Source organism: Astatotilapia calliptera, unplaced genomic scaffold (genome assembly GCF_900246225.1).
Source record: "Astatotilapia calliptera unplaced genomic scaffold, fAstCal1.2 U_scaffold_1, whole genome shotgun sequence".
In the NCBI taxonomy this organism is placed as follows: domain Eukaryota; kingdom Metazoa; phylum Chordata; class Actinopteri; order Cichliformes; family Cichlidae; genus Astatotilapia; species Astatotilapia calliptera.
In genome coordinates, this window is record NW_020535618.1 from 1,565,787 (window position 1) to 1,833,395 (window position 267,609).

Genomic DNA, 267,609 nt, shown 5'->3' on the forward strand with positions numbered 1-267,609 from the left:
TGTGTATTACATTTAAAATGTAATCTTTAATCCTCTTGAATTTTCGCAGCTTTTTATATTTATGTGGACAAAGAATGAAATCATTCACCAATGCTAGAGAATTATATTTCAAAGCATTTACAAACTTTTGTGACGGCATTTTAGCTCATTGTCATGGTCGCCGAAGAATGAATGAGAAATGCAAAATCAGAACAAAGTATTTTATGGGTATAAATATTTAACTATTAAATATATAAAAATTTAACTTAAGGTAAATCATATACATGTAATGTTAAAATGCATATATACTTCAAATTATCATTCAAATGAAAATGTATTAAATTGAACACTGATGAAGTTGGTCTGAACAAAGAATTTACCTAATTAGAATATGTTGAACAGGAACAGATTATTAGTGTTTTGAAAACAACACATTCGGATGACAGATGAATATTTAATATTTATGAAGAAACATGAACTGACTTGAGGTGGTGTTTGTAGGCTGTATGCTCGCTATGTGACTTCCACTTAAATACTAAGAAAGTAACTGAGCATTGAGCGTCTCCATTAGTTACAGTTGCTATGCTTGTCAACATTTGAATCGTAGACTATTTATATATACTATTTATATAGTGCTTTTAAACACAGACATTCAACTTTCATGAAAAAGAAACTAGCCCATTTTGAAAGTGATGGCAGAAACACTTTGTAAAAATGTTGGGACAGGAGCAAAAATAAATCCTGGAAAAGTAAGTGGAAAATGAAACCGTAGCAGAAGCGTTTTGCAAATAATAAGATTAACTGGCAGCAAGTCAGTAACATGTTCGGGTATAAAAACATAAGCTTAGAGAGGCAGTGCTTCAGAGTAGTTCACCAATCTACAAAAAAGTAACTCTACAAAGTGCGGACAGTTTTCCTCATCTGAACATTGCCAAGACTTTAAATACCTCATCATGTATAGGGATGGGTATCGAAAACCGGTTCTTGTTGAGAACCGGTTCCCACTGTTTCAATTCCTTGGAATCGTTTGCCATTTTTGCAAACGATTCCCTTATCGATTCCAGTCGCCCCGAATGACGTCACCACGTTGCGGAGCGTCATTTACCTGGCAGGAAACACGGCGCCTAAGCGGCTCAAACGCTCAAAAGTTTGATTATACTTTATGAGAACCGATGACAACAGGGCAACTTGCAAAGTAGATATTTCATTTAAGGGAGGAAACACTACGAATATGCAAAAGCATTTGCTCACAAAACACGCGATGACACGCGTTTTTAATTCCGCTCCGGACTCGTGACTCTCAACCCAGCAGCAGCGCTAACGTTTGCACGTCCTCTCCCGTTAATGCGGCAGGTAAATAATCAACTAACAGTGCATATTATGTTAGCGCAATCTGCCTTATTACAAGACCTGCCATTACTGTACATGTAGGTGACCATGATGAGAGAGACAGACAGAGTCTGGCTGGCGCTCGCTGGTAGTTCTCGCTGCAGTCTACCGGTAGCGTCTCCTTTCAGGCCAGGATAGACTAATGTCACAGAGCAGTGTCTAAGTTTGTGGTCAAAGGCTTGCACCCATTTGCCACAGCAGATGCCCCCGATTTTTGGTAAGTGAATGTGTTTAATTGTGGGCAGGGACATTACTGGATATTCTTGTGTAATTGCCACAGAACAATTTATGTTATACTTTGTTATTGCTACAGAAGAATGTTGCAGCTTTAAGGCAGGGATGACTCCTGGAGTTGCTTTCTCACTGCATATGCTTTATTTCACAATCAGATCGATTCGATAACAAAAACATACAGCAGCTCCTCTCCTACTCCTAGCCCTTCGCTGCGGTGGAAAAAAGAACGACTTCAATCCCCTTCAAGGAACATACGTACAAAATAGTTTTCCTGATACACCAATGGGGCGTTCAATGCCATCTTGTAAATATGAGTACTCTGGCAGAGTAACAGTTCAAATGAAAAATACACCAGAAAAACAAGCAACAAAAAAGAAGTGTGGTACCTTTGACAATGACAAGTATAACATTATACTTTACATAACCACCCCGTCAATATGTGATATGTCTCACAATATTTATTTTATTATTTTACATTACAATTTTTTTCCTGGGACCTTGACACCCATGAGAGCCGTAGCTGGATCTCTCAGATTCACTGTTGGGTTTGTAGGCTTTATCTAAAATCTTGTTCAAAGAGAAGATATAAAACAAAGCCTCTGACTAATCGACCTTAGTGTTCTCCTTTTAAAAAAAAAAAAAAAAGAATCGATAAGAGAATCGATAAAGAATCGAATCGTTAAACAGAATCGAAAATGGAATCGGAATCGTTAAAATCTTATCAATACCCATCCCTAATCATGTATAGTGCAAAATATCAAAAGATTCAGAGAATCTGAAGAAATCTCTCTGCAGAAGGGAGAAGGCTGAAAATCAGTACTGGATGCCTGTGAGCATCGTGCCCTCAGGCGGCACCGCATTAAAGAACAGGCATGAATGTGGCATAGAAATAACATTTTCACAAATCATTTTCTGGTAACACAGGTCAGTGTGCCATCCATAAATGCAAGTCTCCTTCATTCAAATATAAACCATATATGATTTAAAAAAAAAAAGCCACCATCTTCTCATCTAAAAGGGTCTGAAGCAAAGTGGAAAACTGTTCTGTGGGGACAATGAATTGAAACTCTATATATAATTTGAAAAACACTGACCCTGTAACCTCTAAAGAGCAGAGAGACCATTCGCCTTGCTATCAGACAGTTCCAAAGCCTACAGCTCTGATGGATACCAATTGGTATCCAGTGATGTATTAGTGCCTATGGAATTGGCAGCTTGCACATCTGGAAAGGCATCAACAATGGTGAAAGATATATACAGGTCAGATAAATATCCACTCCCATTCAGATGTCTTTTTTAGGGAAGGTCTTGCATATTTCAGCAAAAAGGCACAATACATCTATTACAACAGCATGGCTTCACAGTAGAAGAGTCTGGGTGCTGAATTGGCCTGCCTGCAGTCCAGACCAGTGGCGGCTGGCCCATAGGGGGCGCTCGGGCTCCGCCCCCCCAAATGTGGAGGAGTAAAAATATATATTTTTAAAAAATTCATCAATGATAGTTTTACTATGTGTGTGCCCATATACAGCCAGGCGTATTTTAACATTTTCACCAGCTGACTCATTAAAGTTCAACCAACAAACGGTGTTTTTCTTCTTCTGGGGCGCTCGTCAAAGCGCCCTTGATATGCAGCGAAATAGCCTATCATTAAATGGTTGCCAGGGGAAAATAATAAATATTTGACCTATCAGCGTCGCTGAATTAAATGGTTTGGGGGCGCTTAAAATTGCGCCCCTGCAGAAAACGCGCGAAGATTTGCTGTTCTAGAATTTTACCTCAGTCAGTAGCCTAAGTGAGCTATAAGGTCAGAGAGAGACGATGGCAGCGGTATTGTTAACGGTTGAGGCACAGCCTCCCCCAAATTCGGTTAGATCGCTTCTAACCTACCCTTTTGCCAGAAGGACAATGGCAGAAAAACTGCAAGTTAAAGAGTTGGGACCTGACAAGCCCGAAATTCAACTAACCCAGGCAACGAAGGAGAAGTCAAAAGCATACAACAGGACTTTTTGTCGGAGTTGGTTCCAGCGCAAGTCGTGGCTGACAGGCTGTGGAACAGCTAATGCACTTTTTTGTTTCCCGTGCATACTGTTCAAAAGTGACAAGTGTGATTTGACGTGGACACAATCTGGACAAACCGACTTAAAGCACCTCTCCGAACGAATCAAGAAACATGAAAGCTCACGAGTTCATATGGACAACAGTGTAAAGCTAGCTGTGCTAGGGAAAACTAGCATAGCGGCGCAGCTAGATGATGGACATCGGATTGCTTTAAGAAGGCACAACGAAGAGGTAGATAAAAACCGTCATATTTTATCCTTCTGGGAACTGAAAAGATTTGGAGTATCATAAAATGAAAAATGCGGCAAAGAAGACCCTGGACTGCTGAGCAGCTAAAATCCAACATCAGACAAGACAGTGAGATAACATTACTCTCCCCAAATTCCAATAATTGTTGTCCTCAGTTCGCAGAATTGACAGGGAAGTAAATAAAAGTTTTTTGAAACATGCTGCTGCCATCAAATTCAAAATGAGTTAATATTTTTTTAATTGTGATTTTCTTTCCCCCTTTAAACATTTGATATGTTTCTATGTTATATTTAGAATAAATACAAATTCAAATTTTATTTTATTTGTCACGTACACAGTCATACACAGTACGATATGTAGTGAAATGCTTGGACAACTGCTCGTGACCTAAAGAAAACAAAAAAGGAAAAGGCTATGAATAAGATAGGAAATAAATATGAAAAATTAAAAAGGGTAAATTTAACTAGGAAGGAATAAAATATAAATTAAGGTTAAAAATGAAATAACTGTACAACACAAATTAGAATGAAGGGTAAATTTAACTGGGAAGAATAAGATAAAGATAAATATATAAATTAAAGTTGAAAATAAAATAACTGTACAACAAAATACACAATACACAATATAGAACTATATAAGAATGTATGAAGAAATCTAAATATAAATAAATATATACACAATAACAGCAGCTGTACAAGTATTAACCGGAAATGAAGAATATAGTGACCAGTGTTGTGCAAAAAAAAAATAAATCACCAAGTCACTTCGCCAGTTTAGGAATGAAATGAGGTAGGACCTTCAAACTGATACCACAGGTGTATCTATTAAAAATCTCGGACGAGTTTGAATCTCATTGACCTTGATGTCACAGTATCAGAGGTGAGAGTAAGTTTTCTGAAACTCTTGTGAAAGTGATAAGGTGACAAAAGATGTTGAAATTGTTACCACAGGTGTGTCTACTGGTGCTCTATAAGCCACCTGTAACCACATATTAAAACAGTACCTTATTCTATGCAAGTAAGCAGTATACTTTAGAATGTTTTCTGCCAGCAATGAATGACTTAATATCCGTCATCATAACTGTTTATTTCACTTGCTTACACCACCCTTCAACTTCTTTTTAAGCCAAAGCACACTCTCTGAGAAAGACCTACTTTGTACTTACAGGCCTTCCAAGAAAGGAAGGCCTGTAAGTACACAGTCTGCAAATGCAGAGAAGTAGAATCACAATGGCTCATTAAATGCAAGATCACTGCAGCTTGATGTTATCGTTTCCACTTATGCAACCCTTGTACATATCTGTTGTAGAATCGAGACCTCCTGTTGTCATTATGTGTAGGCTAGCATTACTCCTCTACACAGGTTGTTCAGTCTTGTCCAAAAATTTTAAGGTGTATTGCTGATGAGTTTTTTTGTTTTTTCATCTGACCACAGGACACATCTCAGTTGAGGATGTCATCAATACAAACCTGTTTCCTGTCCATCCCTGCCCTGCTCTTCCTAGTCCTTCCAATAGATCCCACTTTAGCTGAAGTGGTCACATCAGTATCAATCTGTAAACAATTTCTTCTTGAGGAAACTCCCCCTCAGGTCCCTGGTGTCTTGGAAAGTGGAAATATCCTGAACCAGAACCAGTACAAGCCTATATGCCAGACTTATAAGAACAAGAGAAGGTTTTTAACTCTCTATGACATCAAGAACAAGATTCCAGTATTTTCTGCATACAAGTACATTGGAGACGTAGAAATAAAGCGACCCCGCAGTCATTGGCAGATAGAGCCACAGGTAGGTCTCACAGACTGTAAATCAAACTTTTATTTATATCTTACAATGTGCTACTGTACAGGGTGGGCCATTTATATGGATACACCATAATAACATGGGAATGGTTGGTGATATTAAAGTCCTGTTTGTGGCACATTAGTATATGTGAGGGGGCAAACTCCTCAAGATGGGTGGTGACCATGGTGGCCATTTAGAAGTCGGCCATCTTGGATACAACTTCTGTTTTTTCAATAATAATAATAATAATAATAATGGATACTTTATTGATCCCCATGGGGAAATTACTTGTTTTTCTCTGCATTTGACCCATTCACTCAGTGAAGCAGTGGGCAGCCCACTAAGCAGGCGCCCGGGGAGCAGTGTGTAGGGACGGTACCTTGCTCAGGGGTACCTCAGGGTAGCCGTTAAGTGGATTCGAACCGCCGACCTTCCGATCATGGGGCGACCACTTTACCTACTGAGCTATCCCTGCCCCATAGGAATAGGAAATGTCACAAGAAAAACAATGGTGTGCTTGGTTTCAACGTAACTTTATTCTTTCATGAGTTATTTACAAGTTTCTGACCACTTATAAAATGTGTTCAATGTGCTGCCCATTGTGTTGGATTGTCAATGCAACCCTCTTCTCCCACTCTTCACACACTGATAGCCATCCAGTATCCGTAGTTTCAGGTGCTGCACATCTCGTATCTTCACACCATAGACAATTGCCTGTAGATGAACCCAAAGATAAAAGTCTAAGGGGGTCAGATCGGGAGACCTTGGGGGCCATTCAACTGGCCCACAATGACCAATCCACTTTCCAGGAAACTGTTCATCTAGGAATGCTCGGACCTGGCACCCATAATGTGGTGGTGCACCATCTTGCTGGAAAAACTCAGGGAACGTGCCAGCTTCAGTGCATAAAGAGGGAAACACATCATCATGTAGCAATTTCAAATATCCAGTGGCCTTGAGGTTTCCATTGATGAAGAATGGACCCACTATCATTGTATCCCATATACCACACCAAACCATCACTTTTGTTGGTCCAACAGTCTTGGAGGGATCCATCCAATGTGGGTTAGTGTCAGACTAATAGCCGTGGTTTTGTTTGTTAACTTCACCATTCACATAAAAGTTTGCCTCATCACTGAACAAAATCTTCTGCGTGAACTGAGGGTCCTGTTCCAATTTTTGTTTTGCCCATTCTGCAAATTATGTGCGCCAATCTGGGTCATCCTCGTTGAGATGCTGCAGTAGCTGGAGTTTGAAAGGGTGCCATTTGTGAGTAGCTAATATCCGCTGAAGGGATGTTCGACTAATGCCACTCTCCAGTGACATGCGGCGAGTGCTACGCTGTGGGCTCTTGCTGAATGACGCTAGAACAGCCACTGATGTTTCTTCATTAGTGACAGTTTTCTTGCGTCCACATTTTGGCAAATCCAACACTGAACCAGTTTCACGAAACTTAGCAAGCAGTTTGCTAACTGTAGCATGGGAGATGGGTGGTCTTGCAGGGTGTCTTGCCTTGAAATCTGCTGCAATGACCCGGTTACTGCGTTCACCAGATATCAACACAATTTCGATCCGCTCCTCACGGACATGTCAATGGCTGTGAACAAAGAGAAACTTGTAAATAACTCATGAAATAATAAAGTTACGTTGAAACCAAGCACACCATTGTTTTTCTTGTGACGTTACCAATAAGTTTGATGTGTCACATGGCCTTCTTCCTATTGAAAAAACAAAAGTTGTATCCAAGATGGCCGACTTCTAAATGTCCACCATGGTCACCACCCATCTTGAGGAGTTTGCCCCCTCACATATACTAATGTGCCACAAACAGGACTTTAATATCACCAACCATTCCCATTTTATTACGGTGTATCCATATAAATGGCCCACCCTGTATATTCATAACTAACTGTAAGCCTCTTTGCAGCTTGAGAATGAAAATGACAGCAATAACATGAGGAGAAAAGACAAAGAGAAGATCTACAATCACCAGGCTGTAGACACTGATTTCAAATCCAATGGAACATATGACAAAGGTCACATATTTCCAAGCTCTCATGCATTCACTAAAGATGACAAAATGGCTACTTTCACCCTGACCAACATTGTTCCACAAGCAAGAACTTTCAACCAGGGAAGCTGGAACAAAATGGAGAGGTGCATCAAATGTGTTATGGACAAATACTGCAAAAATAGCAGTGGTGTCACTGAAGTTTTTGTGGTAACTGGAGCACAACCCAGCTCTAACAACATCCTCAACAACAAGATTAACATTCCCTCCATGCTCTGGTCGGCATTCTGCTGCTACAGCTCCAACATGGACATGTGGATCGCTAGCGCACACTGGGGCGAAAATGTTCCAGATGAATCTAAACACAAATATCTACAGACCAAGACTCTGTCAGAACTGCACAACAAACTGAGGACAGCAGACTCTGAGTTTAACATGTTTCCTGGAACACAGTGTCCTCTACACAAGACTGTCTCACAGTTTTACCCAGATATCAAAAACTGCTTCTGCCCCTCATCCATATCAACCACTTCTGCCCCTAGCAATTTAACAACTCCCACTCCACCTTCTGGTTCAACCACATTACAACTGACCCCCACGCTTCAAATTCTACTCCTAACACATCTGTTTCTCTACTTTTAACACCTTCTATTAGCTCTATGTCAGATTGGTGACCTGACCTGGGTGTTCCCCACCTCTCGCCCTATGGTAGCTGGGATAGGCTCCAGTGCAACCATTGACCCTATTTAACATAAGAAGAAGAGAATGGATGGATAGATGGATGAATTCCCATGATGCACTTCATCGTGTTTCTTCTTCAGTCACCATTTTCACTTGCTATGGGATTATTCACCTCTCTCCCTTCACCCCCACTGCAGATGCCTCCATGCTGCTACATCGTCAAAAACCGGCTCTCCCATTTGAACACCTGCCTTGCTTACTATGATCTGGCTCTCAAGTTACTACATCTACTCCTCTTACTATGATGGGCTTTTATCTACAACATCATTCAACATCAGAATTTTAACTCAATATCTGACCTTGTGATTGTGACATTTGAAACATCAGGCTCAGTTTTCTCTCTGAACTTTGCCCCTAGAGGGACTAATACTGTGCAGACCAAGGATAGATAGAGCTGATTACAATAAACAATGCAAATATTTTCATTAATCTCTAGAACTGATTTCGGGAAACTTGAGATTCAGTATCTTGCCCAATGAAGAATGACAATAGCAATGCAAACAGAACTAGTAAATATGAACAATTAGTGATAAATTCAGACAGATTTATCAAGGTAACACAAGAACATTCACTGCCTGGACTAGCATATGGATGCTATGCACCACGGGGAATGCAAAGATACAGTTAGAAACAACTCCCCTCAACAAAAATGCACAGGTCTTGCAATAAACTGACAGCAACAAAGGTTGCGACAGCTAATAAACGTATTAATACTCTCAGCTGCTTCATAAACGCACAGAAGGAAATGCCCACTGCATGGTAAGCCTCACAATGACTGGTTAAATTGGCTGCTGTAGCGAGAAGGGTAACCAGTCATGAGATGGTGATTAGGTTTTTCACCACAAGGTGTCACTGCTATTTAAAAATTATTCTGTGAAAAGTGATCATTGTTTTTCCAGCTAACTTCATTATTGGCCCATTTATTCACCTGATTCTTCCTGCTCTTGTTCAAACTTGTACAATGTTTTAAATCTGCACCACTGATTCATCCTCTTTAAAGACAGCTTGCTGTCTTTAACAGTCTCATTATTTACTTGACTTGTTTATATGCGGATTTCTCCAAAACATGTGTTGATCACAGTTATTGACAGAATGGTATGATGAGTATTGTTTTGACTTGTGCAGGACTCGTATGTGTCACTGAACATCATCTTCAAGATCTGGCGATAAACCAAATTGGCCAGCAGGTGTCACACAAAGCACCGTGTGGATCTTTTCTTTGGTGTTAGATCAATAAAACCAACTGTCAAGAAAAATATAATTGATTTTTCCTAATTATGATTACATTCACAGATTTTCATTTTTATATGGTAAATGGTAAATGGCCTGTATTTGTATAGCGCTTTTCTAGTCCCTAAGGACCCCAAAGCGCTTTACACAACCTGTCATCCACCCATTCACACACACATTCACACACTGGTGATGGCAAGCTACAATGTAGCCACAGCCACCCTGGGGCGTACTGACAGAGGCGAGGCTGCCGGACACTGGCGCCACCGGGCCCTCTGACCACCACCAGTATTTGTTTTAGTTTTCTCTTTGATCATTGTCTCTAGGATTCTAAAAATGTGATATTTGAGTTTAACAAATTTATTACATGAAATTCCAGTCATGTCAACGCAAATGCTTCACTGACTATTCACAGAACAACACAACAATTTACGGTATATGTCACATGTCATATAATTTTATGTAAAGGTAAAGGTAACAGTGGTCGCCATGGTAATCAGAGTAAGCTGGGCGAGTGGCTCCAGCAGATGCCAGGACCAAGATCCAAGATCTCTGTCCAGAGGAGCGCAGTCCTAGGAACAGCAAAGGTACTCCACTGTTAGAGGACCCGACCTTAAAGGATAAAGACCATATTTTAAGTATTTCATTAATCATTTTCCTATTTGATTTATTTTCCCTTTAATTAAACTGGACATCACTTTAAATACTTCTAAATTTGAAATGTCCTATTAAAGAATCTCTGATAACAATGAATTAAAATTCCAGTTTTAGTGGCATTCGAAGGATGTCTCGCTGTTCTCACCTCACTGTACCCTCACCTGCTAAAACTTTATACAAGCTGCTATGAAATTAAACAACCTAGAAGATAACATAAAATAGCATGTGTTTTCTGACATAACTGAAATCTAATCTTTACGAAAAATCGGATAGTGTTACACACATAACTATCTGTTATCTGAAAATGCACAGGTGTGCACTTATGCAGAAACATTTCAGAGACACACCCAATGAGATAAAGAACAAAAAGGTTTGCAAAACAAAAAGTATCACCTGATGCAGAGTTAAGACGACCCAGCTCCAATAATAGATCATATTTAAGCAAAGCAGCAGCTTGTTGTGCATTTAAATATTATCAGCTGTGTTATAACCATTGTGACAAAATGGTAAATTGAGAGCTAATTTACCTTTGCCACATCAATAGCAATCATGAAAGTGGGGTTTTGTTATGGGAATTTTGGCATTACAGTTTTTCTGGTTTAAGATTTTTCATTGAGGTTATTTGTTGTTAACAATGAAAACTGTAATTAACAACTGCCAACTGTTAACACTAGATTGCTTTTAGAGTCAGCTGTGTACTGCTTGGTACAGAGACACCAGTTCCAATATTCTATTCTATTCTATTTTGGGGCCATGAAAGGCTTTAAAAGTATAATCCTAAAATCAGTTCTTAAACAAATGGGCAGTTGGTGCAGAGTCATTAAAACCGGTGTAATATCCCCACATTTCTTGGGCAATTACAGCGACTGAGAATAAAAGGATCATTAATCATATGAGTGTCAGCAAAACTCACAGTATTAGGCTAATAATAATAATAATAATAATAATAATAAAAAATAAAAATAATAATTTTAGTTATAGTTTTTGTAACATTTTAAAACACGTAAAACTCTTCTGAATCTGGATTTAAAAAACACAAAATAAATGTACTGTATGGATCCCAACAGGGGATCAAATAATTATTTAATAATAATAATTGTGGTTTGTAGTCTAAAGTGCTTTGGGTGATCGGTGATGCTAGAAAAGCTCAAGTTAAAAATTTGTTTGCTGTTTTTAACCCTGTTTGGTTTGGTGGTTTTGATTTCCGGCAGATTGAAATGGTTGCCTGTATTTCATATGGAAAATGGCAGCTGAAGACTTGCTTGCAGCTTGCACAATTTCATAGTGATTGGTGGTTGCCAGAGGGTTGCTGGTCTCTGGACCTGTCCGACTGGCTCATTTGCACAGTGAATGCTAGTTGTGCTCTTTACTCATCTATGAGTTTGATGGCATCTGCAGCAAAAAGAATTCATGTGATATAATCAGCTACATAATGCCAACTGTTGGAGACTAAAGCAGTCCCTTTCCCTTTTCTGAGCTGGTATCTAAAAAATGTTATCTAATTCTAATCAGTCTCACTTGGTTGGCAGTTTTAAATGATCTGCCTTTCAAAGAAATGTCCCAAAAACCTGTTTCAGCAGGAATTGTATCTCTTTAAGTATGCCAGGCTCTTTAAAAGGCAGGAACCTATAGTGTTTGCTACTCTGTTTTCAGAGCTGAGCTGTTGCTTTCCAAACCTGCGATCGTTGTGATCCCTCCAGTAACTGGCATGATGGCAAACAGTGAGTATAAATTATAAATGGTAAATGGCCTGTATTTATATAGCGCTTTACTAGTCCCTAAGGACTCCAAAGCGCTTTACATATCCAGTCATCCACCCATTCACACACACATTCACACACTGGTGATCGCAAGCTACATTGTAGCCACAGCCACCCTGGGGCGCACTGACAGAGGCGAGGCTGCCCGACACTGGCGCCACCGGGCCCTCTGACCACCACCAGTAGGCAACGGGTGAAGTGTCTTGCCCAAGGACACAACGACCGAGACTGTCCAAGCCGGGGCTCGAACCGGCAACCTTCCGATTACAAGGCGAACGCCCAACTCTTGAGCCACGATCGTCCCATACATTTTATTTTTTTAATTATAAATATATATAAATGACCTGACAACTAGAAAAAGGTTGAACAAGAATCATTTGTCTGAAATTACAAAAAAAAAAAAATTAAAAGAAATTAAAAATTTGAAAATTCTGGTTCAAATTTTTGACAATATATATAAAGGACCTCATGGGAGCCGTACAACAGTGAGTCTCTACAGCCATCTGTAAAACATGGTGAACGCTCTGACCTGATTCAGGGCTGCACTTTAGCCAGTGATGTTGGAGATCTTGCTAAAATTGATGGAATTATGAGTTATGCTCAATCAGATTTTGATCCACCATGCAATATCTGTCTGTAAATTTCTGGAAAAGTTCCTTTTTTAGAATGACGATGATCCCTAACACACTACCAATGTAGTGTGTTGACAAGGAACAGAATAGAAGGCAGCCGACATTCAAAAAAGATGTTTGAATGACTGAAGAGAGCAGGCAGTTTTGAAGAATAAAGTTGGTCACACCAGCTACAACTTAGAGTTGTACAAACTCTGTTTTTGCCTTATATCCTATATTTCCATGTGCTTGTACACAATTTAATAAATTGCTACATTTATTTACCATTTTCCTAGTAAAATATTAAAAAAACAAAAACAAGAGGTGGGTAGAGACTTTCACACTGTACTGTAATAATAGTCCAGCAACAGATAATAAATCCATTGCTGATATGTTTATTAACACCTGTTTATCTTCAGGACATCAATGTGTGGTGTCGAGTAACTTTGCACTTTTTTCAGATATTTTTCAGTTCTATTTCATTACATTCAGTTTGATTTATATATTTTATTTATTTGCACAGGGTAAAAATATTTCCACACAAATGCTTGTAAATAAGGCCCAATTATTCCAATCACATTACCGTACACTTCAATGCACATATTTCCCTTCTTCCTAGCTAAACATAAAGAAATCACAGGTAGCTCAATGCTTTCACACAGTACTACTGTTATTAGTCCACCAAGAGAAAAAAGATACATTGATAAGAAAAATTAAATTGAAGCCTTTTGTGCTTGGCTTTCATCATCATTTTCACTTTTTCAGAGAGTTTTCCCGACAGTTAAAGTTTGCAGTCAGACATGAATCCAGATGAGTTTGATATTCTGTGAATGAATACCAGACGACAAACAACCATATCACCAAACCAGCTGTACACCAACTAGTTCGACTTAAACAAATAAACTTTATTTTCAGTTATTATCAAACTGTCAGTGTGATGAGTTTATACAAATCAATTGAATTGAATTTTATTAAATTTTATTTCCATATTGCCAAATCACATTGATACTCATCTCAAGGCACTTTATTCTTTGCACACTTTATATTGAAAGGTAAAAAGAATAAAAAAACACTGAGAGGAAAAACACCCCAATAAGCAGACAACCCCCTATGAGCAAGCACTAGTTGACAGTAGGAAGAAGAACTCCCTTTTAACAGAAAGTAGTAAGTAGGTCAGATCCTGTAATTACAAAAAAAAGGGATATAAAGGGAAACAAAATGCTATCACTTAGGGAAAGCACAGGGGACGTATCGACCAGTAAATCAACAGCTTTACACTGAGCTCTGTCTTCACCACAACAGACCGGTGCGACATCTGCATCACTGCAGCTGTGACCATGAAGCATTTGTCAACTGAAACATATTCCATGATCTCTTGTCTTATCTTGTCTCTCATTTCACCCCTTTCTTTGCTTCACCTGGAAATAAACGTGTTGCTATACAGAGAAATTGCTGTGGGGCAGTATACAGATTCAACAAGGCTGTTGGTTCCAAACAATTCTGATTTACTGACCTACGAATGGTGCTGAGAGCAAAATAGGTTTGTACACATTTCATAAATCTGACAGTATTTTTATATGGTGGCATATTTTTATTTTTTGCACAGGGTAAGAACGTTCCCACACAAATGTTAGTAAATGAGGCCCAATTTTTCCTAACACACCAGTGCTGTGCACAGACGTTTAAAGGGGCGGGTGTTCAAAGTTAAAAAGTGGCACAGAGAACCAGGCTGAATATGAAAGACCCACATTCATCAAGAATCTAATATGGAATTACATTATGCTATATCGCTGTCATTAGGTGGGGACAATGCAAAGCAAATGTAGCATATGTGTTACCTGATGGGTACAATGTTGCTGCTGCTCCTGCTGCTGATAGTGCTGGAGGGCAGGGCTGTGCTGATCTGAGACTGTAGACATTAAAAAGTCCACAGGAGAAATGGTAGCTGATTAAACAAGTGTCATGAGATAATAATAAAATGCAAAGATTGGTGACAGTGCTTGGAACCATAAGGCAACAGATTATAAAACCTGTGGGAAATAAACTGAAACTGGAATATTAATAGGGCAAAAGAAAGGGGTGGTCATGGTGGGGTAAGCATGTAGCAAAAAAAATCTATACACATAAAACATGCACACATACACACGTGTGCATACAGTGACATTTTGGTGTCACTTTGATGGACAGAGCTACAGAGCCATGACACCCTTATCCAGTTAGCTAGCGGCTAATGACCACCACTACTTGTGCAGTTAATAAAAGTACGGCTAATGTTTTGTTGCACTGTTGCACACACAGTGTGCTCATTTGTTTCAATTCGTCAGTTGCCACAAGAAAACTTAACAACGTGTACACAAAAAATGTGCATACTCTTTGCGAGCTCGTTCCCGGCTTGTAACCAGCGCCCTCTGCCATCAAGGGTGAGCATTGGTTTGTGGTCATCATGTGACTGATGCAAGCCAGATCCTTTTATTTAGTAAAATGTAAATGTTACTGTTGATGGGTACAGGCAGGGGAAGGTGCTCAAATCCCTGCTTCCCTTTTGATGCCTTATATCATCTATTTCATCGATTTGTACGTTTTCACACAATTCAATGCACATATTTCCCTTTTTCCTAGCTAAACATAAAGAAACTACAGGTAGCTCAATGCTTTCACACAGTACTACTGTATTATTAGTCCACCAAGAGAAAAAAATATATACATTGATAAAAAATAAAAAATGATTAAAGCCTTTTGTGCTTGTAAAATGGTCTGTATTTGTATAGCGCTTTACTTGGTCCTAAGGACCCCAAAGCGCTTTACACTATACACAATCATTCACACACTGGTGATGGCAAGCTACAGTGTAGCCACAGCACTATCAGAGGCAAGGCTGCCGGACACTGGTGCCACTGGGCCCTCTGGTGGCACTGGTGGTGCCTACTCTGACCACCACCAGTAGGCAACAAGTGAAGTGTCTTGCCCAAGGACACAACGACCGAGACTGTCGGAGCCGGGGCTCGAACCGACAACCTTCCGATTACAAGACGAACGCCCAACTCTTGAGCCACGATCGCCCCATCAATTGGCTTTCATCAGCAGGTGTTTATCTGGAGGGCATCAGGCTTAAAGCCATAGGCGTGGTGTGTGGTACATTTTCACTTTTTCAGAGATTTTTCCTGATAGTTAAAATATATAGTCAGAAATGAATCCAGATGAGTTTGATACTCTAAGAATGAATACCAGACGACAAACAACCATATCACCAAACCAGCTCAGCTAGTTCTACTTAAACAGACAAACTTTAGTTTTAATTGCTGTCCAACTGTCAATGAAATGAACTGAGAATTAATACAAATTAAGTACAACTGAATTTTATTAAATTTAACAATTTTTAGTTCAGTTTGTATCTATTTCTGTATTGCCAAATCATAACAACTGTCATCTTAAGGTCAAACCACCAGTAGAACCAGGATCGGGGAGGGGCAGCTATGTGCTCCGACCAGTTGGTGGTGACGGGAGAAATCAAAGTTCACCGGGGTTGATTTAAAAGTGGAATTTAGTAATTTATGAATATTGATTGCTAATTGTTGATTCTCTAAAAAAAAAAAAAAAAAAATCATCTTGTTCTCACAGATGTTTGAAAATAGTTGAAAATTATTAACTATTTTATATTTTTTCACAGTTTTCAAAAGCCCACAATATGTGAAAGGGGCACTAACAGGAAGTAAATAACAACTTAAAAAGAGGTCATTGCAGAGGAATTTATGATCAAAACTGAGATATTTTTGAGATAATTTGAATATTTTTGAATCCTAGAAGAGTTAAAAACAGTAAGATAAGAAACCTGTGACTCAAATGTCATCACTACCATTTCTGAATTATAACTTCCTGTAAAACTTCAAGCTTGCCAGTTAACTTAGGCTTTTCATGTCATACTTATAGTTGCTTTTGTGGCTCTCTAAGATAATTACATTTGTACTCATGTTGTGTTTTTTGTTGCAGGAATTAACAAGGTGAATTTTCACTGCGTGACTAACAACACTGCTCATCGCACCATTGAAATTACAAGAAAGCAGCTGATTGTTAGGCGTGGCCAGCCCTTCCTGCTGACCCTGGAAATGGTGCAGCCTTTCAGTGTCAGACAGTGTCCGTCAGCTCATCCAGATGCTGAGATGCAGCTTCGAAAACAGTCCAATCAGTGCAGTCAAAACAGTCCTACAGTTCCTGCTTTGCTGCGTTAGTCCACTTCTTCACAGTTTTTAATACAGGCTTGGCATGTTTGAGTTGTTGCCTTTAAACTGCAATAAGATGGACCAGGCAGTGATCAGAATATCCCAAGGCTGCCTGGGGGACAGAGCGAAATCTGCCGGGCTTACAACTTCATCGGGTGGACCGTGAAGCGGAGCTCTCAGGGAAAACAAAGGGTGGTGGAGTCTGCTTCTACATCAACGAAGGTTGGTGTACTGATGTCGCAGTGTTACAGAAATACTGCTGCTCAAACCTGGAAACTTTTTTCATCAACTGCAAACCATTTTATTCACTGCAGGAGTTTTGTTCCTTCATGCTGGTTGGAGTTTGCATCCCTCCTCAGGCCAATGCAAACAACGCACTGGCTGACCAGATTACCACCCTTGAAAGAAAATTCCTGGATTCCTTCACAATTGTCCTTGGGGATTCTAACAGAGCAAATCTAAACCATGAACTTTCTAAATATAGACAGCATATAGACTGCCCCACCAGGTACAACATTATATTGGAGCACTGTTACACTACTTTAAGACAGTATCTGGGATTCGCTGGGAAGAGAGCGGAGAGTGTACATTCACGAGGTGAATGGAGGGGAGTGTTGTGCGGAATCCCGGCTGATGTTACACCCCTGAAAACAGGGGGAAAGAATCACGAGAGTGATTATGACTTGCGTCTCTCGTGCAGTCGTTTATTGCAGTGAGGAGAACGCGCGAAAGCCCCCTAGTGGAGAATAGAGACACTACAAATCGATCCAAGAAAAGGCTTACTAGCCGATCAGTGATGTATAGATTGCAGTTCTCTTAAGTAACATGAAAGCCATTAATATAACATGAAAAAATAACCTCTTAACCATTTTCTTACCATATTTACATTATTTGTCCTTATATGAACTGATATGAATTAGTATTAACTGAACAGTTTTATATGCAGTAGTCCTTCAACCTGTCACACTGATGTACAGGGTGGGCCATTTATATGGATACACCGTGGGAATGGTTGGTGATATTAAAGTCCTGTTTGTGGCACATTAGTATATGTGAGGGGACAAACTCCTCAAGATGGGTGGTGACCATGGTGGCCAATTAGATGTCGGCCATCTTGGATACAACTTTTGTTTTTTTTCAATAGGAAGAGGGTCATGTGACACATCAAATTTATTGGTAATGTCACAAGAAAAACACTGGTGTGCTTGGTTTCAACATAACTTTCAATGTAACTTCAACACCAGGAGACCAAGGCGATAAATGGCCAGGACATTAAACTGAGGCTCAAGCTGAGCAGTAAGGATCACACCAATAAGGTGTTGTCTGTCCGTGTCAACGCTCAGGCCATGAGTTACAACGGCAATCCAGCGGACAACATCCTGAACAAAGTGCAGCACGTGACACTTCTGTCTGGACAAGGTCTGCAGTTCTTATCTTACAATTTTGGTCAGCATTGTAATTTATTTGAAAAAAAAAAAAAGAAATGATATAGATTTCTATGATTTGAGGCTGCTACTTCAAACTCCACCCCAAGTCTCAGAAATGAAAGAAATTAGAAAGAAACAAGAAATTAAAGTTTCCTGATGATACCATGAATCTCTGGATCAGTTCTCACATTCCTGCCTCTCACTGTATGTCCTACAGATGTGGCCATACCTATCCAGATCCCCTTTGCAGATTACAGTAAATATATGGTGAACTGCGACAGCATAAAGGTTTCAGCAGTGGCCAGTGACAGTGATGAATACTACCAGACTGAGACCAACATCACCCTAGAGCAACCAGTCATCTCCATGAAGGTCATTAAAATCCAAATTTTGTGTGTAATATAAGGAAGTGCGTGATTTTATAACACAGGAAGTGAAAGCAGATTCAAACTAATGTCATTACTTGGTAACAAAGTATGTGTTCATGGTATACGGTAGACTGGCTGTGTGGCATGGCCTTACAACGATAACTGCTGATTGGTTATTTGACAGTCAAAAAAGCGTCACCTGAACTCAGTTGATGAACAGGTTCTATGAGATTCTGAAAATTCTGGACTTTGTTCTATAATTTGCTGCACATTAATGCTGTACTATATCTGTGCTTCTTTTAGGTTTTGTATCCAGTCCATGTGAACCATGAAATGACATTGGAGGTGGAATTTAAAAACCCGCTCAATGAGAGGCTGAGGAACTGCTCCCTGACAGTCATTGGATGTGGCCTTTTTAAATCAGACTATATGCAAAGGTCAGTACTGAGACTTAACATACAATCTAACTCATTACAATCACAGGGTATAAGGAACAATGTGATTGTCTGGAGTTAATGATAATATTTCCCATCTTCAACCAGATGCTTTTTGTGAAACAGTAATTTGCTTTTTATGTGAGAGTTACAAAAACAAATATTGATTCTAGTCAGATTTCATTTCATCATCTCAGCGGTTCAATAATACTGGTTAAAAAAAACTCTTTATTTTCCTTGTACTCTGCCAGTTCACTCATTTTCATTTGGTTTAATATTGATGTTAATGCAGTAACCTCATTATGTAAAATATCTTTAAAACAACACTTTTAAACCATAAACTATTGATGCTTGTGTAAAGATGAAACAAATTCATGGAAATTTTCTCGTAACTTTAACTTATTTAATTCAAGCCATCGTTTGTCTGCCACGTGTCTGATATGTTGCCACAGAAAAAGAATTAAAAATCTTCAAAAAGGAAATAACGAGAGAAATAATCCATTAACTACTCATTTTTGTATACGTAGCCTTTTGTTTTGATTAAAGTTGTGTTTTTTCAAAGAATTGAAGTGGCCACAAAAGACTTTCAGATTTTGATTCATGCTGCATATTTTAGTGCTCCAAACAAATCTAAATTTTCTTTTTTTTCTCCAGTCTTCAAAAGAAAAGAAACATTTCTAACTTACAGTGCTATGTTGTTGGTAGTGCCACCAAGTGTTGTTCACCAATAAATAGTTCCAGCTCACAATTCCATTTTGCATAAAGATAAAAATAAAAAGAAACAGTATGCTAATCCTAATTACTGCTTACAGACTGCTTTTGTAAAGAGTTTAGCTAAAGCTAGGCAACCGTTTTCCTTTATTCCCCCCCCAAGCTAAGTTGGCTTAACTAGCCTAGGTTCTCATCCAAACAGGGCTTGAAGTAAAATAAAAAATAATAATGTTTTTCTATTTACAGTGACCTGGGTGAGGTAGAGCCAAAGGCCACACTGAAGCTCAAGATTACCACGACTCCCTACAGAGCTGGACTGAAGACCGTGGTTGCTGACTTCGACTGCAGCAGCTTCAGAGACATAAAGAGCTCCTGCATCGTTGACGTTAAACCATGAAGCTCTGGTTTCATTTACAGCTCCCTCTGTGTTTCTGTTTCTTTATTTAGTTTAAACTGGGATAGATTAATCTACTACATCTTGTTATAACTATCATCCACAGTAACGTTACTATCCATAGTCAAGGTTTTGTTTGTTTTTTTTCCCACTGGCTGAGATATAATCAAGTAGATTTTTTATTTCAAAGATGCAAACTGCCCTACATTTTCAGAGATATGCTTTACGACGAACAGTTACCATAATTAATAATAATTAATGAGTAATGTAATCATTTTAATAAAAGAAGAGGGAGAAAACCGATTTCCTGATATTGCTTTGTAGCTTTTCTCTGTTTGTGCATTAATTATTATTGGGTTTAAATGATTGTGGGAAAATTATGAAGCTGTATTTTGTAACATGTTATAAACATTTATCTCATCTCTTTAACAAAATTTGAATATAACGGTGATGAACCGAAACAACGTTTTAGGCTGAAAATTTCACTCCAGATTATACAACTAAAAGCTTGAGAGGGAAATGATCCACATTAGCAGAATAAAAAAATATTATGGAAATATTCTGGTGAGCAACAATTTGATCCCAGTGCTGTTTATGGACAGTCCAGTGCTAATAACAAATTATTGTCCTTTGAATGCAAATATCATATCTGTAGTTACCATTTAAAAAAAAAAAAAAAAAAAAGCATATTTAAATTCAAAGACCTCTGTGTGTAATCAAATACTCAAAAACAATGTAATGGGATATATTAAAAGCAACAACAAATAAAAACAGTGTTTCTCTTTATTGTCTTATATACATTCCTAATTCCCAGGATACATTCATGGCCTGTTCTGGGAACATCACTTTTTCCATAGTTTAATTAAAAATTAACAAACTGTGATGACGTTTCACTCAAACGCAAGTTTTTTTTTCTTCAAGGCTAGTGCAACAATTTATCTGTTGGTAACCCATTACAATAAAATATATTTTTGTCTTTGTCATGGTTTGCAGAGTGGCAGGCAGGAGGTAGGACCCAAAAGCAGGATTCATAAACGGGGAGTAAACCAGGGGCGGAGCGTGGGGGTGGCTTACTGGGCTTAAGCCCGGGTTATTTTGTCAGAAGCCCGGGGTCTTTTGGAGTGTAATTTTTTTCATAGTTAGATGCCTGGCTGACAACTGTATAAAATAAAAAGTACACACAATATTCGAAGCACATAGTGCACACTGTGGGAATTTACGACTGTGCGTGAATCCCCCCTGATATTGGTATGATCCGAGCTCAGGCACTAAGCGACTGAGCGAGGGGGCGGGGCAGCTGCTGCCTGTGAGTGCGCTGTTGGGGAAACGGAGCCAACCATACTAAGGAGAGCTTAAGTTTGAGCAGGTACCAAAGAAAATCATTCGTACTGTACAAATAATGTAAATATGACGGTGTATCACAAAAGATTGATATCAAACTGATCACTTGACCCATATTACGTTACTTGCTCTTCAAGTGAATCAACAAATGGCGAAATGAAAAACCGAACAAATGCTATTTTTTTTAGAGTCTTAGCTTACATGTGTTTATTTCATATTTTCAGTTCTTACCCTCCCCGACTAAATCGGTTTCAGTTATGTACTGAAATATAAGAATGGACATTAGAATCAGAATCAGAATCAGAATCAGAATCAGAATGGGGTTTATTGCCAAATGTTGAGCAGGTTTACAACATCAGGAAATTGCTGCGGTGCTTCAGTGCAAACATAGTGTCATAAGTTGGGCTTAAATAGACATGAAAAAATAAAAGTAAGAATAAGAATTAAAAGTGCTACGTAGAAAGATATATACATGAGATATACATGAGAATAAGAATTAAGAGTGCTACGTAGAAAGATATATACATGAGTGCAGGTGGTGATCAGTGCCAAAAATGGAATGATGCAGTGAACACAGCGTAGGGTCATGTGTTAGTGGTGGGAACAGTCATACGGTTATTGTTCATGTGTCCGACAGCAGAGGGGAAGAAACTGTTCTTATGGCGAGAGGTTCTGGTGCGAATGGACCGGAGCCTCCTGCCTAAGGGGAGCAGGTCAAACAGACTGTGTCCAGGGTGAGAAGGGTCAGCTGAGATCCGAGCTGCACGCCGCAATGTCCTGGAGGTGTACAGGTCCTGCAGAGATGGGAGTCTGCAGCCAATCACCTTCTCAGCAGAGCGCACAACACGCTGCAGTCTCAGTTTGTCCTTGATAGTGGCTCCAGCGTACCACACGGTGATGGAGGAGGTGAGGATGGACTCGATGATTGCAGTGTAGAACTGCATCATCGTCCGTGTTGGCAGGTTGAATTTCTTCAGCTGCCTCAGGAAGTACATCCTCTGCTGGGCTTTCTTGATGATGGAGGTGATGGTGGGCTCCCACTTCAGGTCCTGGGTGATGGTGGTACCCAGGAAGCGGAATGAGTCCACAGAGGTGATGGGGGTGTCAGTCAGGATGATGGGGGGGAGTGGGGCTGTGTGCTTCCTGAAGTCCACAATAATCTCCACTGTCTTCTGGGCATTCAGCACCAGGTTGTTGTGGCTGCACCAGGACACCAGACGTTCAACCTCCCTCCTGTAGGCAGACTCATCCCCGTCCGAGATGAGCCCAATAACGGTGGTGTCATCTGCAAACTTGATTAGCTTGACAGACTGGTGGGTGGAGGTGCAGCAGTTGGTGTACAGGGAGAAGAGCAGAGGAGAAAGAACACAGCCCTGAGGGGAGCCGGTGCTGATGGTCCGGGAGTCCGAGACATTCTTTCCCAGCCTCACATGCTGCTTCCTGTCCGTCAGGAAGTCAGTGATCCACCGGCAGATGGGATCAGGCACATTCATCTGGGAAAGCTTGCCTCGGAGATGGTCTGGAAGGATGGTGTTGAAGGCAGAGCTGAAATCCACAAACAGGATCCTGGCGTAGGTTCCTGGGGAGTCCAGATGCTGCAGGATGAAGTGTAGGGCCATGTTGATGGCGTCGTCTACAGACCTGTTGGCTCTATATGCAAACTGCAGGGGGTCCAGGAGGGGGGCCGTGAGGGTCTTGAGATGGGAGAGAACTAGGCGCTCAAATGACTTCATGACCACAGATGTCAGAAGGTTAGAGGGTTCTTTCAAAGAAAAAAACTCAGGTAAATGTTATTTTATATATTATGCTTTGTATGCTGTTCAGTATATAGAGGGGGAGGAGGTGGACAACAAGTACAAGTACCTCGGGCTGTGGGTGGACAATAAACTGGACTGGTCATGCAACACAGAGCACCTGTATAAAAAAGCCCAAAGCCGACTGTACTTCCTCAGGAAGCTGAGGTCTTTTAACATCTGCAGGAAGCTCCTGAGGATGTTTTACCAGTCAGTGGTTGCTGGAGTACTTTTCTATGCTGTGGTGTGCTGGGGGAGCAGCACAGCAAAGAAGGACTCATCCAGGCTGGAGAAACTGATCAGGAAGGCTAGCTCTGTGGTTGGCATGAAGCTGGACACTCTGGTGACAGTGGCAGAGAAAAGGACACTAAAAAGAAAACAAAACAAAACTGCTGGACATTATGAACAATGCTGGGCATCTTCTGCACACGGCCATAAACAAACAGAAGAGTCTGTTCAGTGACAGGTTGGTTCTCCCCAAGACAAGAACCATCCATCCATCCATCCATCCATACATGCGTTTGCACCTTTCGTCCACACGTAAACGGCGTTTTTGGTCACTGAAAACGGAGATTTTTAAAAACTCCGGGCAGGGTGGATATTTTCTAAAACTCCGTTTTTGCATTTACGTGTGGACGAGAAAAACAGAGAAAACGCAGCGTCAAAGATTTGCGCCTTTTTTTGACGTCACGGTGTGCGCCACGTTGTTGTTTCGGTGAAATGAATTTTTACAATACTGTTAATTCTACTCTCTGCAGTGTTTAAATGCTTACACATACACACAGTTACTGTCCCTCCACACATACGACTCGGTTCTGCTTCTATGCCCCAGCTTTGTTTACTTTTTCCCACCGAGGCTTCTAGACTTCTGATTGGCCAACATTTCTACACGGTTAGGAATATAGCGCCACCTGTTGCTTTGGCATGTTCCTAGCAGCGTTTTCCTTCATTTCTGCCTTTACGTGTGGACGGGATTATTTTTTAAAAAGAAAAATCTCCGTTTTCAAAAATACCCGTGTACGGTATTTGCTCGCATAAAAGAAAAATCACCAATATTCAACATGCGGACACCACGGCGCCAGCTGCTCAGGCCCAAGGCTGGAGCCGAACAACAACTCCCTGATAACGACTGTGCGATGACTATTTTTCCCATCCCATGCAAGGCCACCTGGGTTGGCTGGCAGACTGTTTACTTAGCCTGATAGAGCGAAGGACACTGTCTCAGCTGAACTCTGGACACGCACACACATACACTTACACTGATAAGCACGCACTCATCCCCCTCCCTTTCCAAACGCCTTCGATGCTTGTTTCCTGTGGAAGACGGCGGGTCTGTGTGCGGCGCTGGAATGGTTGCGCTGTGCAGGACGACTGCTGTGTTTCCTTCGGATTACTCCTCACCCCCTACCCAACCCCTGTGGCTTGTCACGTGCTCCAATGTTGTGATGTGGACATTAATGTGCTCTCTGTGCAGAGGAGTTTTTGTTTCCTGTTCTCATGCTGTCCTCCCATAGGTGCCCAGCGTGAGGAGAGGTCTCTTTTCTTCCTCTTGTACTTTTCCCATTGTTGTGTACTTTCAGTGTTTTTTCTGTAACGCTGCCGATCTCCGACTGTATTCCCATGTGTGTGTGTGTGTGTACGTCGGGGGGGGGGGCCTCCTATTCCTCTGCGGGGCAACCTGCATATGGCCAATAAAACATTCATTCACATTAAAAATTGAATTGCTAGTATCTCATAAAACTCTCCTTATTGTTTAGCTAACAACCTGTGGCGTTGCCTGAATGAAAGTGTCAGGTAGACAGACACAAAATGTGACAGCAGATGCAAATATTGAGGTCCAACGGTACATGATGGAGCCAAATATTGGAAGGCTGGAGGACCCCCTTAAATATTGGGAGAGACAAAAATATGTCTACCCTCACTTATACAAGTTAGCACTGACATACCTGTGTACCCTGCCTCATCTGTGCCCTGTGAGCGAGTGTTTTCAAAAGCAGGGGAAATATTGTCCAAAAAAGAAATCGCCTACGACCTGCCACAGTGGAGAAACTGTTGTTTTTAAATAAAAACCAATTCTTATACAGTCACATAAAGTAAACACAGAAGTGTATGTGTATGGAGGAAATTATCTGTTGTTATACTTGCTTCTGCTTCTGATACAGCTCACACTACCCTGTATCCCTGAGCTGTGCAATCATCATCTACAAACTTCACTTGGTTCTTTTCAGGAACACAGTCTGCAGGTTTCCCAGCATAAACCTGCATGTTCCAATCATAACTGTTCCAAATTATATGATAGTCGTGATTTACCGGGTGTGAGTGTTTGCTGCTGAGAGTGTGGGAGAAGGGCACAGAGTGGAGGTGGTGCACCTCAACCATATGCTTTTGATAGCCATTAAATCTGAACATTATTTATTGAGATGGAGAAATTTATTTATTTATTTGACCCATCATGGCAGAACAGAATCCGAGTGGTGACAGGATTTAGGACAGGAGATGGGGAGGAGGTGGTCCATCACTGTTACTCAAATTTGTATAAGAGATGAGCTATATATTTAGAACTTGTCATAAAATACAGCTTCATAATTTTCCCACAATCAATTAAACCCAATAATAATTAATGCACAAACAGAGAAAAGCTACAAAGCAATATCAGGAAATCGGTTTTCTCCCTCTTCTTTTATTAAAATGATTACATTACTCATTAATTATTATTAATTATGGTAACTGTTAGTCCCAAAGCATATCCCTGAAAATGTTGGGCAGTTTGCATCTTTGAAATAAAAAATCTACTTGATTATATCTCAGCCAGTGGGAAAAAACAAAAACAAAACCTTGACTATGGATAGTAACGTTACTGTGGATGATAGTTATAACAAGGTGTAGTAGATTAATCTATCCCAGTTTAAACTAAATAAAGAAACAGAAACACAGAGGGAGCTGTAAATGAAACCAGAGCTTCATGGTTTAACGTCAACGATGCAGGAGCTCTTTATGTCTCTGAAGCTGCTGCAGTCGAAGTCAGCAACCACGGTCTTCAGTCCAGCTCTGTAGGGAGTCGTGGTAATCTTGAGCTTCAGTGTGGCCTTTGGCTCTACCTCACCCAGGTCACTGTAAATAGAAAAACATTATTATTTTTTATTTTACTTCAAGCCCTGTTTGGATGAGAACCTAGGCTAGTTAAGCCAACTTAGCTTGGGGGGGGGATAAAGGAAAACGGTTGCCTAGCTTTAGCTAAACTCTTTACAAAAGCAGTCTGTAAGCAGTAATTAGGATTAGCATACTGTTTCTTTTTATTTTTATCTTTATGCAAAATGGAATTGTGAGCTGGAACTATTTATTGGTGAACAACACTTGGTGGCACTACCAACAACATAGCACTGTAAGTTAGAAATGTTTCTTTTCTTTTGAAGACTGGAGAAAAAAAAGAAAATTTAGATTTGTTTGGAGCACTAAAATATGCAGCATGAATCAAAATCTGAAAGTCTTTTGTGGCCACTTCAATTCTTTGAAAAAACACAACTTTAATCAAAACAAAAGGCTACGTATACAAAAATGAGTAGTTAATGGATTATTTCTCTCGTTATTTCCTTTTTGAAGATTTTTAATTCTTTTTCTGTGGCAACATATCAGACACATGGCAGACAAACGATGGCTTGAATTAAATAAGTTAAAGTTACAAGAAAATTTCCATGAATTTGTTTCATCTTTACACAAGCATCAATAGTTTATGGTTTAAAAGTGTTGTTTTAAAGATATTTTACATAATGAGGTTACTGCATTAACATCAATATTAAACCAAATGAAAATGAGTGAACTGGCAGAGTACAAGGAAAATAAAGAGTTTTTTTTAACCAGTATTATTGAACCGCTGAGATGATGAAATAAAATCTGACTAGAATCAATATTTGTTTTTGTAACTCTCACATAAAAAGCAAATTACTGTTTCACAAAAAGCATCTGGTTGAAGATGGGAAATATTATCATTAACTCCAGACAATCACATTGTTCCTTATACCCTGTGATTGTAATGAGTTAGATTGTATGTTAAGTCTCAGTACTGACCTTTGTATATAGTCTGATTTAAAAAGGCCACATCCAATGACTGTCAGGGAGCAGTTCCTCAGCCTCTCATTGAGCGGGTTTTTAAATTCCACCTCCAATGTCATTTCATGGTTCACATGGACTGGATACAAAACCTAAAAGAAGCACAGATATAGTACAGCATTAATGTGCAGCAAATTATAGAACAAAGTCCAGAATTTTCAGAATCTCATAGAACCTGTTCATCAACTGAGTTCAGGTGACGCTTTTTTGACTGTCAAATAACCAATCAGCAGTTATCGTTGTAAGGCCATGCCACACAGCCAGTCTACCGTATACCATGAACACATACTTTGTTACCAAGTAATGACATTAGTTTGAATCTGCTTTCACTTCCTGTGTTATAAAATCACGCACTTCCTTATATTACACACAAAATTTGGATTTTAATGACCTTCATGGAGATGACTGGTTGCTCTAGGGTGATGTTGGTCTCAGTCTGGTAGTATTCATCACTGTCACTGGCCACTGCTGAAACCTTTATGCTGTCGCAGTTCACCATATATTTACTGTAATCTGCAAAGGGGATCTGGATAGGTATGGCCACATCTGTAGGACATACAGTGAGAGGCAGGAATGTGAGAACTGATCCAGAGATTCATGGTATCATCAGGAAACTTTAATTTCTTGTTTCTTTCTAATTTCTTTCATTTCTGAGACTTGGGGCGGAGTTTGAAGTAGCAGCCTCAAATCATAGAAATCTATATCATTTCTTTTTTTTCTTTTCAAATAAATTACAATGCTGACCAAAATTGTAAGATAAGAACTGCAGACCTTGTCCAGACAGAAGTGTCACGTGCTGCACTTTGTTCAGGATGTTGTCCGCTGGATTGCCGTTGTACCTCATGGCCTGAGCGTTGACACGGACAGACAACACCTTATTGGTGTGATCCTTACTGCTCAGCTTGAGCCTCAGTTTAATGTCCTGGCCATTTATCGCCTTGGTCTCCTGGTGTTGAAGTTACATTGAAAGTTATGTTGAAACCAAGCACACCAGTGTTTTTCTTGTGACATTACCAATAAGTTTGATGTGTCACATGACCCTCTTCCTATTGAAAAAAAACAAAAGTTGTATCCAAGATGGCCGACATCTAATTGGCCACCATGGTCACCACCCATCTTGAGGAGTTTGTCCCCTCACATATACTAATGTGCCACAAACAGGACTTTAATATCACCAACCATTCCCACGGTGTATCCATATAAATGGCCCACCCTGTACATCAGTGTGACAGGTTGAAGGACTACTGCATATAAAACTGTTCAGTTAATACTAATTCATATCAGTTCATATAAGGACAAATAATGTAAATATGGTAAGAAAATGGTTAAGAGGTTATTTTTTCATGTTATATTAATGGCTTTCATGTTACTTAAGAGAACTGCAATCTATACATCACTGATCGGCTAGTAAGCCTTTTCTTGGATCGATTTGTAGTGTCTCTATTCTCCACTAGGGGGCTTTCGCGCGTTCTCCTCACTGCAATAAACGACTGCACGAGAGACGCAAGTCATAATCACTCTCGTGATTCTTTCCCCCTGTTTTCAGGGGTGTAACATCAGCCGGGATTCCGCACAACACTCCCCTCCATTCACCTCGTGAATGTACACTCTCCGCTCTCTTCCCAGCGAATCCCAGATACTGTCTTAAAGTAGTGTAACAGTGCTCCAATATAATGTTGTACCTGGTGGGGCAGTCTATATGCTGTCTATATTTAGAAAGTTCATGGTTTAGATTTGCTCTGTTAGAATCCCCAAGGACAATTGTGAAGGAATCCAGGAATTTTCTTTCAAGGGTGGTAATCTGGTCAGCCAGTGCGTTGTTTGCATTGGCCTGAGGAGGGATGCAAACTCCAACCAGCATGAAGGAACAAAACTCCTGCAGTGAATAAAATGGTTTGCAGTTGATGAAAAAAGTTTCCAGGTTTGAGCAGCAGTATTTCTGTAACACTGCGACATCAGTACACCAACCTTCGTTGATGTAGAAGCAGACTCCACCACCCTTTGTTTTCCCTGAGAGCTCCGCTTCACGGTCCACCCGATGAAGTTGTAAGCCCGGCAGATTTCGCTCTGTCCCCCAGGCAGCCTTGGGATATTCTGATCACTGCCTGGTCCATCTTATTGCAGTTTAAAGGCAACAACTCAAACATGCCAAGCCTGTATTAAAAACTGTGAAGAAGTGGACTAACGCAGCAAAGCAGGAACTGTAGGACTGTTTTGACTGCACTGATTGGACTGTTTTCGAAGCTGCATCTCAGCATCTGGATGAGCTGACGGACACTGTGACATCATACATCAGTTTTTGTGAAGATGTGTGTGTGTGTGTGTGTGTGTGTGTGTGTGTGTGTGTGTGTGTGTGTGTGTGTGTGTGTGTGTGTGTGTGTGTGTGTGTGTGTGTGCCAACTAAGACCTTTTGCACATACAACAATAAACCATGGTTCACTCCTAAACTCCAACATCTTCGTAAGGCCAAGAAGGACTCCTACAGAAGTGGTGACAGGGCCCTGTACAAGCAGGCCAGGAACACACTGACCAGGGAGATCAAAGCAGCCAAAAGGATCTACTCCCAGAAGCTGAAAGAATGGCTCTCAGCCAACAACCCTGCGTCAATGTAGAGGGGCCTGCAGGAAATCACCGACTACAGACACTCCCCACCCCCTGTGGAAGCAAACAAAGACCTGGCAGATGGGCTGATGGCCATCCGTCGGCTCTTTGTTACTTCGGAAACATGGCTTGAACAATTTCTCTTCAATGACGTAATCCGATATCAACTGATCTCTTTACCTGTCGGCTTCCCGTGGCTGACATGCGACCGGCTATTGCAGATAATAATACAACAGCTTCTTGCTATTTTTTGCTTCTTTTTATCGCTGTGTAACCGATTTCAATTGAAAACCTGCGTGCGCTAGTACCTCTTCCCACGACTTCCCACAATCCTTTGCGGTTTTACCCCAGAATGACGTCACATTTTCAATCTCTATAGAGATTGGAAATGTGACGTCATTCTGGGGTAAAACCGCAAAGGATTGTGGGTACGAGTGGCACACAGGCCGTTTCAATCCTTTGATTTTTTTTTCTCCTCATACTTTTTGTTGCCTTTTCGTCAAGTCTGTCTTTGTACAGAACTGTTTTTGGGGCAAATAAAATGCAAGTAGGGATTAAAACCGCAGAATTAATGATTACCGGTGCTGGAAATACTAGCGTTTGATGCAGTGTTTTGATTTTATTGCCACTGGTACCTGCAATGCGCGACACTGTTTCAGACATTGACCCCCAAGTCCATGAAAGCCCCTGTACCAGACGGAGTTTCACCCTCCTTGCCTCAAACATCCTGCAACATCTCGACCGCCCAGGAACTTATGCCAGGGTCCTGTTTGTTTACTTTAGTTCGGCTTTTAATACCATTGTGCTTGAATTTCTCTCCTCCAAACTCTCCCAGCTCAGCATGTCACCAGCTACCTGTCAGTGGATCACCAGCTTCCTGACAGACAGGAAGCAGCAAGTGAGGCTGGGGGAGATCACCTCTGAAACTCGGTCCTCTCACAACTATTGCTCCTGCTGTACATCAATGACTGCGCCTCCAAGAACTCGGCTGTTAAACTCCTAAAATTTGCAGATGATATCACCGTCATTGGCCTCATTCAGGATGGTGATGAGTCTGCAGCTTTCCAGGCTTCTAGTTGCTATTCTTAGATAATTCTTAGATAATTTCCTTAAAGGCCCCATCCCATTTCACACTGTTTCAACTGTTTGTTTGTTTTTACTTGTCGTGCATTATGAATTTTGACCAAATCAACACATTCTTGTATTTATATCATGTTGTAATGATACAAAGTTTTCCCAGTCTTGTATTTTGAGTTTTACCTCTTTGATTTTCATCTCAACATACTGGGGTGCCTCTTCTATGTCACCTTGACCTTCTTTTGAGTTCATTCTGACTGCACGTTTGAAGATGGCTCTCTCCTCTGCACTGCCTGTAGGGAAATATGGCATGTGCTGTGTGAAGCGGGCATGATTGGGGGACCCAAAATGCAGACTCTTGGAGGCAAAACTAAACTCAAAAAGCAGCTTTACTGATTAACTATAGAATGTACAAAACTGAACTGGGAGTTACTGGAAACTAGACAAGCAGGCAGAACACACAGCTGAAGAATGAGGGAGATCACCGACGGGGGGATGGAGGGATTTGGGACAGAGAGAAGACACATGGTGAACACGACTGAACACAATCCACCAATGAGACAGGTAAAGCACAGCTGAACATTGAACACACATGATAAGAGAGTGACAAACTGAAACAGGAAGTAGGAGAAACACACACTCTGAGATGCAGACAGATGAAACCCAGGGAACAGAGGGAGGAGAGAGAGGGGCAGAGAGCCAGGGACAAGAGACAGAGTGCCACACAGAGACATGCCACAGAAGAAGAGACTGACCTAACTGGGGAAACAGGGAAGGACAGAGAGACACAAGACAAAATGGCATATATATGCCATAGAAACAAGACAAAAACATGAACAGGATCAAATAAAAACCAAGAAAACCTAAACTAGAAATACTGATAAACTCAAGATCGTAAGCAAACTGAGCTAGGAAACATAAGAAACTTGTTTGTGTTGTCTGGGATCATTTGAACTGAAACTGCCTTTAGCAATTCTACTAGAATGTTACCAAACAGTTATCCAAATAATAAAGCTATTGATGTCCAGTTGACACGAGCAATGCAAATGAGCATTGTATGTTTGTTTTACCTTCCCTGTGCTTGTAGCTGTCAGTGATATCAACCCTTTTCCAGGAGTCAACAGCCTTGGTAGAGATGCTCTGACCCACTGACATGGAGTCAGTGTACATTTTCTTCTTTGAACCGTTAGTACTGATCTGAGAAAAGTAACATCAAAACAGAAAATTGTCAATACTTTGTGCAGGACTGCATAATTTAATAAGCTAAAGCCACTGGTAAATCTGCACTTATGTTTGTCAGTCAGAATAACTTTTGTGTTGAAGTTATCGCCATTAAATTGTAGACGATGTAAGTGTGATCTCTGTTTGCATTTGGGATGTTGAATGAGTTTGAAGGGGTAGCCAAGAGAAATATAGAGTGAACATTGGGCTCCTTAATGGTCTTACATCTTGTCAATTAACAACAACATCCATCCATTTTCGCAGGGGGCAGCAACCTAACCCGCTGCTTAACACTTGGCTGCGAACCACTCCAGTGTGAGCTGGAGGCAACCACCTGATGAAGCCAACAGAACCACATCATCCTCAAAAAACAGAGATTAAATTTTGAGTCTGCCCAAGTGGAAGCCTTCTGCCACTTCGCTAAGCCTAGAAATTCTGTGCATAAAAATTATGAACAGAATTGGTGACAAAGGGCAACACTGGCTGTCCAACACCCAATGGGAACGAGACAGGGTAAAGAGCTGCTCTAGTGTTCCGTGACAGGGATGAACCTTGTGAGATGCTTTGGGTGGCGCTGTCACTTGGTGTTCGCGCTCTCTGCAGTAGAGTATTGTGTTGTGTTCAAACACACAGTGGTGTTTTTGTGTAGTTTATCTGCGTAGCAATTTAATCAAAGAAATCTTATTTCATAGTGCAATCTTCACATGCTTCATTCAAAGCAATTTAGAGTCCAAGTATTCACTCGCTGTGTCTTTAGGGTTTCACTTGCTTAGCTTGTAGCTGAGTCGCTAGCAGCATGGCCTCTTCACCTGTTCCTCCTGCACTTTCCTGCTCATTGTGTCAGATGTTTAGTTACTGCTTGGCAGTAATGATACTTGTAACAAATGTAGCCAATTTGCAGGTCTGGAGGCCAGGATCACTGAACACCACCAAGCTGTTCATGTGTCTACCTGCTTTTCCCGATTCAGCGACACACCCACAGGTGGTCAAACTCTGGTAATTGGTGATTCTGTTCTGAGGCATGAAGCTAGAGACACCGGCAACCATAGTCATTTTTCTTCCAGGTGCCAGAGCAGGAGACATTGGAGGAAATTTAAAACTGCTGGCTAAGAGTAAACGTAAATTCAGTAAAATTATAATTCACGTCGGCAGTAATGACACCCGGTTACGCCAATCAGAGGTCACTAAAACCAATATTGAACCAATATGGTAGTTTTCTCTGGTCCCCTCCCCAATCAGACCAGGAGTGACATATTTAGCCGCATGTTCTCCTTAAATTGCTGGCTGTCTGAGTGGTGTCTCAGAAACGATGTGGGCTTCATAGATAATTGGCAAACCTTCCAGAGGAAACCTGGTCTTGTTAGGAGAGACGGCATCCATCCCACTTTGGATGGAGCAGCTCTCATTTCTAGAAATATGGACAAATTTATTAAACCCTTCAAAATATGACTATCCAGAGTTGGGACCAGGAAGCAGAGTTGCAGTGTTACACGCCTCTCTGCAGCTTCTCTCCTCCATCTCCATAGAGACTGTGTCAGCTCCCAAACAGACAAAAAACAAACTAAAAACCAGCAACAAACGACTTAAACATAAACAATTACAAAGAAAGAACAATACAGTATCCACATCTGAACCAAAGAGTAAAACAGTGAAATGTGGATTATTAAATATTAGGTCTCTCTCCTCCAAGTCTCTGTTACTACATGACTTAATAATTGAACTGAATAAATGAATTGAATAAATGAATCAACACCCCCGAGTCATTCTAACTTCCGGATATCTCAAAGAACAGGCCGAGGGGGCGGTGTGGCAGCAATTTTTCACACCAGCCTATTAATCAACGAAAAACCAAGACAGACTTTTAATTCATTTGAAAGCCTGATGCTTAACATTGTCCACCCCAGCTGTGAAACTCAGAAACCAGTCTTACTTGTTATCATCTATCGTCCACCTGGGCCTTACACAGAGTTTCTCTCTGATTTCTCAGAGTTTTTATCTAATTTAGTTCTCAGCTCAGATAAAATAATTATTGTGGGTGATTTTAGCATCCATGTAGATGCTAAAAATGACAGCCTCAACATGGCATTTAATCTGTTATTAGACTCAATTGGTTTCTCTCAAAATGTAAAAGAACCCACCCACCACTTTAATCACACTCTAGATCTTGTTTTAACATATGGCATAAAAACTGAACATTTAACAGTGTTTCCTGAACACTGTTTAAATTTACAATAATTGATTACACAGCAGTGGGGAGTAGACTTCATCACAGTAGATGTCTTTCTGAAAGTGCTGTAACTAAACTTGCTGTATAAATTGAATTGAATTGAATGAAAAACATATTTTTCCTTCTGTATCCGAGATTCAACTAACGGACAGACACTCCTTTCCAGCACCTTGGCATAGACTTTCTAGCAGAGGCTGAGGAGTGTGATCCTTCTACAGTTGTAGCACACCCTCTGCTCCCCTTCTTGATGATGGGAACCACCACACCAGTCTGTTAATCCAGAAGTACTCTGATCTCTATTGTTGAGGCGTGTTGACCAAAACAGCCCTACAACATCCAGAACCTTCGGGAACTCAGGGTGAACCTCATCCACCCCAGGGACCCTGCCACCAGGTTGTTGTTTAACTGCCTCAGTGACCTTACTCCCGGTGATGAACAGGTCATTTCCATCATCCCCTGATTCTGCTTCCTCTGTGGAAGACGTGTCAATAACAATAACATATAATAGGGAAACTTGATAAAAATGGTAGGTACCAGATCTTTTAAGGTTAGGATTAAGGTTAAAACTGAGTTTAAAAGAGCTGAAAGAGTTAATTCTTCAGATAAAAGGTAGAAATACAGATTGTATAGACAGACTGTATAGTATATAGCTGGTTATTTTATAACACTGGTACAGACCATCCATTTGACAATGTCAGCGTTGACCTCAGCGTAGACAAATGGTACATCATACTTGACGTCTGTGTCACCACGTAGGATAGCGTTGACTGGGGCTGGACCACAGCAGAATACACCTGGAGCAGCAAAAGCAAAGCTGGACTTTTACAAATGTAACAAAAACGTTTTTAAAGAACCAACAAAATAATTGTTTGTACTTCTCTTTGGAATCATTATTTTGTGCATCTGTCTCAGTGAATTCATTTCTAAACAAAAACTAAATAGTTTTTACCTTCACTTTCTTCCTGTGGAGTGGGATCCAAGACCTGCCAGCCATCATAAATACCACCTTTCATGAGGTCTGGTCGTTTCATCCATCCCTCCACCCACACATGGAAGTTCCTGCACAAGAAAGGTGAGCTTTCCAGTTTATATCTCTGAGGTTTTTAAATTGCATAATATAATAGCTCTGTCTGTGTGAAAATATGTCATTAGTATTATCAATATGTAACTTTAACAGACGTTCGTGTTCCTTTTCAAGTCAGGCCTCAAAACTCAAACAGCAAGAAAACAATAATAAAGTTTTCTTTTTGCTTTCACATCTGACTGACTGTCTGAATGTCTTACCAGACACTTTCGGAGGCCTCCTTGCTACGGACTCCATAGTCATTATAATATTCATCAATAGCGAGGGTATTGTTTGAGTCATGAGCAGATTGAAAGTTGGTGACGACACGGCATGGAATACCAAAGAATCGCATCACTGAAATCACAGACAACAAAATGATCAAGTCAAATGACGTCTCGGTCTTGCTTAAAGTTCATGGCAATACTCTGCCACACATAAACAACACAGTATTCGCAGTACCTGTACACATTACAGTAGCGAACACCCAGCACTGTCCGTACGTAACAGGATTGCAGCGGTTTTGAAACCAGCGCTGAAGGATGCTAACGCTGCTAGTCCAGCAGGTGGGGCTGCATCCATCACTATAGTTTCCGTCCCAGCGTCCCACTAGTACACCTTCATAATCATTGGAGTTGAGCTGCAAATCAGACAAATGCTCCATTCTTGCTCATCCATTGGTTGCACAAGAGTAAATTTGGTTTATATTATTATTATTATTGTTACAACAGGTAGCATTAAAAACTTAACTTGTAAGTTTTTAAATGAAGTGTTAAATGTAAATTGTAATGCACGTGAATTTAGGTCCTACCATGGCACTGATCACACGGCTAACATAGACGGGGTTACAACGAGCAGAGGTGTCACCAGCTGGGTCTTTTCTGTGTTTGAGGTTGGCATCCAATATCTTGAGACAAATGTCAACCATTTCCTCCTCGAACTGGGTAAGAAGCACAAGTTAGAGCTACAATACCAATTGCAGGAAAGAATGTATTATTAATCTGGCTGTAAGCTTAGGGATCTTTGTCATGAATTTGTGACCAGTCAAAAGCTCAAAGGCCACTTTTGTCATGACACGGTGTATCAAATATTCTTCAAATTAAACAGCACACTTTAACGTTCTTAATTCTCTTGTAGAAAAATAAAAGTAATGTGGATTTCTAACAGAATATGCTACTGGTGCGTATTGCTGTATAATTACTATTTTGGACCAACATCAATAATTTTAACTTTTACATCGAAAATTATTGACAATTGCCTTCCAGTGACTGCATCATGGAAACATCAATATTGTTAGTCTGATAAAAGAAGTCACCTGTAATCAGCAGAAAAGTCACAACATCATGTTAGAGTCAAATTATTAAATGTTGTCATTGTGTTACTTAAATTTGTAAGTCTTAGTTCAAACTGTATGATCAAAGATATTCCTTTGTTTCTGGCCACCTCACCAGCCTGTTAAATGGTGGGTGAGGCTGTAGTGTTTTATTATAGGGACATCTATGTGAGGGTTTTGTTTTCTTGGTTAGTAAGCTTCCTGCTTTTATTACCCTTTTGATAAGCAGGAGGTCACACAAACGCACCCCCAAACACAAACACACACACTCACATGCATACACACACATACACACACGTGCTTACACGTGCACACACATAGTGCCTTATCTTTTAGAACCATAGGGGGCTTTTACAATGGGTGGTGCTTGTGTGTACTGTAACTGTTTTCAATGAAAGGCAGCAAGGAAGGCTGTTTATTTGATGCTGGCTAGGAGACAGGTGAGGAGCGTTTAGCTCCAAGAGCCTGGTTCCAACAGCCTCCCTTGCTAGCATGTAAAACCCGGTTCCGTCATTGTCTTGCTTTCTTCATGAGGAATAAGTCTCTAAACCAGCGGGGGCCTGTGGAAGCGCAGACCAGGTTTTTTAGTGTATTTATGTCATATTCAAATTCAAATCAAGTCTTAAAAAATCTAGCGTCAAATCATAACAAAAACTGTCTCAAAGCCCTTTAAATAGGAAGATAAAGAGCCTAAAATGATTTTAAATAGTGAAAAAACACAAAACAATCAAATTCAAATATTCTACTGATTGTGGCGATTGTGGCTCAAGAGTTGGGAGTTCGCCTTGTAATCGGAAGGTTGCCGGTTTGAGCCCCGGCTTGGACAGTCTCGGTCGTTGTGTCCTTGGGCAAGACACTTCACCCGTAGCCTACTGGTGGTGGTCAGAGGGCCCGGTGGCGCCAGTGTCCGGCAGCCTCGCCTCTGTCAGTGCGCCCCAGGGTGGCTGTGGCTACAATGTAGCTTGCCATCACCAGTGTGTGAATGTGTGCGTGAATGGGTGGATGACTGGATATGTAAAGCGCTTTGGGGTCCTTAGGGACTAGTAAAGCGCTATATAAATACAGGCCATTTACCATTTACTTTCTTCTGGTTTTAATGATTTTGGTTTCTCTAAATAATTATCTGGTTATATTCTTATAACTTTATGTTGCTGAAAATTCACCCTAAGATCAGACCATCCAATACTCAGGATACCTGGAAAAATCCCAGAGGTATTCTACAGGCCTCAGTTAGCATGTTACATCTTGATGTTCTCTACAGTACAATTAGAAAAAGAGTGAACAAGTCTGAGCTGCCAGGAGAAAGCCTCTTTTCTCTCAAAACAACATCGCAGTGCAGCTCAACAAATCACAAGACTTCTGGAAGAAGAAGACAGATGATACCAAAGTGCAAATGTTTGGCCAGAACGATCTTTGGAGAAAAACCAAACAGAACATATTAGCACAAAAACCTCATATCAACTGTCAGTACAGTGGGTTAAGAAAGTCATAAAGCCATGCAGAAAACAAAACTCTGTGTATTGCTGTTAAAGTAGGTTCTAGAAGCTGTCAAATCATTGGATTTACTTAAGTTTTTCATTATGCTGTATACAGTCCTTTGAAGTTTTCACATGACTATGTGCTTCAGCTAATTTCCAAATATATTTTCAGCTTTCTTGCTTCACTCATATTACTAATTGTTACAGGTTTAGGGAAAGTACAAAACTGACAGATAATTGACTAGCTAATCTTCCTGTTTCTCATATAAATCACTTTGTTGTAACTAACATTCAATTTTGCGTAACCTTCAGAATACTGGCCAAATATGGCAGCATAAGCATGGCAGCACTCTGGTGCTGACCTGTCCAAAGATCCAGGGCTGTGAACCTATGTAGTGTGATGTTCCTATGTAGACGGTTCCCTCTTCATTCATCACATATTCTTGTCTTTCTCTGTCATCGGGAAGATACACCCAGTCACCTGCAGACACATGCAAATATAATGCAAGCATCCTTAGCAAATTTATTAGCAGAATGACTCAGCTTTTATGGTAAGTTCATATATCAAAAACACAACAAAAACCTCTATCTATAGATAATAACTTCTATTAGTTACAGATTGTCTGTCTTTTTTCTTTTTCTTTTGTTTTACTTATCAGGACTAAAACTTTGCTTCTTACCAGAGCACCAGGGGTTGAAGAGCACCACCAAAGTTCCCAGATTTCTTGTTTCACCATGTGTCATTGCAGACAGGGAGTATTTCCCCACAGGAGCGTCAGTTGGTGGGGTCACAGAGAGAGCCACAATGCCCCTCTCCAGGACAGCACTCCTGTCAATCTCATACTTCCATATTGCCTTGGCATCACTGGTATATTTGGCAGACGGGTTACCAAACTGAGAACGTGTTCCATGTCTTTCTGATGGAGCAGAACCTGAAGTAAGGAAGAAGTGGGGAAGAGCACTTGTTACATTTCAGGGATCAATCAGTTTTATTTTGTTGTTTTCTTCAAAAAACTCTACTTAACCTCTTTACTTCCACCAGGTCACTGAGGACTATGATTAGGCAATGGTTGTTAACCAGAGCCTAATCATAATAGACTGCCAATAAGCTGGAGGACATCAACAGGTGATTTTGTAGAGTTACAAATGTGTTATGTTAATTGTTGAGTTCAAATATAATGTTATTTAACTCCTGTATGGACACTTTACCATATTAAGAACTTTTAAACATCATATTGTAAATAGTTATTTATCAGTGGACTATTTTAATGTTTTGAAGCATGTGATGTGATGACAAACAGCGTGGCAGAAAAATTGGCTTTTAAAACCAGTTCAAGTGGCTACCTGTCTCCACAGTGAGCAGGAGTGTGTCTCTGACACTGAAAGGCTGCACCATTTCCAGGGTCAGCAGGAAGGGCTGGCCACGCCTAACAATCAGCTGCTTTCTTGTAATTTCAATGGTGCGATGAGCAGTGTTGTTAGTCACGCAGTGAAAATTCACCTTGTTAATTCCTGCAACAAAAAACACAACATGAGTACAAATGTAATTATCTTAGAGAGCCACAAAAGCAACTATAAGTATGACATGAAAAGCCTTTGTTAACTGGCAAGCTTGAAATTTTACAGGAAGTTATAATTCAGAAATGGTAGTGATGACATTTGAGTCACAGGTTTCCTATCTTACTGTTTTTAACTCTTCTAGGATTCAAAAATATTCAAATTATCTCAAATATCTCAGTTTTGATCATAAATTCCTCTGCAATGACCTCTTTTTAAGTTGTTATTTACTTCCTGTTAGTGCCCCTTTCACATATTAAGGGCTTTTGAAAACTGTGAAAAAATGAAAGTTTATAAAAGAGTTAATAATTTTCAACTATTTTCAAACATCTGTGAGAACAAGATGTTTTTTTTTTTTTTTAGAGAATCAATGATTAGCAATCAATATTCACTAATTACTAAATTCCACTTTTAAATCAACCCCGGTGAACTTTCATTTCTCCCGTCACCACCAACTGGTCGGAGCACATAGCTGTCCCTCCCTGATCCTGGTGCTACTGGTGGTTTGACCTTAAGTAGTTGGTGTACGGCTGGTTTGGTGATATGGTTGTTTGTTGTCTGGTATTCATTCACAGAATATCAAACTCATCTGGATTCTTGTCTGACTGCAAACTTTAACTGTCAGGAAAAATCTCTGAAAAAGTGAAAATGTAGCAGACACCACACCTATGGCTTTAAGCCTGATGCCCTCCAGATAAACACCTGCTGATGAAAACCAAGCACAAAAGGCTTCAATCATTTTTTTTTTTTATCAATGCATCTTTTTCTCTTGTGAAAGCATTGAGCTACCTGTAGTTTCTTTATGTTTAGCTAGGAAAAAGGGAAATATGTGCATTGAATTGTGTGCAAACGTACATGGAAATAGACGATATACTGCAAAAAGAGTTTGCACAACTCTAATGACCTTGAACATCAACACAGCCTGCAATCTTTTTTATAATGTCTCCAAATAGTGTTCAGGAATATCTCTTCGAGCTTCTTGAAAGACAAGCTCATTTTTGTATGCTGGCTGCCTTTTGTCCTGTTCTTTGTCATCACACTGCATTGGTAGTGCATTATGAATAATTGGGCCTCATTTGCTAACATTCTTACCCTGTGCAAAAAATGAAAATAAATATAAAAAATCCCAGCACACAAAAATACTATCAGATTTATGAAACATGCGTACCCATATATTTTGTTCTCAGCACAGTGCATATGTCAGTAAATTTAAATTGCTTGGAACCAATAGCTTTGTTACATATGTACACTGCCCCACCCCAATTTCTAAACTAAAAATAGGCCACGACATAAAAATACTGTCAGATTTATGAAATTTTTGTTTTCACCCTCGTGTGTATGTCAATAAATCAGAATTGTTTGGAACCAACAGCCTTGTTGAGATAAGATAAGAGATCATGGAATATGTTTCAATTGACAAATGTTTCATGGTCACAGCTGCAGTGATGCAGATGTGACCATGTGACCATGTGCTGGTCTGTTGTGGTGAAGAGAGAGCTCAGTGTAAAAGTAAAGCTGTTGATTTACTGGTCGATCTGACCAGTGGTCACCAGCTTTGCGTAGCGGCTGAAATAAGTCCTCCAAAGGGTGGCTGTGCTTTCTCTAAGTGATAATATTTTGTTTTCTTTATATGCTTTTTATTGTAATTCTGAGCATTTTATGGTTTATAGTGTTTTGGCAATAACAACAATAACTGTAGTTAATATTGTTATTTTTATTAAAAATAGTAGTAGTACTTAATTTTAGAGACTCGTGTTTAAATTCCTGAGGCAGCCAGGCTGCCATTTGTTTGTTTTTCATAATTCCAAAAATGCTAACATCAGTGGCTAAAATGCAGCCTCAGACCATGACAGAACCCCCAAGATCTCTCCTCTGTACTGATGAACATTTTAACCAAAAATGTAAAATCTGGACTTTATGTCCACCTTTTATGTAATTTCAGACAAACTGTATCTGTTCTAAATGTACTGTCATTTATATATATTGATAATTCAAACATATAAATATATATTTTATACTCACTGTTTGCCATCGTCTCAGTTATTGGAGGAATCACAGCAGTTGCAGGTTTGGAAAGCAACAGCTCGGCTCTGAAAACAGAGTAGAGAATTCTGTAGCCTCCTGCCTTTTAAAGACCCAAAGATACAGACTCTGACCTACTTAATGAGAAAAAAATTCTTGCTGAAACAGGTTTTTGAAAAGACATCCTTCTTTCAAAAATGTGGTCCAACAATCTGTTTCAGAAGGAATGTTTTCTACAGTTTGTTGGGCAAGTTTTTTTCAAAGAGAGACATTTTCCACTTTCTTTGCTTCACCTGGAGGTGTTGTTTTTTATTTTGCACAGGGTAGGAACATTTCCATGCAAGTGTTAGCAAATGAGGCCCAATTATTCCTAAAGAACAAGACAAAAGGCAGCCAGCATACAAAAAACTGCTTTGAAAACTAGACATTATAAGAAAAATTGCAGGCTGTGTTTGCACACAATTCAATGCACATATTTCCCTTTTTCCTAGCTAAACATAAAGAAACTACAGGTAGCTCAATGCTTTCACATAGTACTACTGTATTATTAGTCCACCAAGAGGAAAAAAAGATACATTGATTTAAAAAAAAACTGAATTGAAGCCTTTTGTGCTTGGCTTTCATCAGCAGGTGTTTATCTGGAGGGCAAAAGCTTTAAAGCCATAGGTGTGGTGTCTGCTTCATTTTCACTTTTTCAGAGATTTTTCCCGATAGTTAAAGTATGCAGTCAGACATGAATCCAGATGAGTTTGATACTCTAAGAATGAATACTAGACGACAAACAACCATATCACCAAACCAGCTCAGCTAGTTCTACTTAAACAGAAAAACTTTAGTTTTAGTTATTAACAAACTGTCAGTGTGATGAGTTGAGAGTTAATACAAATCAATTGAATTCAATTTTTAAAAATTTTATTTCATTTTATTTTCATATTGCCAAAAATAACCTTTTAAGGCACTTTATACTTTACACGCTTTATATTGAAAGGTAAAGAGCCTATAAAACAGAGTGGAGAAAAAACAACAACAAGCAGACAACCCCCTATGAGCAAGCACTTGGTGACAGTAGTAAGTAGGTCAGATCCTGTAATTATATATTTTAAAAAGGCATATAAAGGAAAACAAAATACTATCACTTAGGGAAAGCACAGGGGACGTATCGACCAGTAAATCAACAGCTTTACTTTTACACTGAGCTCTGTCTTCACCACAACAGACCGGTGCGACATCTGCATCACTGCAGCTGTGACCATGAAGCATTTGTCAATTGAAACATATTCCATGATCTCTTGTCTTATCTTGTCTCTCATTTCACCCCTTTCTTTGCTTCACCTGGAAATAAACGTGTCGGTATACAGAGAAATTGCTGTGGGGCAGTATACAGATTCAACAAGGCTGTTGGTTCCAAACAATTCTGATTTATTGACATACGCACGAGGGTGAAAACAAAAATTTCATAAATCTGACAGTATTTTTATGTCGTGGCCTATTTTTAGTTTTACTCCTTGCACAGGATAAGAACGTTCCCACGCAATTGTTACCAAATGTGGCCCAATTATTCCTAACACACTACCAGTGCAGTGTGATGACAAAGAACAGGACAAAAGGCAAAAAAAGAGATTTGAATGTCTTTCAAGAAGCTTGAAGAGATATTCCTGAACACTACTTGGAGACATTTATATTGCAGGCTGTGTTGATGTTCAAGAGCATTAGAGTTGTGCAAACTCTTTTTGCAGTATATCGTCTATTTCCATGTACGTTTGCACACAATTCAATGCACATATTTCCCTTTTTCCTAGCTAAACATAAAGAAACTACAGGTAGCTCAATGCTTTCACATAGTACTACTGTATTATTAGTCCACCAAGAGAAAAAGATGCATTGATAAAAAAAATTTATTGAAGCCTTTTGTGCTTGGCTTTCATCAGCAGGTGTTTATCTGGAGGGCATCAGGCTTAAAGCCATAGGTGTGGTGTCTGCTTCATTTTCACTTTTTCAGAGATTTTTCCCGATAGTTAAAGTTTGCAGTCATACAAGAATCCAGGTGAGTTTGATATTCTGAGAATGAATACCAGACGACAAACAACCATATCACCAAACCAGCCGTACACCAACTACTTAAGGTCAAACCACCAGTAGCACCAGGATCAGGGAGGGACAGCTATGTGCTCCGACCAGTTGGTGGTGACGGGAGAAATGAAAGTTCACCGGGGTTGATTTAAAAGTGGAATTTAGTAATTTAGTAAGTAAAGTTTATTTATTAAGCGCTTTTCACAGACAGGCAGTCACAAAGCGCTGTACACAAATATTAAAATAAACAATACAATCAATAGACATTATACACAATGTAAAAGATCAAATGTAAAGAATGTAAAGAATATAAAATACGTAGATCAACAAAAGGCTTGTTTGAACAGAAAAGTTTTTAACTGCTTTTTAAAAGAATCCACAGAGCAACTAAGGTGTGTTGCTTATGAAATCCATGAAGTGCTACAGAGAAAATTACATTTTATTTATGTAATTAACACATTTTGAACTCTTAAAGAAATATAACAAAAGGAAAGACACCCAGCTGAACTAAAACTATGCTGCTAAAAAAGAAAAATAGATATTTGCAAAATTCTGCCTAAATATGTATTTTACCTGATAAATGTGTGTGGCGGGGCGTGGTCTGCAGCACCGCTGCAGGGGATGCGGACGCACCTGAGCGGCACCTGCAATCACGCCTCACCGGCTTAACGTCTGTGCTATCTGTGCTGTTGTGTTGGTGTGTGTCGAGCTGTGAGCTGCAAAGCTACAGCCGGCTGTATGCGTACAGCAACCATGTGTGAAAAGTGGTCAATAAAGAGATGTATATTTTTATATTTCAATATCACAATAATCTAACAATTTAGAACTACACGTTAAAAAAGAACTAACATAAATAAAATACACTTCAGCTAAATACTTCTAATTTATTTTCCCAAACCACGCCGAGCCGCACTATAAGGACTAAAGAGCCGCAGGTTGCCGACCCCTGCTCTAGTCCAATCATCTTCTCGCCCATCTGCTTTGAGAATCAGCCTTCACTTTGCATGCTTTAAATATCAATGCTCTTTGTCATGCTCCCTTTCAGATTCTTATTCATGCAACCCACCTCTAATTATCAAATAGATTAATTAATTTCTCTACCTCAAGAAATCATGTTGAATACTGATGTCTATCAAAAGCATCTGATGTGCACCATCCAGATGCTTTGTACTTTTGACCTCCTATGGATGGAAAAGCCCCCCCAACAATACTTGCTTTTTAAAGATGTATGCTGCACAATCATTCCTCCCTGGAAAAATAACATTTCAAATAAACCTTTAGTATCCCCAAATTCAGGCCCTTGATAAGTGGATGTAAATGGGCTCACCTGTCTGGCCTCCACTCTGTGCCCTTCCCACACACAACAGTCTTTCACCTACAAATACTCATACCCAGTAAATCAAAAAAGTTGAAACATGGAAATAAACAAACACCTATACAAACACACAGCCACATTTAGCTCTACTTTAAAATCAACAGACAAAAATGAGCATTGCCACACCTCCACTGGATATCATTAGTCTCCTTTATGTTTCCCCCCAATGAACGACAGCTCTTCCTGATTTTTGTGAAGCTCTAATTTAAGCTGGTGTTTTCTTTTTAATACTTGAAATGACTGCTTAATTATTTACTGATTAATAGCTATCCAAAAATACAAGAATATGGACAAGCAAACAACAAAGCCTTTAATATTTTTTGTCATTTCTACATTCCTTTGTTCTATCATAAAGAAATTAAAATTATCCTTTTCATCGATCAAAGACATAACTTCTTAGCCAGGCCTCTTTCTATAAATCTCTACTTAAATAGAAGGTTTGCTAATTTAGGTTATAGATGTTCTGGTCAACAGGGTAAGTGCTGATGTAATAATGTTATCAGGCTCTCAAAGCTTTGCTGTTGCAGAATGGAAAGATTTATAAGCAGAGATAAAAATCGTTCAGTAGTGCTTAATAAAATCACATACAATGTGATTAATGACAACATTTTTATACCATGTAATTACTCAGGAACTATTAATGGTTCATGATATCATTAAGAAAATAAGTAAATAAGCGACTAACAACATATTTAGATGCAAATTTATACATATAATTCATTGAGATATGAGATAATTTAATGTGGGCATGTTGTTTAAGGTTTTATAAATTATATATATATATATATATGTATATATATATATATATGTATGTATATATATATATATATATATATATATTATATACACACACACACACATAAAGGATTTTAAGATAATCTGAATGTTGGAAGCTACATCATGATGTCACCATTACCATCACTTTCAAGTCGTCTTTGTGTCATCTCTTCTCTGTAAAAACACAAAAGAATAGAAGGAATACAGCTTTTAAACGGCATCAGCACACTTTAAATACTTCCCTGGGTGAGGGCCAATAGTGTCCTTGAGAGTTCACTGTAGAGGCAGGGCCAGATGTATAAAGCATCTCTGCCCTCGTCAATATCTTGTTTTGTAGTTAGCGTTCATTAACTTGAAACAATGTTTTTGTTTGTTTGTTTTTATTTTTATGCTAAAATAATCTTATGTAGTTGTTACAACTAGTTTTTGTCATAGTTAAAATGAAGTTACCTAATGTAAATAAGTAGTTCTTTTAGATTTAATTACTTATGTAGTTCTAAATTACATTTCAGAGATTTCACAGAGTTTTTATGAAACTGAAAAACAGATGGAACGCTCTAGTCTATAAGCTATTGCTGCCTCCCTGTGGAGACTCTTTAGGAGATTATTCTCTTTTTCAGAATTAATAAAATTGGTCTGTGGCTGCTGTACAAAAAGAAAAACTTTTATCAGTATAATAGTTCATATTAATATGATATGAACTATTGAAGTGATAGATGAAACCAGGTGTCATTGTAGGAGAAGCAAATGTGGTAACTGAAGAGACAGATGTTGACTTGAGTCAGCCTGTTGCAGAAAGAGAACCTGATGTTAAACTAATGGATAAAGGTGTGGGAAAGCCAGATGGTTATTAAATTTTGGGAAATTCATGTTTATATTAAGTTGCTATGTGTTTTTAGCACAATGACTGAATGTTTGTTAATCCAGCATTAATAAAATAACTAAATACAATACCTTTTGAGCACCAAGCTAGAAAAATACACCATTGCTAAAATTAATGGCTGATTTGATCTGCTTTTTTTTTGCTGAAAGGATATTTGAAGTTATTGTTGCTGACCATGTCCATGTCTTTATGAAGTGTATCCATCTTCTGATGGTTGCTCCCACACACATCATAAAGCTCAAATAATCTCAAACTGATTTCATGAACATGAAAATGAGTTCCCTGTACTCAAATTACCTCCATATTTAATGTCTTCTTCATCCAATAGAGCACCTATGGGATGTGGTGAAACAGGAGATGTTTACACTCAGCCTTGGAGACAGGAGAAGAAGGTCGCCGAGAAGGGGCTTGGAGTAGAGCCACTACTCCTCCACATCAAAATGAGCCAGTTGAGGTGGTTCATCTGACCATGATCCCTCCTGGATGCCTCCAAGAGGAGGTATTTGGGACATGTTCTACTGCAGAGGTTATATTTTTCAGCTGGCTTTGTAGTCCCTCCAGAAGAGTTAGAGGTCGTCACCAGGGACAGGGTCTTGATGTCTGCTGAGACAGCTGTACCCAAGACCTGGACTTGGATAAGTGGAAGGAGACTATGGATGGATGGATGTTGGATGTAGGGGTGATCTACCCCAGCATTTAACATAATGCAAATGACTACAAATTAGAACAGGAGTGTCTTAATCATAACTATAGTCATAAGAAATTCGAATGGTATTTGTTAGGCTCACCAAGTTCTAAGGTAAAATATATTTTTTACACTGTCCCAACTCTCCAGTAGATTTGAAATATGTTATTGTCTTAGCTCTTGGAGCTGCATTAGAATGTGAGTGTGTGCAACTATGCTGGTCGTATCGGATTGTAGAGGTGTGTTTGTGTGTGTGCAGCCGTGCATAAACAGCTTGGCTAATACGGGAGCAGAGGCTAGACGTCATGGATCAGGAGTGAACCCACACACGGAAACACACAGAGAGGTGGATGCAGATCAGCTCAGCTGTAGACACGGAGGGAGCAGGTTTAAAAAAACTTATTTGTATCACAGTTATTGTACCTCTAATAAAAGGTATTGCAGAAGAAGTGGAAGTCACAAAACTGGTAGCAGTGTTATTAATAATAACAGTTTATGTTTTTAGCAGAAAGAGATCCCAGTGATTCCTAAGTAACTGAATTCAAGGTAAGACCATATTCATTCATTCAAATGATATTTTTCAGGGAAGATTGTATGCCTTTCTTAAAAGATCATTCGTGAAAGGCTATCAAGCATTATTTGTTTTACCTTAATCTTATTTTTAGTCTAACCTTAAATGAACATTTTTGAAAACCTTAACTGAAACTGAATCTAATCTTTCCTAACCTCAGGATGAACCTAAACTTTACCTAACCTTATCTGAACAATCCATACGCTTAATCAAACCTAAACATAATCTTTCCTAATGTTAAGCTGAACCTAATTTTGACCTGTCTTCATTTTAGGATTAATTGAACCTCATCCCAGCCTTCATGGCCTTGATTAAACCCAAGCTCTCTCTCTCCTGTGATAAGAATAAACCAATTTTAGATTTATCTTACTCTTACTAGATTTAATTTACTCTTAATTTAAATTAAGCCACATTTTTGCATACCATTTATGCAAAACTTTTATTGGAATTATTAAAAGACATAAAATCTTGACTTTCATCCAGGATCCAGGGTCCCAGTCCCCTGTAGGACTGTTACTTTGGGACTTTTGTTTTGCTTTGTTTTGGGCTTTTCATTTTCAGTAGCTGTTGTATTTAGCCTTGCTCCAACATGAGGTGCCAGTTGAGTGGTTTCCAGCCTGAGAGTTGGGCATACCAAAGAGTCATCATTCTTCAGAAGTGTTGTTCGCTCAAACCAATAAAAACTACACAACCTCATAATTTTACAATTTTATACAAGGCTATAAAAGTTCTAACTAAGAAACCACTGTGATTTCATCATTGTTATATATTCTTTTTTAATATATGTATGAAAATCAGTGATCGTATGACAATCAGATTCCTGTTTCTAGCTGACAGGAGTGACACCTGGTGTGGTCTTCTATCGCTTTAGCCCATCTGCCTCATGGTTCAAAGTGTTGTGCATTCAGAGATGCTCTTCTGCATACCTTGGTTGTAGCAAGAGGTTGCTTTAGTTACTGCTGCCTTCCTATCAGCTCAACTATCAGCTCTAACCTCAACTGACCTTTGACATCAACAAGGTATTTTCACTCAGCGAACAGCCATCCAGTGGATATTTTCTCTTTGTCAGACCATTCTCTGTAAACACTGAAGATGGTTGTGTGGTAAAATCCCAGATCAGCCTACTGTATCTGGCACCAACAAGTATGGCACGTAAAAAAAGTAGAGTTCAAATTAGTACAAGTAGATTTAAAGTATTTAAATCACATTCTGCCACTGATAATGTACAATGTTTATTACAGGTACACTTAGTCGAATTGAAATAAAAAAAACAAAACACTTAAACTGTGCTTTGATTTCATTTATTGTAAATTTTATTTTTTTAAAATTCCCCTTTGATTATCATCTTCTTTTTCCTTTACTATTTCTATCCTTCTCCTCACTCGACAGTAAGGTGATCTGTCTCAGCCACAGTAAAGGTCAAAGGTCAGGTTAGGGGAGTTTGTAACAACAGGAAGTGTGTGTGTGTAGCCAATAAATATTTAATAGAGACAAATAAGCTGTCTTGGAGGATGGATATATCACTCTGTGTGTGTGTGTGTGTGTGTGAGTAAATGATTAGGATCATTTATTGAAGAAACTGATTTATTATTGATAAGATTATGAAAGCCATTAATAACAGCAAATTGCATTATTGATTAGAGCCAATAATGCAGCTGCTGAGGTTCTGAAGCTCTTTCCAAAACAAACACATGCAGTCGTTTCTCCATTGCTTCAGAAGACATTACAACTGTCTGAAAATGAACAATAGGCTGCTCAATGTTTTTTACCTGAAAGGCTTCATATTGTGAGGTTATTATCTTACACTCAGTTAGCTTATCTTCTTATTTATTAGTCCTTTATTTATCCAGGTAAAACATCTCATTGAGATTAAAAATATCATTTCCAAGACAGACCTGGCATCATGGCAACAAAAGTCAAAATACACATACCACATAAGTATATAACATTTAAAACAAATACAATATCCCATACCAACATGTGAAAAATATACAATAACATATCAAATTAACAGTGACATTAAAAACAATCACACTGAGTAAAAGAGTTATTCTCTCGTTCCTTTAAGACAGACTTAAACTCTTCCAAACCAATTCTGATAATTTCAGTTCCTTCTGCAGATTATTCCAGGAAGCAGGGGCAGCGTATTTAAAAGCATTTTTCCCCAATTCTGTTCTGAGTTTTGGGACAATCAATTGTATGATATTGTGAGAACGAAGGCTGTATTGGTTGTGGTTTTTACACATATAAACATATAAATAAGATGGAACCAGCCCAAGGAGAGATTTATAGATAAAGATCAACCAATGGGAGAGTCTGCGAATATGCAAAGAACAATGATGTACACGATTTCCACAGCCAGTAACAAAACGTAAAGCACAATGGTACACAGTATCCAACCTCTTTAGGTAGTGAGCAGGTGCATTCATAAAAAGCAGGTCACCAAAATCCATTAAAGGTAAAGAAGTTGCATGAATCAAGTGTTTTCTCATTTGGAGGGAGAAACAGGATTGATTTCTAAAAAAGAAACTTGGTTTTAGTTTTAACTTCGACACAAGCCTTTGAATTTGAGTCTTAAATGACAAATTCTGATCTATAATGATCCCTAGATACTTGTAAGATGTGACCATTTCAATTTCAGTTCCTTGAATTGTTGTAATCTTAGGAGATGTAGCTAACAACTCTTTGCCATTTGAGGATAACACGAACTTGTATTTCTATCGATTTAACACCAACTTAAGTTGGAATCCACACACACGCTTCCTCTTCAATGTTAGTTGAACGTTCTTCAACAGAATTCAACGTTAGTTCCACAACAAAATACACACAGTGGATTCTTTTGAAAATGGCGAGAGCACAAACTCAGGAGGTTCAACATTCCAGTGGTGAGCTGCTCTGTGCCACTGCCTTAAATAGCAGCTGGAGAAATCAGCCAGATCAGCAGCAGGTGGAGACAATCACACAGGTGCGTGGGCCAATAGCGAGAGCCCGTAACGAGCTCCACCCAGGCAGAGAGGAAGAGGAGAGACAAAGAAAACAAAAACGAACAACAAGAACAACAAAACCTGTAGCCAGCGTGAGCGAACCAGAGAGACACGGGGACCGTGACACTCAGCCTATATCTAAACCAACTAAACCTTCGCTTAGGTTCATCTTAAGTATTCGCTTGACCCAAAATTAGCCTGTATTTATCCTAACCTTAAACATTATCCTAACTTCCCCTAACTTTAATCTAGTCAAGGATTAATCCTTCAATGATTAACATTAATCTAACATACCCCATTAGATTTCCCCCCATTTTCTGATTTCTTGATATAAATCTGCACCAAAACTTAAACTCCTCTAAGCTTGATGCTACTGTACTCTTGTCCACCAGATGTCATGGCGATCATCCTTTCGCTGCTCAAAGTTTCGTCACATTTTTGGAAAGTCTGCCACCAAGGAGCACAGCTACGACGGGGTGCCAATCACGCGTAGTGTCCACGACAACCACTACTGCTCAGCCAATCCCTGCTTCATCGCTGTGGTGACTGAGTGCGCGGGAGGCGGGTCCTTTTTAGTCCTGCCCATCCATCATGTACATAGGCCTTTTTAATTTAATTTCCTCTGAATTAACATAATAAAGGATAAAAAAAATGGGGAAACCTAAATTTTTAAAATTGTTTCATGTTCTCTCTCTCAGACAGGCAGAGTAGATCCTCAGCATCCGAGGGTTTGTGGCCACAGCGGCAGAGTCCTGGACGTCAAGTGGAATCCATTCGATGATTACTGCATCGCCTCATGCTCAGAGGACTGCACTGTATGGCAGTTAGTTAACGACTAACTAGGATTAACTTTGGAATTCGATTTAGGATAAGGATGGGGTTAAATTATTGGGAATTATATAACGTTTAGTGTACAGCACATACACTTTGGTCCTGTGCATGTATTCAGGTGAAGATCTGGGATATCCCAGTCTGTGGAGTCCAACAGAACCTCACCAAGGCCAGGAAAACCCTGATTGGCCACTCCAGAAGAGTGGGGCTAATTGAGTGGCATCCAACTGCTGAGAACCTTCTGCTAAGTGCTGCCTATGACTACAAGGTCAGTGCCAATCATATAACATTCTGGCTTAAATGAGTACCATATTTTTGTTAAAAGAAACCGTCTTTGCTTTTGTGTTTTATTCAACTTCCTTCAATATATCTTATGAACATAATGCACAGAAATCTTAGAGAAAAAGCCAATGGTTGGCATAAGACGTTTTCTATAATAGACACCTTACAAGATTGAACCAGTAAAGAAAGTATCAACACAAGAGAACCAAATGTTAAAGAGCTACACTCTACAATCAGTAATTCCAGTGCATTTAGGCTTCAAAACAGACGTGAATTTGTCTCACTTACTGCTCCAGGTCCTTCTCTGGGATGTATCCCAGGCTGGTGCAGTTATCAGGTATCCAGTTCGGGTGGTGCTGATGCCCATCCACCACCGCTACCCATCTGAGGCACTGCTGCTTTCAGTCAGCTTCAACAGTGATGGCAGCAGGCTGGCAGTCACATCCAAAGACAGACACGTTCGAGTCCTGGACCCTCGGACAGGAAAGATTTTACAGGTATGATTATTGTATCTGAATGCGAGTCCTGACAGAAAATTGCCAGGAAGGTAACTGATACTTCTGCAGGTATCAAGCAGTAACTCACACAAGGCCAACAAAGTTTTATACATCGGGGGGTTGAAGTTGCTTCTGTCCACTGGCAGCTCATCTTGGAACCACCGGCAGATCGTCCTGTGGGACCCTGTAAGATAGTTTTTTTCCTTTCAACTGTAATCTGAAACTTAATCTAAGCTGTGCTTGTTCTTAAACCTGAATCCAATTACCAGCATTTTCTAGGAGTAAGAATACTTGGGTCGTAAGACATGATTAAAAAAGAGATTGCTGAAAATGAGGCACATAGACAAAAACAAATAAATATATAATAAACATATAAAATTAAACAGCTGATAATAAAAACTGCTTTCTTGTGAAATGATTTAAGAGAATCTCACTGGAGAATTAATTATATAACTGTATATCTCAATTGAGCAACTTTTGCATATTTTAACTTGATTTTTTTTTCCCTTTACAATTTGCTCTACATTCATTCCCATATGTGTTTTCATGCAGGATGACTTATCTGAACCCTTATATGAAGAAGATCTGGATGGGTCAGCTGGAGTACTCTTCCCGTTTTATGACCCAGACACACACATGTTGTATCTGGCTGGAAAGGTCAAAAAACCTAAACTGCTTGTGGCAAAATGTGCCGTTAAATTTGAGTAACCATCATCAAGGAGGTTTAGCACCACTGTATATGTTGTATTTATGCTTGTAGGGTGATGGAAACATCCGGTACTATGAGCTAAGTGCTGAAAAACCTTACATCAGCTACCTGACTGAGTACAGGTCCCTGCTGCCACAAAAAGGACTTGGTGAGACCAACACACACACACAAGTGTGTTAGCTAGTAAATGACATAATTTATACAGCTGCCAGTCCAGCTTTGTTCCAGCTCTCACCTACAGTCATGAAATCTGGGTAATGACCAAAAGAGGAAAGTCATAAAATGCCGTCCTACAGAGGAAAGTCATAAAATGTCACAAAATAAAAGAGTAGGTCGACTCTCCCTAAGAGCTAAGGTGAGGAGCTCAAACATAAAAAGTAGAACAGCTGCTCCTCCATGTTGAACTCTGGGCATGCCCAACTGGGTGGAGACCCCGGAGTAAGACCTGCTCATCAGGTAGAACCAGAACAAGATGGGGCCAGCAACCCCACTCAGATAAGTGGAAGAAAATCAGCGAATCGATAGATATTCCTCCTTTTCCAACTTATCATGAAGTCATGCAAATTCTGGCTTCATACTATGACAATTGGGAATCAGGTGAGCCTGGTATCAAAATGTAGGTAAATAAGAGAGTTTTGAGTTTCCATGACTTCTTCTGACCAGACATCTAATCACATGGTGACATGACCCTTTGGATTTTTACCCAAAATGCTGTTTGAGTCAAACTTGGGTAAATCATCAAAGCAGATCAAACATGCTTGTCTCTTTTACTCTCTCACAAACATTAAATTGGTTCCATGTTGTTATTATAACTATCAGATATTCAAGGATATTGGTTCTTTGATTGGATATGAAAAAAATCATAGAGCATTGTGATCCTCTTGAAGTGAATGTAACAGTGATTTGGTTGCAGTTTTTAACAAACCTAAAACTTTGTATCCAACTCATCATCTATACCTATACTCATTTCAAGGTACCGACACAATTTTAAGAAAGCTTGTCTAAGTTCATTCACAGGCACTTTGATGCTGATCTAACAAACTTGACTTAAATGTCGACTTTGATGGATAATTTCCTTCACTGTTTCAATGCTACATCCTGCGGTCATGTTAACAGATGGAAGACACCAAGAACCAAGCTTCTGCCCCAACAACTCAACAAATGTTGGTCAATCGTCGTCTTTTCATGCCTGTTGGTCATCCTACATTTCTGAAACTGTCTTATGTCTGGTTGCAAGACTGTTAAGGCATTCTATACAGGACCAGTCTTCTGCCTGAAAAACCCATGCCTTGCTCCACCACCCTCTCACCAACCTTTAAATATTGATGTTGTCGTTTTTTAAAGTCTAGACTTTCATGTTGTAATAATAGAAAAAGGCAAAGAGTTTAGTGTCACTTTTAGAATATCCACAATACTTTATGACACAGGACTAAAATGTGTTTTGACGTCTGACTCACTCCAGGGGTGATGCCAAAGCGTGGCCTAGATGTGACCGCCTGTGAGATTTTCCGGTTTTATCGCCTGATTGCCATCAAAGACCTGGTGGAACCACTGTCCATGATCATACCACGCAAAGAGGTGGGGATGATGTACTTATCTTGAGTATAATCAGAGTACAAGAAGTATTGGTCCAGTTTTTTTCTTGTTCCTTCCAGTCAGGAATTTTTCAAGAGGATCTGTACCCAATGACAGCTGGAAACCAGGCAGCCATGACCGCTCAGGAGTGGCTGTTGGGGGTCAACAGAGGTCTGTAACCTAGCTGGGCCATCAGGTACACTAAAGATATTTACTCTCTATAGATCATTCAGTTTATCACTGATCTCTTACATTTCCTCACCAGGCCCAGTGCTGATGTCCCTGAAGCCAGACCCTCGAGTACCCAACCCTTACCCAGAAACCCCAGCTGAGAAGGGGCTGGTGAGGCAGCTTAGCTCCCTCAGGTTTCAGAGCAGCCCGGCTGCAGTGACAGAGATAGGCCAAGACTTTATAGAGGAGGTAAAGTGTGATCTGGTTATTTTACCTGACATTGCAGGGTAAAATATACCAATCTGGGGTGCCTTTTCTTGATTTTAAAGTGGTACACAGTTGTGTGAAAAAGTGCTTGGTCCCTATCTTGTTTCCTGTTTTTTAGTATGTTTTTTCACACTTAAATTTGTAACAGTAAAAGGCTGTAAAAATATCTGTAAAGATCACCAGTTATTGTAAATACTTGATTGGTGTTGTTGCTGCTAAGTATGGCCCAACAGGTTATTAGGTTTAGGGGGCAATCACCTTTTCACACAGGGCCATGTAGGTTTGGATTTTTTCCCTTTAATAATAAACACCTTCATATAGAAACGGCATTTTGTGTTTACTTGTGTTATGTTTGCCTAATATTTAAATTTGTTTGATGATCTGAAACATTTAAATGTGACAAACCTACAAAAAACAGGAAACTGGGAAAGAGGGGAAATGCTTTTTCATGCCACCGTACTCTTTTTAGAAACTTCTGTTTCCTTTAGACAAACTAGGAAATATGTTTTGCTACAGTAACCGTCACATCCTTCGAAACTGACCTGAGCCTTTTTTGGAGAGTAGTTCTCTGATACTTTTGTTGCTGTTCTCTGTTGAGGTTTTTCTGGAGGAGCAGCTGTCCTATCAGGATGCCAAATATCCCAAAGATCTGAGCGATCTGTCGGGGTGGCAGCCAGACGAGACCCAGGTCCCACTGTGGACATACTGCTGCACCCCGCACTGCTGCGAGCCTGCTGAGAGACCGCCACCAATGACCGAGTGTGAGGTTGGATAAATAATAAAACACTTCAGAAGAGTGTCTCCTTCTCTTGCACACAAACTCAGTCCTAGTTTTTTCTGTTTCAGCTACTCCAGGCATTTTACAAGCAGCAGGATGAGATCAGAGGCATGAAGGAGGCGCTCCATCAGAAAGACGTGAGTTCACAAACAGTACGTTATCAGAATTTCTTGTCAGATACTTTTTTATATTTTTGTGTTTTTACGTTCTGCAGATGAAAATTGCTCAGCTGGAGCAGGATATCAAAAACACCAGAAAGAACATGAGAGCGACCTTCTGATTCAGACCCTGCTGTGTAGGAGGGGCTTACAGAGACAGCGTGACCCACAGACAGCGGAGTTATCCTCCACAGACTGGACTTTGTAGTTGAAGCCACAACTCTTGTTTTCCTAAAATTCCTGAAAATGGTTTATTTGGGAGCAGAGACTATTTTCCTTCATACTTCACAAACTACCTGAAACACAATGGTCACCATCGAATATAAGAAACCCTGCGTCTGGGATGATGGGATGCAAAAATGCTAATTTCTTAAAACTCTTGAATTAAAGCTGTCCAAATACTTATGGAGCTAAGTGTAATTATGACCACATGCAAGGTGCAGTGATGTCAGGCAGCAGACACACACCACCTGCTCTAGTGACTTTTACTGGTGCAAGCAGGTTGGAAACAATGGAAGGGGCAGAAGGACACAGATCTTCTTGTTAGCAGTTTGCAAACTAATTTCAAGGGTAAGATACATGACCTTGCTGTTTTGGTAGGCCAAAAGAGCTAAAATGCATAAATCGCAAAACTCATGAAAAACACAGTGTGAGTGTGCAAAAAATGTTGAATGAAGTTTGGAACTGGACTGCATGAAAATGTTTGATGTAGTCACCCAGGGTTTCTGGACTCTTTGAAGCCTCAGTCCTGTGGTTTCATTGAATACTCATTAAAATGAATGTAAGACCAATAAAATATGAGTGTTTCCCTCAACAAAACTGAAGCACTATTTGTTTTGGGTGGTCTGCAACACACATAGAGCCATATCATTAGTCAGGTAATTACATTATGTAATATTATGTTCCAGATCAGCACACACACAGCTCCCGTGTGCCGGAAATTTAGCTATGAAGACCAAAAATGTGTTTCGCACCAGGCTGTAAATGTTCTTGTTTCTGCTTTAAAGTTTGTGATGAGTGACTCACTCCAGTGGCCATTAGAGGAACTGCAGTTTTCTGACTTAATCGTGTTTCATATTTAAAGTTGATTGATCTGTGACGTCACATCAGCTTGCGGAAATAAATGTTTTAAAATCCAGCACAGACCTGACACAGAACGTCAAAGACAAGAAAAGGCTGAGGGACAAAAATCAGAACTGGACTGAACAATCAGTGAAAACAGATCTGATGGAGTCATGAATCTGATCTATAGAAGAACATGGGGCGGCTCTGTTATGGTTTTGCTCTGCATTTCAGCCTGTGGGGTTCTTGTCACAGAACCATTTGGTCCACTGTGTATATGTCCGCACAACTGCAATTGTGCTAAAAAATTGGCCAAAAAATTCAGTCAGCTACATCAGTGTCTACTGTTTACTATCATAGCCAAGTGGCTAACAAACATAAACAGAAGTTTTCACTATCCGTACTAATTAATGTTATCTTGTTGTATCAGGTCAGTGCTATCCTCTATACTGTTGCATGCTGGCAGCAGGTTGAGGGTCACAGATGCCAACAGACTAAACTGACCCACAAGGCCAGTAATGTTGTGGGGATGGAGCTGGACTCCGTTAGGGTGGTGTCTGAGAGGCAGATGTTGTCCAAGATAAGGACAATTATGGATAATACCTCCCACCCACTCCATGACATGCTGGCTAGTCACAGGAGCACGTTCAGTGAGACTGAGATTCCCAACAAGCACCTAACCTCTGTTAATCCTTGATATGTATAATTGAGTGATCTGTATATATTAGTGCGGGTTGGTTATTAGATGCTGCTCCAACCAGCCAGTGAATAACCCGCTGCCCCGCCCTCTCCTCCCTGTGCCCCAAGCAGCAGGTGCACCTCGCATACAGAGGGCGCCCTTCCAGTAAGTGGCCGATAGAAAATAGAGCGGTGTCTATGCCATTCCCAATATGCGCTCATGATGTCGGGGCAGCATGAGAACGAGCAACTTTTTTTGCCGATGCCCGTGATGCCGCCCTGGGCAACTGCCCATGTCACCCATGTCAAAACCCGCTACTGACTGTGAGCAGCGCTGGCTTTAAAAGACTAAACGAGACGGGGGGAGACGAGGACACAAGAGAGCCAGGAGCAAAATGTTAAGATTTTATTTACAAAGTCCTTTTTGTATGTATTTTTTGTTTGCTTTCATTTAACTTACAGAAAGTAAAACACAAAAAAACCAAATCAAAAAGAAAACAACCTCGACTAGTCAGTGTAAGCTTGAAGGAACATCTGGAGCTCTCTACTGAGGAGACAGAAACTAAAGGAGGCAGAAAGAGGGAGAGGGGGGAGGAAAGAGGCAGAGCGTTTCCCCAGACAACCATACAAAAATTAAACAAAAACAAATTCCTCTGAAAAAATATTTCTTTTAAAAAGCTCTGTTGGCAAAAAAAAGACAACACGGTTTGCCCTGAGCAGGTTTGGCCTTGGCAACAGGAAGAGGGAGGAGGGTGGGTAGCTTTTTTTGTTTTTTTAAGATTGGCTTTAACACAATGATGTCATCAGAGCGACGAGCTACATCACAGACCGATGACATCCGGGGAAGAATAAGGAAATGGAGTTGGGTTCAGATTTCATTAATTCATTTATTAACTCCTCATGTTTTTATTGTCTTGTAAAAAAATAAAAGAAACCACGCCCACATACAATGGAAAAAAAGGTTAAGGAGAGACATTTATTCTCAGGAGGAAGAGGAAAACTGACGTAAAGTCTGCAACGTTTTGTTTTTTTGAGCTTTTCCAGACTGGTGATGCATTTACTGCCCACAAACAAGAGTTGGAATTTAGAGTTCAGATGGTTTCTTTCCTGTTAGCACAAGTTTAGGTTGTTTCCCCCCCCCATTTTAAATGTAAACTGTGATGAAACAAACAAATAAACAAATAAAAAACTGTCTAGCTGTATATTCTGATGGAAGATTTGCAGGTTTCCAAAGAAGGCGAAACATCCTCTGGTTCCAGCTTCTAAAAATGTGAGAATCTCTCTGCAGCTTCTTATTTTAATAGCTAAACAAACTCTTTTATACAGTTGATGGTGGGACGAGAAAACAGATACTTTTCTGTTAAAGTGTTTTCTTCTTTCCTGAGTTCACAAAAAATAAACGTGCTGCCATTAAACCAAAAGAATAACACTGCGGCAAAAACAGAGGACTAAATGGAGGCTGTAAGTTGTTGATGACAATGGGAAAAAAAATTTGGCTCAACTTGTGGAAATGAAAGTATTTAAAAAAAAAAAAAAAAAAAAAGCAAAAAAAAAAATTAATGAGGCGTTTTAGACAATAACGGATGTCAATTTGGCAGGCGACAAGCGAGGAGACCAGAGTCAGAAATGGGACGTGGCCCAGAGTGAAAGTGGGAGGAGGCAGAGGGGGAAGAATTGGCAGCAGGGATGAGACATTTAGACTGAGTGGATAAGAGGTCAGCAGGGTTTGCGGGGGTCAGGGAGGGGTCTCTGCAGGCCCTCATTCATCATCGTCATCATCATCCTCGTCCTCGGGGTCCCTCTTCCTCTTTTCTCCTTTGGCTGGAGACGAGTCCTCATCTGCAGGAAGAACAATGGGAGTCTTTTATTTGGCTGATTAGTTACTACTTGGCTACACCTGACTGAACCAACTCAACAGACACCATCAGATATAAATGAGTGTTCGAGTGTTCCTCAAAACAAAGAGAAGTAATAGTGAGGAAAAATACAGGTTTACTCACCATCCTCCTCATCTTCATCATCGTCTTCTTCCTCGCTGTCCACATCTCCGTTCACCTCTCCATCCTGCAGGGACAAAGACTGCTGATGCAAACTCACAGTGCCTCTTCCGAATCAGTCGGAAAGTCCGAGTTCCCAGTTGGAAATGTGTTGTGGAACGCTCCCTCAACTCGGGATTACCCCGCTCGGAAAGTCAGAGCAGACTAATGTACCACAAGCTAACAATCAAAGTTTTACTACTGTTTACTGAACGTAAACTGTGAACATTTAAACTGTGCTGCAAAAGCTGTGTATTTTTGACCGACTCAGCCACGCGCAGAACACTGACCAGCCTCTACTCATGAACATGAGAAAAAGCATGATGATGTTTTACTAGTGACGCCTGAATGGTTTTACTTTGCTAAGAACCAAACAAATCCTGCCTTTCGTTGCTTTTACTGGAACCACCTATAGTGTGTGGGGTTGTTATAGCAAACTGTGCTTGGCATACAGCTTTTCGTCAGACTTTGTGTACGTGTTTTCTCGCCGTATTGTTTTTAAGTGTAGCCAGTTTCCTTTCTTGTTATCAAACATGACGATTTTTAATTTTCGTGAACAAGAATTAAGGAGACCCTCTCCTGACTCATCAAGCGCACCACAAGCTTCCCTGTTCCTTTCCAAGCAATCTGTGTTTAACCTACAGACGCCTGTCGGGTTTTGGAGGACTACATGAAAGCACATGTGTGTACCTATAAACAAACAGAGCTGTTGTATTATAAATTATCCATATGGGTGTTTAACTGCACGGGTCTCCTGGTGGGAGCCAACCTGCCTCCAACCAATCCCAGCGTGCCTGCAGTCACTTTGTCGAGGAGTTTAGAATTAATTATTTATATATGCAGACAGATTCCCAACATGCTGCAAACACTGAGCAACTCTTGTGTCCCTGAATGCAACCTGTCTGCAACACGTCTCTGTGCAGTATGGCACTTAACTGGTTGCATTCTGGTTACATTTCTGAGGTTCTGCCTGGACTTTTCAGAGATTCATCACGAACTGTAACATGTAAACGCCAACTTAACCTCATTAAATTGCAGACTGACTCCATCTTATTGTAGTCTTAATGCACCAAATTCACAGGACAGAGGGCATTTGACTGTGATGCTGTGATGAAAGTGGTTTTAGACAGCATGTGGAGGACAGACGAGCAAATACGTCACAGATAAACAGAAGACACTTCGCATCTCATTTCCCCTCCTTTCATCGTTCTTCAGCATTTCTATGTAAATGTTACTGATTTAACTCCAAACTCACCTCATCACCGCTGTCGTCGTCTTCGTCGTCCTCCTCAGCCACTACGTCTTCTTCATCCTCCTCTTCCTCTTCCTCAAAGTCCTCTGACTCGCCCTCTGCAAAATAAAAAAAACTATCTTAATATTACTGTCGCTTTAATTTTCTCTCAGTTTTCTAGAAATCAAACCTTCACCTTCTTCGTCCTCATCGTCGACGCCGTCTCCCTCGCCCTCGGAGTCGGAGGCCTCGCAGTCGTCGATGTCGTAGCCGTCCAGGTAGGTGAGCTGGGGGAGCAGCTTGAAGATGGACTCCCTGTAGTCGGCCAGGTTTGTCACCTCGCAGTTAAACAGGTCGAGACTCTTCAGCTGGGGCAGCTTTTTCTGGAGGGACAAAGACGGACATCCGATCAGTTTTCTGAAAACATTTTCAAAGAACTAATGAAGAAGTACAAAGTGCTGCCCTCGTTTGGCTACAGCACACTGTGTGCAAGTTTGCTTTGGACATAATACTGACGACCCACAGCTCGTGCACTATTATGTCACTACAAGCTGAAACTGCATTATGGACACCTGAGACCAGCACATATATTGTATACCTACATGTCAGTATAAGGATAACAGAGCTGCTGACTGTCGTCCATGTTGGCTGTTACTATAGAAACTGTTTGTTTATATATACATATATAAATGTGTTTGTGTTTCATGCTGTTATATGATTTACTGATGGTTACAACCTATTCACATACAAAAGCACACAGCAGTGATCTGTCACTTCTTTTTTAAATAACGATGTAGACTCCACCCACCAGCGGCTCCAGGGTGCTGATGTCTTTGAACTTGTTCCCACTGAGGTTAAGGTGCGTTAGGTTCACCAGCCGCTCTGCCAGGACCTCCAGACCACCTGATATCCTGTTGTCACTGAGCTCCAACTGCAGAGACACAAAGAAAAGCTGTGAATCAAAAAAATCAAACAGAAATATATATATATATATATATATATATATATATATATATATATATATATATATATATATATTTTTTTTTTTTTTTTTTTTTTAAAAACCTGGTGATATTGCAGCTTTATATTATCACATCATTAGTGTCTTTTACTTTTAGAGTGCTGACAGGACAAAAAGAAAGACACAAAAAGCCATCAAACTGTGTGACAGTTGAAGCCAAACACAAAGCTTCTCAACCCTCTGCTGCACCAAAAAGCAAGCAAAGTATACCAGAGGCAGCTGTCCACAGGCTACGTAACTGAGAAATTCACCAATAACAAACCAAACAATCAAATTTTAATCACCTTTCAGAAACTACAAAGAGAAAACATGCTGGAAAAGGAACTGAAAGCTCTGCAAAGCTGAACATCTGCACCTTCTTCAAACATTTACATGAACATCTGGTTTCCTGACGCTCTGCAGGCCCTCTCACCTTTTTGAGTTTGGCCAGCTTTGGGATGTCTGCGACGCTGGTCAGGCCGACGTTGATGAGGCTGAGCAGTTCCAGATTCGAGAACTCTTCTGTGATTCCCTCGATCTTTCCTTCGCTCGAGCGACAGTTATCCAGGACCAGCTCCTGGACCTGAGGGGAGAGAAGGGACAGCGCGCCGTTAATCCAGCATGGCTCAAAGTCGCCAACCGGGTGAAAGAGTGGATAACTGTAAACACTATTTCTATTTTAAGCAGCATGTGAGAAGAGTGACACATTAAACTGGTTACAGTTTGACTCTGTGACTCTTCGCCACTTTTAACCCTGAATGTTTCATGTTTAGCCTCCAGATTTCAACATATCATTTTCTATTTTTGCGTGATGGTTGATACAGTAACAGCATGTTGTAATAAAAAAATAATAAAACATCAACGTTTTTTTGAATACACTGTGTGCTCTTGTATGTTTAATCTAGTTGAGCTTTTCCTCTCTGCTTACTTTGTTTATGCAAAAATAAAAACTTCCTTATAATAATCTGCAGTTGTGCTTCCACACATACGCAGGTATTCATAGGGTTTATGTTAGGGGTGGGCGGTATAAACGGTATACGGTAGAAACTATATAAATTTGGCCAGTGTTAGAGATTTTGACTATTCCGCTCTACCGTGCATGTTGATGGTGTCATCAAGCTGCGCCTGTTTTGGTCGAAAGCATGGCAGTGGCTGCAAACAACATCATCTGCAAATTATGGCGGGCGACAGTAAAATCAAAGAGACGAAGCACTTTTGGAATATGGGCAAAAACTGTGCTTCCTCCACTTCCCTACCATCTATTCATTAATGCTGCATTCCATCACAGCTGCTCTATTCTCATGTTGTTGCAGTATATTAATGACTAACCTCGTATTGTTGATGAATAATCTCAGTTGTTCTCCTGACTGAAGTTTGGTCTGTTTACAGCATCCTGCCATGCGACTGCATTTGTCCCCAACCACTAGAAACCCTCATGTTAACTTTTATCGAGTGGAAAAGAAGTTGGCGTTCATCCTTCAGCTTTACTGTGCTAATCTTAAACTAACGTGGCTGTTTTGCTAGTGATCACGTAGCACATCATTATATACCAGCTAGCCCAACTTCAGTAACCCTACAAAAGTGACTGCTGTTTAGTTTTCTGTCTTCATTTATGTTGGAAGTGATAGCAGAGCTGTACTTTTTAAATTTGTTTAGAAATCTCTCAGTCAGAACATGCTATATCGTGTTTAGGTGGAAAACTAGCGAGCTAACTTCTGGATGCCTGGATGTTAAACTTAATTGTTACACCTGGTAGAGCAGAACGCTGATCATTTTATTACAGATGAAAGAATTTAGACAGTTTTTCAACTCTCAGTGATGCTGCAGTGATCGTTTGATTTTGGGACCTGAACCAGATGGAGTTTAGGACCCAGATTACTCCGCGAGGCTCCTGACTACAGCAGCCGTAATGCTCCAACAATCCATCAAGCGGTGCGGCTTCGTAGCTTACCAAAGTCGTACTAAAACATTTTTGACAGATTTCTGAGTGCCATGTACCACATAAAATCAGTTCGAGGTCAGTGAGCACAACCAGAATTCATACACAATCCACACTGTTGATTTTTGAGAAAATGAAAGGATTTTAAGCGTGCCTTATAGTGTGTAAAATACGTTATACAGAAGAAAAGAACGTATTGCGATATATATCGTTACCGCACATGCTTTAAATCAGCTGTCTCCAACCGGAGCGGTTTATGCCCAACAATATTTTCACGGACCGGCCTTTAAGGTGTCGCGGATAAATACAACAAAATAAAACTAGCACCGTTACCGAAAAAAAAGAAAATTTATTCATAACACACGTGAAAAGACCCGGGAATACAGAGTTAACGATAAAAACAATAACAAAATAACGCTGAAAACCGATAAAAACCCTGAAAACCATACATTTCACACCGAGCCTCAACTCTTGCGGCCCGGTACCAAACGACTCACGGACCGGTCCGAGGCCCGGGGGTTGGAGACCGCTGCTTTAAATTATATCTTGATATGGATTTTAGGCCATATTGCCCAGCCCTAGTTTATGTTTTGTTTTTTTCCCCTGTGTGTTTTGATCCTTCGTTCACATGTAAACAACTTTTTAGATCACCGAAACTCTCCCAAGTTTAAGTTCTTCAGAAACTCCACTTCTGCGTTTACATGTGGATGAAGAATCTGCAAAATCAGTCGAGCTGCCGCTGTAATCTCGTTGTCAGCTGGTGACATGAAACAAATCTGCAACCTCAAATGACTCACTTGATGGTTTGATTAAATAGCGAGGTCAATGTGACTAATTCATTTTCCTTGTACTGAGCACTGCCTAACGGGTAAGGTGACTTCAAATAGAAAGCGTGGTTACCCACAGAAGCAGCGCGAGAACACGGGAGTTTCCACGGCGTTTTCGTTGAAACATGTCAGTGTTTCATTGTATGATCACAGCGCCTCCCTTGTAATAAAACCCAATCATCCCCTACGTATAAACAGGAGGACTTTTGCAGAATGTTAAGCTGACACAAGTTACCCATTTACTGGCTTGCAGTACTTGGGGTCATGTGGAAAACAAGCAAAGAAAAAAAAAAAAAAAGACGTCCCTTCACCTCAAACTGATGATTCATTCAATCAGTTTTTCAGTCTATATGCACCTAAAACAGAGTTCGAAAAACACTGCATACCCACAGACACCATAAAAGATGGATGAAGTTCCGGTCTATAAGATGCAGTATTTTTAGTCACCACCAGAGGGCAATAACATACGGCAGCTTTTTAGTATTAAATAGTGGTCTGTATTAAAAATATGCAATGGCTTAATTAATTAATGTGCTAGTATTCCGGTCGTAGTAGTGACATTTATTTTCAGCCAGATTTAAAATGTACAAAAAGCATAATCAGTTAATAATTTTCACTCATTTGAATAATGTGGACAAAACTTCAAAAAATGTTTTCCTTTCTCTGAGTGCTGCCTTTAGTGGGCACCACAGCAAAACCTTAAAGTGTCCACCTCATACCTGAATTTTGCTTCAGCTGGAAATCTGGAATAACTTGATAACTGATCACCCTATACTTTGCATCCTCCTCTGTGGTCTTCCTCCTTTCCTCCTGCCTGCCAGCTCCATGTTTATCATCCTTTGTCCAGTATATCCACCATTGCTCCTCCTCACATGACCAAACCATCTCAGCCTCCAACTGGCTTTCCAACTTTGTCTTCCAAACCGAACTGTCCCTCTTGTGTTCTCATTTCTAATTTTGTCCTAACCTGCTCACTCAAAACAGAAACCTTAACATCTTCAGCTCTGCCTACTGTCTTTTTGACCGTGCCACCATCTTTAAACCATACATTGCAGCAGTTCTCACGACAATCTAGTAAACATTCCCTTTCACTCTTGAACCTATCACTCCAACCACATTAGCCCAATTAAACATTACACCAACTCCAAGAGTAGCTTTCCATGATTTTTATTGGTTCAAAAACTTCTGAAATGGCCACAGTAGGGAGATTGGGGACAGCCAAAAGGAGAGAAAAAAGTAAGAAAGAGAGAGAGACACTGCCTAATACCTGAGCATTGAGCTCAGAGATTACCTGTACATACATTGCCCTCAGTATTTAAACCTTTTGTAATGTTTGAAATACAACAGCATTACATACAATATGTTATTTTCAAAAACCACCAAAACACTTTAGGTGTATATCAGTTTATTTGTTGTAAATCTCGTCATTTTCAGTTGTTTTCAAAAGAAAAACAAACTAGGATCCTACAGAGGACGCCTGTGCGGTTTCATGTTGGAACGGGGCCCAACCGAGGCTCTGTTTGTAAACTCGTAGCAACACGTGACGCTGCTAGTTAGCTCTGTTGCTAGCTGCGTGTTATTACCAGCCCCTCCGCTCTGCGGAGCCCTCACTTATCGACCCAAAATGATAAGGTACTGCGGCGGAAAATGTCTCTCATTACGGTGGTTCTATGAGAAATGATATGAGTAAACGAGTGTCGTAAATTCGGGCCACAACGACTCAGCCACTTTATAAAAGTAGCGCTAGCACGCCGCTGGCTACGCGCCCTTAGCGCGTTTATGCTCGCTGGATCCGACTAATCTCTGGAAACGCGTTTTCGTAAACAGTTATTTTTAAAAAGTGACTCGGTGAGTTGCAGAAAAATATTTTTAACAAAATATTAACAAGTAAATAAAATGTTAATACGCAATGGGGGGTTTTAGAATTAAAATGCCATCTATCGACTTCGAAATAAATGAAATTCTAGAATTAGCCAGGCCCGAAAGACGTCGATTATATTTTTATTTCCCGATAAGCAGGCGGTTTTAAGTTAATTTTCATGCGTGGGGATTTTCATTTAAATTTTAATAACTTTCAAGAGCATCAGTAATATGAATAAAACGAGAAATGCGTGGGCATAAAATGAAAACAACGTGGTAAACAACTGCGTGACTGCGCTGTTTGCGAGCGGCGATAACAGCTACTTTGTTGAAGGGAAGCAGCTAATTCAAGAATTTCGCAGACTTTGTGTTAGCTTAGATCTAAACTTGCTTTTTTAAGATATGCTGTTTTTTAATCACTTTTTCCCCCTCAAGCTGCAGACACGCTGCCATGTGCTCGCCACCCCTCCTCCTGCCGGTCTACAGCAGATCAATTCCAATAAAGAAGCACACAACCCGAGAGACTCACCTCCGAGGGCGACCGGTGCCTCAACTCTAAGGAGACCCTCTTCTTCATGTCCATTTTCCTCCGGTTTTTCCTGGCTTTGGTTCTTTACGTTATGGAAAGCTTGTTTTCTCTCTCGTCCTCTGTTCAGCATCAACACGCGGAACCGGAGTGAAGCTAGCCACAATAGATACTCGTCATTTCCGGGAACGGCTTTCAAAATAAAGTTGTGGTTACGTGGTATAGCGGAAGTAGAAACATGGCTTATTCCGCCCAGAGGTTCGCACACTTTACCTTCAGGCCATGCACTCTATAATTCATCCACGTATATGCACTTATTTCGTCTTGAGATTATCCAGCGCGTGTGAGAGTTCTACGTTTCATCTCATTTTAGCGGGAACACACGAAACCTCCTTTAGGTTCTAGTGTACTCGCTTTAGCTTGACGCATGCTCGGAACGCTCCAGTGGCGCATGTGGAAAAGTGGGTCAAGCCGTATGGTGCATTGAATGCCTGAGTTATAAATCAGATATTTAGCCTTCGCACAGAAAATGACTAAAAATTAATACAAATAGGCCAACACATTTAATTGCGGACAGTATTTTTAAACAGTGATAATAAAACTGATTCAAGACTGCTGGATTCCTTAAACCTTACTAGATGCTATATAAATTCACCAATTTTCCTGTGATATAGACAGTTTGAGTTTTTTCAGCTTGAGTATGTAAATTTCGAGTTTCTGAGGTGATCTTGAACATATCAGATATTGATTTGTAAATGGAGGGAAACGGCAGCAGTAGGGAAACAATACTCTACAGCGCCACTATACTGTCATTTGGAATCATTACACAGATATAAAAAGTCGACCACGTGCAGTAACTTAACTCTAAAAGAAAAATCATATCTCATTTATTTCCACATTAATATAAACGATAATGAAGAATTGCTTATCACTAGCAAAAAATGTCTGGCATGTGAGATAATTCACTTTCACTATGACTTTATGACATTTTCACTACACACTATAGCCTTCACTTATTTATATTTATTGTTATTATTATTGTTATTATTATTATTATTATTATTATCGTTGTTGTAGCTTAATGTATCATTGTGGTTATCATTTTTAACTTACAACATAATATATTAACAGTAATTTTGAGAAAATGTGATTAAAATGCAGATTAAAACTGTTTGCTCATGAATTCATTTTTTTCTTTGACCTGCAAATTATGTGCTATAGACTCAAACCGAAACATTTCCAATATGAAATTACAGGAAGGATTTTAAAACTAGCAATCATTGCTGGTTGTTGATGCAGTTCCACTTTTGTGCAGTCAGTGGTGCTGTAGCTCTTTGTCTGATCCCTCCGTTTATCGACTCATTGTGAAGAACAGATTGGAGCCTTGTTTGCGCCGTGTCATCATAGTGTTAATCTTTATTGTCATTACATTGTAGTTCATCTTCACGACAAGCAGTTATACATACAGTGGTCTTAGATTATATCATTGTCCAATACAAGGAGAGCAACAGTTAGAGTTAGTATCACAGCTAGATTTTTTCCATTGACCAACCCCACCCCCAACCCCCCCAAAATACCCCTTCATCCTCCCCCCAATCACTACCCCTCCCATACTCTACACCATACACCAATGTATTGACGACCGTCAAATATGTCACAGGTGCCTAACCATTAAATAGGACACAGGAATAAATAAATTAATAAATAACCAAATCAATACATACAATACATATATAAATAAATAAATACCAACAAGGTGTGTATATATTAACATACACACAAGTAGCTCACCAGAGGACAGCAGGTTCCAAAGTCATAGGGCCATTTCATACAGCCACAAGGCATAAAGTATGATTATGTAACACAGCCACAGTTCAGACCCCGGCCACATTATTACACCCCAAAAATCATGGTGCAGAGATTAGATTTAGTTTTGCAAATGTTTCTTTGAAGCAGGTCAGCTCTCAGAGGCAGACCCGCTCCCTTGGGAGAAATCCTTCTGCTTGAGTTAAACCTCACAGGTGGAGCCTCAAAAAAGCAAAAAACAGCTTGAGTTAAAAATAAAACACCAATTTTTATTTAAATATACTGTCATCCTTGGTGCACAAAGGAAAGTAGCTTACATTATTTTATTTTTTTTGCAAGTGGACACTCTACACCTCAAATCCTAATCTGTTGATCAATCAAGTATAGATCAATCAAGCCCAGTTTATTGGTGTATGCTGCCATCTTTGAGCCAAGCAAGACAATCAATTCTTTATTTCTCCGAGATAACTGGCTGTAGCTTCAGGGGTTTCACATCACTCCAACACTAATTCTGAAGCACAGAGAGTATATTTGCTCACTGGTCACTTTATTAAGTACACTTTGCTACTACCGTACTGGGTTGGACCCACCTTTGCCTTGAGAGCTGCATTAATTCTCCATGGCATAGATTCAACGAGGTTCTGTGAACATTCCTCATTTATTTGGGTGCATATAAAAAGAAAGCATTGCACAGTTGCTGCAGATTTGTCAGTTACGCCCCCATGATGTGACTCTCGTCTTCCACCCAAGATGCTCTATTAAATTGAGATCTGGTAACTGTGGGGAACCATTTGAATACAATGAACTCTGATCACCCATCAGAAGACAGTCAGCATCAATACTCAGGTAAGCAGTCACATTAAATGATGCTCACCTAGTAGAAAGAGCTCAAACTTTGCCAAAAAAATATCCCACACTATATCACTCTATCACCAGCCTAAACTGTTAATACAAGGCAAGATGCTTTGTTTATGTCAAATTCTGATCCTATTGTCTAAATATCACAGCAGATATTGAGACTGATCAGATCAGGAAATGTTTTTCCCCTCTTCTATTGTCCAATTTTGGTGAGCTTATGTGAACTGCTATCTCGGTCTCCCGCTCTTAGCTGAAAGGAATGGCACAGTGTTACTGTTGCGTTCCTATCAGCTCCAACCTTTGACCTTAACGAGACATTTTCACTCAGGGAACTGCCACTGACTGGATATTTTGTCTTTTTTTGGACCATTTTTAAAAACCCTGGAGATCCCTGTGTGGCAACAATGCCACATTCAAAGCCATGTGAATATTGTTTCTTCCCTCAGCATTATCTAAGTATTCATAGTCATAGTGCATAAAGGCACTGATTTGCTGTCATGTGATTGGTTGATTTTATATATGGGTAACAAGAGGTTAAACAGATGTCCATAATGAAGTGGGAGGTGATATTAACTATTGTATCTTACTGTTAAATTATACAACATATTTTTTTAGTTCATTGTTGCTGTACACTGGTGGAAACCATCAGCTATGAGAAGCCCCTAAATCTTCTAAAGCTACTGTTAGCAAGAAAATAATTAAGCCTGTAATTTCTCCAACCAGTTATCACAAGACACCAATAATACTTATACAATTTCGCAAATGCTTTCTTTTAGGTTATTAACCTGCTTATTAATACATAATTAATGTAAAATGACTTTTTTTTAGCAGAAGTCCAAATGTAAAGTATATTAGAATCTGCCAGCTGGTGCTTCTCAAGTTTAGCCCCAGACAATGACGGTGTTTCTCCTTTCAGAACAGCTGTACCTCTGAGGAAAGACTGGAGACCTGCAGCTTTTGTTTGGAGTGTCATGACTGATCTCTCAACTGGAGAGGTGAAACTGACTTTAGGTAGGTAATGTGGCCTAGGTCTGACTCTTACCAAGGTGAACAGGGGAAATGGAGGGTAACACTGTACAAGTCCCTCATTGAGGTTAGAATACATGTCGCCATAGAGGGCAAATCGCAGTGGAAGTGAAACAAAAAAAGCAAAAATAAAAACATCATTCAAAGAAATACAAAAAGTCTTAAAGCACTTTGTAAGTTGAAGAAGAGTGCCATATGAATTTTCAACAGGTCAAAGAGTACAATAACTGAACAACAAAAAACAGAAGAGTAGCAGAGTTAACCTAGGTTCACTGCACTGCAAGACAAAAGCCAGCAGGACGAACATCTCCCCCTTCTCTTTTTCCCTTTTTGAATGTTTTGACTTTTAAAAAATCCATCTCAAAAAGCAGACGTGAAGCGGTCCAGTTGCATGCAGCTCACACACATTCGACAGGCAGACTCAGAAAAATCAGGTTTTCAGACACAGAACTTACCGACAGAATAAAGTAAAAAGAAAACACTGAACATATGTTTGCACCAACCAAACCTCCGTCTTTTACAAAAACCTGTAACATTTATGCAAAAGCAGGTATATGGCAGAAAAAAAATTGAAGACTGGAAAGAGATTATTATAAAGTTTTATTTGATGATTGTATTGTTGTTTTCACGCATGTGCTTTGGCAATGGAAGAGATGTCTTAGCTCTTTCACAGATAGATAGATAGACAGACAGATGGGTAGATACCTCTTCCTTTGATGAAACCTTAAATTTTATTGTTCCATCAGAACTTATTGCCTTTATATTCAGTATTATTGACAGTTTATAGAAGATACTGTTTAGTCTGAACCAGTACTTTTCCTTTTTTATTATTATTATTACTATTCAAAAGGATTGTATAGTAGCTTTAGGTTTTCCCGTCCTTCAATCAAACTTCTATCAAATATTTTATCTTGACAAATATCTCAACTAAAGCATTTTGTTTTTGTTGTTTTCTGTCTTGCCTCTGTCACACTTCTTAAGTATCTGTGCCATTTTAGGTGGCATAGACTTTCTCTGGTATGTGTTATGCACTGATTAATCATTAGACTTTAGCAAGAGAAGGCAATAAGATTGTAAATATAATTATAATGGTCATGATTTTTTATATCTGCTTTTTAAGCCTAACCTCATCAGCCATCTCCAGGTCCAAATGTCCTTTCTGAACACTATTCATTTTTGTTTTTGTTTTTTTAAGGTCCAGATTCCGATAAAATTATCAGTGTGGTGTTTTCCAGGTGTTATAATTTATTATCCAGGCACCCATTAAAACAGTGATCTATGGGGTTTGGCAGAGTTAGCAGTAAGCTGACTTTAGTCACTGAGATAGTTGTCATTTAAAGACTGTATACCATGTTTTTACTGATGTCTTTCTGAAAAACTATAAACATACAGCACTTCTAGATGCAAATGAAGACTGCTATGGAAACTAGCAGTAACATATAGAGGGTCACTGAAGTTGGGTTAGTTGACATAATGATCTACTCCTTTGTAGCTGGCTACAGAGCAATAGGTAGGCTAATATCAACACATCAGCACAGGGATGAGGATGTAGGATGTGGCTTAAATTGTTCTCAATAAAAATGTAAGAGGATGCGCTGCTGGCAGATATAAACTTCATATGGAAGACAGAAAACACTGGACACAGATAAAACATCAGCCTAGAAGTCAGAGATGACACCATCCACTACACATGAATAATAATCAGTGTGTTACTGCATGTTTTGGATTGCTTAGTATGAAAAACTGTGGTCCTAAGTTCAATGTCTTGAGCTTTGATACCTGGAAACAGGGTTTAATACCTGATTACTTAACAAGCAGACAATCAAACCCGTCATTTTGCCTAAAGTTTGGTAGAAACCGTAAAGATTTTATATATTTTAATATGGTCCACGTTATACATGTAAACCATTAACCTGCTAATAGATCTTAGTATGTTGATTTTAGTAGTATAAAATGATCATATATGTTAATGGTCTGTAAGTAATAGGAAAAAAGATTGTAGTATAACCTGTTTAACATGAAAGCCGCTCTTCTGGCGGAGTATTCTAGAAAAATTCGGAATATGTTATATTTCTCTGTTGTTTTCAATAGCCTATATGTTACATTTAAGATGAGGTATTCAGTAATCAGGCACTAAATACTCTAACGTATTCTGCTCAACACTGCATCAACAAAGCAAGAGTACAGGAATGTTAAGCTAAAGGCTAGCTGGTTAGCCACTTCTGGCACATTAGCATCAGCCATGCTAACACAGATTCCTGCTGGTTCATAAATAATGCTCAGATAGAAAACCCTAGAACCCTAAGATTTTTTTTTTTTAAATTATTCTTAAACTCTGTACAATAAGTATCAAACAGTCCGTTTTAAAAAATGTGTGACTGGTAAATTACAACTAGAATTCAAAGCAGAGATGACCAAGGTGTTGTCGTTTTCCTTTATCAGTTGATTTGACATAAACCCAGAACTATACTTAGATGCCTATTTCAACAAGTAACACATGTAATTATAGGTTTGTAGTTCTGTCCTCTATTTCGAAGAGAGCTCTTAATATTACTGGAATGTTTCAGTTATTTAAACTGAGTCATCTCTCTAATTGTGAGTCCAGATCTTTAAAAGTTGCTTTATCAGAGAACCTTTAACAGTAAATAATATCAACCTTTTTCATATGGTCGTTGTCAAAGTAGACTCCTTTACACTGCTTTTAACAATACTGCAGATCTGTCCAGAAACTGAGAATAATGAGAAGCATTTTGGCATTGTAGCCATCCTGCTAGATGCTACACATCGCGTTTGCAGCAGGGAGCTACCACCAACACAGAGTTCTTACTAACATTTAACTATTCCAGCAACTGTTTAAGAGAAAACTAGAATGAGATATCTGAAGCATTTGGCTAAAGAATGGTATAATTATGCCTGAGATTATGACAACAGGTTCAGAAGCAAAAAAGATGTCACGATCGTAGGGTTAAAATAAATAAATGAGTAAATCTTGAATTTAGTGAGATGTTTAAGGGCATTAACAACATTCTGATATAACAAAATGTATCATTCTATGAACAAGAAGGCAGACAAAATTCTAAAACTTGAGTGCAACCTAAAAAAAAGTTTGGTCATCAAACAGCAATTTTGGTCATCACGCATTACTTTGAAGCTGACAGCTGGTTGCTGGTGAGTGTTCCGGCCACTGGTTGCCTAGGTTACCTTCTATTGTTATTCACTATCAGGTCATATGACAATACAGATATTCTTCACTATTCATTGTCTGTTGGCTCTCAGTCATCCAGGTCACTGCAGTCTAAGGAGCTTGTAAAGAAAAGCGTCTGGACTTCTTTAAGTTTGTTGATGATGTTTCACCTCTCATCCAAGAAGCTCCTTCAGTTCTTAGAGTTGAAGAAGCTTCTTAGATGAAAGTCCAGAAGCTTTTCTTTCCAAACTCAATAGACTTCACTCTTCATTGTTATATACTTCAGTTTCTCACCTGGAAGATGAGAAAAGTTTATCTTGGATCCCATCCTTTTCCCTTTGCCAGTGGTTACTTTGGCCATAGTCGCTTGAAGTCACTGAATGTCACGGACTTCTTATGGCCTCTGGTTGCCACATTGCTATGAATCAATTCCATTGTGTGCAACTTTACATTATAGATATTATTCAATGCAGATGGTTTAGCGAATGACTTCCATTGTGAATATGGCACATCTGAGCTGCACTGACCTTTGTCGGCCCAGTTAGTTGCCATTAAACACAGCTATAACAGGCAACTGGTATCATGACCAGGCAAAAATATAGTATATTCTCCCTGGTAAGCTATCGGGATTTTGACATAAACAATGTGAATCTGGAATTTAGTATTAGCATTACAACAGGTTTCATGACAGCAAAATGTTTTGATCTTGCTTTACTGTTTCAACATAAAGCTTAGCAACTAGTGTTAGAGAGTTTTAGTGTTTGAGACCAAAATACTAGAAGTTTTTCATTGCCAAATAACAATAAAGTTGGAAAGATTCTGAAATATTCACCACGGAATTTCAGATACTTTGTTTAGTGGGAACTATGATCATGTAAAATAGTCGGGCCCCTAACAGCACTCTAAAGATTAAAGCGTAGATGTGGCGTTGCCTGCGGTGCCGTGCACGGAAGGCGGATACACCCGCCGACTTAAGCATAGCGCTGGATCATGCGATGGTTGGTTGCTGTGGTAATTTTGAGCTGGCAGCGGGAGAGCTGCAGCTCTGTGTGTTTGTGTGTAAATAAAGGGTGCAAAGCATGTTCATGTTACCTGGTCTGCTGTGGTCATTCACAGTGGTGCCGAAACCCAGGACGGGAGGCTCGGCAGACTCAGGACTGGGCAAGCAGAGAGAGGAGATGGTGCAAATGGTGGCTGAGCTGGCAGCCATGCAGAGGGAGCAGGCGGCGGTGTGTCGCCGGCAGCAGAAAGAGCTGCCCGACACCGCCGCCACCCCCACAGGTGCTCCCCGACACCTCTGGGGTGGCCGGTCCGCAGCCTGTCACCGCACCCTTCCCCACTCCTCGGGTGGGAGTAGCTTGTGCCCGGCAGGGGCCAGCTCCCATTCCTGCTCTCCGGAGGAGGGACAAGGAGCAACTGCTGAGCCCACCACTAGCTCACCCACCTGCCCAGCCCGAGCTGGAGGTCAGCGTGGGAGGAACTTGCTACACCATCGCTGGTGGTGGAGGAGGCATGCGAGGGTCCCCGCCAGCCGGAAGCGGGGGTGGTGACGGAGGGGCCGCGCGAGGAGATGGAGGTCCCTGTGCCAGAGGAGCATGCTCAATTGGACGTGCACGCCAGACCGGCCTCACCCCAACCAGTGGCCGGTGTACACCGAACATCTGCCCAGCCGCCTGTTAGCTGGGGCTCACGACCGTGCCAGCCGCGCCGCGTCCACCTGCCACGCGGCTGACCTCCGGACCAGCTTCGCCGGCGCCGCTGGGTTCGTGGGCGGCCACCTGAACTGACACCCCTTGGCCAGGGGCCAGGGGCACCGACGATCCGGGCTGATCCCCTCTCCCACTCGTGGTGGTGGAGTAGGTTCGGCCGGATGTCTGCCCGGCCTCAGTCGGGCGATGGGGGTATGTGGCGGGGTGGGGCCTGCGGTGCCATGCAAGGAAGGCAGATGCACCTGCACAGCATCTGCAATCATGCCCCGCTGACGGGTCCTGTGATGGTTAGTTGTTGTGATATTGTTGAGCTGGCAGCAGGAGAGCTAAATCTCTATGTGTTTGTGTGTAAATAAAGGATGCAAAGCACGTTCATGTCATCGGGTCTGCCATGGTCATTCACAGTAGACTTTACTGATACTTCTCAGACAGATTGTTGGGTAGATATTAATTGTTGTAACTAGTGCTCCCAGCGTTAATCTTATTAAAATGACATTAATGCCATTTTAACGAGATTAACGCTGGGAGCACTAGTTGTAACTGTTCATCAGCTACTACATGTCCTACTGACGTGCCTTTTGGCAAGGGAGTATCACCTCCCAAACTTAATTATGTTTCTGAGCATGAGTTATTGAAAATCTGAAGAAATCTAAAATTGCTGTTTTTTAAGCCATCTAGCCACACACAGTCATGCATGCAAAAGCCACATATTTAGACAAATCAGCAAGCTCCTACTCCACAGAGTACAAGGAAACCACAGTATATAGAAAGGAAAAAACAAACAAACTTCTTTCTCACTATGCATACTGGAATGTTCAAATGTGTATCAAATAAAAAACAAAAACAAACAAGGCTCTGTTCAATAACATTCATCTGTGGCTGTGATGGCAAATCAGTGCTGCTTGGTAAAAAGAGTAACCCAAACTTCTCCTTTTCATCACTTGAACTTCTGCTTAGTGATGTGTTGAATGAGTTTCTTGATCCTCAAGCCTCAAAACCCCCCTAAAAGTTCCATTTTACAAGATAAATGGGTTTAAAAACAAGTGGATAAATGTTCTCTTTTCCATTCTAGCAAGACCAAGCTTACTTCAACACAGTCAATCTTTTTTTGGCTGGATCATGCATTCAGCCACTGAATTGAAATGCTATGCAGTGTCAGCAAAGGCAGAGGGTGTTACAAAAAGAGCTAGAAAGAGGTTGAAATATACCTAAATCGTAAACTCTATGGATCTGTGGCTCTGGGTTGTTATTTTGATGGTCTACAATCTGGACTATGGAGCCTTTCTAAAAGGTAGTGCTACCCAATGAAAGAAAATAACAAGACAAGAGAAAGTAACAAAGATAGACAGCTGGTAAAACTGTGACAGTTTCTGAAAAATTTAGGTATGAAAAAGAGCACAAGAAGGCAAGTTAAGGTAGAAAGAACAGTTACTTTTAGAGAAATACAGCAAGAAAAGAAGAAAGAAGACAGTCTCACAAAAAAGCTGTCAGGCAGCTAAACCGACAAGCAGGAATTTGTGCTGGCTTGATCATAAATACAGTAAGAACAGGTCAAAACGCACATACAGACACATACATGCACGTACATATACACCGTGCCTTATTCGCAAGTCTCCATAACCTCACAGTATTCTGTGCTGCCCGGCCAAGCACTGCGCTATAAAAGAACATCATCTCTTTGTCTTTTCATCTCTTTCAGTCCCTTGCTTATGCAGCTCTCACGCTATAATCCTCCTCTCCCTTTCTTCTTCTACTCTAATCGCTGTTCTACTGCCGCATCTTATGTATCCCATCTCGGGCTTCTCTCTCGTTTCAGTCCATTTTGTGAAAGCAGAATCGCACAGAAGCACAGAAGAAGAAGAAGAAGAAGTAGAAGGAGGGCGTGGTTTGTTGTTTATGCAAATACAGGCTGTTTTCTGGGTGTCTGGATTGGTCGAGGGGAAGCGGAAGGTTGGTAACAGGACCTAATGAGGGAGCGGCACCAGAATATCCACATAATTGATGGGGAAGAAGCCCGACTGGCCGTTGATCATACCCTCGTACCAGTTGTCATCGATCTGATTGGTCAGGGTGATGACATCCCCCTCTTTGAAGCCCAGCTCACCTTCATTCTCTGGTTCAAAGTCGTAGAGCGCTCGACAACATGGCTGGTCCATAGGGGCTGTGAATGGACAGAAGCAAAACATAGTGAGTCAGTTTCACTCTCTATGCGGCATTTTTGGTTATCTGGTTTGTTTTGGTTTAGCTTAATGACACTGTTACATACGGGGCCTATTTTGTTTTACTTAAGAATTTCTTGCTGTGCATTGAACGGGGCTAATTTGCTGGATATCAACATAATGGTTTGACAAGGCTCACCTGTTAACTGAAAACCATTTTAACTAACTTTGAAATCCTGCACAACTAAAATCCAGAGAAAGTCAGGAATCTTTTAAATAACTTTGTATATTTCATAATTAAACTTAAAATAAAATCATGCAAGTCCATACAAGTAAATTGTCTCGAATATGAAACAAGTTTAACAGACTCTAATACTACTCTGGAAGGTAGAAAGAAACTTTCAGCTGCTAAATAATTTCCCAAGGGGATGCCACAGTGGATGGATGCGCATGCTAATTTGGAACTCATCTTTGCACCAGATGCCGAGCACTGGGAGTACACTAGCTTGCGACCCCCGAGGCTTGGTTTGTGTCTCCTTTCTGACATGCTTTAATTAATTAATTTTTTTTGGGGGGGGGCTGGCAGGCAGATAGAGCAATGAGCCACTGTGATGGCCTTTTTTTGATGGTGAAGACTCATTGTGAAACCTTGAGATAAGCATTTCTGATGTCGTTCCTGTGTTTTTCCAATTGAGGTGTTGAACATGGAGTCTGACTGAAAATTAGACATACAGATAGACAGATAGATAACGACTTATCAATCACAAGTTTGCAATGCCAATCAGTCCGATTTGCCTCACAGTTATGAATTTACAAGGCTTCACAACAGGACTTCACAAACCAGTGGGTATGTGGCCAATAAGTCTGTTTATAGGCCTTTCAGAAATAATTTTTGACAATTTTGACCCAGATCAGGAATATATATTAAAAAATAAACACAAAACTCTCTTAAAGATGACTTTGAAATAGCGACTAAGATTAAAAACATCAAGCAATTGAGAACTGGGGCAATTTTCTTATACGCTTAAATACAACCAGACTTATTTTAACCGGTGGAGTTATTCCCTGCTGATTGCTTAAAATAGGGTTAATGCACTGCTGGACTGATTTCACTCCTCAAGGCTTTTATGTAGAGTCTGTAGTATCTACCGCTTTTACAGGATGCATCGTATGTTAAGGTTCAGTGCCTTGCACTTGGCAACATGGGCAGGAAGGGCTAGGAATTGAACTGCCAACCCTGCAGTTAGTAGGCCAAACCGTTCTTCTAAATCTCATCTGAACTCCCACGGCTTCTTCTATCTGGTAGATGTGCTCGTCTTTTTGCTCAGACTACATGAGGCATCCCAGATCCTGACTTACCAAGACACTACTGCAGATACCTCATCTCTACTGGACATTATTTGACAGATACCACTGAGCTGGATACTGGTAGTCATCTAACTGCACATCGAAGATTGACATCCTCTCTCTACCTGGTGATCTTCCTGGGGATTTGGCAGAGTGTATCCCTCCATTGTGGCTTTCGCTGGGTGGCAGCAGCTCCAGTGTCATTCTGGGTTTTGGAGTGTACTCCTTCCTCGGTTTACTGGACACTTCTTTTATCCTGGAAGGAAGCCACACAGTTAAGTTCTATCTAACCACACAGTCTATTTTTATAGCTTTATTTCTATCCTGAGTAGGAGGCTGGATCGATACCTGTCCTCCATCTTCCTGGAGAGCTGTTGGAGGATTTCAGAGGCACGACTGTGGTATTCAAACTGAGCTTGGACCAATGCTGAGAGCTGGCTCACCTGCTCTATCTGCAACACACACATAAACGTGTTTTTTGTTGTTTTTATTCTTCCAAACCCATCCTCCATACCCACGCTGGGCTGGCACTGGTTTGGCACAGCAAGGCACAAGATTGCTTGTCTTTTCCATGTTTGTATATAGCATAAAATTTTTTACTTGGAACATGTCAGTAACAAGAATAGACCTTAATATTTGATTTCATATGTTCCCCCCTTTTTTAAAAAAACAAACAAACATTGAACATGTTTTTGTGGCTGTAATATAAAATCTTCTTTTAATTTGCTGAGGGCACAATATGATTAGATTTTCTTCTTCTGATTGGTCTTCAAAACTCTGTTTTGGTATTAATGATCTGAGATTATTTAACGCTTTTCTCTGTAGAGCTAAGGAACATATTTACCTTCAACTCTGATAATAATAAGTTATGGTGGAATTGGAATACGTATATTACATTATCCTTACGTCGCTCTCCAGTAGGTTAAACATGCTCTGCTCTGCGATCTCTTTGCTCTCATCAAACTTCTCCAGTGCCTGTTTGATTTCGTCATCCTGGACTTTCCCCTGACGCTTCTTCTTGTAGTCGAAGTCCAGACGTCGGCCTTCCATCTTCTTCAAATGATGCTGGAATAGATGAGAAAGGAACATGTGATATAAACAATTTAAGATTCATGTTGAAGAAGAATTCAACAACATGTCACCATTATAAATTCAATTTCCCACATATCTAATGTTACTTGTTTACCGACCTGTATCTCTTTGAGGTCTTTATCATGAAGATTCTGCAGTGGATCAATAAAGTTCTGTTTGACCTCCATGTCCAGAGCATCTTTCACCTCCCCGAGTTCCTTCATCGCCTCACCAGCATCCATGAGGGCCAAGCCTGGAAGTAAAGTGAGAAATTAGCAAAAAGCCAATTTTTCTGAGCCGCCAAGGTTGCTACCTGCTTATGACCTATTTTCCTCTATTATCTAATCTTGAATTGGAAAAAATAATTAAAAATGGTTACCGGTAACTTTCTGATACATCTTACGTCATTTAACAGGTATACATTTACCAAAGCTGGACTCCTCTCCTAACTCCCGTCCAAACTTCAACATGGCGTCTCCTAGGACGGTCTCAGCCTGCGGATAACCAGGTCCTTTTTCCTGCCCACGGATCTTTGACATGGTGTTGATCATACTCAGCTTGGCTCTTGATGCTTTAAAAAGCAGAAATAACATCAGTAACATCAGGAGTCACAATTTGAATTACAATATAATAGTTTTGCAATTTTTTTTAGTATTCTGCAACCTTTGTATATTTAATACCTGGGTTAGGCTGAAGGTATTCTGTAGTTTTGGTCATGATGTCCAACACTGCTCTGCTGGTGACGTCCACCTTCTGCAGGGGAAACACCAGATTATCAGCATGTCAACTGATACTCACTCGTATAAACAGAGTAGAAAGTCCAGGAACAACTTCAACTACTTCCAAACTGCATAGAGCAGCTCCAGCAACGTTTTCAGTATGCAGTATAACTATTTTTCTTCCTGTGTATTTAGGCTTGTGGCCTTCATTAAGGTAATTATGAAACATATAACATGTTTGGAAGGATATTTCATAAAGCAGAAAAAATAAATCAAAACAACAACATGGGACCAACACTCATACAGAGTGATTATCTCTGGCAATAGAAAACTTGGGTGGTACCTTATATAGCCATAACCTGGAAAGGTGCAACTTCACCCTCAGTGACATAGGCCTATAGATAGGTCTGCCATCCCCTCTACCAAATATTACTAGGGGAAAAATGTGTATTCCCCAACCCTACAAACTAGAAACTTAGAATGTTCACCTTCAAATTGGAAGCTTAATGTCGAAACCAATGCATTTTAAAAAGTGCACTTTTACTTTGAAGGTGAACGCTCTGTTTCTGTTAATGACCACGATGAAGGCCAACAGCTCATCAGTTATTAATCAAGTAATAAAGTTACTCTAAATACTACAATGAATACAGCTTTGCAATATTTTCTAGATATATTTAGATATACATTAAAAAATCTGCTGGTGTAATACAGGTTTACAAGTTAGTCATATGTGGTCAAAGTGAAGCAACACATAGCAGCCAGTTAGGCTGTAGTTAGAGCACCAAACTTTACCTTTACGTATGTCTTGTTTAATTAAAAAAAACAAAAAACAAAACAAACAAAAGTATGCTAGTCTATCTCTGCTGTGCCCACTTACTTTGTGGATTAGATCCAAGAAGTATTCTGGCACCAAACCTTCTCTCAGAAAATTGTCATTGAAGCTTCCAGGTTGTTTTAGTGATTATAACAAGTATAACTTTTAAATTAGCTAACCTCTACCAGCAGAGGTAAGAGAGATCCAGTTTCTCTCTGCTTCTACGCTTAACACTAAGCTAAGATTAAATCTGGTATCAGATCACAGACAAACAGGTAATTACCTTCTCCATTTCTTTAAAGTCATCGTCTAGCTTGGTTCCTTCCGCCCCTCCAACCTTCTCGCTGACTTTCTGTAATAAGAAATCAGAGGAAAGAGACAGAAAGGGGAAGAAATATGGTTAATACTTTCATATTTGAGTAGCTTTGATTACTCAAACCCACCCTCAGAGGAAGAAACACCAAATTGCGTTTAAAGTGGTAATGAAGAAAGTTAGAAAGTCTGGCTGTGTGATAAGAGCAAAGGCAGAAAAAAAAAGTGTTGTACAAAATAATTTATGCAGGAAAAAAGAGACGAGAAGGAAAGTCGGTGCAGTGACAACAGCTTTCACTCAACCTTTGATTCCTCGATTTTTTTGTCTTCTACTTTAATACCATTAGAATACAGTGTTTCAGAGTGAGTCAATAACAGTTTATTTTCATCTGTGTCCTTGGCCTGTGCAGGCAGAAATTGAGCAGTTTAAATTCTCAGACAGTCTCTTCATCCTAAATAAAACCTCTTTCAGATGGCCAAGCATCTCTCGACTGATGAGCCGGCTTTCTGCTTTCACTGCAATGCTTCAATATTTTTCTCAGAAACACGTTCAAGCCAGTGGCACCACTGAGTTCATAGACAGCAGACAATCTGAATCTGCGTTCACCTGGTATTATGTTCACCCTCATTAGATGTCTCAATGAACCGTAACACTGAACCTCCAGCGCTAAAATGTATTTTATTAAGGCTTATTAACTGATGAATGTATCAAGAAAACATAATAATGTGATTTTTCTTTCCCGCGGTCTTCTTTTTAGACAGACATGGATATTTCCTGTAAGTCAGCTGCAGCGCACCACAAGAAAGCAATTCAGATGTTTTTACAATTGTTTTGAAACCTGCAGCTTTCTCGCTATTATTGCAGCTGAATTCATTTCTTTGTAAGAGCCCTGTCAGAAACCAAAGGAACTCCAGCTGGGAATATTCAGCTGACTATATTACATTATTCAATAAAATAATAAAAGGTTAAAACTTGTAATCACTTGTTCTGAGAATAAATCACTTTTTTGCTTGATTTTTTTCTTTTGTTACTGCAGTCTTGGTGTGGATATTATCAAAATGTGGACATTTAAAATGTTAAAATACGGGTTAGGACAACAGAAGATTGCTCAATTATGCCCTGGAGGATGGGGCTATGGCTCGCTACATCCTCTTGCAGACCATTACATGTGGAAACCATTTGAATACAAGCGCGCTGATCCACACAGGTGTGCACACGGGTGTTCACTGTTTGTAGACTTAAATTACACCTTTCTTGGCTGCTACTTCAAAGCACATTGTGCACTGTCTGTCCTGCGTGCTGCACAACAACATTGAATATTTAGTATTTACTGCTGTTTACACTTAGCTAGATTAATGCGATGGTGTTGTGTTTAGTATGTTGCTTTGTTTTTTTTTTGCTTGTTTTCTATTCTTTCTCTCTCAACAGGTGATCCAGGAGATTTTTTTTCTCCCACCCTTTCTCACTGTCCCTCTCCCCTTCTGTTTTTCTTTTCCTTCCTCTTTCTTTCTCCCTTTCCTATCCCTCACTCATGTCTGTCCCGTCTGTAACATCTGAAAATAAAATATAATAAATAATAAAAACTAAGATTGATCAAATGGACCAATACGGCAATGCCACGATGATCCATTTGGCAAAGTAAATCCACTGGGTATCCTTGTTGGTCTTCAGACAACAATTCTGACGGCTAAAGAACCAAATGGGACAGGCAAAAAAAAAAAAAAAAAAAAAAAAGATTGCTCAATTATGAGTGGTACTCTTCACGAATGTGATGGATGATAATGGATTCATTTACAATCCCACCATCACAGTTCTGGGAGTTTGAACACCAAAAAGCCTCCTGGCTTCTCTATGAAGTCACTTCAGTATGTGATCTTCAAAATGAGAACCAGAGCTCAGTTAAACAGTGTAAAATAATAACAAAGAACCCAAATCACCACAAACTCACCAAAGAGACCCCAAATTACCAAATAGCTCCAATCTAACATAACAATAAACACCCACAGAATGACCTTAAAGATACACAAAAGACCCACAAACACCCAAAAATTAACTACAAAGAGACCCAAAAAATGAGCGAGAAAAACACCCTTAGTAATCTAAATGACACCAAAATGATGAGGAAACAATCATAAAGAGACAAAAAAGAACAACAGGCCACAAAAAGACAAAAGCTTACAGAGACCCAAAGCAGCCACAAAGTGACCACAAAGACACAAAATTACAGAAATAAACCAAACGAGAAGGAAAACAGCCACAAAGAGACACAAACTTAAAAAAAATAGGGGGGGGGGGGGGGGGGGACAGCCTCATAGAAACACAAAGTTACCAGAACGGCCCTAAAGACAAGCAAAATAATCAGAGACAAGAGATACAAACAACCAGAAACCAACCATTCAAAGACAACGCAAACCACTCAAAACAATCAAAAAGGATCAAAAGCCACCAGTAAATGGCCACAAAGACGACTGAAATTACCAAAATAATCCCCACCACAAGCAGAACAACCCTGAAGAGACACAGAAGAAAAAAGAAATGAGTAACAAGGAAAGGGAAATATCCATATATCAGACACCCCTGTGAAGTAAGGAAATTAAACACTTAAGAGACAAAAAAAACACAAAGACACACTTAATTACTGAAATGATCCTAAAGACAAGCATAATTAACCACAAAGAGTCCACAGACCACCAACAAACGACACAAAGTAACCTCAAGTAATTCATCTTTTTCAAAACAAGCAGTACCAGTTTTTCTTCACTTAACCAAAATGTGATTATTTCCTCTAAAAATCTCCTCTTGTAGAGTTCAGACTGAACAAAAAAAGCAGGACTTAACGTTACACAACTACAGCCCTGTCTGTAATAACAAAGACATAGTGGAGCGAATGAAGTCTGCACAGCAAAGACAGCAGACTCATCACAAATGCTGTGACCTCCATCTGACTGCAATCACACTGACGCTCAGTGAGTTATAGATATTGCCTTGCTTATATATAGATCTTTGTTCTGCTCTGCTTGTCACTGTAGGAGAGGGACTTGCTGCAGAGTGACACTGCTTGCTTGCTAATCGCCTCAGGTTGCAGGGAAGGAGGAGAGAGGGATTTTCCACAATCGTGACTCATATCAGACACCCACAGCTTAGTGAACCCATGTGCACCTTTCCACTTATCTATGCAGTAGATACCAGTAAACAAATGCATAAAAACAACATATGGCAACAACAGCAGACAGCTGCACTTATGTATGCTCATGCGTGACGGGTGAAAATGAATATCTGAACTGCTGTTGCCACTATTGCAGTACTATAAGAAACCGTGAAATGATCATCCGAAACAGTTGCCAAACATTTCTCTTAAGTTTCATACACGATTCAACCGATTCAAATGTGCTGCATGTTTAAAGTATGATGTTAGAATGACAAAAAATAAAGTTCCATCAAATAAAGTAAAAACTAATTAAATATACATATTGTAAACATTAACAGTCTGCAATTTGGATTTTTTTTTTTTTTTTTACAAAACAGAATAATGTAATTTCATTGTTTATGTAATACAAATAAGACTAATTAAGAAAACTAAGCAACATACCCCATTGCTCTAGCTACCAAATTCAGCTAACATGAATCCTGTGTGAATGTTGTTTAGCATTATGGCACTAGCAACCCCGACTACCATCTCTTCTACCTAAAAAGGCAAAAGACATCCAGAAACAAAACACTCGAGCAAGGCCAGAGAAGAAAAAAAACAAAAACCCAACAACAAATACAAACAGGCAGTATAGTGGTTCACTCAGTGAGGAAACTCCTACACCCATCAACCACCCAAATTAGAGCCCAAACACCAACACATAGATGTGACAGAACCCAGATATCCCTACCCACTGCAACCCACAGTGAAGATCGGGAGGCAAGAATGAATAAACATTTGGTTCTTCTGACTCCTTTTCCAACAGGAAATCATCAACATTTGTTTTTTTGTTCGTGTAAATATGCTTTCAGTGATTTATGTTTATTTATTTTTTGTTTTTGGTTTGGTTTTATGGTTACTAAGACCTGTTGCTTATATGTTCGAAATAAACATTTGATTGACTGATTGAATTTCATAACCTCTAAAAATGATCACTTGGATAGGAGCCAATGAACTGGATATGCAGTAGTCAAAAGTAACTCCACTTTAGCAGCAACAGTAACATATGTAGTCATACCAAAGGTAAAAATTAAAGTGGACTTTTCTGGTAAGACTTGTTTCTCCATTTCTGCACACATGGAGGCAAATTATGAAAACATGCAATTCGTGGAATGAGCAGCTAAATATGTGTCTGGTACAGCAGATGTCACACATCTTCATCAAAGCAACAAGCCATGCAAGCATAAAGATAAATATGTGCTTGTTTATGTAACGGCTTGTGCACCTGAGCACCTGTGTGTGCTTGTTATGACACAAGGCTGAGTGGGTCTCTCAGACAGGCAGAGAGAGCGAGGCGACATAATAATGAAAAAATAGAAATGATGAAAATGTAAAAATAATGAAAAACAATAGCGGGGAAAGAAAGTGAGCAGTACAGACAGATGAGGAGGAAGATGCAGTTACCATGGAGACAGGGAGCTGACTGCATCCTTTCATATTTCTGAGAACCAAACACACACATTGGCAGCCCTCCTGTCGTCTGCAAGGCGGCTGCGGAGCGGCGCGCTGACACGCTGTTATGTAACTGCTTCTCTCTCAGCAGTGTTGCTTTCTTGTAATATTTCCCTCTTACTGTCCTTCCATGCTGTATGTGACGACCCACGTTTACACCTCGCTGATGTTTATTTTTCCATCTTTTAGAGTGGAAACACTGCAAGCTGTACATCATCTAGAAAGGTGCAAAGTCAGGTTTTCTTCACAGAGTTTCACACCATGTTAGCAAAAAATGTAAGTTTGGTTTGAGGGAAAATTCACATTTCTGGAGCTCTCGAGGTCTCACTGTACCTCCATAATGTTTTTAACCTTTTTCCTATTTCAATACAGGGCTTTAGGCATCTGCTGATACTGGTTACTGATCTGACACCAGTGTTAATTTAATAAGCTGTATCCCTCAGCCTGAGGAAGAGGCTAATAAGGTAACATGAGGCTAAACTTCAGCGCTTTAAACCTACAGCTCGATGACTGGCTGTCCCATTGGTTGGCTTTGCAAAATGTGAAAACTCAAAGTCTTCAACACTCTGAGAAACTTCCATCAATTCACCACAGCTTATCCACTCCAGTGTCGCAGGAGCTCTAGGTCAATCTCAGTTGCTACTAGGTGGACAGGTCACCATTCTACCTAACCTTTAGCCAATAAAGAATCACTAGATAACCCAACATTCAGGTGTATGGACTGTGCGAGGAAACTCCAGGAGGGAACCCACACAGGCACAGGGGAAACATGCAAACACCCCAGCTAGCTTACAGCCTCGAACCATCTTGCTGTGAGGCAACAGTGTTGCCAGCTCAGGGCCTAACTTCAGTGAACATCCTTCAAAAGTCCAAGATCACATGATTCTAGGGATTAGGGTTCTTAGATCTCCAACCTGTTGACACTGTTAGCTTTCGCCATCCATGCACGCAATGCTAGCTTTTCCTGTTACCCAGCAGCCCAACCTTTTTTTGTGCCACGGACCGGTTTATGTCCGACAATATTTTCAGGGACCGGCCTTTAAGGTGTCATGGATAAATACAACACAATAAAACCAGTACCAGTACCAAAAAAAAGAAGATTTATTCATAACACACATGTAATGTTTGTGCTATATGTGTAAGGTCGGGGGGATTCCCATTTCACTGCAGGGCAACCTGCATGTGACGAATAAAGCTTTGATTGATTGATTGAAAAGATCCAGGGAAACCAAGTTAACGATAAAAACAATTAAAAAAATAATGCAAAAATTGATAAAAACCCTGAAAACCAAAAGATTTCACACCCAAGCCTCAACTCTCGCAGCCCGGTACCAAACGACTCCGGTCCATGGCACAGGGGTTGGGGACCGCTGCTGTTACCGACCCCTTTGGTATACTGAACACAGATCTGACCGACCCTTTGTTAGACTTGTATGAAGCGAAAACCAAATCACTACATTTTTGTTTAACCCAGAAAGGCCAAGCATATAAAAGGAAAAAAACATAAACAAATATGGCTTTTGTCACAATCTATTATAAAAGAATTATACCTTTGTGTGTGGGTGCCTCTGCAATTCACAAGGCATCTCACTATAATTTCCACAGCAGTAAACACACCAATTAAACTTCATCACCAGACGATTAGGCTGTTTTTAAACACAGAAAACAACCTACACCTACAAGTGCTACTGGCACTAGAAAAATAATTTTTTGGGGGAGTGTTTCGTTGATTTGACAGCACACATTTAAAGCACCTTCCTACACTCCTTCATTACAGCATGGTAAAAACAGTGTGCAGCTGCAGTTGTTGAGGAGTGGCGACTTTCACAAACACACAGTGTTTTACTGTAAAATACCTCAACCAACTGTGGAAAACAGCACCGTGTACATCTCAATAACAGCATGATTTTGTTTAGATACAGTTTATTTTTGTACTTGATAATGCAAAGAGTGAATCACAGCACAGATAGAAGAGAGATTTGCTTAACACCACAATTACATATAACTGATGAGCTGATTTACTCTACCGGGAACACCGGAGCAACAGGCGCTAATCAAATTATCACTCCTTCACCGATTCCAGGCTGTCACATCTAATTTTAAAAACATGACATTAGTCTGTTTTTGAGTCAAAGCTGCCTTCACGGAGATACCAGATACTAAACAAAACCCTGATAAAGTGATGACAACACATTTAACCTCGAGCACAGTGTAAACATGACAGATTACAGCAGAAATACAATCTGATTAACACGAACAATATTTCTGTGCCATTCAGTCTTTGTCAGGTCACAAAAAGCATACGCACTACCGACGATCATGAACACATGAGCAGCTCTATGCTTTAGGCGTCAGATTTTGAAAAACAAAAACACATGCCTTCAAGAGGACCGATACTGCTTTTTCTTATTTCCTGTTGCATAAACATGAGTGTTTATGGTAAACTGACTGCACTGTTACTCATGTATTGCTTTCTGAGTACTTATAATGCTTTTAATTACAGGCTACACCCTCTTTATTTTAACATTTACGCACTTTCTGTATTTCACACATACAGACTTGCACTCTGATGAATGCATACAGGAGAATTCTGGGGGCTTTACCTAAAGAGACTGGGGATTGAACCACTGATCGTCTAATTGGTAGACAAGTCTACTGAGCTAGGTTTCGTTTAACAAGGTTTAATAATGCCGCTCCCTTATTTACAAGGGGTCACCACTAGGGTAGCTTGCTTCCTCCAATGAACTTTACAAGGAGCAGGCATCATAGGAAAGTTGTCTTAAAGAAGCAGGAGCTAAACTGCTGAACTGAAACTGCTTCTCAGTTTTCAGCCCAGGAGGTTACTGCTTAGCCTCCAAGGCTTCAGAGCTGAAAAATGAAGCCATTGCAGAAAGTGTCATAAACTGCCGCTGACACTGACACTTGAGGCCTGGAGTTGGACACTGCTGCCATAGAGGTTCAAGGCCAACTTCAAATAAAAAATAAACATGTTAATGGTACAAGGTTGGGGAGGTTTTCAGTCATCCAGGTCTTGGTAATCTAAGGAGCTTGGAAAGAAAAGCAACTGGACTGAACCTCTCATCCGAGAATCTTCTCCAGTTCTAAGAACAATGGCGGAGAGTCCTTTTCCTTCCAAGCTCCTTCCAAGTAAATAATGGTTTAGTCCTTATGGATACACTTTCCCCACTAGGTGATTTTTCTTTTTTAAAGGACCTCTTGTTTATGTTGTTGGTGCCTTTATGAATATTTTCCATGATATTATTTGTACTTGTACTAAAATACCATCCAACAAATCCTCCAGCTGTAGTTTTGGTGAGTGATATTCTAATTACTGTACGGATACAGCTTGCTAACCATGTTTGCTAGCAGTAGCTGACAACTTAGGACTCTACCTTCTCATGTGAATATGTCCACTTTTGACTTCAAGAAAGTCAAAGTGGCAGCAACCATTTGCTAATGTTAAGGCTTCAAAATTTAGACTCCAAAAAAGTTAGAAAAGTTGCCATCCTGGTAGTTGTGTCTATCCCTTATTTACCCTTGGAGGATTAGTGGATTTGGATTTTTTTTACTCGACAAATCACAGAAAAAGTTACTTTTTTGGCTTTAAACACATAAAAACTCAAAAATGGACCCAGTGGGTGCTTCTAGAGAAAGTCATTTCACACCCACAACCTCCCACACACAAACAGAAACACAGACAGTAAAAGCTAACCACCTTTTAGACCACTGAGGCATTAACAAACCCCATCTGTTCTACATCTCTCCACCTCCACAGTTGCTCGTTATCATTTTCTCTCCTTTCCATCCTCTCTCTGTCCTTGATTTCCCCCTCACCCCTCTCCTTTTTTTTGCTGACTCACTCCAACTGATGCCACAAAAAAATAAACCTAATTACAAGACTGCCATAACAGGAACGACAGCGAAGAGGTCAAAGGTCAAAGGTTGTGGCACCTTGCCAGCAGAGAGAGAAGATAGCTTTTCCTCCAGCTGACATAAATCTTGTTTGGAAGGGAATTGGGCAATCAGGGAGAGTAAAGGTTGGCAGCCGGAGTCAGCTCTTCTATCAGTCTGAACGGCTGCCAAAACACTCAAACGCCATCTTGAACTGTAGATGGATAAAAGGCTGGATTGATGGCAGGCTGTTATGCCAAAATGTAATAAGGTTGATTTATAGAAAAACAAACATTTATATCTCCATCAATATTTTGAAATTTCTGGTGATTCTGGCCTTTGAAATTTTTTATTTGGTAATAAAAGATAATTAAGCATTTTTAATGACCCTCAACCCAGCACGCTGTATCACTAGTTTTCATTTTACTGCATTTAGGAAAGAACAGCTGAACTTGTAGTTAGGGGTGGACGATATTAGATTAGATTAGATTAGATAGAACTTTATTAATCCCTCGGGTGGGTTCCTGTGGGAAATTCGATTTCCAAAAAAGCACAGCACCGACAGAAGTTACAGAATATTATATATATATATATATATATATATATATATATATATATATATATATATATATAAAAACACCCAGCACGCCCCTGCGGGCGGTTTATCCTTCAAGCTCGGGTCCTCTACCAGAGGCCTGGGAGCTTGAGGGTCCTGCGCAGTATCTTAGCTGTTCCCAGGACTGCGCTCTTCTGGACAGAGATCGCCTAGCTTGGGAGTCACCGCACCTAGTGCTCCGATTACCACGGGGACCACCGTTACCTTCACCCTCCACATCCTCTCGAGCTCTTCTCTGAGCCCTTGGTATATATATATTAGGGGTGCAACGATACACAAAATTCACGGTTCGGTTCGGTTCGATACTTTGGTGTCACGGTTCGATATTTTTTCGATACAAAAAAAATGTTCATGCCTTTTTAATTTGTCATTTATTAAAATTATAAATATATATTTTAACACAAAAGTACAGTTTTTAAATTTAACCCTAACCCTTGTGCGTGTTGTTTTTTAGCTCGTCATATTGCAGCCACAGAAATTCTTTTGTCCATGAAACCATAAAGCTGCACTTTCTTTTTGCCTTATAGTCTGATTTGTCATAACTTCTCCGTTTTGTGGTAAGCTTTTCTTTGGCTGTCACTTCTTCACCCTGACCTGTCTTATTTGGCTCAGCAGAACTAAAATATATATCTGTCTGAAGGTTCTCAGTCATCCAGGTCATCGTAGTGAAATATATATCCTGCCGCACTCACATAAGCTCAGCGATTCTCTGCGCGATCAACCTCTCACATGTTTAAGCTGCAGGAGATTTCACTTGTCATGTTTGCATAGTAAGCTAACAATTAATAAGACGATGTCAGAGGAATTGGTGCACAAATTATCATCACTCACAGATCAGTGCTGTCGCTCTCTATACACAGTTCGCGCGATTGCAAAGTGAAAGCAAAAAAACAAGCGCAAATTCAAACACGATTTCAATATGTCACATATTGACAGTGGCTCACCGATGCCAATGACATAATTACCCAGCTACATTTCTGAAAGAATGCAAAAGCATTGACATATATTTTTCCTTCCTACAATAGCCCGACAGGCAGGGCAGAGATAGCCCCGGGACGTCGGGCTAGCGATATTGCGAGCCCTGTATCTGATTGAGGAATCACTCATCTTTGGAAAAGAGAGTTTATTACAGAGAAATGTCTCTTTCCAAAATAAAAGCTATACTATCCGCTTCTTCTGGGCTATATTCTCAGCAGCATATTAAACATATCAGGTCTCCATAAGGAGAATCCTGTGCTAACAGCTGTCTAAATGACTCGGCTAAAGTTTGTAGCATGCATGCTTGTTGTTTTTGTCTTTGCACTAGGATGATGTCGGCGTAAATGTGCAGTCATATTCGTTGTGTTCCCACTAGTGCTTTCAGGTTAATCTCGTTGAAATAACCTTAACGCCACAACACGGCAAATCTCCGTTAACGAGCTACCCTATACAGAGGGGCTAGACGGCCAACACGTTAACGAGCTAACTGCGCTAACACACTAGCTCCCACCCATGTAATTGAGCATTGCATGGCACATCCAACATACTGTTTTACTTTAGTCCATGACTCGCTTACCTTCAGGGTCATACGTCACATGAAAACCAAAATAATTCCAAACGCCAGATCTGAATGAGGGTGGGGAGGTCCACTTCTGTCTCGCTAGCTTGCCCTGCGCTCTTCCTTCTGACCATGCTGTCTGTGTTGAGTGCTCAGTGAATCTGCGTTCGACTACTCCGCCTAGGCTGCACTCTCGAGCCTAGGCGGAGTAGTCAAATGCAGATTCACTGAGCGCTCAACACAGACAGCATCGTCAGAAGGAAAGTTGATAAAATAAATTACAAATTTTGTATTGTTCTTTTTTTTTTCTCCCCTTTGGTTTTCTTTCTTTCTCTCCCCCTCTTTCTTTCATTCTTTCCCCCTGTCCTATCCCACAGTCATGTCTGTCCCGTTTGCAACTGAAAATAAAATAAATTCATAATTATAATAAAGGTCAATCAAATGGACCAATATGATGATCCACTTAAAATAAATCCTCTTGGCATCTTTCTTGGCCTCAAGACAACAATTCTGATGGCTATAGATCCAAACGGGACACAAAAAAAAAAAAAAAAAAAAAAATTGAAAAAAATTGTATTGTTCGATACATATGCGTACCGAACCGAAAGCACTGTATCGAACGGTTCAATATCGATACGAATATCGTTGCACCCCTAATATATATATATATATATATATATATATACACACACACACATATATATATACACACACACATGTATATATGTACACACACACACACACACATATATAATATATATATATAAATACAGAGACAATATAAATAAAATATACGAAGGGGATAAATAGGAATAAAAATAAAAATACAAGTGAATTGCACATTTCAAGTATTGAGTCTATTGCACCGTTGACTATTTACAAAAGTATTGCACAAAAGGTATTGCACAGTGAGGTGAAGAGGCACTACAGCTTAGTTGTTCCCCCCTCCTTTGTCCTCCTGTTTCCCCTCCCTCTCCCCTCCAGAGAGGAGTTAAACAGTCTGATGGCGTGTGGGACAAAGGAGTTTTTAAGTCTGTTAGTTCTTGTCTTTGGGAGAAGCAACCTGTCACTGAACAGACTCTTCTGGTTGTTAATGGCCGTGTGCAGAGGATGCCTGGCATTGTTCATAATGTCCAGCAGTTTCTTTAATGTCCTTTTCTCTGCCACTGTCACCAGAGTGTCCAGCTTCATGCCGACCACAGAGCTAGCCTTCCTGATCAGTTTCTCCAGCCTGGATGAGTCCTTCTTTGCTGTGCTGCTCCCCCAGCACACCACAGCATAGAAAAGTACTCCAGCAACCACCGACTGGTAAAACATCCTCAGGAGCTTCCTGCAGATGTTAAAAGACCTCAGCCTCCTGAGGAAGTACAGTCGGCTTTGGGCTTTTTTATACAGGTGCTCTGTGTTGCATGACCAGTCCAGTTTATTGTCCACCCACAGCCCGAGGTACTTGTACTTGTTGACCACCTCCACCTCCTCCCCCTCTATCTGAACCGGCAGTGGACCTGCTCTAGACCTCCCGAAGTCCACAACCAGTTCCTTAGTCTTTGAGGTGTTGAGTTGCAGGTGGTTTGTGTGACTCCATGCAACAAAGTTCCTCACCAGACTTCTGTACTCCTCTTCCTGATCATCCCAGATACACCCCATGATGGCTGTGTCGTCTGCAAACTTCTGAATGTGGCATAATTCAGAGTTGTAGCAGAAGTCAGAGGTGTACAGGGTGAAGAGAAGAGGGGACAGCACAGTTCCCTGTGGTGCTCCTGTGCTGCTGACCACTGTGTCAGACGTGATGTCCTTCAGCCTGACGTACTGTGGTCTGTCGGTGAGGTAGTCGGAGATCCAAGCCACCAGGCAGGGGTCCACCTCCATCCTGTTCAGTTTTTCTTGAAGCATACAGGGCCGGATGGTATTAAAGGCACTGGAAAAGTCAAGAAACAGGATCCTGACCGTGCCTTTTCCCCCATCCAGGTGTGAGTGGGCTCTGTGTAGGAGGTACAGGATGGCATCCTCCACTCCGACACCCGCCTTGTATGCAAACTGTAGTGGGTCCTGGGCATGTTGTACCTGTGGTCGGAGGAAGTTGAGGAAGAGCCGCTCTAGAGTCTTCATAAGATGTGACGTCAGTGCCACCGGTCGGAAGTCATTCAGCTCATTGGGCCGGTTCTTTTTGGGGACCGGGACGATGCAGGATGTCTTCCATAGTGCGGGCACTCTCCCCAGTCGCAGACTGAGGTTGAAGACTCGTTGTAGCGGCTCCCCAAGTTCAGCAGCACACGCCTTTAGCATCCTAGGACACACCTTGTCTGGGCCTGCTGCCTTTCTGGGGCGAAGCTTCCTCAGTTGTCTCCTGACCTGATCCACTGTGACACTGGGAGATGTTTGGGAAGAGGGGAGGGGGGGAGATGTCTTGCTGCTGAGAGAGGGATTGGAGGAGGGGGGTGTCATGGTGTCAGGAAGGGGGGGAAGCGAGGGAGGTAGGAGAGTGGGGATTGGACTCTGTAGTGAAGGTGAGGGTGGGGGGGTTGTGGGCTGGTCAAACCTGTTGAAGAAGTTGTTGAGTTCGTTTGCCTTCTCCACAGTCCCCCCCACTGTGCTTTTCTTGGTGTTGTGGCCTGTGATGGTTTTCACACCATTCCAGACCTCCCTCATATTGTTCCTCTCCAACTTCTGCTCCACCTTCCTCCTGTAGGTGTCCTTTGCTTCCCTCAGGCAGCGTTTCACCTCCCGCTGTGCTGCCTTCATCTCCTCCTTCACTTTGCTCCTGAAAGCCTTCTTCTTCATGTTGAGGACAGCTTTGACTTCCTGTGTTACCCACGGTTTGTTATTAGGATAACACCGTACCGTCTTAGCAGGGGCGACCGTGTCCACACAAAAGTTGAGGTAGTCTGTAAGACAGTGTGTCGCCCCCTCTATGTCCTCACCATGTGGGCTCAGGAGCACATCCCAGTCTGTGGTGTCATAACAGTCCCTCAGAGCATCCTCCTTTTCTGGGGTCCATCTCCGGATGGAGCGCGTTGTGACCGGCTGCCTTTGGACGAGGGGTGTGTATTGTGGCTGTAGGTAAACCAGGTTGTGGTCTGACTTCCCTAGTGGGGGGAGGGGGGTGGCTCTGTATGCATCTCTCACATTAGCATACAGTAGGTCAATTGTCCTGTTGCTCCTTGTGGGACAATTCACAAACTGGTGAAAAGCAGCCAGAGTAGAGTCCAGTGTGGCATGGTTAAAGTCTTCAGATATAATAATGAAAGCCTCGGGGTTTTGTGTCTGAAGTCTTGCTGTGACTGTGTGTATTTTCTCACAGGCAGCTGTTGCGTCGGCCCTCGGAGGGATGTAAACACACACACAGATCACATGACTGAACTCCCGAGGTAGATAATATGGCCGCAAGCTAACAGCTAGCAGCTCCAGGTCCGGACGGCATACCGAAACTTTAACGGAGACGTGTCCAGGGTTACAGTATCTGTTGTTAACGTAGACAATGAGTCCCCCACCTCTGCTTTTTCCGCTGGCCTGCGTGTCCCTATCGGCTCTCACGGATGTGAAACCGCATAGGTCTACGTTAGCCTGCGGCGTTAGCTCGGTTAGCCACGTCTCCGTGAAGATAAACAAGCTGCACTCACGGTATAGTCTGTGGTTGTTCAGAGCGCACAGTTCATCAATCTTATTCTGTAACGAGTTCACGTTGCCCATGATCACTGTCGGGATTGACAGTGAATCGCCTCCGGTGATCCGCTCTCCTCGCTCCAGCTTTGCAGCCTCTGTAGCTCCTCTTTAGCTCGGCCGGGATGTTGTGTCGCATGCCGGTCTGTCCCTTTGTTTTTAGTGCCAGCAGCTCCGCTCTCGAATAGATGAAGGAACTGGTTCCAGAAGTTTTAAAAAGTGCATTATCCATCTTGTATTGCTATATCTAAGAGGTATAAGTAGAGGAAGGTGAAAAAAAAGTTTGAAAAGCCTAGTCTAAAAAGTTAAAGTTAACAAAAAAGGTGCGGTGTTGCAGAGCTACTTGGAAAGGCTGCCGTCACTCCAGCGCCATCTTGATGTTTTTTTTTAATTTTATATAAACGATATACGACAGAAACTATATAAATTTGGCCAATGATAGAGATTTTGACTATACCGCTCTATCGCGATAGCGCATGTTGATGATGTCATCAAGCTGCGCCTGTATTGGTCGAAAGCATCGCAGCGGCTACAACAATTATCATCTGCAAATTATGGCGGGCAACAGTCATAGCAAAGAGATGCACTTTTGAAATATGGGGAAAGCCAAAAACTGTGCTTCCTCCACTTCCGTAACATTGATTCATTAATGTTGAATTCTCTCGCAGCTGTTCTATTCCCATGTTGTTGCAGTATATTAATAACTAACCTCGTATTGTGGATGAATAATCTCAGTTGTTCTCCTGACTGAAGTTTGGCCCGTGTATAGTATCCTGCTATGCGATTGCATTTGTCCCTGACCACCAGAATCCCTCACGTTAACTTTTATCGAGTGGAAAAAAAGTTGGCGTTCATCCTCCAGCTTCACTGTGCTAATGTTATGCTAACATATCTGTGTCGCTAGCATCATCATCATTATATACCAGGTAGTCCAACTTCAGTAACCCTGCAAACGCCACTGCTGTTTAGTTTTCTGTCTTCATTTATGTTGGAAGTGGTAGCAGAGCTGTATGTTTTAATTAGTTTCAAAAATCTCTCAGTCAGAACATGGTATGTCATGTTTAGGTGGAAACTAGCGAGCTAACTTCCTGTTAACTTCTAACTCCGTTAAATTTAATAACTTCTGTTTTCATGGATGCATGGATGTAAAACTTAATTGTTACACCTGCTAAAGCAGCAACGCTGATGATTTTATTAAAGATGAAAGAATTTAGACCGTTTTTAACTCTCAGTGTTCGTTTGACTTTGGGACCTAGAGTGGACGGAGTTTTGGACCCAGATTACTCCACAAAGCTCCTCACTACGGCAGCCGTAATGCTCTGACAATCCATCACGCAGTGCGGCTTACCAAAGTTGTACTAAAACATATTTTTTAACAGATTTCTGCACGCCAAAAATCGGTTCGAGGTCAGTAAGCACAACCAGAATTCATACATAAGGCACAATCTCGATTTTTCAAGTTCAAGTTCAAGTTCAACTTTATTGTCACTTCAACCATATACAGTTTAAAAATACACAGTGAGGCGAAACAACGTTCCTCCAGGAACCAAGGTGCTACAAGACAAGTTAGTGCAAAAAAAAAAAAAAAAAAAAAAAAATAATAATAATAATATATAATATATCTAGTAATAATATTGTGCAAAAGAGCATTTACAGGTTGGTGTGTGCGATGGTTTGGTGGTGTAGGTCAGTGTGTTTGCGCTTGTGTTGGTTAGTCAGTCCAGTCTCAATGTTTTGAGAAAATTAAAGGATTTTAAGTGTGCCTTATAGTGTGGAAAATACGTTATACAGAAGAAAAGAATATATTGTGATATATATCGTTACCGCACGTGCTTCAAATTATATCGCGATATGAATTTTAGGCCATATCACCCAGCCCTACTTGTAGTCCATAATTATTATGGAAAAATAATTTACCATAATTATTAGTGTGATACATTCAAGTACACAAGGACAAAGCACCACTTTAAACCATTAAAGCTGCTTCATTTACTGCCACTGTGAAGGAGCTCTGCACTCACAAGTTAATGTTTTTTTCATCGGGGGGGTCAGGAGTATTTCACTGTAGGGCGTTTCATTTAAATGAAGTAATAATGCTTCAGAGTAAGCACGCCATCCTCAGCCATCTGCATACGAGGTTCATCTTTGTTTGATTCATCAGCTGCAGTTGGCCCTTTCATTCAGTACGTTTACAATTTAAGTGTGAATCTGGCAGGAAGCTGATGCTGCGACACAAATGTACAGATTCAAATGAGTGTGGAGCCACTGCAGTTTCAGGAGGCTTATGAAAGGACATCTGATGAGAAAGACCCCTTCAGCACGCAGAAATATCAATTCAAACCTATCCAGTTTCAGATGAATCGTTGGTTTCTAGGACAGACAGGAATCTGAAACAAAGCCAAAAATAGCTAATAAATCTACATTAACCATTACCGTATTTTTCGGGCTATAAGGCGCACTTAAACTCCTTTAATTTTCTCAAAAATCGACAGTGTGCCTTATAATCCAGTGCACCTTATGTATGAATTCTGGTTGTGCTTACTGACCTCGAACCGATTTTATGTGGTACACGGCGCTCATGCCGCACCACTTGATGGATTGTCAGAGCATTACGGCTACTGTAGTCAGGAGCCTCGCAGAGTAATCTGGGTCCAAACTCCGCTTCAGGTCCCAAAGTCAAATGAACACTGCGGAAGTTAAGGAAGCAAGAAGAATTCTTTTCATTATATTCCTCTTTTAGATGTGCTATATAAATAAAGATGACTTGACTGGACTCAAAGATGACTTAACTTGAATTAGTTGAGTAAAGTTTGGCTTATCTGACTGTTTTGTTAAGCTTAATGCGCCTTATGCGCCTCCGAAAAATACAGTACTCAGTCACTGGTTATTAAAATGCTTTCTGGTTTTATTTGTTCAGTTACAAACCATGCCAAAAGCCAATAAACTAAACTATGAAGTAGTCTGTTTACATGAAAAGATTTTAGTTTTGTGAGATGTAAACAGTTTAATCTCAATGTTAAGATTTACCCTTTTAATTGATTATAACAAATACTAATATAGTATTAAAATAAAACATTACAGAAATTTGACTTGTTTTGTAACTGTAAAAAGCAGGATTAGGGTTAGGACTCAAGGACAGCATTTGCAACACTAATCAAGGCTAACAGCTGACCTGATTAATTACCCCCTTGGATTTTTGGGGGGGCAATAATGCGCACTGAATATTGATTCTTTAATTTATTATTCATACCTTTTTTGCACTTTTTATCCACGTTAAAGTTTATTGTGTTGCGTTTAGTGTCAACGTGGGACAGTTTTCCAATTTGGTTGTACTATTGTGCTAAGTATGACTGTGCAATGACAATAAAGAGTTATGTTAACTTATTTGTAGGTCTGAGATTGGAAAGTTTGTATATTTTGGGGAATTTTTAAGGAAACTTAAAAAAACTTTGGAAATCCCTCATATTGGGGCAGGGATAGCTCAGTAGGTAAAGTGGTCGCCCCATGATCGGAAGGTCGGCGGTTCGAATCCACTTAACGGCTACCCTGAGGTACCCCTGAGCAAGGTACCGTCCCTACACACTGCTCCCCGGGCGCCTGCTTAGTGGGCTGCCCACTGCTTCACTGAGTGAATGGGTCAAATGCAGAGAAAAACAAGTAATTTCCCCATGGGGATCAATAAAGTATCCATTATTATTATTATTATTCAATATTCACGATGGTGAAACAGCTCAGGTGTCACTTTAATTACCTCCTGGTGTCATGTTGAATCCAGTTTGGACAAACATGATCATTAGTCAGCTACAGTTTCACTTAAAACAATGTCCAGTGCTGCTTTTATATGATTCATTAGGTGTTACGGTATAATCTCCTGTTCTGTGCACTGCTGCCAGGCAGAGGTGATTTTATTACACAAAGTGCCGAGAGCCTTTTGTCTCGGAGCCAGGTTCCTACACACGGTCCATTTATTTTACCAGCAGCAGCCATGGTTATATCATTTGATGTAGAAAGCTGGTGAATGTTCAGGAAAATTACGCAAGCTTTCGCCATCAGCTTCACAATGAGAAACCTAAACACCAACCGCTCCTTGCAGCTTTATTTAGCTGAGGAATTATGAGTCGTCTCCTCGCAATTTACTCCTCAGAGAGAAAATGTGAGGCGCAGCAGGCTTTCAATTACCACACTGAGGGAGAGGGAGGTGTAGTTACTAGACCTGCAGTAAATCAGGATGAAAGACTGAGAGAGGGGAGTGATAGCTTTTTGATATTTTATGACACGCAGGGCTGAAAATCAGTGTGAGGGGATAAAAGTACATCTACAGAGACAGAGGGGCAATGAGTGAGAAGGGAAGAGGTCAGAGAAGTAAGAAGGCTAGAGAAATAAAGAGAAATTACACAATCTCGGAAAACAAACCAAGAAAAGATGTGATTTACCCTTCTGTGTAAGAAATCTATATAACAGTTTCATCAGCATGGGATTTCTCAGTTATCCAATGAAAAATATTAATTCTAGGACAGTAAAAGCCATTCTCAGTTATGGGTTATGTGCTGTATTTAATAGTTTTTTTTAAATCCAAAAAAGTCTGTAAGTTTCTGCTGAGCAGGTGGAAATCGCAGGCAGTTCCTTTTGTGCAGTTTGGAGAGCTGCAGATGTAACACGTTACAATGTAAACATTATGTTTCTTTATTTCTTTAGCTTAATTACATATATTGCCAGCCTAAACTAAAACTTTGATGCTAAAGTAAACCCACCAGAGCCAGTTGTCTCTTTAAACCAAACGTTAAGCCTTTGAAAAATTACATTTTTGGCTTCTTGGGAGCAGAACAACATTGTCCTTCTTGATGAATATGTTACATTTGGGACAAACCAAGAAGAAATAGTCCAGCAAACCACCAATCACTGCACACAAATTTAACACGTCCCTGAGCATCAGGAATACAATAAAAAGACATCCACTGCCAGCCGTTCATTAATAAATGGAGTATTTTGGCTTTATGCTTTGAACGAGGATTTGAAAACTGACAAGTGAGTCTGAGTGGAAGTAAATGACCATAATTTATCATCTTAATCAATAAATAATAACATTTACAGTAAATTTCAACAAATATTTTGGCTGTAAAACTAAAGAAAAGTGCTGAAAGCAGCTAAAACACAGTGTCATAATTATCTATGGGTTTGCTCTTCAAAAACTTTTATTTTTGGCCTCTGAGCTCCTGTTCATTAAAAATATTGACTTTAGCACTTTTTTTGGATCAATTTAGCTTCTTACACGTGTCCAGGAGGAGACGAAAATCCCACTATAGTTGTGTCATGAAAGGCAACCCCTGGTGGCTACCCCTAGTGAATGAGCCAAAAGTAGCTTTATGTGTGAAAAACAGTATTCATGGGGTGAAATTAATATTTATATTTTGCAGGAAAGATCATATTTTTCATCCAGGTGTTTTAAACTGATTTTAAATAAGTTCTTTAACCTGATAATATTAACTAAGACACTGCAGTTCTCAGGATATGAAGCTTATTAATTTATTTGGTTCCTCTCAGAGGAATAACACTTTTTAAGAATCATATTTCCTTTATAGCTGTATTTTATCTCTTCTGATTGGCCTTCAACTTCAAGAAAATGAACATTATGGCTGATTTTTATTTTTTATTATTCTGTACTACTGACCCCACCCTCTCTACAGACCCCAAACAGGAAGGCAGAATGAGACACACATAGAATGCATGAAAAGGATGTTGGAAAAAACACCAGAAGCATGAATCACTCCGCTTTGAAAACCACAAAGCTTTGAAGAAGTGTGTGTTTTGGATGAATACCCCCTAAAAAAAATTCAACCCAAGGGCAGGAAAACCCTCGGAAAGACGGAGATCACACACCCTGCAAGGTCTTTGGAGGACTGTTTATTCCCGTTATCTGAATCTAAACTCTTCCTCAGAACCTCTCTAAATGATTCTAAAGAGATTGTAATCTAGACAGGACAGGAAAAGATCGGATCAGGGGCCTCATGGTGAATTAGAAGAGATAGAAAGAATAGGGAGATGAAAAAATTGAAGACTGGAGGACATGAAGGGGCAAAGAAAAACAAAGCAGGAGCAGAGGATCATTGCCTCACGTGTTGCATTATAATTCTTGCAGGTTGCACTGCTCTGCAGACACATATTTAATTCTCAAGAGGCGACATTCAGATTCCAGCAGAAAGCCCTTGACCAGCTGCACTGCAGCAGCTCACAGACAACACAAGCACCTCACCAACCAACACTCATGCATTATTAACAGCAGTGGTAGAGGGAAAAGGAGAAGAGCAAGGAAATGCAGCAGGGCCACAAATCACCTCATAAACTCAATCCTTTCATTAATAAAGATTTGATGATGTCAAACACAACCTAATTTATTAACACAGAAGAAAACATGCTGTTTGCCCTGTTAAGTTACTGCAAGCTCTTCATATAAGGGACAAACAGAGACTGCAGCGTGTTGTGCGCTCTGCTGAGAAGGTGATTGGCTGCAGACTCCCATCTCTGCAGGACCTGTACACCTCCAGGACACTGCGGCGTGCAGCTCGGATCTCAGCTGACCCTTCTCACCCTGGACACAGTCTGTTTGACCTGCTCCCCTCAGGCAGGAGGCTCCGGTCCATTCGCACCAGAACCTCTCGCCATAAGAACAGTTTCTTCCCCTCTGCTGTCGGACACATGAACAATAACCGTATGACTGTTCCCACCACTAACACATGACCCTACGCTGTGTTCACTGCATCATTCCATGTTTGGCACTGATCACCACCTGCACTCATGTATATATCATGTATATATCTATCCACTTAGCACTTTTAATTCTTATTCTTATTTTTATATTTTTATGACAGTATGTTTGCACTGAAGCACCGCAGCAATTTCCTAATGTTGTAAACCTGCTCAACATTTGGCAATAAAACCCTTTCTGATTCTGATTCTGATTCTAAATGCAACACTTCATTTAAGAGTTTGGAAGCCCTTTTTTTTTTTTTAAATCAGTAGGGCCGCTATTGTGAGATATTTGCAGCCATAAAGAGAGCAGCAGCAGTCAGGGCTGAAAGGTGAAGCCAACGCTCAAGTATTAAAAGCTGCAGTTCCAGGAGGATTGTGTTTTGCTTTTAGGTTTTGAGTTTTTAAAACCAAATATAGCTGTAATTTGTGAAGTGAGTCTAAGTGATGTGAGCTCCTGCTTAAAATTAACATTAGGGACTCTGCTGCTCTAGTTGACGTGTCCGAGTGCTGTTGGGTGGCTTCATTTACTCTAATGTACGTGGACCTCTGTGTTTGTGCTGTTGGTGCTTTGTGAACCATTTTGAATGGCGTTATCAGAGTAATAATATGCCTTGGTTTGAGTTACAGCCTGTTTTATTAATCTGCTGCAGAGCATCAAGTAAGATAAGATAAGATAACCAATATTAGTCTCACACATGAGAAATTTGTTTTGTCACAGCAGAAAGCGGACAGTGCAAAGTTACATAGCAAAAATGAGAAAAAACACTGGAATAGGATAAGAATAAGATACTGTACAAAATTGTACACAATAGAATAGAATAAAATAAAATACAAATGCTATATACAACTGAGTATAATACAACAATGTCAGAAAAGAGTATTGCACTTAGTGTTATTGCTTAGTGTTATTGCTGCTACACATGTGTGGATTTGTGTGTGTTTGGTCAGTTGAAGTCTTTGTTGTGGAGTCTGACAGCAGTGGGGAGGAAATCTCTCCGTCCCACATCATGGGTGCCGCAGCCACTGAAATAGCTGCTCAGTGCTGTCAGAGTCTCCTGCATGGGGTGGGAGATGTTGACCAACAGGGACGACAGCTTAGCCACCATTCTCCTCTCACTCACCACCTCCACTGGGTCCAAATGGCATCCTAGAACAATGCTGGCCCTCCGGATCAGCCTGTTTAGTTTCTTCCTGTCCCCAGCAGAGATGCTGCCACCCCAGTAGACCACACTGTAAACAATGGCTGAGGCCACCACAGAGTCATAGAAGGTTTCAGGAGTGGGCCTTTCACTCCAAAAGACCTGAGTCTCCGCAGCAGGTACAGCCTGCTCTGTCCTTTTCTGTAGAGGGCGTCTGAATTATGAGCCCAGGTAGCAGGTGTGGCATCGGCATTATGGATGAGCTCCGGGGGTCGGTGACCCCTAAGCTGAGTTCTACTTACATATCACTATAAACCAAATATGATTTATACATTTGTTTTTTTGTTATTGTTTTTTTTAAAAAGCTATCGTAGTAACAATCAAGCCCATGTAAATTTTTTAGCTAATAAGTAGAGGTGTTACAAATAAGGACACTGATTTTAGAGACCATGGGTCTGTGCTCTTGGGTCATCAGCTACTCCTTATAGGCTACAATAGGTCTCTTTGGGACTACAAAAAGGTCATCATCAGCTCATGAGGCATTTTATTTTAAAAGAATGATCTCACCTTTAATTTCCAAAATAAATTATTCTGAGTGTACCGAGTGTTTATGGTTATTATGCATACTGTGGTTCCAGATAGGTTGTTTATGTTTGAATTTGTCGAGTAGGCTATAAAAGTGGCACCATTAATCTGTCCTCGTTTTGTTTATTTGCTTTTTTCCTGTGTGTGTTGCTCGTGTGCACTTTATAAATGCAGCTGATAATGCAGCACTGCATACATGTATGGTCACTACTGGCTCCAAAAACAAACACAATCGACCAGCCAAAATACAAATGCCGAAGCTCTGACGTGTTAGCCAACGTTTGATGTGATGGTGGCTGTATTCATTTTTTTATATAAAGCCTGCAGTCGGGACTTGATTATATTTACAGTAGAAGCAACCTTTTATTAACTGTTAAATAATGAAATGCAGATATCAACTTCTAGGAGGAGGTTGGGGTGGATGGTGGGTATATAAAGCACAAAAAATGGATTCCAGAAAACTGTTTCATAAAGTGCATAAAATAAAATGTTTGGATAAAGTCCACACCATGGAGATGAAGATGTTGAGGTGGCGCCTGGGTCTCGGGGCCACCTCAGCTTGACATCTTCGATCATCACTCTGTTACCTCTCGACTGATTTCTCAGGAAATGATGAAGAGTGGCGCAGATCACTGACAAGATACAAGAGTCGCGTGTCTGATGGTACAGCCATGTTGGCCGTTGTGATGAGAACTCTGTCTCGGACACAGCCCGACGATTAGACCCAGGTGGCAAAAGGCCATGAGGAAGACCACAAAAAGTGCTGGATGGACCAAATCAAAGATGATATGACTGTGACACTGTAAGATGCTCTGGATAGGAAGAAGTGGAGGAAGGCATGCAAAACAGTGGACCCTCTATTAAGCGGACATGAACCACTAGGAAAGAAGAATTGTTCTGCAATCTGGTTGTAAACATATGAAACAACTGCAAACAAGCATTTTATTCAGTGTTTTTATTTTAGACTTTTCCAGTGATTACAAAGGCTGCTTGACAGCTGAAGAGCACATAAAATGAATGCGGTTAAAAATATATTTCCCCTACATTCACTCTAACGTTATGACTTTAGTCATATAGAAATATTAAAACAAGGGATCATTCATAGCTACTATAGAGCTCATAAAAATGATGTCACATTACACCCACAGCCTCAGTTGTGGTGGAAAGTGCGAAAGAAAAAAGGTGAGAAACCAGATGAAACAGCGAGAACTGAGACATTCAGGCGGACAAAGAGACATCAAAGATCCGCCAGACTTATTAAAAGAAATCGAATTTGAAAGAACAACCAGAGATAAACTTCAAGGAAAGACAAGTATCTTAGACCTACTGAACCCAATACCACATTCATTTATACTAACACCAGACAGCGGCTTCTTCATCCTGTCAGCATGCACGAGTCACGATTCACAGGCTGTACAATGAATACTAAATCCTTTCACACCAATCACACTAACAGATGTCTTCCAATAAGCAACACAGCCCTGGGCTAAATAAATACAGCAGGTTTTGGTCATCTGTGGTGTTTCAAAGCAAAGTATTTTATGATCCTAAAGTACTTCTTTTACACAATTTTATATTTTCTTCCAAATCTACAGCTACTTTAATGCCACTGTTGTACAAATATTTAGGTCAGACAGGTAGACGCACACAGTAACACCTTCCATGAAACTTTCAATAAGCCACCAACCAAATTCTGTGCAAATTTCTGGGGACCTCCGATTGAGAAAGCCTTCATCAGTGGCAACAGATCAGTCGGGTGTAAGGGAAAGGGATGGCTTGCGAAGCAGCTTGCACCACACGGCAAATCCTAAACGTTATGTAATTGTTCAAAAGCTGTCATATTTTCCAAAATAATTACTCCTAAATTATGAGGACAGAGTGGAAACGGAGATTGACAGATGGATTGATGTAACAGTGGCAGTGCTGCGGATTCTGTATTGATCCTGTGGCAAAGAGATGGTTGAGTGTGAAAGGGAAGCTGTCCATTTACAGGTCGATCTACTTTCTGACCCTCACCTGTGTCAACAAACTGTGGGCAGTGACAGAAAGAATGAGAGTGTGGAAACCAGCAGCAGAAACGAGCTTCCTCTGAGGCGTGCCTGGACTCAGCCTTACAGATATGGCGAGGAGCTCGGCAGTAGTTCCAAGCCCCATCCCTTTTAAATTAAAAGGATGACTAAGACAAAATGCCCTCCATAATGTTGGAACAGATAAAACCATGGAAACAATTTCGTCATCATGCACTTGAGTTGTTTTTTATTGAATTTAATAAGATGTTTTTTCAGCCCGATGACGTCCTGCTTCTCTTCCACTGATGCCTCTTTGGGCCTCATATTTAAAAATGACATTAAAATTACAGTGAAAAGCTGTTAAACACAAAAATTCAACAGTGAACCAACTTTGGATGTTATGTCTGCTTCATTTGTCATTAAACAACAAAGGAGCGAGCCTCACCTGACCGTGAAACTGCTTTCAGTTTATCGTCTGATTAAAAAAATGAAACGTGTATAAAATGGCTGGTTTATTCAAAATTTTAAATCCTTGGAATTAAAGAAATTATTTAATTTTTTGGGAAATACACTGAAGTCAGGAACGCTATAGCGAAAAGAAGGCTGTTATTTCTATATGCACTAATTTATATTTAAGTTGAAAATGGCATGAAAGGAGACGCTGGAGTGGAGTGGTGATATATACATACATATACATATATTCCAAAGGCCAGATCTGAATGAGGGTGGGGGAGGTTCAATTTGCCATGTTGCAACGAGCTTAGCTTCTGTCTTGCTAGCTTGTGCTGTGCTCAGTGGATCTGCGCTCGACAGTGCGGAGTAGTCGAACGCAGATCCACTGAGCTCTCAAGACAGACAGCATCGTCAGAAGAAAAGTTGATATAATAAATTTAAAATTTTGCATTGTTTGATACATATGCGTACCGAACCGAAAGCACTGTATCGAACAGTTCAATATCGATACGAGTATTGTTGCACCCCTAATATATTTATATGTATGTATATATCACTGTTGTTGATTCTCTGCCATTCTATCCATTTCCATGTATTTCCCCTCTGACGTTTTGTGTTTACCAGAAATTATATTTCAGGAAATATCTGCACGGCTCAGCCTGCATTTGACCAGCCAGCCGTCCAGTACACGGCTCTGACTCGACTTTATTCAGAATATGAGAGGGCTTTTTGTGCTCGAGCCCTGCAGGGCTGCCCTGTTGTTGCTCTTCAGAGAGCTGCTCAGGATTGATGGGGCAATAACAAAGCCAAGCAAAAGGACCCATACTGCAACAGAGCATTACTCTGAACTGGGTTTTTGGGAGTTGGAAATATGAGAGAGAGAAAGCTTTCAAAAGAAAGAGAGGGAAGTAAAGCAGAGATTGATGGTGACACATTAGTATGCATGAGCGCTCAGGAGGACGCGGAGTATGACTTTGTAATGTGACAGCAAACAATAGGGATGAACAAGAAGCATCCAGAGGAAAAAGAATGTGCGATCGGATATAATCGGTTCATCCACTGCACTTAACTGCAAAACGGTGTCTTCAAACCTTTGATGTATATAAAATGGTCTTTGTCCAATTTTGAGTTTGACCAATCAAACTTTTTATAAGATGATGGATGATAATGACAGTTGGCAGTAACTTTAACCTTTTTCTGATGATGGCAGTGTTATCTATGTCACAGTGCTAAAACTCAAACACAGTGATAAAGAAACGTGTCGAACTGTCACAGCAATATGGCGGCGAAGCACCTGGGCAAAAGGTTTAGTGAAGTGCAGCATTTTCTTTGATAAGTGGACCTGTCCCCCTCAGCAAACCAGCTTTATACAGCAGGAGAGAGACGGGTGGGGTATGCTACAAAAATGAGCATTTGTAGGCCAAAAGCAAAAACCACAGAAGTAAAACACACAAGCCGGCAAAGACAAGAATGAAGACAGAGAGCTAACTTCACCTGTACATCTGTACCTCTTCAAAGCCAACTAACCTGTCAGCTGGACACAGCTAGAAGCAACTGCGAGACCCACAGAGATCGAGTGCACTCAGTTCAAAATGATTAATCTACAAAAACACGTCAGAATTTTTACCTTTTTTAAGGTGTCAAACATGTGGCCTGAAGGGTTAGGCCCAGCAGAGGGTTTGCAATGCGTGAAAAACCGCAGTGAAGTCAGTGAATTATTCCAGTTTTATATAAAATATAATGATGCCAGGAATGATGTCGTGCCTGTACAACAGGGGGGTGCAAATGGTTTGTTACAAGGACTCTGAAGGCTTCCCTTCCCATCTCTGCCCTTTCTCTCATTTTTATAGCAGAAAGACTTTGCAGAAACGTGAACCTGGACCTTTTGCTGTAAGCACAAGTGCAGTTTTCAAGCACTAAAGCAGAAAGATCTGATAAATCCGTTCTGGAAAATCAGCAACTGTGTCACAGTTTCCAAAAGGACAACTGGCCTCATGTATTTATTATTTATCACACTGGACTGTAACGAGCAGAGCAGTGGAGTATTGTGCAATAACCACAATCACAGGACTGTGGTTATTGATTACCGGGGACTGAACTTTTTAGCAGCAGTTTCCTGAAATGTGTTACTCAGGAAAATTTCCAACCCCTCTAAATGATTGTTAATGTTAGTGCTGCTCTCTGAAGAGGTTAAAAGCTGAAGCAGCCTTATATAAGTGGGAAAAAAATAAACTGGCAAGGTTGTAACTCTTCTGCTGAGCATCGATTTTCCTGCTTGAGAGGATGAATAGTCTGCAATCACTGCGACCAGTTGTTTTTGCAGCTGCACACAAACGCACACACAGAAGCACAGATGCACGCTTCGATCACTCTGATATATTTAGAGCCGAGCGCGCCGTCCCTGTCAGAATTGCTAGTGTGTCATCATGTCAGCGGGGCTGGCAAGCAGGGCGTTTATTTTGAAAGAGGGAACCTTGGGTCAGAGCACCGGGAGAAAAATAAAAAAATAAAAAAAATCAACATGCACACCTAACTTCTTGTTTTTTGTTTTTTTGTTTAATTAGTTTGGTGGCAGAAGGCTGACCTTGAACAAAAGTTGGTAAACATTTCAAAATGCAGCACAAAAAATAAATATCTATGACATGAATTTAAAGGCTTTTAATTTGAGTAAACACGGCAGCTTGAACAAAATCCACCCGTCCACTTAGTCAGTCATGTAACTGATGCTACTCAGTGGAAATTTAACACTGGATTATGGGACTGAACCATCTTCAGTCATGCTTGGTGAGACTGGTAGTGTTTGCACATTAGATTAAACGGACAGTTTAAGGCTATAATTTATAACAAATCAATGATTTTTACATTATATTTTACATTAAATGACAGTTTTTAAGAAAATACATTCACACTCCATTTGTATTATGTTTAAATGAGCAATTGAGCAGGCTCTAATGGTCCTCCTACTCTCAGTTATTAGGCTAATCCTGGCCCTAATTACCAGACTTCACCTCAGTGCTTAAAATAGAAACACAAGTTTTTTGCTTCATCATAGCTAAGTAATTGCTACTTGTACAATGTGGTGGCCATACCACAATGCCAGTATTCCCCTGTAACCCACTGGGCACAAAAAAAGACTGTATAAAAAAGGTGGACACGACTTTAGCATCAAACCTGCATTCTTCCTAACAGTCAGCAGGAAGCAACTTCTCTGGTTGCAAAGGGGCGTTTGATTGTTTATAAAAACATAATATCGGTGGCCATTACTTTAAAAAGTTAATTCACAAATCCACCCCTTTTCATGGTCCTGATGAAGAGGAGTCTGCATATCATACAGCACATAGCTAACCTCCAACAATGATGAGGTGACTAGGGCACGTGAGGAGGTGATGCTAGCAGCTGGTAATGTGTCACCCAAACAAAAACAAATGGCTCAAATGAGCATCGCTGGAGCACAAAGGGTGGATGGAAACTATGATCTGCCGCCCCTCCCTGAGTCTGGTTCTGCCGAAGGTTTTTTCCTGTTAAAAGGGAGTTTTTCCTTCCCACTGTCGCCAAAGTGCTTGCTTGGGTTTTTCTCTGTGTGTTGTACAATCTACATTACAATATAAAGTGCCTTGAGATGATCGTTGTTGCGATTTGGCGTGTATAAATAAAATTGAATTGAATTGATACATAATGGAACTATAAGCAGCTGGAAATACATAAAACAACACTGTAACACTTTTGTGCAGCACCTCATCAGTTCAAAGGTTAAGTTACTTCAGCTATTGTTAAAATATTACTCAGTAATTTTATACTTTAACATTTCCAGAGAAAAGCACCAGTGAGGTGACTTTTATGCTTAGGTTAGACTTATGCTGTGGCACTGTAATGGCGCTGCAGCCGGCGCCTTGTTTCAATTGATTCACAATTTTGTGAAAAAAAAAAACACTAACTTTGTCCAAAAACTTCTCATGTTTAACTGTTTTCCACTTTTTCTTTGGTCTTTTTAGCCTTTTTGGCCAGGGTGATGGGAGTATCTGCCATCAAACAAGAAGACAGCCGCATGTAACTACGACTGTGTTTGCTAGTTCACCTTACATGCATTAATGTAATAACGTGGTTAGCCTACTCAACGTAAACTACACACGAACAACATTAAGCTACTCACGCAGAGAAGAACGGCTGCTGCTGCCATCATCATCCGTCATCATTTCTGCTACACTGGCAGGACTAGGGGCCAGGACTCTACTCTTCGGGTTCTTGGGGGATGTTGCAAACTCCTGGTCCGATAACAGGTACCACACCCGGAGTAGATGTGCTCAGTGTGAGGTCTCACAGCAAGCTATCAAATACGGCGCATTTCTCGGCTTTTAAAAAAAACGCTATGCGTCGCCAGGTGTTTCATCAGATTCGAGGAGTTACCTCCTTTGCACAGTATCACCTTAAAGCACTTGTTGCAGGCTGCTGAGTTTGCATCTTTTGCTGTGAAGTACAGCCAGACTTTGACCGCTTCACCTTGGGCATTTTTAATCTGTAGCTCTGCTCTAAAAGAACGTACGTACCTGGGCCCGCCTACTACACTTGCAAAGGTAAAATGATTGGCTGGAATCCAAAGTGTATGACATCTCAGGAAAAAAAAAAAGCACAGAAATAAAGCACCGAAATGTGCGCTGCTTTCCGGTCTGGTTGCCATCATGGCACCGGATACCCATCCCTTGTCGTTAATAGCAGTGGCTCACTAAAAGAGGAGAATGGAAACTGTCCATTTTATTTGCACTAATAAATTCAGCTCAGTCGCAGCTGCGAGCATTGTTCATTGTTTTCTTCCACATCAATATCAGTGTTTCCTAGAAATATTGTGATATAATTTCAAGGCCAGATTGCCCACTCCTATTGTAGATAATGGACTTTATAGTGATACTTTTTCAAAATAAAACCCTCCAGTTCATCTTTGGATGTTTTAAGATTCTGTAAAGTGATTAGATTTTCAAAATAAGATGCCCCAAACCAAGTTGGTCCATTTTAAGTTACTCTGCAACTGTTATCGGCTATCTACCTTAGCCAACTGGCTACATATGTTTAAATTAATAAATATACTACATATACAGCATTTATATTGATACATATATAGAGATTGACAGACCACGTGACTTTCGCGCATTGCATGCGGTGAACTCGTGGCAAAACAATCCAAGTACCGCATCAAATGCAAGCATTTGCAGCACCGCAAAACGTTCATTCTTCGGTTCCAATAAATTCTTGCTTTTTCTTTTCCCCCCAAAAAAGGTATGTACAAAACGAAGGAGAACAATGCCGGTCCGTACAAAGACAGACTTGATGAAAAGTCAAAGAAAAGATACGAGGAAAAAAAATCAAACCAGTGAAAGGGTCAGACCCTTACGAGCACACAGAGGGACAAAATACGTTAGCGTGCTGCCCAACTTTCACCACGCTCATATTTATAATCATACGTTTCTTGGAGTGAGTGCACACACTCGTGAAGTTTAGTAACTTCAGGTCACTGCAACAAGCCCAGGTACAGTTTACCGACAGATGGGTGCAGGACCTTGAAATGCACCGTGTAGAACGAAAGACTATTGTACGTATCATAAGTTTACCTCACAAATTGTCGTCATAAATACACATTCTTTAACCGTTTATTAATAGGACCTTTGAGCTCAACGGTAATTAATTAGTAGTGGAAATCATTTCTGCCTCTTTGTTGCTTCGGAAACATGGCTCGAACAATTTCTCTTCAACGACGTAATCCGATAACAACCGATCTCTTTACCCGTCGGCTTTCCGTGGCTGTCATGCGACCGGCTATTGCAGTTAATAATACAACAGCTTCTTGCCATTTTTTGTGTTTCTTTTTATCGCTGTGTGACTGATTTCAATTGAAAACCTGCATGCGCTAGTACCTCTTGCCACGAGTTCCCAGAATTCTTTGCGGTTTTACCCCTGAGTGACGTCACATTTTCAATCTCTATCCGGTTGTTCAGTGATGACGTGACGAATCCTACTTCCGGGTCTAAAGTAGTCTGCGTTTAATATGGCTTTTGTGTTGTTAACATGTTTAATGTTATGTATTTTCTTCTATTTGATCTCAAAAAGCTCCTAAAACAGTCAGTGATCACTATTGACCTCCCTCGGCTTTTATTACCACTAATCATTTATTTAAGCTCAGTTTTTAAAACCTTAGGATGTAACTGCAGCCCAGCCCATGCAGCAGTATATGAATGACTAACCTTGTATTATGGATGGATTATCTCAGTTGTTCTCCTGGCTGAAGTTTGGTCCTTTTACAGCATCCTGCCATGCGATTACATTTGTTCCTGACCACCGAGAACACTCACGTTAACTTTTATCGAGTGGAAAAAAAGTTAGCTTGTTTATATTATGCTAACATAGCTGTGTCGCTAGCAATCACGTAGCACATCATTATATACCAGCTAGCCAAACTGAAGTAACCCTACAAATGTCACTGCTGTTTAGTTTTCTGTCTTCATTTATGCTGGAAGTGATAGCAGAGCTGTACGTTTTAATTTGTTTCCAAAACCCCGCAGTCAGGACATGCTATATTGTATTTAGATAGAAGCTAGCGAGCTAACTCCCTGCTAACTTCTAACTCCGTTAAATGTCATAAATTCTGTTTTCATGGATGCCTGGAAACTCAATTGTTACACCTGGTAGAGCAGAACGCTGATCATTTTATTAAAGATGAAAGACTTTAGATAGTTTTTCAACTCTCAGTAATGCCATAGTGATCGTTTGATATATGGACCTGCAGCGGAGTTTAGACCCAGACACGGCTAGTGACGTCAGACTGAACAACCGGATAGCAGGCCAGCAATGATCTCACCAGTTTCTGAAGAAAGAGTTAAAAGTGCGTTCCTTAAGCTGTTGTAGATAACTGTGAGGTGCATATTTAAAATGTGGACTGTGACCTGTTCAGCCTGCTCTTTTATTTCCTTATTTTAGTGTAGCTAAAGCAACATGTTAGTTCTACTTCTAGTAATTAGATTATTCAGATGTGTTAGTTTTTGTCCTATTTGTGCTTTTTAAAAATATGTCTTACTTTCCCAATCTGTAATTAAATGGTCAATGCTATTCTTAAAATGTATGCTAGGTGGAAAAAAACAACAACTATGAAATAGATAAATCAGAGTGATGGTATTTCAAATGAACTGTTATTTTTAATTCATTTAACCTATACTTGACCTGATGGTTAAATTGCAGGCATCAGATCAAGTAAATGTGTTGGTGAGAAAAAGTGGTGTGATTGCTGTCAGCTGGTAACAATAAAAATAATAAACAAAGAAAACCTCACGATTAGATACAAAAACGGATACAAAAACAAGGACGTGCTGATTTTTTGTGGATTCTGGAAGATTTTCACGTTTCAGTTTAGAAGTTTTTGTCATCATCTGTTAAACAGATGTTTAATCTGTAAGACTCTTAATCTGGATCTTAAATTGTTTTTTTTTGTCAAATCTGATGAGTAATTTTAAAAAATTAAATACAAATGAGCAATTTAAAATCATGGAGGTCAAAATGACAGCACTCGTCTGTTTTCCACACTGTAATATACAGCATATTGATTACACCCACACAGCCTAAGGTTCATCTCAGCCAATGGGATTCATTCTGCCCCCAGCTGGAGCTTTGCCTCGGGCAGCAGAGCTTCTGTCTTCGTCCAGCTTTCATTGATTTTAGGCTGAATTCCCTTACAGTGGCTGATGGCTGCAGCCACATCATCAGCACGCAGTGAGGAGGTCAAAGGTCAAATTGATGAAGTGACTTGAAAACAAAAGGAAAGGACACGGAGACACGCGGGTCCTCTGCTCACGTGTGAAGCCCTCAGGGACAATCAATTATTGAGCGAGCCAACCAGAGCTCAGCCTGGCCTGTGTGTGTATGTGTGTTTGCATCAAGCCTGCCTTCACTTCACACGTGTGTGGTTGCCAGGACAACACGTCCCTCGAAGGGAGAGAGAAGCATGTTTGATCAGGAAGCAACAGAGAAGCAGAGACAGACTGATTAACATCCTTTTTATCCTCAATCTTTGTTCAAATTCACATCTTTATGTCTTATTAAATCTGATTATTGACACATTATTTTCTATTTCCTCATTTTTTTGAGTGTCCTGTCACCATAATTTGAATTTAAGAGAGACAAACTGTGCTCCCATCTGCTCCCACTTAATAGCAGCTTCTTCAATCTGCTCCATCAATCCTCTTCACCTCTTTCTCTCTAATTATCTTCAGGGTGCTTCCTGTGTCTTTCTCTTCTTCTATCATTCATCGTCAAATACAAGTCTAGGGTCAACACAAACAGAGACTGCAAGCTGAAAGAAAAATGTGGAAAGAGAACTACCACGCAGTGAAATACAAGATGAATTCACTATGTTTCCACAGAAAATAAATACCTCATTGTGAACTTTTATCAACATAACCGGGACGATCAGAGATCATTCTGAACCTCAGCCTTTAAGGAAACCGAAAATCCTCAAAGAAACTTGAAGCACCCATTCATTTCCTTTACTCTTGATGCAGAGCAGGGCTGTGGGTTCAGAATATAGTGAATATAAGTGTAATAGCCTGCAAACATAATCTCAGGACCATTATTTCTGAATTAGCTCATTGAGTGTTTCATTCATAACAATCTCACAAAAGACTTACTTTGCCACATTAACAGTTCAAATCTCTCAAATATTGCATTTAGATTTATGTAGAACAAGGAAAACGCAGAACTTACTCAATCTTTAGTATTACTACTACTAACAATAATAATATAGTAACATAACTGCAAGGTACACGCAGGCACACACACAAGAAATATTTCAATACTTCCTTAGGTAGAGCAAACTATGAAAGATGACTATTTTTAGGCTCTTTGAGGAAATGCTTTGCTTCTGGTGCTGATCAAATACGGTTGCTAAGGAAGGCAGCCACTGTTTCCAACTGCTGAGATACTTTCTCTGGTACAACCAGACAGACAAACTTGACACTTTGTAGGCACATTAAACTGTGTTATCTTGTTCATTTAACACTGTCTATTACTGTTACAGATGGGCAGGACTGATAACATTTACTACACCTGATATCTTTTGATATGAAAATTTGGAAAACAACACTGAGGGCAGCATATAGACATAATGACTCTAAACCGTAACACTTAGTTGGATACTCAGCAGTATTGATACTAGGAGTGCCGTATTCACCTCATTCAGCTGATGCACAACTGGCAGGTGCACAGCCCCTCACCTCACTAGCAGCTGAACACATTCAACATTTTCATTTTACACAGCTATCATCGACATTAACCTGACCCATGATCACATGTTAATGTTAGCCACTTAAAATGATCAGAAAACAGAATTTTATTTATGTAGCCCATTTAATTTCATGTAAACTCAGTGTGCTGAACATGAAAGATAAAAACAACTGATGTGGGTCTACAACATGTAAATTGACTGATTCTTGTATAGTGCTTTTCTACTCTCTTGGAGTACTCAAAGAGGTCTATACAACATGCCACATTCACCTTATCACACAAGCACTTTCTTTCTAGTTAGTGCTTCCTAACTACATACACACATTCATACTCATACACACATTCATACTCATACACACATTCATACTCATACACACATTCATACTCGGAGAGCAACTTGGCGTTAGTATTTCCAAGGATACTTGACATGCAGACTGGAGGAGCCAGGAATCAAACCACTAACCTTCCGATAAGTAGGGGACCTGCTCTACCCCCACATAGCTTATAACAGTAAAAAAAAAAAAAAAAAAATCCACAAATCAATGAAAAGCACATGTGCAAACACACTGTTATTAAGTGTGCAACTGTGAGAATAAAAAATGTTCTGAGTCTGTCAGTGGGCAGCTTGTTCCCAAGAACAGGACCACAGTAATTGAAAGCACTTTGAACACACTTAGATCCAACTCTAATAAAACAGTTCACAGACCTGCACCTGATGACCTGCAAAATCTAATCAGGTTATAGAAACTGAAGAAGTCAGAAATGTACTGAGGGACCAAACCACAGAGCTTTAGAATACAATAGCATATAAAAGAATAACTTCACATAAATAGTTAGACAACAGGAATGAATAACAAAAAAGAGGAATATATACAAAATAAGAGGAAGACACACATTAAAAGGACAAGTTACAAAGTGCCTAAATGTAGTGCAAAGGACTTGGTCCAAGTATAGAGTCTGTGTGGTAGTGGTCTGAGTGACTGTGGGTGGGCAGGAGTGGGGTGTGGGGGGATAGTGTTTGTTTACAGTCCAAATGGCCCAGAGGAAGAAGCTGTTTGTGAGTCTGGAGGTGTGGGACCTGACTGACCTGAGGCACTGTCCGGAGGGCAGTGAGTCAAATATGCAGTGGGCAGAGGGCAGGGGTCACCTGTGATGGTGCTGGTTTTCCTGAGACAGGAGGATCTGGTGATGGCCTCCAGGGTTGGTATAGGGCAGCCAGTGATTCTTTGGACAGTGTTTATTACCCTCTGCACAGCCTTCCTTTTCTCAGCTGTGGCCCCTGCGTACCAAACACAAGGCAGTAGGAGAGCATGCTCTCCACTGTGGAGTGGTAGAAGGCCAGCAGCAGCTTCCAGTCCAGGTTATTCTTCCTCAGGACATGAAGGAAGCGCTGCTGCTGGACCTTCTTTACCAGGACATTGGTGTTGTGGGTCCAGATGAGATCAGTGAAGATGAGGCAGAGAATCTATTATGAAATACTAAATGGATTTAAAGGTAGTACTGAACTGAAGGTCAAACTGAAGGTCAAATTTCCATGTATGCGTAAGGACGACTGCATTCTGAATTACCTGTATGTAGCAATACTGCTGCTAATAAGGATGTAATATGATAGTAGTTTATTATCAAGCCTATGCGGAACATGTTTCAACTGAAGAGCTCAAGGAAAGAAACAGTGGCTAAACCAAAGAAACATGGCAGAAAACAAAAAGGGGAGATGAAAAGATTACCTTTGAAGAAGCAGGTGGATTCATTGCAAATGAGTCTACTGCCACAAAAGAGTGAGGGAGCCTTTCATTACCTTTGATTACCTTCGTATTTTCATTTATATAAATTCCTGCCAAATTAAAGTCAACAAAGCCTATAACATTCTGTGGTCATGTTTCATATCGAAGGTTTACCTGTTGTAATTTTCATTAATCATCAACTATCAATCCCCGTGTCCCTTCCCATTAAAAAGTCTTCCAGAAATGACATCTCGGCAAGATTAAAGGGAAATAAAGCTGTCGATTCACAGGTTGATCTATGTTCCATCACTTATGGTCACGAGCTCTGGCTAATCACTGAAAGGGTGAGAGTGCAGATGCAAGAGGCAGAAATGAGTTTCCTCTGAAGAGTGGCTGGGCTCTCCCTTTGATAAGATTGTAGTTTGGCTATCAGGAGGCCACTTGTTTTGCGAATCATTGTAACTAGCAAAGATAAACAAATGAAGATAAGTGCAAAATTTTTCTACAATTGGAGCTAATGCAATGAAATCTCAATCTTATGTGTACTGTAATGGGTAAATTTGAATAACAATTAAGTATGCTTGTATCTAAAACATGCAAAATTACAACTAAAATGGGAATTTGTGCATCACTGAGTGGCTTATAATGGCTATAACCATCAAAATCTGAAAAGTAGAAATAACTGGAGACACCTGTTAAATAAAACAACAAAATATTACTTTAAAATGCCACATTTCAAACAATTGGGAATACTAAATGAATGAAGGCAAATTCAGTGAAGGATAAGTTAAAAATCAGGGATGAAGATTTAAAACGTATGAAATTATTAAATGAAAGGCCTGTTTATGATCTACTTCCTCTTTGATCTTTTGTTTATTGTTCTTCCTCTTTCTTTGACGTTTGTACAGTTGGATATCGATCTCTGTCTTCTCTCCCTCTCTCATGTTTTATTCAACCGTTTAGACCGAGGTGTCCCATTTCCTGCTTGGCGGCCATCTTGGTTGGTGGCACTGCGACTTGGCAGTTGGCTTCACACTGCCACTGCTTGCTTAGCTCAGCTCTGATTGTTCTTTTCCCATCTGTTAAAGCACACACACACACACACACATGCTGGGATGTGTCCCAGATTCACGTCTCAGCAGGCAAAAAGTTCAAATCAAGTTTTAATGTTCCCAATTCTCGCGTGTGATTGGCTCACACACCCCATGAGCAAGAAGTGGAAAACACGAAGGTTTTTTTTTATGCTCTCCATTTGAAAATTTTTCTGCTTGCAAGGTTTCTGTCACAGATAAGACGAGCCTGGTCAAATGAGGTGAACAGATTGTTGTTAAAGCTGTCGCAACATATGACTCATCTGTTGAGCTCTGCCTAATTCATTTTGCTCTACAATCTCACCTCAATTATAGCTAAAATTTATATGTTAACCTTTTAATCTAATTTTTGCCTGGAGCCTATCCCATCCATTGTAATCTGCTATACACAGATTTAAAATCACAAGCTAGCCTCACGTGCATGGACTGTGGTTGGAAGCTGGAGTATCAGACAAGAATCCATGCAGGCACAGGGAGAACCTAAAAACTCCATCCTGGATTTGAACCCTTGACCTACTTGTTGTGAGGCAACAAGATCCACAACACCAACGCTGGAGTACCAAAACCTGCAGTTTCTTCTAACAGCTTCTTGACAATGGCTCCAAAAGTGAGTCAATACCAGTTGACTCCTGTTAGAGCAGAAATAAATGTGTTTACAACCTCATACAGTTTTACTCTCTTAAGCTAGTTTTGCTCTCTGTCTGACATAAACCATGGCTGTGAACTAGATCATGGTTAATAACAAATGAATGGAGGACGTGGTTTTTTTTTGAAGGATTTTCACCACTATATCAACCCCTGCAGTTAATTATGCTAATCAGTTTCAGTGAGTTAAATTCTGGCATTTTATTAGTATTTTTTTTTTTAGATATCTGTGTCTATGGCGAATAACTAATATTTCTGGGTGTGCCTCTAGTGGCCAGTGGATGAATTTTGTCCTTTATTTTTCTTACACAACATTAACTTGACATTCCTGAAATGAGACAGAAGCTGAAAATAAACAAACACATAAGTCCTAATTTCATAATAATGTGCTATGTCTTTTAATTTTCTGAGTTCAGACTTTCCTCAATGTGTTATTTCTCCTATTGAATTAGATTTTTCCAACCTGCTATTACTTAGTAAAGCAGCACACTGTATTGCCGCACTGCTGCATGTAATCACGGGTTATTATCTCTCACCTCTGCAGCTCAGCATCTACCCTGTCGCTCAGACTCGGTTCTCTCTGCTTTGTGCTTGTGTGTTTGCACTCTGCCTGGTACAGCCATGAATAAACCATGGCCGTGAACGACATCACAGCAGTCAGAGTGTCGATGGTTAATCAGCACCAGAGAGATGACAAATCGGGTTTATATTTCAGTTTACACACAGAGAGAAACTCATAGATACAGGCAGACAGACAGTCCCTCTTTTCTGGTTTCCAGAGTTACGGGTCTCTGACGTCTCGTGCTGCCTGCTGCCCCCTCACTTTCCAATAACGCCTACTGGTGATTCACAGATCTATTTCAGGCCTCGCTACCTGCCTGCTAGCCGTCGACATCTCACCTCAAAGATCCGTCACCACCTCCAATCAAATGGGAAATTCATATGTGACAAGTCAAAGGTGTTTTTAAAGAAACACCTGTAGAACCTGGATTTATAACTGAGACAATACCTCATTCATACACTTAGCTTGTGATCCACCATACACAGCAACACAACATGACAAGTTCATTCATGATTTTAGTTTATTTTGACTCAGCCTGCTTCTGAAAATAGTCACTACGGCACCAAATGTCAATAATCTGCCACTGAAATAGTCCCGAACAAGGATAATACTCAGCTTTATTCCAGAAATAAAACTGTATATTTACAAGTCATTTTAAAAGATTTCCATGTTGAATAGAACAGAGAGTCCAATCTGAAATTACTGGGGGCTAAACTCAACAAATTTGACAAGCTAAATTACAAAATCTTTGATCACTATCAGTGTGACTTTGAAGTGCTGTACTGTATGTTTGTAAGTTTTCTCAAAAAGACACAACAATGTCGATGAAACATTTTGCACCATCAAAGACAACCGCCGGTGCCTTTGGGTTCATTCTATCTCTGGACTTATTTTTCTACGAAGGTTTGAACTTTGAGAGTGTTTAAACAAGAGTGAAAAGTGTGAAAATGTTCGTGCCTGTCGGAGAAAAGTGTATAAAGTGTGTAGTGAGGGGTTTTACAGCCTTGAAACATCTATAATAATTGTAAAAAATAAAGTTGGCTACTTCGCGGATTTTACCCATCGCGGGTTATAGAACGTAACTCCAGTGATAAACGAGGGACAACTGAACTGCAAAACAGAAGTGTTTAGGAGCCACAGCAGCTCATTCACAAAGTGGCAGGTCATGTAAAGTTATAGAGCACAGTTGCTGAGTGCTGAGGAGCATTATGTATAAAAGTCAACAACACTCTGCTGAGTCAGTGACTCTGGACTTCCAAACTTTCTTTGGCATTAAAATCAGCACTGTGCTGGTTTCTATGGCTGGAAGCCTGACATCGCCACATACAATGCCAAGCCCTGGATGGAGTTGTGGAAAGCATGCCACTGCTGTTCTCTGCAGCAGTGGAAATGAGGAGTCATGTTTCTTTATAGAGCAATCATCTGACGAGTCTGATGAATGTGTTTGGCGAATGCCAGGAGAACGTGCCTTAAGGTTTAGTTCCAGTCAAAGGAAATCTTAATTCTTTAGCGTACCAAGATAAGATGGCCAATTCTAAGCTTCCAACTTTGTGGGAACAGTTTGGGGAAAACCCCTTTTCTGTTTCAGAGTGACTGTGACCAAGTGACACAGCAAGGTCCATAAAAGCATGGTTGGATGAGTTTGACGTGGAAGAACTTAAATGGCCCTCACAGAGTCCTGACCTTAACCCCATTGAACACCTCGGGGGGGCTGTGGCTCAGGAGGTAGAGCAGCTCATTTAGTAATTGGAAGGTTGATGGTTTGCTGGCTGCACCATTCTGCTGGCCAGAGCATCCTTGGGCAAGATACTGAACCCAGACTCACTTCTGCTGTGTTCATTGGACTGTGAATGTTAGATAGTAAGCACTTTGACATAGAAAAAAGTGCTTGTATGAATGTGTATGTGAATTGAAGAATAAAGTATGTTGAATGCTCAAGTAGAGTAGAAAAGAACTATGCCAGAACCAGCCCTTTCAGTTTTGGATGAACTAGAACGAACAATGAATGCTTTGGGAGATTGAGATCCAGGCGCTCGTATCCAACATCAGTGTCTGACCTTACAAATGCTCTTCTGGATAAGTGGGCACACTCCAAAATATTGTGGAAAGCTTGATGGGATGCCATAAGAGCTACTGTAAGTGTAATGGGTAGAAAGGTTTTGTCCATACAGTGTATTTATACCCTCATATATGATGAGGGATATATGGTGGATGATCAGAGAATCATGTATAAGAAGATCACTTTTTACTTTGCACACATCTTTACAGCCTGCTTAGATATCTGAAAGGTGAAAAACAGCCTTCGATAAATGAGTATGACACGAGTACCAATCCAGAACCAGCCAAGCCAGCTGGTCGTCTCTTTTGGATAGACTGTGCTACAAAGAAACAGAGACTGCCTTTGGTGCACCAGTTTCAGAGTTAACGCTGTCCTCTGGAGCTGTCTGAACATGCAGGACGCCCTCCGTCTCTGTTGCTGTACTTTTTATTTTTGCTTTTTGCTCTGCTCTGCTGCAGTGACCCAGTTTCCCCCTCAGGGATCAATAAACATCATCTTCTCTCTTTATCAGCACCCGCAAACGCAACGAATGTGTAGGAATTTGTCCCGATGACAGACGAGACGGAAAGCAAACATGGACAACATCGATCGGCTGTTTTTGTTCCTCTCTCTCTTCCTCCTATTTTATTTTTTACACTTTTTAATGACATTAGTGAAGCCCTCGGGGTCAGATTACTGCATGAAAATGTCATATTAATAACATTTTCATTGATTTCGACTCTCTTTAAGAACAGTGGGAGGCCCAGACAAGCACAGACACACATTAATTTACCAAAGAAGAGCAAAGATAAGAGTAATTTGTGTGTCACAATTTTATTTCCTCTTCTTTCCTCTCTGGTAATCGTCTGTGATGTCTCCAATTTATGAACCTTAACAGCGCGTGACTATCCAAGTGTTTATAGCACCACTACCAGCTACAGCAGTAAAAGTGTCTTACAGTGACTCTCTGCAGACACTTAGCTGTTAATATTTCTTGCAAAATAATCTGAATAAGAGCTGTTTTAATAAGTATAGGAGCAGCAGGGGCATCAGCTGCATTAGTAAGAGCGGTAAAAGCAGCAGTAAGAGAGGAAGTCCTTTTAATTTATAGACAAGTTAGAAGTTGTTTGACCACTTTGAGTAAGACTAGAAATGCACTGTGCAACTGTGGTCTTTCCCCAATCACATATAAAAAAAATACTAATTGGTACTATGCATAGAAATTCTGCAACATTTTTCACAAAGTCCATTTTTGTAGTGTGCAACACTGTCAGTGGAGGTTAAAGACTGGCCTCTGAAAGGTACAAACCACAAGCATTCAATGAAAAGGGGAAGCGCTCCAGTGACAAGCACACGCTAAGCAATTTGTTGTTCAGCTTGTTTCCCGATGACACTTTGACTAGAGGAGCTGGGTTATTATAACTCCGACCTTCCAGCTTCACCTCCTGAGCCTCAATCGACCCGTACAACTGAAGGTACAACTGGATACTCGGGTTTGTTGACCTGCTCCTGCCGTCATCCTGCTGCGAGATCGCCAATAATCAATAACCAACCACTGTCCCTGAGGAGGGCTGTGGAGAAGGGTTAAGTGTACTTGTTAATTAAACTGTAATTTAAAGTCAAACCAGATTAAAAAACAAACCACACTTCCTTCTGTTTTCTCTAACTCTGGATCAATGAAGACACTCTACACAGATTCATTAATGTCAAAGAGGAAACAGTACGAGCCCAGGTCTGCAGGGATTGTTTAAATGGACAGGTGTTGACATGAATGGTATCAAGGCACATTGAATCTGGAATCTTGAACTAAAATAATTAATCTAACAATTCTGAGAACAGGAAATGAATGCATTCATAATAACAAGCTGAAACAAACCCCCACAGTTACTTGAGAGCTAATGGCAAATCAATCTGACCATCTTTGCTCCCCAAGATCTTTATCCCGCAACACAACCTTATAATTTGCTTTACTTTCAAAGGGTCAAACACTTTATTGCAAGGATTCTACAATAATACCGAGAAAACAGAGAAAAACCCAAACAATCACATCGGCCCCTTTGACCAAATGATGTGGTGACAGTAGGGAAGAAAAACTCCCTTTTAACAGGAAGAACCCTCCAGCTGAACCAGGTGCAGGGAGGAACAGCGGTGACTAGTTGGAGGTGAAGGGAAGAAGATTGGGCCCCAACCTTAAAGCGTGGTGTAGTTATCAGCAAGCTTGGTGAGCTTATGAGCAAGCCCCACCAATAAATGAACACTAATAATAACTACAGATTAATAAAATACTAGAACTGATGGTGTGAACCACACAGTGGAGGAAATTTGTTATGTAATTCCATTAAAATGGCACCACAGATGTAGTGGAGAGGTCCACTTCCACGATTTAATTAGTTCAGGTGAGCTAGCTGTCAATTAAGAGCCCCGCCCTGTTCTTCAGTTTCCAAATGTAGGAGCTATGGAAGCACAGTTATTATGAAAGTGAAACCATCCACAGGGGCTAACACGGTTTTTGTAACCAGGCTCTAAACATAGACACAGCCTCAAGTGGAGGCTTGTTGCTTGGGCTCTAGGGCTGCAGCTATCGTTTATTTTAGCAATCGAGTAATCTATTGATTATTCCACCAATTAATCAAGTAATCAGATGAAAACTATTTTTTGTCTTATTAATGAGCAATAGTAAATATTCAAGAGAGAAAAAACTAGTCTTTCAAAATGAACTGCTTATTGGTTTCCATTTTAGAAATTGCAATTTTTAAACGTTTAACTGCAACCAACATCTCAAAAAACAAAATAACTAAACCCTTTGACTGTATAAACGCACCATATTAAAAATTTTTTTTTTTTAAAGAAAACATTTTCTTAAATGGAAAAATATATAAAAAAAATCTCAAGTACAGTCAAAGGTCAAATCAAATATAATAAGATAAATAAACAATCTGAACTAAGGCATAAATATTTACCTTTACTGTCTATTTTTAAGGTTTTCTGACATTAATTGAATTTTATTTCAGTTTTATTTAGCGGCAAATCACAACAACAGTCACCTTAAGGCGACTTATATTGTAAGGTAGACCCTACAATAATACATACAGAAAAAACAACAACAATCATATTAGCAAGCACTTTGGCGAAAGTGGGAAGGTAAAACTCCCTTTTAATGGGAGGCAACTTTTTTGTGCTGCTGAAAAAATGGTGTAGATGTTAATAATTAATAATAATTCAGTGTCCAACAGACAGTGTCCAATTTGATATTGTTTCACTTTCAATCTGAAAAATGTTACGAAAGCTTTGCAATACACCCTATGCCCTTCTTAGACTCAGCTCTGTTCGCTTCCATGTAAAACAGGACAGCTGCTGTCAGCCTTCAGGAAGCTGTCTAATTAAACCAGTGTGACTAAGTTAACAGTTTTGTATATTTTAATACAACTTCTGGAGGCTTACTGCTGATTTTTCTCAGCATAAAACAAACGGTGGTGGATGGAGGAGTAAAAAGTTTGCTTTTCTTCATGTTGGAGTTTGTTGATCAGGTGATTTAATGAAGGACTGAAAATGTAAAAGGTGAGTGCAGGAACACCGCTGATGTTTTGGATGTTTTCCTTCACTCGGCCTGAAATTTGGGGCACTGTGGCCTTGATGTTGTTCAACTTTTTAATCATACGCTACTCCTAAATACATATCTATTGCAGGTCTGTTTTTAGTCTCAAATGTAGGTGAAACACTCTAGTTTACATAGTTTATTACATCAGGGTGCAACAGAGCCATGCGTTAAACTAAGCACTGAAGCAAAGAATTTGGGTCAAGAATTTATTTAATCAAATTACTTGATGAATAATTGCAGCGCTAACAAACTTCAATATAAGGAACCCGAGTCCCCCCCTCCTCCTGTCCCTTACTATTTTTCACACACATGACCATTCAGCTCAAAGTCCTGCCACTTTTCCATCTGCAGCCTCACAGAGCTGCCAGCACGACCGACATCACTCCACAGCCGACATGATGAGCGAGGAACCCTGTGGGGAGGAGGCCGGACGGACAGACGCCGGGTCATACAGGTTCTGTCTGTCTGTCTGTTTGTGCTTCACTCTTTGTATTCATCTCACATTCAGATTCAACCACCAGAAAACAGGCTGAAAGGTTAAAGCGGTTCCCCCAAAAGCCTCCAAACAAAAACATGTCAGCAAGTGTTAAAAATAAATCCTAATCATTAATGAAACTGAAATCTGAGCCCGAGTTATGATTATGCTGTAATGATGGACAGATGATGGAGGGCGGTAGGAGGTGGATGTGAAGTGGAAAATGAAAAATGGAGGCATGATGATCAGAAAAAAAGAAAAAAAGATTAAACAGAAGGATCGATGGTGAAGAAATCTAGGAGCAGAGGATGAGTGTAGGAGGAAGAAAGAATAAAGGAAACATGGATTAAAATGATGATCAGAGGGTGGATGAGGGGATGTTAAAAGACAGAAAAATAGCACAAGGAGGGGGAGAAGTGAGAAGAGGTGGAGGAATGTCTCAAAGAACAGGAGGATGAGGAAGAGTGGAGGAAAAGATGAAGGTAGGACTGAAAAACTGATTTAAAAGTAAAAAGAGAAAGAAGAAAAAGAAGCAGAGGGGATGTTCAGGTGTCTAAAGCTAAAAGATGTTGGGTTGGTAATGGATGGATAAAAAGAAAAAGAAGCGTGTGGAGAAGGAGACAGGATGGGAAAGATGGAGTGATAGAGGGATTGGAGCAAGAAGAAAAAGATGGAGGGATAGGAAGGAAAACAGAATGTGGATGGAGGGATGGATAAGAAAGAAGCAGAGGATGGAAGGAAACAGAGGAGAGATCAGGAGAAGGAGGTGATGCAAGAGGCACAGAGAGAAAAGGAGGGATGGGTGAAAGATGGAAAAGATGATAGAAGGAGGACAAGAAGGAGAAAGATGAAGCAGCGTTATAGAGGAGGGATGAATAACAATAACACGAAGAGGCGAAGAAAGTGTGGAGGAAGAATGGAAGGATGAAGGAGAAGGAAGAGGATGATGAAGGAAGTTTGTATTTTAGAGGTATGTAGATTTTTTAAAAAGGATGAAGGAAGATGAAGAGGATGGAGAGATGGCGGAAGAAGAAGAAGATGGAGGGATGTGAAGGAGGAAGGAGGGAATTCCCTGTTGCGTGGATCAACAGCCAATCAGCTGCACACACACACTTTCAGCTCACACAGTGTTACATAACATTACATGCAAACCTCTCAGTGTGTGTGTGTGTGTTTGAGGGGGGCATACCCCGCTTTTAATTCACACAAAACATCGCGAGAAATCTGAATAGTTTACACACAAATCTCGTTTTTGTCTGAGGAAAATAATCAGACAGTTCTTTACACAAAAACAAATTTAAAAACATCTGAATGAGGTAAAATGTAGATTTTTAATACTAACTCGCTGCTTTTAACGGAATAAACGTGATTTCATTAAAGACTAAAAGTGTTTTTGTTGATATGAGTGGATTTATGTGCGTCCACAGGTTTGTTTGTTTTTTTCCGCAGAGAAATGAAGGGAAACAGGAAGCGGGTCTCTCGCTTCTTCTTACCTGGGTGGCTTTATGGAACTGCTTCTTCAACCCCGCGACAGACATCACTTCAGCGGCGGAGGCAGCAACCACAGAGAAACGGTGTGTGAAATATTTATGTGAAAGCTGCACGGACAGCACGGAGCCTGGGACGGGAGCGAGGTGGAGCCCGAAGAGACGGCGGTAAATCCTCCGGTTCGCTTTAAAGTCGGTACTGTCCGCTTATTGTGGAGGAAAATGTGGTGGAAACGCGAGCCGCTGATCGCCAAACCAAACCCAGCTGGATCTATTTTCAGTCAGAGAGAGAGAGAGAGGAGGAGAGGAGGAAGAGGAAGGGCAAAGATCCTCTAATGAGAAAATGGATCACACCAGCCTCTTCATGCTGGCACTAAAAACTCATTTCATATTTATGATCTTATTCTTTTGCCCTTTTGTCCACCAGTGATGTGATGTGCTTATAAACCAGGATGTCCAGCTCTCAGTTTATGGCTCATGGAAAACTTTCTCTATTCAATCACATGCTTGATGAGACCAAAACTAAAAGCTGGACTTCAATGGGAAAACAAGCTTGTTTAGTCTCAACATAAAGTTCAGCTGAACTTTCAGCCAGAGCCCAGCATACAGCTCATGTGTTTGATTTGGCAGATGTGCACAGATGTGTCAGTGTGACATCATGAAGAGGTTTAGCAGTGAAGCAGACTAACGGAAGCTGGAGTTTTACGTTCATTAAATCCCCGCAGCTTCACAGGACCCAGAGGTGCCTCTCCAAAGTGAGACATTTACATAAGTTCACACTGTGGCGCAGCAGCTGCAGCTACAGTTACTACTGCATTATTCAGAGAGGATCACTGTAAGTCAGTATATCTGTTTCTCTACACCTAAGACAGGTGAGCTGTCACTCACAGTCACAGTTTGAATAAGAAATTATTTCTTACACATCGACTGACTTGATGTTTTTTTATTTTAACAGTTTTTTGTTTTGTTTTGGGGTTTTTTTTTTAGCATTCACAGTAGTGGTTATTATTAATATTGTGTGGATCTTAAATATTGTGACCTCTCTAGTCACTTAAATTTTGTGGTATTTATGTGAAACCTTCAACTTTTAGAGCTTTTTCTGGGCACACCAAACCTCCAAGAAGATATGGGGATGCTTCTCAAGATCTCCCACAAGAACATCAGGAATAATTAAAATCGTCAAAATCGGAATATTTTATTAATCCTTAAAGAAATTATTTCCCTATCCCTTCTATCTATCTATCTATCTATCTATCTATCTATCTATCTATCTATCTATCTATCTATCTATCTATCTATCTATCTATCTATCTATCTATCTATCTATCTATCTATCTATCTATCTATCTATCTATCTATCTATCTATCTTATTCAGCAACTAATAAACATTTTTTCTGAGCCCCACAGGCAGCAGATTTTAAGATGATCTGAGGTGTTTTACTCTGTTTTGTTTTGTTTTTTCTCCTCTGGATTATTTAAAGGGCCAGTTCACCCAAATGTTTACACTGTCTGGCAGCCCTATCAATTTCTTTTAAATTAACCTGACTTGGCTGTGGGCATGGTGGGTAATTAATGCAGCCTCTCTACTATATTTGAGCATTAGCACTGACGATTTAAGGTCCAGTGTGTCCTCTACCAAAGGAGGTAACAAAGGGAGTTTGTCTCCTGAGTATTTAGAGAATATACTGCCACAGAGGTGCTTTGGGGACAGTTTAATGGGTTAGGAACCTTTCTAAGAAGAAATGAGTGTTTGACTGCAGCCAGAAACAAAGAAACACAGAACACATGGGGAAGACATAAAGACCTAGCAATACAAGAAAGAAGAAATACCATCAAACAGTGACCAGAACTCAAATATCAGACAGGAAACAAAACCACAGAAGTAATATTTGCTCTGAAGTTTTAATTATCTCTCCTGACAAACAACACTAATATCTGAGCAACAAAACAAAACAAAACAAAACAAAACCAAACAAAACAAAACACCATGGAGACTTACTGAACTCAGGGGAAAACCAAAAAGAAGCAGTTGTAAATCAAATCAAATCAAATCACATCAAATCAAATCACTTTTTATTGTCACATCACATGTGCAGGCACACTGGCACAGCACATGCGAGTGAAATTCTTGTGTGCGAGCCCCACAAGCAACAGAGATGTGCAAACACAACAACACAAACGAGCAAAATACAAGAATGGCCAACCTGAAACTAATAAATATATGTACAATATATAATAGTGTATGCATTTCTGGATGTGTATACTAAATATTTTCCTACGTGTGTGTGTGTGTGTGTGTGTGTGTATACACATTTTTACAAATTAAATAGTAAAAAAATAAAATAAAATAATAATAATAATAATAATAATAATAAAATATATAAAATATACAGAACTCAGAACTCAGAAAATGTTGCTGTGATCAAAAAGAGCTTTTGCAGATATTTGATGAAGTTTCTGGAATCCCTGCACAAGTTAATTTCGCGTTCATTGTTTTGATTTCTGTCCTCGGAGCCTCCATCTTTCATACGAAAACGATCTTCGGCGGGGAGGGGAGCCTCACGTTATTTGAGTGACGTCAGCACGTCGGCCCTCGCCACCTACGAGCGATCCCCGCGACGCCCCCCTGAGCACGAGACACCCGCGCGGGCTCGTGCTGCTTGTTGGAGACGAATAATAATGATGTCACGATGCTCGCGCGACCTCAGTGCGCTGGCAGGATACGAAACTACATCTGGATGAGAATAGAGAAGAGGAGGAGGAGAGTTTGGGGTGTTTGCGTTTCAGCACCAAGGACAGCGCTTTAGGGGGTCCAATGGCGCGTTCAAACACTACTGGGAAATATCAGATTTCATCAAAACAGGAGGGAAAAATGATTTGAAAGCTGAAAGCTTGTGTTAAATGAGCTTTTAGCAGATAAACGCAGATTAAGGACAGCAATATGAAAACTTTTCGTGTGAAAAAAACGGTGATGTCTCACACATCTTTTCTTTTTAATTTCTGAAGCGACAGTGCACATTAGAATAGAAGGCATTTATTGTCACTATGCAGATGTACGATGAGATACAGAGCATGTTGGAGAAGAAGGGGCTCGCACCTCTATGTGTGTGTGTTTGTGTACAGATATACAAATCTAGAAAAAAAAGAGGAAATAAATATGTGATGGATAAATAATGTTGTGTATTTACAGTTTGGGTTATTTCACAGTGGTGGTGGTATATAGAGGGAAGTCTTTGGAATGGGGGTGGAACCGTGTTATTGGTGCTTGTGTGAGTTCAGGGTGGTTATGGCTTTTGGGAAGAAACTGTTCCTGAGTTTGTCAGTCTTTGTGCTGATGCACCTGTAGCACTTCCCTGAGGGAAGCAGGTTGAACAACGCAGCATTAACACATCCATGTAAACATGTAAGATGTAACTTCCAAAATTTAGCACACATACAGCTAATATAAAGCCACAGTCCGTCAGAGAGTTACATTAAACCATAAAATATATAAAATACTTTCAGATATAAAAGAGAAAAATAAAAAATATAATACACCAGACTAAAATGATCACAGTGTTGGTTTGTTTGAGGTGTGCTTTCAAAATTCCGGTATGTACCTGCCTGTGGTGACCGCACAGTTTGTCTAAATGAGACACTCATGGTGCCCTCTAGTGGTGGCCGTGGCATATACATCACAGCCAGCCCATCAGTTAATAAATTCATTTAAAGCTCAAAAGATTCAGTTTTTCCAAAATGTTACACTGATGTCTAAGTTCTTCTTGAAAAGTGATTCACTTGAAGAAAGTGTTGTTCCACCAGCAATGGTAAATAAAAAAAACAAAACAAAACCAAAAAAAAACCCCAACAGGTTCACTTAAAATTATACAAAACAAATGTTACATTAATGGATACTATTTTAACACCTTTTAATGTGCAGTGTGAAACTAACCGAACAGGATCACATTAAAGTGAATCCCCTCGACTGACCATTCTTTAATTATATCAAATTTAGTCTCCAGTTTTTAATAAAAACAGCAGCAAACCTATATAAACAGCAGTGAGAGAATCTGAGCATTTGTTTATATGTAAGAATAAAATGTGTGTAATTAAAATGTTCTATACTAAATATATGTCTACATACACTCACCAGCCACTTTATTCCTTAAAGATTTTGGTTTGCATGGCACCAACAACCATGACATGTTCAAAGTCACTTACATCACCTTTTGTCTCCATTCTGATACTCAGTTTGAACTTCAGCAGGTCATCTTGATCAATCTTTACATCCCCAAATGCACCGAGTTGCTGTCATGTGATTATCTGAATAGATATTTGCTCTATTGCGGGTTTAACACGTGTACCTAATGAAGTGGCTACTTCCTGCATATGTGTTTTCCTGTAATCATAGTTTTTCCCCTCTGCTTTTCACTGTGCACACTGAATTTACAGCTATAAAACAATTTCATCTTCAAATCTTGACTTCTGTGGGACATAAGATGCATATAACAAATACGGTTCTAAAAACAGCGCTTTGCTGCTTTAAAGCCGTTCCCCTCCTTTATTTGTTCTGACAGCGAGCGCTCTGAATCCACACACAATTTTAGTTCTTCTTCTGTTGTAAATGAAGGAAAAATGAGCTGATGAAACAAGCTCCGTCATTATAAACTTCCTGCTGACGTTTCCATGTGAAGCCGTCTTAGCCGTTCCTCCGATTTGAAACAAAATAAAGCTCGGATATTTTTCTCTACATGCCTCTACACTAGTTTATCTCATAACTTTGAATCCCCCCAAAGATACTGACAATGAAGCACATACATAATAATTCAACCTTTCAACTCTGATCTTATTTAGTTTTATTAATGTACTGAAATCTAATTTCTGTCATGAAGAAAGTCTTTAATCAAATATCAGAAACATTTCATATATGGAGTTAAACATGAATCATTGCTTCAGCTTCACAGCTTCAATTCACTGACAGGAAACAACATTAGAAATATAATCATCCTCAAGTCATCTGCTCCACTAACACTGTACTTTCAACAACAGCACATTGGCTTTATTGTTAAGTGTTAATATATGGAAACATATTGTGAGTGAAAGTGTGTGTGAAGGTGTGTATGTGTGTGTTAGTATCAGGATCAGAGAACAACAGCTGTCCTCTGTTCACTCTGATCCTCTGGAGCAGTGAGAGGAGCTGATGGTGAGCGTGCATAGTATTTACTTTCATAGAACCTTATTCTCGATAATCCAGACAGTATGATTCCCTTCCTCTGCACAGACTCTGCAAACACACCCAGTCCCCACCGTATACTGTCTCCAACCTCGACATCCCAGCTGTGATTCCCTGAGTTAAAGCCCTCAGAGCCCACGACAGAGCAGGAATCATTAAACCTCTCTGGATTATCAGGAAGCTGTTGTCTTTCTCCTCCTATCACACTGGTCAGATTTTCAGACATGATGAGGTTTGGATGAGCAGTGTTTGGGATCCAGAATGAGAGGAGTGTAGGAGACCACACTGAAAAAATGGGAATTGGGAGGCTTTTGAATTTGCACAAATGAATTTAGTTAATGCTACACAAGCCTTTCATGTTTCTCTTATTTACATGATTAAATAAAGTACTATTTACTTGATTATAAACAATACTGAGACTACTCATTTTTCTTGCATTGATTTAAAGTTACTAAATTAGAATACTAAAACCATTGTAATCATGTTTGACCACAACCGGAAATGATGCAATATATTCAAAGACAACAACTAAATATGATTGGATAATAAGACCTAGAGTCTTATCCAATAAGACAACAACATAATTTAAGGAGAGCGCAATTGACCGCCAGATTCTGGAAGACTGTTCAGCCACATACAACCTTTGGCACTGAGTCAGGCATACTGAGAAGGTAAGTAATTTAAATACATTTGTTTTAGTTGGGTACGTTTTCACAGAATTGTTGTAGTGCATGCTATATAAATAGTAGTGTGTAATGCATCTACATGTTGTTTTTACAGTGCTAGCTAAAGTTGGTATTAGCTTTGTGGCTAAAGCTGAAAAATATTAACAAATTGCACATAGTCGGGAGAAAGCAGCTGTTGTCGGTCAGATATGGAATTTATGCATGTGACAGAGAGCACTGACGTTTTTGATGGCTTAGCAAGTTAAAACGTCACTGAGAGAGCCCAATAGTGTTTGTGTTACTCGTGCTAGTTATGGCTACAGTGGGTAATTAGTCTGGCTGTAACCGTCAGAGTTTAAGAAGCTGGGAGCACAGTGCCATACCTTAATTCTTGCTGAGGACACACACTCAAGTTATAATAAGGATCCTGCCACCTTAGACGTGGGTTTAAGAACCTGTGCCCATAAATGCCAAATCATTTTTCCATTTAGTCATTGTTTTAGGTGAAGTGTCACTTACTTGACTATTCTATTGGTTAAGCCCAAATAATACAGCAGATATCTACAAGGAGATAAGTTTGTTCAACAGAGTATGTCTTATTAAGTGATGTATTGTGAATTTTCCAACATTGTCCTAACAAAAATTAGGACCCTTTCCCCCACTTTTTTTCTACTTTGTGTAGAACATATGTGAGCTGCTTCTCAAAACATTATGTATAAATGAGAGAAAGATTGGTACTTTAAAGAAACCATTGATGCTCTTCTGGACTGGAATATCTTTTTTCAATTAAAATTAATGTTTTTTGTGATGGTGGAATTTTTACCTTTATGATTACAGTAGTCAAAACATCAGATGATGATAGCTTACCATCTAAACTCCCCATCTCTTGGCAAGTCTGAAGTAGAGGTCTCAGCTGTATCGGCCTTTCTAGTGGATTTGCTTAAAGAGGAGATAGCTTATTATTATTAGGTACATATTCCCTGACATTCTAGAGGTCAACCTTGCACAGTGTGTGACATTAAAGGGCATAACGTATAGAAATGGAATGGTACTGGCCCAAAGGGCAGCAGGTGGATTGCCAGAATACTGAAAAACCATATCTGCATTGTACCACAGCATATTCTACATTGTCAGAGAGCTTGGTGGCTGGTACAGAGAGCACCACAGAGCTTTTGAGCTCAGCCCAGTATCCACAAGAATATACACTCTGTGAACTCCTTGATACTTATCCATTGGTTGACTATGAGATTGGATCAGTCCACATTGTGACTTTAAAAAGGCATATAGAAATAAAAGGTGTTCATATAAGTGTAATAGCTTCAGTAGCATGTATTTCATTAAATAAATTCTTCTTTTTTTATGTCTGATCTTTATAACTTTGAGTATTGGGTATGGATAGCTTTATGAAAACTAAACTGAAAGGATTCTTTCTGAATGTCTGATATGTAATTCTTTTTTTCCTACAGAGTCCTATGGGGAGTCCTATGGTCCTAAAGACTGTTTTGGCTGACGGAACCTGTCGAAGGCTCACTCTCTAATGGAGCGCCTGAATCAACTGAGGATCTCATCGTTGAAGTCAAGAGACAGTGTTGTCTTCAGGGCAGTTTCAGACTTCAGTTTATGGATTCCTTGCTTGGGAATGAGTTTCTTAACCTCACCTCAGTTTCAGAAGTAGCAGACAAAGGGACTCTTAAAGCTATTGACATGTCAAAGCCCACCACATGGACATAAAAAAAGAGTAACAGAGTTGGTGAAACTCAAGATGGAAAAGACTTTTTCATACAGAAGACATGAAGTTGTTCGTGATGCACCAATGGTGGAGGCTTTCATGGCAAGATGGCCTGCTCTAATTGATTTCCATGAGGTAAGGTTTGCCTCATACACGGTGTTCTTGTGGTATTAGCCTAAAATGGTTAAGGCACAGTTGTTATTTGACAGCCCATTTCTTCAGCATGAGTGATTGCGGCCTTCTTCCAGGTATTAAACCTTTGAAGCTCATTCCTCTGTGCTCATTTTTTTCAGATCAACGCTGAGTTTAAGAGAATTGCCACCATCCCCCCTCAGACAAAGTTCCTGGCTCAGCTGGCTCTCCACTTGGACAACCTGGTGAAGTTGGTCAACAGAAGAGGAGAGCTTGGACTAATACTGAAAAGAATTGTGGCATAAATGGATAATGTAAGTGATAAAGCCTCAACATTCACTTAACATGATCCTCTTTGGATGAAACTTTACAATTGTGGAAGATTTCAAATGTTTTCCTATGATAAATTCTCTCATTTTGTATTTTTACATCTGCTTGTTTTTTTTAACCTTCACTTTGTCAACTTATTATTAATTGCCAGTAAACCTATTATTAATTTGTGTGCCTTTACTTTAAAAACATTCATGTAAAGTACACTAGTAAAACTTAAATGAAGGACAAGGGCTGAATGAAGATGCTAATTACATACATTTCATTTCAGTGTGAAGATGTTGATGCTGAGTGTGTATCTACATGGGTGAAGACCCTGGCATGCTTATCCAGGAGTATGTGGTATGTACTTGTCTTTTTTTTTTCTTTTTTTTCAGACTTTCCACAGTGTGTCATATTACTTACTTGGCATGAAATGACTAACATGGCTTCTTTTTTACAGGGCATGGAAGAACGTGCCATCAGTGAGACTGTTGAAGACACCACTGTTTGAATTTATCTTCTTAAAGAGCAAGCTTCAGCAGATGAACAAGAGTTGTCCTTGCAGGCATCAGGGTGGCGAAGAATTTGGATAATGTAGCATTTGCTGTGATAATGCTATTTGGACTCATGTATGCATTAAACCTTGCCTACCCTGCGGACCTTCGCTACAACTTTGATGTTTTCCAGAAGGTTTTCATGGAACTGGAGGGAGCTAAACTCTCTAAAGTTCTTGCTTTAAAAAACCCATCTGTTTCATTGAGAAGTCAAAGACTGCACTTCTGCAATTCTTTGCAGTTTTTCATTTTGTGTTCAGTAACGTTATACTGCTTATGTTTTTATTGCTTTCCCCTCATGTGACTGCAATGCAGGATGATTTTTCCTTTTGGTATCGTGTTGTAAGAAATTTTTAATGACGATTTTTAGCAATATGTTCTAAATCAACCTTAATGTCCTGCTTACATGTTTAAAATGAATATTAAAATTCATGTAGGTGTTTGGTATTAGTTATGTAACAATGTCATTTAAGGCTCAACTTAGTTGAAATCTTGTACAGGTAAATACTTGTACAGAAGCTGAAACTGTTGTCAAATAACACACAAGTTATATTTGTGTAAATCTGTTTATTCATAAAAGCGTGTTGCTTTTTTTCAGGTAGTCTTAATTTAGTTTACATTTTCAATTGTGTAATTAATACAAATGTTATATGTAAGAGATGACAGGATCATCTATAAGCACTTTTTTTTTATTTGCTGCTAAGGTCAGTTTTTTGTGAAACATTTGCAAATATATTCTCAAACTAACTTTTTCTTTTAGTTAGTTCTGCGGGCTATCTTTAAAAATGTGTTAACAAGTTTATATGGATGCGATTTTGGACTTGTTCATGGCAGAATTGCTGCTTTCACTGCTGTTACAGTTTAATAAAGGTGTATTGTTCAGTAGCACTCACAGTCTTTGCCTTTTTTGTCAATAATGATCAGTTAATATTTCAATTGAAAAAATTAAGTAGGATTTAAAGCCATAATTTGTCTTGCAAGAACATAATTGCAATGTGTTTACATTACATAATATCATTGCGTACCACTGGCAAATAAAAATAAGTTGGTGTTAAATATTAAAATATATTGACATTATGCAATACATTGATATTATGATAATAGATTAATATTAGTACATCAAACATGATTTTTTTAAAGTAATCTGATGTAAATAAAATACTTTGATGTGACAAGCATTAATTACTTGAGGGAAAGTGGAAAATTAAGTCACTCATACTTATTCATATTATGTGGGACCGATGTACACAATAAAATCAAGTAAATTGAAAGAACTTTTTTTTCAGTGCATGTCCTTCATATTGTTCCAGATGTTGAAGGTCAGATTGCCCAGGTGTTTGGCCTGGTCTATCAGAGCTCCTGAGGGCAGCTGTGGATCATCCAGCAGGGGGCAGTATTGTACTCTTTCCAATGCATTCTTGTAGTTGTGCAGAAATGAGACGTCTTCAGCTCTCAGCTCCTCCTCTGTGGCTCTGACTGTGTCTGAAAGAGTTGCTATCTCTCTGCTCAGAGCCTCCATCTTCTCCATCATCATCCCACTCTTCTGCTCCTCTTCCTCCCTCAGTTCAGCCAGCCTGGGCTCCTCTTCCTCTGCTAGAAACTGGTGAAGCACCGTAAACTGCTCCTTAATCTGCCTCTCTGTGTGTCGGGCCTGGACCTTAATGTGTTCTGCTGTTTGATCAAACTTCACTTGGACTTCTTCACAAACCTTCAACTTCTTCTTTAATATCTCCGAAATTTCCTGAAGTTCCTTCTTGTGTTGTTGTGCAGCTTCATCAATGGGTCTGAAACTGTGGTTGGTGTGTTTTTCTGAGTCTCTGCAAATGACACACACTGGCTGCTGATGATCCAGACAGAATAGTTTGAGTTTTCTCCGAGTGCAGACTGCAGAGAACCTCTGAAGCTCTCTGATCTCGCTCCTGTAAGAATGACTCACACGGGTTCTTTAAAGCTCGGTTTAAAGGTGGCTGATACTTCCTTTGAGGCGTGTTTTTGCTCAAACTCACATTCAGTGTGTGGAGCGTCAGCAGCTTGAAGCAGCAGTGTTGGGGTTTTTCACTTTTCTCTCCTGTAGCTTGACTCATTCAGGCCATCTTGCATTCCAATACTCAGACGTCAAACTATCATTGTGATGGATTGATTAGTAGTCAAAATATAGGACAAAGTGGTCACAAGTGAATCTATTCATTTGAAATATGGGATTAGATAAAGGTTAAAAAAGGTTGCTTTAAAACTGATGTAATGCAGAAGAGAGTGATAAAACTAAAAGAGTTAACCGTGGTCAGAAGGAGAACAGTACCAAAGAAACACCCCGGCTGTTCTGTCATTACCATCGAGCAGAGAACTCAAAATATCTGGCCAGATTGGTGAGATGGGCCAAAACCAGTGGTTAGCATCACAATGCCAGTGTCATGTCCCTGGATGGAGCATCAGCAAGAAAATGCATTGGCTAACAGCAAATTGGAACTGAATATTCCACCCATTACTATTAATGTGATATAAGTAAAAAGTTTAAGATTGCAGGGTGAAACTAACCAGACAAGACAAAGATTGACCTTTAAACAGAAGAGGGTTAATCCCACAGGAGAGGCAGTAACTGTCCCAGCAGCATTACTCCCAGTGTGGTGATCCTTGGAAACTGGAAAGACTCAGTGGGTGTGTGTCTGTCAAAGTGAACACTTGCCAAAACACAGAAAGCAATACAAAAACCATTCTCAGCCTCAGGTAAACCAGCACACTCACCACAGTCACTCCTGTCTTGTTGCTCTTGTAAGGAAATGTTGTATTGAACAGAGCTGGGATTAGTGAAGACTATTAGGCTGTTGTGTGCCTCCCACCCACACCAGCTGTGAACCTTCCTCACAGTTTCCCCAGTTTGTACTCAGGGGCTGGTGCGAAGCTCCTCGGCTGGTTGCAGTGTTGGCAATGTAGTGACTGAGCGACAGTTTCCTGCAGGTAGGGCGAAGTCTGAACAGCTCTGCTCCCTCTCACCAATACGCACACACACTTTCTGTCTAGTAACACCAGATGTGTGTGTGTGTTTGTGTGTGTGTGTAAGGAAAACACACAAAAGGCCACATTAATTATTGACATGGTTTTATGACAGTGTTATCACCAGGTAGGAAAAAGAGTCAGCTGGACTTTTATCCCCCCAACCCCTAAAACGTGCACGCACGTGCACATGCGCACACACGCATACCCACACGCACTGTGTAAAAAGTCATGCATGGATAATTTATAGGTATGTAGTAACATTGTATAAAATGTTAAAGAGCTTAAAAATCATCTTTTACAAGCATGATTAAAGATAAGTCAAAGTCAAAGTCAAAGTCAACTTTATTTGTCGATTCTGCCACATGTACAGGACATACAGAGAATAGAAATTGTGTTACTCTCAATCCCTAGATAAATAGCAAATGAACATTTAAATATATTTAAATATAAAAGTGATTAAAAATGCAAGTAAAATAATTAAAAAGTAAAAATTTAAATAAATACAATTTTACATATAACAAGAAAGCTATACAATATACAATATAATGGGTAAGTGACATTGAGTGTAAACCAGGCAGAGTAGTGCAAATAGGCAAATAGTGCAAATGGAGATTTAGTAGTGTACGGTAAGAGAAAGTGTAACAACAAAGTCTTATGAGGTAATGGCAGTCCAATGCTCCACAAAGTGACTGGTAACTGGTGCAGGCCAGTGAGTGAGTCAGAGTGTGTGTGTGTTTGTGTGTGTGTGACAGAGTTCAGTGAGACCGTGGAGGAGAGAGGGGAGAGGGGGCAGAATCGGGAGGGAGTTAAGCTTCCTGACAGCCTGATGGATGAAGCTGTCCTTCAGCCTGCTGGTCCTGGCCTGGAGACTCCGCAGTCTCCTCCCCGACGGCAGCAGCTTGAAGAAGCTTTGCATTGGGTGCGTGGGATCAGCCGCTATGCAAAGGGCTTTTTTAGTGAGACGGGTGCTGTAAATGTCCTGGAGGGAGGGGAGAGAGACACCAATGATCCTCTCTGCAGCTCTCACTATGCGTTGGAGGGTTCTATGACAGGACGCATTGCAGGCTCCAAACCACACAGTGATGCAGCTCGACAGGATGCTCTCGATGGTGCCTCTGTAGAAAGTGTACATGATGGGGGCTGGTGCTCCTGCTCTTCTTAGTTTGTGGAGAAAGAAGAGACGCTGCTGTGATTTCTTGGCCAGTGCTGTGGTGTTGTACGTCCAGGAGAGATCCTCTGTGATGTGCACACCCAAGAACTTGGTGCTGCTCACTCTCTCCACAGACGCTCCGTCAATGGTCAGAGGAGCATGTTGGGTGTGCATTCTCCTGAAGTCCACAACGATCTCCTTCGTCTTCTCCACATTCAGAGAGAGATTGTTGTCAGCACACCACGTGGCCAGGCGTCTCACCTCACTTCTGTAGTCGGTCTCATCCCTGTTGCTAATGAGACCCACCACCGTTGTGTCGTCCGCAAACTTGATGAAGAGGTTGGAGCTGTATGATGGAGTGCAGTCATGGGTCAGCAGAGTGAAGAGGAGGGGGCTCAGCACACATCCCTGCGGGGCCCCCGTGTTTAAAATGATGGTGCTGGATGTATTACTGCCAACCCGTACTGCTTGAGGTCTTCCGGTGAGGAAATCCAACAGCCAGCTGCACAGTGAGGTGTTGAGCCCCAGCTGGACCAGTTTTTGAATGAGCTGTTGGGGGATTATGGTGTTGAATGCTGAACTGAAATCTATGAACAGCATTCGAACATATGAGTCATTTTTGTCCAGGTGTGTGAGTGCCGAGTGGAGTGCAGTGGAGATGGCATCATCGGTTGAGCGGTTGGGCCGATACGCAAACTGGAAGGGATCCAGGGAGGGGGGCAGGACAGTCTTGATGTGTTGCATGACTAGTCGTTCGAAGCACTTCATCAGGATGGGAGTAAGTGCAACAGGACGGTAGTCATTAAAGCAGGAGGGAGATGACTTTTTTGGAACCGGAATGATTGTGGTGGCTTTAAAACATGTGGGGACGACAGCCTGGATGAGTGATATGTTGAAGATGTCTGTGAAGACATCAGTGAGTTCCACTGCACAGTCTCTCAGTACACGACCAGGAATGTTGTCAGGACCCGGAGCTTTACGTGCATTGATCCTGCTGAGGGATCTCCTCACGCTGTCCGGTGACAGAGTCATCACCTGGTCACCAGGAGGGGGTGGGGTCTTCTGTGCAGTGGTGCTGTTTTGGACTTCAAAGCGAGCAAAGAAAGTGTTCAGCTCGTTCAGCAGGGGGATAGTGCTATCACAGGTCTGTGGTGGGGGCTTGTAATCTGTGATGGTCTGAATGCCCCGCCACAGGCTCCGTGAGTCTCTGCTGTCTTTGAAGTGATGAGATAAGATTAGTCTGAAAGACTAAAAACATGAAATGTACCCAAAATGTAAATATTAGTCAAGAAAAAGCTGAGAGATGATGCAGCTACACCTGGAGATGAATAAAAGTAACAAATTCAGTGTGTTACAGGTTAGCAGATTTGACAAATACCTATCATAATTTACCTTCTTAAAACAATCATAAAATAATTTAGTAGCTATTTTGATGCACTTTGTCAAATTAGCAACACTTATAAAAAGTGAAAATGTATTATATTGTGCATTTGAAATCATGGTACATATAATACTGTAATTTTTTTTGACCATTCCATTTTTCCTTCTGTTTTTTTCCTTTAATTATACAAATAACCAGTGTTGGGACTAACGCGTTATTAAGTAACGCGTTACAGTAACTACGTTATTATTGTGGTAACGAGCACGGTAACTAGTTATTATGCCAAAATCAGGAACGCGTTAGTCGTTACTGGGATTTAGATAGGGTCGTTACTCGTTACTTCGTGTGGTGGCTATCGCGGAGGTTCCACAGATTCAGTAACATTAGCAAGTGGTGGAGGCCAGCAGGTGGATGAAGGAAAAGGGAGGAAAAGAGACCCGAGGCGGCCACCGGTCCAAGTGTGAACTGAACTTCAGGTAAGAAGTTATGACCTGCAGTCTATCTGGGTCAGATATGAACCAAGTTTAGGTGGAGTTTATTTTCGTTATTCTGACTTTTTCCATACTGCGTGCTAGCTTGACGGAGTTTCTATACAGCTGGGTGGGTGCTATGATGTTACTGATGTTGAACTTTATTTTGTTTATAAGTTATTAGAGTTGCCAACCGTCCCGCCTGGTATTCAGAGAAAATATTACGCGTTTCTTATTGAGGTGAAAAGGATCAGTTTGTCCCGTAATTCAGCTACAATGAAAAAGGCACAAAGCTGGATTTATTCTGTGTCTTTGCTGCACAGCTGCCTCTTCTTCTTTCATTCTCCCCCCTCCCTCTCCCATTTCTACTTCAATCATGAAAACTGATCAGTGATCAGCTGATCAGCTCTCTTGTTTATCGCTCACTTTGCGCCGAAAGAGGAAACCAGCGGATGTCGCGCTAAACAACAGCAGCACGTTTAAGCTTGATCAGCTGTTGTTAGAATTTATTTAATATTAATTTCTAGTATCAGCTGATGTTTGCTGGAGCCACAGCTGTAAACCTGCTGGTCATGATATGGTTTGGTTATCTGGTGAGAGGGAAACATGAGGATGAAATCAGGAGATGTCCTTACTGAATCAGAGCTGAACAGGTGATGGAGAGACAGGTTTACCTTTTAGGTGACATGAATGAGTTGAAGGGAAGTTATGAACTGTTTCTGAGAGACAAATAACCCCAGGATCCTTTTTTACATAGCTGACAGCTGGTAACTGTGCAGGGGCGGGTCTAGCAAAGTTTTGCCAGGGGGGCAGGTAGGGCATTAACAGGGAAAGGGGGGCACAAAGAAATACTTTTCTATCTTATTCTCATTTAAAATGTCTAGCTTTTAAAAAATAATTATCTGAATCTTACAACGAACGATTGATAGATTGATGCATATATACCATCAAAACAGTGTACATCACTGTCACAACAGTGTTTATTTTCATTCAAAGGCTTTATGATTTTTCCTATAATGGTGGGGTGGTCTCTAGTCAAAATACCCGGGCCAATTTTCTGTCCCAGTCCAGCCCTGTATGCAGCTCATCTGCAGTCTGGTGTTACCTACATCTTCCTATTCAGAAGGCAGAATTTCCGAGTTCTGAGTACAATTGAAAGCACCACGACTGCAGTTTTTGTGTTGGATGTAAAAGGCGCACATGACGCTGTGACGTAGGCTAGAATCATGGCAGCGGTCAATGACGGTCCAGGCGTGGGATTTCTCTCGTGGAAATATGCACATTATCTTTTCCTTTCTATTGGTAGGTGTTACAGTGCACTTGTGGCAAGTAAGCAAGCTAGAAGACTGGCAAAGTTATGGAAGCAACACATTAACAAGAGAATTCTGAGTAAAACCAAAGTTACTTTCCCTAGTAACTAGGTACTTTGAAAGTAACGAGTAACTTGAAGTAATGGAGTTACTTTTGAGAGAAGTAACTAGTAATGTAACTAAGTTACTATTTTAAAGTAACTTACCCAACACTGCAAATAACAAAGTAATTAACACGTAATACAAATAATTTAAGAGGCAGACCACAGAGTAGAGAACTGTCGTGATCTAAACGAGATGTGCCAAGAACAATGACAACTATGGAGGTTAGATTACACTGAGTTAAATGTGTTTTTCCAAATATTTACTTAAAGTTTCTGTGTGTTTTGGATCTCTGTATCAAACATTTACAACTCATGTAAATGAATTATTTTTCATATTTTAATACACAAAAGAACGATTAGTTTTATTCTCAAAACTGTCCTTTGATTGTCTTAAAATATACAACAAGTGAGAACAGATAATTAACTCAACAGTAATATCAGCTTCATTTGACTTGACATGTTTTTTTACTCCTGTCTTAATGAAATGGCGAACCCTACTGTTGGTACAGTTTATAGCCAAGTAAAAAAGAATGGGATTAATCATTAGTTAATTATTAAAAAATGTTAAATTCACTAACTTGCTTTTGTTTAACAATAAAAAAGTCTAACAAATGAAAATACACATCTTTGTCCTTTCTTATCAGTGTTTCTTATCGGCGTTCGCACACTGACAGCTGGAGCTGTTGGAATATTGAGAGAAATATGAAAGTACCGACTTACAATTGTAAATACTTTGATTAAATATTTACTATTTGCTGTTCCATCCTACATCCACTTGAGATGTGTGTGTGGCACATCTTTTAAAAGATCTTTATTGGCCGAATATGAATTTGACCCCTTTGTAACATCTCTGATTGACTGACTTATTTTAAACGTTGCTGTTATTAAAACAGTTTCCCAGTGAACATACCTGGTGAGGCTGCGTAAGTAAGAAAGAAAATGAGTAAAACCACTGAAGTCTTCATTGTGCTGAGTGAAATCAGGGAGCTGACAAATGGTTAATGACTAGATTTAGTGCTGTGTGTGCCTATGTTCTCCTTTGGTTGTGAAAACTAGTGTCTCTCTTTCACAATGCTCCATACTTTCTTCCTCCTTTATAGTGTGTCTGTGGAAACAGAATTCAATGGTGTGGATTTTTTTTTTTAGAAACCTCTTTTTCCTAATTTTTTTAATAGCAGAATGGAAAATAAATCCATTTATCAAATTATATGTGCAAACATAAATGAAAGTGCAGTACAGGAAGTCCTTCATTAGTCTGTGAGTGTGTGTATGAATGGATGAATGCAGGTTATTGTGTAAAAGCACTTTCAGGGCTCACTAATGAACTTCTTGGATGAGAGTTGAAGCATCTTCGAAAAACGCATGTGGGAAGCTCTTTTGTAAGTCACACTGTTTGTCAGTTTTGATTGCAACACAAAGCTTTGCCCTCTTCAAAGAACTGACTTGAAAATTGAGATTTTCATAACAATTTTGCTCCTCCAACTAATAATTAACTAACTAACTAATGCAAATAAGAGTTAGAAGGTGAACAGGAATCCACGGGATCCACAAAAACCATAAATTCTTTTTGCTTTTCTAAACTCATGATTATTAATGCGTATGAAAATAATGAGTGAGATATATGTAACTCACCTAAAGCTTCTTTGGTGTTTTATTGTAGGTTTATTTGTATTTATCTAGTTTTACAAGTGTGTATTTTTAGCTGAGGAAGGAAAAAGTGGATGAATGAAGACAGGACCTGGTGTGCGGAGATGTGAGGAGCACAAGAGGTCCCCCCCCCCCCCCAAAAAAAAATGTCTGCTGTTAATGCAGATACAAAAAGAGTATACTCTTACCAAAATATCTTTTGAAGGATACAGGAGTTTGATTAGATGAGAGTGGTTAGGAAGGAAAACAGAAACTAAACCAGGGGCGGATCTAGAAGGGTGGCATGGGGTGGCAAGTGCCACCCTAAAATGATCCATTGCCATCCCAAGTGCCACCCCAGTTTTGCATATTACAGTGTTGTTTATTAAAATAAGATAGCATTAACAGTTTGAGCATAGTTACAGTCAACAGTGAATATAAATGAATAATAATAATAATAATAAATATAAAATGTACAACTGCACCACCTGCTGTTTAGTTGTTCAGCTCTAGCCAACAAAGGGAGCCAAAAGTAAAGTTGTTTTGAATATGAATGTAGTTTTGCAATCAAAATGCAGCATTAATGTAAAATGCAACATCAAAAATATAATAACTGATTACAGTGGAGGAATATTTCAATACAAGACATGGAAAAAAATAAGGACAGAAATAGAAACACATGAGGGTGACAAGGATATATTTAGACTCAACAGACCCGAAAGCTTGCTGAGGTTTTGCTTGGCCAAGTATCTGCTGCTGCTCTCATATTTGAATGTGTGACATGATTGCGGTTCATGGAGTATTTCACGGAAAATGTCATGAAAATTCAAGGAAACTCTCTTCAAGAGTGATTGTTCAAAAGTGCTGTATGCATGTGTGGATCTGTGTGAATGTTGCTTGTAGTAACCACACAGCAGTGTCCACTAATTGTAGAAAACCACAACATAAATGCCACTTAGTTTCATTAACTTCTTAAACATCTGTAGGTGAAACATAAGAAGAAATGGCAGTTCTTCAACTTTTGAGGTCTTTTCTTTGACAGAAATAGAAATGATGTTGGATTAGAACATGCAAGAATAAACATGTGTAGCACAACAGATGTAAAAGAAAGATTCAATAAAAACAGTATGATGGAAAAATCTTCAATATCTAAAAGAGCAAAGAGCAAACTCTTTTACTCAGTATCTTCCATTATGACAACCACAAACTCAAAGCACGCCAGACAACAGCGCAAACAAGAGCAAAGTATGTCGCAAAATGTTGTGATTTCGCTGTCTGTTGCACCTATAAAAACACACACAAACACAGTCAGTGTTAGTGACCTCAAACAGAATTTACGAGTGACTGTGCGAGCATATGCACTTGTTATTTTGGATAAATAGAAAGCTTAAACACAATCATTTATAGCACAGTAAACATGAAAGATATAGCAGAAAGAGTAAAAACATCAAATTAAGCCAAAAGATGAATATTAGTTTAAAACAAACTCAGAGATAATGATACATTTTCTTTTGAACGCACTGCAATAAAAGTAGCACAAGTTGACAATTTTTAAAAAATAATTTACCTGCTTATAATAATCATAAAAAAATTAAGTGTCTCTTTGATGTATATTCCCTCTTTTCCCTTTTCTTTTTTTTCTTTTTGGTTTGTTTAATAAGTATGGAAGCCCGTTCCTGCCACTAAAAAAAAGAAAAAAAAAAGGATCCATAACTTGAAATTTCAAGTTATTTTCTCGAAGTTTCGACTTATTAACCTGAAATTTTGAGAAAAGTAAGTCGAAATTTTGAGAAAATAACTTGAAATTTCGAGTTATGGATCCTGTCTTTTTTTAGTGGCCGAAATGGGCTTCCATAAATAACAACGTAGTTGATATGTACACAAGATGAGCTATAATAAAAAACAAACAAACTCCCAAATGCAAAAAATAAACTTACCACACTTCCGGGCTATTACATAAAAGGCTATTACGACTGTTGCAATAACAGCAGAAATGCCAATTGCAATGGCAGCGATGATGCCACCATTAAGCTGTATGCCAGGTTGAGGACCTAAAATATACACAAGAACGGGTTCAAAAAACAAACAAAAAAACCCCCCCAACTTTTTACTTAGGTCTTACTTAGGTTACTTAATGAAATTAATGCACTCAGATAAAAAAAAAAAAACATGCCCAAAATGCTGACTTTAGTAATCTTATTACAAATAAATTTGTATATTATTTCTGTTTTTGTTTTTTTGTAACAGAAGTACAATGTCAAACATTATATTTCATTGTGTCAGATCAAATTAAACACAAACTTTCCGGTCAGTTTCTGTTTAAATGTTCAATTCAATGTATACTGAGCATATTTTAAACCGAGTTTCACAGCAAACTTTGTATAATGCAGGTCTATGTGCCCTTTTGTGAAATTGATATTTCATTTCAAGACAACATTATACAATATATACAACATTATATAATAGTCATTTTTTAAAAGTAAAGAAATCCCAAACTTTAAAAACTGTTAATTGATTTTTGTCTAAAGATAAAGAACAAAATCATTTTCAAGTAAATTAATTTCACACATTTGACATTTTTTCTCACGTGCACTTGTTTGTGTCCGAGTAGTTTCCATCAGAGCTGTTGGAATATTGTGACAAAGGTTAGGATGGTCTTAATCACATTTGGGTCAAATATTCTTCATTTGCTGTTGTTGAACAACATTTAGTGTAACATTCACCTAATTATCTGATTTGGCTGGACTAGATGCAATTATTATTTTTCATTTTCATTTCATTTATCATTTTCTCCCCTCTAAACATTAAAGCAGGAGTACGTTAAATAAAATTACTCATGAAATAAGTTTTAATGTGGTTTCATGACATATTTACTTAAACTTTCTGTGGGTTTTGGATTGCTATCTTTAGAAATGAATTCTTTTTAATCTCAGCTGGCACTACACTTAAAGCATAATTATTTATCACACAAAACGAAATATTTTTTTTATCTTCTCAAAGCTCTTCTTTGATTTTCTAAAAATAAAATTACAACAACTGTAAGTTCATAAATTAAAATTGAACATTTACAAGTAAGAGTAAATTCATTTTCATTTGACTCTGACTCGTTTCTTACTTGTTGGTGTCCAATCAGTGTCCACTGGGGCTGTTGGGAAATTGTGACAAATGTTAATACTCAAACACTTTTTACAATCTTCTCTGTTGTTGAACTTCTACTAATCCGAAATAACAATTTGGTTAGATGTATTTGCTGCTTTTTAAAATTGTATTATTTATTGCAGAAAATGAAAACATTAAATATATTAAAGTAAGGGTAAATTCAGTTTGATGTTATTTTCTTATATTTTATGTTGGTTTTGAAGCACTGCCTTAGCATTTCCTGATTGCATTTTTACAAATTTTTGCCATTTTGTTTCAGGTAGTGCCATAAACCCCAAGCATATCAAATCACATTATGTTTACTGAATTCTGATCATAACCTCTGAATGGAAAGAATGGATGGGCAGAATTTTTAGCCATGAAAAGATTAAGGGTTTCTGGATTGGATCTATCTATAATTAAGCTTTAAAGGCTGTGGAGCTCAGTAATTTGTGATGTGCTCAGAATAGAAGCAAAAGCATCAAATACCAGCCATTTAAGGTAATTCAGGCATCTGACAAGTATGTCTTCTGGGTGCCTAGGTGTGGGATAACTGGAGAAATTACTTCTCTTGGCCAGCTTGGGAAAGCCTTGATGCTCCCCTGAAAGACCTGAAGGCTGTGGCGAGGGAGCGTGAGATATGTCTCTGCCTGCATGTTCTTGTTAGAACAGCAAGCAGAGAGAGCTTTTCATCCACCGCAGATGGGTTCCTGTGCACTCCAAAATCCCAAATATATGTCTGCTGATAGGATGGGAATAGGGAACCAGAATCCACAGCAACAGGAGAACAATGAAAAAAAATCAAAGATCAAAAAGTTCAGCATGAGAATGAAAGACATTGGCTGAACACTTCGTTGTTTTTAAAAACTTAGTTTCACTTCAGTTCTTTGCATGTTAGAACTTCGTTCTTCTCCATGGCTGGCTGACAGACCAACAACAGCATAAGTTTATCACAGACCAGCTGGACCACATATTGTTTTACATCAGAGCTCTCTGCAGGTGGACTACAGGCTATCCCTGATGAACCCTGATTGGACTGCTGCCCCTGTGACTTTGGTACAGATAAGTGGCAAAACATGGATGGATGTTATCAGAATGTTATTTTAAGTCTATTCATTTAAAAAAAAGTGGATGTTACATTTAATTGCTTTCTTTTGTCTAACAACACAAAATACAATAAAAATGAAAAGATAGATTTTCATCATTGACATTTCCTTACTTGTATTTCTTGTTGTTGCTGGAGTGCTGACAGCTGGAGCTGTTGGAATATTTTGAGAAATATGAAAGTGTTGATCCACAGCCCTAAATGTTTTGATTAAATATCCACTATATTTGCGGTTACAGACCTACATCCATTTAAACACTAACTTTAACTTTGAAAAAGGGATTTGTGTCAAAGGCTTTCTATTCAATAAATATTGCATGTGCACATTTGGCACATATTTTAAAGATCTATAATCGATGAATATGAATTAAATATATTGGAAATGCAATACACTAGAATTAACCTACATCATTCAGATATTTGAAGTGTTGCAGCTGTCATAATTGTTGGCTAGTAAACATACATACCTGCTGAGGCTGCATAAGTGAGAAGCAAAAGCAATAATCCCACTGAAGACGTCATTGTGCTGAGTAAAATCAGGATACTCACAAATGTTTAAATGCTAGATTCAGTGAAGTTTTAAATGAGCTGCTGTTTGGGTTATGAACTGTAAATGAAAGTAGACATGTTTATTTTCTCTTTTACTTGTCCAACTGTTGCATAGCTTTCATAATGCTTTGTATCTTCTTCCTCATTTTATATGTGTATCTGTGGAAAATAGGTGCATTTATTACATCAAATATGCAAACATATATGAAAATGCAACAAGCCCTTTATGAATTTGTAAGTGCCTGTGAATGGATGATGGCAGCTTATTGAGTCAAAGTGCTTCCAGTTCTCACTAGATTGACTTCCTGACACACACCCAAAGGGATTTGTGTCTCCTCATTGTAATCAACCATTCACTTGTTAGGCAAATGTGTCCTAAACTACAGAGTTGTGATTTATTTAAAAATCTGTAACTGTAACATAACAAAAATGATAAAGGTTAAGCTTTATTCAGCAGTGATGTTGTGGATTATTAATATAACATTATTAAAAATAAATCTTCTCCCAATCAAAACAGGCTTGTTTAACCTTGTCTACTGTATAAAATATGCAATGTACAGTACTGTGTGAGAAGAACTACAGTGAGTGAGGTAAAGATCAGAGATCAGAGGTGAAACTGAAAGATAAAAAAAAAAAAAAGGTCAGGAAATTACAAAATGAGAAGTGGTGATACACAGATGCTTTCATTTGTTAAATGTCTTGATGTCTGTACTTTGATTCTTCCAGATAAAAAAATCTAACCATGGCAGCATTTCTTCAGTCCTTCCCATTGTTGTGTTTCGTTTTATATTCAGTTACTTTTGATCAAATTACACTTATTAAGTTCTTGAAGAAGTAAACAGTATTTTATTATGAGGAAGGAGCTTTTGCAATCCATGCTGCTTACAGGAATCTGTTTGCCACAGAACACACAGATTGCCACACGGTTTTTTGAAGATAGATTGCACAAAGAAAACCTCAGCAATCATATGACCATATGAAAACTTTCTGTTTGATGGGAAGAAACTTCCAGCAGAACCAGGTTCAGGGAGGGGCGGCCATCTGCTAGAACCAGCTGGGGTGTGGGGACAAAGACATGATGTGGAAGAGAGCCAGAAATTAATAATAACTAATGGTGAAATGCAGAGAGGTGTATAAACACATAGTGAGTGAGAAAGGGGACTGGAAAGGAAAAACTCAATGCATCATGGGAATCCCCCAGCAGCCTACATCTATTGCAGCACAACTAAGGGAGGATTCAGGGTCACCTGGTCCAGCCCTATTTGCTTTAGCAAATAGGAAAGTTTTAAGACTAATCTTAAAAGTAGAGAGTCTGTCTCCCGAATCCAAACTAGAAGCTGGTTTCACAGAAGATTGGCCTGAAAACTGAAGGCTCTCCCTCCCATTCTACTCCCATCGGGGCGATCGTGGCTCAAGAGCTGGGAGTTTGCCTTGTAATTGGAAGGTTGCTGGTTCGAGCCCTGGCTTGCACAGTCTCGGTCGTTGCGTCCCTGGGCGAGACACTTCACTCGTTGCCTACTGGTGGTGGTCAGAGGGCCTAGTGGCGCCAGTGTCTGGCAGCCTCGCCTCTGTCAGTGCGCCCCAGGGTGGCTGTGGCTGGCCGTTGTTGGTCCATTTGATTGACCTTTGTTATTATTATTTATTTATTTTAAGTTATTACATACAGGACAGACATGACTGGGGGATAGGAAAGGGAGAAAGAAAAAAGAGAGGGAAGAGGGACAGGGAGTGAAGACACTAAAGGATCACCTGGATCACCTGTTGAAAGAAAAAAAAAGAGAAAACAAGCAAAAAAAAAAAAGTTCAATGACCACTTCAGTGTATTGCAATTATTTCACAGTTCATGTATCACAGAGTTAGAGAGCTGACTTATTCAATCTATCAAAGTGACATGTTTCTGACACATGACAGGATATGTTTTTATTTAACGATAAAGTTACATTAACTTGAATTTATGTAATGTAAAAAGATCAATAGTGTAAAAAATATATCTTGCATTTTATGTGTGGATATGAAATGGGATCAGAAGAAATCCACAGAGCTAAGTAGCACCAGCTTTTTCATTGTTCTTTTCCACCGATTTCAGTACCTGCTGTTTCCAAATCTTTTTGTCTATACCTGCTTTTATTCATTTTCCATAGTGTCCTTACTTTAACTGAAATCAGTTGGTAACAATTTTTGTAAATAATGTAAAACAGAATTCAGAGTTTGAATCAATTCAAACCCTGGTACATGACACAGCATTTAAGAAGAACAGCGCAAACTGCTAAAGCAGGGGTGTCAAACTCCAGGCCTAACAAACCTGGGCCTCAAACCAGAGCTGACCACTTGAGGGAGCCACACATCACACTGTTCTGCTGCCTGCTGCTCAGCATAAAAGAGACACTGTCTGACTGCTGCCAGTAGACAGTTGAAGATAGTTGTTTTCAAGATAAGTCAATTGCATTGATTGTATGAGCACATCTGCAGAAGGCTCAGTAGAAAAACGTGGCACATTATAAATGATAGAGGAGAGTGATGCAGAATGAGTCTTAAAATCTAGAAATCATTTGGCATCAGTTATCATTTAAGTGTTCCCTCAGTTCAAAGTCAGAGGAATTGTTAAATAGATTTTTTGTAGATGATAAATAAGACTGTCCCCCCTGGTAATACACAGATAAACTCCATATTCAGGGACAGCTGGTATGGGCTCCTGATAATAAAAGAAAAAAAGTTTTTTCACACCAAAGTCATAAAAAGTCAACACAATACAAGATGGATTTTAAAATCAAATCAAAAAGAGAAATTAAGTTCAGAGGTAAAATCCAAATACAGAAAACAACATTCGCAAAATGAAGGTTTTGTGTCTATATTCTCTGATATACTCAGATTGTTCTATTCAGTCTTTGTGAAATGTTTCTTTGGTTTCTATTTTTAGTTAAAAAAATATATAGTTTGTATCTCTGTCAACATTAAAGACAGTGAAGATATGTCTGGCCTCAACTGGGAAAATATTCAACAAGTGGAAGAAATACTTCTCAGTCTTTTGGACATCCTTTCCCCAGAAGCAGTCAGTCTGACTTCTCACCCATTAATGGGTCTGTGAGTAATATTTTGACCCCCCTTGGTCATGACATCTTGATACTTTTTAAAGACATTCCCGCCAGCCCGGTCACTACCCACAGCTTATGTATAATACATAGAGTTCTCCAGCCTGAAGTGCTCGGTTCCCATCTGGTGTATGGCCCATGCTCATGCAGGTTTACAGGGCCAGCAAGACCTGGTGGTGGCTAATAAGTAGCTCTGTGAGCTAACGCTTGCTGGCCTCTAAAGTGAGGCTGGCCTGTTTTCACGTCTTGAGTTTCACTCTTGGACTCCCACAGTATACATAAGCATCCATTCACACTGAGCCTCCACTGGGTTCAGACCAAGGAGTTGATGCTGATCCTGGCGGGCACTCTCTGGGCCCACATGTCTTGGTTTTCAGCAATCCTTCAACTTCTGGACAGGATATCCTAGGAGCTTCTGGTTTGAACCTCCTGTCCCAGGCAAGAGGATTACTGTTCCACCCCTGCCCTGCAAGGCTCCGGCTGACGGCAGAGGTTCCCCTCCACTCTGGAGTGCAGGCCCACTTGATCCGCAGGGTGGCCACTTTATGTGTCTTGTTGAGGGGCGCCTCTCTTTGCCATTTGTGCAGAGGCAACGTGGTCATCCAATTCGGCCTTTACTAGGTTCTACCACCTGAATGTGGCAGCCTGCCCCATTATTGGGGAGTGGGTGATGGCCACCCCTCAGCGGCAGCCTTCATCTCCCCAGTGGCCTGCTCTGTTGTGGTCTTCGCATCTGCAAGACTTGCTCTGGCCAGCTTTGTGTCTTGCAGACTGATGCCACTTGTTTGTGTCCGAGCAGTTTCCATCAGAGCTACTGGAATATGTGACAAATGTTAGAATTGTCTTAATCACATTTGGGTCAAATATTCTTAATTTGCTGTGGATGAACATCTTTTAGTATAACAGTCACTTAATTATCTGTTGATGAACTGTGTTTTCCCCTCTAAACATTACATTACAAGCATTACATTTTTATTAATACACATTGATTAAAAATACTTACAAAATAAGTTTAATGTGGTTTCCCAACATGTAAACTTTCTGTGGGTTATGGATTGCTGTCAACTTGTTTAAATGAATTCTGTTTAATCTCAGTTTAATCTCAGACATCGCACCTAAAGTATAATTAGATTTATTACAAAAAAGGACTTATGATATTCTCAAAACTGCTCTTTGATTTCTAAAAAAGGAAAATACAGTGAAGAAAAACAGGCATTTACAAGTAAGAGTGAATTCAGCTTCATTTGACTAAGTGTGAAGGCGACTTGTTTCTTACTAGTATTAGTTGGTGTAGAGAAAATACCCAGCACAGGAACAAAGTGCTGTACAGAAAAATAAGTTAAAAACAATAGAATAACAGAAAACAGCAAAAATAAATAAATAAATAAAACACATAATGCATAAAATTAAAACAGCCCTAACAGCCAACTAAGAACAACTAAAATAAAAATAAAAACCAACATCTCACATGGTGTCAAAGGCCAGGGTAAAGAGGTGGGTTTTCAAGAGTGACTTAAAAGCAGGTAAAGAAGTGGCCTCCTCTAAGTTTACGCCCAGTCCTGGGTACATTCAGGAGCAGCTGATCAGCTCACCTGAGAGAGCGGGTGGGTGTATAAGGCTGTAGCAGCTCAGAGAGATAAGATGGGGCTAGGCCATGGAGAGCTTTGAAAGCAAATAAAAGAATGGTGTCAAACATGTCGCCTGGGTTAACATGGTCCACATCAGGTTTTGAGGAACCAGGGAACCATGATGAGAAGTGGGCTACTGGAACAAGAGATGAGAGCAGGCCACTGTTGTATGCTACTACACAAATAACCACAGCAGAAGAGGTTACACAAATAGGATGTGGAATGGAATCTTGGAACTAGTAGCTTAGTGTTCCAGCATTTTTAAGAAGGAAATGCTCGTATGCCTAGAGATTGACGAGGTACAACAAAGCAGGTCAGGTTGGAGATATCATCATCACCCTTACCCAAGATTGTATTATGGAAGAAGAAGGAGTGTTGAGTGCGAGAGGAACTGACCTGAAAGAAACAGGAACGGACTGAAAGATAGGATCATACTGAAGGCTTGAAATCTGGTCTCTCCACAGCCACTTACTGAGATTATGTGAAGTATCCTGTGAAGGTCTACTAGATGTTGAGAATCTTAGCTACAAAAACAGAGACTCGAGGCCATGGTCAAGGTAGCACGGAGGAAAGTTAACCAACTAGTGGAGTTGCAAGAAGGTTTGATGAAAAAGGTGCCCAAGAGGTATCCTGTCCATACCTGAGGCCTTGGAAACTGCCAAGCTAAGATTCACAGCCTTGGCCAGGGAACAATATGAGAACAGCACCGTGACTAGTGGGTCTAAGAGCAGACATCCCTGAACAAGATCCAGTAACCATCACAGTGGCATCCAGGAAAAGGTCTCTAGTATGAAGAGTTTTCAGCACCAGGCCCTAATATGATTCATGCCTACTGGCTGTAGGAGCTGACTGCACTCTAATGTTGTGGTGAACAAAACTAGAGGCCAACTTCAAGCCTGTAGCAAAAGTCACCATCAAGTTACCTACCAAGGAGATGCTCTGTCCCCACTGCTGCTCTGCATAGGCCTGATCACCCTCAGTGACATCATTGTCAAGACTGACTAAGGGAATAGATCACACTGCCAGAAGGCAACATTGCAGACAGAGACGACAGTTACAAGGACCTGGGAATCCCACAGGCAAATAAGAACCACAAAAAGGGCACTAGCAAAGCTGCACCCACTTGCAGAGAGTAAGGCAAGTCCTGAGGAGTCAGCTGAATGGGAAGAACAAGATCCGGGCAATCAACACCTACGCTCTGCTGGTAATCAGATAATAAACTGACCAAAGTAGGAGACAGGAGCGTCCTTGTCTGTCAGTGCGCCCCAGGGTGGCTGTGGCTACAATGTAGCTTGCCATCACCAGTGTGTGAATGTGTGTGTTAATGGGTGGATGACTGACTGTGTAAAGCGCTTTGGGATCCTTAGGGACTAGTAAAGTGCTATATAAATACAGGCTATTTACCATTTACCAATTTGTCTTGATGTCAGTCGCTTCTGAACTATGCATGGAGGACCCCAAGTCCAGCACCTTGAGGCTGTACACTAAGCGGAAGGAAGCAAGGCAAGGCAAGGCAAGGCAAGTTTATTTGTATAGCACAATTCAACAACAAGGTGATTCAAAGTGCTTTACAGAGACATTAGAAACAAGAACAAATAAAAAGCATGATTTAAAATTGATTAAAACAAGCAAATAAACTAACTAACTAATTAACAAACAAACAAACAAAACAGTATATAAAATCAAAACAGATAAAATCAGAACAGTAGATAAAATCAGTAGTTAAATGTAAGTTTTGAAATTTAAGCTTAAAGTGTGGATTTGGTGCTTTATTCAAATGCAGCTGAGAACAGGTGAGTCTTCAACCTCGATTTAAATAAACTGAGTGTTTCAGCTGATCTGAGGCTTTCTGGGAGTTTGTTCCAGATATAAGGAGCATAAAAGCTGAATGCAGCTTCTCCGTGTCTGGTTCTGACTCTGGGAACTGATAAAAGACCGGATCCAGATGACCTGAGGGATCTGGATGGTTCATACTGGGTCAGGAGGTCATTGATGTATTTTGGTCCTAAACCATTCAGAGCTTTATAGGCCAGCATCAGAACTTTAAAGTCTATCCTCTGACGGACAGGCAGCCAGTGTAAGGACCTCAGAGCTGGACTGATGTGGTCCACTTTTTTGGTCTTAGTGAGGACTCGAGCAGCAGAGTTCTGAATGAGCTGTAGTTGTCTGACTGATTTTTTAGGTAGACCTGTAAAGATGCTGTTACAGTAATCAAGCCTACTAAAGATGAATGCATGGACTAGTTTTTCCAGGTCCTGTTGAGACATCAGATCTTTTATCCTTGATATATTCTTGAGGTGATAGTAAGCTGACTTTGTTATTGTCTTAATGTGTTTTTCTAAGTTTAGGTCTGCATCCATCACTACACCCAAATTTCTCGCCTGGTTTGTGGTTTTTAGATGTATAGATTGAAGTTCTCTGGTGACCTGTAATCGTTTTTCTTTGGCGCCAAAGACTATTACCTCAGTTTTGTTTTTGTTTAGCTGGAGAAAATTGTGGCACAACCAGTCATTGATTTCCTCAATGCATTTACCAAGAGCCTGTACAGGGCCTCGGTCTCCTGGTGACATTGTGATATATATTTGTGTGTCATCTGCATAGCTGTGATAGTTTATTTTGTTGTTGTTTATAATCTGTGCCAGTGGGAGCATGTAGATGTTAAACAGAAGGGGTCCCAAGATGGAACCTTGGGGAACTCCACATGTGATACTTGTCTGCTCAGATGTGAAGTTACCTATTGATACAAAGTATTTCCTGTTTTCTACGTATGTTTTGAACCAGTTTAGTACAGTTCCTGAAAGACCTGTCCAGTTCTCCAGTCGTTTGAGTAATATGTTGTGGTCAACCGTATCAAATGCTGCACTGAGATCCAGTAAAACTAGGACTGACATTTTTCCACTGTCTGTATTCAGACATATGTCATTAAACACTTTGGTCAGAGCGGTTTCAGTGCTGTGGTTCTGTCTAAAACCTGACTGGAAGGCATCGTAGCAATTATTCTGTTTTAAGAAGTAACTGAGCTGTTGAGAAACTGCTTTTTCAATGATCTTACTTAAAAACGGGAGATTTGAGATCGGCCTGTAGTTGTTCATTTGTGTCTTGTCAAGATTGTCCTTTTTCAGTATAGGTTTGATTACAGCAGTTTTTAGTGATTCTGGAAACACACCTGATAATAAAGAAAAGTTGACGATCTGTAACAGGTCTGACTCTAAAGTCTTTGAGACCTTTTTGAAAAAACTTGTTGGCAGGACATCTAAACAGCAGGAGGAGGAGTTCAGTTTACCTAAGATGTCCTCCAGGTCTTTGCTGTTAATAGGTTGAAACTGTTTCATGGTGTTTAAACAGTTTTTTGGTGGACACAGTACATATCCTGGATCTGCTGTTGATGTACCAATTGCTTGTCTAATTTTTTGGATTTTTTCAGTGAAGAATTTGGCAAAGTCATTGCAGGCCATGGTCGAATGAAGTTCAGCTGCCACTGACACAGGAGGGTTTGTTAGCCTGTCAACTGTAGAAAATAAGACCCTAGCATTATGGCTGTTTTTAGTGATGATGTCAGAGAAGTAGGACCTCCTTGCATTCCTCAGTTGTAAATTATAATTGTGAAGTTTCTCTTTATAAATGTCATAATGAACCTGGAGGTTTGTTTTTCTCCATCTGCGCTCAGCTTTCCTACACTCTCTTTTTTCATTTTTCACCAGTGTGGAGTTTCTCCATGGAGACTTTTTCCTTCCAGAGATAACCTTCACCTTAATGGGAGCAATAGTGTCCATTACATTTAACATGTTAGCATTGAAGCTATTGACGAGCTCATTGACTGACCAGGCCAGAGAATAGTAAGAATAGTAAGTGTCAGAACCATGGTCTAGAGTGAGACAACGAATATCCATTGGTACATCAGGAAGATACCCACAACTGACTGTGTGCTTAGGGAGTACCACAGGCAGCAGAAATCCAAGAAAGAAGAGGAGCACGAGGAGGAGCCATCATGGGAGCACCACTGGCAGTTAGAGGAAGTGCCCAGAAATCCTACAAGTGGCTGGACAAAGCTGAACTGAAAGAGCACAGATGCGCACTAATCATGGCAGCACAGGAAAAAGCTCTAAGTACAAGATCCATACATCTTTTTATAGACATCACTAATAGTGTTACAGTGTTTTCTGACTTACATGTTATTTGAAATATTTGAAATTGAAAAATGAGACGAGCCAATCCAGAAGGGGTCAAGATACAACGGTTATCTATTAAGACTGCAAGTAGTCTTCAGTAGAGTGTACCAGCAGCAAATCACCTTTGGCAAATAGATGGAAATCAGCATTGAGCGCATGTGGAGGGATGTGTATAAAAACGTCCTTGAACCTTTCTACACAATCTTCACCCAGCTGGAGATTCAAGGACTGCTCAACCCTGGTGAAGAAATTCATTTGTTTGCATTGCACAGATGCTTTTTGCATCACATTCAACATCATCTTCAGTCATTCCAGGAAGCATGGAATCAGCATGGACTCAGAACAGCAAACAACCATTAACCCCTGCACCTCTGGTTGCTGCACAGAAAGAAGGGACAAGATTTGTCACAGGTACATGACTATTTGATTCATATTTGTTTTTGTATGTAAAACTCTGCTATCTGTAGTGGAGATGAGTTTATTTCTACTGTACAAGTTGGTGTACCAAATGTTTCTCCTGTAAGTGGAAATGTCTCCCAAGCCATTCTCTCCTTTTATCCCATCTACCAGGTATAGATGACAATACTTTAAACAAAGTTAAATTTGTTATACCTGAAGAACCAATCCTGACCTAGAATGGGTAAATGAATAATTAGTTGGTAGCCAATGCCTAAGCAACTCACATAGGCCCTGGCAGACTCAATAAGTTCATCTAGGAACAGCTGCAGGAAACTCCTCCTCAGTTTAGATTTAAGACATGTACATGCTCTTTCAGCTAACTTGAAGCACCAAGTGCACCAAGTCAATTCTAGAAAAAATTGAGGTCCTGGCAAGATAGGTTGATGTGAGGAATAGGGTAACGATCATTCTCAGTGACATTTAAACATGCCATCCAATTTGAGCATTGTGTGTAGTTGAGAAGGCCAGGCACTATTCGAGTGCCTTACAACGCCAAGGCGCTCCATGGCGGCACACTCCTCCCAAGCGATGGAGAGTTTTGCAGGGTCGAGGAGGCGCACCCGCATGAACACTTTGGGCCTGACCGCAGGCACATAATGTTCAAACTCATGCTTTACTGACCTATTAGAGAAGGGACAGACAGTGATGGGAACTCCAAAAGCAAACGCTGAAAAGCATCACCGGAAGTCACTACATTAGCCCATACCAGGACCTCGGTGGCCCGAGTAAAACAGGGTATTGAAAAAAGTTTTGAAGAAGTTAGCAACATCGACTAGGAGTCCATGGGCACAAAGAAAATCAGCACCTAATATAGCAACCGAGCTAGCAGCAACAACAAAATTTCCCTGGTTGTGATTGTGTTACGACCCCATCTGCTAGGCGACAGGAGGGGAGTAACATGCACAAGCCCCCACAAGAAAACTGAGTAAAATAAAAGTTTTTATTGCATGCTTTAAACAGAAAACTGACAGGGCTGTTCAACAGACCAATGGGCAACCAATTAATACATGAAGAAAAAAAAGTCAGGAGCAAAAGCTAAGGGTTAACTAATGCAAACTAGCGCCACAAAACAAAAGCTAAGGGTTAACTAAGCCAAGCCAGCGTCATGTACTTGAAGGACTGCACCCTCTCCACTGGAGTTCCATTTATGATAATGGGCTTGTAGTGCCTGTGCTTACTCCTTCTGAAGTCCACCACCAGCTCCTTTGTCTTGCCGATGTTCAGCTGGAGGTGGTTATCCTGGCAGCACAATGTCAGATTCTTCACTTCATCCAAGTAGGCCACCTCATCATTGTTGGAGATGGCGTCCAACACCACTGTGTCGTCAGCAAACTTCACAATGGTATTGGAGCCATGGGTGGCCACACAGTCTGTTCAGTCCAATACCCGTGCACACATACAGCTGTTGAGTCCTAGATCCCTCAGCTTTGTGAACAGTCTACTAGGCACTAATGTGTTAAACGCTGAACTGTAATAAGCAAACAGCTGTCTCACATAGTTACTCTGTTTCTTGTCCATGTGGCTAAGAGTGCTGGGCACTCTTAGCCACATGGACAAGAGATCCTCAGTGGATCTGTTGGGTAAGTAGGTGAACTGGAGTGGATCTTTGGTGTTTGGGATGGAGGAGGAGATGATGTTTTTCAACAGCCTCTCGGACACCTTCATTAGCACCAAAGTCAGTGCAACTGGCCGGTAGTCATTCAGGCATGAGGGCTTGTTGTTCTTGGGCACAGGGATGATGGTGGATCTTTTGTGGGGACCACAGACTTAGCCAGGGACTCGTTGAAAGTTCATGAACACACCTGCTAGCTGGTCAGTACAGCAACGCAGCAGATGGCCGGTGATGCCGTCTGGTCCTGCTGCTTTCCTTGTGCTCACTCAGCGCCGCCCAGATGTCGTGCTCTCTGATGATGTCACCATCCTCAGTTGTCAGGCGGTTGTTAGTGTGGCGAGACGAGGTTGGGATATAAAGTAAATACTCTGCAGTTTTAAAGAACGACAACGCCACCCTGGGAATTTCACCCAGAGAATACTGGAAATGACACTAAATCACCAAAAAGGCACTTAGGTTCGCTATACTCAATCCAGAGACGAGGTTCAATGATCAACAAATTCACAATTTATTAATAATTATTTAAAACACCATATAAAAGCACAATCATAAATATTCAAGTACAAATATGCTTAAAAAGGTATTCAGAGCTGAGGCTTACCAGTGGAGGGGCAGGGATGCCACATACAACTAAAGAAAGAAAACACACCAAAACACAAGTGCAACACACTATCACACACTCACACTAATAAACTAGACAAGGCAGGTGTGTACACTCAAGGGATCCCACCACCAAGGCACCCTAGTCTCCTCCACGTCGGCACTCCACATCTGAATAAAAGAAACAAAGAAAATGTTAATATATTACAACAAACTAATGTGTAGCACCGGGGGATAACCCAACTGCAGGACCACACTGGTGATCCACAGCTAGAAAAAGGGCCTCCCACCAGTGGTGTAACAGAGAATCCAAACTACAAATCAAAAAGCAATAAAACAACATACAATCTGAATAAAACTCTAAAATCTGGAGCAAACGGAATCGCCGTACTGCTCCAACTTGCCGTCCACACGACGATAAGTTAACAGTCAATCAATATGCACGCCAGCTGACTCCGATAACCGGCATGCATATGGCCGTTGTCCACGCCGACGTCCACTGTAAAAGCTGACAGCAGCAGGGAAGAATTCTCACAACGGGAACAGACGGTAAAAGCACAGCAAGGCAAAACAGCAGCACTTCAGTTCACGTAGCTTGGCGCAAAACTAAGGTCCACACTTCCTGCGAAACATAATAAATAATTACTATAAAAGAACAATAGGAGGCAGAGAGCGTAACAAAAGTTGATTACGTACCAAGTAAGCCGGGTCACAGAACGTAAGCAGAAAAGCTCAGAGGAGGCTTCTATAGCTACGACCAGCCGCGATGGAGACTTTAGAGGAGTAACCCACAAACGATCTCTATCACACCGAGGAAGTCAGGTGACCAAAAAGGAGATCACAGGCAAGCGATGCAGAGACACTCAAATGGCCACTATTTATACCAGCGCCCCCTAATGGGCCAGGCTGAAAGTGGGTTGGACCGAGGGATAACATTCATCCTGCCACATTCTACCCCTCCTTCTTGCATCGTCGCCCCGACGATGAATTACAAAAACACCCAGATTAGTCCCAAGGCCTAAAAAATGCAGAGACAGCATGTACCCTAGGCTCAGAAATAGAGTTAGCAGCCCCTTGTGCCACCTCCCCTGTTGGTCTTGGGAGATGATGGATGTTTGAATGCTGGCCAGCTGTGGACCGGGTTGTTTTTCGCACCACCACATTTCTTGTATCAGAACTCGTAGAGGGAGCAGGAAGAGAGCTAGATGGAACTGGTGCTACACTCGGGGTAACTGTACAAGTGGCTGGAACATCGGAAGTTCGGTCTTCTGGTGGAAGCAACAACTCAGGGCTACTTGGAATCACTGCCACTGGGCTGTAAGATGGTGAAACATTTACTTGAGGAGCTCCTATGCTCAGGAATAACAGGTCACTGTCACGTGATGAGTCATGTCCTGGTTCTGGGGAGGATATTTCTGGGCCATGTGAGCTACTGCTTGGAGCAGGCCCTTCTGATGGTGTAGCTGCCGTTACCACAGCCTTCAACAAGGTACGATGAACATGCTTCACACTGCTGGGATCATCTGCAGGTGCAATGGTATATACTGCCCCACCTCCTTTAGGTGCCTTCAGGATTCTATATACCACGGGTTTCCATTTATCTTGGATTTTACATCTCCCTCTTCCACTCAGATCGCGCAGGAACACCAACTGACCATTGTTCAATGGTGCCTCTTTCACCTTTTTATCATGGTGCCTCTTTCTGCGGTCGGCAGCCAATTGCAATCGTTCCTTGGCTCCTTCATGTACAACCTGTAGCCGGGCTTGATGCTCCTGAATCCACTCGTGCACATCTCCACTGATGGGGTCCGGTACTCTGCCCAACAGAAAGTCCACTGGCAACCTGGGTTCTTGCCCAAACATCAATAAGAATGGGGTTTCCCCAGTAGCCTGATGGGGAGTGGTATTATAACAGTAGAGTAACTGGGGCAAACATACATTCCAGTCTCTTTTTCTGGATACTGGCAGGGTCCGCAACAAATTGTGCAAAGTCCTATTAAAACGTTCACACTGACCATTTCCAGCCGGATGATAAGGAGTAGTGTGGGACTTCTCGATACCATAAAACCTGCAGAGCTGCTGGATCAGGGAGCTTTCAAAGTTACGACCCTGATCGGAATGGATACGCGCTGGTACACCAAACTTCGAAAACCACTCAGTCACGAGAACCTGGGCCACTGTAGCAGCACATTGGTCACGAGTGGGGACAGCCAATGTATACTTGCTGAAAACATCAGTCATCACCAAAACGTTCTCCAGCCCATTCCGGGAAGGTTCGAGCAAGGTGTAATCAATGGCCAAGATTTCATTTGGTCGAGAAGCCAACAAATGTCCCATGAAACTTTGAGCTGCTGGTTGGGTGTCTTTTGCAACTTGGCAACGTTCGCATCTCTGACACCAACGAGCTACCTCAGCAGACATACCTGGCCAATAGCACCGTGAGCGGAGAAGCGCTAGGGTCCTTTCCACACCTTGATGGCCGTGCTCCTGATGAACATGAGTCAACACCTGCTCAATTAGTGCACTAGGCAGCAAAAGCTGAAGTACCACCTCGGCACCGTCAGGGCGATGAACCTGACGATACAGAACTCCTTCCCTTTCAATCAGACGATCCCATTGTCGTAGCAGCACCAGAGCAAGTGGAGCAAGCTGCTGCCGCTCCTCAAAGCTGGGTCGCTGCTTCCGTCTCCAGAACACCAAGATCTCCTTTATCACTGGGTCGACCTGTTGGAGGGCATGAAGATCAGGAGTAGTGAGATGGGGCAAAACCGTAATGGCAGCTTGTGATACCTCAGCTGGTCCCAGCCGCAAGGCTTGTTGAAGAGGTCCAGGCAAGGCTGTACCAGGAACCATGGCTTTAATCTCCTGAGGATCAGGTGGATGCTGGCGAGATAAAGCGTCTGCGTTCTTATTACTCCTTCCTGACCTGTACTTTAAGTCGAAGTCGAACGAAGCGAGCTGAGCTGCCCAGCGCTGTTCAGTAGCCCCAAGTTTAGCAGAAGACAAGTGACTAAGAGGATTGTTGTCGGTGTAAACAATACACTTGTGGCCCAACAAGTACTCTCTAAATTTCTCAGTCATGGCCCACTTAAGTGCCAAAAACTCCAGCTTCATGGAGCTATAATTTAGCATATTGCGCTCAGGGGGCCTCAAACCCCGACTGGCATAGGCTATTGGCCTCACTTTACCTCCCTGCTCCTGGGAAAGCACTGCCCCTAGGCCGGCATGGCTGGCATCCACTTCTAAAATAAAAGGCAAAGAGAAATCTGCATAAGCGAGCACTGGTGCTGTTGTCAGTTTAGTCTTTAATGCCTCAAAACTTTGAGCACACTCTGCAGTCCAGTTCTCCACGACACCATGCTCTGACCTCTTCTTTGATTTTCTGCCTCCCCACTCTGCCACCAATCTATGCAGAGGTGCCGCCAACTTGGCAAAACCCTCCACAAAACGGCGATAATAGCTGGCAAACCCAAGGAAGGAGCGTAGTTCCGAAACAGTCTTAGGAGGCTGCCAGTTAGCCACCACTTCCACCTTGCTAGGGTCCGTAGAGACACCTTGATCGGAGATGACATGGCCTAGGTAGCGAACCTCCCGCTGGAAAAAGGCACATTTGGCAAGCTTGGCTTTTAAACCTTCCTGCTGAAGCCGACCTAGCACCACATCCAGCCGCTCAAGATGTTGCGATACTGTTGATGAAAAGATTACAATGTCATCAAGATAGAGAAGCAGAGACTGGCACTGTTGATCACCGAAAAGGCGTTGCATTAGTCTCTGGAAGGTGCTAGGGGCATTACAGAGCCCAAATGGCATTCGGTTCCATTCAAATAGGCCGAAAGGAGTACAGAAGGCAGTCTTGGGCCTATCCTCTTCCGTAACTGGGACCTGATTATAGCCACTTGCTAAATCCATGGTGGAAAACCAACGGGCACCAGTCAGCGCATCTAAGGATTCTTCAATGCGTGGCAGGGGGAATGCATCTTTCCTTGTCTTGTTGTTCAGTTGCCGATAATCAACACACATGCGCGGGCTGCCATCCTTCTTCTTAACGAGCACAATGGGAGAAGCATAGGGGCTGCTACTCTCTCTAATCACCTTGGCCCCTAACAACTGGTTAATATGCTCTTTCACAACCTCGTACTCTGAAGGGGGGATGCGCCTGTAACGCTGCCGCACGGGGATATCGTCTAAGAGTGGAATGTCATGGGAGATCAAGTTAGTGCAACCCAAATCAGTATCATGAGCAGAAAAGACAGAGCTGTATTTCTTAAGGAGAGACCTCACCTGTCCCTGTTCCTCTGCTGACAGTTTAGACAAATCAATCCCTTCCATCTGATCCTGCACAGTAGGAGTTGCGGTGTGAGATGCCATTGTGGCTACGTTAGGGGGTATTTCTGTCACACCAGCGGGCAGACTGACCACATGAACATCTTCCAGGGTCCCTATAACGGTCCTGGGGTGAAGCAAGACCGCCGTGGTCCCTACATTAACAACTGGTATGTATGCAGTACCTCTAACCACTCGAACCAATGCAGGGGACGCTAAAAGTCCAGCAGGCAAGTTAACATCAGTAGGTTCAAATAACACAGTGGCACCTGAATATTGCTCAGAACAGGTGGCGGCCACTACTTTCATTACACCACCCGGAATGCAACATGCTCGCTTACCCCTCACTCTCACATGGCCAGACAAATCCAGTGGGGCTCTTATACTAACGTCATGGCACTTTTGCAGCGCCTGCACAAGGGGTTTAGGGGCCTCTGTGACAAAGCCCAAACTAAACAATGCTTCACCGTGTTGCCCAAAAAGCTCGTGGTAACACTTCCGAATGACATTCATCCCCAATACACCCGGAACCGTGGAAGGTCCTGCACCTGGAGGATCTTTAACGACCAACACCCCACACTGTGGAAGGAACTTGTCACAGAGCTCTACACTTAGCTCGATATAGCCAAGGTAAGGAATGGACAACCCATTAGCCGCTTTAAGCTGCAACCAATGACAAGCTTGGAGGCGCTCTTGACCCCAGGACTCAAAATGCTGGCGGAAAAAACTTTCAGTAATGGTAGAGACCATGGACCCTGTATCAACCAAACAAGGTACTTTTATACCGCCCATGTCCACATCTATATGAGGGCAGGATGAAATTAATTTCGAGACTGCCTCTGGACCATTAGAAACAACCCTTGAGCCAATAGACACCCCACCCGAACTGTGGCTCGGCAATACGGAGGGTGCTAGTTTTCCGAAGCCGTATTTAAAGGAGAATGCCTGCGATTATGCAGAGGGGCCTGCGAAGGAGGCCGGGAACGAGGAACGCGTTCCCCATCACACTCCCAAGCAAAATGTCCAGGCTGCTGACAACGACGGCATATAATGGAGTCGCCCCGTCCTGAGCGAGGCATTCGATGGGGGCCCTGCAATCGAGCAATGCTCTGAGTGAGCTGATTAAGTTGCTCCTGCTGGCGCTTTAATAATTCCTTCATCTCGCTCATCTCAGACAAATGGGTAGACTGAGCTATTCCTGAGGGACCGCTATGGACCCCATACTGAATGCCATAAACAGAAGGGACAGAACTGCTTCTATGCCTAACGCCACTAGGCAACCCTTCACGTTCCCACCTAATAGCTTCCCCTCTAATCTCCAGCAATGTCAGTGTTGGCTGCCTCCTTACTAGCTGCTTTAACTCCCGCCGCAAGGTACTATCTAAGACCTGTTCAACAAATTGATCTCTTAATAAAACGTCAGCATTGGGCATGCCATTGGGGGCACTCGATTTAACTTTTTCCATAAGACCCAAGAGAGCGAGGGAAAACTCTTGCAGTGTCTCACTTTCCTGCTGTTTTCTAGAGAAGAAAGCTTCCTGCAATGCTACATAGGAGTCCGAACAGCCATACAGTTCTTGCAATATAGTGATTATCTTAGCAGGATCAGTCCTCTCTGCACTAGAGCGATATTTGATCTCCTCACGTGCTTCCCCTTCTAGGTGGTCAAACAGGAAAAATGCTTTATCAGCCAAAGACAAATGACGTGCTCTAGCACAACCTTCTATTTCCTCCAACCATTCATTCAACCCTATACCTGATTTTCCTCTAAACATAGGGCACTTTCTGTCACGGGGCACAAAAACTAGTCTCTCTGCTACAGAGACACCAGCCGTTGGGGGGTTAACAGATGATGCAGTTGAAGTAGAAGGTGTAGCACTAGTACCTGACCCAACAGCCCTCTCCTGACGCAGCCTCTCATTGTCTGCTTTCAGCTGCGCGATCAAGTCCCTGAGTTCCTGTAACTCTTCCTCCATCTCTGTAACACAGCTGTGAAATCCCACACCAAAGTAGCTGCTGCTTTGCCTTTATTCTGTACAAAATAATATAAAAAAAACAATTTACGTTACACCAAACAAAAAAAAGAAGAACACACGTCTCTGTTTTAAAGAGTATATCCTGTCGACAACAACGCCAAGTTTGTGGCGAGACGAGGTTGGGATATAAAGTAAATACTCTGCAGTTTTAAAGAACGACAACGCCACCCTGGGAATTTCACCCAGAGAATACTGGAAATGACACTAAATCACCAAAAAGGCACTTAGGTTCGTTATACTCAATCCAGAGACGAGGTTCAATGATCAACAAATTCACAATTTATTAATAATTATTTAAAACACCATATAAAAGCACAATCATAAATATTCAAGTACAAATATGCTTAAAAAGGTATTCAGAGCTGAGGCTTACCAGTGGAGGGGCAGGGATGCCACATACAACTAAAGAAAGAAAACACACCAAAACACAAGTGCAACACACTATCACACACTCACACTAATAAACTAGACAAGGCAGGTGTGTACACTCAAGGGATCCCACCACCAAGGCACCCTAGTCTCCTCCACGTCGGCACTCCACATCTGAATAAAAGAAACAAAGAAAATGTTAATATATTACAACAAACTAATGTGTAGCACCGGGGGATAACCCAACTGCAGGACCACACTGGTGATCCACAGCTAGAAAAAGGGCCTCCCACCAGTGGTGTAACAGAGAATCCAAACTACAAATCAAAAAGCAATAAAACAACATACAATCTGAATAAAACTCTAAAATCTGGAGCAAACGGAATCGCCGTACTGCTCCAACTTGCTGTCCACACGACGATAAGTTAACAGTCAATCAATATGCACGCCAGCTGACTCCGATAACCGGCATGCATATGGCCGTTGTCCACGCCGACGTCCACTGTAAAAGCTGACAGCAGCAGGGAAGAATTCTCACAACGGGAACAGACGGTAAAAGCACAGCAAGGCAAAACAGCAGCACTTCAGTTCACGTAGCTTGGCGCAAAACTAAGGTCCACACTTCCTGCGAAACATAATAAATAATTACTATAAAAGAACAATAGGAGGCAGAGAGCGTAACAAAAGTTGATTACGTACCAAGTAAGCCGGGTCACAGAACGTAAGCAGAATAGCTCAGAGGAGGCTTCTATAGCTACGACCAGCCGCGATGGAGACTTTAGAGGAGTAACCCACAAACGATCTCTATCACACCGAGGAAGTCAGGTGACCAAAAAGGAGATCACAGGCAAGCGATGCAGAGACACTCAAATGGCCACTATTTATACCAGCGCCCCCTAATGGGCCAGGCTGAAAGTGGGTTGGACCGAGGGATAACATTCATCCTGCCCCATTAGCATTAGCTGCCTGGCTAACCTCAAAGTGGGCGTAGAACTCGTTCAGCTCGTCGGACATGTGACATGTTGATAAAGTTTGCCATGACTTTTTTTGCTTTATTCAAATCTCCTGCTACAATGAGGGCTGAGCCAGAGTCCTAATGTCCCCGTTGCTATTCAGCAACATCATGTAGTTTAGGGGTGGGATGTAGACTACCTTGGCGATTACCGTGGTGAACTCGCAGGGAAGGTAAATAAAAGGCGGAACGTAATGCTCAGGTATTCCAGATGTGGCGAGCAGTTGCTGGAGAGAGTAGAAATGCTTCTGGCCTGCAGTGCGCCTGCTGCCTCAGTCTGTTCCAAACACGAGCATGTTTACCCCGGCGCTTCTTTGTTCTTCGCCTCAGGTGTGCATCCTGTCCATTGTTGCTGTCCGCACTGCGTAGTATCTCAGTCAGCAAGGATGGGTCGGGTTTAACAGTGTCCAAGGTTACATGTGCAAACTTATTACCGATGTTGAGAAGTGATCTGCTGTCGTAAACTTTAAAAATAGAAGATGTGAATGTACTGTACTGACAAGGAGAGTACGGTGTTACTCCAACAACAAGCTATCGCTGACTCCAGATCTGAGGACCCTGCTGGAGAAGAAAAGGAGGGCTTTCAGATCTGGAAACAGAGAGGAAATGACTAGAGTCAAGAATGAGCTAAGGAGAGAGATAAGGAGGGGAAAGGCATGAAGTCAGGACAACTACAGGAGGACGCTGGAGGAGCAGCTCCAGCAGAGCAACACCAGAGATGTGTGGAGAGGACTGAACACAATCACCTGGCGAAGCACAACGAGCAGAGGGGGTCCAGAGTCTGGCGACCAGGTTTGGCCTAATAGACTGAGCCAGTTTCTTAACAGGTTCGATTCAGAAGCCCCATCCACCAGAGCTCTTCACACCTCTCTGCAACCCCCCATAGCAACGGGGACATTAGATTCACCACACCTGCCCCCTTTTTCCTTCAACGACTCTACTGCCTCCTACCCCCATGGCAGTCATCAGGAGCCACCCACCCACACCCTACACAGCAGCCTCTCCATCACAACTGACCAGGTGTGAAGTCAGCTGAGGAAGATGAAAATCAGGAAGGCCACGGGTCCGGATGGAATCAGCTCCAGAATTTTGAGGGACTGAGCAGATCAACTCTGTGAGGTTATCACATACATCTTTAACCTCAGTCTCAGCCTGGAGAGAGTCCCCATTCTGCGGAAGAACTCCTGCGTGGTCCCAGTCCCAAAGACAATGCACCCCAAGGAGCAGAACCACTTCAGACCTATTGCCCCGACTTCACACCTGATGAAGACTATGGAGAGAATCATACTTCACCACCTTCACCCACTAGTCAGGAGAGACCTAGACCCGCTGCAGTTTTCCTACCAGCCGAACATTAGGGTGGATGATGCCGTCACCTACCTGTTGCATCGGGCCTTCTCTCATCTGGAGAGCGCCAGGTGCACTGTGAGAGTCATGTGTTTTGATTTCTCCAGTGCCTTCAACACAATACAACCCTCGCTGCTACGGGAGAAGATGCAGGGAGCACGAGTGGACTATCAGATGTCCTTGTGGATTACTGACTACCTCACCAGGAGACCCCAGTATGTGAGGCTGCAGAACTGTGTGTCTGAGGTGGTAGTCTGTAGCACGAGGCCCCAGAAGGAACAGTACTCACCCTTTTCCTCTTCACCCTGTACACTGCAGACTTCAGTTATGACACAGTCACTTGCCATCTCCAGAAGTTCTCACACCACACCACCATTGTGGGTCGGGTCTCAGAGGGAAATGAACTGGAATACAGAGGGGTCATCGATGACTTTGTCAGCTGGTGTGAACAGAACCATCTTCGCATTAATGCCAGCAAGACGAAGGAGCTGGTGATTAACTTCAGCAAGAAGCCACACCAGTGAACATCCATGGTTTAAACATTGAAACGGTGGAGGAGTACAAATAACTGGGTGTTCACCAGACACTCCTAAGGATGTTTTACGACACTGTGGTGGCATCTTCTATTTATTATGCTGTGGTCTGCTGGAGTGGTGGAATGGCAGAGAGGGACTCTTGAGAAACTCAACAAACTGGTCAAGAGGGCCAGCTCTTTCCTGGACTGTCCGCTGAAGTCCATCGGGCAAGTTGGGGAGGAGAGGATCTTGTCTAAGCTAACATCCATCATGAACAACACCTCCCACTCTGCATGAGACTGTACGAGCCCTGAGCAGCTCATTCAGCAGTAGACTTTTACACCCACATTTTAGGAAGGAGCGCTACAGCAAGTCATTCCTACCAGCAGCTGTCTGACTCCATAACACAGTTTAACATCCTTTTGGTTTTCTTACTCATCAGCTTGTTTGTTCACTGTACATTTTGTACATAGCCTTGCAAATTTTATACATAGCTCTGTACATTTTATACATATCCCTGTGCATTTGTCAGGGGTTGAAGTGTGGGTGAGGGAAGGAGGACCTAAACGCTGGACTCACAGATCGGTGAAGGCTGGTGTTTATAGCAGAACGAAATGAGCGAACAGAACTGAAGCAGGAAATGGCTGACTGGCTGACTGATGGAACTGAACATATGACAACCTAACAGCGACAATGACACAACAGTGAACTGGTAAAACTGAGGAACTTAAATACACAGACTGAATTATGACGAAATTGGAAACAGGTGAGTACGCGGCTGAAGATAATGAAACAGGAAAGGAAACATGTAGGAAATAAACAGGGAAGAACAGAAAACACGGTCATGTACAGTGGGGCAAAAAAGTATTTAGTCAGCCACCGATTGTGCAAGTTCCCCCACCTAAAATGATGACAGAGGTCAGTAATTTGCACCAGAGGTACACTTCAACTGTGAGAGACAGAATGTGGAAAAAAATTCCATGAATCCACATGGTAGGATTTGTAAAGAATTTATTCGTAAATCAGGGTGGAAAATAAGTATTTGGTCAATAACAAAAATACAACTCAGTACTTTGTAACATAACCTTTGTTGGCAATAACAGAGGTCAAACGTTTACTATAGGTCTTTACCAGGTTTGCACACACAGTAGCTGGTATTTTGGCCCATTCCTCCATGCAGATCTTCTCGAGAGCAGTGATGTTTTGGGGCTGTCGCCGAGCAACACGGACTTTCAACTCCCGCCACAGATTTTCTATGGGGTTGAGGTCTGGAGACTGGCTAGGCCACTCCAGGACTTTCAAATGCTTCTTACGGAGCCACTCCTTTGTTGCCCGGGCGGTGTGTTGTGGATCATTGTCATATTGGAAGACCCAGCCTCGTTTCATCTTCAAAGTTCTCACTGATGGAAGGAGGTTTTGGCTCAAAATCTCACGATACATGGCCCCATTCATTCTGTCCTTAACACGGATCAGTGGTCCTGTCCCCTTGGCAAAAAAAACAGCCCCATAGCATGATGTTTCCACCCCCATGCTTCACAGTAGGTATGGTGTTCTTGGGATGCAACTCAGTATTCTTCTTCCTCCAAACACGACGAGTTGAGTTTATACCAAAAAGTTCTACTTTGGTTTCATCTGACCACATGACATTCTCCCAATCCTCTGCTGTATCATCCATGTGCTCTCTGGCAAACTTCAGACGGGCCTGGACATGCACTGGCTTCAGCAGCGGAACACGTCTGGCACTGCGGGATTTGATTCCCTGCCGTTGTAGTGTGTTACTGATGGTGACCTTTGTTACTTTGGTCCCAGCTCTCTGCAGGTCATTCACCAGGTCCCCCCGTGTGGTTCTGGGATCTTTGCTCACCGTTCTCATGATCATTTTGACCCCACGGGATGAGATCTTGCGTGGAGCCCCAGATCGGGGGAGATTATCAGTGGTCTTGTATGTCTTCCATTTTCTGATGATTGCTCCCACAGTTGATTTTTTCACACCAAGCTGCTTGCCTATTGTAGATTCACTCTTCCCAGTCTGGTGCAGGTCTACAATACTTTTCCTGGTGTCCTTCGAAAGCTCTTTGGTCTTGGCCATGGCAGAGTTTGGAGTCTGACTGTTTGAGGCTGTGGACAGGTGTCTTTTATACAGATGATGAGTTCAAACAGGTGCCATTCATACAGGTAACGAGTGGGGGACAGAAAAGCTTCTTACAGAAGACGTTACAGGTCTGTGAGAGCCAGAGATTTTCCTTGTTTGAGGTGACCAAATACTTATTTTCCACCCTGATTTACGAATAAATTCTTTACAAATCCTACCATGTGGATTCATGGATTTTTTTTTCACATTCTGTCTCTCACAGTTGAAGTGTACCTCTAGTGCAAATTACTGACCTCTGTCATCATTTTAAGTGGGGGAACTTGCACAATCGGTGGCTGACTAAATACTTTTTTGCCCCACTGTAATTGTTGTTCAGTGCTTTGTGATTGTTATGTCTGTGAAAAGCTCAATATAAATAAACTTTACTTACTTTACTATATACAGCCTGTTTTGATCATAACCCCCTTTTTACTACTTTTGATTTTAACTCTGTATTTCTTAATTCTAATTCATTTTATATTAATTCTTTTCAGCACAACCTCATATGTTGTAGTTTTCCTTTTCATTTTGACATTTTTCATTAACAGATTTGTTTTAAAATCAAACATAAGACATAAAATCAGAGTAAAAAAATAACCACCCAATCAAATGCCATGTGTTGCCAAATAATTTTTTTTTTCAAATAATGTTTGAATATGTCATAAATATCTAATCTTGAAATGATGCAGCATTACAAAACACTGTACAAACTGCAAAAATGACTCATTAAGATATATAACAAAGCAACCAATATCTCAAAATATTTCAATACTAAATAGTCTATAACTTGCATGACCACAGTCACACACTGCTCTTCACTGGTATCCAGCCAGGAGTGTATAAGTCTATTTGCAAGTGTATTACTGTGGTTAAGTGATGGGAATCAGTCAAACTAATGATGGTCTTTACATGATCTCACGAGCTAAAATGTGATTACTTCGTTTGGCAGCTGTCCTGGCAGGCTGCTTTTGATTGTGTGTTTTGTGTTTCAGGTGCCCAGCAGGTTTGGTCACTGACTGTAAAAACCTCAAAGTACCTGGACTCAGTCTTCCCAGCAAAGGGAACACTAATTATAAACTCTGGTCATGATTTTTTTCTGTGAAGTCCTTGCATAGTTGCATAGTTCAGCAAGACAGACATGATGAAGAACGAAACTACGCAAAATAAACTAGTTGTTGGAGAGTTGGAAAGTTATCACTTTTGCGCTGTCCATCTGTGGAACCAGCACCCAAATAGAGGAAGTCTGGATTAGCTCTCTGTTTGATAAGTGATGCTATGAGTATTGAGGGGTGGCTGTAGCTCAGGTGGTAGAGCAGGTCAGCCACTCAGAAGGTCGGTGGTTCGATCCCAGGCTGCATCCTGACTGCATCCTGGCTGCATGCCAAATATCCTTGGGCAAGATACTAACCCCATGTTTGCCTACTGGTGGTGGTCAGAGGGCCCGGTGGCGCCTGTGTCCGGCAGCCTCGCCTCTGTCAGTGCGCCCCAGGGCAGCTGTGGCTACAATGTGGCTATCGCCAGTGTGTGTGTGAATGGGTTAATGACTGAATGTAGTGTAAAGTGCTTTGGGGTCCTATGGACCAGAAAAGCGCTATACAAATGCAGGCCATTTACCATTTAATCTATAGGCAAGTAACTCATTAGGAAGGCCAGCCAGGGCTGAAGTGGGACAAAAAATTGGCCCGGGCATTTTGACTAGAGACCGGGCCACCAGGTATTATAGGAAAAACCATAAATCCTTTGAATGAAAACAAACGCTGTTGTCACAGTGATGTGCACTGTCTTGTTGGTATATACAGTATGTATCAGTCTAATAAACTTAAACCTACATCATCCTCCCTATTCTGATATTCTAAACAGTACCCGAAAGTAGACTGCTTGGTCAAGTTAACCTCCTGAACTATCTACAACACATGGTGAAAACCTGAAATTAAGACAGAGAAGACTAGAGGTGAGACATGATCATTACTGATTACTGATGACAGATTTAGATATATTTTCATAAACCATTCATTTGCCACATCAATAAACAGCATGGCAGGGCAAAATATTTTTCTAACATGGCGACCTTTAATAAGTGAAAGGAGACAGAAAGACAGGTGAGAAAGAATAAAACTTAATTGACTTTTTGATGGCATTTTACACACAGTACTGGTACAGAATCTAGAAAATGTGGGAAAATACTGGCATCATATACAGTACTTAACTACTTCTGAAGAAATTATGATGGGACCCTAAAAAAATGACTATGTACAATAATGGATTTCTATACATTTTACATCAGATGAACACGTTTGTTGTAAGATTCAGATAATTATTTGTTAAAAGCAAGACATTTTAAATGAGAATAAGAAAGTATTTCTTTGTGCCCCCTTTCCCTGTTAATGCCCTACCTGCCCCCCTGGCAAAACTTTGCTAGACCCGCCCCTGCACAGTTACCAGCTGTCAGCTACTTAGAAAAGGATCCTGGTGTTATTTGTCTCTCAGAAACAGTTCATAAATTCCCTTCATCTCATTCATGTCACCTAAAAGGTAAACCTGTTTCTCCATCACCTGTTCAGCTCTGATGATTCAGTAAGGACGTCTCCTGGTTTCATCTTCATGTTTCCCTCTCACCAGATAACCAAACGATATCATGACCAGCAGCTTTTACAGCTGTGGCTCCAGCAAACATCAGCTGATACTAGAAATTAATATTAAATAAATTCTAACAACAGCTGATCAAGCTTAAATGTGCTGCTGTTGTTTAGTGGGCGATAAACAAACAAGAGAGAAAAGCCGATCAGCTGATCATTGATCAGTTTCATAATTGAAGTAGAAACAGGAGAGGGGGGGAGCGAATGAGAGAAGAAGAGGCAGCTGTGCAGCAAAGACACAGAATAACTCCAGCTTTGTGTCTTTTTCATTGTAGCTGAAGTCCGGGACAAACTGTATTCGTTTTCACCTCAATACCAAACGCGCAATATTTTCTTTTCGATTACGCTTTTAATTTTAACTAACCTTATAAATAAAATAAGATAAAACAAGTTCAACATCAATAATATCATAGCACCCGCCCAGCAGTATATAAACTCCGTCATGCTAGCTAGTACGCAGTATGAGTTATTGTAACTGACTGTAAAAAGTCAGCATAACGAAAATAAAATACACCTAAACTTGGTTTATATCTGACCCAGATAGACTGCAGGTCATAACTTCTTACCTGAAGTTCAGTTCACCACCTCAGGTCTCTGCTCCTCCTGCCTTTACGTCATCCACCTGCCAGCGTGTTGCATCTGCTGGCCTCCACCACTTGCTAATGTTACTGAATCTGTGGAAGCTCTGCAATAGCCACCACCAAACAATTGAGTTATCTTTACACATCTCCCAGCATCTGGCCAATCCACCACCTTCCAGTGTTTATACCGTTACAGGAAAAAACCAAAGAAAAAACCAAAACCCATCGGCCCATAAAAACGAAAAATGACTATCGGCCCACCGGGCAAATGCCCGGTATGCCCGATGGCCAGTCCAGCTATGAGGCCAGCTCTGTTCTGGGATGCACCCTGGACCCAGTGCAGGTGGTGGGAGACAGAAGGACACTGGCTAAAATAACATCTCTGATGGACAGAGTCTCCCACCCCATGCATGTAAATGTTGCTGAACTGCAGAGTTCCTTCAGTGACCAACTGCTGCATCCTAGATGCATGAAGGAGCGTTTCCGCAGGTCCTTCCTCCCTGCAGCTGTCAGACTGTACAATCAGAACTGCTCCCAACAATCATAGATGTTTATATCAGTGCTGTATCTTGCACTATTTTTTCAACTGATTCCCACTATAACCAGGGTTTGCCTCTTATCTGTATTTAATTTTATTTCATTTAAACACAGTTGAGAAAAGTTTGACTTTTCTGACTGTTTTGCTTTGCTTAATGCGCCTTATAATCCAGTGCGTTTTACCTGTTCATTGACAGTGTGCATTATAATCTGGTGCGCCTTATGGTCAGAATATGGTCAATAAACCCAACAGAAGTTGGGGTAGTGTCTTAAAGGAAGGGATTGTACACTATTTTAAATTATTGTCTATTAATTGTATTTATGATGTAATTTGGTTTCATGAAAATGTATGTTTTATTGTAAAATGTACCTATTTAGCTTGTAAGCCCAACAAGGGATAATTGTTGAAAATTAGCAGTAGCTATAAACTTATGTGCGTTGTATCAGTTTCATGTCTTGCACTGTTAAACTGCACTGTCCCTTTTAAATAAAAAATTCAAATTTTAAATAAGTAAATTCAAGAACTTTTTCTTTGTTTTTTTTCATCCAGTGAATGGAGCAAACTTTTTGAGACATCCCGTCGTTGTGTCCTTGGGCAAAACACTTCACCCGTTGCCTACTGGTGGTGGTCAGAGGGCCCGGTGGCGCCAGTGTCCGGCAGCCTCGCCTCTGTCAGTGCGCCCCAGGGTGGCTGTGGCTACAATGTAGCTTGCCATCACCAGTGTGTGAATGTGTGTGTGTGTGAATGGGTGGATGACTGGATATGTAAAGTCCTTGGGGTCCTTAGGGACTAGTAAAGCGCTATATAAATACAGGCCATTTACCATTTACCATTATCCCAGATCATCAGTGATTTTTTATTATTTTTACCTAAAAGCCTGTGTATCAAATCAGACACATGCTGATACATCCCCCCAAAAAGCAAAAATGATACAATTTAAAACTCATACAGCCCAATCCGGGGGGGGGGAGGTGTGTGAAGCCAGATTGGGCACCCCCCTTCTGGCTCTCCTCTCTGCTCTCTCCTATCTTGTCCCTTTTGTCTTACTCTCCATCACCTTTTCTATGTCTTTGAAGAAGTGAGGCTCCATAAATGTTAACGAGGTACGTATTATTTCTCAGTTGCAGTGAATAGATAGAAAAAAAAACTGTAGAAAACTAAACAGCAGAAAGAAGAGGATAAATAACAAATAAACATAAACCAGTGACACACTTTGGGGCCTGATCAACCCTGGCAGGACCTCCTTGGAAGAGGGTGTCTAGCGATAAATGGCCGAAACAACCAATGAATCCAAGATCCACTACTGATGACGCTTTCCAAATTTTAATATGATAAACTAGATCAGCTCTCTAATCCCTAAACATAAACAAAGAAGAAAAAATGGCAGATTAGCATGCGTAAAAGACTGAAAGTTGAGGCACATAACGATGTGTGCTGCTGGTAAAGTTTCTGGGACAAACCGACATTTTTATGTTGAAAAAATGTTTACTACAATATTTATGCAATGTAAAAAGATCAGTAGTTTAAAAAACATATTTATGATCTCATGTGTGGACATATGATGGGATACTTTAAATGAAAGTAAATCAATAGAGCTGAGTTGCACCAGATTTGTCACTAGTACTTTTTCATGTATCTTTTCCACCGACTTCAGTACCTGCTGTTTCCCAAATCATTTTGTCTATACCTGCTTTTATTTAATTTGATTTTCCATACTTTTGTCCCTACTTTATTTAAGTCCCTACGGAAATATTTTGGAATACAGACTTGTTGCTCAATATAACACACGTACATACATTATTAATCTTTTTATTATTATTTTCTTTTTTGTTTAATTGCTTTATTTTTACTTTTTGGTAAAACTGGTGCAGGACACTTTTGCTGCTCTGTGGAGAAACAATACAGGTAAGATCAGACTGATGGGCAGAGTAAACCAGGTTCCAGATAAGAACAGGACACATCTGTCTGTGTTACGTAACAGATTTGAGTTATTCAGACCAACTGTAACAAGCATTCCTAGAAAACACACCAACAGCACTATCATTATTGCTGTGATGGTGTAGAAAGCTTTCTGTTTTGAATGATCAATCTTCTCCCTGTTTGCTCCCATTTCTCCTGGACCTGGACGAATCAGAACACAGAGAACAGAGAGGCTACAAAAAGAGATGATGATTAATGAGGACACCATCATACAGACATATGGAACATAGGGAACATCAGGCTGATACAGAGCTGTTACTCCAAGCCAACCAAAGCACATCAACCACACACACCCAATGCAGATGTTTCTGATCCTGACCCCACCCGACTGTCTCAGCCCCATATAGGTGATGGGGTGAACAACAGCCAGGTAGTGCTCCACACATGTCACAGTGTTAAATAATATCTCTGCAGGGTAGACAAAAGAAGCTGAACACATTCCCATTAGAAGCAACACTGAGCTATTAATGTATCTCCCAAGTAAGTAAGTACTGATCGCCAATACATATATCAGTTCAAAGACAGTCACATGATAGGTAAAAATGTCAGAGTGACTTGTTGCTGCCAAGAAGGACTGCCGCTGCCATCGTTGGTAAGCCACGTAGAGGATGAAGATGGAGACACAAAGAACAACAAATATCTTGGTGATGAAAAAAGAAATGATCATCGAAATCCCAATGCTTGAGGTAAAGCAGTCAAAGGCAGAGGAAGACGAGTTATCTGACATGCTTCTTAATGTGGCGTTTGGGGCTTGTGTGGAGAAATGAGATGGGAAAAAAGCTAGTTAGTTAACAGTTAATTAAAATCCCCCCCCCCCCCATGTTTACATTTGCAGCACCAATTTCTATGAAATTTGATATATGAATAGCAAATAGATATGATGCATGAAGAATAGTCATTTTACAATTTGATTGCTGTTATCAGATAACAACTAATTTAATGTGTTAATTGATTATGTTTTGACATGTCAAGTCTTAAAATAAATAAAACAATAAATAAGTAAAATTATTTCATTATATTTACTAAAATTTTCTTTTTCTTTGGTGGGCTAAAGTGTTGTAGTGAAATTACTGAAAAAATAACTACTAAATGAACTAGCAAATACATTTTAAATATATTTAAAATATCATTACATTTTAACAATTCAACAATGCCAAAAATGTTATGAACTGCAAAGATGACTCATTAAGCTATTTACCAGAGTAAGCAATATCTCAGATAAATACATAAAAAATACTGTCTTTACTTTGTATGGTGACCTGTGTGAGATGTGAACTGAAGTAAAGTTTACATGAAATGTAGAGGTGTGACCAACCTCTGTTAGTGACCAGTGAAAATTAACATACCAACACTAATAACAATAATAATGATAATAATGATAGTCTCCACTGTACCATTTATGTCTCTCGTTTTAATTTGCTTTTCCTTTTGATCCAAATTCACACGCTGCTCTTCACTGCTATTCAGCCTGCAGTGTGTAAGTCTATATGTAAGTGTATTACTGAATGTGGTGATATGATGGGCGTCAATCAAACAAATGATGGACTTTGCATGATCCCACATTGAACAATGTGATGAACTCTACTTGCTGCCAGACTGGCAGGTTATTTATGATTGTTTATTTTGTGTTCCAAGTACCCAGCAGGTGTGCTAGGATTATTAATGACTGGAAACACCTGGGCCCAATTTTTCCACCATAGGGACAATTGATCATAAACTCAGCACAAACTATTCAGTGATTCAAAATCTTCACTTATTCACACCAGACTCTGGAAAGCCTAGAGATGTTACTGTAGGAAAATCCCATCAAACCAGCAGTTTCTGAGAAAATCATGGCCATGTCTACATGCATATTGGCTGATTAGCAGTCAGCCAATATATATATATATATATATATATATATATATATATATATATATATATATATATATATATATATATATATATATATATATATATATATATATATATATATATATATATAAACACCCAGCACGCCCCTGCGGGCAGTTTATCCTTCAAGCTCGGGTCCTCTACCAGAGGCCTGGGAGCTTGAGGGTCCTGCGCAGTATCTTAGCTGTTCCCAGGACTGCGCTCTTCTGGACAGAGATCTCCGATGTTGTTCCCGGGATCTGCTGGAGCCACTCGCCTAGCTTGGGAGTCACCGCACCTAGTGCTTCGATTACCACGGGGACCACCGTTACCTTCACCCTCCACATCCTCTCGAGCTCTTCTCTGAGCCCTTGGTATTTCTCCAGATTCTCGTGTTCCTTCTTCCTGATATTGCTGTCATTCGGAACCGCTACATCGATCACTACGGCCGTCTTCTTCTGTTTGTCTACCACCACTATGTCCGGTTGGTTAGCCACCACCATTTTGTCCGTCTGTATCTGGAAGTCCCACAGGATCTTAGCTCGGTCATTCTCCACCACCCTTGGGGGCATCTCCCATTTTGACCTCGGGACTTCCAGGTTATACTCGGCACAGATGGGAAGGGGCTACATGAATAGGATGAGGGACCTATGGATTCTTCGATACCCAACATCCACAATGACGGCGAAACAACTAGTAGTTCAGTGTTCCAACATTCGAAAGAAGGGACTGCTCTCACAGCTAGAGATTGACGAGGTACAACACAAATGCTACGGCAAGGAGGAGTCAGGACGCCAGGTCAGGGGGGAGATATCATCACCCCCACCCGAGATTGGGTACATAGCCCCAAGTGCGATAGGAGAAGGATCGTTGAGTGCGAGAGGAACTGACCTGAAAAATAGGATCATGGCCAAGCTTGAAACCTGGATCCCCCGTAGCCGGTTACCAAGATTACGTGAAGTACCCTCAGAAGGTCTGCTAGATGATGTTAATGCAGCACTACGGGCAATACCTACAACCACGATTACCGACACTAACAAGCTGATCTACAATACGGCAGCAGTGATCAGTGAGATGCTTGGCTACAAGTTGAACAGCGACAAGGGGCAGTACCCTCCATGGAGAAGGAGGCTAGAGGGCAAGATCAAAGTAGCACGGAGGGAGGTTAGCCAACTAACGGAGTTGCAGAAAGGTGCGACAAATAAGGTGCCTAAGAAATACAGCAAGCTGTCCATACCTGAGGCCTTGGAAACTGCCAAGCAAAGACTCATAGCCTTGGCCAGCCGCTTGAGGAGGTACACCAGAGAGTCAGGAGAATAAACCAGCTGTTCTCCACAGAACCAGCAAAGGTGTACTCTCAGTGGCAAGGGAACAATAAGAGAACAGCACCACCAAGGCTGGAGACGGAGCAATACTGGAAGAGCATATGGGAGAAGGATGCAACCCATAACGGCAATGCTCAGTGGCTAGAGGATCTGAGGGCAGACCACAGCGACCTCCCTGAACAGGGTCCAGTAACCATCACAGTGGCAGATATCCAAGAAAGGGTCTCCAGTATGAAGAGTTGGACAGCACCAGGGCCAGACATGGTTCACGCCTACTGGCTGAAGAACCTGACTGCACTCCACGAGCGTCTGGCAGCACAAATGAACCAGCTGCTAGTTAACGAGAGACACCTGGAATGGCTAACCGAAGGCCGGACGGTCCTGATCCCCAAGGACCCCAAGAAGGGACCGGTCCCCTCCAACTACCGACCAATAACCTGCTTCAGTACTACATGGAAGCTCCTGTCAGGCATCATATCGGCTAAGATGAACAGGCACATGGGTCAATACATGAGCGGGACACAGAAAGGAATTGGCAAGAATACCAGAGGCGCAAAACACCAGCTACTGGTAGACAGAACAATCAGCCGAGACTGCAAGACCAGACTGACCAACCTGTGCACTGCCTGGATTGATTACAAGAAGGCCTATGACTCAATGCCCCACAGCTGGATACTGGAATGCCTAGAATTGTACAAGATCAATGGGACACTAAGAGCCTTCATCAGGAACTCAATGGGGATGTGGCGTACAACACTAGAGGCCAACTCCAAGCCCATAGCACAAGTCACCATCAAGTGCGGGATCTACCAAGGAGATGCTCTGTCCCCACTGCTGTTCTGCATAGGCCTGAACCCCCTCAGTGAGATCATTAACAAGACTGGCTACGGATACCGACTACGGAACGGAGCAGTTGTCAGCCACCTCCTGTACATGGATGACATCAAGCTGTATGCCAAGAGTGAACGAGACATCGATTCACTGATCCACACTACCAGGCTATACAGCAATGACATTGGAATGTCGTTCGGACTGGAGAAGTGTAGTCGGATGGTAACAAAGAGAGGGAAGGTAGTCAGAACTGAGGGGATTGAACTACCAGAAGGCAACATTGCAGACATAGAGGACAGTTACAAGTACTTGGGGATCCCGCAGGCGAATGGGAACCATGAAGAGGCCGCTAGAAAAGCTGCAACCACCAAGTACCTGCAGAGGGTCAGGCAAGTCCTGAGGAGTCAGCTGAATGGTAAGAACAAGATCCGGGCCATCAACACGTACGCCCTGCCCGTGATCAGGTACCCTGCTGGGGTAATAGGCTGGCCAAAGGAGGATATAGAAGCCACTGACATAAAGACAAGAAAGCTCCTTACCATGCATGGAGGGTTTCACCCCAAGTCCAGCACCCTGAGGCTGTACGCTAAGCGGAAGGAAGGGGGCCGGGGACTGGTGAGTGTCAGCACCACAGTCCAGGATGAGACAACAAACATCCAAGAATACATTGGGAAGATGGCCCCAACTGACCGAGTGCTCAGTGAATACCTCAGGCAGCAGAAACCCAAGAAAGAGGAGGGAGACGAGAAACCATCATGGAAGGACAGGCCCCTGCACGGTATGTACCACCGGCAGATAGAGGAGGTGGCTGATATCCAGAAATCCTACCAGTGGCTGGACAAAGCTGGACTGAAAGACAGCACAGAGGCACTAATCATGGCAGCACAAGAACAAGCTCTGAGCACAAGATCCATAGAGGCTGGGGTCTATCACACCAGGCAAGACCCCAGGTGTAGGCTGTGTAAAGATGCCCCAGAGACAATCCAGCACATAACAGCAGGGTGCAAGATGCTAGCAGGCAAGGCATACATGGAACGCCATAACCAAGTGGCCGGCATAGTGTACAGGAACATCTGTGCCGAGTATAACCTGGATGTCCCGAGGTCAAAATGGGAGATGCCCCCAAGGGTGGTGGAGAATGACCGAGCTAAGATCCTGTGGGACTTCCAGATACAGACGGACAAAATGGTGGTGGCTAACCAACCGGACATAGTGGTGGTAGACAAACAGAAGAAGACGGCCGTAGTGATCGATGTAGCGGTTCCGAATGACAGCAATATCAGGAAGAAGGAACACGAGAAGCTGGAGAAATACCAAGGGCTCAGAGAAGAGCTCGAGAGGATGTGGAGGGTGAAGGTAACGGTGGTCCCCGTGGTAATCGGAGCACTAGGTGCAGTGACTCCCAAGCAAGGCGAGTGGCTCCAGCAGATCCCGGGAACAACATCGGAGATCTCTGTCCAGAAGAGCGCAGTCCTGGGAACAGCTAAGATACTGCGCAGGACCCTCAAGCTCCCAGGCCTCTGGTAGAGGACCCGAGCTTGAAGGATAAACCGCCCGCAGGGGCGTGCTGGGTGTTTTTATATATATATATAATGTATATATATATACATTTAAAATGTTTGCAGAACAGGAACCTGGACCTGATTGAGATCCCGTACCATCCCTTGTAAATCTAAATCTAATGGAGTTACTATATAAATGTTTTCTGTAGTTGAGGTTTACAGTTTACTGATGATGACATTTGATATATGAATATCAAATACACGTATACATGAAGACAAGTAATTTTACAATTTGATTGCTGTTATCAGATATCAAATAAACTGGTGGGTAAAAGAACCCATCAACCACTTTAATTACACTCAAGAACTTGATCTGATTGATGGCATACAAATGAAACATTTAACAGTATTTCCTGAAAACCTTCCTTTGTGAGATCAGTGTTAAATAGATCTCATCACAGTAGATGTCTTTCTGAAAGTTGAGTTAAGAAAGTTAAGGATATATTTCATCCACTCTTATCTTTCTTAATGCCTCGTGCCAACACATTGCAGCGCAACTACCTGAACCCAACTCATACAAAAGTTGATCATCTTGTTAATATTTTTACTTCTTCACTGTGTACAACTTTTGATAATGTAGAAAGCCTCAAATCAGAACAACTTGACTCCCTGGCATAACTTTCTTGATATAGTATGATGCAATCCCATATTAGAATCTTGGTAAATGTATTGTTGTTATTCAGCCTGGTTCAATGTGCTCCTTTTTAACTTTGAGCACCTGCCCCTTTAAACGTCTCTGCATGGCCCTGTGGAGGTGAGAAGGATATGTGAGAAGTCACATTAGTGTCTCACTTCCGGTATGATGGCGCCTGTGTTTGGCTTTGCCGCTGCCGGCCGTGGTTTCTCTGTGCTGTTTTTTTCGGCCTTTTTGCTTTCGCTTTTTGTCACTAATGTGTTGGCTGCCCTTGTCTATGATCGCCTGACGCTATTATCCATCCGATATCTTATCCTCCTGCGGTATTTTCCATCCTCCGCTGCCGACACCGGTGTCTGGATCTTCGTTAGGTGTCATCAGTGGCGCCTTTCTGTGTCCGCGCAAGTCACGGAGAAGGAGAGGAAAAAGAGCAGGTGTCCAGGTAAAACTCAGACTGTTCTGGAAGCGGGGACTAACTGTGCCTGGATCTATGAGACGGCGCTACCTCAGGAGTGTTCATCCAGACTCTCCTGTTGTTTGGCCTTCCATCCCCGCGGTGAGTGGAATTTATGAACATCGCGGATCAAACTCTCTGTTTCTTCGTCCCCTAAATCGGGCCGCTTCTGTTAATAATATGTCTTCTACTTCGCTGAGAGTGGCGCTTTTCAACGCTCGATCAATGACTAATAAAACGTTCCTGCTGAACAATTTTATTCTTTCCAAGAAACTGGACTTCTTGTTTCTAACCGAAACCTGGCAGCGCAATGGTGACTTTTCATCCTTCATTGAACTCTGTCCGAGTGGGTACTCATTCATCAGCCAGCCTCGGACGTCGGGTCGAGGAGGAGGTGTCGCTGCGGTGTTTGGAAGCCGGTTTTACTGTCGCGCAGTGTTGGTCGGACATTTTTCATCCTTTGAACTACAGCTGGTTAGAATTGGAAATAAAGATCCATTTTACTGCGCTGTAGTGTATCGTCCACCTGGCCTAAACACTATGTTTTTAAAGGAGTTCAGTGACTTTTTATCCTCGACTTTGAAGCTGTCCAGACTGGTTATAGTCGGGGATTTTAATATACACGTTGATGATGACTCTGACCTCTTTGCCAGAGGTTTCCTTAGCGTCATGGATTCTTTTCATTTTACTCAGCATGTGTCTGGTCCCACACACACCAAAGGACACACACTGGACCTTGTTTTTACTTTAGGTTTAAACATTGATTTTATTTGTACTGAGGACATTTTTATTTCGGATCATCATTGTATTCTTTTTAATCTGTCTTTTCATTTGTCCTTCTCTCCTATTCGACACGTGGTTAGCTCTCGCATCTTAACTTCCTCTGGTGCTGTTAAATTTTCCGATGCTTTTAATTTAGTTTTATCTCCTTATAATGATGTTCATTTTTAACAAACCTTTTTAATAATCATTGTCTTTGTATTTTAGACAATGTTTGTCCTGTCAAAGTCAGACTAGCTCCGGTTTCAAAGTCGTCTCCCTGGTTAAATGACAGCATTCGCTTCTTAAAGCGTTGCTGCCGTAAGGTTGAGCGTTTATGGAGGAAAACGCGTTTGCATGTCCATCTCCTTTATCTAAAGGACCTTTTAGTCTCTTTTAACACTTCAGTTCGAGATGCGAGGACGGCCTATTTCTCAGACTTAGTGTCTAAGAGCAGAGGTAACCCTAAGGTACTATTCGACACCATTAGTGATATTGTTGCTCCTGCTCCACCTGCTGTCCCAATTTCATCAAATGAAGATTGTGAAAAATGTCTTTCTTTCTTCGTTGAAAAAGTCAGTAACGTGAGGAACAGTATCTCTCCTTCTGTGTCTCTCTTGTCTGCTCCAACTCAAGCTAGGCCTGTAATTTTAGAAAGATTTTTACCTGTGTCCTTACCTGAGCTGGTCAAGTTGGTTAATTCAATGAAAGCATCCTCCTGCTCTCTTGATATTTTACCTGGATCTTTGTTTAAAAATGTCTTTCAGTCTATTGGTCCCTGTGTGCTCACAATTATTAATACCTCACTGGTTTCTGGTCAGGTCCCTGTTTATTGTAAGAATGCTGTTATTCACCCACTGTTAAAAAAACCTAAGCTTGATGCTTCTCTTCTCAGTAGCTACAGACCGATTTCAAAATTACCGTTCATTTCTAAGATTTTAGAAAAGGTTGTGGCTAAGCAGCTTATAGCTGTTCTAGATGAATACAGCATTCTGGATAAATTCCAATCTGGCTTTCGTAGAGCTCACTGTACTGAAAATACACTTCTTAGAGTCTCCAACGACATTTTAATGAGATATGATGCAGGAGAATGCTCCGTTCTGTTGATGTTGGACCTGACCTCCGCCTTTGATACTGTGGACCATCATATTCTGCTAGATAGGCTGAGAGACTGGGTGGGTATATCAGGGGCTGCTTTGGACTGGTTTGAATCCTATTTGCATGAACGATCCTTTTCTGTGGCTACCTCTAAGTACAGTTCCTCTTCTACTTTTCTTGCCTATGGTGTGCCACAAGGTTCAGTTTTGGGGCCTTTATTGTTCTTACTGTATTTACTTCCTCTTCAACACTTATTGAGCACTTTTAAGGACATTTCGTATCACTGCTATGCAGATGATATTCAGGTATATATCTCCTTTAAGCCCCATGATGTTTCCAAGCTACAGATTTTGCACAAGTGCATAGACTCCATTAGATGTTGGATGGCTGGAAACTTTCTTCAACTAAATGAGGAGAAGACTGAAGTTCTTGTTTGTGCTCCTAAAACTTTTGTACCTAGTGTTATGGAAAACTTGGGTCCACTTGCTACATTTGCAAAACCGTCTATCAGGAGCCTTGGTGTTAGTATTGACTCAGCTCTGACTTTGGATGCCCATGTAAAATCTTTGGTTCGCTCCTGTTTTTATCATTTGAGAAACATTGCTAAGCTGAGTCCCATTGTATCGCGCTCCGAATTAGAAATTGTCATTCATGCATTTGTTTCATCTCGTCTGGACTACTGTAATTCTTTGTTTACTTGTTTATGTAAAGCCTCTTTGGATCGTCTGCAAGTTGTTCAGAATGCTGCTGCAAAGCTTCTGACCAAGTCCTCCAAGTTTTCCCATGTCACACCCCTGCTGATTCAGCTGCACTGGCTCCCCGTTAAATTCAGGATCCAGTTTAAGGTTTTGACCTTGACTTTCAGGGCCCTGCATGGACAAGCACCAACATATATAAGTGAACTTTTGCATCCATACATTCCCAGCAGGTCCCTGAGGTCATGTGACCAGGGCTTGCTTGCTGTCCAGCACACGAGGCTGAAAACAAAAGGCGACAAAGCTTTTGGAACTGTGGCCCCCAGATTGTGGAACTCTCTCCCTTTGAGCCTGAGATCTGTGGACTCAATGGTCGCTTTTAAAAAACAGCTAAAAACCCATCTTTTTAAACTTGCTTTTAGTTGATTTTTATTTTTAGGTTTTAGCTTCTGTGAAGCACTTTGTGATTTTTATCTTGAAAGGTGCTATATAAATAAAGTTTTACTTACTTACTTACTATATATTTAGACTCAACAGACCCGACAGCTTGCTGAAGTTTTGCCTGGCCAAGTATCTGCTGCTGCTCTCATATTTGAACGTGTGACATGATCGCGGTTCATGGAGTATTTCACGGAAAATGTCATGAAAATTCAAGGAAAATCTCTTCAAGAGTGATTGTCTGAAAGTGCTGTATGTATGTGTGGATCTGTGTGAATGTTGCTTGTAAGTAACCACACAGCAGTGTCCACTAATTGTAGAAAACCACAACATAAATACTACTCAGTTTCATTAACTTCTTAAACATCTGTAGGTGAAACATACGAAGAAATAGCAGTTCTTCAACTTTTAAGGTCTTTTCTTTTACAAAAATTGAAATTTTGTTGAACACAGGCATTTTATCTTCTAAATGGGATTCATTTTATTTTTAATCATTTAAGCTTAAACATGAAAACAATGATTTATGCGTAAGTTTTACCGTAGCTAAGTTATCAAGCACACTAAAAAGTCATACCCTGATCATGCAATCCATTCTTTCAAATTAAACCTAAAATTCCCCCTTTGACACATTTTTATGTGTCAAACAGAATGAAATTGCTTCACCACGTCCAGGAAATTAAAAGAAAAGGTTAGTCATATTATTTCTCAGAAAACCTCAGCAATTCTCCTCTCAAGTAAACTTGCTCCGGGCTTGCAAACCTGTGTTAAGAAATGAAATAATTTTAGTTATCATGTTAAATCTCTTCAACTCCTCGAGCTTTCTTCCACATCACCCAGGCCTGAAAACAAAACCTGTTAATTAATATGACCTTCACATTTGAAACCGATTTTTTTCTTTTTGTTTTTCTTGTTTTTCCTTAGTTTTTTCCACTTTAACATTTAGCATTTCCCAACAATGACCCAATTTTATTACTCCAGAGATCAGTAACCCAAAATTAGCAGCCAAAAGGTTCAGTCTACAGCTCCACAGTCTCATGTGAAACTACAATCTCCCCCTCTCTTGACCTCCTACTCATGCAAAAAACAAAAATAAATAAAACCTCCACCCTTTTTTACCGGCGTGGTGAATTGTTTGTCAACAGTTACTAATCCTAAACTTGGTCCAGTCTTTGTCTCAGAGTCAAATCAGTCAAAACTTTAATCCACCTCGTCAGTCCATCACAGTCCAGTCATACATTCATTCACACGCATTTGTATGAGGTGCCGTAAGGGACATTATTACTGAAACGCTCTCACACACACTACTAAAACGCTCTCACACACACTACTGAAACGCTCTCACACACACTACTGAAATTTTACCTCTCACACACACTACTGAAACGCTCTCACACACACTACTGAAACGCTCTCACACACACTACTGAAACGCTCTCACACACACTACTGAAATTTTACCTCTCACACACACTACTGAAACGCTCTCACACACACTACTGAAACGCTCTCACACACACTACTGAAATGCTCTCACACACACTACTGAAACGCTCTCACACACACAACTGAAACGCTCTCACACACACTACTGAAACGCTCTCACACACACTACTGAAATTTTACCTCTCACACACACTACTGAAACGCTCTCACACAAACTACTGAAACGCTCTCACACACACTACTGAAACGCTCTCACACACACTACTGAAACGCTCTCACACACACTACTGAAACGCTCTCACACACACTACTGAAATTTTACCTCTCACACACACTACTGAAACGCTCTCACACACACTACTGAAACGCTCTCACACACACTACTGAAACACTCTCACACACACTACTGAAACGCTCTCACACACACTACTGAAACGCTCTCACACACACTACTGAAATGCTCTCACACACACTACTGAAACGCTCTCACACACACTACTGAAATTTTACCTCTCACACACACTACTGAAACGCTCTCACACAAACTACTGAAACGCTCTCACACACACTACTGAAACGCTCTCACACACACTACTGAAACGCTCTCACACACACTACTGAAACGCTCTCACACACACTAATGAAAACCAAGAGGATTTCAATTGAACAGGAAGGCATTTTAGCTGCACAGGAAGGTGAGGAAAAACAAATAACACATTAATGCACAGCTAACACCGCGGTGACGTCGACAACAGTCTGTTAGAGGTATAATTGAAAAATATTTTGCCTTCATCAGTGACTATCCAAACATTGTTGTAGGGTAGCAGCCTATTGCAACAAGTCGGGGCATCCTGGCTATGCTAGCTGCCCGTATAATCTGGAAAGACTGTGTCTGACAGTACCTCATCTACAATGAAATTACATCAGATCCTTGTCATTTTTTACATACTTTCTTTGTTTTTTGAGGTGAGAACCAATGAAGAAGATGTTGAAAGATTTTTTACTTGTGCTCTGCAATGTATTGGGGCGCTCCAAAATGAAAATTCGGACAATATCAGACAAGAGCGGCTTTATAGAGAGCTAGATGATCATACACGAACTCTATCAGAATTTCTTGCTGCTGTATCTCGATATGATCCCAATAATAGGGTTGCCACCAACCTACTACAATCCTTGTATAGATGCTTTTGCAGCTTGCTACATGAATATGATGCTAGACAGAGATCTGCTTATGTGACCCACAGATTGTTACCCCCAACCACCTTGAGTGGTCATCCAGGTCGGCCACGATACACTATATCTGCTGAACAGATTTCTCACTTTGTTTCCATTGGTATGACATGGCAGAGAATTGCATCATGCTTTGGAATAAGTCGAAGAACCCTGTACAGACACAGACAAACTTTGGGAGTTGAGCCATTAAGCTATGTGGATATTTCAAATCAAGAACTGAATGGCCTTGTGACGGATATCCTACAGAACACTCCAAATGCAGGGGAAGTATACATTCTTGGAAGTCTGAGATCTCGTGGCTTAAGAGTTCAACGTTGGAGGGTCAGACAAAGTCTACAGGAAGTGGATCCTATTGGACGTGCATTTAGACGTCGTCATGCGATAAGGCGAAGGATCTATAGTGTTCAGGCCCCCAACCACTTATGGTAAGTTCACTGGTTTGAAACAAATGATCAGGCCTTGTGTTTAAAAGTATTAACACAATACATCAAAATTAATGGTCCTTCATTCAAAACATTACTGAAGTTAATCTATATGATCAGCATAAGATAATAATAATAAAAAAATAACAATAACCAAAAAAACTGAAATTGATATAAGTATGTTAAATATTTGGGGGATTCATAGTACATCAATTTAGATGTTGTCTAATGTATATACTGTTGAGTTGTTTAATCCTTTATTTTACATCACAATTTTGATCTCTAACATCAATTGTGCCAGGTAAACGTAGTGTGGAAAAAGACATTTTATGCCACTGTGTGTATGTGTGTGCACGTGTGTGTGTGAGAGACAGAGGTGTGCTGTTGTTGAAGTAAATGTACAAAATGAAACCTCTAGTTTTTGTTTAAGTACAGGGTCAGGAATTCACTACTAAATAATATGAACAAACATGTGGAACTGTAGTAATGCTTTCTGATCTCTCAACAGGCATTTTGACGGCAACCACAAATTGATTAGATGGCGCTTGGTCCTGCATGGCTGTGTTGATGGCTTCAGCCGAACTATCATATACTTACGTTGCTTATCCAATAACAGAGCCTCAAGTGTCTTGTCATTATTTTTGGAAGGAATACAAAACTTTGGTTTGCCCTTAAGGGTCAGGTGTGATCATGGTATGGAAAATATACAGGTTGCTCGTTTTATGTTACAGAGAAGAGGAGTAGGCAGTGTTATTACAGGTGTTTCAGTACATAACCAAAGAATTGAAAGACTGTGGGCAGAACTCAACAGAGTTGTATCAAGACACTTTATAAATATCTTTAACTTTATGGAAGAACAGGGTATGTTGGATTCACTGAATGAGCTACATCTTTTTTGTCTGCATTATGTTTATTTGCCAAGGATTGAAAGAGCATTAACAGAATTTGTCAATCAGTGGAACAACCATGGTCTCTCTACACAAGGAGGACAGACCCCTCTTCAGCTGTGGCATACAGGTGTCACAAACAATGTGGGAATCCTGTCGTTTATAAATGACATTTTTCATGTTGATAACTATTATGGCGTTGATGAAGAAGGGCCATTACCAGAACTTCAAACAAACAATAATGTCAATATTCCAGCTATTGACATCAACATAAATGAGACTGCAATGAACATAATTCAACAAGTGAATCCATTAGAAAATGATGGAAATCATGGAATAGATGTGTTTTCTTCACTTTTACACCTTCTACATTAAATAAAATATTTTGCAAAAAATAAAAAAAAGATATATAAAAAAAACATTTCAGAAAACATATGTGATCGAAACTAACATATTGAAACCATTTTCTTTAAAATGATAAAATGACAGCTCTGTTGTCAAACAGAAACTGACACAGGCAGAAGAATAAACAGACACAAAGACAACCAAATCAAAAACCGATGGACATACACATGAAATGAGTAAAGTGACACAAATTTTGTATATTCAAACTCAACAATCTAAATTAACTTCTGACGTGCTGTTAAACAATTGGTATCTACCTGTATGAATCCTGAAGAACAATCACTTCTTGTCAAATTGATGTCTTAAAACATCAATTTGACTGAAGCAGGTAAATTTAGAAATATTAAAACCTTAACAAGTTAATACTCAATACTCACTTTGAATCAAAAGAGAGACCAATACAAAAGAGAAACACGCAAACTCCTCCAGCATAATGTGTTCATACCCTGCCAAAGCCGAAAGTGTTACCTAATGCAAAATCAAACTTCTCCTTGAACAGCTGGTATGAAACATGCAGTGGCAGCCTAATGCAGTTAACACACGTGTTGGCAAGAGGGAAAATTGGTGTAGAAGAGAAGTCATCGTCTCCTCTATGAATGAACTCAATCGAGGGTGCTGGGGAAAAGCCAATAGGTGGCACCGCAGTTGCTCCAGTTGCAAAGGCCAATATCTTCTGTAATTTGGAAGGTCCTTCTTCTTCTGCATAAAACAGAGAAGGAAAAAAGTGTTAAAAGGTTATTTCATTTGGCCAACATAAATTGTCAGTGAGTACAAATCTAAAGCAAGAATCTTAATGACTGTTATTGCAATGACTATAGAGCATGCTTTTCATCTTTCAATAGTCTCAAAGAACTATGTAAAAATGTTACTACAACCAAGAGGGTAATGTGGTGTTATTGTTATATGAGTATGTTATTTAAAATAAAGATTTCAGAAATGCTAACCTATAAATCGTTACATCTATTTATTGTGCACTAAAGTGACAATTACCTTCTGCATCTTGGAGATAGTCTCTCCAGAAGGTAACAACTGTCTCCTCAGCAGCTCTTTTGTTGCTTCCTTCTGGAGATAGATGAATGTTGAAAAGATCATCCACCTGGTCAGCAGTCAGCATATGTGGCTCATAGCAGAACAGCGGGCGAAAACTGTCTGGATGCCTCCTCATTTTCTCGAGAACCCCAAGAGTTTTCAGACCTTCACAAAATCTGGATAAACAGCACAAAGAAATTTTATTCAATAATTCTGCAATTTCATGCTTCTAAGTTAATTGTATATTATCAATTTGGCACAATCAGTTATACTAGGTTATTAACTGGCCATTTTGATTAATAGGTAAGATTTTTATCACATTTTAATTAATCTGAAAAACACAGAATACCAAAATACCTTTGAAATGGACCTTGAACCCTGTGGATGACCTGAAACATGACAATATCATGTACCAGCAGATCCCTGTCTCTTAGTGAACGCATAGGCCTCAGGCATCCTGCATTGGCCAAGTAATCAAGCAGAGGTTCTTTTGACTTTTCAAGGTCCTCAAGGGTTGTACTTTGAGATACCTAGCATCACAAAGAGCAGAGGAAGGGCTTGTTATGGAAGTTACTCAGTAGTCTTATAACCTATTAGAAGGAACCCAGCCACCAGTGGTCTACACAATCACAATATGCCCGCGCGTACATTGGAAGTCAAATGACTACACATATTTTTTTAATATGTTTACAATGTGCTTAAAAAAATGATAAAATATACTCTTTCATCTACCCTTATCTACTGAATCTTAGTTTAATATAGCAGCAAAATATAAAAACTTGGCATTCAGCAATGGCCAGACTGATCCGGATAAACATTCCCTGCAAAAGAAAACTGGAACACAAACTATTTTCAATTCACTATAAGATTTATAAAATAAACATATAGAGACCTTTCGGACTTTTTCAAAGAGTTCCAGGTCAGCTATGTCTTCCAGGGCTGGATTTGCTGAATTTCCAACCAGAAGGGAAAATACTGTTGGTGACAGAAAGTTAGGTGGTTGTTGGGGGAAAACTCTGTAAAAGACCCAGGAGAAATAAAGACACAATGAGACAAAGTTACTTTCTTTATCAAACGTGTACACGGGTGAGCTGCTAAGGACAACTCACCCCATGCACAGTGGCTTGGTAATTTTTATAGGAAAGACAGTGAGAACAGGATAAGAAAATACAAAACAAATAAAATAAACAACTCCATATGTGGCGCTAGTCTCGTCAGCAGAGAGCTGGGAGAAGGCTGTGAGAGATACGACAATCTAAAACAATATGTCCCAAAACAGTATGTCTTTGCTGAGAAAGTCTAAAAAGATAATTCTAAACTAATCTAACCATAGACAAAAGGGCATGCTTGCACATTTAAAAGAAGGTAAAGAAACATAGAAACATTTTTCCTGTAACATTCCCTCCTGTTTTAACTTATTTTAAATGTATACAACAGTTGTCTGTGAAGGTTATTTATTAAGTATCTTAAGCAATTTTAAATTTTCAAAATGTCAGCATAGCAGAAATGGCAGTCATTTGGTCTAAAGAATAAAACAAAAGAAAATAATAAAAAGAAAAACATAGGAAATGAAAATCATAGTAAATGAAATAACAAGTGGAAAAAATAATAAAACTAAAACTACAAAAAAATAAAGGATAAAAACCTTATATTTTAAAACGAAAACTTACAAAAAATAAAAGGATGAAAAGTAAAATGAAAACTTTATATTTAAAAATGATGAAAACCTAATATGTAAAATGAAAACTTCAAAAAATACAAGGATGAAAACCTTATATTATGAAATGAAAACTTAAAACTTCAAAAAGTACAAGGATGAAAACCTTATACTTAAACCGATGCAAGCCGTAAATTGAAAACTTTATGTGTAAAATAATGAAAACTTCATATTAAAATGAAAACTTTATGTTTAAAAGTCAAGACTTCAAAAAAATAAAAGCATGAAAACTTGCATAACCTACTAATGTTTTAATCAGTGCATGATCACTTGACAAGTCATTTTTAATCACCACGTCATTTATTAGCAGCTAGTACAAGTTCTCCTCTAACAGAATTGCAACGGGATGTTGTTCTTCTTCAGGCACGGCAACATAAGCAGTCATTGTAGTTGTTATCATCTGTGAAATCATTACTCTTAGACATGGCAACACACACAACACTAATATGAGCAGTGCTATCATGATGAGACCTAGAAGAAAAAATGGCTTTGCTACAGCAGCCAGCCATGAACCGCTGAACAGCCAGTCCAGCCAGCTTTGTGCTGTAGCTGCTCCAGGTGTGTGTTCAGTGACATATTTTTGCAGAGCGGTCAAATTCTGCAAAGCTTCATAAATGTCTCCTCCAGTTTCGTATCCATCAGGGATAAAAGTGCAACATGTTTCCCCGATCAGCTTGCAAACTCCTCCTTGTGATGCTGTTAGCAGGTCTAGTGTCAGTCTGTTCTGCAGCACCATCGTTCTGATGGCCTGCTGTTCTCCTGCTAAGGCGGTTCCCAGGGTCTTAGTCAAGTTGATGTGTCGTAGCAGAGCATATCGGTTGATTTCCACGTGATCCCGCACCTCGGCAACTCCAATGCCGGGGATCAAGCTCTGTAAGAATTTCACTCCTCCTCCCCAGATGCGAAACTCTCCCGGCACTCCAGTGTCCACGGTAATGCCGAAGGAATTGGGGGAGGCGATGTCCACTTCACGTCTCTGCCGGCTGCTTGGGTGATGTGCAACACTTTGCATGAAGAAAACGTGATCTGATAATTCCACCAGGGCGCACAGACCTCCCCAACCTTCAGGGAGTGACAGATAAGCCTTGTTGCCACATAGGAAGTACCAGTCAGCCAAAACTCTGGTTCCTCTGCTGCTGGGTGCCGTCCGTGCACATCCTGTCTGGTACTGAGTCTTTGTTTGTAGTGGCATTCGGTAGCTGTAGTCGGGGCGACAGTTTAGGCCCATCAGCGTCGCGTTACTGGCACAGGTGGCGTTGATTGAACAGGTCATACACTTCCTCTCGTTCCTTGGTGGGCAGAAAGTGTATATGGACTTACATAGGTGAGTAGGCAGCTCTCCCACTGCCCGCGATCCATTGTTCATCACACATACTGGCAGTTGTGATGCGTTCAGTTTGTTCAGTAGAATTACATCAGGCAGTGGGTCTGAGACTTGGGGCCAGGTCAGTAGGTAGGTCTGTCCGGAACAGTTCACATTTGTGAGTGATGATGACCTCCAGGTTGCTTTTGCTGGGATGCTGTAGTTGGCTTTGGACCAAAGAGTACCGTAGCCTGGATGTGTTGCCAGGCCCAACAGACACCAACTGCGATCTTCAGGTATGCTGTACGGCCACAGGCCAGACGTCTGTGAGGATAGGGGCATATGGGTACATGCATAGCAGTCAGTTTTGTTATTCAAATGAGCTGTAGTGTTCATAAACTGCCACCAGAAGTTAGTGGCGTAGCCATGGGGAAACTTGGTGTACTTTCCTTTGTCATACAGTGTCTGCCTTTTCTCCATATAGCGTGACTTGTTGTCCCTCATGGAAGCAAAGGTGAAGAGCCCGGCCATGGTCAGGGCCGCTGCAGTTGATAAGAGCCACCACCTCATGACGACGGAACACACCCTCCTGTCGCGAGTAGACCCCCCGGCCAGGAAAGCTGACCCCTCCACCGGGCGAGATCACAACAAGTAGGCAAGCCTGCCGTCAGCTGTGTTTAGATGGCTTCACTGACTCGCCTGCAGTGACTCTGATGGACCCAGGATGGTCGTTCCGCAATTTTGCAAGCGGTCGGTGTAGTGAGGAGGACTTGGTATGGCCCCTCCCACCTGGGTGTGCTCCAGTTTTTCCTTTGGAGCACCTTGATCAGAACCCAGTCACCGGGCTTTAGTCTGCAAGACACTGGAGAAACATCATCAGGTTGTTGATTATGTACAATGATCTCTTTGTTTTCTAACAGCTTAGACATCCATTCTGCTAATGTGTTTTCTCTGATTGCTTTGTCTATTGGTTGACTGGTAATAGGCAGTGGAAACGGCCTGCCATGAATGATTTCAAATGGAGTTAGTTTATGGGAGCCTTGTGTTAAGCGCATCCACATCTTCACTAAACCCAAACATTCAGGCCACGGCCTTCCTGTTTCTGCCATGCATTTCCTGAGCCTTTGTTTTATAGTGCCGTTAGTTCTCTCTACAAGGCCTGCACTCTGAGGGTGATAAGCACAGTGGTGTTTTATGCTGAAACCGAGTGCTTCAGAGACCTTAGTGATGACATCATTTACAAAATGAGTGCCGTTGTCTGATCGTATCAAAGCTGGAATGCCATATGTGGGTATGAAGTGATTGCACAGGCACTTTGCTACTGAAATTGCATCTGCCTTTTTCACTGGATAGATTTCCGGCCACTTTGAGAACACGTCTATAACCACTAGGGCGTATTTTGACCCTTGACATTCGCTTAGTTCAATAAAATCCATATGAATTGTGTGAAAGGGATGAGGCGGAGTTGGAAAACGGCCTCTTCTTGGTCGCAGGTTACCCTGAGCATTATATTTTTGACACGTCATGCACGTTCTGACAAATTGTTTTGCTGAAGTTTCAAAATTTACAGTGTAGAAATGAGAGTTGACAATACAGGTCATTCCCCCCGATGACAAATGCGTACAGCCATGAGTCACTAATGCCGCCATCTTGTGGAGCGATTTTGGCAACACTGGCTTGCCATAACACATCATTAAATCGTTTGTCAGAACTGCACCGTGTTTTAGCCATTTTGCCTGCTCTGCTGTGCTTGCTGCTTTTTGTTCACTTTGCAACACATCCAGTGGAATCTGATGCGTGTTTACTGCCATCAGTGTCATGTTTGTCTTTTGTGCCGCCTGTTTTGCGGCACTGTCAGCAAAATTGTTGCCTGTAGTAATAAAAGAGCTATCAGTTTTGTGTGCTGCACATTTACACAATGCGAGTTGTTGTGGTAAATTTATTACAGTCAGCAGTCGTTGTAAGAGGCTGCCATGCTGGACTGGTTTACCGGTTGATGTAATCATTCCTCTGTTTTGCCAGAGCTTTGCAAAATGATGCACAGCAGAGAAAACATACTGGCTGTCTGTATAAACGTTTATTTGTTTATCTTTGTGGATTTCACACGCGCGAATAACAGCTATCAGCTCAGCGCTCTGTGCAGAATATGAAGAAGAAAGTGGTTTTGCTTCTATTATTCTACTGTCTGTGGTTACTGCGTAACCTACACAATTACGGCCTGTGTTGTCTTTAGAGGCCGATCCGTCCACAAAGACATCACTAAAACCAGCTTGTGGTTCAGTATAGATATCTGGGCGGGGCTTGGTCTCTTTGTCTAATTCGGCGTGGCAGGCGTGCAGATCTCCATCACCTGGTGTGCTCACTAGAGTCCCTGGATTCAGTGTGCCACATTTTTCCAGTGTGATGTGAGACTGTGATAGTAAAATGCCTACATACGATAGCTGTCTGGCATGAGTCAGGTAAGAGAGATTGGCTTGCAGCAGTATAGATGTGACAGCATGCGGGACCTTCACAACTAATTTGTGCCCTAAGACAATGTCTGCTGACTTCTTTACTGCTTCTGTGGCCGCTGCACAGCTTTGGACGCAAGTCGGCAGGCCCGAAACTACAGCGTCTAATTTACACGAGTAGAATGCTAAAGGGCGCTGTTTGTCACCAAAAGCCTGTGTCAGAACTGCCTTCATGTAGCCGGCCCCCCCATCAACATGCAGCACGAAAGGCTTGTCATAATCAGGCAGGGCCAGGACTACATTTGTTTGTAAAGCCACCTTTAGGTTAGTAAATGCTGCGTCTGCCTCTACCGTCCATGTTATTGTGTCGCGCAAAGCGAGGTTTTTGCCATAAATCATGTCTTGGAGTGGCTGAACTGTTAGTGCATACTCTGGAATCCAAGCTCTACAGAAATTACACAAACCTAAAAAACTCATCATCTGTTGTTTTGTTTTAGGTTTGGGTGTGTTTTGCACTGCCAGCTTTCTGGTTCCCAGCAGTGTTTTGCCCTGGCCTGTGAGTGTGTGTCCGAGATATGTAACGTTATCACTCCACAGCTGCAGTTTGTGTTTTGAGACTTTGTGGCCCTGTTAAGCCAAATGCTGTAGCACAGCAAGTGTGTTGTCTTTGCACGCCTGCTGTGTGTGACCGGTTATTAAAATGTCATCTACATACAGCAAGTATTGACCTAGCTGTGGGAGCTTACAGCTAGACATTGACTTCTTCAGTGCTTCTGCACAGAGGGTTGGGCTATTCTGGAAACCCTGGGGCAAACGAGTGTATGTGTACCTCTGACCCTCAAAGGTGAAGCCAAACAATGGCTGTGAGTCTGGATGTAGTGGAACTGAGAAAAAAGCGTTTGAAAGGTCGATTACTGAGAACCACTGTTCGTTCGGTGTGACCTGATTTAAAATAGTGTGTGGATTAGCAACCACAGGTGGGATTTGTTCAGTCACTTCGTTTATAGCTCTCAGGTCATGTACTAGACGGTATGCACCCGTGATAGCTTTTTTAACAGGAAAGATAGGAGTGTTACAGGTGGCTGTCTTTGTTTTTATTAAAATTCCTGCCTTTTCCATGTCTGCTATCACTGGGCGAATGCCATGTCTAGCCTCAGTAGTGAGTGGGTATTGAGATATCAGTGGTCTGTGTTTTGAGAGAGGTTTTACTCTTACTTCATCTGCATTTTTTATAAGGCCTACATCAGCAGGGCCTGTAGACCAGAGAGTTTTAGGCAGCTGAGCTAGTGCTGCCTGATGTCATTCAGTTAATTGTGCATGTGTTTCAGCGGCATCGGCTAGGTGTACAGCGGGCCTGACTGCGACCAGCCAACCCAGTGTGTGTCGGAAACAACCCGTCCGGCGGCCTTGAAGCCAGCCTTCATGAGTGTCTTCCGTTTTTTCATAAGTGTCTGCTTCAACCCTGGCTAACACATTTCCTAAATCCTTCCAGTCTGAATGATAGTCATGCGCTACAGACACGTGTGGCTTAGGCATGCGGTTCAAAGCCTTCACGGCTGCTGATTGGATTACTGAGCACACTGCATTTCCCGACTTTGTGACATACAGGTGTTGTAAAGTCAAACTCTGTTGTCCTAGCTTCCACACTTGCTGATCGTAAAGTGGGTCTGGGCCTGGAGTTTGTTTAAATCTCAACGTGTTGTGATAGTCAGTGGGTTTCTGGAAATAGGATGTGGGGGGTGTATATTTGCGGGCCACATTGTGTAGCTTTGTGAGCTCGGGCAACTCAAGAGTCCAGTAATAATGTGGGACACCGTAGCCTTGAGAGAGACACACGTTGCTGCCGTGTGCCGTGTTAATGCTATCTGGCTCTGGTGTGCTATCATTTAGCATGCATTCAGCAATCATGCCATTCTCTTCCGGTACCACGCCTATCTTGAGTTCTGTCAGAGCGTCTCTTCCTAGTAGGTTTACTGGGCATGACGGGTCATATATGCATTTAATGAAGCACCTGCGGCCACTTTTGGTATGCATTAGTTCTAACGGGGCAGTTAGTTGTTGTACAGTGGTGTGGCCTGTGGCTGACTTCACAACTAATGTGTCTTTTGAGTACTGTAAGTTTTTAGGCGGCTGCCTTAGAACCGTTTTACATGCTCCGGTGTCACACAACATTTGGATTGGTTGCCCGTTCACATGAATTAGCAGCATTGGTTTGTATTCTGACCCTAATAGCAATTGTTCTATGTTAAAAACTTCCCCTCCCTCATCAATGTTCATGTCTTGTGTGTTTTCTAGTCACATGTCATTGTTCTCTATAGATTCGCCACTGTTTTGCCTGTCATTGTTCCTCCTACTATTATGTGTCTGTGGCTTGCTCCTGCAATCTCGTGCAAAGTGACCTCGTTTTCCACAGTTGAAACAGGCATTATCTCTTTCATATCTGCTGTCTCTGTTTCTGTGTCTGCGGCCTTGCTGTCGATTACTTTGCTTCCCTTTCTGTCTCTGATAGCCTCCCGAAAATGCAAGGAAACCTGTCTCTGAATCTATGGTGAAGACGTCAGCCTTATTTTTCTGTTTGTGCACTTTTGTGGCGTGTTCAGCATGTAACAGGGCATCTGGCAGGTTGCCAGTGTTCATTGTGACCCAATGTTTCTCTACATGTGCTCTGATTGGTGGGAGCAGGCCATTTAGAAACGCATTTTTTAATTGCTGCTGGAATGGCGTTGCATCGCCATCGGCATAATCTAAACCTGAATGCTGCCTAAAAACTGGGCGCAGGCGGTCTAAAAAGTCTGATGCAGTTTCATTTTCTTTCTGTTTTACCTCTCCTATTTTATTGTAGTTTGGCTTGGGGGCCAGCTGTAGTTTCACACGTTCATAGAAATTATGTAGTTGGCCTTCTAATTCAGGGTCACCTGCACGCAGGGGTTGTGGTCCGTTGCCGACCACTAAAGAATCTAAAGGATTATTAATTGCCCCCCCAGTGAAAGAGCCTTTCACTGAGCCAAACTTCAAACCTAAAAGATCTTGAAGTACCTGGTACATTTCATGACCGTTTAAATACCACTGAGTCCTAATTGCTTCAACTGCTCTCTTCCATGTGTCAAAACCGTCATGCAGGGGCGGGACATCTTTAAGAACATTTTTGCGATCCTCATGTGACCATGGTCTAAACACAAGAATTGTGGGGTGTGCGTCTTGATGCCCCATAGGTCCAATCGGCTGACCATATCTGGGGTTAGGTGAACTTATTAATGGAAATACTCCTGGGGGGCTTGGGGGGTCAGGCCATATTTCCCTGCCTACATGATCTTCCCCTATATCTGCTTCAGGTGCATGTGTTAATGACATTTTAGCTAAATCTGCCTGCACTGAACCGTAAGGGTTATTCACAGCTGCATCTTTGTCTGTTTGCTTGGGAGTTGATGCAGAGGCAGTAACATAGGGGGGAGGGGCTGCAGCCGTTGCTTCAGGCACCTCACAGCTTTGCTTTTGTTTTTTATTCTGTCTCTTTTCTCTATTCTCAGCACGTCTCTGTTGCTCTTTTTTCCATGCATCTAGGAAAGTTAATTCATGTGTGCGTTTTCCTTTCTTTCTAAGATTTGTGGTTGCACTTATTTCCTTTAATAAGCTATCTTTGAGCTGTGTTAAAGCTGCGGGGCTGCACGTACCCTCCCACCCAGGACATGACGTCTTTTTAGGATTACGCCATCTCCTTGCGCTGATTTTTCCTGCACCTGGATATTTATTTTCTATCCACTGTTCGTCATTAATGAACTTTTGTGTATACTGCCCATTATTGGAAACAGGTTTAGAGGTTTTATTCCCCATTTTTCAATTTTTATTATTTAGTGTATCTTACCTATGTATTTATTTTAGTTATTTATTTTTATTTATTTATTTATACACTGGCAATACAGCTGCTATCCACCTTCGCTGATATGAGGAATGAGAGTGGTTGCTCACACGCCCTTCTACTTTCGGACTATTTCCAAAAGCGGTGTGAACTTTACGAGGCGGAACTCGACCGTTCTCCCAAACCACCAGCACTTCAGCGAACAGCAGTGAAAGAAAAACACAGTAGGAGCGGCTCAGTCTCTTATTGGACCGTGAAAAGTCAGCTTGCTCCGTTAGTTACAACAATACACACATACATTCACATTCACACTTATTCGCGCGATCGGAACCCTTATAATAAGGGGAGCTGCCAGTCTTTCTGTAGACGAGCTACTTATTCCCTTGACCCAGCTGGGGGAGCTACTCAGAGCTCCAAACCTAACCCACAAGAGTGGGGAGCTTCCAGTCGACGAGCTCCAAGCTACCAGCCGACGAGCTACTTTAAACCCACAGAAGTGGGGAGCTTCCAGTCTCGACGAGCTACTTTCGCTATTTTAAATTCCCTGAATTTAAAATACGATTTTACGCAAGATTGTGTCAGTGTGTCTGTATCTACCTGGTCAGTGTCGCCGGGTCTGGTCCACCTCGATCGGGCCCCACCACCGTGGGTCGCTTTCTAAGAATGTTGGCCAAGACTCGAATTTAACGCCCTTGGTCTTTGACCACACACCTAGTGTGTGGGCTGTCGACAGACGAGCAACGTGGACTGGTCACGGAGATGGGACACGATGGAGGCGCTCCGGCTCCGAAGGACCAAGAAATGTTGGGGGAAAACTCTGTAAAAGACCCAGGAGAAATAAAGACACAATGAGACAAAGTTACTTTCTTTATCAAACGTGTACACGGGTGAGCTGCTAAGGACAACTCACCCCATGCACAGTGGCTTGGTAATTTTTATAGGAAAGACAGTGAGAACAGGATAAGAAAATACAAAACAAATAAAATAAACAACTCCATATGTGGCGCTAGTCTCGTCAGCAGAGAGCTGGGAGAAGGCTGTGAGAGATACGACAATCTAAAACAATATGTCCCAAAACAGTATGTCTTTGCTGAGAAAGTCTAAAAAGATAATTCTAAACTAATCTAACCATAGACAAAAGGGCATGCTTGCACATTTAAAAGAAGGTAAAGAAACATAGAAACATTTTTCCTGTAACAGTGGTGGACCACCATGTACCAAGCTCACTGCAATGGCTCTCCCAGAGATGTAGTACCAGTCCCCTCTGAGAGCTGCAAAGCAACAGAATAAAAGGAAAAGCAAAATTGTCAGTAATGTTGCCTGTAAAAATAAATATCAATTAAACAGTTCCCACTATTAATCTTAGAAAAATAGGTAATTACCAGTACTGTCAAGAGCCAAGTTCTTGCAGTTTTCTTTCCCCTCAAACATGGCTGACCTGGCAATGGTGTCCATCAATAGTCTCAAGAATTCCCTCCTTGGCCCACCTAAATCAACCCCTTCCTCATTTTTCCCCATATCATCTGAGAATTTCACACAGATCATCAAGTTGGGATCATAAGATAGCCTTTGAAAACCACGCAAGGGTCCCTCCCACACAGCAGAGCGATTTATATTAAATTTGCACTGCTGTTTCGTGCTAATTTTGCTTGATAGTTCCAGCAGTATCTCTTGAACAGGGACTTTTTCTGCACTAAAAAAAGAAAATAAAACAGAAAATAAAATATATCAGCCATGTAGTCATGTTACAGAATTTGAGAATATGTGTCACACTGATCATAGAGAGTTAAAGCTTTAAAGGTTTATATTGATTTGACAATTCAGGAAAGCCCAAATTATGTCTCAAACTCAAATTCTGTATGTTTGTTACTCACATCTGATTCTCCAAGCTCGCAATTATAGCTTGATTTAAATCCTCATCATCTGAAGAATCGCCAGAAAGCGATGCCACGAGAGTTAAATATGAAGAATAATCTTCATCATTAACGCTCATGGCAGGGATGTCTTCACTTCTTGCATTGAAATCTCTGCTGTGACTGCTTGTGCTAGGTTTGTCATCACTTCTTGCCATGTAGCCTTCATCACAAATGCTGTTCCCATCACTTCCTTGCTTTGCTCGTTGCCTTTTACCAACACTCCTTCGAATACAGTTGGTCCCAGTATCATCTTCTTCATCACTGCTAGTGCCAGGGTTATCACCTTTAACATGACTTCTTAACCTTGTAGTGACTTGGCTGCTCATGTCTTGTTGGATTTTTGAACTATCAACTTCAAAACAATCATTGTCACTGTCCTTATCAGTTGCACAACTGCTTAATGCTGATTTGGAGCTGATGTGGGAAGGATCTTTGTCTTCATCTGATTCACTCTTCAACAGAAAAAGACCAAAAACATATATCAAAAGCAAGTAATTATAGCTTATCTTAAAAAGATTAAAATAAGAAATATCCATATTGATTGCTCCCAAACACTTGTTTTAAATAAATATATTCTATTTTGTTAGAAGCCCAATTGTTGACATGTTTTTTCCCAAATCATGATTACTTTTCATTCTTTTAGTAACTTACTAAAAGTGTCCTTGATGGCCTTACATAGAGGGCTTTGGTTTTAAAAACCTTTAGGATCAGCATCCCATTCAGCTCCTGACCAACTTGGAGCTTTGGAGACACCAGCTTATTGCCACAAGCCATTAGAAACTCGAGGCTACAAAAAATAAATAGGGACAACAGCAATTGCTAATTAGTTAAATATTTTAAGTATTAGTTAAATATTTTATTATATATTGTTCTGTTTGTGTGTATGCTTTTATGACTTAAATTCTACTGGTATAGTCATATGTTTTTATAATGATGAATGATATTTTAAACTTCTTTACTTTGGTATATTATCTTTAAGTACAAGTCATTACATGAATACACACAGTAACAATAAACAATAGTATTTTACCTGACATCCTCTGGAAGGCGTTCACCAAAGCTTTCCTTGAGGTGTTTCACGACAGTTTGGTTGTCCCAGGTCTTCTGGAATTCAAAAGCACTGAGGATGTGCCCATGTTTGTGTAACCATAATTTTGAACCTTGTTTGCACACTACTCCCCATGATGGAGTTGGAAGTAGTATAACATCTTTGTTGAAATGGTCATGCTGCTGGGCCATAGCTCTGAAATATAAATATTAGATACCATAAACAACAGCAAGTGATAACTAATAATACTGAGATGCAGACAGCAGAACACTATCCAAACCCCTACACAGAATGCTTTCATAGACAAAATTGTTGTAGTTAGGCAAACATAAGGGTTAATTTTATATACTTTTTTTATACTTTTCCGAGAATACGTGCTTCTTTTGTGGTTCGGACTCCTTCTGACATTTCTTTGGAGGTGGAGGAAAACCAAAGTAATTGCTTAAAGGAGCTTCTTCGACATCTTTAAGAGTTCTAAACAAATGTCTGTCCTCCTCCAGAAAATCCTATGTACGCAAACACGCGTTGCAACTTCTTATCTTGTGCGTGTCTTTTGTTTTGACAGCGAATGCGCACCTGCGGACCACTTATGTGCAGCCCTGGTTATTTAGCTCATCATATTGCAGCCACAGAAATTATTTTGTCCATGAAACCATAAAGCTGCACTTTCTTTTTGCCTTATAGTCTCATTTGTCATAACTTCTCCGTTTTGTGGTAAGTTTTTCTTTGGCTGTCACTTCTTCACCCTGACCTGTCTTATTTGGCTCAGCAGAACTAAAATATAAATCCTGCTGCTTTTACACACACACACACACACACACACACACACACACACACACACACACACACACACACACACACACACACACACACACACACACACACACACACATAACGCTCAGCGATTCTCTGCGCAATCAACCTCTCACATGTTTAAGCTGCGGGAGATTTCACTTGTCATGTTTGCATAGTAAGCTAACGATTGATAAGACGATGTCAGAGGAATTGGTGCACAAATTATCATCACTCACCAATCAGTACTGTCGCTCTCTATACACAGTTGCATAACACATAATTGCAAAGTGAAAGCAAAAAAACAAGCGCAAATTCAAACGCGATTTCAATATGTCACATATTGACAGTGGCTCACCGATGCCAATGACATAATTACCCAGCCACATTTCCGAAAGAATGCAAAAGCATAGACATATATTTTTCCTTCCTACGATAGCCCGACGGGCAGGGCAGAGATAGATTTTGGTAGCCTGGAAAAATCGCTAGCCCCGGGACGTCGGGCTAGCGATTTTGCGAGCCCTGCAGTATATTATTAAATATCAGACTATTACATATGGCCCCATTTCAGGCAAGTGAATGCAAACTCATTAAACTTTGTAACTACCTTTTTCTTCTGGTGCCTGATGTCCAGCTGCCGAAGCATTGCCGAGTTTGATAACGTGGTGCAGGTGCACATTCTCTCCTGACTGTAGATGTCGCTGGCATGGGCAAGCTGCTACGTTGACGTGAGGGAAAGAGGGATGTTAAGTGACTATCCAGTCCGTCCACACTGGTACTTGCAACAGGTTGCTGCCCCACGACTGTGGCATTTGACAAAGTTCTGATGGTCTCTGCTGAGGATAATATACTGTTGAGTAATGCGGCTGCTTCACTTAGGCTACTAGCAGGTTGCTGAGTAGACATCTGTGTAGTGGTTTGAAGTGTACCACTTTTTCCTTCACTTTCCTGGTCTGGACACAACTTCCTGTTCATCTAAAACTCCTTCCTGTTCAACTGAAATGCCTTCCTGTTTAACTGAAACGCCTTCCTGTTTAACTGAAACGCCTTCCTGTTTAACTGAAATGCCTTCCTGTTCAACTGAAATGCCTTGGATTTTCAGTAGTGTGTGTGAGAGCGTTTCAGTAGTGTGTGTGAGAGGTAAAATTTCAGTAGTGTGTGTGAGAGCGTTTCAGTAGTGTGTGTGAGAGCATTTCAGTAGTGTGTGTGAGAGCATTTCAGTAGTGTGTGTGAGAGCGTTCAGTAGTGTGTGTGAGAGCGTTTCAGTAGTGTGTGTGAGAGGTAAAATTTCAGTAGTGTGTGTGAGAGCGTTTCAGTAGTGTGTGTGAGAGCATTTCAGTAGTGTGTGTGAGAGCGTTTCAGTAGTGTGTGTGAGAGGTAAAATTTCAGTAGTGTGTGTGAGAGCGTTTCAGTAGTGTGTGTGAGAGCATTTCAGTAGTGTGTGTGAGAGCATTTCAGTAGTGTGTGTGAGAGCGTTTCAGTAGTGTGTGTGAGAAGTAAAATTTCAGTAGTGTGTGTGAGAGCGTTTCAGTAGTGTGTGTGAGAGGTAAAATTTCAGTAGTGTGTGTGAGAGCGTTTCAGTAGTGTGTGTGAGAGCATTTCAGTAGTGTGTGTGAGAGCGTTTCAGTAGTGTGTGTGAGAAGTAAAATTTCAGTAGTGTGTGTGAGAGCGTTTCAGTAGTGTGTGTGAGAGCATTTCAGTAGTGTGTGTGAGAGCGTTTCAGTAGTGTGTGTGAGAGGTAAAATTTCAGTAGTGTGTGTGAGAGCATTTCAGTAGTGTGTGTGAGAGCGTTTCAGTAGTGTGTGTGAGAGCGTTTCAGTAGTGTGTGTGAGAGCATTTCAGTAGTGTGTGTGAGAGCGTTTCAGTAGTGTGTGTGAGAGCGTTTCAGTAGTGTGTGTGAGAGCGTTTCAGTAGTGTGTGTGAGAGGTAAAATTTCAGTAGTGTGTGTGAGAGCGTTTCAGTAGTGTGTGTGAGAGCATTTCAGTAGTGTCTGTGAGAGTGTTTCAGTAGTGTGTGTGAGAGCGTTTCAGTAGTGTGTGTGAGAGCGTTTCAGTAATAATGTCCCTTACGGCACCTCATACATTTGCACTAGATCTTGTAGATAATTGAGTGTCACGCACAAATTTTCAGATTCTCCACTCTCAGCAACATGAGCTCATTCATTTGTTTTTTCTTTTCTTTTTTTAAAAAAAAAAAACAACAAAAAAAGTTCTTTATGATTTTGGACTGGATTGACTCTGTGCAATCCTTATAGAGTCCCCACAGGTGGCCTTCTTCTCAGCCCATTATAATCTGGAAAAACTCACCTTATATTTGCTCACAAGGAAGTATTTTACAGCGCTGTTAATTCAGTCTTGCAGGCCTGCTTAGAACAGAAATGAGAGAGCGAGAGCTGATTATTAAATCATCAAAACACGACACCTGACAGGTTTTCTCTAAGTGCACTGTGACAAAAATATTCGGTTCAGTTCTGGACATGTCCATGTATAGAAAAACTCTCTCTGCTGAAAAGAGGAAAACAACCCAAACCTAACTGGCTAAATCAACCTCTCACTAAAATAAAACCCGACAAAATCTGCCAGATTAATCACAGGAAAGTTGTTGCTTACTAGTATCACAATATGTTATGGGAATTAGAACTTCTTTAATTTTTTTTTTTTGTCTCCACTCATTCAACTAATTTGCATATTAAGTCATATCTCAAGAAGTTACCAGGACAACAGAACTGCATATTCAAAACATTACCACAAAAAATAATAATTATTATTTTTTCTTATTACAGTAATAACTTCTTTTGCTCAATCAGCACACGACCACTTCCAATTTACTATTTTAAAATCAAATTTATTATCTGATCATCGTTTGGTAACACCCCTATATTTTCCTTTTCACAAAAGCCCCCAGTTGTCGTGCAGACTTCTCGAGTTATTCCTCAGCAATGGATAACCTCAGCATCTGATAGCAAATGTCTATTAAAACTACACCATTTAGCATTTATGTAATATATTAACATTCATGAGTGTAAGCTGGTCTTCATTGCATTTATGGGTTTGTATTCAGATTAATTTATGCATATTGGCGTGAAGCTGTGATTGTAAACTGTCTCCCCGAGCTCCTCATTCTCTCCAAAAATAATTTCACGTATTTCTACTTGTGTATGTATATTTTCTATTCATTTATATACTTATTAGTCTATTTATTTCTTAATTTCTTTATTTATTTTATTTACCTTTCTATTGCGATGCTCTGGACATTTTCTAAACCTCCACAAGTCCGCCAGCCTCAATTTTCAACCCAATTTTCATATGCTCTCACTTTAACTCATCCAGCCTTTAACAAGACCAGGCTTCACCTCTCACCCGTCCTCATCCCCTCTTCTCACAGCTGCTTCCTGCTGCCTGACCTCTGCAGCCATGAGAGGTCCCATCAGCTGTTTTTTTCTTTTCTGTTCATTCTCTCTTCCTCTTCTCAGTCTCTTATTTTGCTGGTTAACTCTGTCATGTAATTAATATGTTCTTAGTGCTTATTTTTTTATTATATTGTTTTATGTACTTTAATAATGAAGGTTTGTAAAGCAAGGCCACTTTTGACTCACAAACTAAGTGCTCAGCCAGACTGAAAAACAGGAAGTTAGTGGACAGAGATCTCCGATGTTGTTCGCGGGATCAGCTGGAGCCACTCGCCTAGCTTGGGAGTCACCGCACCTAGTGCTCCGATTACCACGGGGACCACCGTTACCTTCACCCTCCACATCCTCTCGAGCTCTTCTCTGAGCCCTTGGTATTTCTCCAGCTTCTCGTGTTCCTTCTTCCTGATATTGCTGTCATTCGGAACCGCTACATCAATCACCACGGCCGTCTTCTTCTGTTTGTCTACCACCACAATATCCGGTTGGTTAGCCACCACCATTTTGTCCGTCTGTATCTGGAAGTCCCACAGGATCTTAGCTCGATTAGCTCGGATACCCTTGGGGGCATCTCCCATTTTGACCTTGGGACTTCCAGGTTATACTCGGCACAGATGTTCCTGTACACTATGCCGGCCACTTGGTTATGGCTTTCCATGCATGCCTTGCCTGCTAGCATCTTGCACCCTGCTGTTATGTGCTGGATTGTCTCTGGGGCATCTTTACACAGCCTGCACCTGGGGTCTTGCCTGGTGTGATAGACCCCAGCCTCTATGGATCTTGTACTCAGAGCTTGTTCCTGTGCTGCCATGATTAGTGCCTCTGTGCTGTCTTTCAGTCCAGCTTTGTCCAGCCACTGGTAGGATTTCTGGGTATCAGCCACCTCCGCTATCTGCCGGTGGTACATACCATGCAGGGGCCTCTCCTTCATTGATGGTTCCTTGCCTTCCTCCTCTTTCTTGGGTTTCTGCTGCCTGAGGTATTCACTGAGCACGCTGTGGGGCCATCTTCGTGATGTATTTGTGGATGTTCCTTGTCTCATCCTGGACTGTGGTGCTGACACTCACTAGGCCTCCCTCCTTTTTTTCTTTTTTTCTTTTTTGTGTCCCGTTTGGATCTTTAGCCATCAGAATTGTTGTCTTAAGGCCAAGAAAGATGCCAAGCGGATTTATTTTACCAAGTGGATCATCATGGCCTTGCCATATTGGTCCATTTGATTGACCTTTATTATAATTATGAATTTATTTTATTTTCAGTTCCTACAAACGGGACAGACATGACTGGGGGATAGGACAGGGAGAAAGAATGAAAGAAAGAGAGGGAGAGAAAGAAAACCAAAGGGGAGAAGAGACGGTGAGAAGGGGGGGGAAGAAAAAAAACAAACAAACAACAAAAAAAAAACCCCACCTGGGTCACCTGTATGGAGAAAAAAAACAGAAGAGAAAGCAAACAACAAAGAGCAACATAATAAAAAAACGGCACCATCACAATAAACTAGCTAGCAGTAAATATCAGTAGATACTAAGTAATAAACGATATTATGCAGCACGCAAGATAGACAGCGCACAATGTGCTTTGAGGCAGCAGCCAAGAAAGCTGTAGTCCGCGTCTGTGAATACCCGTGTGTACACCTGTGTGCATACCTGTGTGGATCAGCATGCTTGTATTCCAAAGTTTTCTCCATGTAACGATCTGCTAGGGAGTGTGGGGAGCCACAGCCCCGTCCTCCAGGGTATGAAGCAGGTATGGAGGAGATCAAAACTCCAGACATCCAGAGGCCCCCAGAACACAAGAGACCAAGGAAGACCAACAGAGGGGCAGCTGCGCCACTGTCCCAGTAAGAGCTGAGGAGAGTCCCAGATGAGGGCTCGCTCAGCAGCCGCGGAGCAGAAGCCAGGGGGAGTTGCAGTGACGCGCCCGTGAGCTCCGCCGGCAGCCAGCTGTGCCTGAGTGACCGAGCCCCAGGCCGAGAGGCTGGGGGCACCCCACCTCCGAAGTGGCCCGAGCGAGCCCCAGGCTCCAGGCCCTGATAAGCGGCCACCAAGGAGTGAGCCAGTGTGTACCTGGACGCCCATCCCCAGACACAAAGAACCACCAACGCACCGACACCTGAGGGAGTCCGCCACTGGCAGGGGATGTCGTGGTGGGTGGAAATAGGCCTCCAAACCTTGGCCTCCTTCCTTCCACTTAGCGTACAGCCTCAGGATGCTGGAGTTCGGATGAAACCCTCCATGCATGGTAAGGAGCTTTCTTGTCTTTATGTCAGTGGCTTCTATCTCCTCCTTTGGCCAGCCTATTACCTGCTTTTTAAAATTTCATTATTTATTGCAGAAAATGAAAACATTAAATATTAAAGTAAGGGTAAATTCAGTTTGATGTTATTTTCTTATATTTTATGTGGGTTTTGAAGCATTGCCTTAGCATTTCCCGATTGCATTTTTTAAAAAAATTGCCATTTTGTTTCAGCTAGTAGCATAAACTCCAAGCATATCAAATCGCATTATGTTTAATGAATTCTGTTCATAACCTGTGAATGGAAAGAATAGATGGGCAGAATTTTTAGCCATGAAAAGATTAAGGGTTTCTGGATTGGATCTATCTATAATTACGCTTTAAAGGCTGTGGAGCTCAGTGATTTGTGATGTGCTCAGAATAGATGCAAAAGCATCAAATACCAGCTATTTAAGGGAATTCAGGCATTTTACAAGGATGTCTCCTGGATGCTTAGGTGTGGGATAACTGGAGGCATTACTTCTCTTGGCTAACTTGGGAAAGCTGTGATGATGGACTCGTCAGATCCTGAGTGATTACAGCCGGATTGGCGTCCTTGCGGTGGTGCCGTAATGTTTGGTGATAAGAAAAAATTCCAAATAATTCTGGCTATAGATTTTGTTTGGGCAAACAAAGGTACTAATAATTGACATCAAAGAGAGACAAAATGGCAAAGATGAAGAAAGTCGAAGAAGATCTGGAAGAGATTAAGCATTCACTTAATTCGTTGACGTCGGAAATTGAAAAAGTAAATAAGCAACAAGGAATATTAATGTCGATGATGGAGCAAATCAAAGAACTAAAAGATCTGGTCAAGGAGAAAGATAAGACAATCCATTTTTTGGAAAGGAAGGTGGACGACCTAGAACAGCAGGCTCGACTCGAGGAAATGGTCATTACAGGTCTGGAAACTAAACACAGAACATATGCGAGAGTTACCGAATCTGGGACTGGTGCAAAACGAGGAGAGGACGTGCCCCCGATGGAGGAGCTACAATCGTTGGAACGGCAGGTTGTGGAATTCTTTTCGAGTAAAAATCTTCCCCTGCATAGTAACAATATATCTGCATGCTATACTCTTCCTAGAAGGCACAAAAATGCTCCTCCAGCAATTGTAGTGAGATTTGTTAATCGAAAACACAAAGTAGAATTGCTGAGACGGTCCAGCCTTTTGAAAGGAAGTGGAGTATATCTGAATGAACATCTTACAAAAAGAAATGCAGATATTGCAAGACAAGCTCGTATTTTACGGAAGGAGAAAAAGATTCAAGCAACCTGGACCAGGAATTGCAAAGTGATGATTAAACTGAATGGAACACCAGAAGAAGCCAAGGTTGTAACGATTAAGGAACTTGAGGAATTGGACAATTATACGTGATAATATGATTAAGATAGACAAATGGTTGCGACCAATTATGGCTATAACTAGTTTATTTTTGGCAAGGTCAAATGCTACCTCGGGAGGAAAAGGACAAAAGGAAATTGTAAAATTGGATATGGAAGATAACAAGATCAACGGACTTTAAAATATGTTGATAAATGAATGTGAGATTGCTTAGGATCTTTTCTTTCCTTTTTCAGTTTTTTTTTTTTTCTCCTTCTTTTCTCTTTTTTGTTTCCTTCTCTTTCTTATGAGGTAATAGATAGCGCTAGAATAATTTATGCATTATGTTTGACGACACAGATTATAAATCATATGATTTTGAAGTAGGTATTGACCCTGAAAGGAATGTGCTTAATACAATTAATGTCACATGTGATTATTTTACAGAGGAGCAATTCAGGGATAAGGTTGATATAGCCAATACATTTTCTTTAATTCATATTAACTGCAGAAGTCTTTATAGAAGTTTTTCTTCGATTGAAGATTTTCTGTATAGTCTGAGAGGCAAGTTTCAAATAATAGCTCTGTCTGAAACATGGTTAGATGAGAATAAGGGTTGTAATTTTTGTATTGAAGGATACGATTTGTACTTTGTGAATAGAATTAAGACAAAGGCAGGAGGGGTGGCACTTTTCGTTAATTGTGATTTGAAATGTAAAAAAGTTGAATGTATGTCTGTTGTTATGGATGATTTAATGGAGTCTGTGAAAGTAGAATTGGATATAGAAAAGAGAAGTAATATAATTGTAACGTGTATATATAGGAAACCGGGATCACAGATTGAGTTATTTACAGAAGCAGTAGAAAATTTATTGAGTAAGGTTAAGGGAAATAAGACTGTATGTTTGTGTGGTGATTACAATATTGATCTTTGTAAAGTGACAAATGATAAGGCTTCGTCAGATTTTTTTGAATTATTATATGGTAAAGGATTTTATCCTTTAATTATAAAGCCGAGTAGAATAACGGATAAATCAGAAACACTAATTGATCATATTTTTATTAATAGTTTGGAGAATAATATTGAAAGTGGCCTCATCATAAATGATATAAGCGATCATCTACCAGTCTTTTTTATTTTCGATTTAAATATGAAAAGAAAGAAAGAAGCTAGTTTTGTGAGTTATAGAAGGTTAAGAAATGATGAAGCAATTAATAGGTTTAGACAAGATCTCATGGAAACGGACTGGAAGGAGGTTTATGTTAATGAGGTCAACATTGCATACGGAGTATTTCTAAATATATATTTGGCCTTGTATGATAAACATTGTCCATTGATATCATTTAAGCATAAGAAAAAGAATATAAATATGAAACCTTGGATAACTAAGGGTCTTGCAAATGCGTGTAAAAAGAAAAATAATTTATATAGGGAGTATATAATATATAGAACTAAAAATGCGGAAATGAAATATAAACTATATAAAAATAAGTTGGTATTAATATTGAGGAAAGCTAAGAAAGATTACTATAATAAAGTTTTTCAGGAAAACAAAAATAATATTAAGGGCATTTGGAATATTTTTAAAGAGGTATTGGGTAATAAGAACACACCCATAGTTCGGCCTAATTATTTTATTAATAATAATCAAGTTGTTAAAGATAAGACCGAAGTAGCAAACGAATTCAATTCTTTTTTTGTAAATGTTGGACCTACTTTAGCAAATCTAATCAGGAAAAATGATGATCCAGGAGATGAGGAAGCCTGGATAGGTGATAATAGAATGGTTAATTCCATATTCTTAGCCGATACTACCATAAAAGAAATAGTAGCAATCGTAAAAAATTGTAAAAATAAAAAATCTACTGATTGTGAAGGTATAGACATGGTCATAATTAAAAAGACAATAGATTGTATAAGTACTCCTCTTTGTTATATTTTTAATCTTTCGCTACAGTCAGGAGTATTCCCTGACAGAATGAAAGTGGCAAAAGTAATACCATTATATAAATCAGGAGATAAGCATAGTTTTAACAATTATAGGCCAGTGTCTCTTTTATCACAGTTTTCAAAATTGCTAGAAAAACTCTTTGCACAAAGACTTGATAGTTTTATTGAAAAATATCAACTAATACATGAAAACCAATTTGGATTTCGTAAAAATAGGTCAACGGCATTAGCGTTGTTGACTTTTATTGAAGATATTTCATCTGCAACACATAATAATAAATACACAGTGGGAGTATTTGTTGATTTAAAAAAAGCTTTTGATACGATACAACATTCTATTTTGATTTCTAAATTGTATAACCATGGAGTGAGAGGAGTAGCATTGAATTGGTTAATGAGTTATTTAGAGAATAGGTTGCAATATGTTTATTATTTTGGCAATACTTCTGAAAGACTGAAGATTGTATGTGGTGTTCCTCAAGGTTCTATTTTGGGACCTAAACTCTTTAATTTATATATTAATGATATTTGTGACGTATCTAAAAGGTTAAATTCGATTTTATTTGCAGATGACACAAATTTTTATTGCTCTGGAGAGAATTTGAAAGACTTGGTTGAAATTATGACTTCTGAGATGTTAAGAATAAAAAAATGGTTTGATGTAAATAAATTATCTTTGAATCTGACAAAAACGAAATATATGATATTTGGCAATCGTGTAAAGGAGGATAAAGTCATTATGTTTATAGAGGAAGAATTGATTGAAAGAGTTACTGAATTTCGTTTTTTGGGTGTAATAGTGGATGAGAATTTGACATGGAAATCTCATATTGAACATATTAGAAAGAAAATGGTCAAAAGTATTTATATTTTGGGTAGTATAAGAGATTTATTAAATTATAAAACAATGCGTATTTTATATTTTTCTTTGTTTTTTTCATATATCAACTATTGTGTTGAAGTTTGGGGGAATACATATGAGAATACCATAAAACCTTTAAACCTATTACAGAAGAAAGTTATACGAATAATTCATAATGTTAAATATAGAGAACATACAAACAAATTATTTATAGAATCAAAATTATTAAAATTAGGAGATTTAGTGAAATTACGGACATTATTAATTATGTTTAAGGCTAAAAATAATATTTTGCCTTTTAAGTTACAAAGAGTATTTTTGATGTGTTCAAAGGGAGAAGAGAATAGAAGGAAATTTTATTTTAAACATCAGTTAGCCAGGACTACACAAAGATTAATGAGCACAACGGTTAGGGGTATAAGACTGTGGAATTCACTTCATTATAATTTAAAGAATTGTATAAATTTACAATGTTTTAAAAAGTGTTATATGTTTAAAACGATAACTCAGTATGAAGAATGCGAATGAATGTGATGTTGGTTTGGGATTCGACCGGAGAGAAATGTCAATATTAGTTTGTTCCTGATTTTTGGTGCCCACCGGTGATATAAGTTCGATGGTAGATAGGGGGCAGGGTTTAATAAGAATATTTTCTTCTTCCTGCTCCTTTTCACACATGGTTGTTGTGTTTTGTTGACAGAAGATGTGGTTGTTTTGTTCGATTTGTAGTACCAAGTGTGAAATAAATAAAAATGAAATGAAATGAAATGAAATGTTCCCCTAAAAGAGCTGAAGTTTGTGGCAAGGGAGAAAGAGTTCTAGGTGTTTCCACTTAAGCATAATTTATGGTCCCAAATGTGTCTCTGCCTACATGCTTCTATTAGAACAGCAAGCAGAGAGAGGTTTTTATCCACCACAGATGGGTTCCTGTGCACTCCAAAATCCCAAATATGTCTGTTGATAGGATGGGAATAGGGAACCAAAGTTCACCAGCAACAGAAGAACAGTAAAAAAAAACAATTTATAGATCAGAAAGATCAGCATGAAAAGCAAAAACAGTGGCTGAACGCTTCTTGTTTTTTTAAAAACTTAGTTTCACTTCAGTTCTTTGCATGTTAGAACTTTGCTCTTCTACATGGCTGGCTGACAGACCAACAACAGCTTAAGCAACAGTTTATCACAGATCGGTTGTACCACATATTTGTACATCAGAGCTCTCTGTGGGGCTGCCAGTGGACTATGAACAGCGTTCCCCTGCTGAAACCTGCTTTAGACTGCTGCCCCTGTTACTTTGATACAGATAAGTGGCAAAACATAGATAAATGTTATCACAATGTAATTATATTGATTTTATTAATTAAAAAAGATTATGATACATTTGGCTACTTCCTTTTGTTTAACAATAAAACTAGAATAAAAACGCACATATATAATATTGCTCATTAACATTTCCCTACTTGTATTTCTTGTTGGTGCTGGAGCACTGACAGCTGGAGCTGTTCAAACATTAAGAGAAATCTGAAAGTATTGATCCACAATCCTAAATCCATCCATTCATTTCCTCTTATCCTTTTCAGGGTTGCGGGGGGCGCTGGAGCCTATCCCAGCTTTCATAGGGCGAGAGGCGTACACCGTGGACAGGTCACCAGTCTTTTGCAGAGCTAACACACAAGGACAGACAACCATTCGCACTCACATTCACACTTATGGGCAATCTAGATTAATTAACCTATCCCCTCTAAGTCAGGGGTGTCGAACTCCAGGCCTCGAGGGCCGGTGTCCTGCAGGTTTTAGATCTCACCCTGGGTCAACACACCTGAATCAAATGGTTTGTTCATTAGCAGGCATCTGGAGAACTTCAAGACATGTTGAGGAGGTCATTTAGCCATTTGAATCAGCTGTGTTGGATCAAGGACACATCTAAAACCTGCAGGACACCGGCCCTCGAGGCCTGGAGCTCGACACCTGTGCTCTAAGTGCATGTCTGTGGACGGTGGGAGGAAGGCAAGGCAAGTTTATTTACATAGCACAATTCAACAACAAGGTGATTCAAAGTGCTTTACAGAGACCAGAGTACCCGGAGAGAACCCACGCAAACACAGGGAGAACATGCAAACTCCACACAGAAAGACCCCAGCCTGATGTTGAAATTGAACTCAGAGCGTGAGAGAAAAAAAAAAAACCTTTGGGAGCCGGCTCGTATCGTTCACACTTTAAAAAAGATACAGGCCACAATTAATAAAATGCACAATATTATAATTTTAGACACATTATCCTTTTCTCACATTTATGATCCTTATAGACACATTCAGTATGTATAGAGTAGATGGATTTTGCAATAAGAAAAGTCTATATATGTGCGCTTGACTAAAGGGGTTAATGCAAAGACATGCAGTGGTTTGCAAAAGAATTCAGGCCCCTTGAACTTTTCCACATGTTGTCACATTACAGCAACATGAAAAACCAACACAAAGTGGTGTACACGTGAGAAGTGCAACGAAAATCATACATGATTCCAAACTGTTTTTACAAATAAATAACTGCAAAGAGGGGTGTGCGTAATTATTCAGCCCCCTTTGGTCTGAGTGCAGTCAGTTGCCCATAGACATTGCCTGATGAGTGCTAATGACTAAATAGAGAGCACCTATGTGTAATCTAATGTCGGTACAAATACAGCTGCTCTGTGATGGCCTCGGAGGTTGTCTAAGAGAATATCCGACTGTTAAGTGATGACGTGACGAATCCTACTTCCGGGCCTAAAGTAGTCTGCATTTAATATGGCTTTTGTGTTGTTAACATGGTTAATATTATGTATTTTTTTTCTATTTAATCTCAAAAAGCTCCTAAAACAGTCAGTGATCACCGTTGACCTCCCTCGGCTTTTATTACCGCTAATCATTTATTTAAGCTCAGTTTTTAAAACCTTAGGATCAAATCAAATCAAATCAAATCACTTTTATTGTCACATCACATGTGCAGGCACACTGGCACAGCACATGCGAGTGAAATTCTTGTGTGCGAGCCCCACAAGCAGCAGAGATGTGCAAACACAACAACACAAACGAGCAAAATACAAGAATGGTCAACCTGAAACTAATAAATATATGTACAATATATAATAGTGTATGCATTTCTGGATGTGTATACTAAATATTTTCCTACGTGTGTGTGTGTGTGTGTGTGTGTGTGTATACACATTTTTACAAATTAAATAGTAAAAATAATAATAATAATAATAATAATAATAATAATAATAATAATAATAAAATATATAAAATATACAGAGTTGAATATGTGCAAAACAAGTGGCATTTATATACAGTGTGGAGTGCATAATGTTGAAGTTCCAGTAGTGAAGCTGAGGTGTCTATGACGTGTTCAGCAGTCTGATGGCCTGATGGAAAAAGCTGTTTCTCAGTCTGCTGGTACGGGACCGGATGCTGCAGAACCTCCTTCCTGATGGAAGTAGTCTGAACAGTTTATGGCTGGGGTGACTGGAGTCCTTGATGATCCTCCCCGCTTTCCTCAGGCAGCGCTTCCTGTAGATGTCTTGGAGGGAGGGAAGCTCACCTCCAATTATCCGTTCAGAGCACCGCACTACTCGCTGGAGAGCTTTGCAGTTGTAGGCGGTGCTGTTGCCATACCAGGTGGTGATGCATCCAGTGAGGATGCTCTCAATGGCACAGTGATAGAAGGTCCTGAGGATGCGGGGGCTCATGCCGAATCTTTTCAGTCTCCTGAGAAAGAAGAGGCGCTGCTGCGCCTTCTTCACTGTTTTGTTTGTGTGTACTGACCACGTAAGATCCTCAGCCAGATGTACTCCAAGGAACCGGAAGCTGCTCACTCTCTCCACAGCAGCGCCGTTGATGGTGATGGGGGTGTGTACTTCTCTGCACCTCCGGAAGTCCACTATCAACTCCTTTGTCTTTGCGACGTTGAGGGTGAGATGGTTGTCTTGACACCAGTGGGTCAGGGCGCTGACCTCCTCCCTGTAAGCCGTCTCATCACCGTTGGTGATAAGACCCACCACTGTAGTGTCGTCCGCAAACTTCACAATGATGTTGGAGCTGTTAGTGGCTGTGCAGTCGTAGGTGTAGAGTGAGTACAGGAGAGGGCTCAGTACACACCCCTGTGGAGCACCAGTGTTCAGTGTGATGGGGGATGAGGTGATGCTGCCCAGTCTGACCACCTGGCGTCTGTCAGACAGGAAGCTAAGGATCCAGCTGCAGAGGGAGCTGCTCAGTCCTAGATCCTGCAGTTTCCTGTCCAGCTTCGAGGGAACGATGGTATTGAATGCTGAGCTGTAATCTACAAACAGCATCCTCACATACGTGTCTCTCTTCTCCAGGTGTGACAGGGCAGTGTGTAGTGTCAGGGCTATGGCATCATCAGTGGACCTGTTGTGGCGGTATGCAAACTGTAGAGGGTCCAGTGAGTCGGGTAGTGCAGAGCAGATGAAGTCCCTGACCAGCTTCTCGAAGCATTTGCTTACAATGGGGGTCAGGGCTACAGGTCGCCCTACAGGATGTAACTACAGCCCAGCCCATGCAGCAGTATACAGTGGGGCAAAAAAGTATTTAGTCAGCCACCGATTGTGCAAGTTCCCCCACTTAAAATGATGACAGAGGTCAGTAATTTGCACCAGAGGTACACTTCAACTGTGAGAGACAGAATGTGAAAAAAAAATCCATGAATCCACATGGTAGGATTTGTAAAGAATTTATTTGTAAATCAGGGTGGAAAATAAGTATTTGGTCACCTCAAACAAGGAAAATCTCTGGCTCTCACAGACCTGTAACGTCTTCTGTAAGAAGCTTTTCTGTCCCCCACTCGTTACCTGTATGAATGGCACCTGTTTGAACTCATCATCTGTATAAAAGACACCTGTCCACAGCCTCAAACAGTCAGACTCCAAACTCCGCCATGGCTAAGACCAAAGAGCTTTCGAAGGACACCAGGAAAAGTATTGTAGACCTGCACCAGACTGGGAAGAGTGAATCTACAATAGGCAAGCAGCTTGGTGTGAAAAAATCAACTGTGGGAGCAATCATCAGAAAATGGAAGACATACAAGACCACTGATAATCTCCCTCGATCTGGGGCTCCACGCAAGATCTCATCCCGTGGGGTCAAAATGATCATGAGAACGGTGAGCAAAGATCCCAGAACCACACGGGGGGACCTGGTGAATGACCTGCAGAGAGCTGGGACCAAAGTAACAAAGGTCACCATCAGTAACACACTACAACGGCAGGGAATCAAATCCCGCAGTGCCAGACGTGTTCCGCTGCTGAAGCCAGTGCATGTCCTGGCCCGTCTGAAGTTTGCCAGAGAGCACATGGATGATACAGCAGAGGATTGGGAGAATGTCATGTGGTCAGATGAAACCAAAGTAGAACTTTTTGGTATAAACTCAACTCGTCGTGTTTGGAGGAAGAAGAATACTGAGTTGCATCCCAAGAACACCATACCTACTGTGAAGCATGGGGGTGGAAACATCATGCTATGGGGCTGTTTTTCTGCCAAGGGGACAGGACGACTGATCCGTGTTAAGGACAGAATGAATGGGGCCATGTATCGTGAGATTTTGAGCCAAAACCTCCTTCCATCAGTGAGAACTTTGAAGATGAAACGAGGCTGGGTCTTCCAACATGACAATGATCCAAAACACACCGCCCGGGCAACAAAGGAGTGGCTCCGTAAGAAGCATTTGAAAGTCCTGGAGTGGCCTAGCCAGTCTCCAGACCTCAACCCCATAGAAAATCTGTGGCGGGAGTTGAAAGTCCGTGTTGCTCGGCGACAGCCCCAAAACATCACTGCTCTCGAGAAGATCTGCATGGAGGAATGGGCCAAAATACCAGCTACTGTGTGTGCAAACCTGGTAAAGACCTATAGTAAACGTTTGACCTCTGTTATTGCCAACAAAGGTTATGTTACAAAGTATTGAGTTGTATTTTTGTTATTGACCAAATACTTATTTTCCACCCTGATTTACGAATAAATTCTTTACAAATCCTACCATGTGGATTCATGGATTTTTTTTTCACATTCTGTCTCTCACAGTTGAAGTGTACCTCTGGTGAAAATTACTGACCTCTGTCATCATTTTAGGTGGGGGAACTTGCACAATCGGTGGCTGACTAAATACTTTTTTGCCCCACTGTATGAATGACTAACCTCGTATTGTGGATGGATTATCTCAGTTGTTCTCCTGGCTGAAGTTTGGTCCTTTTACAGCATCCTGCCATGCGATTACATTTGTTCCTGACCACCGAGAACACTCACGTTAACTTTTGAGTGGAAAAAAAGTTAGCTTGTTTATATTATGCTAACATAGCTGTGTCGCTAGCGGTCACGTAGCACATCATTATATACCAGCTAGCCCAACTTCAGTAGCCCTATAAACGTCACTGCTGTTTAGTTTTCTGTCTTCATTTATGTTGGAAGTGATAACAGAGCTGTACGTTTTAATTTGTTTCCAAAACCCCGCAGTCAGGACATGCTATATTGTATTTAGCTAACTCCCTGCTAACTTCTAACTCCGTTAAATGTCATAAATTCCATTTTCATGGATGCCTGGAAACTCAATTGTTACACCTGGTAGAGCAGAACGCTGATCATTTTATTAAAGATGAAAGACTTTAGACAGTTTTTCAACTCTCAGTAATGCCATAGTGATCGTTTGACATATAGACCTGCAGCGGAGTGACGTCAGACTGAACAACCGGATTGGGAGCAACAACACCATGAAGTCCAAAGAACACACAAGACAGGCCAGGGATAAAGTTCTTGAGAAATTTAAAGCAGGCTTAGGCTACACAAAGTTGGCCTTTATGGAAGAGTGGCAACAAGAAAGCCATTGTTAAAAGAAAACCATAAGACGTCCCGTTTGCAGTTTGCCACAAGCCATGTGGGGGACACAGCAAACATGTGGAAGAAGGTGCTCTGGTCAGATGAGACCAAAATGGAACTTTATGGCCGAAATGCAAAACACTATGTGTGGCGGAAAACTAACACTGCACATCACTCTGAACACACCATCCCCACTGTCAAATATGGTGGTGGCAGCATCATGCTCTGGGGGTGCTTCTCTTCAGCAGGGACAGGGAAGCTGGTTGGAGTTGATGGGAAGATGGATGGAGCCAAATACAGGGCAATCTTGGAAGAAAACCTCTTGGAGTCTGCAAAAGACTTGAGACTGGGGCGGAGGTTCACCTTCCAGCAGGATAACGACCCTAAACATAAACAATGGAATGGTTTAAAACAAAACATATCATTGTGTTAGAATGGCCGAGTCAAAGTCCAGATCTAAATCCAATCGAGAATCTGTGGCAAGATCTGAAAACTGCTGTTCACAAACGCTGTCCATCTAATCTGACTGAGGAATTTGAGTCTCTAGATGTGTAAAGCTGGTAGAGACATACCCTAAAAGGCTGGCAGCTGTAATTGCAGCAAAAGGTGGTTCTACAAAGTATTGACTCAGGGGGCTGAATAATTACGCACACCCCACTTTTCAGTTATTTATTTGTAAAAAATGTTTTTGTTGATGATTTTCATTCCACTTCTCACGTGTGCACCACTTTGTATTGGTCTTTCACGTGGAATTCCAATAAAATTGATTCATGTTTGTGGCTGTAATGTGACAAAATGTGGAAAAGTTCAAGGGGCCTGAATACGTTTGCAAGCCACTGTACATTAAAAGTGAACTTTTACAGTAAGGACCAGTTTTAACACAACACCTTTGTAATGATACAGAACAATCTTTAAAAACAAGACATCAAATAAAATAATTAAACTAAATTGTAACCAAAAAGTTTCATAGAAATTTAAAAACAATATTTTATGGAACTAAACATCAAAAAACATAACATAAAGAATGAAATGAAAAACACAAAATGAGATGAATGAAATAAAAATGTACTGATGTGTTGCATCAAATTGTGAAAAAAGAAATAACTGAACATTTGATTGTTGCAGCTTGAGTAAATATATCCAGGAAATCAAATTTTAATTTGCAATAATGAAAATATTTTTATCACATTTCTTTCTTTTTAACTGTCAAAAAGTTCAATGAACCCTTCAGTTTATTGCAGTTATTTTATGGCTCAAACGTTACACAGTTAAAGAGCTGACTCATTCAGTCTATCAAAGTGACATGTTTCTGACACCTCACAGAATGTGGTTTTATTTAATGATAAAGATACATTAACTTTATGATCAGTCATGTAAACAATATATCTTTGATCGTATGTGTGGACATATGATAGGATAATTTCAATGAAAAGAAATCCACAGAGATAAGAATCAGCAGCTTTGTCAATAGTGCTTTTTTATGTTTCTTTTCTACCGACTTCAGTATCTGCTGTTTCCAAACAACAGATACAAAGAATGATTTCAAAGTCTGATTTAAACTGAATCTCAGTACATAAGACAGCATTTAAGAAGAGAACCACAAACTGCTAAAAGGATCGAACTTAATGCAATCAGCACAGGAAAAGCACATTTTTCACAAATCTAATAGTTAACAGTACTTAGATGATAATTATTCTAATTGTCATTAATCTTTTTCATTATTATCATTTATAATATTTTTTCTTGTTATATTGTCATATTTATTTGTACTTTTTGTTGAAAAGGCTGCAGGACACTTTTCCTGCTCTGTGTAGAAACAATAAAGGTAAAATCAGACTCATGGGCAGAGTGAACCAGTAAACACACAAGAACAGGACACACCTGTCTGTTTTACGTAACAGATTTGAATTATTCGGCCACTTCACAGAATGTGGTTTTATTTAATGGAGTTACATTAACGTTATGTGCGATGTAAGAAGATCAGTCTTGTAAAAAACACATCTTTGATCTTATGTGTAGACATATGATAGGATAATTTCAATGAAAAGAAATCCACAGAGATAAGTAGCGGCAGATTTATCATTAGTGCTTTTTTATGTTTCTTTTCTACCCACTTCAGTATCTGCTTTTTTCTAACAAAAGATACAAAGTTTGATTTTAAAGTCTGATTCAAATTGAATCCCAGTACATAACACAGCATTTAGGAAGAGAACCACAGACTGCTAAAAGGATATTAATTCAATCAACACAGAAAAAGCACATTTTTCACCAATCTAACAGTTAACAGTAATTAAATTGTTATTAACCTTTTTCATTATTATTATATATATTGTTCTTGTTATATTGTCATATTTATTTTTACTTTTTGTTGAAGAGGCTGCACGGAAAGGCTTTCCCTGCTCTGTGTAGAAACAATAGAGGTAAAATCAGACTGATGGGAAGAGTGAACCAGTAAACACACAAGAACAGGACACACCTGTCTGTGTTATTTAACAGATTTGAATTATTCTGACCAACTGTAACAAGCATTCCTAGAAAAGACACCAACAGCACTATCATTATTGCTGTGATGGTGTAGAAAGCTTTCTGTTTTGAATGATCAATCTTCTCCCTGTTTGCTCCCATTTCTCCTGGACCTGGACGAATCAGAACACAGAGAACAGAGAGGCTACAAAAAGAGGTGATCATTAATGAGGCCACAATCATACAGAAATATGGAACATAGGGAACATCAGGCTGATACAGAGCTGTTACTCCAAGCCAACCAAAGCACAGCAGCCACACACACCCAATGCAGATGTTTCTGATCCTGACCCCACCCGACTGTTTCAACCCCATATAGGTGATGGGGTGAACAACAGCCAGGTAGTGCTCAATACATGTCACAGTGTTAAAGAATATCTCACCAGGATAAACAAAAGTACCTGAATACATCCCCATAATAATCAACACTGAGTTATTAGTGTATGTGCCACATAAGAAAGCAGCACCCCCCAACACAAATATCAGTTCAATGGCAGTCACATGATAGGTGAAAATGTCAGAGTGACTTGTTGCTGCCAAGAAGGACTGCCGCTGCCATCGTTGGTAAGCCACATAGAGAATGAAGATGGAAAGAACAAGGATAACAGAAGTCTTGGTGATGAAAAAAAAAAGGGTGATCAAAATCCCATTGCTTGAGGTAACACACTCAAAGGCAGAAGAAGACGAGTTATCTGACATGCTGCTTAATGTGATGTTTGAGGCTTGTGTGGAGAAAAAAGAGAGGAAAAAAAAGTTATTCAGAATAAAATTAATTAAAATCCACCTTCATTTTTAATTTGTAACACCAATTAGAGTTTACAGTAAACTGATGATGCTATGATATTTGATACACAAATATCAAATATATAAGATTGTGGAAGAGAAGGTATTTTATAGGTTGATTGCTATTCTCAGATAAAAATAATGAAAAAAAGTTACATTTTTAAGCACATTAAATCTTTAAATAAATAAATAAATGCATACATAAATTCTTCCATTCAGCTATTGGACAAAAATTATTTTTTTTCTTTGGCGGGATTTTGCATTGTGGTGAATGTACTGAAAACACAATGAATTTGCTTGGATTTTTTTTCCCATAAATTTAAAATATCATTAAATTTGAAACAATTCAGTAACACCAAAAACTTTTTAAACTGCAAAGATGATTCATTAAGATATTAATCTTTACCATATTTGTATGGTGACCTGTGTGAGGTATGACTGATGCTAACTGAACATCTTTTAATGATCTCTCTCCACCAATAATAATAATAATAATAATAATAATCCCATCTTACTGTTTGTTTTTCTCCTTTTAACCTTGTTTTAATCCAAAGACACACGCTACTCTTCGCTGATATCCAGCTAACAGTATGATGTGCAAGTCCATTATTCAATGTGGTATAAAGATGGGCATCAGTCAAACAAATGACGCACTTTGCATGATACCACACTAAACAAAGTGATGATCACTTTTGGCTGCTGGACTGGCAGGTTGTTTTTGATTGTGTATTTTGTTGATTATACAGTATGTTGTCCAAACTGTAGTTTTCTCTGGTCCCATTCCGAATCAGACCAGGAGTGGCATGTTTGGGACCAGGAAGAAGAGTCATAGTCTTCACGCCTCTCTGCAGCTCCTCTCCTCCTCTTATCCCCCCAAAACCCCATCCTCTTGGAGACTGTGTCAACTCCAAAACAGACTAAAAACAAACTAAAAATCAGAAAAAAAGGCTTAAATATTTAAAAAAAAAATTCACAAAGAATTATCCTCAATAGCACTTAAGAGTAAAACAGTGAAATGTTGATTATTAAACATTAGGTCTCTCTCTTCCAACTCTCTGTTTGTACATGAACTGATCAAAAAATCGATTTACTCTACCTTACAGAAACCTGGTTGAAGCCAGATGATTATGTTAGATTAAATGAATCAACACCCCCGAGTCACTCTAACTATCTGACACCTCAAAGCACAGGCAGAGGGGGCGGTGTGGCAGCAATTTTCCACACCACCCTATTAATCAACCACAGACCAAGACACACTTTTAATTCATTTGAAAGCCTTGTCCACCCCAGCTGTAAAACTCAGAAACCAGTCTTATTTGTTATCATCTATTGTCCACCTGGGCCTTACACAGCGTTTCTGTCTGATTTCTCAGACTTTTTATCTGATTTAGTGATCAGCTCAGATAAAACAATTATTGTGGGTGATTTAAACATCCATGTAGATACTAAAAACAGCCTCAACATGGCATCTACAGGGAGTGCAGAATTATTAGGCAAATGAGTATTTTGTCCACATCATCCTCTTCATGCATGTTGTCTTACTCCAAGCTGTATAGGCTTGAAAGCCTACTACCAATTAAGCATATTAGGTGATGTGCATCTCTGTAATGAGAAGGGGTGTGGTCTAATGACATCAACACTCTATATCAGGTGTGCATAATTATTAGGCAACGTCCTTTCCTTTGGCAAAATGGGTCAAAAGAAGGACTTGACATGCTCAGAAAAGTCAAAAATAGTGAGATATCTTGCAGAGGGATGCAGCAGTCTCAAAATTGCAAAGCTTCTGAAGCATGATCATCGAACAATCAAGCGTTTCATTCAAAATAGTCAACAGGGTCGCAAGAAGCGTGTGGAAAAACCAAGGCGCCAAATAACTGCCCATGAACTGAGAAAAGTCAAGCGTGCAGCTGCCAAGATGCCACTTGCCACCAGTTTGGCCATATTTCAGAGCTGCAACATCACTGGAGTGCCCAAAAGCACAAGGTGTGCAATACTCAGAGACATGGCCAAGGTAAGAAAGGCTGAAAGACAACCACCACTGAACAAGACACACAAGCTGAAACGTCAAGACTGGGCCAAGAAATATCTCAAGACTGATTTTTCTAAGGTTTTATGGACTGATGAAATGAGAGTGAGTCTTGATGGGCCAGATGGATGGGCCCGTGGCTGGATTGGTAAAGGGCAGAGAGCTCCAATCCGACTCAGACGCCAGCAAGGTGGAGGTGGAGTACTGGTTTGGGCTGGTATCATCAAAGATGAGCTTGTGGGGCCTTTTTGGGTTGAGGATGGAGTCAAGCTCAACTCCCAGTCCTACTGCCAGTTTCTGGAAGACACCTTCTTCAAGCAGTGGTACAGGAAGAAGTCTGCATCCTTCAAGAAAAACATGATTTTCATACAGGACAATGGTCCGTCACACGCGTCCAAGTACTCCACAGCGTGGCTGGCAAGAAAGGGTATAAAAGAAGAAAAACTAATGACATGGCCACCTTGTTCACCTGATCTGAACCCCATTGCGAACCTGTGGTCCATCATCAAATGTGAGATTTACAAGGAGGGAAAACAGTACACCTCTCTGAACAGTGTCTGGGAGGCTGTGGTTGCTGCTGCACGCAATGTTGATGGTGAACAGATCAAAACACTGACAGAATCCATGGATGGCAGGCTTTTGAGTGTCCTTGCAAAGAAAGGTGGCTATATTGGTCGCTGATTTGTTTTTGTTTTGTTTTTGAATGTCAGAAATGTATATTTGTGAATGTGGAGATGTTATATTGGGTTCACTGGTAAAAATAAATAATTGAAATGGGTATATATTTGTTTTTAGTTAAGTTGCCTAATAATTATGCACAGTAATAGTCACCTGCACACACAGATATCCCCCTAAAATAGCTAAAACTAAAAATTACTTCCAAAAACATTCAGCTTTGATATTAATGAGTTTTTTGGGTTCATTGAGAACATGGTTGTTGTTCAATAATAAAATTATTCCTCAAAAATACAACTTGCCTAATAAATCTGCACTCCCTGTATTATGGGACTAAGTTATCTTCTTTCAAAACCCACAGACCACTTTAATCACACTCTAGAGCTTGTTCTGACTAATGGCCTACAAAGGGAACATTTAACAGTATTTGACCCCAAGGCCATCAGCCATGGCAGACCAAAGCTCAGAAACAAACCCGGGGCCCTGTCCGAGTTAACTTCAGCCGGGGGACCGAAACACGAAACCCATGTCGACGAAAATGCCCTGGCCACCACTGCCACTGTCGGGGCACCACCTCCAGCCACCGTAATCCACTCTAATCCACCACAGTGAAAAGGTACATGAAACCTTGCGACTGCAGCAGGGGGCCAACCAGATCCACGTGCACATTATCAAAACCCCTCCTGGGGATACGGAAGGGTTCGAGGGGCGCCTGTGTGTGTCTATGGATCTATGGTTGGACTTACCAGCCACGTGCTGAATGTCTGTTGTAACTTGGAGCACCAAGTGCATCAAGTCAATTCTAGAAAAATTTGAGGTCCTGGCAAGATGGGTGGATGTGGGGAATAGGGTAACGGTCATTCTCCGATACATTATATGAACAGTGAAAATCTCCACCGTCCAATTTGAGCACCATGTGCAGCGGAGAAACCCAGGCACTCCTCCCGAGCTACAGAGAGTTTTGTGGGGTCGAGGAGGCGCACCTGCACAAACACCGGGGGCCCAACCGTAGGGATATAATGTTCAAATTCGTGCTTTGTTGCCCTGTTAGAGAACTGACAGTCAGTGATGGGAACTCCAAAAGCAAACGCTTAAAAAGCATCCCTGGAAGACACTAAATTAGGCCATACCAGGGGATCGGTGACCAACATAGCAAACAACATGCCTGTTAGCAACATTGACTAGGAGTCCATAGGCACATAGAAAATCAGCGCCTAATATAGGCAAAGAGCAGCTGCAACAACAAAGTTTCACTGGAAATCCCGGCCATGGAAATAAACGGTCACCCTGCTAGCCTGTCGGAAGTGGCCAGGGGTCTCAGGGTCTTCTGGGAAAACGTCTTCTGGATCGCGAGACCTCTATGAAATGGTAACTGGCCTGTATTTGTATAGCGCTTTACTAGTCCCTAAGGACCCCAAAGCGCTTTACACATCCAGTCATCCACCCATTCACGCACACATTCACACACTGGTGATGGCAAGCTACATTGTAGCCACAGCCACCCTGGGGCGCACTGACAGAGGCGAGGCTGCCGGACACTGGCGCCACCGGGCCGTCTGACCACCACCAGTAGGCAACGGGTGAAGTGTCTTGCCCAAGGACACAACAACCGAGACTGTCCAAGCCAGGGCTTGAAGCGGTAACCTTCCGATTACAAGGCGAACTCCCAGCTCTTGAGCCACGATCGCCATGAAGAGCAGCCTTTCTCTATTGCCAGGGGTTGCAGCGACTACGGCCTGTGAAAGCGATGACGTGAAAGGTGAACTGAGCCTCCACGCACGAACCAGGATGGTCTGGACCTGAATGTGACCAACCAATCAAGTGCCATGTGTTGCCATATTTTTTTTTTGCAAATAATGTTTTAAATATGTCATAAATATCTAGTCTTGAAACTATTCAGCATTAGAAAATGCTGTACAAACTGCAAAGATGACTCGTTAAGATATATAACAAAGCAATCAATATCTCTAAATATTTCAATACTAAATAGTCTATAATTTGCATGACCTATATGAGTCAAAATATAATTGTGTTAATTAAAGGAGTGAGTCACATTTGAAACATTTTATTGCCATCAACACAGGTACCCCAAATATTATTATGTGATACATAGCTAAATAATCTCCACCTTACTATTCATGTCTCGTTTTACTTTACTTTTTCTTTAGATCCACATTCACACATTGCTCTTCATTGGTATACAGCCAGCAAAGTGCAAGTCTATTTGCAAGTGTATTACTGTGGTTAAATGATGGGCGTCAGTCAAACTAATGATGGACTTTGCATGATCCCACAAGCTAAATTGGGCAGCTGGACTGGCAGGTTGTTTTTGATTGTGTGTTTTGTGTTTCAGGTGCCCAGCAGGTGTGGTCACTGACTGGACCCAGTCTTCCCAGCAAAGGGAACTAGTGGTGTGCAATACTGCAAAATATTGATCTGGTACTCACCTGCACCGCATCTACAATCACACCTCGCTGGCTTAAAACCTTTGCTCTGCTTGTGTTGTTGTTGGTGGTGTTGATGTGTACGGCTGGAAGCAGGAGAGCTGCAGCCATTGAATGTATTTTTACAGAAACCATGTGATTATTGTAAGGGTTGACAGTGTGCTCTTATCATCTTGTCGCACGACACGCTGTGCTTACACTGGGGTGTTTCTCGACCCCCTCCGCCCATGTCTCTCTTCCCTCTCCTGTCCCCTCGGGGAGGGGGGATTTCGTGACTCCCGCCTATTCCCTCCTCCCTCTCCGATTCTTTTGGGGGGGATTTTGCGACCCCCGCCTATTCCCTCCTCCCTCTCCCATCCCCTCAAGGGGGATTTCGCAACCCCCTTGAGGGGGTTAGTGTTATGAAGTTAAATAACTTCATAACACTAAGGCCAGAGCTAGTATTACATTGCTGAAGCGAGAATTGTTGAATGGTTGAAGCCGGGTGCAATGCTACACAGGATCAGCAAATTCTGCTTTCTTTCTTTTTTTTTTTTTTTTTTGTGTCCCGTTTGGATCTTTAGCCATCAGAATTGTTGTCTTAAGGCCAAGAAAGATGCCAAGCTGGATTTATTTTACCAAGTGGATCATCATGGCCTTGCCATATTGGTCCATTTGATTGACCTTTATTATAATTATGAATTTATTTTATTTTCAGTTGCTACAAAAGGGACAGACATGACTGGGGGATAGGACAGGGAGAAAGAATGAAAGAAAGAGAGGGAGAGAAAGAAAACCAAAGGGGAGAAGAGACGGTGAGAAGGGGGGGAAGAAAGAAAAAAAACAAAAAAAAAACAAAAACACCTGGGTCACCTGTATGGAGAAAAAAATACAGAAGAGAAAGCAAACAACAAAGAGCAACATAATAAAAAAAAAAACGGCACCATCACAATAAACTAGCTAGCAGTAGATATCAATAGATACTAAATAATAAACGATATTGTGCAGCACGCAAGATAGACAGCGCACAATGTGCTTTGAGGCAGCAGCCAAGAAAGCTGTAGTCCGCGTCTGTGAATACCCGTGTGTACACCTGTGTGCATACCTGTGTAGATCAGCATGCTTGCATTCCAAAGGTTTCTCCATGTAACGATCTGCTAGGGAGTGTGGGGAGCCATAGCCCTGTCCTCCAGGGTATGAAGCAGGTATGGAGGAGATCAAAACTCCAGACATCCAGAGGCCCCCAGAACACAAGAGACCAAGGAAGACCAACAGAGGGGCAGCTGCGCCACTGTCCCAGTAAGAGCTGAGGAGAGTCCCAGATGAGGGCTCACTCAGCAGCCGTGGAGCAGAAGCCAGGGGGAGTTGCAGTGACGCGCCCGTGAGCTCCGCCGGCAGCCAACTGTGCCTGAGTGACCGAGCCCCAGGCCGAGAGGCCGGGGGCACCCCACCTCCGAAGTGGCCCGAGCGAGCCCCAGGCTCCAGGCCCTGATAAGCGGCCGCCAAGGAGTGAGCCGGTGTGTACCTGGACGCCCATCCCCAGACACAAAGAACCACCAACGCACCGACACCTGAGGGAGTCCGCCACTGGCAGGGGATGTCGTGGTGGGTGGAAATAGGCCTCCAAACCTTGGAGGGCCAGCAAATTCTGCTTTCACGAGCATTTCCAGGATAGTGATGATGCCCAGATCGTAGATTATGTAACATAACATAGCAACATAACATAGCACAAATGTGGCAAAGACATGAACACGATGCACAAAGGCATATGCAAAGGAGAATGACAGCTGTGCAACCGGGTGACCGTGGCTCATCTGTAACCAGAAGGTTGCCGGTTCGATCCCCCTGCTCTCTCTGTCCTGGTCGTTGTGCCCTTGGGCAAGACACTTTACCCTACACTTTACCGCCTACTTGTGTTGGCCAGAGGGGCCGATGGCGCGATATGGCAGCCTCGCTTCTGTCAGTCTGCCCCAGGGCAGCTGTGGCTACAACTGTAGCTTGCCTCCACCAGTGTGTGAATGTGAGAGTGAATGAATAGTGGAATTGTAAAGCAATCCATTACTATTATAAGATTTAAAGTGGATGGCATGAATGTTGATTGGCCTGGAGAAGACCAGGAGAAGGTGATTGGATTAAACCAGTGATGACACACAGCTTGATAGCATTGGAAAATGGGAGTGATGAAGCCCTGATTTAGCAGGCAGCACCTGGGAGCAGACAGATTTGAGACCATAGTTCTTTCTTATTGAACTTACGCATATGCTTCATTACGCAAGTATGAGGCAGCTGATCAGCTGAGACTGATGAAGTCAATTGGATGAGTGGCAAAATGTTTCAACCACTGAAAACGCTACATTCAGATGAACAGTGGGCCTTATGTATGAATATGTACTTCAGTACGACGTTGGTAAGCTAGTACAGCAACTTTGAAAGCCGCTTGATGGATTGTCAGAGCATTACGGCTACTGTAGTTAGGTACCTTGCGGAGTAATCTGGATCCAGAATACCATCCATTTCAGGTCCCAAAGTCAAATGAACACTGCAGCATCACTGAGAGGTGAAAACTGTCTAAATTATTTCATCTTTAATAAAATGATTGGTGTTGCTGCTTTACCAGGTGTAACAATTAAGTTTAACATCCAGGCATCCATGAAAACAGGATTTATGAAACTTAACAGAGTTAGAAGTTAGCAGGAAGTTAGCTTGCTAGTTTCCACCTAAACATGATATAGTATGTTCTGACTGAGAGATTTCAGAAAAAATTAAAATGTACAGCTCTGGTAACAAAATTTTTCTAACAAAAAATGAAGAGGGTTCCCAATGGTTAGGGACAAATGCATTCACATGGCAGGATGCTGTAAATGGACCAAACTTCAGTCAGGAGAACAACTGAGATAATCAATCCACAATATGAGGTTAGTCATTAATATACTGCAACAACATGTGAATTCCCATGTTGAATGTTGAATTCTCTTGCAGCTTAGAATTCAACATTAATGAATCAATGGTAGGGAAGTGGAGGAAGCACGAAGAATGAGTTGAGTAAAGTTTGACTTATCTGACTTTTTCGTTGTTTCGCTTAATGCGCCTTATAGTCCGGTGCGCCTTATGTATGAAAACAGACCCGTTCATCGACAGTGTGCATTATAATCTGCTGCACCTTATGGTCAGAATATGGTAAATAAAGCCAAACACAGAAGTTGGGATAGTGACTTAAAGGAAGGGATCGAACACTTTTTACAAGAACGGTTTCTTTGTTCCATCCAGTGAATGGAATAAACGTTTTTGGGCATCCCAGATCATCAGTGTGACTTATTTTTACCTAAAAACCAGTATGTCAAATCAGACACATGTAGTGGTACTGTGAGCAATAAATGTAACAATGATATAATTTAATACAAATGCAAACTGAAAGTCAATTTAATTTATTAAGTTTTAATTTTCAGAAGGTTTAAAGAACACGTTATAGCAATTATTTCACTGTCGAGGCATCACAGAGTTAAAGTGCTGACTCATTCAATCTTGCAAGGTCAAGTGTTACTGAGACAAAATGACATTTTTATGTTGAAAAAAGTTTTACTACAATATTTATGCAATGTAAAAAGATCAATAGTGTAAAGAATATATTTCTGATCAAATGTGTAGACAAATGATGGGATACTTTAAATGAAAAGAAATCCACAGAGATAAGTAGCACCAGATTTGTTTTTAGTGCTTTTTTATGTTTCTTTTCTACCGACTTCAGTACCTGCTGTTTCCAAATGTTTTTGACTATCTGCTTTTATTTCATTTCGTTTTCTATAGTGTCCCTACTTTAACTGAAATAGTTTGGTACAAATACTTGTGAACAATATAACACATGTACAAACATTATTAATCTTCTTATCATTAATCTTTTTATTATTATTATTATTGTTTATTTGCTTTATTTTTACTTTTTGGTAAAACAGCCGCAGGACAGTTTTCCTGCTCTGTGTAGAAACAATAGAGGTAAAATCAGACTGATGGGCAAAGTGAACCAACTTCCAGCCAAGAACAGCATACACCTGTCTGTGTTACGTAACAGATTTGAATTATTCTGACCAAATGCAACAAGCATTCCCAGAGAAGACACCAACAGCACTATCATTATTGCTGTGATGGTGTAGAAAGCTTTCTGTTTTGAATGATCAATCTTCTCCCTGTTTGCTCCCATTTCCCCTGGACCTGGACGAATCAGAACACAGAGAACAGAGAGGCTACAAAAAGAGATGATAATTAATGAGGCCACAATCATACATAAATATGGAACATAAGGAAGATCAGGGTAATATAGAGCTGTCACTCCAAGCCAACCAAAGCACAGCAGCCACACACACCCAATGCAGATGTTTCTGATCTTGACCCCACCCGACTGTCTCAGCCCCATATAGGTGATGGGATGAACAACAGCCAGGTAGCGCTCCACACATGTCACAGTGTTAAAGAATATCTCTGCAGGGTAGGCAAAAGAAAGTGAATACATCCCCATTAGAAGCAACACTGAGTTATTAGTGTCTTTCCCAAGTAAGTAAGTACTGACCACCAATACATATATCAGTTCAAAGACAGTCACATGATAGGTGAAAATGTCAGAGTGACTTGTTGCTGCCAAGAAGGACTGCCGCTGCCATCGTTGGTAAGCCACGTAGAGGATGAAGGTGGAGAGAACAAGGATGACCAACATCTTAGTGATGTAAAAAGAAATGGTGATTGAAATTCCAATGCTTGAGGTAAAGCAGTCAATGGCAGAGGAAGACGAGTTATCTGACATGCTTCTTAATGTGGTACTTGGGTCTTGTGTGGAGAAATGAGATGGGGAAAAAAGTTAGTTAGTTAACAACATTTAAAATGGCCTGTATTTATATAGCGCTTTACTAGTCCCTAAGGACCCCAAAGCGCTTTACATATCCAGTCATCCACCCATTCACGCACACATTCACACACTGGTGATGGCAGCTACATTGTAGCCACAGCCACCCTGGGGCGCACTGACAGAGGCGAGGCTGCCGGACACTGGCGCCACCGGGCCCTCTGACCACCACCAGTAGGCAACGGGTGAAGTGTCTCGCCCAAGGACACAACGAGGAAGGACACAACGACCAAGACTGTCCAAGCCGGGGCTCGAACCGGCAACCTTCCGATTACAAGGCGAACTCCCAACTCTTGAGCCACGATCGCCCATTTAATTAAAATCCACCTTCATGTTTAATTTTGCAGCACCAATTAGAGTTTACAGTATACTGATGGTGCTATGAAATTTGATAAATAAATAGATATGATGCATGAAGAATAGTAATTTTACAATTTGATTGCTGTTATCAGATAATGACTAATTTAATGTCTTACTTGATTATGTTTTGACAAGTCTTAAAATAAATAAAATAATAAACAAATAAAATTCTTTCCTGCGGGTATTAAAATGATCTTTTTCTTTGGTGGGCTAAAGTGTTGTAGTGAAATTACTGAAAAATAATACTAAATGAACTAGCAAATACATTTTTAAATGCATTAAAAATATCATTAAATTTAAAACAATTCAACAATACCAAAAGTTTTGTGAATTGCAGATATTTATAAGATGTTTACCAGAGTAAGCAATATCTCAGATAAATACATCATACAATGAAAATAATAGTAGTAATAACAATGACAATAATAAAAATTATAATGATAGTCTCCACTGTACCATTTATGGCTCTCGTTTTAATTCGCTTTTTTCTTTTGATCCAAATTCACACGCTGCTCTTCACTGGTGTTCAGCCCACAGTGTGTAAGTCTATGTGTAAGTGTATTACTGAATGTTGTGACATGATGGGCGTCAATCAAACAAATTCAAATTCAAATTCAAATTTTATTTGTCACGTACACAGTCATACACAGTACAATATGTAGTGAAATGCTTGGACAACTGCTCGTGACCTAAAGAAAACAAAAAAGGAAAAGGCTATGAATAAGATAGGAAATAAATATGAAAAATTAAAAAGGGTAAATTTAACTAGGAAGGAATAAAATATAAATTAAGGTTAAAAATGAAATAACTGTACAACACAAATTAGAATGAAGGATAAATTTAACTGGGAGAATAAGATAAAATATATAAATTAAAGTTGAAAATAAAATAACTGTACAACAAAATACACAATATAGAACTATATAAGAATGTATGAAGAAATATAAATAAATATATACACAATAACAGCAGTGTGATTTAAGTAATGAAGTGAAAACAATGTCCAGAATGTCCAGTGTGTGTAAGAACTGTATGTGTGGGTCAGTACTGTGTGGTGGTGTGATTGAGAGACCGTATCGCCTGCGGGAAGAAGCTCCTCCTCAGTCTCTCTGTGTTGGTCTTCAGGGAGCGGAATCGCTTTCCTGACCTCAACAGAGAGAACAGTCTGTTGTTGGGATGGCTGAGGTTCTTCACGATCTTCCTGGCCTTGGTCCAGCACCGCCTGCTGTAGATTGAGTGCAGGTCAGGGAGCTCGGAGCGGATGGTGCGCTCAGCTGACCGCACAACCCTCTGTAGAGCTCGTCTGTCCTGCATGGTGCTGTTCCCGAACCAGGTTAAGATGTTTCCCGTCAGGATGCTCTCTATGGTGCAGGAGTAAAAGTTCCTGAGCACCTTGGAGGGCAGTAAATGATGGACTTTGCATGATCCCACACTGAACAATGTGATTAACTCTACTTGCTGCTAGCCTGGCAGATTATTTATGATTGTTTAATTTGTGTTCCAAGTACCCAGCAGGTGTGCTAGGATAATGAGTGACTGGAAACACCTGGGCCCAGTTTTTCCACCATAGGGGCAATTGATCATAAACTCAGCTCCAACTATTTAATGACTCAATATTTTCTCTTTTTCACACCAGACTCAGGAAAACCTAGAGATGTTTGTGTGGGAAAATCCCAGCAAATCAGCAGTTTCTGAGAAAACTCAGACCTCCCTGTTTGGCACCAACAACCAGGGCATGTTCAAAGTCCCTTAAATCAGTGTTCATCTCCATCCTGATGCTCAGGAGTTTCAACAGGTTATCTTGGCCATGTCTACATGCATAAATGCACAACCACATTATTGGCTGATTAGCGGCCGGCAACAAATATACATTTAAAATGTTTGCAGAAACAGGAACCTGGACCTGATTGAGATCACACCATCCCCCGTAAAGCTAAATCTAATGGAGTTACTATATAAATGTTTCCTCTAGTTGAGGTTTACAGTTTACTGATGATGACATTTGATATATGAAACGGCTTACAAATGAAACATTTAACAGTATTTCCTGAAAACCTTCCTTTGTGAGATCAGTGTTAAATAGATCTCATCACAGTAGATGTCTTTCTGAAAGTTGAGTTAAGAAAGTTAAGGATATATAAAACTCATACAAAGGTTAATTATGTTGTTATTATCTTTACTTCTTTACCGTGTACAACTTTTGATACTGTTGAAAGCCTCAAATCAGAAGAACTTGACTCCCTGGCATAACTCTCAAACGTGAACCTTAAAGCATATAATTAAAATGGACAATTATACCCTGGACCCCAGTGGGTTAAAGATAAAAAAAAAAAAAAAAATCTAAACAGAACCAACTCTCTTCATCACCAGGAAAAAAATCAATGTTCAGGGAGCAAGCCAAGGGAATAAGATACCAAGGTACTTAACGGATTGCATTTATATAGCGCTTTTTGGGACCCTTCAATACCACTATTCATTCACTGGTGAAGGCAGCTACAGTTGTAGCCTGGGGGCAGAGGCGAGGCTGCCATTTCGCGCCATCGGCCCCTCTGGCCATCACCAGTAGGAAGTAGGTGAAGTGTCTTGCCCAAGGACACAACGACCGAGACTGTCTGAGCCGGGGCTTGAACCGGCAACCTTCCGATTACAAGACAAACACCCAACTCTTGAGCCACGATAGCCAAGGTACTTAACCCAGCCCACCGCCTCTCACCAAGAGCCTGGGACAGAGTATATCCTCTCCCCGTTAGACTGGTTTGAGAGCTCGTGTTGTTGAGGTAACTGGTAACTGTCACCCTAACTTAGTCACTCAGACTCGTTCGCCACCATAGAGGTGATATTCCATGGTAGGCCAATGTCCATTCTGCACCTGGCTCAGCCCGGGTGGGGGAAATTACTTTCAGCCACCTTTTTTCCAAACAAAAATAAGTCACTGAAAAAAATGTACCAGAGCTCTATTCCACAACATCACTAGAGAAACTAAAGGCAAACACTGATTGAAGAAGCTGCACAACTAAAATTACTAAAGGGGACTAAAGTGTGGACTGACTTGACACTGAGACAAAGACTGGACCAAAGTTAGGATGAGTAAATGTTTAGATTATGTCACATTATATTGTTGGGAAAATGCCAAATGCTAAAGGGAAGAAAATTTTTGACATTATTCATGTCAGGAGTTCAAAAGGCTTTTGGCTGTGCAGGGCTCTCTCTTCTGGAAGATGATTGAATAAAGAATTATAAATGTTTTGACCACCCCCTTTTTTTTTTTTTTTTTTTGCCTGTCTCGTTTGGCTCTTTTGCCATCAGAATTGTTGTCTAAAGGCAAACAAAGATGCCCAACGGATTTACTTTACCAAATTGACCATCCCAGCCTTGCCGTAATGGTCCATTTGATTCACCTTTTATTGTTTATTTTATTTTCACTTACTGAATACGGGACAGACTTGACTGGGGGAAAGAAGGGGAGAAAGAAAGAGGGAAAGAGAAACAGCTGAGAAGAGGGACGGGGGAGAAGGGCAAAAAACATAAACCAACAGAACGGGCAGAGAAAAAAAATGCATATATCAATCACCTGGATCACCTGCTGAGAAAGAAAAAAGAAAACAAGCAGAAGAGAACAAGAGTAATAGAATAAACAACATCACAATGATATATGGGAATATAACAGTAAATACTAAATATTAAACATTATTGTGCAGCACATAAGATCAACAGAACACAGTGTGCTTTGAGAGGTTCCTTCATGTAATAATCTGCTAGAGGGTGTGGGGGGGGGGGGGCCACAGCCCCGTCCTCCAGGACATGAAGCAGGTATGGAGGAGATCAAAACTCCAGACATCCAGAGGCCCCCAGAACACAAGAGACCAAGGAAGACTAACAGAGGGGCAGCCGCGCCACTGTCCCAGAAAGAGCTGAGGAGAGTCCCAGATGAGGGCTCACTCAGCAGCCGCGGAGCAGAAGCCAGGGGGAGTTGCAGTGATGCGCCCGTGAGCTTCGCAGGCAGCCAGCTGTGCCTGAGTGACCGAGCCCCAGGCCGAGAGGCCGGGGGCACCCCACCTCCGAAGTGGCCTGAGCGAGCCCCAGGCTCCAGGCCCCGATAAGCGGCCACCAAGGAGTGAGTCGGTGTGTACCTGGACGCCCATCCCCGGACACAAAGAACCACCAACGCACCGATGTCTGAGGGAGTCCGCCACTGGCAGGGGAAGTGGTGGTAGGGGGAGATAGGCCTCCAAACCTTGGAGGGCCTGAGATGTTCCCAGAGAGGTGTCGCCTGACACCCAACCTGACATATAGACACAGACATACAGGCACACACAGATACAAACATCCATTCCCACCCTCATGCTCTCATATGCACTTACTCCACACTCAACCAACGTGGAGACAGACATAAAGAGACGCTGTACACACGATCACACTCCCCAAGCGTAATCTACAAACCGGGTCTAGGTACCCTTGCCCCTGGAGGGGGAACTGCACCCAGACCCAGGTGGTGTTACCCTTTTCCCTGCGGTGGGGGGAGGCAGACCGCCCCGACTCCGCAGCAGCAGGAAGGCCCCACACTCCAGACCGCAGTCGGACGGCCAACTCCTCCTACTAGCCCCCCCGCTCCAGCAGGTCGCAGAGAATGGGGGTGAGAGAAGACTCCAAACCTCCCTCCACCCGCTCATTGTAGTGTTGATGCATGTGTGTTCTAAGGTGCATTTAAAACCCAGGAGGGCATGGAGCTACCTGCCAGAGAGCAGCAGGTAAGCGCATGGTCCCTCCTGCTAGCCCTCAATGTCTACGTGTATTTAAAATTGAGCGGTGGGCAACGACGCCAGGGGTGGGGTGTACACCCTGATGGTACTTTGGATTCCGTGTATCATGCCCACCCCCAAGATCCTATATGTATGTGTAATGAGAGTGTGAGTAATGTGAATGTCTAAGTTGTGGGATAAAATTGAGGCAGAGGAAGCCAGAAGGGGACAGAGGGGGGGGGGGGGGGGGGGGTAGCCTCCTCTGCACCCTGGTGACATACCCCTACTCCAAGGTCCTGCATGTGTGGGTGGTTGTGGTGGAGCGGGAAGAGGGAGGCAGCTGGAGATGGGGGAGGAAAGGAAAGGAGGGGCAAGTGACCCCTCCCTGGGGCCAACTCCCCCGCTGACCCCAGTAGGCACCCCCATACTCCGCGACCCGCCAGGGAAAGGGGGCCCAGGCCCATCCAGACCGGGGCCCAGTGCAGCAGCGCCTCCCGGCCCCACAGAGCCCGGGACAGTCCACCCAACCCCACCACAGAGAAAACTGCACCCACCCCACCATCCACTCATCTTCCAGACTACATAAGACAATAAACACCCAGGCTGAGATCTTCCTCCACCTCTCCTGTATCTCCCCCTCCTGCAGAGGGTGCTCCTGAGGAGAGGAAAGCTCCTGCAAGATGTGACAATCTCCCCCACCATTTGAAGAGCCCCCCAGGTGGCTCGATGCACCGGCGGCACCCTGCTCCAGGGCTGGGCCCCCATGCACCCACCCGCCCACAACCCCGGCAACACACCAACCAGGACCCAAGCCCCCGAGGCCCGGTCCGGGTCCCAGCCCAGAGACGGAGCGCCCCCAGAACCTCACGCCCATCCCGGACCCACCCAGGGGCAGCCAGGCTACCAGGTCAGTAACCCACGTCCGTCAGCACAGACCCTCCCCTAGCCCCGCTGCACGCAGCCGCGAGGAAACAGTCACCTGAGAGCCAACAGAGCCCCTAACCGGACATTACCGTTACCCCGGGTTGAGCCCCCCAAGGAAGATGCCTCCGGGGAACCCCCCGATGCTCTAAGCCTGTCCCTACCCCCACACCAATCACAACAGTGAAGGCGGGACCAAACTATGACCCCCCACCCCCACTAGGTGATGGAGCTGATCAAAGGAGCCCAGAGCAATTGATCTGATGTGGTGGCAGAGGCTGTATCAAGACTAATGTAATCTAATAGATAATTTCTATATTGGTTAGAATTAAGATTATTTTTATTTTTCCAGTTCATGAGGACTGTTTTCTTGGCTATGCATAGGGCAGTGAAAACCATATGGGCGATATTCTTTTCTGAAGTGACATTATCTAAGCTGCCCAACAAACACACTAAGGGGGAAGTTGGAATGTTACATTTCAGACACTTCGATAAGTCTTCACATATCTCACGCCAAAACTTCTGAAGTGGTGGACAGAACCAAAGAGCGTGGATATAATTGTCCGGTGAATTGGTTTGGCAGTGTGAGCAGCTGTTGGTAGACGTAAAGCCCATCTTGAACATCCGATGACCTGTATAGTGCACTCTATGTAATATTTTGTATTGAATTAATTGAAGACTGGGATTTATAATTAGATGAAAGGTTTTTAAGCAAATCTGAGACCAGAAGTTTAGGTCTAAGTTAACTGATAAATCCGCTTCCCATTTTGCAATAGGAAGTGATATTGATTCATCTGTTTTAGAAAGCATTCTGTATATTTTGGATAGTAATTTGGGGGTTTAAGAGTAAGAAATTGAACCACACTTGGTGGTGTTTGTAGTTCAACTTGACCCGGTTTAATTTTTTTTTTTACTATGGATTTAATTTGTTGATATTCTAAAAATCTTTTCTTGTTGATCCCATATTGTGTAACTAGTCCTTCAATTGAAATAAATTCTGTTCCTTCTAGTATATGTTCTAAATATTTGATTCCTTTACCACTCCAATCTGAAAAGTTTATCATATTATTGTTTTGTAATATGTCAGGGTTGTTCCAGATAGGTGTACGTTTGCATGGGATTAATGAAGACGCCGTCAATTTCAGAAACTCCCACCATGCTGTCAGAGAAGAGCTGATGTTGATGCTTTTAAAGCATTCATGTCGTTGGATGTTTGAGCTGATAAATGGTAGGTCTGAGATCTCTAGATTATTGCAAAGTGCTTGTTCTACATCTAGCCAAGGTTCATCTAAGAGGGTATGTTTTAGCCATCCTGAGATAAACTGAAGCCTGTTGGCTAAGAAGTAGTGCTGAAAGTTAGGCAGTTCTAGTCCTCCTTTATCCTTGGTCTTTTGTAGTGTTTTTAAGCTTATACGTGGGGGTTTATTTTTCCAAAGGAATTTGGACATACATGAATCTAGAGATCTGAACCAATCTTGTGGTGGTTTAGTTGGGATCATTGAGAATAAATAATAAATTTTTGGTAAGACCATCATTTTTATAGCGGCAACCCTTCCCATGAGTGATATGGGTAGACATTTCCATCTAGCCAGATCATCTTCTACCTTCTTTAAAAGTGGGATATGGTTTAATTTAGTTAGATCCGCAAGCTTGGGAGAAACATTAATACCTTAATATTTTATTTCCCGATTGTAGTGGTGTAGAAGAGGAAATATGGAAGGAGCAATTAATCGGTAGGACTGTAGATTTTGACCAGTTAATTGAGTAATCTGATATTCTTGCAAAAGAGTTTATCAATTCAATCACCCCAGAGATATTGGTTTGTGAATTTTGGAGAAAGAGTAACACATCATCCGCATAAAGGCTGATTTTATGCTCCACGTTCTTGCATTTTATGCCCTTAATTACTGAATTCTGTCTAATTGCTGCTGCTAGTGGTTCAATAAAAATTGCAAACAGTGAAGGGGAGAGTGGGCATCCCTGCCTGGTGCCCCTCAAGAGACAGAAGCTGGAGGATGTCTGGTCATTTGTTCTAACACAAGCTGTTGGGGAATTATATAATATTTTTAACCAGTTTATGAAAGAGGATCCAAAACCAAATTTGTGTAAAGTTGCAAATAGAAATTTCCAGTTAACTCTGTCAAATGCTTTTTCTGCATCTAAAGAGAATATTGTAGTTTCTAGGTTTTTACTGTATGAGTAGTCTATCAAATTAAGTAATCTACGTGTATTTGTTGATGAGTGCCTACCTTTTACGAAACCAGTTTGGTCAGGATGAATTAAGAGGGGGGTTATTTTCTCCAGTCTCTTTGAGAGAGCTTTGCAGATTATTTTAAGGTCTACATTTATAAGGGATATTGGACGATAGCTTGAGGGATATACAGGGTCTTTGCCTGGTTTTAGCAGGAGATTAATGTTTGCAGAATTCATATTTGATGGAAGTCTGCCCTTTTCTTTAATTTCCAACAACGTTCTGTAGAAAACTGGTGCTAGAATCGACCAGAATTCTTTGTAGAATTCTGCAGGAAAGCCGTCTGGACCTGGAGCCTTATTATTGGGCATACTTATCAGGGCTTCCTGGAGTTCACCTGGTGTCAGTGGTGAATCCAGTGCCATTGCTTGAGTGTCCAATAATTTTGGAAGAGCTATGTTGTCCAAAAACTGATCAATTTCTTTTTTAGATGGGTTTATTTGTGGTGAATACAACATTTTATAGAAATCCCTGAAAATGCTGTTTATTTGTATCGGTTCATATATTGTGTTCCCAGATGAATCTTGAACAGCACATATAGTTGTTTTTTCTTTATTTATTTTTAGCTGGTTTGCTAGAAATTGACCGGATTTATTACCATGTTCATAATTTTGTAGGCGTAGTCTTTGTACTAAGAATTTTGTTTTTTTTATCAATTATCTCATTTAATTCTAGTTTTGTTTTGCGTATTTTGTTCAATGTTTCCTGATCTTGGTGGGACGCGTAGGCTTCTTCTAGTGATTTGATGTTTTTTTCCTGAATATTTTTGTTTTCTTTTTTCTTTTTATGTGATGAGAAAGAAATTATTTTACCTCTCATCACAGCTTTCCCTGCTTCCCATAGAACAGAAGCTGATGTTTCGGGAGTGTCATTATAGTCCAAATATGAAGTCCACTCTTTTTTAAAATATTTAATAAAGTCTTCATCTTTAAGTAGTGATATATTAAATCTCCAGTTTTTTCTTGGCGTAGTATTATTCTTGTGCATTAGTGTTAAAGATACAGGACCATGATCGCTGACAGCTATAGGGTGAATCTCAGTGTCTGAAATGTCGTTCAGCAGTGAGCTGCTGACCAAAAAATAATCCAGACGAGAGTAGGAGTGATGGACATGTGAGAAAAAAGTATATTCCTTACTGGTGGGGTGAAGGGAGCGCCATGCATCGCAAAGCCCAAAGTCGCTTATGTACTGTTTGATTATATTTGTGGACTGCCAATTGCGCTGAGTTCCCGCTGTATTGAGCCTATCCATGTCTTCATTTAGTCCAAGGTTGAGGTCGCCTCCAAGAACAAGTGTGCCATCTACAGTGGGGCAAAAAAGTATTTAGTCAGCCACCGATTGTGCAAGTTCCCCCACCTAAAATGATGACAGAGGTCAGTAATTTGCACCAGAGGTACACTTCAACTGTGAGAGACAGAATGTGAAAAAAAAAATCCATGAATCCACATGGTAGGATTTGTAAAGAATTTATTTGTAAATTAGGGTGGAAAATAAGTATTTGGTCAATAACAAAAATACAACTCAATACTTTGTAACATAACCTTTGTTGGCAATAACAGAGGTCAAACGTTTACTATAGGTCTTTACCAGGTTTGCACACACAGTAGCTGGTATTTTGGCCCATTCCTCCATGCAGATCTTCTCGAGAGCAGTGATGTTTTGGGGCTGTCGCCGAGCAACACGGACTTTCAACTCCCGCCACAGATTTTCTATGGGGTTGAGGTCTGGAGACTGGCTAGGCCACTCCAGGACTTTCAAATGCTTCTTGTTGCCCGGGCGGTGTGTTTTGAATCATTGTCATGTTGGAAGACCCAGCCTCGTTTCATCTTCAAAGTTCTCACTGATGGAAGGAGGTTTTGGCTCAGAATCTCACGATACATGGCCCCATTCATTCTGTCCTTAACACGGATCAGTCGTCCTGTCCCCTTGGCAGAAAAACAGCCCCATAGCATGATGTTTCCACCCCCATGCTTCACAGTAGGTATGGTGTTCTTGGGATGCAACTCAGTATTCTTCTTCCTCCAAACACGACGAGATGAGTTTATACCAAAAAGTTCTACTTTGGTTTCATCTGACCACATGACATTCTCCCAATCCTCTGCTGTATCATCCATGTACTCTCTGGCAAACTTCAGACGGGCCTGGACATGCACTGGCTTCAGCAGCGGAACACGTCTGGCACTGCGGGATTTGATTCCCTGCCGTTGTAGTGTGTTACTGATGGTGACCTTTGTTACTTTGGTCCCAGCTCTCTGCAGGTCATTCACCAGGTCCCCCCGTGTGGTTCTGGGATCTTTGCTCACCGTTCTCATGATCATTTTGACCCCACGGGATGAGATCTTGCGTGGAGCCCCAGATCGAGGGAGATTATCAGTGGTCTTGTATGTCTTCCATTTTCTGATGATTGCTCCCACAGTTGATTTTTTCACACCAAGCTGCTTGCCTATTGTAGATTCACTCTTCCCAGTCTGGTGCAGGTCTACAATACTTTTCCTGGTGTCCTTCGAAAGCTCTTTGGTCTTGGCCATGGCAGAGTTTGGAGTCTGACTGTTTGAGGCTGTGGACAGGTGTCTTTTATACAGATGATGAGTTCACACAGGTGCCATTCATACAGGTAACGAGTGGGGGACAGAAAAGCTTTTTACAGAAGACGTTACAGGTCTGTGAGAGCCAGAGATTTTCCTTGTTTGAGGTGACCAAATACTTATTTTCCACCCTGATTTACGAATAAATTCTTTACAAATCCTACCATGTGGATTCATGGATTTTTTTTTCACATTCTGTCTCTCACAGTTGAAGTGTACCTCTGGTGCAAATTACTGACCTCTGTCATCATTTTAAGTGGGGGAACTTGCACAATCGGTGGCTGACTAAATACTTTTTTGCCCCACTGTAAGTGTTCAAAGAGTGCACTGAAAAAACTGTGAAAGAATGAGGGATCATCAACATTTGGACCATATACACTTGCAATACATAGCTTTTTATCAAGTATAGATAGTTTAATGATTAAGAATCTGCCCTCTGGATCTATAACTGTATCGAGTACCATGAAATTAATATTTTTATGTATTAAAATTGCTACTCCCCTTTGTCTAGAATTATAAGAAGCTGAGAACACATTGGGAAACTCAGGTGTTTTAAGTTCATTCGAACCTCTAAGAGGTCTGTGGGTCTCTTGTAATAGGACAACATCTGCCTGTAGTTTTTTGAGTTGGTTAAATATTTTTAACCTCTTTTCTCTGGAGCCAGCTCCATTTATATTCCATGTAATGAACCTCAGTGTACCCATAGATGTTTGTGTATAACTAGGGATGTATGCTGTGTGCCTCGCTTAGACAGGTGGAGAGAATACGTCACTTGTTCATAAATAAAGAGAAGGAGAGAGAGAGAAAATGTGTGGCGAGATGCTCCCTGAGTCTGACTATGTGTATGCATAGTTACTAATATGAGTAGGCTTGGCTTAAGTGTGTGTATCCTAAACGACTGTGTGCGCTGTCTGACTGAAGTAAATGTGCTGCCGTTGAGCGCATGGTGCGTATGTGTCGAAATAAAGGATGTTTGTGGATGAGTGTCGAAGCAGGTGATCGAGGCAGTGAAAGGAATAAAGAAAGAAACCAAGGACAGGGGTGAGCAGCATAAAACCGAGAGGGGGAAAAAAAAACAAAAAAAACAAAAACGAGAAGAAAAAAAACAAAAACAAAACGTAAACATTCCAATTAAATCACTGACGGAGAGTGACGGTGTTAATTCTGCTATGAAATCACACTTTAAGATGCGATTTGATACTGGTAAGTTAAACAGATGTTAATGCAAGTTAGTGTGAGTGGATAGGGAAATGGTGTAGCTGACTCTTATCTGGTGTGAGGTGTTTTGACCACTCCTGAGTCGGGTTTTCTCTGTTCTATCATGGGGATCAAAGTACCGGGTTTAAAACCCTACTTCAGATTCTCTAACTGCTCTCTCTGTTTTTGGAATATGCAAACAAACAAAAGACTTAGTTTGATCCTCCAAAAGTTTTTCAATAAGTATTCTTTTAAACAACAGTGAGAGTAACGGGTCAGCTACTGCTAGACATTACCAATAGTGTTACAATGTATCCTATTTTACATTAAGTTGTACATGTCTTACATGTTTTGGAAACGAAAACTGGTATATTTGGATGAAAAAGTGTCAAACTTAAATGCAGTTTGCATGACAATGACAGTATAATTCACACCTTTAACAGGATGGATGCCACATTCAAATAAAAGACGCAATATTATAATTTTGGACAGACTATTAATTTCTCACATTTATAATACATATATACAGATTCAGTATGTATACAGTATGTGGATTGAAGGTCCACATATGTGTATACACATATTAACATAAGAGGTCAATGGAAAATAATTATCATAAACCACAATGTTGTGTAAAAACAAGAGATTCAAAATAATTCACAAAAAATACAACTGAAAGGTTTGACAGAATATTTTTCACAGAACGTGTTTATAACCAAACAAACATAGAATAAAGACTGAAATGAAAACAAAAAAGAGATGAATTAAATAATGATACATTCATCTGTTGAGTCAAGCTATGAGATTATTGATAACTGAACTTTTATGATATTAACTGATTGTTGCATCTTTTGTAAGTAAGGTAAATCCATTAAATCCAGTTCTTATTTAGAATAAATATAGTTTTATCTTGAAATCTGAAAGCTAAAAATTCATATGTTTATCTTTCTTTATTGATCACTTAACTTTGCAATGCTTCCACATCATCAGCCTGATTTTTTTTTTCTGAAAATCTTGTCTGTGAAGGTTCTCAGTCATCCAGGTCATCGTAGTCAAAGGAGCTTGCAAAGAAAAGCGTCTGGACTTCTTTAAGTTACTTGAAGATGTTTCACCTCTCATCCGAGAAGCTTCTTCAGTTCTAAGGTCAAATGGTGGAGAGTTCATTGTGAAACCTGGCTCCACCTTATCATGCGAATTCCTGAGATCAGATGGCCCAGGATGTGAGTGGGCGTGAAGGCGTCTGGGAAGGGATCTCAAAACTGGATTATAGATGGCAGAGAGTTGGTGTCGTAAACCACCGCCTCTGTTCAAAGATGGTCGCTCACAGTGGGCATAGATGGCATCTCTCACTCCTCTTTCAAACCATCTGTCCTCTCTGTCCAAAATGTGAACATTGGCATCCTCGAAAGAGTGTCCTTTATCCTTAAGATGCAGATGGACTGCTGTGCAGGACCTGGAACCAAAAGGTGACCTGGTGGTTTTTGTCCATAAAACTACTCATCTAAGATTATCGCAAAGTAAAACATCTCTCAGCAAAACTATGCAATATTTTAGGCACTACTTCCCCGATCAAATCAGTCAGCTGGGATTTTTTTTCTTCTAAACATGAACTACAGTTACAGAAACAGACATGGACTACTGGTGCCCCACACAACAACTCAATGTCCACTATGTGAAGCAGCCAAACACATGCCTTCTCCTCTCGGTAACCGAGATAAACTGGTGGCATATTGGTTTTACATATTTACTGTCCAGTCTCTCCTGGTGGACATGGCATACAGCAGCATTGTTTAATCTCATTTGAGTCATTGTTACTATGTTCATATTAGTATTGTACAGCACTTTAAAAACACACCTGGTAGACCAAAGTGCTATATAAATAAATAAATGATGATGATGATTGTTGACCTTAGCCATGTTTTTAGTCTTGTGAGAGCACTGAAGCTTCTTTCAGCCTCAGCCGAGGATACTGGGATGACTGAAAGCAGCCCGACAATTGTCACGATAATAAATACTAGTTAATCTATAACAGGGGCAGATCTAGAGAAATTTTTTAAGGTGGCAAAGAAATTAAATGTTGTGGCAAAATCAAAGCCTTTTTTCCCCCAAACACATGCAGGTGGTTACATATGGTTTAAATTATTTTTTGGAAAACAATCACATTGTCACATGCTTAAATTACACAATGTCAGAAATCTACATTGTCATGAACAAAAATTTAAACCTAATTTTTCATGATTTCTTGGATTAACCCCCTGAGATCTGCAATACAACCGGCCATTTTTGACTCCTTTTGAGTTTACGTTTGTATTTCACCCTCAAATTGTTTCATTTTATTTTTTTCCCCTTGCCTTGTTTGGTGTCATTCTTTTCAGCTCAACTGGATTTAGTGGTTTTTCCTCACTGACATACTGCATTAGTATTACTGAAATCACATGGATCTTAAAATTCTAGTAGTATTTTTTACAATAAAGAACAAAAAACAAACAAAAAAAAAACGACATGTTGAGTAAATGTTTATAACTTGAAATGCAAATATAGGTTTAATATAAATATGACATTCTTGAGTCACCAACATTAGACATAAGTTTAACAGCCTCCGTGAACTAATAGCCTGGCTTGAGGCTGCTGTTTTCTCTGACAGTTCAATCAAAATTAGAAATGCTACTCTGGGAGACTGAGAACTTAATCCGGTTTTTCAGTCTGACGTCACTAGCCGTGTCTGGGTCTAAACTCCGCTGCAGGTCCATATATCAAACGATCACTATGGCATTACTGAGAGTTGAAAAACTGTCTAAAGTCTTTCATCTTTAATAAAATGATCAGCGTTCTGCTCTACCAGGTGTAACAATTGAGTTTTTAACATCCAGGCATCCATGAAAACGGAATTTATGACATTTAACGGAGTTAGAAGTTAGCAGGGAGTTAGCTCGCTAGCTTCTATCTAAATACAATATAGCATGTCCTGACTGCGGGGTTTTGGAAACAAATTAAAACGTACAGTTCTGCTATCACTTCCAGCATAAACGAAGACAGAAAACTAAACAGCAGTGACGTTTGTAGGGTTACTGAAGTTGGGCTAGCTGGTATATAATGATGTGCTACGTGACCGCTAGCGACACAGCTATGTTAGCATAATATAAACAAGCTAACTTTTTTTCCACTCGATAAAAGTTACCGTGAGTGTTCTCGGTGGTCAGGAACAAATGTAATCGCATGGCAGGATGCTGTAAAAGGACCAAACTTCAGCCAGGAGAACAACTGAGATAATCCATCCACAATACGAGGTTAGTCATTAATATACTGCTGCATGGGCTGGGCTGTAGCTACATCCTAAGGTTTTAAAAACTGAGCTTAAATAAATGATTAAATAAATGATTAGCGGTAATAAAAGCCGAGGGAGGTCAACAGTGATCACTGACTGTTTTAGGAGCTTTTTGAGATCAAATAGAAGAAAATACATAACATTAAACATGTTAACAACACAAAAGCCATATTAAACGCAGACTACTTTAGACCCGGAAGTAGGATTCGTCGCGTCATCACTGAACAACCGGATAGTAAATGGTCTGTATTTGTATAGTGCTTTATTTAGTCCTTAAGGAGCCCAAAGCGCTTTACACTACATTCAGTCATCCACCCAGTCACACACATTAAGACACTTATGATGAATTCAACGTTGATGCCAACTGTAGTTTCTAGTATAGAAACAGCAAAAACATTTAAGTGCGAATACGACATTAATATAAAAACAATAAAGGAGCGAGCTCTTGATAGGAGTGAAGTGGCTCTGAAAAGAGCCGTTGTTGGTAGGAGAGCGTGCAGCTTAAGCTCTCTCTCCGCGGATGCGGCGAGCCAGCTGGATGTCTTTTGGCATGATGGTGACCCTTTTGGCGTGGATGGCGCACAGGTTGGTGTCCTCGAAGAGTCCGACCAGGCTATTAGTTTCTGTGTGGAGATTTTAACATTGTTACTGAGTCCGACCAGGTAAGCCTCGCTAGCCTCCTGCAGAGCCATGACAGCAGAGCTCTGGAAGCGCAGGTCGGTCTTGAAGTCCTGAGCGATCTCGCGGACCAGGCGCTGGAAGGGCAGCTTGCGGATCAGCAGCTCGGTAGATTTCTGGTAACGGCGGATTTCTCGCAGAGCCACGGTACCCGGCCTATAACGGTGAGGTTTCTTGACGCCTCCGGTGGCCGGGGCGCTCTTACGAGCAGCCTTGGTGGCTAGCTGCTTCCTGGGGGCTTTGCCGCCAGTAGACTTGCGAGCGGTCTGCTTGGTTCTTGCCATTCTTCGTCTCTTTTCTTTTAACTGTGCTAACAGCAGAAAATGTAGCAAACAGACGAGACTCGCTGCTCTTAAAGTGTGTGACTGGCTGTGACGCGGTGCCGCTCCGGCTCGTGATTGGTGACGGGCTCCACGTGGTGCTCAGCACCGTTCAGAGGAGCACGGCCCCGCCTCAGTGTGTGCCTCTCATTGGAGAAAAGTGCATTGAATATGCGCGCTGCCGCAAGCCTCTCTGCGATTGGTGCGTGACGAAGCTGCGCTCTGCGGAAATATAAGCGAGGCTTTGAGCTGATCGGGCCACATTTTCTCTTAGTCGCGATACTACGAAGAGAAGAACCTGTCAAAATGAGTGGTTGCGGCAAGACCGGAGATTTTTTCCGGTCAAAAGTAAACAAGATGGCGTCAGGCAGCGGGTCGAGTAAAAACGACTTCCGTCGGAAATGGGACAAAGACGAGTACGAGAACCTCGCCCAGAAACGTCTGGTGGAGGAGAGGGAGTACGAGCGGCGAGATGGAAAAACTGCGCCGCCGGTCAAGCGGGACCTCCTGCATCACCGGGACTACAAGGTGGACTTGGAGTCCAAGCTGGGCGAAGACCATCATCATCACCAAGACCACACCGCAGGCCGAGATGGGCGGGTATTACTGTAACGTGTGCGACTGTGTGGTCAAAGACTCCATCAACTTCCTGGATCACATCAACGGCAAAAAACATCAGAGGAACCTGGGCATGTTGATGCGGGTGGAGCGCTCGTCTCTTGATCAGGTGAAGAAGAGATTTGAGGTGAACAAGGTCTGTCAGTTTCCTGATGAGTTGTGAGGGGTGAATTGTATTGAATGCTGAACTGAAGTCTATAAACAGCATTCTGGCGTAGGTGTTGTTGTTGTCCAGGTGTGAGAGGACAGAGTGCAGTGCGATGGAGACTGCATCCTCTGTGCTCCTGTTCTGGCGGTATGCGAATTGGTGGGGGTCCAGGGTGGGGGGGAGACAGGATTTGAAGTGTGCTAGGACCAGCTGCTCTAAGCACTTAGTGATGATGGGGGTGAGTGCTACTGGGCGGTAATCATTGAGGCAAGATGGGTTGGAGTTTTTGGGTATCGGGACGATGGAGGTGGATTTGAAGCAGGCAAGGACAGATTGAATATGTCTGTGAGCACTCCTGCAAGCTCCCCAGAACACGCTCTGAGAACACGCCTGGGGATGCCATCAGGGCCTGCAGCCTTGTGGACATTGATCCTGCTCAGCACCGCTCCTACATCGGTGGGGGAGAGAGTCAGAGGTTGGTGGTCTGGCGTCATGTCTGCTTTGGTTGTGGTTGTGGGGTTCCCTCGCTCAAAACGAGCATAAAAGTTGTTGAGCTCGTTGAGGAAGGAGACATCAGAGGATGCGGGGGAGGGTTTGGTGGTCCTGTAGTCTGTAATGGTCTGGAGTCCTTGCCACATGCGTCGGGGGTTGGAGTTGGAGAAGTGTTCTTCTACCTTCTTTTTGTAATGGTGTTTGGCTTTTTTGATGCCCTTCTTTAGATTAGCCCTGGCTGTGCTGTAGGCGTGTGCATCTCCTGACCTAAAGGCAGTGTTGCGGGCCTTCAGGAGGAGACGAACATCCCGGTTCATCCAAGGCTTCTGGTTGGGGTACATGGTGATCCGTTTCTGGGTGGTGACACTGTCTGTGGTTTTGGAGATGTAATCCAGTACAGATGAGGCGTACTGGTCCAGGTCTGTGTGGGTGAACATATTCCAGTCTGTGTTTTTAAATCTGTCCTGGAGCACTGCATCTGTCCCCTCTGGCCACACTTTAATTGTCCTCACAGCAGGTTTCACACGTTGGATGAGTGGTGAATACCTAGGTGTGAGGAACAGGGAGAGATGGTCCGATTGTCCAATGTGGGGGAGGGGTGTGGCTTTGTAGGCTCCAGCCTGGTGTGGCAGGAGACATGTTGGTGGAATCTGGGGAGGACTGTCTTTAAGTTGGTGTGGTTGAAGTCGCCAGCAACAATAAAAGCAGCCTCGGGGTGTTTATTCTAGTGTTTGTTAATGGCTGCAGAAAGTTCTTTCATGGCCAACCTAGCATTAGCGTCGGGGGGTATATACACGGCAGTGAGTATGATCGAAGTGAGTTCTCTGGGGAGATAATAAGGTCTGCATTTGACCATTAAAAACTCCGCATTAGGTGAGCAGTGACTCTCAGTAGTAGTGGAGTTCATGCACCAAGCATTGTTAATATAAATGCACAAACCTCCACCTCTGGTCTTGCCGGAGTCATCTGCAAGCCTGTCGGCTCGGTGTGTGTGGCGTCCTGCTAACTCGATAGCATTGTCCGGGCAGCTGTTGTTCAGCCATGTTTCGGTGAAAAACATGACATTTGAGTCCATAATCCGTCTGTTGTTAGTGATGGAGAGCCGTATCTCATCCATTTTGTTTGCCAGAGAACGGACATTGGCGAGAAAAATACTGGGTAAAGGCAGCCAGTGTGGTGTTAGCTTTAGCTTAGCCCGTAGCCATCCGCGCCTACCTCGCCTTTGTTTACGATCTCGGCGCCGTCTGCGTGCACTTCCGCCTGGCCGGGGAGAGTGGGCAGCCTCCGGTGTTCTGGAGATCTCTGGGATGAGTCGGAGATCGGCGATAAAACTGTTGGAGTTGTGAGTCCAGATGTCCAGAAGCTCTTGTCTGCTGTAGGTGAGCAACGCACAGCAATTCTGGACGAATAATCCGGTTAAAAGTAGATTAAAAAAACGCTAAATAGCAGATTCTGGAGAGACACTGAGCCTCGCGTTGTTATCTTTAAATAAAGAGTTAAAAAAAAGAAAAAAAAGAAAACGTAATATGTTGACGATTTGTCACCTAGCATAAAATGGTACGCTTTGGGAGTGAGAGTGTGTTGCAGCACCCGGCTTTCTTTAGACCGCGAAGGCCGGGTCCCGCTGTTTCCGGGCCGGCCAATAATAATGGTGACATTTAACGTATTTTAGCCGATAAATAAAAACTGTAAAATGTATTTATCACCCCCAACAGTCCTTTTGAATGTCTCCCTAATTCTGAGGTCTCAAGGTTGGCAAGTATGGCCACAACACCTCACTTTTTTGCCACATGTATCGCAAACCACCACGGCCGTGTCCAAATTCATGGGCTGCATCCTCCTTAGGACCCGGCCTTCGCGGTCTACGTGGGCCGGGTCCTCAGAAGGTCGGGTAGGCCGGAAGTAAACGGCCGTGAAATTGGACGGTCTAGCCTTCTGATTAGCGTTATCGCTGTCTCGGTGGAGTTTAATAAACTCAGCCGTCTGCTCCTTGCTATCTAAAATATAACAGGACACTGGCGTAAATTCTCGACTGTCTCATACTTCTGTTTAATCAGTTTTCTGTTTGACGTTTAGTCAGCTGTGTAAAAACCAAGGAGGAACCCAGTCGGGGGATTAATAATGTTTTATTTTATCTAATCTAATCTAATAACTTTAATCTCAGCCAAAGCGATTTACTCACGAACAAACAAAACACTGAAAAAAAGCCCAACAATAAAATTTTTAGGTTGTCTAAGTGACTTATATATTACGTTTAACCCGAGCAGCGAAAGTCCGCGGTGATCTGAAAATGATGTGCCATTCTCGGCCGCATCAGTAACCCTCAAGCTCCCGGCTAGCTATCGAGCTAGGCTTCTGGGTAGCAGAAGCCTCCGAAAACGTCGAAGCACTTTTGCAAATATGCGATATCTTGATATACCAAGCAGATATTTGATGTTTACAAAGGTACTGAAAATATGTTAAAAGTTTATTTTGTGACCCAGAAAGATTAGTATGAGTAATTTTAAAACTTAGTAGCAGCCGCTATTGTTGGAAACTGGACTTTGGCTGAATTCTGGGATATGGTAGGCCACGAAGGACACACCCGACCCATCCTTCAAATTCGGGGAAAAGGAGGACGCATTTGTCGGCTGCATTCTGAGGAGCCTACGAATTTGGACAGCCATTTTCACCCCTAGGCCCAGGATCCTCCAGCAGCCACCAGGCCCAGGATCCTGCAGCAGCCACCAGGCCCAGGATCCTGCAGCAGCCACCAGGCCCAGGCTCTTCCAGCAGCCACCAGGCCCAGGCTCTTCCAGCAGCCACCAGGCCCAGGATCCTCCAGCAGCCACCAGGCTCAGGATCCTCCAGCAGCCACCAGGCCCAGGATCCTGCAGCAGCCACCAGGCCCAGGCTCTTCCAGCAGCCACCAGGCCCAGGATCCTGCAGCAGCCACCAGGCCCAGGCTCTTCCAGCAGCCACCAGGCCCAGGATCCTCCAGCAGCCACCAGGCTCAGGATCCTCCAGCAGCCACCAGGCCCAGGATCCTGCAGCAGCCACCAGGCCCAGGCTCTTCCAGCAGCCACCAGGCCCAGGATCCTGCAGCAGCCACCAGGCCCAGGCTCTTCCAGCAGCCACCAGGCCCAGGATCCTCCAGCAGCCACCAGGCCCAGGATCCTCCAGGAGCCACCAGGCCCAGGATCCTGCAGCAGCCACCAGGCCCAGGCTCTTCCAGCAGCCACCAGGCCCAGGCTCTTCCAGCAGCCACCAGGCCCAGGCTCTTCCAGCAGCCACTAGACCCAGGATCCTCTAGCAAGGCACCAACAAGTAAATCAACAGTGACTTCAACGGGCCATCACAAGGAAATACCAATCTCATCATTTTCAAAATGCCACCTAAAAAAGCAAACCCAGGAGTTGAAGGCAATTAACCAGTGAGGTTAATTGCCAGGACAGGCCGGGTTTCGGCAACCCTCAAGGGTGCTTTGCAACCAGTGGGCCTTAACGCCGTTAAGATGCCGCCTAAGAGGAGCAACGTTAATGAGGAGGAACTGGAGGACATAAAGAAATCCCTAAACTTTATGTCTGAAGAAATAACAACAATTTCCAAACAACAAAAACTGATACTCAATTTAATGGATGATATTAAAGAACTAAGAAGGCAGAGCGAGGAAAAGGACAAGAAGATTGCTATGCTGGAAGGACGGGTGTCAGATCTGGAACAATATTCAAGAGTAAATGATGTGATAGTGACAGGACTGGAAACCAAGCATCAGACATACGCACGGGTAGCAGCATCAGAGAGAGGGGAGCCACCCGAGCAAGAGCTACGCTCTTTGGAAGAGCAGGTAATGGCCTTCTTTAAAAGCAAAGGTATAGAAATGGACAGTAAAAATATTGAGGGATGCCATCCGCTTCCGAGAAAAAATCAAATACCTGCCATTATCATTCGTTTTGTTAATAGAAAACAGAAAAAAGAACTGCTCAAGCAAGGAAGAAAGCTAAAAGGTACAAATGTTTATTTAAATGAACACCTAATCAAGAAAAATGCAGACATTGCAAGACAAGCAAGAATATTAAGAAAACAGAAGAAAATACAGTCAACTTGGATGTCAGACTGTAAAATATTCATTAAGTTAAATGGAACACCAGAGCAGACTAAGGTTCTAGTCATCAAAGAGATGACTGAACTAGAAAAATATAACTGATAAATGCAAAGCAGTGCTAAATATGATGGGACCGTCCAAGTGCTCAACCAACGCAGATGTCTGACAATTTTCAACTAACAACTCATATAGATATTGAAAATAAGACATTGATGTATGACAGCAACATAGATCCTGATTGTAATTTCTTTAACAATAAGACAAATGAATGCAATTATTATACAAATGAGCAACTTAAAAAGGAATTCAAGGTAGAACAGGGTATAACAATGGTTCACTTTAATAGTCGAAGCTTATATGCAAACTTTCAATCCATCAAAGACTACATAACACAGTTTGAACAGCCATTCAATGTGATAGCCATATCGGAGACCTGGATAACTCCTGGAAAAGAAGAAGACTTTAAAATAAATGGATATGAATTCCTTCATGTAGACAGGATCAACAAGAAAGGAGGTGGGGTGGCACTTTACATTGATAAAAACCTAAAGTACAAAAGAATGGGAAGAATGACGACTGTTATTGATGGAGTGATGGAATGTTTATCAGTGGAAATAAGTATAGAAAAAAGGAAAAACCTAATTGTCAGTTGTATATATAGAACACCAGGATCTAAGATTGAGATATTTAAGGATAATATGGAGGACTTATTTACAAATATAAATCAGAAAAGAATGTTCATTTGTGGGGACTTTAATATTGACTTATTGAATCCAAATCATAATAAGAGTACAGAAGAATTTATTGATTCCATGTACAGCATCGGTTTATTTCCACTGATAACAAGACCGACCAGAATAACATCTCATTGTGCAACTCTATTAGATAATATATTTACAAATATAATAGAAGGAAAGATAAAAAGTGGGCTGTTAATCAATGACATAAGTGACCATTTACCAGTCTTTGCATCTTATAAATGCCATTATAAAGTGAACAACGATGGACATAAGATTATTTACAAAAGAATAAGAACAGAGAAGACCTTAAATTGTCTTAGAAATGAACTTTTAAAGCAAGATTGGAATATTGTGTATGAACAAACAGAAGTTAATAAAGCTTACGAAGGATTTTTAAGAACATTTAACACATTACTTGATAAAAACTGCCCAGTAATTGAAATCAATAGGAAACACAATTATGCAGGAAGACTATGGATGACAAAAGGACTACAAAATGCCAGCAAAAAAAAGAATACCCTATATCGAGAATTCATAAAAAAGAGAACAATAGAAACTGAAATGAAGTATAAAACTTACAAAAATAAATTAACTAATATAATGAGATCCTGTAAAAGAGAGTATTAAATTAAAAGGTTAGAACACAATAAAGATAACACAAGAGATATATGGAATGTATTAAACAGAATAATCAAAAATGAATCAAGGAATAATGATTACCCTGGGTACTTTATAGAAGGGACAAGAAGTATTAATAACATGGAAGAGATAGTAAATGGCTTTAATGAATTCTTCGTAAACATAGGGCCAAAACTGGCAGAAGAAATAAAGGTTGATGGAATAGAAAGGGACACTGGTGAAAATATTGAAAGGAATAGTAGCTCAATGTTTTTAAGAGCAGTGGAAGAGAAAGAGATTTATGACATAGTTAGAGGACTTAAGAACAAAACCAGTACAGACTGGAATGATATTGATATGGTAACGGTAAAGACAGTTATTGATGGTATCGTAAAACCATTAAAATATATATTCAACTTGTCGTTTCAAACAGCGGTTTTTCCACAAAAAATGAAAGTTGCTAAAGTTATTCCCATTTACAAAACCGGTGAAAGACATCATTTTACAAACTATAGACCAGTGTCAATACTCTCCCAGTTCTCTAAGATACTGGAAAAACTCTTCATAAAAAGATTTGACAGTTTTGTGGAAAAATATGAATTAATGACAGATAGTCAGTATGGGTTCAGAAACAACAGATCAACAGCTTTGGCACTGATAGATTTAATGGAAAAGATAACGGAATGTATGGATAATAAGAGGTATGCGCTCGGAGTTTTCTTAGATCTAAAGAAGGCATTTGATACTGTTAATCATGAAATTCTATTTAAAAAACTGGAAAAGTACGGGTTTAGGGGAGTGGTTTTGGAATGGTTAAAAAGCTATGTAGGGAATAGGCAACAATATGTACAAATAAATGAATATAAATCTAATTTGATGGATATAGCTTGTGGAGTACCTCAAGGTTCAGTACTGGGTCCAAAAATGTTTATTATGTACTTAAATGATATCTGCAGAGTATCGGAGATTTTAAAGTTTGTAATATTTGCAGATGACACAAATATACGGTGTTCAGGTGTGGAGTTGCCACAGGTTTTGGAAATGATCACACAGGAATTAACGATATTAAAGAAGTGGTTTGATATACAGTAGGGCAAAAAAGTATTTAGTCAGCCACCGATTGTGCAAGTTCCCCCACCTAAAATGATGACAGAGGTCAGTAATTTGCACCAGAGGTACACTTCAACTGTGAGAGACAGAATGTGAAAAAAAATCCATGAATTCACATGGTAGGATTTGTAAAGAATTTATTCGTAAATCAGGGTGGAAAATAAGTATTTGGTCAATAACAAAAATACAACTCAATACTTTGTAACATAACCTTTGTTGGCAATAACAGAGGTCAAACGTTTACTATAGGTCTTTACCAGGTTTGCACACACAGTAGCTGGTATTTTGGCCCATTCCTCCATGCAGATCTTCTCGAGAGCAGTGATGTTTTGGGGCTGTCGCCGAGCAACACGGACTTTCAACTCCCGCCACAGATTTTCTATGGGGTTGAGGTCTGGAGACTGGCTAGGCCACTCCAGGACTTTCAAATGCTTCTTACGGATAATAAATTATCATTGAATCTAGATAAAACCAAATTTATGTTGTTTGGAAACCAAAAGAAAAACATCGAAGTAGAAATATGTGTTGACAATGTATATTTAGAAAGAGTAAATGAAATAAAATTTCTTGGGGTGATCATTGACCACAAGCTCTGTTGGAAGCCACACATTACTTATGTTCGGGGGAAATTGGCACGGGGCATTGCCGTCCTGGGGAAAGCAAAGCATATGTTGGATCAGAAAGCACTGCACATTTTATACTGTGCTTTACTACTGCCATATATGAGCTACTGTGTAGAGGTCTGGGGAAACACATACAAAAGTAACACACAAACAATAACTATAATACAGAAAAGGGCCATTAGATTAATAAATAATGTAGGGTACAGGGACCATACAAATGCACTCTTTGTCAAAATGCAAGCTATCAAATTCCAAGACTTGGTGAAGCTTAAAACAGCGCAGATAATGTATAAAGTAAGAAATAAACTGCTTCCCAAAGAAATCTGTAAATTGTTCATAGAAAGAGAAGGTGGGTATAACTTAAGAGGGAGATGGAATGTAAAAATACAAAGTGCTAGAACAACTTTAAGAACTATGTCTATCTCAATTGCAGGAGTTAAATTATGGAACAGTCTAACAGAAGAAATAAAAGACAGTCAAAACATAAAACAGTTTAAAGTAAAATATAAAAACCTAATTTTAAATAAGTATAAGAATGAAGAAAACGGGGTTAACCCAGGACGGTAATGTTGCTGGAAATGGTGTTGCGGTTCTTTTTTGGTTTTTTTTGTTTTGTTTTGGGTTGTTGTTTTTCCATAACTTGTGTATCTGCAAATATACACATTCTGTATTTTTCATATGAAAGAAACTATACTGTGTCTGTTACAGGAAAAATGATTCTATGTTTCTTTACCTTCTTTTAAATGTACAAAGATGCCCTTTGTCTATGGTTAGATTAGTTTAGAATTATCCTTTTAGACTTTCCCAGCAAAGACATATTGTTTTGGGACATATGGTTTTAGATTGTTTTATCTCTCACAGCTTTCTCCCAGCTCTCTGCTGACGAGACTAGCGCCACATATGGAGTTGTTTATTTTATCTGTTTATTATTTTCTTATCCTGTTCTCACTGTCTTTCCTATAAAAAGTGCCAAGCCTCTGTTCACGGTGTGAGTTGTTCTCAGCAGCTCACCCGTGTGCACGTTAAAGCATAAAAAGTAACCTTGTCTCATTGTGTCTTTATTTCTCCTGGGTTTTTTTTACAGAGTTTTCTCCCAACAGTGTCCTTGCAATTAACCCCTTATTGAAAAGGATAAATGATGATAAACGGATTAAGGGATACGTCCTTGACAAATCCCATAAAATCGCAGCTTTGGCGTATGCAGATGACGTGACGGTGATAATCAGAAACCAAAACGAGCTGTCTTCAGTTATGGAGATATTACACCACTACGAACAGGCATTAGGTGCCAAGCTGAACCAAGACAAAACTGAAGGGGTGTGGCTTGGACATCAGACCAGACAACCTAAAATGATGATCTCTCTATGTAGTGAGATTAAAATTTTGGGTATATGGATTGATAATACTGACTCTAGTTTACTAAATTGGAATAAGAAAGAAAATGAAATCAAAATGGAAATTATGAAATGGGAAAATAAAGATACAAATTATAAAACACGTATTAACATTGTAATAACACACACAATTTCAAAACTTCTTTTCCTTGCTGCAATACTTCCTCCTCCGAGAACAACCGTAATGAAAATAAGTAAGATGTGCATTAAATTTATCTGGGGATCCAATCGAGAAGTGACTAAGAGAAAATTTATGTACAAGAGTAGGAAGCACGGAGGTTTGGGAGCCCCAGACTTAGAGATTGTCTTGCGAATCCCTTTTATTAAAATTACTCAAAGCGCAATTTCTCGGGGTGCCCCGTGGGTTCGAGGGAAAGAGGAATTGTGGCAAAAGAAAAGAGGCAGGGCCAGAGCGGGTGTTCCATACCACAGACTTATGTTTGGTGATTTATCAAGTCAATGGGAACATTATAGTTTAAATATTCTCCAAGATAATATGAAAAATATCTATAAAAAAATTAATGAAACCAAAAATGAAGGTGTAATTCAATATAAGTATGCAAATAAAGATGAAAATCTTTCAATAGTTAAAAATATACAAGACAAATTATTATCTGAAAGCATGAGAGACGTGGTATGGCTCATCTAGCTCGGGCGCCTCCCTGTGAGGGCGGTGGTACAGTGGAGTTGTTTTGTTACCACCATGAAATGTCCTATGACAGACTGTGATGAAGATGAGACCCTAGAACATCTTCTGTTGGATTGTTATAGGACAACTGAGATCAGGCAGAAGATGATAGAGATTGGCTATGATGTGGATGTTAATATTAAAGCAGTTAAATATGGTTTGTTTAAAGAAAAAATGGGTGAAGACAAAAGGAGACTCTTTTGGTTAGTAATGTGTGTAATAAACACACATATTTGGGAAACCCGTACCAAAGGAGTGTTAGAACAAAAGATGATATGTAGTGATGTGGTGAGTAAACATATCATTACAGATCTGCGGAGAAGACGAACAATGGACCTGAAACTTGGGAAAGTTTTCTCCTGGAACGTATTGAAACTGTAAGTTTTAAAAGTGGTTTGTGGACTCAGATGCTCGATTGTCCTCCTTGTTCTCCTTTTTCATTAATGAGTGGTGTGTGATCACGGTTTTGTATATGTAATTGTAAGTGTATGTACATTTTATATGTAAGTTTGTTTACTTTAAATAAAGAGTTAAAAAAAAGAAAAAAAAGAAAACGTAATATGTTGACGATTTGTCACCTAGCATAAAATAGTTAGCTTTGGGAGTGAGAATGTGTTGCAGCACCCGGCTTTCTTTAGACCGCGAACGCCGGGTCCCGCTGTTTCCGGGCTGGCCAATAATAATGGTGACATTTAACGTATTTTAGCTAATAAATAAAAAACTGTAAAATGTATTTATCACCCCCAACAGTCCTTTTGAATGTCTCCCTAATTCTGAGGTCTCAAGGTTGGCAAGTATGGCCACAACACCTCACTTTTTTGCCACATGTATCGCAAACCACCACGGCCGTGTCCAAATTCATGGGCTGCATCCTCCTTAGGACCCGGCCTTCGCGGTCTACGTGGGCCGGGTCCTCAGAAGGTCGGGTAGGCCGGAAGTAAACGGCCGTGAAATTGGACGGTCTAGCCTTCTGATTAGCGTTATCGCTGTCTCGGTGGAGTTTAATAAACTCAGCCGTCTGCTCCTTGCTATCTAAAATATAACAGGACACTGGCGTAAATTCTCGACTGTCTCATACTTCTGTTTAATCAGTTTTCTGTTTGACGTTTAGTCAGCTGTGTAAAAACCAAGGAGGAACCAAGTCGGGGGATTAATAATGTTTTATTTTATCTAATCTAATCTAATAACTTTAATCTCAGCCAAAGCGATTTACTCACGAACAAACAAAACACTGAAAAAAAGCCCAATAATAACATTTTTAGGTTGTCTAAGTGACTTATATATTACGTTTAACCCGAGCAGCGAAAGTCCGCGGTGATCTGAAAATGATGTGCCGTTCTCGGCCGCATCAGTAACCCTCGAGCTCCCGGCTAGCTATCGAGCTAGGCTTCTGGGTAGCAGAAGCCTCCGAAAACGTCGAAGCACTTTTGCAAATATGCGATATCTTGATAAACCGAGCAGATATTTGATGTTTACAAAGGTACTGAAAATATGTTAAAAGTTTATTTTGTGACCCAGAAAGATTAGTATGAGTAATTTTAAAACTTAGTAGCAGCCGCTATTGTTGGAAACTGGACTTTGGCTGGGCCGCGCTATGAATTCTGGGATATGGTAGGCCACGAAGGACACACCCGACCCATCCTTCAAATTCGGGGAAAAGGAGGACGCATTTGTCGGCTGCATTCTGAGGAGCCTACGAATTTGGACAGCCATTTTCACCCCTACGCGTCCAAAAGGCAAATGAATCGCGCATGAGCAAAGCCGCTGCTCCCGCACTGACTAACGCAGTCAGTTCTTTTAGTTTTATGCTGTTTTGTGGATCACAAGGTTTAAAACTATGTTTAAACACCCACTCTCACACACAAAGTAACGCCACCAAAGTGCCGATTTCGGGTTACCTTTCCCGGTGTTGTGCCAAAAAGTGATTGTCTGCCAAAAACTGATTTCCGGTATTTGCCAAAAAGCGATTGCTCATATTTAAAGTGCTATAAGTAACTTGTTGGGCTATAATATGTGAAACATATGTCAAATGCATCCCTTATGGATGACATAAAGTCATCTTGAGCCACAAACAACATTCGTGTAGCAAGATACAAGCCGCA

At 41.0% G+C, this 267,609-nt stretch overlaps 8 protein-coding genes, 1 long non-coding RNA gene and 1 pseudogene across 11 annotated transcripts; 6 read left to right on the forward strand and 4 right to left on the reverse strand.

Moving 5' to 3' along the window:
* Positions 1-1,307: 1,307 nt before the first annotated feature.
* On the forward strand, positions 1,308-9,690 carry LOC113017270 (endonuclease domain-containing 1 protein-like). Of its 3 annotated transcripts, none has more exons than XM_026160443.1 (3): positions 1,308-1,332; positions 5,344-5,694; positions 7,619-9,690. In XM_026160443.1, exons 1-3 carry the CDS (start codon positions 1,324-1,326, stop codon positions 8,342-8,344), a joined length of 1,086 nt encoding a protein of 361 aa, XP_026016228.1. In that variant the 5' UTR covers positions 1,308-1,323; the 3' UTR covers positions 8,345-9,690. The 3 variants fall into 3 exon arrangements, with proteins under 3 accessions (XP_026016228.1, XP_026016227.1, XP_026016229.1); XM_026160442.1 differs by lacking the exon at positions 1,308-1,332 and adding an exon at positions 2,514-3,891; XM_026160444.1 differs by lacking the exon at positions 1,308-1,332 and adding an exon at positions 3,937-4,017.
* An 8,408-nt stretch (positions 9,691-18,098) lies between these two features.
* LOC113017249 (protein-glutamine gamma-glutamyltransferase E-like) lies at positions 18,099-20,458 on the forward strand. The gene is made up of 4 exons (XM_026160404.1): positions 18,099-18,337; positions 18,563-18,717; positions 19,017-19,150; positions 20,105-20,458. The coding sequence occupies exons 1-4, from the start codon at positions 18,265-18,267 to the stop codon at positions 20,253-20,255; spliced, it is 513 nt and encodes a 170-aa protein (XP_026016189.1). The 5' UTR covers positions 18,099-18,264; the 3' UTR covers positions 20,256-20,458.
* Positions 20,459-25,841: 5,383 nt separating this feature from the next.
* LOC113017188 (protein-glutamine gamma-glutamyltransferase 2-like) lies at positions 25,842-52,861 on the reverse strand. The gene is made up of 16 exons (XM_026160342.1): positions 52,819-52,861; positions 42,073-42,140; positions 39,838-40,005; positions 39,174-39,425; positions 38,856-38,974; positions 36,494-36,622; positions 36,145-36,322; positions 35,904-36,039; positions 35,569-35,678; positions 35,298-35,413; positions 32,242-32,368; positions 31,355-31,464; positions 28,265-28,439; positions 27,885-28,039; positions 27,452-27,585; positions 25,842-26,497 (listed from the first exon to the last, which is right to left on the reverse strand). Exons 2-16 carry the CDS (start codon positions 42,080-42,082, stop codon positions 26,347-26,349), a joined length of 2,070 nt encoding a protein of 689 aa, XP_026016127.1. The 5' UTR covers positions 42,083-42,140; positions 52,819-52,861; the 3' UTR covers positions 25,842-26,346.
* Positions 52,559-58,248, forward strand: coro2ab (coronin 2Ab). Its single transcript, XM_026160343.1, has 10 exons — positions 52,559-53,027; positions 53,097-53,213; positions 53,580-53,684; positions 53,788-53,884; positions 55,199-55,314; positions 55,392-55,482; positions 55,577-55,731; positions 56,348-56,515; positions 56,596-56,664; positions 56,742-58,248. The coding sequence occupies exons 1-10, from the start codon at positions 52,740-52,742 to the stop codon at positions 56,805-56,807; spliced, it is 1,272 nt and encodes a 423-aa protein (XP_026016128.1). The 5' UTR covers positions 52,559-52,739; the 3' UTR covers positions 56,808-58,248.
* A 1,134-nt stretch (positions 58,249-59,382) lies between these two features.
* Positions 59,383-68,825, reverse strand: LOC113017187 (acidic leucine-rich nuclear phosphoprotein 32 family member B-like). Its single transcript, XM_026160341.1, has 7 exons — positions 67,848-68,825; positions 63,126-63,275; positions 62,501-62,623; positions 61,889-62,075; positions 61,717-61,811; positions 60,426-60,489; positions 59,383-60,264 (listed from the first exon to the last, which is right to left on the reverse strand). Exons 1-7 carry the CDS (start codon positions 67,899-67,901, stop codon positions 60,185-60,187), a joined length of 753 nt encoding a protein of 250 aa, XP_026016126.1. The 5' UTR covers positions 67,902-68,825; the 3' UTR covers positions 59,383-60,184.
* Positions 68,826-76,910: 8,085 nt separating this feature from the next.
* Positions 76,911-129,318, reverse strand: LOC113017186 (endophilin-A1-like). Its single transcript, XM_026160340.1, has 9 exons — positions 129,011-129,318; positions 82,821-82,889; positions 81,685-81,757; positions 81,432-81,575; positions 81,124-81,257; positions 80,840-80,998; positions 80,282-80,385; positions 80,059-80,189; positions 76,911-78,588 (listed from the first exon to the last, which is right to left on the reverse strand). The coding sequence occupies exons 1-9, from the start codon at positions 129,053-129,055 to the stop codon at positions 78,392-78,394; spliced, it is 1,056 nt and encodes a 351-aa protein (XP_026016125.1). The 5' UTR covers positions 129,056-129,318; the 3' UTR covers positions 76,911-78,391.
* Positions 129,319-136,974: 7,656 nt separating this feature from the next.
* On the forward strand, positions 136,975-137,704 carry LOC113017153 (uncharacterized). Its single transcript, XR_003271399.1, has 3 exons — positions 136,975-137,057; positions 137,345-137,415; positions 137,516-137,704. It is a non-coding gene; the product is annotated as an uncharacterized LOC113017153 (long non-coding RNA).
* Positions 137,705-192,267: 54,563 nt separating this feature from the next.
* Positions 192,268-194,844, forward strand: LOC113017210 (uncharacterized). Its single transcript, XM_026160364.1, has 2 exons — positions 192,268-193,230; positions 193,736-194,844. The coding sequence occupies exons 1-2, from the start codon at positions 192,485-192,487 to the stop codon at positions 194,487-194,489; spliced, it is 1,500 nt and encodes a 499-aa protein (XP_026016149.1). The 5' UTR covers positions 192,268-192,484; the 3' UTR covers positions 194,490-194,844.
* Positions 194,845-254,459: 59,615 nt separating this feature from the next.
* LOC113017166 (histone H3) lies at positions 254,460-255,098 on the reverse strand. Its single transcript, XM_026160327.1, has 2 exons — positions 254,654-255,098; positions 254,460-254,603 (listed from the first exon to the last, which is right to left on the reverse strand). The coding sequence occupies exons 1-2, from the start codon at positions 254,954-254,956 to the stop codon at positions 254,496-254,498; spliced, it is 411 nt and encodes a 136-aa protein (XP_026016112.1). The 5' UTR covers positions 254,957-255,098; the 3' UTR covers positions 254,460-254,495.
* A 145-nt stretch (positions 255,099-255,243) lies between these two features.
* LOC113017287 (zinc finger matrin-type protein 2 pseudogene) lies at positions 255,244-257,561 on the forward strand (annotated as a pseudogene).
* Positions 257,562-267,609: the final 10,048 nt, after the last annotated feature.

Bases quoted from the DNA above. Each gene is read 5' to 3' on its own strand.
- LOC113017270 (XM_026160442.1), top strand. From the start codon at position 3,421: ATGGCAGCGGTATTGTTAACGGTTGAGGCACAGCCTCCCCCAAATTCG. The intron at 3,892-5,343 runs GTAGATAAAAAC...ATCTGACCACAG, and splicing joins TAAGAAGGCACAACGAAGAG to GACACATCTCAGTTGAGGAT. The intron at 5,695-7,618 runs GTAGGTCTCACA...GCCTCTTTGCAG, and splicing joins ATTGGCAGATAGAGCCACAG to CTTGAGAATGAAAATGACAG.
- LOC113017249 (XM_026160404.1), top strand. From the start codon at position 18,265: ATGAGTTACAACGGCAATCCAGCGGACAACATCCTGAACAAAGTGCAG. The intron at 18,338-18,562 runs GTCTGCAGTTCT...TATGTCCTACAG, and splicing joins GACACTTCTGTCTGGACAAG to ATGTGGCCATACCTATCCAG. The intron at 18,718-19,016 runs GTCATTAAAATC...TGCTTCTTTTAG, and splicing joins AACCAGTCATCTCCATGAAG to GTTTTGTATCCAGTCCATGT.
- LOC113017188 (XM_026160342.1), bottom strand. The intron at 38,975-39,173 runs GTAAGAAGCAAA...ATGTGTCTGCAG, and splicing joins CTTCAACCCCTGGTGCTCTG to GTGACTGGGTGTATCTTCCC. The intron at 32,369-35,297 runs GTCTGTACCAGT...TACTTTTCTCAG, and splicing joins CTGACATTGTCAAATGGATG to ATCAGTACTAACGGTTCAAA.
- coro2ab (XM_026160343.1), top strand. From the start codon at position 52,740: ATGTTAAAGAGCTACACTCTACAATCAGTAATTCCAGTGCATTTAGGC. The intron at 53,885-55,198 runs GTGAGACCAACA...GACTCACTCCAG, and splicing joins GCTGCCACAAAAAGGACTTG to GGGTGATGCCAAAGCGTGGC. The intron at 56,516-56,595 runs GTTGGATAAATA...TTTCTGTTTCAG, and splicing joins CACCAATGACCGAGTGTGAG to CTACTCCAGGCATTTTACAA.
- LOC113017187 (XM_026160341.1), bottom strand. From the start codon at position 67,901: ATGGACATGAAGAAGAGGGTCTCCTTAGAGTTGAGGCACCGGTCGCCC. The intron at 62,076-62,500 runs GTGGGTGGAGTC...TTGTCCCTCCAG, and splicing joins TCAGCACCCTGGAGCCGCTG to AAAAAGCTGCCCCAGCTGAA. The intron at 61,812-61,888 runs GTGAAGGTTTGA...TTTATTTTGCAG, and splicing joins CGACGATGAGGACGAAGAAG to AGGGCGAGTCAGAGGACTTT.
- LOC113017186 (XM_026160340.1), bottom strand. From the start codon at position 129,055: ATGTCTGTCGCGGGGTTGAAGAAGCAGTTCCATAAAGCCACCCAG. The intron at 80,999-81,123 runs GTCGGTAAACAA...CATCTATTCCAG, and splicing joins AAGACCTCAAAGAGATACAG to CATCATTTGAAGAAGATGGA. The intron at 78,589-80,058 runs GTAGAGAGAGGA...GTCCATTCACAG, and splicing joins ATCCCCAGGAAGATCACCAG to CCCCTATGGACCAGCCATGT.
- LOC113017210 (XM_026160364.1), top strand. From the start codon at position 192,485: ATGAAATTACATCAGATCCTTGTCATTTTTTACATACTTTCTTTGTTT. The intron at 193,231-193,735 runs GTAAGTTCACTG...ATCTCTCAACAG, and splicing joins CAGGCCCCCAACCACTTATG to GCATTTTGACGGCAACCACA.
- LOC113017166 (XM_026160327.1), bottom strand. From the start codon at position 254,956: ATGGCAAGAACCAAGCAGACCGCTCGCAAGTCTACTGGCGGCAAAGCC. The intron at 254,604-254,653 runs GTCGGACTCAGT...ACTAATAGCCTG, and splicing joins AGGCTAGCGAGGCTTACCTG to GTCGGACTCTTCGAGGACAC.